Source organism: Tachyglossus aculeatus, chromosome 20, assembly GCF_015852505.1.
Source record: "Tachyglossus aculeatus isolate mTacAcu1 chromosome 20, mTacAcu1.pri, whole genome shotgun sequence".
NCBI lineage: Eukaryota > Metazoa > Chordata > Mammalia > Monotremata > Tachyglossidae > Tachyglossus > Tachyglossus aculeatus.
In genome coordinates, this window is record NC_052085.1 from 530,360 (window position 1) to 747,442 (window position 217,083).

The following is a 217,083-nucleotide window of genomic DNA, read 5'->3' on the forward strand; positions in this document are numbered from 1 at the left end:
CTTTGGAGTCAAGGTCATGGCTTCAAATCCCGAATCTGCCACATGTCTGCTGTGTGACATGGGGCAAGTCACTTAACTTCTCTGAGCCTAGTTACCCCATCTGTAAAGTGGGGATTAAGACTGTAAGCTCCAAATGGGACAACCTGGTCACCTTGTATTCCCACAGCGCTTAGAACGGTAATAATAATAATAATAATGATGGCATTTATTAAGTGCTTACTATGTGCAAAGCACTGTTCTAAGCGCTGGGGAGGTTACAAGATGATCAGGTTGCCCCACGGGGGGGGCTCACAGTCTTAATCCCCATTTTACAGATGATGGAACTGAGGCCCGAGAAGTGAAGTGACTTGCCCAAAGTCACACAGTTGACAATGGGCGGAGTCGGGATTTGAACCCATGGCCTCTGACTCCAAAGCCCGTGCTCTTTCCAATGAGCCATGCTGCTGCAGTACTTTGCACACAGTAAGCACTTAAACAAATGCCATCATCATTATTATTATTATTAATAAATACGATTGAATGAATGAATGTTCTAAGCGCTGGGGCGGTTACAAGGTGATCAGGTTGTCCCACGTGGGGCTCACAGTCTTCACCTTGTACCCCCCCAACCCTGCGCCTGGAACAGTGCTTTGCACATAGTAATCGCTCAACAAATGCCATCATCATTATTATTATTAATAAATACGATTAAATGAATGAATGTTCTAAGCACTGGGGCGGTTACAAGGTGATCAGGTTGTCCCACGTGGGGGCTCAAAGTCTTCACCTTGTATCCCCCCACCCTGCGCTTGGAACAGTGTTTTGCACATAGTAAGCGCCGGCCCACGTCCTCCCCCGGGCCTGGAATGCCCCCAATCCCTCTGCCCATCCACCAAGCTCGCTCTCTTCCTCCCTTCAAGGCCCTGCTGAGAGCTCACCTCCTCCAGGAGGCCTTCCCACACTGAGCCCCTTCCTTCCTCTCCCCCTCGTCCCCCTCTCCATCCCCCCCGCCTTACCTCCTTCCCTTCCCCACAGCACCTGTATGTATGTATATATGTCTGTACAGATTTATTGCTCTATTTATTTATTTTACTTGTACATATCTATTCTATTTATTTTATTTTGTTAGTATGTTTGGTTTTGTTCTCCGTCTCCCCCTTTTAGACCGTGAGCCCACTGTTGGGTAGGGACCGTCTCTAGATGTTGCCAACTTGTACTTCCCAAGCGCTTAGTACAGTGCTCTGCACACAGTAAATGCTCAATAAATACGATTGATGATGATGATGATGTATGTATGTTTGTACATATTTATTACTCTGTTTGTTTTACTTGTACATATCTATTCTATTTATTTTATTTTGTTAGCATGTTTGGTTTTTTTCTGTCTCCCCCTTCTAGACGGTGAGCCCACTGTTGGGTAGGGACTGTCTCTATATGCTGCCAACTTGTACTTCCCAAGCGCTTAGCACAGTGCTCTGCACACAGTAAGCGCTCAAGAAATACGATCGACTGACTAACAAATGCCATTATAATAATAATTATTATTATTTTCATCAGAGCTCAGTTCCAAACGGCTGCGGGTCCGAGCTAGGGGCCGCGGGACCGGCCAGGGTGGGGGTCCACCTTTCTGATAAGTTTCCCAACTTGTCCTTCCCAAGCGCTCAGTCCAGTGCTCAGCACACAGTAAGCGCTCAATAAATACTACTGGGTCCAACCGACCCCACACTTACCGCTGTCGCCGCCTCAGGAGGGGCCGAGGCCGAGCTCCGCGACCGACGCCTTCCCTCAGCGGCTACGCGCTCCGCGACCTTCCCTCAGCGGCCGCGCGCTCCGCCACCGAGGCCTTCCCTCGGCGGTCACGCGCTCCGCGACCTTCCCTCAGCGGCCACGCGCTCCGCGATCGACGCCTTCCCTCGGCGGCCACGCGCTCCGTCACCGAGGCCTTCCCTCAGCGGCCACGCGCTCCGCCACCGCCGCCTTCCCTCAGCGGCCACGCGCTCCGCGACCGACGCCTTCCCTGAGCGGCCACGCGCTCCGCCACCGCCACCTTCCCTCAGCGGTCACGCGCTCCGCGACCTTCCCTCAGCGGCCGCGCGCTCCGCCACCGACGCCTTCCCTCAGCGGCCACGCGCTCCGCGACCTTCCCTCAGCGGCCACGCGCTCCGCGACCGACGCCTTCCCTCAGCGGCCACGCGCCCCACACCAAATCCCGGGGGGGGGAAACGCGCCGCTCGCCGTGCGCGCGCCCGGACCCCGCCGTGAGCGTGCCCGAGTCTGTTCCCCTCCCCCCCACCCTTCACGCCTGCGCAGTCAAATAATCAAGTCGCGAGGAACGGGAGCGCGGGCAGCTGGAGCCCAGTGCGGTCATGAAGAGTCCTTCTCCACCCCACGGCCGTCCTGCACCCCCCCCCCTTTTTTTTTAAAAAAAATAGCATTTATTAATAGCTTTCTATGTTCAAAGCACTGTTCTAAGCGCTTGGGAGGTTACGAGGTGATAAGGTTGTCCCACGGGGCGCTCACAGTCTTCATCCCCATTTGACAGATGAGGGAACTGAGGCCCAGAGAAGTGACATGACTTCCCCAAAGTCACCCAGCTGACAATTGGCAGAGCAGGGATTTGAACCCACTACCTCTGACTCCAAAGCCCGGGCTCTTTCCACGGAGCCACGCTGCTTCTCTGCCCTTATTCTGATCTTCGCCCGAGGGACCTCCCTTCCCTACCTGCTCCTCCTGCGCAGTTATTTTTAATCAATAATAATAGCCATATTAACTAATTTCGAAGTTTTTGAGCACTTACTCTGGGCCAAGCACTGTACTAAGGACTGAGAGGAATACAGGAAAATCAGATCAATCAATCGTATTTATTGAGCACTTACTGTGTGCAGAGCACTGTACTAAGCGCTTTGGAAGTACAAGCTGGCAACATATAGAGACAGTCCCTACCCAACAGTGGGCTCACAGTCTATAAGATGGGAACCAATTCCTCTCCCACATGGGGCCCTCCCTCTAAGTAGGGGGAAGACAGGTATTGAATCCCCATTGTACAGATGAGGACACAGGTACTCGAAAGTTAAGGTGATTGGCCCTGGTCACATAATAATAATAATAATGGCATTTGTTAAGCACTTACTATGTGCAGAGCACTGTTCTAAGCTCTGGGGAGGTTACAAGGTGATCAGGTTGTCCCACATGGGGCGCACAGTCTTAATCCCCATTTTACAGATGAGGGAACTGAGGCACAGACAAGTTAGGTGACTTGCCCATAGTCACACAGCTGACAATTGGCAGAGCTGAGATTTGAACCCATGACCTCTGACTCCAAAGCCTGTGCTCTTTCCCCTGAGCCACGCTGCTTCACATAAAGTGGTGGGAGCCGGGCTTAGGATCTAAATCCTCTGACTTCCGGGCCCACGCTTCTTCTACGAGGCCACGCTGCTTCTCTATCAGGTCTCTCTGAGAACACAGGCATCACCCCTGAAGTGCAAAATTTGGGGACAGGAACCACAGTGGAACGATGTAGGACACTACAGAGGAGGTGCCTGGTGGGACCTTACCAGTACCCGACAAGACAGGCTAGCTGAAAACTCGAGTGTCGTGGTGGCATCTGCCCAGATGGATGGCTACCTCCATCTGGGACCCGAGCTCACCTGCTGGAAACAGTCCCCCAACCCCAGGGCAAGAGCTGCTCATGCCCCTGGGAAGAAGTGGGGCTTAGTGGAAAAAGCTCAGGATTGACAGTCTCGGGCCCTGGGCTGAGCTATAGCTATATGAGCGACAGCACTCATCCCAGTGAGGGGGTTGCCAAGGGGGACAGCGGTCTCCTCCGACTGGTCACGGACTGGTTGCCAACTCTACAGGCCAGTGATTGAGAGATACTATCTGCGCTAAAACTAAAAACCTGGATATTCATTTACCTGCTTAGCAGAGTCCGGGTGTTGCACATTTCAACTACTGCCGTTTTCATTTAAGATGGTTTTTCAACTGTACAGCTTGGACAAATCCACCAAAAGGCCATTTTGTCACTGTGGAAAAATAGCCCATTTGGGCTGCTGGTTGAGGGGCACAACACATTGGAGACAGTCATTATCTTCAAACAACAGCTGAGGAAAGATCTTAATATATTCAAGGCCTCACCGGAAATTCTCCATCCTTGCGTTCGTTCATATACAGGGAAAAATGAGGAGGGCAGATCTGTAAAATGGACCTCTGCAAGAGCAAGCTGAATGAGGCCTTGCCCCGGGTTTGAGTTACTGTCAGTGGTGACACAGCATGAACCGGGGCCCAAGTCGGGTCACCCGTGTGGCAGCGTCCCCTGCACAACTGCACAATAATGGCTTAATAAATACCATTATTAATTATTATTAACTGGCCCAAGGCCATGGTTGATGCTGGGAGCATCTCCCTCTCTCCAGGAGGGGACTGAACTGGGAGCACCAGACACCGGTGGTGATGGACAAGCCCAACACGGGGCAGGAAAGCGGCTTGCTGGATAGGATGGACGGACACTTTGCCGGGCTTACCGTCAACAGGCCAGATAGAAAAGGAACTGTACACGCACTTTTTATCAAATGATTTTTATAATGGGTTTTAAGAGGCATAGACTAATGTTTCTCATGGAAAAGTCCAGACCATTTCTCTACTTTATGGTTTCAGATATTCTGTTTTTCTGAGGGGGCGGGTACCGGGAGAAGCAGGGAGGGACAATGCTCTCCACACACTGAACTGCTTGTTCAAGCCTCACACAATTAACACGCTGGTAAAAAAAAAGTCCCAGAAAGTAATCCAGAGCAAGACCCAGGAACACCAACAAATCACACAAGGCCAAAACAAAAATGTAATAAAATATTTAGTGAAAAGACACATTTAAACCCCCCTTTATGGATTTAAAAAAATACAAACAGAATTTTGAAATTTTATCAGTTGAAATTTTTTCACTTGATATTCAGCTTGTAACAGGCTCAACTGCACAGCCCTGACTTGCTTCCTTTAAACTCTCACTGCAATATCCTTTGAAACATTACATGCAACTTCATACCTTCAGCAGTTTCATTCATTTGAGGTAAAAACAAGAGAATATTCCTGGGGCCTGGGGCCTTAAAAAACCGAAATCACCTCATATGTGTGGGTTTAAAAATGTTCAATTTTTTTTTTTTGAGTTTACGCATCCTGAATGGTGGCGTCGCCACCTCTTCACTGCTCGGGGCACCGACCGGAAAGGCATGATTCCTAGAATTCCCACGTGATTCGAAGCGACAGCCCAGCAGGGAGGCACCCGGCCCCGAGTGGCCTCATGAAACGTCCATCCGGTGCACCGTGGACATGCCTTGTTTATCTTCAGGTGAGGAAGGTTAGCCATGAGTACACAATTAGCAGCTCCAAAAGCACGTAGCCCGGCGGAAACAGAGACAACACAAGTGCCACTCCTCTGAGGGTGGGAGGGCAGAAAGGGGGATGGAGGGAGATGAGGAAGGGAAGGGGAGACACCAAGGGAGGGGATGCTCAGCAAGCCAGGCCATCTCTTGTAGCAAAGCAAGCGTCACTGTACAAAAGCTGAATGGAGACGTGGCGACAGACCTGAGAGGCTAACAGACCGGTTCTTTGAAGCTTCCATCCCCCAAGCCAAATCGCCAGGTGGTGCCCATCTACGGAGAGGCCAGGCACAAGGCGATCCAGGGTGCTCCCAGGGCTCTGAGCAGTATTGGATCACTCCCTGGCAGGGGCTGATCAGGTCCACACCCCCTGGGCACATGCACCCTTACAATGGCTAAAGAAGCCATGGGCACCCATTCCAACGAGGCACGTTTCACAATCCCTAAATTTGAACCAAAATGTATTTTCAGCAGAGTGTCTCCATTTCTAATTTCCAACAGTCGCGTTTAACCCCTGGGCTTTGAGAGAACCAATTTACAAAGCAGCCACTTAAATCTTCGCAATACACATTATTCTGTCCTGGGTCAATTCGGTGGTTCCCCAGACTCTGCTAGGAACCAGCCCACATGAGGGACAATCCAGGGACAATGAAGGAAGAGACCTTCCATATACAATCAAACCGCAGCTATTGCCCTGGCTAATTCATTTAGGGCCGGCTTCCGCACAAAGGCCAGAACCCATGGAGCAAAGGGGGCGGCCCTTTGGTTAATTCTTCCAACTTTATAAGTGAGGCCCTCAGAGGGGATATTTAGCTTGAATTCATCAGTTGAGCTGAGCTGCCTTTGCGGAGAAACGGAGAAACTGGAAATCAGTGGGAGGGCTCTGTGACTAGATTGCAGAAGCGGGATGTTGGTGGGCAGGCAGGCAATTAAGCGGGCAAACAGACTTTTCACATTTGCCATATTCTCCGCTCCTCTGTGATGCTCGGACTTTGTGGATGGTTCGGTGCTTTGGAGGGCCCAGGGAACCAGAAAGTGGGGCAATAACTCAGGGGAGTTGGAGATTCCCCCCAGACACCCTGGATTGGTGGGATGTGACGTCTAAAGCGACAGCGGGAGAAATCCCATTTACACGCCACTCTGCTGAAAATATAAACGTGGAAAACCTCTATTTTGGCAATAAAAATCCCCTCTGGATAAAGAACTCTGGTGCATGGCTCACGGTTAGGCAGCCCCGCAACCCCTAGAGTGGAAGTGAGGGATTTAACTGCTACCTCCCCGGCCGGAGGAAACCCAGGCCAGACGCGTGGGCGAGCCGCTCTCCCACCAGCCCAGGTGGTGAGATGCCCACAGGGCCACACGGGAGGTCCTCTGCTAAGAGCACGCTGTGCTGGCAGGGGAGGGAACACGCTTACCAAACCGGCCCTCGGGCCAGACTGGGACCCATCCCTACAGCTGCGGTCACATACGCAAGGAAGGAAACGACAGGCACTCACTCAGGAGGCTGGGCTTTCGGAAGCTGCTTCAGGGGAGGGGAATGGGTCAGCAGCCAACAGGGACAACAGATAAAAGAAATGGATCTCCAGGTTTTAAATGATGACATAAAAGCAGAAATTAACACCCCGCCCTCCCCACCGCCCGCCCCCACCCCCCCCAACTTTGAATCCTGAAGTCCTTGACAGTAAGAGTCCCTAACATACATCACATATATGTGACTATTAAAAATGCCGTTTAATCTTTGCTGACAATCGATAGCCAGTGATTGTGGGAAATCAACATAAGGGAACAAGATTATGCTCTTGGCGCTCTGGGCCAGAATCCTTTAAAAACACTAACCCACACGGAAACACAAATGAAACCACAACGACCGTGGGCCACGTTCTCCGAACCCCGATTCCTCTCGGGGTGCGCACTGGCGTTCTCATTTTCATCCTGAATTTGCTTCCACGATTTTCCACCCGAGACCCCGCTTCGGTGACGGTCTTGGCGTAGGGGAACCGAAGGCATCTTTGGGTTGAGGCCGGCCATGACTGGGCGCAGATCGGACGGCTCCCTGGGCAGGCCGCCCCTCGAGCAGTGAAAACAAAGCCCTTCGGCACCGATGCTGCCGCTCAACTCCCCGACAGGCTTACCCTGCTCTGACTTTTTGGGTCCTGGGTGGGTGGAAGTCACCCATGCCAGCAGAGCCCGGGAAGGCCCTGAGGCCCGGGTGCTTGGCCGGTCCAGGAGAGGAAAAAGGCATCCAAGAACACGACAGCACACGTGGGCCCGACCTGCACGAGCACAAAAGTGAAGTGGAGGGAGAAAGACTGCAGTTGCAGCTTAAAACCCCACAGGGAGCCAACGGGAGTTGGGGAAGAAACCTAACAGCATTTCACCGGAAATAGTTGCAGTACTGAAAGATCCTGACAGGGCCATGCTTTACTTCCAAGGGAGCTTTGGGTGATGAAGGGTCCGATCAGTAGCCTGAAAAACGGCTGCCGCAAACCCGCTGTGTCTCAGTGGTGGGTAAACTGAGAGGACAGTGCCCTGAAAAGCCTCAGAAAGGCTGGCCCCTCAGCCCCGCGTGGGCAAACAGTTGAGGCACCACAGACCGGCCGTCTGCCGTAGATTGGGGATGGACGCGTAGCTGCAGTGGGAGGCTCTGTACACCCAAGGGGGACGAACCAGTGCACGCGCACACACACACACACACACACACACACACACACACACACACACACAGAAACACACACTCTGCACACGCTTTGTACAAACATAAAGACCAACCAGAAACCGGGCACCTGCACAGCCCAAGGGCGTCAAAGTCGGGACAAAGTCGCGGCCCCTGCCCCGCACTGGACGTGCTGGGGTGGCACCGCAGGGTCTGCGCTCACACTTGACTACGATTAGGCGGGATTCTGGCAATTAGCCGGCAAACAGACGCTCTCTCCCACCATGGGACGGACGGCACCCAGGCAGGGCTCCTGGGCGGAGAAAACCAGAATGGAAGGATTTAAGATCCAAAACCCGTGAGATTTGCTACAGATTCTAAAAACGCCTTTCGCCACTCACCCCTGAATTCAGCGGCGAGTGGCTGATGTTCAAACCAAACCTGACACCGAATAACAAACGACTAGGATCTTCATTTTTCTCCTTAACCTCCCAGCCCAGCATGGCTTACCTGCCCGCTCTGGATTGTTATTGCTCAAGCAACAGTTCAGTATGGACCTTGCTACAGTAATCTACGGCGTGGGCGGACCAAGCCCCAGACCCGCCGGTCCCGAGAGGGACCCAGTAAGGTTCCCGGCAGCTGACCGGAGACAACCAAAACTGAGTCTGGAGCCACGAAGCGAGACTTGGTTTCTTACCAAACGTATCTGACCCTTTTCCATTTTGCTTCCCTCGTAAGTTAAGGCAATGAAATGGCTACAGTTCCTAAAATTCCTTTGAGGGGACCAAAACTTATACTTTTTTTGCTCCTGAACTTCAGGCATCAATAGTGTATGCATGACATAAAACAACCAATAAACCTGGTTGATGTAAAAAAATAAAACAAAACACACACAGAAGTTAAAAAATGTCATTTGGTGTTGTGGGGGGCTTCTTTCCACTGGATCACACACTCAACCTTCAGAGAGGAAAGATAAAGCTTAAAACAGCAAAACTGGGGACAGCTCTGTATACCTACAGCAGACTTCCCCTCTAATAAAGTTTTCAATAACAAAAATTCTAAAATTCTCCTGGCCACTTGTTTAACTGAACAGGGGAAAAGGCACTGAAAAGACTTTTTGCGGTGCCCACATCTGTTTGCACATATATGGAATTCTGTGAAAATTTCAAATTGCCATTCATTCTCTACACACACACACACACGCACACAGATGACCGATTGTGGCTAACACATAGTAGCAGAAGCTGATTCCAAGTTGACCTCTCCCGTTTCACTGTATCACCTTCCAGGTCCTTCTGAGTCCAGTAATGGTTACCAAGAATCCAGGAACAGGAACAAGACGTAGTCAGCTTTCAGCATTTCAGTGCATTTTGCAGAAAGGGTCTAAACTGGGCAGAGTTCTGTTGCTTATTTTACACACAGGAGACCTCCAACATTGGCCATAAACTCCTCTAAACTTTTCAGGAAGGCCATTTTCTGCTTCCGGTCCAACGTGGGAGGAGTGCTGCTGGCAGTCAGCTTGTTGAAAGCATCTGCTAGCCTCTGGTAAATGACTGGGTCTTGCTGACTTGACAATAGCGTTTCCACCAGCTCAGAGTACTCCGCCTATCAAAGAAATGGTACAGCAGAGATGGACGAAGAGACGGGTGTAAGAGTTTCCAAAATACGCTCTGTATTCGCCACCTGCCAATGCCCTCCCAAACCCCAGGTGGGGCGGGCCCCCGGTGCAGTTCTCATTAATCAAGGACATCATCTCGCCTGCAGTACAAGGACCAATGGGGAAACTGAGGCCTAGGAGACTGATGTGTCTAGGGAGACAGAGTCAGAGAAATGAACAACTCCCGGATCCAGCCAAGCCCTGCAGCCTCTAGCCTGGAGAACTAAGGAGAGCACCACCAAACAGGTAAAATCATGCCGGGAGACAGCAGCCAGGATCAGGAGTTGCTTCCCTTCTCGTGAGTCAGCCCGCAAATTGGCACTGTTTTGTTGCTAGGGTCAACAGTGGAGCAAAATGAGTGAAACTAACTTCCTTTTAAAGAAATGTGCCTGGCTGAACTCATCTAGAAGCGAAGCAGCAGGGACAGGGAAATTTCCACCAGGGACCCAAGGGAGGGAATAGGGGTGTGGGATCAGAACGATCGACAGGGAAACTCCGGGATATTAGAGGTGCCTTTGGCCCCAAGAGGTGTGGAGCCGGATTTCCGACTGTGGGAAGTTTATTCACTGGCAGAGGAGGAGGAGAAAGAGGAAGAGGAATGGAGCTGATTCCCCTCATCTGGGATACTGCCAGGAACGTCAAGGCAGCAAAGGTAGGCGGTGACGGCCCACTCGGTACCTAGAGGGAACACGCAGTAATCGACAGACCCCGCACTGAGCCAAGTGGCATCTGAAGGTTAAGATCGCAGTACCTGGTGCAGGCACACTAGAGTGTAAAAGGCCTCGCCTGCTGCTGTCGTCATCTCTGTATTGTGCTTCTGCAACACCAGCATGTCAAAAACCAGCTGAAACGCAAAACAGCTGTGAGTTTTTAGGGTGTGATTGCCAAGGGGACCCTCTCACTGTCACAGCAGAGGGAGGGCCGACTTCTGGCCTCATTTAAACTGTCATTTGGGTGGCTGGTACCATATGGGATTAAAGGGGAGTCAACGACTGACCTCCATAACCCCCACCCCAAGCTCACACTTGGCAAAGTTCCAGAATAATTCCTTCCAAACTGGCACCCCACAGGAGGGAGCAGACGTCCTGTGCTGGCCATCCTGGGGGTGGAGAACGCAGGGGGACTCGTTCCTGGAGACCACTGAAGACAAGCAAACCTACATAGGCCTAAACCCCTCTCCTTGCACAGCCCCCATGCTCGCCTTCACTCCTTTGGGGAGGGGGTGTACGGTGTTTGAAGAAAATCCAAAGGCTTGTCCAATTCCCAGCGGATCAATCCCACGGATGATACCAGCCAAGGCCCAGCAAAAAAGAAGTCTGAAGGAGGGGCCCTGAGGCTCCAAGGAACAAGCTATTTAACGGAAGCTTTGTTTTCTCCTTCATGAAAAGGCTTTCCCCACGTGGACACCTTTAACAGACTGATCAGCAAGAGGAAGCCACACGAGAGCCTCGAACACTGCACAGCAGCCAGCAAACTGGACCCTTTACCTTCAGAAAGTGCCTTGTTGCCAAAAAGAGAGGCGAATCTGTCTCCTGTGCCTTGGCACACTGTTCAGCCAGCGGCGTCAGGGCCTCCAGGCAGAGCTGGCAAACCTCTGAGCTCATTCTGATCACGAGCGTCAAGGAACAGACTCCAGGGATGGGGCCACGGCTGGCAGCACAAGACCCGGACCACGCGTCTGACACTGAGGGCCACCCACCCATTTGCCTGCCCATTCCCATCCACGATGCTTCCACCCCAGCATGTCGGCAGAACTAGGGGCACAGACTCTTCTAAATGGGGGGAGAACTGTATTTGTCATGGGATAGTTTGGAGTCCAGTAAGAGAACGCCAGCCACACTGAGTTAATCATCATCATCAATCGTATTTATTGAGCGCTTACTGTGTGCAGAGCACTGTACTAAGCGTTTGGGAAGTACAAGTTTGCAACATATAGAGACAGTCCCTACCCAACAGTGGGCTCACAGAGTTAACCTCTGTGGTTCTCTTGGGTGGTGGCAGCAGGGGGGAGACGGACGACACGGACAGCTCCATAGTAAACTCGAGGGCAGGGAGATCAGATAAATGGTAAGCACCTCGAGGGCAGGGATTGTGACTTAATAATTATAGCATTTGTGAAGCATTTACTATGTGCCCAGCACTGTTCTAAGCACTAGGTAGATGCAAGGTAAACAGGTTGTCACATGTGGGGCTCACAGTCACTCCCCATTTTATAGGTGAGGTAACAGGCACAGAGAAGTTAAGTGGCTTGCCCAAGGTCACACAGCAGACAAGTGGCAGAGCCGGGATTAGAACCTGCATCCTCTGACTCCCAAGCCCAGGCTCTTTCCACTAAGCCAAGCTGCTTCTCTGACTTCTAACTCTATTGTTCTCTTCTAGTGTCCTGCACACAGTAGGTGCTCAGTAAAAACCACTCACTTATTGAAATTCCCAGCTCGCGCCTCCACTTGAACCCCACTCTATAACGGAGGAGAGAGCCGTTGTACAAAAAATGGGACATCCCCGGTCCCAGCTCCATGGCAAGAACATGGTGTTTTAAGCCTGGAACCCCAGGAATAGCTTAACTAACTCACAGCAAAGCAAAGAAAGGCCAAGAGACTAGCTTCAGTGGGAAAGCCACTGCAGTAGAGCCCTTGCCGGGGACAACTACTGAAAATAGAGAATGAAAATAGAAATTCTGCCAGAAAAGGGCCTTACAGAAACAGAGCATTGTGGAGGACTTCATTTTAAAGGATACGACGTCATTCCCAACTCTAGGGAGTACATCAGGCTTTTAAACAAGTCTTCAGGAAGCTGGGGAATTTTCTCAGGAAAGATCTCACAGATAAATGTGATTAACTTGTAGTACTGATTACACAGGGTTGGAAACTGTCAAAGGAAATCATACATATTAATCAACAAAGAATCAATTAATACCGTCAATTCTCAATAAATACCACTGATTGAAACCACTGAAATGTACACTACCAAGCACTTTGTACAGTGCTCTGCACACGGCAGCCCTCAATAAATACCACTGATTGATTGTGTGGCTTTTTGTAGGTATAATTTTTGCTCAACTGAAATGAAAACAGGAGACAAGCATTAGGGTTTTATGAACATAAAGAAATGGTAAGGATAACATTATTTACTAATATGGTAACTATAGAGAACCCTGACAGAACACAAGAAAGGCTGCAAGTGGCCACTAAAACCTTCAGTTCAGCAGTGTCACTGGATGTAGAGCATATCACACTGGTAGGAGGGCCATTCTAGAGAAGCAGCATGGTTCAGTGGAAAGAGCGCAGGCTTGGGAGTCAGAGGTCGTGGGTTCTAATCCCGACTGCCACTTATCAGCTGTGTGACCTTGGGCAAGTCCCTTAACTTCTCTGTGCCTGTTACCTCATCTGGAAAATGGGGATTAAAGACTGTGAGCCCCACGTGGGACAACCTGATTACCTTCTATCTCCCCCAGCGCTTGCTTGGCACATAGTAAGCGCTTAACAAATACCAAAATTATTATTATTATTATTCTAGTACTTTGGTGAGCAGGTGCGGGCAGGAGTGAGGACGGGGCAGGGGGAGGTAAAGGTTAATGGAAATGGGACGGGAGGGAAGGGAAGAAAAGAAAGGCCAGGTGACTGGGCAGTGCGGGTGTCAAACCAGAGCCCAGGATGAGGAGTTAAGTTGAGCGAAAGGGTGGCAGAACAGTACAAAAGGAGGTTCCACAGCCATTCAAAAGGCTCAAGAAGGGGGCAACCCACCAGGCCAGTTCACCAGTGCCTTGCCCACTTGGCACATTTTTCAGGAAACACTGTAGCAACCTGAGCTTGTTCTTATATAACTGCTGCTCGCTAAGCAGCCACTTGCTTCTTTATAGAAGGGATTAATTCTGCCAACAAACCACTTACTTTTTCACTCTCTATGCACAAAATATTAGTGATTGTGTTATTTGCTAAGTACTTACTTTAACGTGCCAAGCACTCAACTGAGAATTAGAGTAGATACAAGATAATCAGGTGGGACACAATCCCTGTCCCCCATGGAGCTTAAAGTTTAGGTAAGAGGAAGAACAGCTACTGAGATGAGGCACGGTCAGACCACAGGCAAGAAGCAAGCGGAGCTGAAATTAGAACCCAGGTATTCTGATTCTCGAGCCCATGCTCTTTCCACTATGCCACGGTGCTCTGGTTTGGGATTTGCCCTTTCCAGAGCAATGCTGGCTAGCTGAAAAGCTCCAGAGCAAATATCTAGGGCCCAGAGCCCTGTCTTACGAGGAAACATTAAAAGGAAATTTGCTTGGCCTTGTATGGCACATCTGATGGGATGGATACAGTTTTAACAACCTGGAAATGGAGTCTGGAGAATGGCTGGAATGAAACCAGCAGAATGCGTTTCCGTTTTGGGGAAGAAATGGAAAGCCAGAGTTTGCACTCAGGGCAGTAGGGGTGAGGACTTAAGAAGGACATTAGCTAAATGATTTCCCCCCCCAGCTCATGCAGATTTTTCTGTTTTACTTTCATTAACATTTTTCACTTCTGTGTTGAATGCTTAAGCAAGCCTTTGAGTTTGAAAAATTAGGGATGAATTATTTTCTTGCTTACATATTTCCACCCTGAAGGAAGGAGGAGCCAAGAGAGCTCTGTTTGGGCCAGCAGACACATATGCCCTGTCAGGAGCGGACCAATCCCTACCCGGGAACAGCCCCCTGCTCCTGAATGGTTGGCACTATGGCAGTGGCTTTTATGCAAATTCAATTTGCTTTCTGGGGATTCCCCAGGCAGGCCAGACCCTAGAGACTTTAAATCACTCCCGCCACCAAAAAAAAAAAAAAAGGTTGATTTTACGGGTGAATTTGAGAAAAATGCATGCAGGGAAAATCGACTATCCACCTAGTATTTAATGACTTCCAAGTTTACACACCCATTGAGACATTCATCTTTTAACCCTTTTACTTCGCTGGGGAAAAGGCCACCCTAGAGGGTCCCGGGAGTCCCTCTACTTACCTTCAGAAGATCTTGGGACATCAAGGGAAGGACCAGATTCACGCCATACAAAACCACATCAGCCGCCGACACCGACCTGTCGGCCGCTTGCCCCGGCTCGTGTCCTCGAAAAACTTCATCTGGAAAAATAGCAAAGACAGCCGATTTGGGCCCTTGTCTCTCCAGGATAGGAGAATAAGAGAGGGGAGTTGTGCCTCTCCCAGCTGACCCAGTCCAATGCTTTTCAGTTGTCCTGGGTCCTGGATGGGGGGACACCACGGGAGGGCAACTTGAGCTGTTTCGCAGTCTGGGGAAACTGAGAGCAGGGCCGACCTGGTGAGGGGAACTAGGGGAAGGCCAGAAGAGGGAGGGGATGGCAGGGGAAAATCATCATCATCATCATCAATCGTATTTATTGAGCGCTTACTATGTGCAGAGCACTGTACTAAGTGCTTGGGAAGTACAAATTGGCAACATATTGGAAAATGGAAGCTCACTGCCAATTCAAGGCTTAGCCTTGAAAACTATGTGCAAGGCTGAATGAAAGAGCGAGAGGACACAAAATTGGTTTCTGTAGTTCATTTCTCTATCCACTCTCTATCCCAACAAAAGTTCAATACACAATTTGCCTTTTTTATCCAGAAAACTCGATGGGGGTTCTAATCCCGGCTCCGCCACTTGTCTGCTGTGTGACTGTGGGCAAGCCACTTAACTTCTCTGTGCCTCAGTTACCTCACCTGTAAAATGGGGATTAAGACTGTGAGCCCCATGTCGGACAACCTGATTACACTGTATCTACCCCAGCGCTTAGAACACTGCTTGGCAAACAAATACCACAATTATTATTACTATTATCAACCTGGCTACAAGAACATCATTCCCCAAGAGTCCTACGGAGGACACCCCCAATATTGGAATCAACATCAATTTGCCTCATCTTTTAGAAGAGCCTGCCAAGCGTCCATCTGTAGAGTTTAGAAACGGCTCACGGATGACGGAATGGGCCGTCACCTTCACAACCAGAGGGTCCGGCTGGTGCAGACACACGGCCCTACCCCTGCCCGGGGCCACCCAGACCAACCAGGGCTCCGGTTGGGCGGCACCTGCACCTGTATCACTGAAGTCTATGAACTCTTTGGAGAGGAGGTTGGTGAGAAGCTCCATGATGAGCAGCAGGTCCTGGTACTGCTCCTCCTCGGCGGTGACTTCGAGCCGCTGCCGCCCGACACTATTCTTGGAGTAGACTTGGAGCAGCGTCAGGCAGGCCTCATAAAGGTTCATCGCTTTGGTCTGGGAGGGAGTAAAAAGCCAGACAAGAAGTGACGGTTCATCCCGAGTCCTGCTCAGGAAGAGCTGCTCATGCAGGGTGGGACCCTGAAGGCTCAGGGATTAGCTAAGGGATGTGACGGACCCCCCGGATCAGGCTGAGAGCCTAGGTGGAACCTGCATGGAGTGGGATAGGCCCTAAAGACACTCTTTGGAAGGAGGGGATGTGTGAGGGGAAGGATGCCGGCATCTCAGCTCAGGGTCAGAGAAGACCTGCGGCCAAACCGCCCAAGAAGAGTTCTGCAATGTGCCGGACTCTAAGCGGTGTAAGCCAGAGATCACGACAGTTGGCTGGAATGCAAGAAACGTTTGGGCTGTCAAGTTCTCGTCTCAACCAAGTCTTCCTAGAAAGGGATATGGAGGCTTTTTAAAAATCCGGCCAATGGCATGCACCATGGAGGAGGAAAAAGCCGCGGCCTCAGAGAAACCCGTGATCACTAGCATTCGCCCAAAGACCCTAAAGCATTTTCCCCATGCCAGCAGGTCAGAGGATCGGCCAATACGCACACAAGGGCCAACTGAAATGATGAAGATTTCCACTACTGAATCCAGTGAGGGATGGAATTAAGTGCTTTCTATGCACTAAAACACCGTGCTATGCACTGGGGCAGATATAAGAAAATCAGATCAAAAGTAGTCCTATTCCCTCACTGGGCTCACAGCCTAAGAGATGAGGAAAGCAGGTATTTTATGCCCATTTTACAGATGAGGAAATGGAGACTCAGAGAGGTTGAGTGATTTGCCCAAAGTCCCATAGCAGGGCAGAGATTAGAACCGTGGATAACACAGCCACAAAATGGCAGAAACTGTAAACCAGGTACACAGAAGACCCGGTAACTAGTCAGGGAAAGGAAGGATCCGCCCTAACTCTACCAATCCTGCCTGTTTAGTCACCACCCCCGTTCAGAAAGCAGTTACTTTTGGACAGATTCTTCAGCCTTAACCAAGCAAAATAATATTAGAAGTCTGTAACCTAACAAAATGCAGTGATTTATAGCTGCAGATTTGTTCTACATTTTATAAAGAGAGTGCAAAACACTTTCTTATCTAGGTTCGCAGATTGTATCTGACAACACATTAACTAAGAGTTTTCCCAAGAAAAATGTAGAAAAGGTTCCTACTTGAGCCTTCACACTTCAGGTTCTGCTGTACTGGGATTCTGCCAAGTAATTTTATTTTGTGGCCATTCTGAGTGGATAAACAGATGGTAGGGGCCCTAAAATAGTTTTCTATCTTGGGGGTAGCAACCTAAGACTTTATCAGCCACTTTTGCGGGCCGGTGGGGGGTGGGGGGGTGGTGTAGGGAATCGGGGAGAGGGAATCACACTAATTTTCTAAAACACATTTTTCATTCAAACAGGGGACCAAACAATGTGAGGCTTGTTGTCTTCTGCTACTGTCCTCTCCCAAGCATTTAGTACACTAGGCACTTGGTAAATGCTTCTGATGGTGGTTTACCTCTCCAAGATAGCATATCTGTTTATGTGCAACTTCCACAAACACCTCTATGATGAGATTCACAGTCTCTGGGGTGTTTTTGTAAACCTCCATGAGACCGATGCAGTTGTTCAGAAAATCCATCAGAAAGTTGAAGAGGATGGCCACATTGTCGATCTGTGTGGCCTCAGCAATGCCACAGAGGGCTTCCAGCGTGGCCGTGATTTCCTGCTTCACCTCCTCCTGCTGGCAGATTTGCTGGAAGTTTTCTTGGTTTATTACATTCAAGAACCGTTGCTGAAGCGGCTGAAGAACCTACGGAAAAGGCATGAGATCCTGGAAAATTCCACCCAGCCCACACCCACCTTCACGCGCCTCTCCTGGCCCAACCCAATTGGCTGTCCATTCTGAACACATATGTTTTTAGAAATGGGAAAAACAGGCTGGGAACTAATGGCTCTCACCCGAACCCTACTGTGAGTTAGTACGACAGGCCCATGGCAACTCCTGAAGCAGGCCCGTCAGCTCAGGATGGAAAAATGGTTAATGGACTGAGCTCGATTCTCCGCCTGGCCGAGGCTGGGCTTAGTAAGCCCCCCAGGAATCTGAGGGCAATGGGGGCACTTCAGGCTCCCTCCCACCTTAAGTCTCACTAACGTGGGCACATGGTGCGGGGAGGGGAGCGAGGAAAGAGCATGGTCCAGGGAGTCAGAGGACCTGGGTCCTAGTCACGGTTCCCCCATTTGCCTGCTGTATGACCCTGGGCAAGTCACTTCGCTTCTCCGTGCCTCAGTTTCCTCAACTGTAAAATGGGGACCCAATACCCACTGTTCCTCCTAAGACTGAGCACCTTCTACAGGGCAGAGATTGCGTCTGACTTGGATTATCTTGTCTCTACCCTGGTGCTTAGTACAGTGCCTGACACACTGTAAGTGTTTAACAAATGCCACAATTGTTGTTCCAGGAGAGCGGCGCCACAACCCAAAGCGTCCTGCACCATGAACAGAAGAGACTCAGTTTGCGGCACATTTGTCAGCAAGTGTAATCACACTTCTCCTCTAGGGACAGAGGCCCTTTTCTGGTTTCTGGCTCCTCCTCTTTCCCCTAGGTAACCAGGGCAGCTGAAGGAGGCTTTGCTGTGCCCAATGTAGTTGGTTGATGGGCCCACCTGGGAATGGGGAAGCTGGGCACATCACCAGGACCCTGGATGATCAGTCACTTTTAAAGCGGGTCTAAGCTGAAGTCTCATTTCTGGGACGGATGGGGTAGTAGTGAAGGAAGTGTTACCTCTGTCCAATACTGCTGCTTAGTATCGGTGTCCATGTGTGCAAACCCTCCCAAGACCAGCGCCTTCATCAGCGTTCTCTGCACAGAGCTCGACAGGAAATGGAGCGGGGGGCTTCGACGTGCAAACTGCTTAGCCAGGTTCCACCAGTTCTCACACTGGATCACTAAGTTCGCCCTAAAGAATGACATGGCACGTTTCGACGCGCACGTCCTGCACAACAAACATCCCAGTGCGTGCCACCAAATGGCCACTTGCAACCCCAGAAATTACTGTTACACTCGCCCTAGCACTTAGCTCAGTGCTTTGCACTTGGCTGCTGATTGGTAGATACCACTGGGGTTGGTAGCATGCTGATCTTGCATTGGGTGCTCCGGTCTCACGCTCCTCTATAGTAAATTACAACCATCTCCTCTCAGGAGCAGAAAGGCGGAGTCAAAGAAAACTGACAGGAAAATTTGAAGAGCTGCCTTCACCACTTCACAAACACCCTGAATCTTCATGGCCTGGAGAGAGCCAGGACTGGGTGGGCCAAGAAGAAATAAGAGCCTCGTGTGAGGAGGATGGCGGGGCCCAAGTCGGTGTCACACCCGGACCTGTGGCGTGGAGCCGGTATCTCCCCGTCCCCGTCCCATCACCCAGAAGAGGAAAGGAGCGGGGATGAGCCCATCCAGCCATCCACTCAGACAGCTTGGGAAATGTTTTGGAGCTATGGGGCTGCTGGGAGAACCCCATGATGTTTCCAGTCTGGAGTCACTGCCCACTAAGGCCCCCTCAGGTGGCAACAGGTTCAGTTCAGCATCTTTCCAGGGTCGCTACTGGTGCCAGAGAACCCCCTCGGGTGGCAACAGGTTCAGTTCAGCATCTTTCCGGGGTCGCTACTGGTGCCAGAGAAGAGGAAGTGATGGCAAGGCAGCAGAAAAATATTTGCTTCCGCCCTCCTCTCCTCCACCCCTTGCCAACCCGTCCCCGGAACTGCCCACCACCCGTCCCTTTTACTTCCTCGTCTCCCCTTCTCACTTGCCCTCAGTTTACAACTGTACCCGAAAAAGATGCTGGCAGCTATGAACTGGATAGATGCCTTTGGGGCCAAGTATGTGCTATCCAGAAGTCCCCCTGACATTTAGAGAAACATGGTGTTTGGGGGACAGAAGTCCCTAGTGAGGACCTTCTGTGTCTTCTTTATGGTGGCACTCACCTTTCTCTCCTTTCCACCAACGTCACCAGCAACTGCACAGTGTCATTGGCAAGATCCTGCTCACTGCTCCACACTGCCAGGTTGCTGATCACCTTCTCCAAGAGGTATCCAACAACCCACTGAGAGCCCTCCGTGTCAGTGCCAAAGGCCGTGTTGAACGGCAGACTTATCTTGAGGAAAGCCAAATAGAGATCATCAGTACGTACAGTTGAAGAGTGTCACCAGAACATCAGCTCTAACAGAGGAAATGAGCATCTCATAACACTTTGTTTTACACTGTCTTGGCATATCTACCAATCTCTCCAGAACAGTGGGGACGGGTGAGATCAGGATAACAGAAATCCAGACACCTGAAAGTCCCAGCTAACGGAATGGAGGAGCAACTGTTGATTCCACCATGTGAGGAGGACTGAGGATTTTCAGCAATCTCGCAAAGCCCGTCAGCTCCGAATGTGTGTGAAGTGTTTGGAAGCCTGCTGGCATGACGACAGCCCAGTTGTGCTCTTGACCAGATAAACTGAAGCTTCGGGCACAAGGAGCAGGATTCAAGAGGCTGCAATATGGTTTTAGCAGCTGCCAACAGGAGGTGGCTCTATTTTCATTTGGGTTTTTTTGGGGCGGGGGGGTGTCACACGGAGGTTACCCCTTGTATCACTGCTTTGGACAACATTCGCACATCTTCATCAACAGCATTTCCTAATAATAACAATAATAATAACTGTGGCATTTGTTAAAAGCTTACTATATGCCAAGCATGGTACTAAGCGCTGGGGCACACACAAGATAATCGGGTCAGAAACAGTCCCTGTCCCCAAGGTGTGAGGAAACTGATGCAGAGAAAAGTTGGATGACTTGTCCGAGGTCACAGGGCAGGCAAGGGGCATGCCTACTGCCTGCAGCAGCTAGGCCATGGTTCCAGGGGAAAGTGCGCAGGTCTGGCATCGGAGGCTGGTGTCCAGATGTGGCAGCGCTTGCGGAGCAATAGCTGCTGGGGTTGTGCAATTAATGGTCAAGCTTTCTGACCCAAGAGCCTCCCAGGGTTCACCACTCTACCTTAGCGAAAGCTTCTGGGGGGTGAGCAACAGGTCTTGGTGTGTCTGTTGTACTTCTCAAGAGCCTTGGTGCACTGCACCCAGTGAGCGCTCAATAGATCCTACCGCTACTGCTGCTGTTGCTATTACTAAGGGGCTCCAGGAGATGGGTGGGTGGGTGGGCGGGCACCAGGCTGCGTTTACTTGGCCCATCAATGGGTCCAGCAGGTCAGGCACCACGGCACCCTTTGCATCATGCCGTGCGCCTGGTTTCCCACTTGCCCGCTGTACTCTGTGCCTCGTGGGCACTTGCCTGGCAAGAACAGGAGCGTGGGTGACCCTCCTGAATTGATTATGTGCTGATTCACAGGCCTGAAGTCTCAGGGACCAAGTTGGCCCATTGGCCCAAAAAGAGACTTCCTCACTGCTGGGGGTGGGGCGCAGTGCCAGGTGCTTTGCTGGATTTATGTACCTGAGTACAGAGGTGGCTGATGATATCGCATGTGGGCAGGGAACGCGTCTACCAACTCTCTACTCTCCCAAGCCCTTAGTACAGTGCTCTGCACACAGTAAGCACTCAGTAAATCCCAGTGACTGACTGAAGGTCAAGGACTGGCCAGGAAAGGTCTCATCATCATCATCAATCATATTTATTGAGCGCTTACTATGTGCAGAGCACTGTACTAAGCGCTTGGGAAGTACAAATTAGCAACATATAGAGACAGTCCCTACCCAACAGTGGGCTCACAGTCTAAAAGTCTCATGAGATTTTCTTAGGAGGGAAGAGGTACAGCTTGGCAGGGCAGAGGGAGAATGTTGTCCTTGTAGCAGAATGGATTATCTTCTATCTACCCCAGGGTTTCGGGCAGAGCACAAAGTAAGTGCTTAACAAATACTACAATTATAGTCATTATGTGAAAGCACTATGGAAAAAAATAAAAAAACATTAAGCAAATTCAACCTATTTTTCTATGCACAAATACACACCTTACAAGAGTCTTCATCAACCCTCATCCCCACTGACACTCACCATGGTCACCTCCCACTATACCAACTTTGAGCACACATTCTCAAAGGAAACTATGGAAAAGCAGAGCTACTACATTTCTTTCAGGGTCGCTCCTTTATTACTGTTCGAATGAAACTGCAGAAGAAAAGACTGACCTCTCACTAAGCCAAACCTTTCACTAGGGAAACAGCCTTAGCAGAGAAGCAAAAAGCAGAGCAGGGTGAAGAGAGCTGATGTGAAAATAACTCCTCAAGGCCCCAGAAGGAGAAGAGCTCAAGGGGCAAATAAAGCCGGATCCCACCGCCAATAACCGCCCACGGCCACACATTTTCTTAACAGTTTACACCATTAGGTAATCTGACCTGATCGTACAGCTTCTCGTCCACCAGAAGATAAGTCTTTGCCCATCGTTTCAGGAACCAGACGATATCTTTGCCCATTTGTGGACTCAGTAGATGAGTTAGGTCTGCTCTTATTGCTCGAGATTCAACTTCTGAAACTCTTAGAATGGCAGATAATAACCTGGAGGTGCAAGGAGAAGTTTAATCACTCTTTTAGACCGACTCTTCCTGACCCACTGTTTTCAGAACTGTTCTTGTGTTTTTTTCCACTTTCTCAAGATAAAGCTGGTGAATGAAGAAAAATTCCTCTCAGCAGGATGTATGTGTATATGCCGCCAGGCATTTCTGACAAAGAATCAGGAAGAGGTAAAGAAAATAATGGGGAAAGAGAAGAGAGGGAGGGAGGGAGAGGGAAAGAGAAGGGGAAGGGAAGGTAGAGGGAGGGAGAGGGGAAGAGGAAGGGAAAGAGGGAGAAGGAGGGAAAGGGAAAAAGAGTAAGAAGGGAAAGGAGAAGAGGAAGGTAGAGCCCTTACAAAGTAACACAGCATTTGTGTGCCCTTACAAAAATGGGCTTTCTGAAGAATAGTGCCACTTGCCTCAATAAATGACTTTAGGCCCCACTCAGCCTGACAGTAATAATCTGAACGAGTCAGAAACGCAGTATGATTACCTAATTACAGAGTCCGTTCTGTTGCACCCCGGGATGGAAGAGGCCTTCTCCCCTGGAGAGCCCAGTATCTGCAGGGTTGTGTTGATATCCACCTCAGTTGAATGCTTAATGGAATATTCCATGATTTCCGGAGGTATTAGCGGGGTCTCTCCCTGAGTATCGTCAGCTAAGAGGTAGCCTTCAAAAGCAGAAGGGAAAGAAAGTGAAACACGGTTTTCTACTCATATCTACCTTTTACAACCGACACCATCACTGACATTACAGAGGGAAGGCAGCGGACATTCTGAATCAATTCTACGTTTACAAAAATCACAGTAAACCTCACTCCAACAAGAAGCATTATATATGATCCAAGGCCATTTCAATTCAAATGTGGCTGACGTGAGTAAAGTCTTGTCAGAAAAAATGCACTCAAGGGTATATGCCCACTTCCTTTTGAACACCCTGGCTGCAAATATTTTTGTGTCTGTCTTCCCCCATTAGAATGCAAATCCCACGTGCACAGAGAATGTGTCCCTCTCTTACTCTGAACTTCCCAATCAGTGCTCTGATCCAAGCAGGCGCTCAAATAAATGCTGCCGCCACTACTAAATGTTTCTTTCATATCTTCAAGAGAAGCAATGTGGCCTAATGGAAAGTGCACAGGCCTGGGAGTTAGAGGACCTGGGTTCTCACCCTGGCTTTGCCATTTGTGTGCTGTGTGACCATGGGCAAGTCACTTCACTTCTCTGTGCCTGTTTCCTTTGTAATATGGGGATTGAATCCTACTCTCTCCTACTTAAGCCTGTGAGTTGACGTGGACAAGGACTGGGTCCAGCCTGATTATCTTGTATCTACTACATACCCAGCAGTTAGTACAGTGCTTGGCACTTAGTAAGAACTTCAGTGCCATAATAATGATCTCAAGTAAAATGAAAATTAAATACTCTAGTACTGATTTCCTCGGCAAACGTGCATCTGCAAAACTGCATCGAAAAATGAAGCAAGTTCCATTACTTGATAAGGTAAAATGCACAAAGATTTTGGCATACCCGGCTCGCCAAAGATAGAAAGTCTAAAACTCCACTGCTCGGTAGGGGGTTTAATAAGCCGAGCGAACAGAAAATAAATAGGATCACGAGTGACTCTGGTGGTGAATGTCCATTTGTAAACCGCTGAGGGGCTGCAATGGACAGCTCGATGGGAGAGGCGCCCACAACCCACCTGTGACTAAAATCAGCCAGTGAATATCTTCGTACAGGTCATCGAGCACTTTGTTGTCTATGGAGGCAGAGCCAGGGGAGGCGAGCAATTGCTGTTGGTGTCTCTGCAACTGGCCGTGAAGCCTCGTCACTCGGTCCTCCAACAAACTGAGAGAGAGAGAGAGAGAGAGAGAGAGAGAGACAGAGAGAGAGAGAGAGAGAGAGAGAGAGAGAGAGATTCCGCCGTCGGGATGGAAACATTCAGATTTCAGCAGTTGGGTGTGTAATGGATCAGAATGACAGTGGGGATTCCAAATGGGGTTAAAGCAATGTCTCTTTTAATATAAAGCTAGACACACACCCACACAATTTATAATCACCAAGTCTTTACGCGGGGAGCAATTGACGATGGGCTTTGGAGAGGAGATTTCGGAGGGGTAAATTTATTACATGGGTCAATCCCATTCTCGTACCATGGTTTCCAAAACACCTCTGCCATCTATCCTGCTGTGCCTGGGCTCCAAGTGTGTGTGCCAGGGAGTGCACATGTGAGCATGTTTCTCTCCACTTGTCCCAGGGTGCTGGAAAACGGGGCGGGGGTGGTTAGGCCCCGAGACACGGAAGTACTCTTCGGGGACCTGGGAGCAGAGAGAGTTTGCTCCCTGGAGTTGTTCTGGACTGTGTGTACCTTGTAAGAAGAGGTATACAGTGTTCTGCAGCGATTCTTCCTAGCATGCCCACACTGGCTAGTTGGTCAGAAAACTGGTCTCGGTCATCTTCCTGAAGCTCACTTATTTCTTCTTCCTCGCGGGATGCCACACCATTGGCAGTCTATCGGCAGGTGGAACAAACGGAGAATTATGAGTTATGGTCGAGGCCGCCCATCCGGGGTGCTGGGGGGAATGGAGGGACCCATTTAAATAGACAACCGCTTAGCCACTCTGGGCTGTCTGGGGAACCACTCTGTGGAGGGGGCTTGTCCCGGACCACAGAAGACTGGGGCGGGGGGGGCACATGGTTAGGGTCGACATGGCTCTGGAACCCAGTGGTCCAAGGTGGGGGAGCAGTCCTGGAAGTCTGCTCCAGATCGAGATGTCCCAGCTCCCAGCCCTCCTCGCCAAACCCAGATCGAGAGGCCGTCGGATGCCAGATGGAGACTGGCACCCGACACCCTAAGGAAGTCAGGAGGCCTCAGCGCTGCTGGTGATGCCAGTGGGCTCAAAGTTGGGGATCGCTTGGCTGCCGCTGCCAACTGCAAACTCCAAGAGGGAGTGGGCCCCGCAGGCAGTACTGCATATAAACCAGAACAGTGAAAGCTCAAGTAAACTGCATGCTTTGGAAATTTACATGCAATACTTCTCGGAATGTCCCTACCCTCATCGTCCCTACTTCTCGCCCAAGCGGCTTCTGTTCTCTGCCATTCCTCCACCTCCGGTCTCCATGCCTTGCTCTGGTATGGTGACGGCAAGACTCCCAGGTGAGAGTAGCTAACATTTTAGCAGCAACTTTGACACGAGAGCCTCTGCGGCACTCCCCACATCCACTACATAGCACCACATTCTGCCCCAGAAGCCTCCCATCTTAAAGAACTTACCAGGTTCCGGGTGCCATCTGGGGCTGCAAGGTGGCACTGAATATATGAATTGAAAACCTGCACCGCATGCTGGGTAAAGAAGCCTTTATGGAAATGCTTGTCATCTTGAACCAAAGTCAGCCAGGATTCCAGCAATTTGTCATATGCTTCCATGTACACCATGTCATCCTTGTCGAGCTGAGGGAGATGGAGAGAGATGGGGGGGTGGGGGGTGGGGGGCGAGACGGGACATGCACATTAGAAATGCCCCCAGAAGTGAGGCTCTCTGTATAGGCAGCATTTATTAAGGCTGTTATAGAGTAGTCCATCAATGTCAGCAAGGCAAAATTTCACACCAAATACAGATGCTATTTTAAAGTTCAAACTTTTCATTTTGATCCCAGGCTGTGATCTTCAACTGGCTAATTTTAAGAGCAAAAATGGACACTAATCCAAGGGTGGCGGCAGCAGAAAGCACCTGGGGCAGACTGCGGTGGGGAGGAGAGCAGGAAAGAAAGGATGCAGATGTGACCAGAGGACAGTGGCAGCTGAGGGCAGGACAGATCTTGGGCCCCTGCCCCTGGGAGATCCTGGGGAACAGAAACACGATGAACCAAACACCAAGGGACCAGAGGGAGAGTTTCACCATGAGGCCAATATGAGTGGTGGGGCAGCAGCAGCAGCAAGACAGTTACACTCATCCGACTGGGCAACACTCCTAACAACTGAAGCAGCATTTCTGATTTCAGGAAACTAAGACCAATAATAACAATAATAATAATGATGGTATTTGTTAAGCGCTTACTACAGGCAATGCACTGTTCTAAACACTGGAGGGATACAAGGTGATCAGGTCGTCCCACGTGGGGCTCACAGTCTTAATCCCCACTTTACAGATGAGGAAAGTGAGGCACAGAGCAGTTAAGTGGCTTGCCCAAAGTCACATTGCTGACAATTGGCGGAGCTGGGATTTGAACCCGTGACCTCCGACTCCAAAACCTGTGTTCTTTCCACTGAACCACACTGCTTCTCTACACCAATGTGGACTAGCTGCAAGGTAAGCCTTGGGAATCCATTGCCAGTGGTCAGGGGTGCAGTGAAGCGAGGGTCTCAAAAGAATTTCAAGACAAACAGAAGAGAGATTCCACTGTGGAGGGAGGAAAAGACACTAAGGATATTCCTTCTGCAGTCAGGGTAGTCTAATAAAAATATCCGACCTTTGAATGAATGACCCTATGGAATCAGAGAAGCCCAGCATCATGGAGGAGAAAGATATCTATACTGGTAGTATAGAAATTTCTCATTTCTAACATCTAGTGAACCTAGTAAGTCTTGGAAATAACATCAGGCCCACCCTACCCTCCGCCCAAATTCATCACACTGTCTCCGGTGTTCTGATATGCCAGACAAAAGTGGGTGCTTTGCCTCCTGGTTCCCCTTGGCATCTGGCCGGCCACTTGTTCACTACTTAAGTCCAACTTTCAACATGGTCCCACCTCCAAAAATCCAATTCGGGAGCGAGGCTTCCCGGTGACTAATTCCCAGGATCCCCCCAGCAGCTCTCCTTGTGGTTGGGAGCTACGCTGGCAGTCTGCCCGCCCGCTGCTGGAGAGGCCTTCTGAAGCGAGACTATACACCCCCTTGCCAAGAATTCCACAACTTGCCCGCCGACCTCCTTGAGAATTCCCAGGCGGGTGCCATCTGGTCGTAGTAATTTGTTTACATCTAGTTTAGCGGTTTGGTCTGAGCACCCTGGTGCTCATCACAATCTCGCCCAGTTCCTCCATTATGCAAACCACCTAGGTGTGGGAGGAACTTACACACACGGCCCCAAGCTCCTCCACTCCCGCTTAACACTTTTCCAGGGCACCTGAGGGTTTCTTTGGGTCAGAAACTGAGCTGGAGGCAGCTGGACCCTTCCTGATGCTGTCCTGGCTTTGAGCCAAACCTCCAAGATGGGCCCAAGGCCATCTTCCATTTAAGCATAAGCTTCCTGGGGGCAGGAAACGCAGGCTTTGCCTTTGCTGAACATTCCCTAGAGTTCCTGAGTGGCCTCAAAGCGACCCTAGGAATCGCTAACCGCAGGTTCTGGCCCTGAGTTGATCCTAATATTGCTCATCTTGCGAAGTCCTCCCTCCCTCTCAAATGCCCCCACTGACCTGGATCCTTCTTGAAGAGTAGAGCCACTGAAGAAAGAGGCCCTGACCTAGAGGAAAAGACCATTTTCGTCTATTATAGAGATTTGACTGACCCTCAGTCGGGATTAATTTTCCACGGATGAACAGGTAAAGCATTAGCCAGCTAGCCCAAGGAACTGGGGACAGCAAAGACGCTGCAAAAGGGATGGGGCCACCTGCAAGCGAGGGTAAACTATGAGGGTTAGGCCACTTCAGTCTGCGAGGCTGCACAGGCTGAGAAGGGATAGGTTTGAAGCTCACAAGACTGTGAAGGGCATCTGATGAGCCCAACATTAAACTACTACTCACCAAATCCCAGAGCACCAGGACAATGGTTAGTCCCAAAGAGTCAGAGGGCCGGAGGAGAAGCACGGGTGAACTAGAACCACAGATTCTCTTGGCAGAAGACTTCAACCACTTGAAAAGAGTTTGGGATAGATCTGTGGCTGCACAAGGCATGGTGGGTCACTACAGGGCCACCACAGGGATGGTAGGAGATCCAAGGTGACTGAACTGAATGGCACTTTCTTCAAGGGAAAGGTTAAGGATTTTAGGTGGGCGTGAGGAGGAGGAGGAGGAGGCCCAGAATCCCAGTGTGCTGGCAACTACCCTTGCATACCCATGCCGGGTAGCAGTAAGGTGGACGACCCCCGCCAACCGTGCACTGCCTGACATAATGGGGCGGGATGGATAGATGCCCCGCTGCTCTAACCTTTCCGGGACGGCCTGCCCTCTTTCACCCTCTTTATAGTGTACTGATTTCTGGTGATACACCTGGAACTCAGCAATCATCGAACCTGGATCAAAAAACCTCGCTCTCTCCTGCTACTGACAATACACGGGCATGTGCCACTGTCAAAACAATTACTGTGACCATTCAGCAAGGCCCACTGTAAGGGTAATGGCACTTTAAACCCAAACTACACGTGTTTACAGTCGTTACTTCTTCACGCTGCCCTTAATCCCGTAATTTAGGGAAATGTTTTTAAGTTCAGACAGTATTCCACAGTGTGCTCTTCAGCCCTAAACACTGACAGATGGAGCTTGCAGCCCAGTCTTCAGAGGATACGTTAAATGGTACCTCTGCATGCTGGAGACGGAGGAGCTGCAGGTGGAGCTCTTGGATCTCTGTATATATGTATATATGTTTGTACATTTTTATTACTCTATTTAGTTATTTAGTTATTTTACTGTACATATCTATTCTATTTATTTTATTTTGTTAGTATGTTTGGTTTTGTTCTCTGTCTCCCCCTTTTAGACTGTGAGCCCACTGTTGGGTAGGGACTGTCTCTATATGTTGCCAATTTGTACTTCCCAAGCGCTTAGTACAGTGCTCTGCACATAGTAAGCGCTCAATAAATACGATTGATGATGATGATGATGATCTCTGTCCTACCTCCAGAAGTTTCTTTGAGTCAGAAAGAGAAGCCCAGAGGCTGCCAGGAGAGCCAATCAGCACCTTGGGCAAAGAAAGATGACGATTCGATCTCCAAAAGAGTGAAAATGAAGCACGAGCGACAGGGACACGTAATCAGAAAGCAAGGGATTCCAGCAGACACTGCCAACAATGTACACAATGCTTATGGCTGAAAAGCAGCTTACCTCAAATCCATTATAATCTCTCAGTCAAGAGCGAGGGTTTTAGGAAGATTAAATACCATAGATGTGTGCCAGAAGAATTCTTTCTTAAGTGGGGGGCAAGTTTGCTTTAAAGTGCTGTCCAGACAACAGGTGATTATCACAGCTGACCCAGAGCTAAATTAACAAATATGGCCTGAAACTATTCCTTCAGGTTAAGGCAAATCTTGAAACTTGATGGAAGTTCTTTCGGGATCTTTGACTCGGCGCGGATGTGCACCACTGGGTAAGCTTTCAGTTTGTGTGTTTTGTCCCAGAGCCCTATATGACATTCAAGTGCCCACACAATACTGCTTTACTGAATACGATTTTCATATGAGCGTTGATGATCCTTTTTATAATGGGACTTTTTTTGAGCAACCTACCACTGAAAGAGCGTACAAGAATCTGGGCAAAACCACATCATTCATTCCACCAATCCTTTCCATCAAGATAAAAAAAAACAACCCTTTACTTGGATAAATGCAGCCATCTGTTGATGGGCAGGGTTTTGAAATCCTTTCTGGAAAATAGCTGTTAATTCGGATGTCTACTTTAAATCTCCTTCATTCCACTTTGTATTGCCTGAATGTGACCCTTACCCGCTTGGTGTTCTACTCACGGGCTCGGCTTGACCTGTTGGGGCCCTGGAGTGGCAATCCAAAAATTTTCTGCCTCAGGCCTGCCCAAAAGCTCCAAAATTCCAACCAGCAACTTTTAGCCCTCTGGTCCCCCAGCTCTAATGATGCAGTTAAACAGAACAAATTAGACTTCTTGTTTTAGGGCAAACATCAGCACACACTTTTCTCTCTCCCTTTTATACTTCCTTATAGTAAGCACCCGGTCAGTAAAACTGTAAATAGGAAACGGAGCATGGCTTAGTGGATAGAGCACAGGCCTGGGAGTTAGAAGGACCTGGGTTCTAATCCTGGCTCCACCACTTGCCTGCTGTGTGACCCTGGGCAAGTCACTTAATTTCTCTATGCTTCAGTTACCTCATCTGTAAAATGGGGATTAAGATTTTGAGCCCCAGGTGTGACAGGCACCGAATCCACCTTGGAGCTTAGTACAGAGTCTGGCACAGGGTAAGCACTTAAATACCATCATCATTGTTATTACTATTATTGTTAATAATAAACACCATTTGAAAAAAAACAAACAAAACAGTAGGCACCAAAGAATCTTTCTAAAATCATTTTCTCCCTCACATGGTCTTGGGAATACCTACAGTATTTAAGATGCCATTCAAATACAGCTGCATTTTCCCGCTGCTTAGCGAACATCCCAAATGTGGAGAAACGATGCCGGTGGGAATACCCTCCCCATGAAAATCTTCAGAAACAATGGAAAGGTCTTGAGCCTTGAGCTGACTTGAACAGGTTCCATTACATTTTGGAGATTTGGGTATATTAGGTCACAGAACAAACCGCCAGATTGATCAACACAGCCCCTGGCATTCTCCTCACACAAGGACTTTAGTTGCTTCTAGTGAACTTATTCATGGAATAAACGGACAGAGCTCTGAATGGATGCTGCAACTGGAATAATCTGCTATTTCAGTCAATCATTTCCCCGCCTCCTCTCAGAAAGCTCCCGTGGCACTAAGGCGCTTGCCCACCAGCAAAGATCGGTGGCCCCCAACCAAGCAACTGGATCGTCCCCTAACAGCTCTTGGATGCCACAAGGGCCCGGTTAGCACAGAGGCCTTCCTGGGCAAGCTCCAAGGAGCAGCAGCAGGTTACTCACCACTTCTTCCAACGCCGCGCTTCGCCCGAAAGAACACGTGAGGTGGGTGAGGCAGTTGACAAACGAAGAGAAGAGTTCATTTGGGATGGCAGTTAAAGCGGTGCGAGGGAACACAGTTATCAGGTTGCTGATGATGCTGGAGATGCCCACCGCTTCAGAATCTTCTATTTCAATTCTACGGACAAAATGACGATTATGTTACTTAAATGAGAGAGAAGAAAAAAGGCTACCTAGAGTTTTTTCCCCTCCCCGCAAGCTTTTCTGTTCCAACGATAAGCGTGCAAGTAATGTGAGTCTGCTGTGGAAAAAAAAAGGGAGAAAACAGAGAGTCTGTCCTTTCTTTTTCTGCTTTCAAGCCTACAGCAAAGATCAAATGTCGCTTTTCGAAAGAGCAGCATGGCGTACGTACCCATTGACGGTACTCAGCAGCCCCTCAATGAAATGTGCCAGGTAATCAACTTGGGAGCCTTCGTCGGGGAAGATGGGTCCATGGAGAGAGGCCAGCTGGGCTAGACATTGCAGCGAGTCTTGGGCCATGTCTGAATCTTCTCTGATTTTTCGATGGACCTGTTGGGAACAATAACTAATCCATAAAATAAAGCATTCTCCCTCCTCAAAATCACAAGTCTTCCCTCCGCAGGAACACGGCCGACAGTTCACTCTGCTTACGGCTGAAAGACTTCAGAAGCAGATGCGTTTGCGTAAATTTCAGGACTGTCTCTCAATTTGCTGGCTTCCCAACCCATGACTTCAAACACACACCAAAGTGAACTTTTCCTGGGTGCTACTTACATTTTGAAAGTGGAACTGTCTGTGGCGTGTTATGTCTTACAGAGAGGAACAGATGCCAGCCAGTCAGACATGCTGCTCCTTCTAAAAACAGCAACAATGACAGCCATCTGGACGATGCGAACTATGCCTAGGCTACAGCGTCTTGCTAAAGTTAGTCGACAAGTTCAATCAATAGTACATGGATGCGACTTCACTGGAAGTAAACAGTGAAGGGCCGGGAAACAGACACACTTCAATCCCTAGAGACATTCTGCTATCGGCATTAGTATTGAGTTGATGGATCTTTTCTATTCTCATCTGTTTTACCCCACGACTAGTTTTTTGAATATAAAGCAAAAAGAAAATATTTTTTTTAAAAAGTTTTACACGCCATTAAAAGGGCTACCGCGGAGGCTGTATTTTGGATGAACAATGCTGGCTACGAGAGGCCCAGGGCTGCTGCCACAACTTCTGGGGAGGACAGCACACAGGCATCTTACTGCTGTTGACCTGGGCAGTACAGCATGGTAAGGGAAATTAATTTTAGCTTGGATGGTTCACCTGGAAACGATGACCAAAAGGGTCATCTCTTTTGCTGCTATGGAAAGCGCGAGATGGGCTGTGGCTTTTTACCCTCCATTAACCCCTAGCAGTCCTGGGCTGGACCGAGTCTTGAATCCCAATTTGTAATATATCTGTCAAATGTGCAAACATCGGCATCCTGTATTTTGAGCAGTACTGGGTTTTCCTCCAGTTTGCATAAAGTGAATTGGACCCTAGAGATGAACTGGAAAAAATAGGATGCTAGACGGCTAATAGTGAAATGTTTTGAAATCATTTCTTCACTTACTCCAGCTTTAATTCCTGAAGTGTGGAAGTGAGGAAAAACTCAAAAGCATAAGATTCAGGTGACTGGGGAGTGATTCAACCTCCAGTTTATTTCCTTCACTTGCCCCCAAAATAAAATAGAAAACAAAGCACTTCAATTAGGAAATCAAATATTACCTAGAAATACGTACATGAATAGTTCAGATTTATTCAGCCTCTCAAACCTCTAACGTTCTCTATGTTTGGAAAAGCACTTCTCCACTGTAGCAGTTATATCATTTCAGTTCCAGTTACACAACCATGCAAAATGACCACTTGCTTTCCGACTTCTGTGTGGGTGCAGAATAACTATTATTCAAAAGCTATCAATAGTATCTCCATGATAAAATTCACCCTAGCTTAGAAAGATTAATTTTTTTTAGGCCCAGGGGAAGAACTTTGAATTTTTAGGTAACAACCATTTCAGATCCCTTAGGCAATAGTCATTCGCTCGATCATTAGCAATCCAAATATTCAGCCACTTTCTGAAGGGGAAATCCTAGCTAGAGGCAAACTTCTCAGATCTGTTACTGTGGCTAAACAGGAGAGGGTTAAGCTTCAAACTCCAGAGCTATTTGCATGAGGCACTTCACAGCTGACAGTAGCAGCTGCCAGCTTGTCTAGACAGCTGTTCAGATTTGGGGTGGCTGTTCCCAGTTCTGCCACCAAATTTTTCACCTTTTCAAAAACTGCCAGAGCCAGGGATTCTTTCAATCAAAGGAGTAAATTTCCTTCAGAACAAACTGAACCCGCAAACACATCAAAATAATTTCATCCACCAAGGCAAAGAACAGCACCTAAGGAGGATATATATTTAGCTACTGAATCTGCAGTCTTTTCCACGTGTTACTGTTCTACTTTGCAAAAGAGAACTCATATTAAATTACTGCGCTGGTGATTCCTTCAAGGACGGATGCATCTCTGTCTGCACCTGGATGTCAGCCTCCAGGTAGCTGCTTGGCCAGGAAGCTTTCCTGCTCTAATGCCAAAGGCAGCACTTGCTAGCATTCTCTGTAAAAATCAGGGGAAGATAAGAAGCTCAGTCTTGGACATGTTGAGTTTTAGATGGCGGACAACCAGATGGAGATGTCCTGAAGGCAGGAGGAGATACGAGCCTGGAGGGAGGGAGAGAGAACAGGCGTGGAGATGTAGATTTGGGTGTCATCAGCGTAGAGAGATGATAGTTGAAGCCGTGGGAGCAAATAAGTTCACCAAGGGAGTGAGTATAGATGAAGAACAGAAGGGGACCAAGAAATGACCCTTGAGGAACCCCTACATTAAGGGGATGGGAGGGGAGGAGGAGCCCATGAAGGAGACTGAGAATAAACGGCCAGAGAGATAAGAGGAGAACCAGGAGAGGACGGGGTCTGTGAAGCCAAGGTTGGATAGCGTGTTGAGGAGAAGGGGGTGGTCCACAGTGTCGAAGGCAGCTGAGCAGTCGAGGAGGATTAGGATAGAGTAGGAGCCATCGGATTTGGCAAGAAGAAGGATCCCCTGTTAAACAAAATCCATAAATTACGAAGAACAACGTCTCTATTTTTGAAAAAGGAAAAAAAAAATTCCATTCGTTCCTGAACGTGTTGACTGCAATTAGGCTTGAACATCTTACAAAAATTCAGTCCACTTGTCCCAGGGTTCCTTAAAGAGAATACAAGAGCAAGTAGCTTTGAGCCGACGGGGGGCCCTGCCTGGTGGCAAAGAATGAAACTTACTGTGAAGAAAAGCTCCATCACTCTGCTGTCCAAGAGGGTCTCTCTCCAGGACTCTGTCGGCTTCAGCGTCACATTCTGGGAGGCTTCAAACATTGCTATGTAATGTCTGCCCAGTGAGCTGCTGTCAAGGTCAACAACCGTATTCCTACTTTGTTCCCAAAACCCAAGGCCCGTGAAATAAGAGGACCCGCCCATCAGGAAGGGGATGGAGAGCTTCAAAGTGCCTCTCCGCACACATGCCCCCCAGAGCCGGCCCCAGGCGCCCCAGTGAAAGGTGTGGGGTCCGGACGGCGAGTGGACTCTGGACACGGCTGAGGACAGGGATGGGGAGAGAGGAAGGCGTAAGAGGTGCATTCATTCTCTACTGCACGTTGGGGACCCAAACGTGGCAAGAGCAGAAGGGGAAAGAACCTCCAGCATCAGCACCACTACCAGGTAATGCAGGTAAGAAAGGAAGTCGGCTTTGAAAGTTTCTCCATGCAGTTTTTGAAAAAGAGAGGGGGGTTTTAACACCTCTTTAGAGAAGCAGCATGGCCTGGAAGTCAGAAGGACCTGGGTTCCAATCCCGGTTCCACTACTTGCCAGCTGTGTGACTTTGGGCAAGTCACTTTACTCATCTGTGCCTTAGCTCTTTCATCTGTCAAATGGGGATTAATACTGTGAGTCCCATGTGGGGCCTGGACTGTGTCCAACCTGATTATCTTGTACCTACCCCAGCGCTTAGTAAAGAGCCTCTGACACATAGTAAGCACTTAACAAATCCTATTAACAAATACCATTAACAACCTACTTTCTAATATTAAAAGTGTTTTTCCCCAAAAAAGATGTGCTATTTGTGCATTTTAAAGGCATTACCAACTTTTCTAAAAGGGACAAAAAAGATACAGGTAGGGGCAGATGCTCCCATATTTTGAAAGGGGTGTATATCTGGGCACACAGAACTTCAGGGGGTGGGAGGGACAGCAGGTGTACAAGTTTCATAAGCAATAGCATCTCGGTTAGTGGAATGTGTTCCCAGCTTCTTAGCTCCATTCAATTCCCCAGAGGTGCACTCACAGGCCCTCAAAATACAAGAAAATGGAGCTCAGATGAATATGAGAAATGCAGACCAGTTCCACTCTGGTGGGGGGAAGGGTATGCCGATCACCCTCACTGCTGCTTAATTCTTTTCCACTATTTCCATCAATAGATGAAATTCAAAATATTCTAACATTTTAAAATATGTTCTCTTGAACTATGGATTAACTTTTTAATTCTTGGTACTTAACAGCAAATACTCTGCCACAATATTTGCATATAGCCCACCCTTGCTTCCTATTTTATACTTCAGAATATATTTTAACCATTACAGATTAGACATGGAACATTATCCATCAATGGTATTTACTGAGCAACTGAGTGCTAAACACTCAGAAAAGTAAGCAAGACACACATTCCCTGCCCTTAAGGAGCTCACAGTCTAATGGGAGACAGACCAAAATGATTTAAAAATAGTGGGAACAGGAAGAACAAAGAAACCTTCTTAGGATAACAGAGTTAAATAAATAAAGCCAATGTATAAATGAAATATAAAACTACAACGCATATCCCAGTGACAGCAACAAAATACAAATGTGCTAAGGGGAGAGAGGGTGGCACTGGGCTGGCGCAACAGGGATGCTAGGAATTAACTGGGAGTCTTCCGAGACGGATGCTGAAGACTGAGTTTCAGGGGTCGGGGGGTGTGGAACAGGGCGAGGGGTCCAGAGGTGAGGAGTCGAGGTAGAGGGTGTGTTGGGGAGAAGCCAAGAGAGCTGGGAAGTAGCAAGAGAATAGAGACGATGGATAAGGTGGAGAAAGCTGAGAGAGAACCTCGAAACCCATGGTAAATGTTACCTTTCCCCTCCTCAGGCTTATGCTCTGGGGCAGAGAGGTGAGCCTCCTCATAGTCTTTAACTCAGAGCCCCATGAATAGAGCCTTTGCTGTCTAACGTCATCCCCAGGCTGCTTCTAACACGGAGTCCCGCCCAAAGGTGGTTTTTCCTCATTTTTCCTTCCCCTCCCTGGCTTCAAACCATGGTTGGGTTGACTTCTGCTGAGGTGTGGAGAGGGCGATTCAAGCTGCCTTGTTGGGCCCGTGGTCCAAGGTGGCAAAGCAGTGCAGAGAGGCCCCCCCACTCCCCCTCCAGCCACTTGGCTCTAAAATGGTGGATTGGGCCACAGGGATGAGATTGACGGAACACCGGAGGAGGGACAAAGAGTGATGAATGGAGACCACTGGAGTACAAGGGATGCCAACTTTCTGCTCAACCGCCAGTCAGAGGCCGCGGAAGCTGACGGACAGCATGGGGACTAATAAGGGTTCGCTACTGTGGGAGCATCTTCGGGAGGGCCAAGAGGGCTGCCTGTGTTAGCCAGGGGCGAGCTTATGCCAAGGAAAGGATGTGTTAAAGGATGTGTTAAAACCCCACCCGTGTAAGCGACCGGCGCACAGTATGTAGACTGCTCAGTCCGAGGACCACTCTGTTCCTGGTCATGTGTTGAGCCCTCTCGGGAGGGAGTAGGATTAAAGATGCCTGACTTGGAGCAAGCTGTGGCCTCTGTGTTTTCTATGCTACATCCCACCAGGAGTGGTAGCAGGAAATAATAATGATAATAATGATGGCATTTATTAAGCGCTTACTATGTGCAAAGCACTGGGGAGATTACAAGGTGATCAGGTTGTCCCACACGGGGCTCACAGTCTTAATCCCTATTTTCCAGATGAGGTAGCTGAGGCACAGAGAAGTTAAGTGACTTGCCCAAAGTCACACAGCTGACAATTGGCAGAGTCAGGATTTGAACCCATGACCTCTGACTCCAAAGCCCGGGCTCTTTCCACTGAGCCTCTACTTAATGCCCAAGGAGGTGGGCAGCCAGTGGAGGTTTTTGAGGAAGGGAGAGATGTGTAGTGAATGAGGCTTCAGGATGACCTGTGCAGCAGCAGAGTTTGGTTTGAAGTGGGGAAGAAGACGGCAGAGAGACTAGTGAGGGGGCTAATACAGACAGTAGTCTAACCTGATCTAACAAGAGCTTGGGCCAGAGCATTAGCTGTTTAGGTAGAGAGGAAGGGATATCCCTGGGAAATGTGATGGAGGAATAATAAGCAACTTTAGATAAGCTTTCCTGAGCAAAGCTCATCCAATAACCCTTCATAATGATTAGGATACTTCCCAAAGGGCATGTGCATTTGGGAAAATCTGGATAAAATGACCAGAGACTAGCTGCTCCTGATTTAAATGCACAACCACAGAGTACCCAAAGTTGGGCAGCTCACTTACTGAAGATGCAAATGTGAACATTAATTCTATATATCCTTCCTCATTCCACCTAGAATATAGCACAGTTCTGGTCTCACATCCAAGGAAGGGCAGAATAAAGCTCATAGAGATACAGAAAAAGACAACTATAATGTGCAACTACAATGTGGTGACAGAGCAGATTCCTTATGATGACAAAAGGAGAAATTAGGTCTATTCGGTTTGAAAAGTCAAAGACAATAGCATGGCCTAGTGTAAAGAGCAGGGCTTGGGAGTGAGAGGACCTGGGTTCTCATTCCGGCTGCACCACCTGTCTGCTGTGTGACCTTGGGCAAGTCACTTCACTTCTCTGTGCCTCAGTTTCCTCATCTGTAAAATGGGAATTAAATCCTACTCCTCCTACGTAGACTGTGAGCCCCATGTGGGACAGGGACTGTGTCCAACCTGGGGTAGATACAAGCTACCTTCTCTCTAAATCAGCGCTTAGTACAGTGCTTGGCATGTATTAAGTGCTTAACAAGTACTATAATTATTATTATTGCTATTATTATTAAGGCTAAGCAGGAACAAGACTGAAATCTCTGAAGTCACAAAGGACTTCTCAGGAGTTGCTCTTAAAAGGGCTGAAGCAATGATTCAGCGCCGGCCAGTGTGCCAAGCACTGTGCTCAAAGCTGGGGCAGATACAGGGGAAGGGGAAGCAGCGTGGCTCAGTGGAAAGAGCCCGGGCTTTGGAGTCAGAGGTCATGGGTTCAAATCCCGGCTCCGCCAATTGTCAGCTGTGTGACTTTGGGCAAGTCACTTCACTTCTCTGGGCCTCAGTTACCTCATCTGTCAAATGGGGATGTAGACTGTGAGCCCCCTGTGGGACAACCTGATCACCTTGTAACCTCCCCAGCGCTTAGAACAGTGCATTGCACATAGTAAGCGCTTAATAAATGCCATTATTATTATTATTATTAGATACAAGAAAAACTACAACTACTGTCAAAATATCAACCTGTCGATCAATTGAGGGTATTTACAGAGCGCTGAGTGAAGAGCACACCATATTAAGTGACCCCTGCCCAGCCCGGAGGCATCTCCGAGCTACTCCATCGCTCCCCTGTTTCAGATCCCTTCTGTCTACTTCCACGTCACTGGCTGAGGCTTGTACGAAGTAGGTTAGGGGACGATGCAGAAGTGGGTCAGAGGCTCGACCAAGGGAATGGAAATAGAAGTGAGGACTCTGGGACGGGACAAAAGTCCCTTGGAGAATTCACGCCAGACCAAAGTCCTCCAGGGCAGGCAGAGGCCCCTGGGGAGTCCGGTGTGCTCTGGCTCCCACCTTCTCATCTCCATTCTTCAGCCAGGTCTGTCACTATCCAGGGCTGCAGACTGGCACATTGTCTTCCCAGAGTGGGCAAGAGGGGCAGCTATCTACTGACGCCATGCTAGAGTGGGGCCTCTGCCTGCTTCCCAGCTCTTTTCCAATTTGCGAGAAATCCTCTCGCCACACTCTGCTCCACACCGGCTAACTGCTACCACTTCAGCCTTTCCTCCTTAGTGAATCCACAAGGCCTTTTCCAGGTTCTGGTAAGAGCGGGTTCAGGGTGACCGGTGCCCAACTGCCCCGCTGGTCACTGCGAAGTCTGTAAAGGAGACGGATGGCCGGGGCACCCAGGGCAGCTGGACCTCATTCACCTTCCTCTCCAGCTGGGCCATCGACTAGGCTGGACTTATTGGCCAAGAGCCTCTCTAATCTGTCAAAGCCCTCCCTGTCCCCTGGCCGGTTTTTTGATCGCATCGGTTTACCCCCGGAGATTAACTCTGAAAAAATTATTCAAACCCAAATCCGACCCGCCGAAACGTAATGCTGATAAAATGCACTGCAATAGAACTGAAAAAAGAAACGCTTCAGGCACCCACATGCCGCGCAAGTTTGGCAAACTGTCTTAGAACAAAAAAGGAACTGAGTGTATTGTTCTTTATCTGATTAGGACCGCTCAAATCCCCAGGCCTCCGCCGACATCTGGTGAAGGAAAGCTGGGGGGTGTTGCAGCCCCATCGGCCAACAGACCATAGGAGGAAGAGGGCACGGTCCCTGAACCAATTCCTGCAGTCACCAGTGCTGCGTCGCACTGAAGTCTTACCCAAGGCTGAGGCCGCCGCAGCCACCTTCAGGGTAGCAAAACCAGCCCAGAGAATCTCCCAACCACCCTACCACTTAGTACATTAAGCTCAGCACATAGTAAGCACTTAACAAGAACTATGATTCTTCTTCTTCTTATTATTATTATTGTTATTCATCCTGCCTGCACTTTATCTTAGTGTTGGTCGCCCCTACTAGACTATAACCTTGTGACGGTAGAGATTGTGTCTACTAATTCTACTGTACTCTCCCAAACACTTACTACTGCACTCTGTTAGACAGTCAGTCAATTGCACTTATTGAGCACTGTGTGCAGAGCGCTGTAGTAAGCACTTGGGAGAGTACAAAGTAACAATATAATAGACACATTCCCTACCCACACCAACACCACTGGCTAGTTGAGTGGTGGACGGCTGGCCCTGCCTCCTGCCCAGAGGGTCTTCTGGGGACCCACAATCGAGGGCAGACAAGGGAGTAGAAAAAAGAAACAAGGAGGTCAGTGTGCCCTCCGGGAGACAGAAAGGCAGGGGTGTAAACTGCCAGCAAGGTATCTTGGTTCAGGCCAATCCAAATACACTGAACCATCCCTATGGCTGTGAGAACTGGATCTGCCCCCCACACCAAACCCCAATCCCAGAAACGTCCCCCCAGTGCTACCTATATGCAGTACAACAGCAAATGGCCAAACGAGTTCATGGGAAGAGGGCAGACTGACCTCTTTCTGCTCTGTTTTTCTAAATTTGACCAAAAAGACCTCAGAGCCAATCCAGGAACAGCTATTGGAGAGATCAACTGCTCCTGCTCAGCCTGCCCACACCCACCTTTCTTTTCTTTTCAAGCGTGTTTGTTAAATGCTTACTATGTGATAAGTACTGCTTTGCGCACTGTAACTACGGTTAATCAGGTTGCACACTGTAACAGGTTAATCAGGTTGGGCACAGTCCCTCTCCCACATGAGGGGACGCCACTCTGTTAGAGGAAACTTCAAATCATAAGACAAGGATAAAGGCAAAACGGTGCTGGGTCCTGCAAATGGCTAAGACAACAGTACTAGGCTGGGTGGTCCATATGGGCAGTGGGGCCAGGGCTGTAAAACCAAGTCATACATGCATCCAAAGGCTAATTTTAGTGCCGGGGTGGTAGGATGCAATGAAATACCAGTTTACAAGTGCTGACTCTGCTAATAGTGAGTTTCCTGACACTGGGGAGAAAAGATGACATTGCTGCGTGACCGGTTGGAGAGGAGACTGGTTTGTGACCCCAAAAATGCCCTTCATTTTGATTCATTTTCTCAGAAAGAGGAGCCCCTAAGAAAAAAAGAAATATATCAAGTCGGCTTCCCCAGAGATAACCCCCACACAGTCCCTCTTCCCCACTTACACAGTGTTGGAGATGAAGAGCCCGGGCTCTGCAGCAGAGCAGGACCCTTAGGAAAAGATGCGCCTGTTCCACTCCTGTGCCCCTCCGCTCTGCCCCCACCCTACCGAAGGGCTTCGGGCCTGTGAGACTGCAGCAGAACCAGGCTGGACCTGGCCCCACAGGCTCACCTCCGGAGGTTTCCCTCTGACCTTCCCCCAGCCGCAGCTCCTTTCCTTCCTTCCTGCTCCGCTGTGAGCCGTCGGATGCTGTAGGGAGCACGGCGGTAATGCCACCTAGGGAAACCCCCCGCAGCCCCACCCCATCCCCACCGCCCCTCTGTCCATGGAAATGCTGTCTGAAAATCAGGCTATTTAAAAGAGGGGCTTCTCTTTCTCTCCTGAATAAAAACCTGAGCCACTTAAAGGATATGGTTTGGAGGAAGGAAGTTCCAACTTAAGACCTGGTTGGCTAGTGCAAGATAACGCTGAAACACCGACGACATCTGAGCATTAAGGTTTTCTCGCCTGCTGAACTCCTGCAGGACTTCGACCGTCAGGACGAAGATCTGCCGAAGATCCTCCTCCTACCATTGAGAGAAATCCCAGAATGTTATAAAGTAGACTTTCGGCTCCCAAAGACCACCACATTACTAGGACCGATGATCTACGTGACTAAACAGACCAGATTTGCCTTGGATCTTTAACCTGCCTCAAAGGGAACACCGCAAGGAAATAACACAATCCACCACCGGAGAACTTTGGCATCGATGTTGAAGAAATAAATCAGACAGTTGCTCTACTCCAAGGCTCGAGTGTGTAAAGCGATGCCTTCACACAACATTTCTCCGCGGCCGAACAATACATTTAAGACGAGCAGCCCGCGCCATCCGCAAGCGTATATTTAAAGTCATGGCCCTCCTTGGCTTTGGGCCAACTCTATTTTTAAGATTGGCAGAGTTGCAAAAATTGCATTAATTCCACTTGAAAATGGAATACAATAAATGAAATTAGGATTGAGAATACCCCCCTCCCCACCCACTCCCCCCCCAAACTCCCACAAGACGGGCATTAAAGGGGGTCGGAAAACATCCCTCAGCTTTTAACGGAAGAAAGACTTCTGGAACGCTCAGTCGGCGTACACAACTGACAGCTTTATTAACTAGGACTGTGCTATTCAAGATTCCCAGGTGTGCACACAACTGCACTTGTACACAAAACATCCCCTTATCCCTTCTGGGAGCAAAAAGAAGGTGATGCCCACGACGTGGCAAACAGCCCAAGTACCTGAAAGCCGCGCTTGCAGTTGCCGTGGAACTCCATGCTCAGACCGATGTTGCTGGTTTTACTGGAGCTCGAGAACTCGCTGAGCAGGGCGGTGAGAATGGAACAGGCCAGAGTTTGCTGCAAGAATTCAAGGAGACAAAAAGCACAAATGAGAAATGCTTTGTAAGGTTCTAGTGTTTCAGCCAATGTTTTGAATGACTCGTTAGAACATTCCTCTCCTTCGAGTCAAATGTGGGAGCCTAGCCGGGAAAGCAGGGGGCTCCCTTTGCGACAGTCTGCCTCAGGCTGGCCCTGGGGCATTTTTGGCCCCGTGGGCCAACCCAAGCCAAAATGTTAACAACAGTCACCTGCCCAAACAGTATCTCTGGCTAAAGGCCCCGTTTTCTGATTTCAAGCCCAATGAGCATTCTTCTACTCCTACCGGAGGAATGCGCCCAGGGAGATGGGGTGGGGAGATGGAGGGAGGGGAAGAAGAGACTACTCTGCACCCCAGATGGACGACACCGTCAGCGGTCACTCTCCGAGCCCCGAGATGCTACAGTTAGAAAATGGGCTCTTCTCCGGCCCTGCAACCCCCGCCTGCACCTAGCAGAGTCACAACGTCATCCTAGGCTCAGCGGCTATTGGAGCAGACTATCTGGAGCCAAGGTGCCACGATGGGACAGAGAGGCAGGGATTGTTCCAGGGCTAGGCATGCCGGCAACTGTCCAGGGGTTAAGCGGAAATATGCACACTACCTCTGAACACCCGAAAGATTAAAGTTAAGATGATACTATTTATGCTAGTGCGTATGACAGCTGAAAACCGTTCCCTCCACCCACCAACTGCAACATCTTTGTTCAGAAATGTCTCTGATGTCAATACCTTGACCCTACAGGCGCTAGTTATCGTAGCACACACTCATCCAGTTAGATTCCTCATTGCTCCATAAATCCCAAACCGTCACAGCCAATGTGGGAGAGTACGTATATTTCGGAACGCTTTGATTTTTCAAATCGATTTGTCATGATTTTTAAGATTGTTTGATTTCTATTTCAACTGCCTGTACCGACAATTCTCTCGCACAGATCCCCCATCAGTACTCTAGATGCTGAGCCCTGGGTCCGATTCTTCAGCTGCTTGTGCCCACAATTCTCTCAGACAAATCTCCCACCACGGCTCTAAATGCTGACCCCTGGGTCCTCTTCTCGCCCGAACTCAGGATCTGTCCAAATCCCTGTCACTGCTGGAAGAGACTGCAGCCAAATGAAGGATACAACTATCCACACTTTTTTTCAATGTCAAAGTTCACTTAAAAACAGAACCTTCAGAAGAGCAGCTCCCATTTTAGTTCCACCCAGTGGAAGGCCTCACCCCTATTCACCCAACCCCAAAATGCTCCAGGTAATGCTGAGGTGACAACTGTGACAGTCACCAACTAGATGCTTTCATTCACTGGAAATGTGGTGAAACTTGCCTGGGTACCAGGAACCACAGAAGGTACCAGCTCCTCGGGAAGAACTGAAAATGAATATGCTCAGCTCTAAGACACGCACAAAGGGGGACCAAAATAGTTCCTTTATTAGAGAGTGTAGAGCAGAGAACCATTTAACCCCCTTAAAAGGGAACAAAAATACACATTACCACTAGCTTTTTGAGGGCCTGTGAATAGGTTATGACCAGTTTGCATCGTCAAAATCCACTCCTTTCCCCCACCCACACGGTGAAAACTGCCTTGCTTGGGCTTCATCTCCTCCTCCCTCCCCTGCCTGGGGTACGTTTGGAAGAAGGGACGGAGAGGGTCAGAACCGAACATTAAACGCCCCTTCCCTCCCAAACAAGCCCAACTCTGCAACCCCAAGAATAATAATAATGGCATTTCATGAAGCGCTTACTATGTGCAAAAAGCACTGTTCTAAGCGCTGGGGAGGTTACAAGGTGATCAGATTGTCCCACGGAGGGCTCACAGTCTTAATTCTCATTTTACAGATGAGGTAACTGAGGCACAGAGAAGTTAAGTGACGTGCCCAAAGTCACACAGCTGACAAGTGGTGGAGCCGGAATTTGAACCCATGACCTCTGACTCCAAAGCCCGTGCTCTTTCCACTGAGCCACGCTGCTTCAGACTGAGTAGACTGTCTGTGGTCATCTCAGGGCCAGGGAGCGGCCATCAGGGAGAGAGGCTAAATCGCCAGTACCCTGGGCGCACCTCTACCCATGCTTCAGGTTTTAGAGGGGCCTTCGGGCCAAAAAGCAAAACTCAAGCCTTGCTCCAAGGCCTGGCCCTGGTAGTGGTAATGCTATTGACTGAGCAGGCAAAGGATACAATGCCCTGGATTATGCACTTGGAAAGAACAGCAGAAGCACAAGACATGTTCCCTGTCCAAAAGGAGATTCCACACTAGTAAACGCAATTGGTGACATGGAGGACTCAGAGGGAAATGCTCTGCAACCACTTTTCAGTACGCAGCAATTTACAGTCTGTCTAGACTTATCGCCATCTAAGGTTTAGATGTTCCCTTTGTGATGTCACTACTAGCTGCGAGACAGAGGTGCACTGCAAAGTTTCGGAAGAATTTTGCTTATAATTTTTTTTCCAATTCTTGAGGATACTAAGGGATGTGGCCCCTTCCAAACTCCTGTACAGGAACATCAGATTATGATGCTGCATCTGAAGGTGGAGACCATGCTTTTGAAATCACTTTATAAAGCAGGCAGGCACAGCCAGTGAAAACACAGGTGATAAAAGATGTCATGGAGTGAAGAAATCAAGGAAGAGGGGGTGGTGCTTAGGAGAGGGAGGGGTGGAAAGAGAAGGTAAGAGCCTGGGATATTATATGGGAGAAGAAGTGAAGCAGGCTCCAGGGAGAGGAAAGAGGAAAGCAATCCCTCACCCCCAAATGGGGCCCCGTTCTCAGAAACCACCCCCAACTCTTGGAGGGTTGTCGGCCTGATAAGCAAGCACTCACCAACATCGCCATCTTCAAAAACACTGGACGGCGAAAGTCGGCAGTTTCTGAAATCTGCCCTATTCTGAACGGACACTTTGCAAACCCACCTCCTCCAGCTTAGAAGTACCCACCGAGGCACTGCAGACTTCTCCAATGGAGCAAAACTTGCATAATAAAATAGGGCATCATTTCTGCTTTAAACTTAAAGGGGAAGGGAAACCATTTCAGACTGGTTTTCCAATGTAAAATGAATACAAGAGTAGAAAACCCATCTCCACACAAATCTTACTTTGCTAAAGAGAAAAACAATGCATTCAAAATATAAAACTTACAATAAAGGCATTATCTGAAGAAAAAAAAGGTAAAGAGCCTCTGTTTTCTTTTTGAAGTAACACAAAATTCCTAATTTAATGTTTTAGAATCACACTGGCTAGCAAACGAGCAATTCTGGCAATCATACTAAAAACTGAATACCACTGATCTATTTCCTAGTAAAGTCATTAACTTAATACCTAGTGGACACTGCTTGCCTCACTCTTCAACAATTTCATTAGTCCTGTCACAAGAACAACACACTCAAGCACCAGCTCCAGCTGACAAAATAAAATACTCCTCTTGTTCTGAGAGGGTATTGCCTCTTAGAATAGCCTGGCTCAAGCCCCGGGGCTTTATTACCAAGAATAAACTTTATGAAAGGTTGCCATACATAAGGCAGGCTTTCAGCTGCTCCTCTAACCAAACATCAAGGAGGCTTGTGATAAGAGAGATTAGCTTGGACTATCACACCCAAGGATAGCACTGCTGGAGACAATTGGGTTTCCCTCTGCCTCCTCCCCCTCTCAAAAAAGAAAAACTTCAATGGGAATTCAAAGGGGCTGACTAAAAAAAGAGATCTTAAACAGATGCTTACCTTACTCAGAGGAAAGAAGCCCTGAAACCTGAAACCTAGTTTAAACAGGACCTCAAAATTAATGGTGTCATTTTTTTTTTTGAGGGCAGGACGGTGTGGTTTGCTTGCTTTTAAAAAGAAAACTTAAAAAAAAAATCATCCCTAGGATTTTCCCTCTCCCCAGGCCCCACCTGAAGGCCGGGTTTCACCAGTCAGATGGAATGAAATAAATCACCACAATGGCTAAAGCATCACCCCAATAATCAGACGTTATTGCCGGTGTGTGCTCCTATGCCTGACTTTTGTTCCCGAAGCTGGCATGGACGGTGGCATTGTACCCCGGCATACCTGGGTGTCTCTGAAGGTGGAGGGGAGACTGGTATTCCCTCCCATCCTGGGCGCACGTGAAAGGAGGTGCTTACTACACAACGGTTTGCCACGTTTGGGGCCCAACCCTGCTTCTGAGACTGCCCCTCGATCGCAGCCATAGCCGGGCTCCAACAGGTGGAGCAGAAAGAGGGCACCTTGACAGCCTGCACCCCCCACCCCATCTCTGCCATCACTCAGACCCTCGGGGGGGCCGAGGCCAGCAGGTTTGCCCCGTCCAGACTCTCACACTCCTCGACAGCAGGGAGGCCAGAGCACAATTCGGTCAAGACAGGGAACTTACCACCGTGGGGTTGCCGCTGCTTATCAACTGGCTGACTTCATGGAAAATGCTCTTACAGTCGATGGATTTATCGAGCGATCCTCTTTTTACTATCACCGCCACTGCTAACAGAATCTGCTCCCGAACATACTTCTGAAGGCTGCAAAACAACGCGGCGTTGTCAGAAAAGACAATTTTGTGGCCGACAGGTTTATGGTAAACTTGGATCCCCAGGAAACCCTCTTCATTCCAAACACAAAGGAAAATTTACAGGACTGTGGCACAGTTTAATCCTGACAGGTTTAACAATCAATTAATCCTTTGTAGTTACTAAATGCCTAGCGTGTGCAGAAGACTGTATTAACCTCTTTGGAGAGTACCGTGGAGTTAAAAGATATGATCCCTGCCCTCAAGGAGCTTAAAGGGTAGTTAATGGTGGAGAAAGGCAATTAAAAAAAATTGTATAAAATATGGGCTTGGGAGTCAGGTCATTGGTTTTAATCCCGGCTCTGCCACATAATAATAATTACTATGGTTTGTTAGGTGCTTACTATATGTGCCGGGGGAGCACTGGGGTAGATACAAGCAAATCGGGTTGGACACAGTCTCTGTCCCATGTGGGGCTCACACTATAAATCCTCATTTTACAGGTGAGGTAACTGAAGCCCACAAGTGAAGTGACTTGCCCAAGGTCACGGAGCAGAGACGTGGAGGAGCCGGGACTAGAATTCAGGACCTTCTGATTCCCAGGCCTGTGCTCTATTCACTGAGCTATGCTGCTTCTCAGCCATTTGTCTGCTGTGTGACCTTGGGCAAGTCACTCCACTTCTCTGGGCCTCAATTACCTCATCTGTAAAATGAGGATTAAGAGTATGTGCCCTATGCGTCCAACCTAACTTGAATTTACCCCACCGCTTCGAACAGTGGTTGACACACAGTAAGCACTTAACAAGTACCATAATTATTATTATTAAGGGAAGAAACAATGGACCTATGGATGAACGAGTATTTAAATAGTAGGGTAAAAGTACCTATACTGTTCTAATAACACCCCTGGTATTAATTCAGAGACAGCAGTTGGCAAGATCAACACAAAGTGAACTCAGTAACCACCTAAAACAACTAGGAAAGTGGCAGAACTGGTTTCAAATGCAGCTCGTTTGATAGTTTTTCCAAAGACTCTCCCGTCTGGGGGATTTTTCTCATCACAACTACATTTCTAAATAGCAGTGTGAACCTCAAGAGGTACAAGGGGAGAAAGATGCTACAAATTCAGAAATACAATTCAAGATTAAAAAAATCTTATAAGGAAAAATATAAATGGATCATTTTCTACATTTTATAGTTTTTTTAATGGCATTTATTAAGCACTTAATATTTGCCAGGCATTGTTCTAAACGCTGGGGTAGATATAAAGTAATAGGGTTAGTAACAGTGCATGCCCTGCATGGGGCTCAGTCTTAAACCCCATTTTACAGATGAGGTAACAGGCACAGATAAGTAAAGTGGCTTTTGCCCAAGGTCACACGGCAGACAAGTGGCAGAGCTGGGATTGGAATCTTAGTCTTTCTGATTCCCAGAACAGAGCTCCATCCATTACGGAAGATGGCTTCTCTCTAGTTGGCAATATTGCTTCTCAGATTGGAATCACAGAGGAGAGAGAAGCATTGTGGCTTAGTGGAAAGAGCACAGACTTGGAAGTCGGAGGGCATGGGTTCTAATCCTGGCTCAGCCACTTGTCGGCTGTGTGACCATGGGCAAACCACTTTCTTTCTCTGTGCCTCAGTTACCTCATCTGTAAAATGGGGAGTAAGACTGTGAGCCCCATGTGGGACAAACTGATTACCTTATATCTACCCCAAGGCTTAGAACAGTGATTGACACATAGTAAGCTTTTAATACCACTATTATTATTATTAGATACTACAATGGTGATCATAACATTTTGATTATACTCATTCATTCATTCAGTCGTACTTATTCAGAGCTGGAAGTAGACCTCGAGGTACAAAGCGCGAGGGTGGGGGAAAAAAGGCCGGGAATGTGAATAAAGGTGGAAGGTTTTCTGGTCCCAAGGACTGGAAAACCTTCCACCTTTATGCACATTTCTGGTTGCTGCTTTCCTAACCACTATCCCACCCATGGATTGATCAGTCCTCCCCTCCTCCCCATCCCCATCCCCCCCGGCCTTACCTCCTTCCCCTCCCCAACGCACCTGTATATAGGTATACAAGTCTGTACATATTTTTTACTCTATTTTACTTGTACATATTTATTGTATTTATTTTATTTTGCTAATATGTTTTGTTTTGTTGTCTGTCTCCCCCTTCTAGACTGTGAGCCCGCTGTTGGGTAGGGACCGTCTCTATATGTTGCCAACTTGTACTTCCCAAGCGCTTAGTACAGTGCTCTGCACACCGTGAGTGCTCAATAAATACGATTGATGGATGGATGATGGATGCCAACTTGTACTTCTCAAGCGCTTAGTACAGTGCTCTGCACACAGTAAGCGCTCAATAAATACGATTGAATGAATGCATTTATTGAGCGCTTACTGTGTGCAGAGCACGGTACTAAGCAATTGGGAAGTACAAGTCGGCAACATACAGGGACGGTTCCTACCCAACAACGGGCACACAGTCTAGAAGGAGGAGACAGACAACAAAACAAAACAAGTAGACAGGTGTCAAAACCGTCAGAATAAATAGAATTATAGCCATATACTCAAAGTTTATTTAAAATAATTTATTAGTGAGACATTTAACTTTTCCCCAAAATTTCCAAATATATTCAACCCATTTTTTAGTTCAATTCTAAATGAGTGACGTGTTTTGGCAGCTCCCGTATTTCAAATGAATTTCAGTGCTAGGCATTTAGCTTTTCCTTCTATTCATAACACATTGTGGTACTGCGGAAATGAGCCGCCACCGCTGCAGTCAGCCCATCAGGGTTCCCACCGGTTCAAATCGCACCAGAACCCTGACCTGCAGTGAAAAACCACCCGACCCTGAACAACTCAGGGAGACCCAGGTTGGGGGCCCTGGCAGAGAGACGGAAAGCCAGCGACCCCAGAAGACACCGTCCCGTGACCCCACGACTCAGGGGGCTCAGGGTCTAGAGTGGATGTCCCCCCGGGCCCCACCCTGGCTACTTCCCCCGGGCCTGTCCCAACTGCTGAAGGTTGAGCCCGGGGGCATCATCCATTGGCCTCCCGACTAGCAATCTGAAACCCAAGTTTACTACTGAGAGCGTGAGCTCAAGCTTCAATCGTCTGCAAGGGTCTTCCTGGAAGATGCCTTGGACTCCCGTGCCCAACTGGAACCTGGCACTCAGGGTCTGGCCGCCCACCCAAAGGAAGGCAAAAGTGGCAGCTGCAAATTTGGGGCTGGAGAATTTGTTCTGCAAATTTGGAGGAGGGTTTCAAATACCCCAATTCCCGGGAGGGCACGACAGCGGGCAGCTTCACGGCCGTGCGGACGGTCAGAGCCGAAGGCTTTTGGGTCGTATAAAGTCCAGGTGAACCATGTGGAGGCTGAGCTGGATACGGGGCTGAGAGCTCGGATCTAAGTGGGAGCTACTCTGTCTCCTCGTCGCCCTTCCGAGGGGCGCCGCTCACCAACCGCCTCGGTGCTCTGGCTCTTTTGAGCCGGATGACTCATCTGGCTGGACCCGGCTTCTTCAACGAGCCTTTTCAGGCTCAGTTTGGGATGCTTCCAGCGTGATGAGGAATTCCCATCAGCGATTCACCCAACTTCTCTTCAACACTGTTTTCCCCAAGCAAACACCAGGAATTATTTAAAAGGTATTCAATTTGGAAAAAACAATGCATTTTCTTTTCAGTAAAATGATACTTCATCTGGTTTTGGGGGGAGTCTCCTGGTAATTCTTCGATAAGCCATCTAGTCAGCCGAGTGAGTTACCTCTGTGAGCGTGCCGGGGCACGCATGCGCACGGACATACACACATACACGTTTGCTGGGCCAAGACGCCTGCGTTCCTACCTTCACTCCTCCCCTCAGGGCTGAAGCCGGGGTGAGGCCTTTTCTCATATGGAATGAGGGGATCCACTTGTACACCCACAGTGCAGGGTTGCCGATGGAGGCCAGAGCTCTTAACCGAGCTCCCGCACTCCAATCCCAAATACTCTTAATTGCTACGCAGTGAGTTCCCTCGTTTTCATTTGGAAGAGTTCTAATATATGTACACTTCCACAACAGCTTCAACCACATGAGCACAAAGCACCAGAAAGGCTTTGCCCTATTCTTGATGAACCGTTCCAGTGTTTCAAATGAGGAACAGAAATCCTACACACAGAATAAGGTCTAATCTCCACAGACTCAAGTCAGTTCCCCTCGGTCTGAACAGATTCGGGGTACGATTGGTGGGGAAATGGATACAGGTGTTGGCTATTCTCTCAGTGTACTTACTTGGGCCTCTGTAAGACATATGTTAAGAGGAATGTTCGGAGCGACTCAATGCTACTTTTTTCCAGGAGAATCCACTCTCGCACGACCGCTTCCATTATCGCTGTGGCAGCTTGAAAAAGGACATAGTCCACCTTGCTGGTTTCTGTCAGGAGAATGAAAGACTTTCTTCAGGCAAGAGTTCTCACGGCTTTCAACACTCCGCATTTGTGAATTTGAAAAGGAACTTTGCAGACAAGGAAGATCATAGTTACCTGTTTATTTTTCCTGCGACCTTGCTCTAGCAGCACAAAGAGGCTAGTTCCTCTCAGAAGGTACCTCAGGCAGGTGGCAGTTAATGACCGATCACAATTTTCACAAACTTTCCTCACCTCTCTTCAACTGTTACTTCCAAAGCATGAAGAACTAAAAAATAACACAGCTTTTAAAAAAATAAAATAAAAAAATAAAGCAATCGGTAGTTTCTTCAAGATATTCTCACCAAGTATAAATAGCCCATTGCATTTGGAAAGACATGAAATAAACAGCCGTGCTGGTAAGAGTCCACAAGTGATGAACTTTTCAGCAAGATGGCGGCCTCCACTGGGAAGCTCAGAAGTACAAACATGGATTTTTAAAGGTTATTTTTCCTCTCAAGCACAATTTGCTCTTTACGCATGGTGAGAAGTACCTGTGAACTTTCTGATTGCTATACTGATCAAACTACTTCAAACTCCAACCCTGCCCTTGGCGAAACCTAACTTTTACTACCAGGTCACAGTATTTCACCAAGGAGAACTGAATCACAGAAAAATGAAAGAGAAACAGGCATCGGTTATTCCTCTCTGTGATCCAGGCGCCAATAACCCGGGCAGTTTCCAAATGGCAGGTCCAAATTTCTAAAGAGGGGAGGAAAGGGTGAAGTGAAATCTCAAGAAAGGGATGGAAATTCTCTCAGTCCCTGAATAGGAAGTATCTTGGAAAGGTCGTGGCCGGACACTACGTGGTCCCCAAGATCTTTGGAAGTGAGAGTTTGGAGGGAAATCTCTAAATAGGACAACACCCTGCTCCCCCCAGGCACAAGACTGGCCACATCAGGAACTGGTCAGAGCTCCTTGGACTCTGGTCAGAGTGCTTTGGAAGGGGTGATGGGGGGAGGCGGGGTGTGTGCATGAACACACCCACGCATGCACGTACACGCGCGCGCACGCGCACACACACACACACAATTTTTTGAGCTCAAAACTGGACATCTCAACCAACCCTCGGACCCCTCCAAAACTGTCCCACCAAAGACAAGCTTTGAACCTGACAAGAGACAGATGAGGGGCTTTTCCCCTACGGCCTGCCACCATAGGGTCAGATGACCACCTGGCCACAGAGCCTGTCTGTGACATGCTAGAGCCCCTTCTGACTTGCTTCCAAGGGATCCTGGGCCTGTGATTTTGGGGGAGGTTCTAACCACAGGCCACAAACTCCCCAAACAACTCTCAAAGAAAACACGAGTCGATTCTCCGAAGCGGAAGAAGCCTGGGAAAATCAAGCACAAGCAATGTGACTCCTAGAAGAGGCTTGAGAGGTGAGAAGTCAGGAAATCCTGCTCTTGCTCTAAAGGGAAGTGTCAGGCTACTCTGAAAAAAGATGGCTGCGAGACCACAAACTCCACCTTACCCCTGAAGAACACTTGCATCAGAGGAGAGAGGATGGGAGCTGGAGGTGACAGTGGAAGGAGGAGGAGAAAGGAGGGGCACGGCCTTTCTCAAGGCCCTCCCCACAACAATACAGACCCTAAACCAGATGGTGGATGAAGACAGGCTCTGACAATCACAGTGATAAAACTACCCTCCTTTCCTGATTATTTTTTGGACAGTGATAGGCAGGTGAAAAAAGATTTTTAAACTCGGACATCAAGTGGACTAACTGTAATCCTATTTCCCCCTCTGAATGCTCTCAGAGCACCTGGTTCCAGAGGAATTCATGTCTTGGGGCAGAAGAGCAATGAAAAAAACCCAGCATGTGTAAGAGAGCCTCCCAAGCACTCCTTGGCCAGCTCTTCATTCTAGTCATGTTTTTCCTCAAACAGGTGTGTGTGTGTGTGTGTGTGTGTGTGTGTGTGCACACGCGCGCACACGTGCGTGCGGGTAGGTGTGGGTGTGTGCATGTGTTGGGGGTGGGGGGCAGCAAGAAATTGTGTCCGCCACTAGAACACCCCGGGGAGAAGAGGAGACATACTATGGTGACTCCCGGGCTGCCATGTTCTCTGAAGCCCATGGCAAGAACAGCCCCAATACTCAGGCCCTTTCACAGATGTGCCAATTAACTCAGGAATTCCAGTTGGCTTAGGGACTGCAGGATGACCATCCCCCTCTCGGGAGACAAGGTGCTCATGTTTCCTAACCAAGTGTCAATAGCTCAGATCTGCAGAGGGTATCTACTTCAGAGAGCTACTAGACCTTGAACGCAAGAGGGGACATCGAGAACCCAACAATGGGTTCTTCACGCTTCGTGAGTAAGGAGGGAAGAGTCAGATCAGCTCTAAAGAGGCTAACATTCACATTACAGGCTGCTGAGTAGGGAAATCAAGACCTCTAGACCTCTCTGGTCCTTAAAGATTTTCCTCCATCGCAAAAGGATTGCCCCTTTCACCGCCTGGGTTTGAGATGCCTGTCTGTCCAACCTAAGATTTTTTCCATAAAGTGCAGAGGAAAGCTTCTCCCCTGGAGGACTCTCACCTTTGAGGAACCTTCCTCCAGGGAGTCCTTTTCTTTGATTTCTTACAGCGCTCCTAGAGAAATAGGTTTCCAAAGAAGAAGGAGCTATTTTCTAAGTTGGAAGAAAGAGAAAAGAGAGAAACGATTCAGACCAGAGATCTGGGAGGGCTCCAAAGTCAGCATCTGGAGAAATCAATGCAATTCTTTGGCATGACATTTGCCCGACAGGCCAAGCTGAACCCACCTAGCCCAACTCTGCTCAAGACCGCTGAAGCACCCTGGGGATGTGGAGGTCAAGAGAAAAATTTTTTTAAATCTCCTTCATGTCTTCTGCCAAAACACCAACACAAAACTAGGAGCGGGGAGGGACTGAAAGAAAAGGAAAACAAATTCAAAAGCCAAAGAACAGGAAGTGAAAGAAATGAGGAGAAAAGTAAAAAGAAGCAGACAATATTTAACCTAAGAACAGACAGAAGAAATTTAGGAGGAGAGGAGGGTAAAGACATAGAGAAAGTCTTTCCCTTAAGTTTCTGAACATTTTCGGTACCTGATGCATATACAGTGAAATCAAACTGTTGAACAAGAGTGTGAAAATACTGATTTGTGATTGACTGCCACCTGTATGAGAAGTCTTCTGAGAGGAATTACCTCTTCTGTGCTGGTGGCAACTGAATAAGGAATTAAAAGATTGTCTGTGCAGTTCAGATGTAAACATTAATGTAACATAAGGCTTTTCAGTCCATCAATGATTAAGGCCGTAACACATTTAGTCAAAAAATTTTTTTTCTGTATTTCATTTCCCAATAAAGTGACTGGCAGAATTACTGGTGGATTTAGCAGCATTCCCCCCCTCACCCCACCACCCTCGCCCACCACTTCCCGCCCAAAAAGAGTTGACAAAAATGCACTCCCTGCATTAGCCCAAACTAAGAAAAGTCAGCAACATGAAATTAAGTGAATATTCCAGGGGGAAGATGGGAGGACCAGCAATCTCCACTGACAGGAGCAAGCACAACCCTCCTGCAGGGTTCCCGGCTGGCAATGGAACCAGCCGACGCAGCCTTGGGAAACACTGAGCACCACGGTTCACCTTAACCTACACCTAGCTGACAAGCCATAAAGAGCACTGAGGACCAGTTTTTTTTTTTTTGGAGGGGGGAGGGAGGGTTGGGGGAGCAGGGGGAGATGACTAACGGATGACAACACTGTTTAGTTCCCTTGGTTTATCGGAGGGGATTAGGAAAGGTCAGGGAGGGAGAAAGAATCGGTGTAAGTAGCTGGGGCAGGCACTTTGTTTCGTTGTTATCACTGGAAAAATCTCTTTATTGGGGTTTCAACATGCACACACCACCAGACTCTAACCACTGGGCAAAAAAAAATCCACATCCATTTTCTGGAACACCCCTCTTTTTTGGATTCTAAATTACTTTAAAGCTGCAGCCCCGGCATGAAAACATGCCTGGGGTTGGGGGGGGAGGATTAAGGATAATGAGGGAGGACCAAAGCATAGCTTACATCTGCAGTGGCTTTCAACCGCAGAGGTGGACGACTGGACAAAGAGATGCAGTCTTTAGATATACTAAATACACTGTCTTCTGGACACTGCAATCAGAACGGTTTTGTGGTAGTTGGGACTGAACTGCAGCCCAAGAGGGGGAGCTGGCAATTTTGCTGTCAAATATTTGTTACATACTAACTTTGCTGGATGACTCAAATAAAACATTGCCTCTTTCTAGACTGCCCAGCGAACTGGTGGGGATAAGCAAAGTCAGGGATGAAGGCAGTGAAAGGGAACCTAGCATTAAACCAGCCACAGCAGCAGCAGCAGCAGCGGTAGCTGCCTTAAAAGATCGGTACCCTCAGGGGACAGAGAGCCGGCTGAGGCAGGGCAGTAACCCTGGGCACACGTCCGGATAGGCCAGTAACCCCAGGTGGTGGCCACACCTGTTTCTCAAGGGTGGACAGGAGGACGATGGAAGAAAACCACCAGCAACTAACAGAAACAATAGGGAAAAATCACTGACACGACAAGAAAGGTTACACCTGAAAGACTACTCCAGGGTCTCTAATATATTTCTTTGAAGCAAGAAGGAAAGCGAGCTCCATGTTACACTCAAAAAAATGCCTGCAGAGATTTTGAGCTTGTTCTTTTAAAAACACAGACCCAGAGACATGACAATTAATTTTGAGCCCATGAAGAAAATTCATCCATTCATTTGAAGACAACACTGAGAATCATTAGATCAGGCTGGGCTCAAAGTGCCCAAGGCTTTTCTTGCACCCGCTGCCTAGAAATGATAAAGGAAGTGTCGGCTAGGTGACCCTTCGATGTTTGCAGGGCTACATAGTGGAATCTTCATCTTCCGTCTCACTGAGCAACTAAACTGGAAACTTGGTTTTAAGGCCCCAGCTAAAGATATTTCTAAACAGCGCTAAGCAGACCACGACCCTGAATGGGCAAACAGTTTAGGTGCCTGTTACCTTTGAGGCAAATATTTAATCCGCTTAGTACAGTGCTCTGCACATAGAAAGTTCTCTATAAATACAACTGAATGAATGAATCCACTTCAGATTATGTATTTTTAATTAAAAGCTAAACATATTTTCAACAGGTGACCTCTTTCAAATAGCGACCCACCAAGTAGGCACTGCTGTTTTCTGGGCAAAATGTCTTCTAATTCAACACCACGACCACAAAAAACCCCAAAAACAACAAAACGAGAAATGGATGCTTACCCAAAATGTGTTTGCAAACTGCAAATGGCGATTTTGATTTCCTAAATGATAAGAATATGTGCTCTGCATGCTGGCGTTGTTCATTATTGACCATGGAAGGTGGTGCCTTAAGGTAAAAAAAAAAAAAAAGTATTTAATGAGCAGTTGATAAGATAGTCGACCCATCACTCATACAAAGGCATCTGATTTTCTGTTTTGCTCAGGCCAGGTACACCCTCTAAATTTCTAAGCCCCAGAAGAACTATGTTAACGTCACGATTCAAAGGAAAACTTCAGAAAAGAGCAGTCCCAAGTACCCTTGCTCCCAAAGCCTGAAGTTATCCACACCTGTCAGCAGGCCAGATGCCCCCCAACTATTCTCCCCTTCCCAGCTGACCGCCCAGAGAGCAAACCTCAACTTGCCCACCGCTAGCCTACTGGGAAGGTTGTACTGCACAGTGCAGGGTGCAGCAAGAAGCCCAGGGACTGGCCCCTAACAAAGATCTTCCTGTTCTTCTTTGGGCCTGCTGGCTTCCTTAAGCTGCTCTTACCGTTGATGATCATTTTCTCTCATTGTTTAAAGGCTCTGTCCTCCCCCTCAGGGACTGGGTCCCACCTGATTATCATGGTTCTAACCACTTTTCAAACTGGGTTTTGCAGAGTAAATACTCAATAAATACCCTAATGGCAAATTATCACTTGGGGTTTATTGCTCTGACCAAAGAAGCAGCAAAAAGTCGACCTTTTAAATAAGCTTTTCCCTCTGAAATCTCCCACCACTCAAATACTAAGTTTCAAGCTCTTTCAACTCCAATGTTTCCTTATTTCACTCTGACAAAACACTAAATGCTAAAACTTGTTGGGGAGAGCTCCTAGCCCAAAATCCTTTACCTTCAAATCAAAGAAACGCACCCAACATTCTAATTCCTTTTGAGGGGGGCTGATAGATCCAGTACCAGTTGGCCCATTTTGAATTATCCACAAAACAACGGACTTTACATTTTCCTCAGCAAGAACAGCCATCCCCCCCACCCCCCAACACACAAATCTATCCATGTTACTAAGCTCATTTCTTATGGCTCGCTCGGACCAAGGGCGGAAAATCCTTTTTTGTTCTACAGTATTTATTGATTAAAAGATTGCTTTATTTTGACCATCAGCAGGAGAAAACCCCTTCACGTCTGAAGCGTCATATTTCCTCTGAAAATTTCCCACAGAACACTCACCCCCAGGGTGGGCTTTTCCCTGGGAAGCACCTGGGGGCTTCCCCCACCCTCCCAACAGCAACTAACTCAGTCTCCAGGAAATCGGTACCTGCCCTTAACAACTGACATCATCTCCCCCTTTTAGACTATGAGCCCACTGTTGGGTAGGGATTGCCTCTATATGTTGCCAACTTGTACTTCCCAAGCGCTTAGTACAGTGCTCTGCACACAGTAAGCGCTCAATAAATACGATTGATGATGATGATCCCAGTGAAACCTGGGAAGGGTAGACATTTACATTTGCCCATAAAGCAGCCTGGAGGTAAAAAAAAAAAATACCAAAGCTCTTGAGGGAGGAGCTGGGAGAACATAGTAATTCCTAGAAATGTTGAAACTTTGTGTTGGGGAAATTCTTAGACTTTACAGTACCTTCAGTCATTCAATTCTCAACATTTTCTTCCCAAAAAAGAGCATGCACTCTTCTGTCAATCTCGAGGTCCTCGTCAAACCAAATCGGAAATTTTGATTCTTTGGAATGACTCCAGGTATCTCTTCTGAATACTACTAAACCACAGCGACAGGGACCACTACCGGCAGGGTCATAGCGCCCTCTGCAGTCCAGTGCTGCAAGTTCCCAGTTGGCCTCCAGTAGTTTGGCCAACAACAACAACAACAACAACAACAACAACAACAAAAATCACATTCCCCCATGTCTGAAAATGCTCCCCCCCTACAGATTTCACTTGCAAACTCTTCCCGGGCTTCTCCACTGAGGGATTCTCTTCTCTCTAGCATTCAACCTTACTGCTCACAAGTCGGTTCCCCTGCCACAAGTGTTTCCCCAAGCGTGGTTGGGTGGAAAGAGCACAGACTTGGGAGTCAGAGGATAGGGGTTCTAATTCTGGCTCTGCCACTTCCCGACTGTGTGACCCTGGGCAAGCCGCTTGACTTCTCTGTGCCCGTTACCTCATCTGTAAAATGGGGATTAGGGCTGTGAGCCACACGAGGGGCAACCTAATTACCGTGTATCCACCCCAGCGCGTCGAAGAGTGCCTGGCACATAGTAAGCGCTTAAATACCAGAATTATTATTATTAATAATAATAATAATCATCATCATCAATCGGATTTATTGAGCGCTTACTGTGTGCAGAGCACTGTACTAAGCGCTTGGGAAGTACAAATTGGCAACATATAGAGACAGTCCCTACCCAACAGTGGGCTCACAGTCTAAAAGGGGGGGACAGAGAACAAAACCAAACATATTAACAAAATAGAATAGAATAGATACGTACAAGTAAAATAAATAAATAAATAAATAAATAGAGTAATAAATATGTACAAACATATATACATATATACAGGTGCTGTGGGGAAGGGAAGGAGGTAAGATGGTATTTGTTAGGCACTTACTAAGTGCTGAGCACTGTTCTAAGCGCCAATTTTTAAGCACTTGGTCTAGAAGGCCGCGGGAAAAGGGAGGAATGCTCTTGCCACGGCATTCAATTGTCCAGGGGATGAAGCAGTGGCGGAAGAAACAGTTGTGGGTCCCGGAGGGAAATGCTATTTCTCCTTCACACCGGGTCTGTCAGGCCGCGATGCCCCGAGGTCTGGGATAGTTGACTAAAAACCAACATTGCCACTTTGGTGCAAAACCGGGCAGGTGTATGTCTGAAATAATGATTAAAGTGAGATTTTTTGTTTTCAACCATTGCATCCCAGTTCCTCACTCGTGCGGAAAACCTTGAATGGACCTAATAAGTTTTAAATTAACACTGGGACTGGATACTCTAGGGAAGGTACTCTCCAATGTACTAGGTACAGTGCTTTACACACAGTAAGCACTCAATAAATCATCAATCGTATTTATTGAGCGCGTACTGTGTGCAGAGCACTGTACTAAGCGCTTAATAATAAATAAATAATAATAATAATAATAATAAATACAACTGAAAGAATGAATGAAAGGTATTCCTGAAAAACAAATCCTTTCCAACTTCATCTTCCTCTCTCTGTGAAATCATCTAGAGACTTTACAGTCAAGAGAACAGTTAATCCGATCTTCTGCCTCAGGCAGCAACATACCCAGAACACCCCAGAAAGATGCCTGCCCATTCATTGTTCCAGGAAGAACATCACCAGCCCTTCTCAGAAAAATACCGGCCATTCATGAATGTCCTGGGGAAGGCAAACGAGCTCTTCCCAGAAAGCTGCTGCCCATTCAATGATGTCACAAGGTCGGCATTCTAGAGCTCTTCCTAAAAAGACACCAGTCCGTTCAATACTTTCTCCATCCCTTTCCGAAAAGAGGTCTAATGTCACAAGTTCTAGATCCTTGCCTAGAAATATGCCTGTCATGCAATTATGTCTCAAGGAAAGCATTCTTGATCCCTTCCCTGGAAGAGATTTGTCCAATAATGTCATAGGGAGAGACTTCTTGAATTCCTCCCAGAATAATGCCTGTGTACTCAAAGGCATCAAGGGCAAGTTCAGGATTCCCTTCCTCAGCACATTTTAGAACATCCTACCAGTTCAATAACAAAGTCCTCCTCTTGTTACAGTCTTGTTATTCACTGCTGTCACTAATGTGGTGCAGACCCCACTGCCAATCTGGGACAGTGGGAATCATCACTGAAGAATCATAATTCTTCCTACACTTGACACTTACAAAAAATAGTTTATCTTTCTCCAGAAAGGAATTCCAGTTAGTACAGCATGCTCATAGGAGTTTAGGATACTACTACCTAAACAAAAGGAAGTACTTCTGTGTTTCAAGTTACACCAAAATACCTGGCTCCACCACCTCTCGGCTCTTCTTGCCTTTGGTGCTCTTATAAATTTTTTTAATTTTGCCACTTGTATTTCCTTTTATGCTGCAGTCCTGCAGTCTCACCTCCTCCAGGAGGTGTTCCCTGATTAATCTCCTCCAGCTGCATCAATCTTACAACTAGTCTTTCAGCTCTTCCACTTATACACCTACCTGTAGCACTTGTGTGCCCTCCATTTTACATTAATTTGCACTTTTTGATCTATTTTGCAATTCCTTTGGGAGACTGTCAAACAGAGTGTGGCAGCAGCATGTTGTCAAGTTCCAGATTAAGCTAAAGGTGGATGGACCTATAGCGCTGTCTGATCTTCCCTACTGCTCTAAGGCCTGGACCCCACACAGGAACCACAACTGGCTTCTCGAGCGGATGCATCAACATCATTTTACGAGCTACCTCCACTATCATTCATTCAATCAGTCGTATTTATTGAGCGCTTACTGGGTGCAGAGCACTGTACTAAGCGCTTGGGAAGTCGGCAACATATAGAGACGGTCCCTATCCAACAACGGGGTCGCAGTCTACAAGGGGGAGAAAAACAAGACAAAACATGTAGACAGGTGGCAACGCAAGATCACAAGCAAACCCATGAAGTTCTTCAACCTACAGAAAGCCTCCTGGTACTAATGCTATGCTCACCTAAACACAGCTGCACTGGATGGGACAGGTAAAGAAGAATGAGTGACAGCAGAAACTGATATGAAGCTTCACACAAGGCTGCACCTCGGCTGAAAACTGGGAGTCGGTCGCTGAGGAGAGACAAGCACGGCACAATGCTGTCAAGAAAGGAGTTGCTCCTGAGCAAAAGCTCCGTGTGAGCCCGCTGTTGGGTAGAGACCGTCTCTATATGTCGCCAACTTGTACTTCCCAAGCGCTTAGTACAGTGCTCTGCACACAGTAAGCGCTCAATAAATACGATTGATGATGATGATGATGCTCGATAAATTCCACTGATTGGGGGAAAAAAAATACCAAACCAGCACCAGATTCTGAAACATCAGGCAACACAAACATGTGTCCCCTGTATTCACAGAAAACTCACTGACTGTGAAGTTCATCTCTGAAGGCGTGTGGGGCTGAAAAGACTAATTCCAGATCCGGTCCCAGCAACACTGGGCCCACAAAATGGTTTTTCCTTGTTGTCGTCCCCGTACCGTCTTCCCCGTACTCTATTTGTAGCACCTGGTGCTCTTTTCTCTTTTGCCGCCTTGTCTCTCTCCATACGAAGCTTTTGCTCAGACAGCCAATCCCTTCTTGATGGCAGTGTGCCCTGTGGGTCTGTCCTCGGCAGCTGGGAAGCAGTGTGGCCTAGTGGAAAGAGCCTGGACGTCGGAGTCAGAGGACTTGGGTTCTAATCCTGGCTCCGCCACTTACCTGCTAGGTGGCCCAGAGCAAGTCACCTCACTTCTTTGTGCCTCAGTTTCCTCAAATGTAAAATGAGGATTCAATACCTATTCTCCCTCCTTCAGCTGTGAATCCCACATGGGGCCTGATCATCTTGCATCTTCTCCAGCACTCAGTACAGAGCTTACCAAGTACCAGAATTATTATTATTGCCAGTTTTCAGCTGGATTGCAGCATTGTCTGAGGCTTTGTTTGACAGTGCCCTTCTTTTGCCTTCCTTGCTTTTGTTTCATATCCAGCAGCTGTATACCCTGGGTATCCTCTTATGCTTATTGCACTCACATGTCTCACCAAACAGAGCTCTGTTAACCTGTGGTCAGTACTATTTAGACACAAGAACACATAATCTCAAATAATCTCAAATTCTGAGAATTCGGGATATAAATCTGACGTATGGGAATAGAAATTTTTTCTAACACACTATCCAGAACTAGAAAGAGTTAAGTTTGGAAACTATCACTTAAATATGTGAACAGCGCACTACTTGCCAATTTTATCCCATTCCCCAAAAAGATGGTGGAATTCTTGGTAATTCCATTCAAGTGTTAGCTGAATACCTGTGTGCAGAGCACTGAAAGAAGCACTTGGAAGAAAGTCAAACTATCTACCAGACACACTTAAAATGCTCTGAGATGCTCCTTCGGAATAGCTTCTGGAACATTAACTACAAGTGAAAGGCAACTCTTATTATACTCGTGCTGTTTGATGTTCCTTTTTTTACCCTTCTTCCTGTACAGTTGCCAAAAAACTTTCAAAACACCAAATGTTGACCTTCCCACTGGAGAAAATGCACACTCACCTAATGGAATACAAAATAGGCACTTACGTGATTTCAACAGAATTTCTGCTAGTCATTAATACATTTTAAAGGAGGCTTACTTCACACATTTTCATAATAGAAAATAAGTGAGTTTTTCTGAAATTACACCAGACAATGGAAATGCTAGGTTATAATCAAAGGAATCTCTCCCCCGCTATTTAATTTACTGGAGAAATGTTAACGAGCTCCTCACTGAATCTGTTTACCCCACCCCTGGTCTAAATTATGGTTCAATTTCTATGCCTGAGAAATCAGGAAGTGGCCACCTCACTTTTCCATGAGTGAGTTTATCTAAATTTAGGATACTCTCTCCATCAATCAAAGGTATTTATTGAGCACTTACTGTGTGGACCACTGTACTAAGCTTGGGAGACTACAACAGAAATGGCAGGCGTGATCCCTGCCCACAAGGAGTTTACAATCTACTGGAGATAACAGATATTAAAATCTATTAGGGATAGGGGAAATAGTAGAGTAGGATAGATTGGGAATTGGAAATCCTAAAATGAATTGACTATTTTATTGGCAGTTATTCGAGTGATCTTCCAACTAACTCTGCCGTGAAGGTGAAGGAAATTCAGCAAACCTACAACCAGGAATGAAATTAAGAATACCTACACCAAACTTCTGCCACAGCTCCTTAGTGGAAAAACTCAGGCAAGTAACAGTGTAGTCAAAGTAGATGGAAAAGAACACTACTGCCTTTCTACACTTTACAGCCTATGCACCCCACAGGAGAGCAGAGGGCTGGTTAAATATCTTGAACTTATTAACAAGACTGCTTAGGACATTCTCTTGGTACTCCCAAAAGGGTAAAATGGAGATAACTCTTGTTCACCAAGTGTTCTGTTATCATTCCCATTTACGCTGCAAATTCCTATAGGCAGGGATTGAACCAAATGTTTTTAGTATGTCTAGTACACCCCAAAGTAAAGGCTGTTGAAGCTAAGGATTCCCAAAATGCTGCTCTGAGTTTTTATTTCACAACACATCACTTCTCCTCACCCCCTGATCTTACAGATACGGGCATGTGTATCTATGTCTATAGCTGTCCTTTGTTTTCACCAAGGACGGTGAAGTACAGCTATTGAATGTGGCCGAAATGGCCAATGCGGTATCCAGAGTCTCGGCCTCACTGGGTACACAGAATGTCATTTGTTGCGGTGTCGCACTTTAACGTTTGTGCCCTCGGCACGTTACCATGACATAGTATGTCATTAGTTCACGGGACACTCTACTGGAGCAGCAGAACCAAATTCCCCAAACAGTATCTTCTCACGGAGGCTCAGATCCCAATTTCTCACTGAAACAGAAAGCTCTAATGCAGTTTCAAATAGTTTTAGGAAGTCTGAGCTGATGCTTGTGTACCTTGCTACATCAACAGGTATTTATCGAACGCCTGTGAGCACAGGCCTATATAAGGCCCTCAGAGAGGTTAGGAAAACACAAAAGTCGCCATTCTGGCCCTGAAGGAGTTTACCATTTAATGGGAATCTGGGATATCTACTGATCCTTCCTTCTTTCATGATTTGGGCAGAGCTGTCTTCTATACTATTTATTTTATTTTGTTAGTATGTTTGGTTTTGTTCTCTGTCTCCCCCTTTTAGACTGTGAGCCCACTGTTGGGTAGGGACTGTCTCTATATGTTGCCAACTTGTACTTCCCAAGCGCTTAGTACAGTGCTCTGCACACAGTAAGCGCTCAATAAATACGATTGATGATGATGATGATGATGTAAGCTCGCTGTAGGCAGGGGACATGACTACCAACTGTTATACTGTACTCTCCCAAGCGCCTGGTACAGTGTTCTCCTCACAGTAAGCACTCAATAAATACTACTGATTACTTTTTATCCATTTATCCAGAGAAGCAGCGTGGCTCATTGGAAAGAGCATGGCCTTTGGAGTCAGAGGTCACGGGTTCAAATTCCGGCTCCGCCACTTGTCAGCTGCGTGACTTTGGGCAAGTCACAACTTCAGTGGGCCTCAGTTACCTCATCTGTAAAATGGGGATGAAGACTGTGAGCCCCCCGTGGGACAATCTGATCACCTTGTAATCTCCCCAGCGCTTAGAACATGGTTTGCACATAGTAATCGCTTAATAAATGCTATCATTATTATTATTATTATTGTCCTCTCCTGAATCCATTCAAGATCAATGCCCAAATAAACGAAATGGAGAAAAAAAAAGACATAAGGCAACAAGACAGTTGCAGCATCAGTTCTTCGTGCTACAAGATGCTTTTGCCCCATCTGAACTTTCACAAATTCTACAGACAAAAGTCTAATTCCAAAACCAGCAGCTCCAATCCCGCTTTTACTAAACAGCAGCACTTTTCCTGGCTAGCTTTCTGGATGGATTTCGGCTTCCAAAGGACCCTTCACTTCCCTCCCTAGGTTGGCGATCCTCAACACCGGACCCGCGCAGGGGTTGGGTGAAGGAGCGGGTGCGAGGGACCCTTGGGACTGGGACAGGGCTCTTGACGTAAAGACTAAGTCCCCCTTTTCCTCAACTCCCCCTCCCCGTCACCCCGACTCTCTCCCTTTGCTCTTCCCCTCCTCCCTGCCCCACAGCACTTGTGTATATATGTACATATCTATCATTCTATTTATTTATATTAATGCTTGTGTACCTCGTTTGATGGGTATATATCTATAATTCTATAATTCTATTTATTTATATTAATGCTTGTGTACCTCTTTTGATGGGTATATATCTATAATTCTATAATTCATTGCACTCAATAAATACGATTGATGATGATGATGATGATAAATGGGGATTAAATACCTATTCCACCGTGAGCTTTCTTTGGGACAAGAACTGTGTCCAATTAACTTATATCTACCTCTGCGTTTAGTACAGTGCTTGGTACACAATAATTATTCTAGACTGTGAGCCCGTTGTTGGGTAGGGACCGTCTCTATATGTTGCCAACTTGTACTTCCCAAGCGCTTAGTACAGTGCTCTGCACACAGTAAGCGCTCAATAAATATGATTGAATGAATGAATGAATTCTACTTATTTATGTAGATGCCTGTTTACTTGCTTTGATGTCTGTCTCCCCTCTTCTAGACTGTAAGCCCGGTGTGGGCAGAGATTCATTTATTCAATCGTATTTATTGAGTGCTTATCGTGTGCAGAGTACTGTACTAAGCGTCTGTCTCTAAGGGACTGTCTCTCTTTATTGATGAACTGCACTTTCCAAGCGCTTTGTTGGGGAAACAGCGTGCCTTAGTCAAAAGAGCACGGGCTTGGGAGTCGGAGGACGTGAGTTCCAATCCCAGCTCTGCCAGTTCTCTGCTGTGTGCCCTTGGGCAGGCCACTTAACTTCTCTGTGCCTCAGCTGCCTCATCCGTATAATGGAGATTAAGACTGTGAGCCCCAAGTGGGACAAACTGATTACCTTGTAACCACCCCAGCACTTAGAACAGTGCTTGGCGCATAGTAAGCTTTTAACAAAGTGTTTAAGGGCATAAGACAGTTGCAGCATCAGTTCTTCGTGCTACAAGACACTTTTGCCCCAACTGAACTTCCACAAATTCTACAGTCAGAAGTCTAATTCCAAAACCAGCAGCTCCAAGCCCGCTTTTACTAAACAGCAGCACTTTTCCTGGCTAGCTTTCTGGATGGATTTCGGCTTCCAAAGGACCCTTCACCTCCCTCCCTAGGTTGGCAATCCTCAACACCGAATAATAATAATAATAATAATAATACTGGTATTTATTAAGCGCTTACTGTGTGCAAAGCATTGTTCTAAGCGTAGGGGAGGTTACAAGGTAATCAGGTTGTCCCACGGGGGGCTAATAATAATACCATACTAATAATGAATGAATAAAGGGGCATCGGGGTCCTCTCGGATGCTCAAGAGAGAAGCAGCGTGACTCAGTGTAAAGAGTACGGGCTTTGGAGTCAGAGGTCATGGGTTCAAATCCCGATTCCGCCACTTGTCAGCCGTGTGACTGTGGGCAAATCACTTCACTTCTCTGTGCCTCAAGTGACCTCATCTGTAAAATGGGGATGAAAACTCTGAGCCCGCCGTGGGACAACCTGATCACCTCGTAGCCTCCCCAGTGCTTAGAAACAGTGCTTTGCACATAGTCAGCGCTTAATAAAATGCCATTATTACTATTACGCTCGGAGTAGGACAAAGGGCCTGCTCAGATGACCTTGCTCCAAAAAGGTCCCCTCTCTGGCCCATGTGGTGCAGGCGGCGGCCACCCCAGAAGTGGCTGCATTTCAGGGGGGAAGGGAGCAGCGGGGCCCGTAAGGTGGAGGGGAGAAGGCCTTCCCAGCCTGAGCCCCCTCCTTCCTCTCCCCCTCCTCCCCTGCCTTACCTCCTTCCCCTCCCCACAGCACCTGTATATATGTACATATGTTTGTACATATTTATTACTCTATTTTATTTGTACATATTTATTCTACTTATTTTATTTTGTTAATATGTTTTGTTTTGTTCTCTGTCTCCCCCTTCTAGACTGTGAGCCCACTGTTGAGTAGGGACTGTCTCTATATGTTGCCAACTTGTACTTCCCGAGCACTTAGTACAGTGCTCTGCACACAGTAAGCGCTCAGTAAATATGATTGAATGAATGAATGAGCCCACTGTTGGGTAGGGACCGTCTCTACATGTTGCCACCTTGTACTTCCCAAGCGCTTAGTACGGTGCTCTGCACACAGTAGGCACTCAATAAATACGACTGAATGAATGAATGAGCCCACCGTTGGGTAGGGGCCGTCTCTACATGTTGCCCGCTTGTACTTCCCGAGCGCTTAGTACGGTGCTCTGCACACAGGAAGCGCTCAATAAATATGGTTGAATCAATCAATTGTATGTAGTGAGCGCTTCCTGTGTGCAGAGCACCGTACTAAGCGCTTGGGAAGTACAAACTGGCAACATATAGAGACAGTCCCCACCCAACAGTGGGCTCACAGTCTAAAAGGGGGAGACAGAGAACAAAACCAAACATACCAACAAAATAAAATAAATGGAATAGATATGTACAAGTGAAATAGAGTAATAAATATGTACAAGTATATATATACATATATATATACACACAGTAAGCGCTCAATAAATACGATTGATGATGATGATGATATAAGCGCTCAATAAATACAATTGAATGAATGAATGAATGAGCCCACTGTTGGGTAGGGGCCGTCTCTGTATGTTGCCACCTTGTACTTCCCAAGCGCTTAGTACGGTGCTCTGCACACAGTAGGCGCTCACTACATACGATTGAATGAATGAACGAGAAGGAAGAGGCGATGATAATAATAATAATAATGTTAAGCGCTTACTATGTGCAAAGCACTGTTCTAAGCGCTGGGAGGGGGGGATACAATGTGATCTGTTCTCTGTTCTGTTCTCTGTCTCCCCCTTTTAGACTGTGAGCCCACTGTTGGGTAGGGACTGTCTCTATGTGATGCCAATTTGTACTTCCCAAGCGCTTAGTACAGTGCTCTGCACATAGTAAGCGCTCAATAAATACGACTGATTGATTGATTGATTGATCAAGTTGCCTCACGTGGGGCTCACAGTCTTCACCCCCCATTTTTACAGATGAGGGCACCGAGGCTCAGAGAAGTGAAGCGACCTGCCCAAGGTCACACAGCAGACTTGGGGTGGGGCCGGGATTCGAACCCACGTGGCCCCCGGGACCCCCGGCCCGGACCCGTGAGCCCACTGTTGGGTAAGGACTGTCTCTCTATGGTGCCAACTTGGACTTCCCAAGCGCTTAGTACAGTGTTCTGCACACAGTAAGCGCTCAATAAATACGATTGATTGATTGATTGATTGATTGACCCCGGGGCGCCACGAGGCGACGACAGGCTCCCCCCCACCCCCACCCCAGGCTGAGGAGGGGCAACGGAGAAGCAGCGTGGCTCAGTGGAAAGAGCCCGGCCTTTGGAGTCCGAGGTCATGGGTTCAAATCGCGCCTCCGCCAACTGGGTGCCTTTGGGCCGGTCACTTCACTTCTCCGGGCCTCAGTTCCCTCATCTGGAAAATGGGGGTGACGCCTGGGAGGCTCCCGCGGGACAACCTGGTTACCTTGCATCTCCCCCGGCGCTCAGAACAGCGGTTCGCACGTAGTAAGCGCTTGATAAATGCCGTTATTATTATTATTATTATAATAAACGGGGCCGTTCCCAGGGGCCGGGGCCGGGCGGGGGGGGGGAGAGGCCGTCGGGGGGGCGGAGGGCCCCGGGGCCCCGGGGGGGGGTCCTCACCATGAGGACTTTGGCCGCGTTCTCCAGCTGAGCGATGACTTCGGGAGCCCCCAGCACCGCCGCCGCCGCCGCCGCCGCCGCCATCATGGTCTCTGTTCAATGACGCGCCATGCGGGGCATTGTGGGAGCCGGCGCCCAGGGCCCCCCCCCCCCCCCCCCCCCCCCGGCCCGCCCCGCCCCCGGGCCCGGCCGCCCTCGGCCCTCCGCCCGCCCGCCCCCCAGGCTGGGCCCGGCCCCGGGAGGGTCGGTCCGCCCGGCCGGCCGCCGGGCAGGCAGGAGGCAGCGCGCGGTCCGGCCCCTGCCCGGCCCGGGCAAACCCAGAGCGCGGCCCCGGCCCCGCGGACGTCACCCCGGCCCCGGCCCCGCCCGACGCGCCTCTCGGCCCCTCCGAGTCCCCTCAGCCCTCACGTGGCCCCTCGGACTCGTCCCCGGCTGCCCGACGCCCCTCAAACGCTCTCCTTGAGCTGGCTCCCCTCAGTCCCTCACATGTCACCTCGGGCTCTCTCCCGAGTCCCCTCAGCCCCTCACATGTCCCCTCGGGCTCATCCCTGGGTCCCCTCGGCCTGTCACATGGCCCCTCAGGCTCACTCCCCGAGTCCCCTCGGCCCCTCACATGGCCCCCTCGGGCTCATCCCCTCAGTCCCTCACATGTCCCCTCAGGCTCGTCCCCAAGTCCCCTCGACCCTTCACATGGCCCCTCGGGCTCATCCCCGGGTCCCCTCAGCCCCTCCCATGGCCCCTCGGGCTCACTCCCCGAGTCCCCTCGGCCCCTCACATGGCCCCCTCGGGCTCATCCCCTCAGTCCCTCACATGGCCCCTCAGGCTCGTCCCCGAGTCCCCTCGGCCCCTCACATGGCCCCTCGGGCTCATCCCTGGGTCCCCTCAGCCCCTCCCATGGCCCCTCGGGCTCACTCCCCGAGTCCCCTCAGCCCCTCACATGGCCCCCTCGGGCTCGTCCACTCAGTCCCTCACATGTCCCCTCAGGCTTGTCCCCGAGTCCCCTCGGCCCGTCACATGTCCCCTCGGGCTCATCCCTGGGTCCCCTCAGTCCCTCACATGGCCCCTCGGGCTCAGTCCCCGAGTCCCCTCAGCCCCTCACATGGCCCCCTCGGGCTCATCCCCTCAGCCCCTCACATGGCCCCTCAGGCTCATCCCCGAGTCCCCCCGGCCCGTCACAAGTCCCCTCGGCCTCATCCCTGGGTCCCCTCAGCCCCTCACATGGCCCCTCGGGCTCACTCCCCGAGTCCCCTCAGCCCCTCACATGGCCCCCTCGGGCTCATCCCCTCAGCCCCTCACATGGCCCCCTCGGGCTCATCCCCTCAGTCCCTCACATGTCCCCTCAGGCTCGTCCCCGAGTCCCCTCGGCCCCTCACATGGCCCCTCGGGCTCATCCCCGGGTCCCCTCGGCCCGTCACATGGCCCCTCGGGCTCATCCCTGGGTCCCCTCGGCCCGTCACATGGCCCCTCGGGCTCATCCCTGGGTCCCCTCGGCCCGTCACATGGCCCCTCGGGCTCATCCCTGGGTCCCCTCGGCCTGTCACATGGCCCCTCGGGCTCACTCCCCGAGTCCCCTCAGCCCCTCACATGGCCCCCTCAGGCTCATCCCCTCAGTCCCTCACATGGCCCCTCAGGCTCGTCCCCGAGTCCCCTCAGCCCCTCACATGGCCCCTCAGGCTCGTCCCCGAGTCCCCTCAGCCCCTCACATGGCCCCTCAGGCTCGTCCCCGAGTCCCCTCGGCCCTTCACATGGCCCCTCGGGCTCATCCCTGGGTCCCCTCAGCCCCTCACATGGCCCCTCAGGCTCACTCCCCGAGTCCCCTCAGCCCCTCACATGGCCCCTCAGGCTCACTCCCCGAGTCCCCTCAGCCCCTCACGTGGCCCCCTCAGGCTCATCCCTTCAGTCCCTCACATGGCCCCTCGGGCTCGTCCCCGAGTCCCCTCGGCCCGTCACATGGCCCCTCGGGCTCATCCCCGGGTCCCCTCGGCCCATCACATGGCCCCTCGGGCTCATCCCTGGGTCCCCTCAGCCCCTCACATGGTCCCTCAGGCTCACTCCCCGAGTCCCCTCAGCCCCTCACATGGCCCCCTCGGGCTCATCCCCTCAGTCCCTCACATGGCCCCTCGGGCTCGTCTTCCCGAGTCCCCTCGTCCCCCCACATGTCCCCTCGGGCTCGCTCCCGAGTCCCCTCAGCCCCTCGCATGGCCCCTTGGGCTCATCCCCTCAGCCCCTCAGATGGCCCCTCGGGCTAGTTCCCCGAGTCCCCTCAGCCCCTCACAGTCATTCATTCAATCGTATTCATTGAGCACTTACTGTATGCAGATCACTGTAGTAAGCGCTTGAAAAGCACAATCATTGTCCCTTCGGGCTCGGCCCCGGGTCCCCTCGGGTTCTCACATGGCCCCTCGGGCTCCGCCCCGAGTCCCCTCAGCCATCACATGGCCCCCCGGACTCGTCCCCGGGTGCCCGCCGCCCCTCAAACGCTCTCCTTGGGCTCGCTCCCGGCTCCCCTCAGCCCCTCACATGGCCTCTCACATGGCCCCTCGGGCTCACTCCCAAGTCCCCTCGGCCCCTCACATGTCCCCTCGGGCTCGCTCCCGAGTCCCCTCGGCCCCTCACATGGCCCCTCGGGCCGTCACATGGCCCCTCACATGTCCCCTCAGGCTCGGCCCCAAGTCCCCTCAGCCCTCACATGGCCCCTCAGACTCATCCCCGGGTGCCCGCCACCCCTCAAATGCTCTCCTTGGGCTCGCTCCCGGGTCCCCTCAGCCCCTCACGTGGCCCCTCAGGCTCGGCCCCGAGTCCCCTCGGCCCCTCCCATGGCCCCTCGGGCTCGGCCCCGGGTCCCCTCAGCCCCTCACGTGGCCCCTCGGGCTCATCCCCGGGTCCCCTCAGCCCCTCACACTCATTCATTCAATCATATTTATTGAGCACTTACTGTGTGCAGAGCACTACTAGCACTTGAAAAGTACAATCATTGTCCCTCAGGCTCGGCCCCAGGTCCCCTCAGCCCCTCACATGTCAATCAATCAATTGTATTTATTGAGCACTTACTGTGTGCAGAGCACCGTACTAAGCACTTGGGAAGTACAAGTTGGCAACGTATAGAGACGGTCCCTACCCAACAGCGGGCTCTCAGTCTAGAGACTCGACTGTCCCCTCACATGTCCCCTCGGGCTCGTCCCCAAGTCCCCTCGGCCCCTCACATGGCCCCTCGGGCTCATCCCCGGGTCCCCTCAGCCCCTCACATTCATTCATTCAATCGTATTCATTGAGCGCTTACTGTGTGCAGATCACTGTACTAAGCGCTTGAAAAGTACAATCATTGTCCCCTCGGCCCCTCACATGTCCCCTGGGGCTCGCTCCCGAGTCCCCTCAGCCCCTCACATGTCCCCTCAGGCTCATCCCCGGGTCGCCTCAGCCCCTCACATGGCCCCTCGGGCTCGTCCCCGGGTCCCCTCAGCCCCCTCTTAATTCTTAATGGTATTGGTGAAGCGCTTACTATGCGCCAAGGGTTGTATTTAGCGCTGGGTAGATACAAAGTAATCGGGTTGGACATAGTCCCTGTCCCACATGGGGCTCATCATCTTAATTTCCCTTTTACAGGTGGGGTAACTGAGGCACGGAGAAGTGAAGCGACTTGTCCAAGACTGTGAGCCCCTTTTTGGGTCGGGACCGTCTCTATACGTTGCCGACTTGTACTTCCCGAGCGCTTAGTACAGTGCTCTGCACACAGTAAGCGCTCAATACGATTGAATGAATGAATGAAAAGTGGCAGAGTCAGAACTAGAACTCAGGTCCTTCTATTTATTTATTTATTTTACTTGTACATATCTATTCTATTTATTTTATTTTGTTAGTATGTTTGGTTTTGTTCTCTGTCTCCTCTTTTTAGACTGTGAGCCCACTGTTGGGTAGGGACTGTCTCTATATGTTGCCAACTTGTACTTCCCAAGCGCTTAGGATAGTGCTCTGCACACAGTAAGCGCTCAATAAATACAATTGATTGATTGATTGACTCTCAGGCCCGGGCTCTATCCACTTCCCCATTCATTTGCCTCTCTCCTCCTCCTGCTGAAAAAAGTAGATGTTTTGTTGCTGTTATTCTTGTGGGGGTTTTTTTTCCCCTTGTTTTTTGCAAGAAAGTAGAATCCCGGATCTGCCCTGTGACCTTGGGCAAGTCACTTCCCTTCTCTGTGCTTCTGTTCCCTCATCTGTAAAATCAATCAATCAATCGTATTTATTGAGCGCTTACTGTGTGCAGAGCACTGTACTAAGCGCTTGGGAAGTACAAGTTGGCAACGTATAGAGACAGTCCCTACCCAACAGTGGGCTCACAGTCTAAAAGGGATTGAGTAAAATGAGGATTGAGACTGTGAGCCCCCCCGTGGGACAACCTGATCCCCTTGTTAACCTCCCCAGCGCTTAGAACAGTGCTTTGCACATAGTAAGCGCTTGATAAATGCTACCATTAAATTAAATTAAATTAAAAGATCACCACACCACACCCCACGCCAGTACGACCCTTACTGAGCCACTCTGTGCATCATGCTCAACAATGGTTTACCAGTTGGGCCTGGGCAGAGTAATGTCTGGTGTGGTGGGGTGGGCCTGTGTGGCGAGGGTGAGGGGCTGTCGTATCATGGGGTTTGGGGAGCTGAGGTCTTACGGCTTTGATCTTTGTGGAGAGGGTGACAGAGGCATCAGCGGCAAGTTGTAGGAGCTGTTGGGGGCTTAGGCCTGTTGCTGGGACCCCTCCAATAGCGATGGAGGTAGTGACCCCACCACCTAACCCTCTATCTAGCCAAAAGTCTCCCGCTGCCTCTCTCCCTACAAAGACATGTATCCCAGACCAACTCACTCCGCTGTTCCCAAAGGGCCAGGGGAAGCAGTATGGCCTAGTGGATAAATCACGGCCCTGGAAGTCAGAAGGGCCTGGATTCTAATCCTAGCTCCGCCACTTGACTGCTGTGTGACCTTGTGAAGTCACTTAACTTCTCTGCACCTCAGTTACCTCATCTATAAAATAGGGATTAAGACTGCAAGCCCCATGTGGGACAGGGACTGTGTCTGACCTCATTACCTTGTATTATTACTCTATTCATTTATTTATTTTATTACTCTATTTATTTATTTTATTTGTACATATCTATTCTATTTTATTTTGTTAGTATGTTTGGTTTTGTTCTCTGTCTCCCCCTTTTAGACTGTGAGCCCACTGTTGGGTAGGGACTGTCTCTATATGTTGCCAATTTGTACTTCCCAAGCGCTTAGTACAGTGCTCTGCACATAGTAAGCACTCAATAAATACAATTGATGATGATGATGATGATGTATCCACCCCCTGGGCTTGGAAAAGTGCCTGGCACATAGTAAGTGCTTAAGAAATACCATTTTTTTAAAAAAAAGAGAGGGAAAGAGAGAGTCGGGGCTCAGGAACAAAGGCTCCGGTCCAGTCCCTCAGCTCCAGTCCAGGCCAGTAATCCCTGAAATTTGCAACTTCTGGTATTTTCTCAAGTACTTAGTACACTGCTCTGCACATGATAAGTGCTCAATAAATATACTTCAGTGATTGATTGAATCTAGCAGCATTCGAGCAGACCCCGAGAACGGCATTGGCCTCGTTAAGGGAAAGATGTAGTGAAATGTGCACTCTGAACCCTTGAGTATCCACGGAAGACCAATTTACCCCTCTGAACGGCAGCGGACCCCTCTCCTGCCCACCCTTCTGCCCCCACGGCACCCAGCCCCGACGGCCTGCCTAGGCTGCGGCCCGGAGGTGGCCACAGGGGACGACAGGATTTACACATACGGGCGAGAAAATACAGCCTCTGATTTGGGGTCCAAAGTTTTAATAATAAATTGTGCCAGTAGAAGCTTTCAGGGGCAATGATACATCAATAAATAACAGTTAAATCGAGTTCCTGAGAAAGAACCTACCACATGAAAGAATGTCGGCTAGATGTAAATTACAGAAACGGCATCGGGCTACAAAAGCAGTAATACTGAACCTTCCGCTGTCTGCCACGGCCCACCCGCAGCGGGTCGGGGACCCTCAGGCCCTCGCTCCCGCCGTCGCCACACAAATGTAAACAGGCCCGCAGGAACCGTCTGCTGGGCTGGGGCGGGGGGAGCCTGTCGGTGTGGCCGGGCACGAACGCTCCACACAATGGATACGATAGGCTACAAACGTTAAGGAATAATACGTGGAATAACGTAATGAAAAATACGACTGAAGCGCCAGGTTTTTTTTTAAAAAGCAAAAAAAAAAAAACCCCAAACAAAAAAACGAAGGACATTTTACTCAAATATTATAACTCATTTTAAACAGGACAGTTACACTAATCTGAATGAAGAAATATTTCGTGTGTTTATGCTGTTAAATATATATACACCTATATTTATATGCAAATATGTATGGCTTAATCATTTCTAGGGCTCGGATTGGATAGTCCTCACTTTTACAGTGGGAAGAAAGACGTATTTTAAACCCAGTTCGGAGTTGATGTTGGAGTACAGTTCTCTCGGACCCGGGGTGGAGGTGGTCGCAGTCCGGGACACCAGACTCGGTCGTGTGCGCGGCTCCCAGAAGGAAGGGGTGCCATCCCCCCCAATCCTCAGGCTTGGGGTGTGGGGATGGGGAGGTGGGGCAGGTGGGGGGTTGAGGGGGAGAGGCAGGTGTGGGGCAATAAGGCAAGGCCGGACTCACTGCTCTCCCGCTCTGGCCACATAGAATAGCAAGGGAGCCAATATTTCCTTGATTCACCCTAATGATATCTCACGCAGAAGCATCCCGATTTCAGAGTACGGCAGGTGGTAAAACAGTCGCCCCGAAAAATGATCCAATCACATCAAGAAGACATCAAATCACTCCTCAGTTATACACACGCAATTACTGGGTTGGACAGCTCAACGAGGGATACAATCATCCAAGGGAAGTCGCCGGCACGAGCCCGCCGGGCGACGCTGGAGAGCGCCGCAGCTACAGAAGCTCAGCCACAACAGACTCACAGGACCGGCCTGTGTCGGGCAAGATATGGTCATTTCAAATTGAAACACCCTGCTCACACAACATTCCTCCCACACCAGAGATGCCAAATCACTCCCGCGTCATCCCCTCCTCACCCACCCTCCTCCGCTCCGACCGGCAAACAGAAAACCAAAGCAGCTTTACGGTCATATCAGGAGTTCGAAAAGTGGAAAAGACAAACGTCTCAAACACGCACCCGGGTGTGAACACACGGGCGTCGGCAACACGGGGAGCAGAGGGTGATCTCTCTTCCTTTTTTACATTATTGCACAGAGACTCCTCCCATCACACGCTCTCCCGTTTTCATGCCTTCTCCTACACGGGAAGTAAGTGCTTGGGATAAAATACAAATGGAGAAAAGAGAACAGCAGCATGATTTGTCAGAGTTAATCCCTATCATTTAGTAGGAAACAAACTGGTAGAAACAAAATATAAGTGCTCTTTCAAGACGGTACTCTATTAAAAAACCTGTCTAATGATAGGCCGCGAGGCCCTCGGTCGCGTGTTCGGGGGACGGGGTCTGCTCGTACACAGACCGGAGTGAAGAGTGAAGTCTGCGGGGCTGGAAGACCGTTTTTCGATGAAGGCCAGAATTTCAAGCGTCTCCGTCGACGGACTCACGTTCTCCGAGACGGACCGGGGCCCCGCAGGAGCTAAGGGAGGGCTCGGCTCGGGGCCTTCAGGGGTCTAAAAGGGCCACAGAGTGGGGTGGGCCGGGAGTCCCATGTTCGTGTCCCCACAGACAGGCTGACGGCACCCACGCCCCGGGGGTGTCCCAACCCCGCTCTCCGGTCACACGCGGACAGGCTGACTGTGCCCTGGCCCCAGGAGGCGGGTGGGGGTCGGGGGTTCCACCACCGCTGTCCCGTCACACGTAGACGGGCTGACATCCCCCAGCCGGTTCCCCCACCGCTCTGGCGTTCTCTCTGGGGTTCGGATCCAAGTCCTCAGGTGGGGTAGCTTCGCCCCCCAAAGGCTTCGGGCACCGGAACGGGTACCCGTTGTCATCAAAGAACCTCCGGAAAGTGAACTCGTAGAAGGCGTGCTCGGGGTGCTTGCTGTTGGCGGCGGCCAGCGTGTCCCAGGCCCGGGTACTGTCACCGCTGGCGTCGTCCCAAGGGCCTTCCTCATCCACGGGGTCGAAATTGGAGGTGTCCATCGGGTGGCTGACCTTGGGGACGTAGGGCGCGGGCTGCCTGCGGAGGTCCCCGGAGAAGTCCATGGCGCCGAAGAACGGGTGAGCCTTGATGTCGTCAGCGCCGTTGCCGCCCAGCCGCGCCTCCGCCGCGCAGCACAGTTTGGTGATGAGATCGCTGGCCTCCGGGCTCAGCTGGACCTGAGCCGGGATGTGGAGGGTGTTCTCCCAGTTGATCACCTGGACACGAGACACGCAGGGGCACCCTGACTGCCGGCCTAGGCCTCTGTCTCCGGCCGAGGGCCGGTGAGCCGGGCTTGGACTCGGAGGGGCTGCGGCCCTGGAGGGTGGGGGCTCCCCGGGACTAAAGCCTGCTCCTTTCGAGTTTCTCCGAGGCTCCTGCTTCCCGGGAGGCTGCAGCTCACCAGGAAGGGAGGTTTCCGGGAGTGGCAATTGTTTTGTTGCCCAGATATGCACATGTCCTTCCCCGCCTCCTCGTTGGTCCCTCTGTCTTGAGCCTCTCCCCTGACCATTTCGTACTTCATTCTGCTGGCCAGATCATTTCTCTAAACTGTCATTCTTTGCAACTTTCCCCACTCCTCAAAAACCTCCATCGGTTACTCACTCCTCACCGCATCGAGCAGAAACTCCTGGCCAACGCCTTTAAGGAACCCAATCAGCTCTCTTCCCCCTCGTTATCCTCATTCCTGTCCTACTACACCCCAGCTCACGCTTTCCATTCCCACCAAGCTCACCTTCCTGCTGTGCCTGGTTCTCGACCCTTGCGCCAATCCATCAGGCGATGATCCACTGGTATCTACTGAGCACTTACTACGTGCCAAGCCGGACACGACACACTGTTGGTGATTCGCAAGGGCAAACGCCAGCACTGCCGCTTCCATCCTCGTAATTTGTGCTTCTGGGAGTGACCCAGAGGTGGGTCAGGGGAACTCCCCACCCTCACGGGCATGGCCAGACCTACGGTGCCTTCCCTTTGGGGCAGGACACACCCGGACTCCTCCACTAACAGAAGCTCCATGATGTGAGCAAGAATCCAGGGAAGGGTCGGTCTCACAGAAGCCACCAGGCCCCCGGGCCCTGCTATCCCCATCTGACTTGTGAAAACAATGAGACCCAGCCCTGTTTTTTACCCTCTGCCTTTTCCCTTTCAGAAAAACACGTCGAAAGGACCACTAACTAGCCCAGGGGCAGAACCACGGCTCTGTTCTGTCAAGCTGCCTCCCTAGACCACGCTTGGCTGGAGGGGGACTCTAGACCCAATTATCCAGCTTCTTTCCGGGGAGAGGGGCGCTTAAGGAGTAGAAATACTGTGAGAGAGTGTCTGATCTCAATAACTCCTCCCCTCTCCCCTCTGCCACTGCCCCCACACCCACCCCACCCCAGCCCACTGTTCCCCATGAAATGCTGGTGAGCAGTCACTCACCTTCAGCTGGGTTTCTGTGGGGGTGGGGGCCAGGAAGGGTGGCTGCCCCACCAACATCTCGAAAAGAATCACACCAACACTCCACCAGTCACAGAGCTGAGTGTACCCTACAAGGCAAGCCAGTTTGAGATGGTGCAAGACCAAAACACAATACCGGAACACACTCGCTTGTGGACGGGACCTCATCTGGCATTGGGAAGGGCTCTGTGTGCCCCAGCTGCCCTCCTAGAGAGCTCTGACCTCCACCTGACATGGGCGCCCCCCAACCACCTCCATTCCCCGAACGCCCCTTCTCCCCCAAAACACTGTCCTGTCCAGTGGTGGCCAAGGAGCCAGAGAAATGCCAGGGGCCCAGAGGGGCAAAGAGGCTGCCCACCTCTCCCCATGGAAGTCCTCTCAGGTAGACCAGGGTTCGGGGGGTGGGGGCCCTAGGAGGGAGTGGGTCTGCTGCGGGATTCTGCTCAGAACGTGTTAATAACTGTGAATAATAACCTCCCTCCCTGACCTCTTCCCACCCCACCACCGCTGGACACGGGCCCATTCCATCTGGAATGCTGCCGCCCCGGGGCAAGCGGGGCCGGATTGGCACACCGTACCTTTCCGCAGAAGGACCTCGGGGGCGATGTAGTTGGGCGTCCCCACGAGGGAATGGGCCAGGCACCGCTGGTGCTGCTTCTCGGCTCGCTGCTCCAGGGTCTTCAGCCTGTCTCCACACCTGCAATTGGACGCATCGTCCCACAGCCCGCTGGGCTCCATGCTGTCCTGCCGGGCGTGTCTCCCTGCCAGAGGGAAACACACGCACACGGAGACCGCTGTCAGGCCCCAGGCCGGCCCGGCCCGGTCACCGGCCTCGGCCATCAGCCTCCTTCACTGGTTTGGCTTCACGCCCCGGGCCGACCCGGCCCCTGGCTTCAGGTTTTTCAGTTTTGTCAGTTCCCTGACAAGGAAGGGGAGAAGGGCAACTGTGGGAAAGTGGCTGATCAAGAACAGAATTAGTCTTGGAGAGGAAATGAGTTGGAAATACAGGAAGTGAGATTTAGGCTGAGCAAGAGACCTTTCGGAGTTTTTATTATTAGTAGTACAAGTATTATCATTGTTATTAATAATAATAGTTATAATGCTAATAACACTAAAAATAATAATGATAGTGGTATTTATGAGTCATGCCGCCGGTTGAGAACCGGAAGAGTGGGGAATACCTATCCTCGGGAGAGGTTATTTTTGGTTTTGGATTGCATGCAACATTGTCCAGAGGCAGGGGACTGGCCTAGATGGCTCCGAGGTCTCCAAATCTCTGATTCTTTAAATACGTCAAGACCCGTGCCCTTTCCCATCCCTCAGTGAAAAGACAGTGCCAGAGAACACTTTTCGGAAGATGGAGAAAAAGCTCCACCGATCCAGTGGTTTCGTCTCTAGGACCGGAGGTGGGAAGGCAAAGCCTCCACACCCTGTGGCCCGGTGAGTTTCGCGGTTTCCAAACTCCCCACGGCCTCTCCCCCGGCCATCATGGGCTCCTGGGCCGGGCCTGTTGGCTGGGCCACAGTGGTGGGGTGGCAATCAGTTACCAGCCAGCAAAGGGCTCCAGTACAGCCCCACGGAAAGGAGGAGGATGGTACCTTTCTGGTAGTATTTGGAGTTGTGTGTCCAGCGGAAGCCCGTGCAGAGCCCAAAGTCGGTGAGCTTGATGTGCCCGTCCAGATCAATCAGGATGTTGTCCGGCTTGATGTCTCGGTGGATGAAGCCCATCTTGTGGACGCTCTCGATGGCCAGGGTCAGCTCGGCGATGTAGAAGCGGGCCAGGTGCTCGGGGAACACCTCCAGGCGGATCAAGAGGCTCATCATATCCCCGCCGGGGATGTAATCCATCACAAAGTACAGGCTCTCTTTGTCCTGGAAGGAGTAGTAGAGCTTGACGACCCACTCGTTGTCGGCCTCCGCCAGGATGTCCCTCTCCGCCTTGACGTGGGCCACCTGGTTGCGGTTCAGGACGTCCTTCTTGCGCAGGGTCTTCATGGCGTACAGGGCGTGCGTGTCCACCTTGCAGGCCAGGCATACCTCCCCGAAGGCCCCAATGCCCAGGGTCTTGATCTTCACAAACATGGACTTGTCCATCTTAGCCCTCTTCAGCCGGTTATAGTTGGACTCCTTCTGGTAGAGGATCTTCCGCATCTGCTCCTGTTCCGCTTCACAGAGCCCGGCCTTGGTGGGAGACAGACAGGGGAGCGGTTACGGTAGGAGGCCGCTGCTGCGGTCAGCTGGCCCCCACTGGGGCCAAGTGGCCATGCCCGGGCACCCTGGAGGGCACAGAGGAAGGCGAGGCCTACCCTTTCTTTCGGCCGGGAAGCCCCAGCCTGAAGACCACGAGCATTAGAAAGTAGGTAAACCCACTGAAGGAAAACCCTCTTGGGGTCGAGGGCTGGGCCTGCGGTTTCCAGAGAAAGGGGTGTGAACCGCTTGAGGCTGCAAATATACGGTAAAACCAGCAACAGCTGAGAAAAGGGAAACATAAGAAGGAAAGGGTACTGACTCTCCGACACTAGTCTAGTAAACGTATTTTAAATTTCCTACTTTTAAACCCCTGGACTAACTACCCCATAACCTCTGAATAAACTCCTTTTCTCCTAAACTTTTTCATTATCCTTGCTATTGGTACCAGCTGGCAAGTATTATATTTACGTCATCATTTTCAGATCGATACTCAGTAAGGATGCCCAACACCACAGGGCTCAATGTAGCAGATTTCCTATTTTATATGCACATATGGCTATAGATGTGCCTAAACTATAAGCCAAGAATTCTCTTTTCAGTACAAGACACAAGACCCTATTTTTGACACCTTTAAAGTGTGCACATCCAGTGTCGTTTGGCCCTGCCCGAGAATGTGTCACTCTGACCGCTTCCCACAAGCTGGGGTGAGCCTGGGGTCCACAGAGTATCAAGCAGGGCAAGAAGCTCTGGGTCCGCGCTCCTGGAGTCAATGACTCCACTTCTCAAGGCTGGCGCTTGCAGGTTTGCGTGCTTTCTCTCTCATCACATCCCCCACGTGTGTCCACCCTATTGCCCGAGTCTCTCCCTCTGCCCTGCCCCACACACCGCCTGTGAGCCGTCCGTTCCTGGACGAGGCCAGCCCAGGAGCCCAGCTCACTTTACCTGAAGCGAAACAGCGGGTCACAGGACCAAGCGGTGAGTGACTGAGTGACGGCCTCAACAAGGCTACTGTCCGGCAGAAGCCCCGTAACCGAGCTACGGGCTATCCTGTATCAGGGAAGCTGCCCTCACCACCGGTTTTAGAGCCAAAGCACCCTGGTCACTAAGGGGACGTGATGATAAGAAATCAATGAAAGCTGTTTCCGGACAAGCTGAGCTGAGTGGGCTGGCCAACACTCCACGCCATAGGGTTTGGACGGGTCTGAGTTGGGCAGTGAGAGCCAGAGTTTTTGGAGTTGCCTCCTAGCTCTTGGTCCCTGGGCCCTGGCTACAGACTTTGGACATCAGCTCAGCCTCTGGTGGCTTTTGCTACGTGCCAGCTCCCTCCCTCACCTTGTGGCTCCTTGGTGGCGGGTCTCTCAGGGTGGCCCTGAGAGGTTCAGGCAGGGTGAACAGCAGCCCTCTGTCTCCCCTCTTTGGTTCAGGGCAACGGGGAGGCAGGGAGAGAAACCAGTCAGACACCCGTCCTAGAACTGCAGTCAGGGGGAGGGGGGTGGGCCCGGAAGGGGTGTTATTAAAAGTGACCGTTTCCCTCGAGTCTCTGAAGCGATACTAACGGGGCACCAGGGGAGACGGGTGTGCACAAATAGGTCACATTAGGGCAGCTCTGCAGGGGACCCAACGTCCCCAGGAGCTGCCCGACCCCCGTAAGGACAAGTAGGGGGTTGGGGGGGAGCTGGGGAGCACCCTCGGAAAACCCACAACCAGCAGCTAGAGGCACGGTGAATTACTTTGGCCATTTCTTGTTCCAGCTGCAGTCTCCGGTGGACTTTCTGCTGGTAGGTTTTCAGGACGTTCTCCACGTGCTGTTCCATGTAGAACTTGAAAGCGAAAGGCGAGTACGTCTTGATCCGCGATTCCCTCTTCTCTTCGTCCCGTCCGCTCTTCCGCACGGGCACGGGCGATGTCTGGATCTGCTTCTTGTCCTTGCCCGCCTTGTCCCCCTTGGCGCTCTTGCTGCCCCTGTCGCCGCTGTCCTCAGCCGGGCCGGGCACCCCCCTGAGGCTCTGCTCCACGCCCGCGCAGAGGCCGTCCACGTCCAGAGGCTCGGCGTTGTTGGGAAGCCGCAGGTGCTTGGGATAGGGAGGGGGTGGCCAGCGCAGCTCCTGAGCACCGAAGTCGGCATCCAGAGGGTAGGTGCCCGGGCCACTCAGGGGTGGGGCGTGCGGCTCCATCGCTTCCAAACCCTCGGCCCCGGGGGCCTGGGCCGGCAGCCAGGCGGGGTGGGAGGGCCCGACGGCCGTCTGTGGCTCGGGCCTCAGCACCCTCACGCTCTTGACCGGGTGGAGGATGTGGGCCGCCGTCACGGCCGTGATGGTGTTGGGGGAGGAGAGGGCGGGGTCGTTCTTGCCCGGGGCCCCGGCCCGCAGGGACACAGATGCCGGCTGGTGGCCGTTGAAAGAGTTGGTCCTGCTGGGCCCGGGGCCGTCGGGCCGCAAGCCGACGTGCTGGCGCGGGGAGGCCTCCAGCCCCGGGCTCTGCAGGGAGTCGCGCCGGGACAGAGTGGACGGAGGCCACGCTGGCCCGCCCGCGCCCCCCAGCTCATACCCATCCAGGTTCAGGCTGTTGCGCGACGGGGAAAGCAGGCTTGCAGGGGGGCTCTCCGCGAAGTCGCTGGGGAACGCTGGGCCCCGGCCGCCCATCACGTGCACCGGGTGCGCCGACGGGCTGGTCTGTTTGTGGTGAGGGTGAGAGCCGTACAGGCCGCCTGCCCCCATCCCCGGGACTGTGCCCGCTGCCTGCTGGAAGGCATGGCCGGGGCCACCCGGAACCCCGGGCCCTTTGCTTGGGAGGTTGCCGTAGCCGCCCTCCTGCAGCGGTGGTGGCGGCATCTTGCTTTGGAAGGACGGGCTGCGCTGGACGCCATACCCCAGGGTTTCTCCCGGCACCACCAGGAGCGGCCTGCCATAGTGAACGCTGCCAGAGCCGTGCGGGGCCGGGAGCGGGAGGGGCTGGCCTCCGTGGCCGCCCACCGGGTAGTTGATCAGAGGGGGCTCCAGGCTGGCGGGGTAGGCCTTGGGCTGGTGCGGGTGGCCGCCGGCTGCACCGTGGGGGCCGACGCCGGGCAGCCGCTGCGGAGGCGCCAGCAGGTAGTCCACGTACTGCCGGGGCCCGTCGCCCAGCAGGCTCGCGCTGTCCACGCCAAAGCCACCCCGATCGTAGACTGCGCTGCCGTGTTGGTGGTAGGGAGGGAAAGATTCGTTAGCCGCTTCGAAGCTCGGCCTGCGGGCTACGGGATTTGGCACGGCTCCTTTCCCTGTGGAGAGAAGGACAGACAGAATGGACGAGGGACTAGGTCTCCCGCCCTCGCAGAGCCCTGCAGCCTCAGCCCTTTCCAACCTGACTCCGGGGAACCCGAGATCCGCCCACCCTCATCACTCATTCCATCAGTCTGGGACAGCCGAACTTCTGTTTATTCATTCAATCGTATTTATTGAGTGCTTACGGTATGCAGATCATTATACTAAGCGCTTGGGAAGTAAAAATCGGCAACATATAGGGACGGTCCCTACCCAACAAGGGGCTCACAGTCTAGAAGGGGGAGACAGACAACAAAACAAAATAAGTACAGTGGTGTCAAAACCATCAGAATAGATAGAATTATAGCTATATACACATCATTAATAAAATGGAATAGTAAATATGTACAAATAAAATACTGTGATAAATATGTGCAAATATGTACAAGAGTTGTGGGGAGGGGAAGGGGGTTGGGCGGGGGAGGAGGAGGAAGAGAGGTAAAAAGGGGGGGCTCAGTCTGGGAAGGCCTCCTGGAGGAGGTGAGCTCTCAGTAGGACTTTGAAGGGAGGAAGAGAGCTAGTTTGGTGGATGTGTGGAGGGAGGGCATTCCAGGCCAGAGATAGGACGTGGTCCAGGGGTCGACAGTCGGACAGGTGAGAACGAGGCACGGTGAGGAGGTGAGTGGCAGAGGAGCGCAGTGTGCGGGCTGGACTGGAGAAGGAGAAAAGGGAGGTGAGGTAGGAGGGGGCGAGGTTATGGAGAGCCTTGAAGCTGAGAGTGAGGAGTTTTTGCTTGATTCAAAGGTTGATAGGCAACCACTGGAGATTTCTGAGGAGGGGAGTGACATGCCCAGAGTTTCTGTACAAAGATAATCCGGGCAGCAGAGTGAAGTATAGACTGAAGCAGGGAGAGACAGGAGGGCCTTCCCAGACTAAGCCCCTCCTTTTCCTCAGCTCCCCCTCCTCTCCGCATCGCCCCAACTCGCTCCCTTTGCTCTACCCTCCCCACAGCACTTGTGTATAAATGTACATATCTATAATTCTATTTATATAAATGCATGCTTACTTGTTTTGATGAGTATATACCTATAATTCTATTTATTTATATTTATGCCTGTTTACTTGTTTTGATGTCTGTCTCCCCGCTTCTAGACTATAAGTCCGGTGTGGGCAGGGATTGTCTCTATTGCTGAATTGTACTTTCCAAGTGCTTAGTGCAGTGCTCTGCACACAGTAAGCGCTCAATAAATATGACTGACTGAATGAATGAATAAATACCACTGATTGACTGATTGTGATGGCCTCTCCCTGATCTGGACCTTACAGTTCAGGGTTCCTGCTCCTGGAGTCCACTGCTCTGCCTCACTCAGCCCCACTTCTGACACCTCACACCGATGCCTCCTTCTCAAGGCTCCCTAGCTTCCTCCTTCTGGTCCAAATCCTCCCCTGTGATTGGCTAAGTTCCTGCCAAATAATAATAATAATAATAATAATGGCATTTGTTATGCGCTTACTGTGTGCAAAGCACTGTTCTAAGCGCTGGGGGGGATACAATGTGATCAAGTTGTCCCACGCGGGGCTCACAGTCTTAATCCCCATTTTTACAGATGAGGGAACTGAGGCTCAGAGAAGTTAAGTGACTTGCCCAAGGTCACACAGCAGACTTGTGGTGGAGCCAGGATTCGAACCCACGACCTCTGACTCCAAAGCCCGTGCTCTTTCCACCGAGCCACGCTGCTTCTCTGGCCAAAGCCATCAGGGAGCTGACTGACAACATCCCTTGCAAAAGAGCGTGCCCTCAGAAGGGTGCAGAGAGAAAGCAGATTCCCAGTCCGAGAAACCTCTGGGCCTTTCCCCCGCTTTGGTTCATCACAGTCATTTACTGATACTTACTGGGTGCAGGCCACTGTACAACACACTTGGGAGAGTGCCAGAGAGAGAAAAGCCATGATTCCTGCCCTCAAGGACCTTACCGTCTAACTGGGAGACAGCGAGACACAGAATGATTTCCCAGATCAGGGCCCCTGGCTCCAACGGAACATTCCGACCTTCCAGGCCCAGATTCTGGATATCGAAGCTTCAACTTCCTTACCTGCATGGCACCCCGTGAACTGGCCTCATTGGGTCCTCCTCTCCCCCAGCCTGTGCCTGCATTCCTCGCCCTCACCCACGATAGCGAGGGGATGGGCAAAATAAGACCCCAGCCCGGGGACTTGGGCACACTGTCCACTCGCTCCCGGGCCCCTGCAAAACAAAGCCTTGCTCACCTGGGGAGGTCTGTTTAATGACTCTGACGATCTGTTCATTCCTTGGGTCCAAATAACCCATTTTGCTGATGAACTCCAGGGCCGCCTCGATGCCCCTGCTGCCCGTCTGCTTCAACGCCCTCATCGCCATTTCCTGGAAGGGAAGGGAAGCAGAAGACAGAGACCGAGATCATGTACATTCACTCACTCATTCCATCGTATTTACTGAGCGCTTACTGTGTGCAGAGCAGACCGTTTCACTGCATTTATCCTGGGGGGGAAAAGCAAACAAGAATTCAATCACGAATGAACAGGTTCTCGATGTCATATGTGGCGTGACTATAAATCAAGCCCACGAGGAAAAGCTGGCAAGGTCACCTAGCCTGGGGGTGCACGCAGCTTCTCTGAAGGAGGAGGAGCAGAGCTGAAATCTATCAAGAGGGAACATGGCCACCCCAGACCCGAGGCTTCCCAGTGTCCTGATCCTACACACACACTCTCTCTCTCTCTCTCTCTCTCTCTCTCTTCCCCTTGCCTACCCCCCATGCTGGGGACGGGCCACAACAAGGACTCTGGCGTCCCACAGCATGGAAGCAGGGAGTGGATGGGAGGGCGCCGAGTGTGGGAAAGACAGGGCCGAGAGGAGGACTGGTAGGGCATGGGCACCTCTGGGAAAAACTGACACTGCCCTCTGCTATCGGTGTCAATGGGGCCCGCTCACCCCACCCACCCTCCTCCTCCTCCTCATGCTGGGTACCTACTAAGCACTTAGCATTGTGTACTGCGCATGCAGGGGGGCAGAAGGCAGGAGGAGCACACATGGGTCTAAGGCATTGCCCGACTCAACAAGGTAGGTGCCAATTCGCTTTCCAAGCCCTGAAAAGTTGTAGAGTGAGGGACTCATTCTCATCTCCAGGTCCAGCCCCCCAACTCCCAATTACCTGAGTTTTGGGTTTTCTTTTTTGGTGGGGGGGGGGGGGTGCGGAATTATCCAAACTAGCTCCAATTTGAATACTCAATTGCTTCCAATAAGGCATGTTCTAGTCACTGTCTTTTTAGTGCAACTCCCTGTTAAAGACCACTGTGGCTAGGGGATGCCGCATAGGCAGTCTGGTTTCAGCTGGTCTGTCCTTTGTCTGGGAAGGACATGGCCTGGGACGTATTCCTATTATCTTTGTATCCACTATTTTTATTTTCAGCACTCATCCTCCCTCCGCTTCAGCTCCCACCGCCAGGATCCACGGCCCCAAAGTGGCACCAGTGTACATGGGGGCCCTGGGAAGGGACGTTTCAGCTCTGGAGCAAGTGCAGGGGAGGGAAGGAGGGCCAGGGGTTTCCCCTCCCACCCCCAGGGGACCCACTCTAGGTTTGGGCAAACTAGCATTCTCCAGCCAAATGGCTAATGTGATGTTATGACACGGTGTTGTATGCCTGGCATAACATGCGAGACATCATGTGTGTCTCAATGCCTGTATTCCCAAATGTCACCAGAGGTTGCCCAGACCGTGGCCCTTTACCGGGGGGAAGGCAATATCAACAAGCATCCTCTCTTCCTGCCCAGAGATGTGTGGTGTGCCTTTCTTTCAGCCAAGTCCATACACCAGTCAAACAGCCCGTGCGACCACCACAGGGTGTGTGTGTGTCTGTGTGTGCGCGCATGTGAGCGTGTGTGCGTGCTGGGGGAGGGGGACGTCGTCCAAAGTGCCAGAAAAGAGGGAGAAAAAGCCAGGAACTGCTACACCCAAGCAGCATTGTGATGCAACTTCCTGTCAAGTCAGTGACATTCCCAAACGCCCCATCATGAAGCTTTATTGTCTCTCTCTCCAGTAATTCACCACACTACTAGTGAGAATGCAATGGTACAGTGAAGCTCTTTCCTTTTATTGAGGAAAGAGGCAACTCATGTAGCCCCCGCATTAATTTGATCTTATTCATTCCGGCAAAATATCCTTAACAGACTGATTTACAGAAGGGATCTCATTAGCACCAAAGGAGTCCTCAGCCTTAACCTTTATGCTTGGACTGCTTCTCCCCTTCCCCATATTTGGGGAGCTCTGCTGGCACGTGGGGACTTGTGCTCTGCAAGAACCTCGTGTTGCGGGGAGACGACACTCTGGTAACCTCTATGTCAATGGAAGCGGTTGGTTCCAGTGGTAGACGGTTCAAAGACTGAACATTTTTCAATACATGTCTCTTTATTACTGTTATGTGTCCACTAGTAGCAGAATGCTTTACACCCTTGCCAGACGTTGCTACTTTACTGTATTAAATCATGTCAAGTGCAAAACCACACAGAGGCAAAAATCCCCGGACGGCTCAGGGTGAGGCAGGGCAGCCTCGACCGAAGCAGGCTACACACGCTAGCAATCACCGGTTCTTCCCACCCATATATACTGAGCCAACATCTGGGCTGTCACACCAGAATAGATTCATGTTACGGGAAGAACGCTTCCCATCTCTTCCACTGTGTCTAACCCATTCAGGTAACGATAACCTGTGCTCTAGCAGAACTGGGCATATTTCCTTGATGTCCCAATAGTTCTCGGTACTATCAATAGTTAGGCTAAGTGTGGGCTTGGAAGTAGATCCTTTGAGGATTTCTGACATTTCCAGAGATTCCTGTTGGGTCAAGTTGGACTGCCTGCATTCTGTCCTCTCTTCAAACTCTTTTAATTGACACCTCCATCTTTACAAAGCCGGCGAAAGGGTACTCCCCTCTGAGAACATATCTGCATTGTTGGGGCATCTTTCAAGCCAACAGTGAATCTGAAGGCCTGTCCTCATTCTGAGAACCTTCTGATGGATGAGCTGATTAAGCGCTTAGTACAGTGCTCTGCACACAGTAAGAGCTCAATAAATACGACTGATGATGATGAGCTGATTGAAAATGGAATTCTGTGCTGAGCTGTTCAATCACGAAGAATCAGTGGGAGCTACAGCCCTCTGAGGATCTTGAGAAAATTTGGACAAGTGGGAGTGAGTTTTCCAAACTCCTGGGGGAAGAGGATACTGGGGTATTATAAGGGGATCTAGCTAGCCCCTCCAAACCGTGAGCTTCCATGCTGGAGGAGGCCCTATTTTGCTTCTTTCAAGCTCTCCAATTTGAGGGTCGAGTACCTGCAATCAGATTCCCTCCTGGGAGCTGGGACGCAGGAACTACATGGATTATGAAGCCACTCCAATTAGACCGGGATCTCGGCGACCAGGCCTAGGCCTGGGCCCAGAGAGAGTTCTGACAAGAGGCAGTGAGAGCCAGGTCAGAGGCAGCAGGGAGGCTGAGCAAAATTAGAATGGAAAAGAAGCACTGGGTTTGGCTGGAAGCAGATCTCCAGAGACTGTCATGAGGGCAGTCTCAGTGGAGTGAAGGCGTGGAAACTTAAAGTGGTGGGAGCAGTGGAGGAGGGAACTGGCAGAGGAAATGGAGGAAGAGGGTGTGGACAGTCCCTTGGAGGCGGTTGAACATGAGATAGGGAAAAGGGAGGTGGAGGGTGACTTACGCACTAGGACGACTGGGCTCGATATACCAGACTGTTCCCCCACCCCTCTTTCCCACTACCAGTCAATCAATTCCAGACAATCTCTGCTAAATGAGGGATTTAGGAAGACACTGTCATTCCTCGAGGCCACCACAGTCCACTGTCACTGCAGGGAATGAGATTAATTAATTCATTCAATCAATCGTATTTACTGAGCGCGTACTGTGTGCGGAGCACTGTACTAAGCGCTTGGGAAGTACAAGTCAGCAACATATGGAGATGGTCCCTACCCAACGACGGGCTCACAGTCTAGAAGAGGGAGACAGACAACAAAACAAAACATGTAGACAGGTGTCAAAACAATCAGAATAAATAGAATAGAGATGCAAAGGTAGCATCTGGAGCCAGTATTTAGGGCCAAGGAAGGTACATTGAGCTTAAGTCCTTCATTTTCCAAGATCCCTACATTTACCACTTAGTGAAAACGTAAACTCATCTGTCTTTCTTCAACCAACAAATCCCTTTAAATTTCTGTCACTGCAACATGCACTTCACTCTGGAAGCAGACCGACAAAGCCTTTCTACTTGTGCTGAATTGGCAGCAATCAAATCCACATGAATAACGGAGGTTCAGAGCGATACGATCAACTTCTCAATCTCAAATTAAAGATTCCCAAAAGTTTTTGCCAAAGAGGGTGTGGGGAAAAGGGGGGCGGGGAGAGAGAGAAAGAGAGAGAAGCAAGACATATGATCTTGGCAGAAATCTCTAGACAGTCCTAGAATGCCATCAAACAAATATCGGAAGATGTTGAAAATGGAATTCTAAAAAGCTCACAACGTGTCTTTTACAAAAGTATCAATTTAATGCTCCCTCAATTTCCTGTTACCTGAGAGCTTTCAGTATTTCCAGTTTCTTGGAAGACATGGTCCCAATAACACCTGAAGGACACTTCCTCTCTTTTAGTGAGAGGCCGGCACTAACTGGCCACCAAGAAACGAGGCAAACTGCACAATTTAAAACTCCCAGGGCTGTGACGGTGCAGTTTGCCCAGTCCTTCATTGCACAAACAGATTTCACCCAAGCCAACAAAGCAGATAAATTCTCCAAAGTGAACGGCACTTAGTCAGAACAACATGCCACAGCGAAGACTGGTACAGTTGCCTATTGGCTCCAGTAAAACAGTCCGCAAAAACAAGACATTGCCCGCCAGACCTAGGGAACCAAGTGAAACCGCACAGCCCTCCTCCAATCTGACTCATAACAATGTCAGGATTTAAGGCAGATGACAACTGCACTAAGGAAGGCAAATGATGATGATAATACTAATAATAATAATTGTGGCATTCGTTAAGTCCTTAGTATGTGCCAAACACTGCATTAAGCATTGAAGTAGATACGAGATAATCAAGTCCCACATGGGGCTCACATTCTGAGTAGGAGGGAGAACAAGTACTGAATCCCCATTTTGCAGAAGAGGGAACTGAGGCACGGAGAAGTTAAGTGACTTGCCCAAGTTTACACAGCAGGTCCATGGTGAAGCCAGGATTAGAACCAAGGTCCTCTGACTCCCCTAGACAGGCAAAGAGAGGGAGGGAGGAGGGCGTACAGAGACAGACGGAGAGAGGCAGCGATGTTACCTAGCTTCTCTTCCTCTGAGCTTCTCCGGCGGGTCTTCCACCCCAGTTACTGACTGAGAGACAGGAGTCACAGTGTTTTTCCGAAAGGTTGAGCCTGGGCTCCCCCTCCCCCATTAGTCTGCTCCCCTCTCCCGGGCTCTGGCCAATATTGGGGCTGCAACTCCAGGGAGAACATCGCCTGGGTCCAACAGAGGAGTGACCTGATTCGTGGAGGGGAGGTGGAGATGACACGGCTCTAATCTTCGCCATCCTAACGTGCTTTTTTTGCAGCTAAGGCCTCCGAGCCCAGGCTCCAGGCTCCAAGCCCATTCAGAACCATGAGCGTCCCCGTCCCCCACCACCCTGCACCCTCCTGGGCCACCGCTCACCTGATCGCAACCGGCATTCACCAGCTCCTGCAGCATCTGTCGGTTCACATCCGGAGCAGCCGAAGAGCCCGACTCATTGGCGAAAGGCAGCAGGGAGTACCGGATCTCCCTCAGGGCTTTCTGGTAAGGCCCAAACTTGGCGGTGGGTCTCAGCTGCTGCTGTTGCTGTTGCTGCTGCCTCGCAGTGTCCTTCCCTCCCAGGCTTTTGGAGGCCAGGGACGGGTCACTGAGGGAGCCGGCGGGGACCCCCGGCCCGGCCGGCTTGGGAGGCTGCTTCAACCCTTCGCGGATGTGCTGCAATCTTTGCCTGCTGTTTCCAGAGTAAGTTGTAGCAGGAAAAGTCTTTGGCCTCATTGTTAGGCCAATTTCCTTTCAGCATAAATACAATCTTCTGTAAGTCTTTTATTCTAAGGAAGCTATTGTTAACAGGACCGGCTTGGGGTAAACACGCTCTCTCAGAACAATCTCCTTTTCAACTGTTCTTTACTTCACATACGGCACAGCTCCGCTGGGGAACCAAAACATTCCCATGTCTTCGGATTGCGGCTCATCGGGCTAGATTTGAGACAGAAAAAAGAAAGGGGCGGGGGGGAGAGAGAAGGTTTATCTGGGGGATTTCCCAGTGCTCTTGCCTTGTTGTCTTGGACACCAACTGTACACGCGGGGGGACCGATATACCTGGGAAGGAAGGAAGGAAGGGCAAAGGCTCGTTGTTCTGAGCCACCACAGAGCCAGAGAAAAAGGGTCACGGCACAGGAGGCTCAGCTTCCCTGCTCATCGCCCCCTCCTTCCTGCCCTTGGGATCGCTTGCCTCACTGACCGGCTGGCAAACCGGGAACAGGCTGGAGGTGGGACCTGAGGTTGCCACATCCCTGGCTGTCCCGTGCACACATGAACTCAGCCAGTGGGTCAGACGGGCAGTGTTTGGACGGTGGATAGTCTCCTCTTGGCATTATCCACACTCCTGTCCCCACCACATGAGAAACCAGGAGCCTCGTGTCCTTCCCCGGTGGCGGGAGATGTCCAACTGTCCCAAAGAGGATGTCCAGTTCCCCAGTGGAAGTCACAAACCACAGTTCCCCAACCATCGCCTCTAGAAACCCGGAAGGAAAGACGGAAGAGGGAGTGTGCTCCAGATAGCAGGGAGCGACCGCTGGGGCTGGGAGCTCATCAGAGGCCACCCCCAACCTGATCTATGGCCAAAGAGCTCAGTCCACCACTGGCCCACCCAGGCCACCAGAAGGCCCCTGGGTGATAACCTCCCCGATGATGACCAGAAACCGAGGCCCGAGGAGCTGCTTCCCTGCCCCAGGGGCGGCAGGGTAGTTTTTAACATCGACGTGGGCAGGCCGGCCTGAGTTTGTGAGCACACTGAGAAATGCTGAGTGCGTGTGTCCCAAACACCATTCGGCACTGGCCCTGTGGAGAAAGCTCTCTCTCTGGAGAGGGGGGCAGGGACATTGAACTGGCCTGACTTCTCCCTTCCACCATAACCTTGGAGGGCAATGCTCCTAAAAATATCCCTGGTATTTCTCTTAATTTCAAACTTAAAAGATATTTTTCAAAAACCCTTCCAGGTGAAAAATAGGTGTCTTAAAATGGTAAAGTGCACTCACATTTGAACTATTTTAAAAGGGACAAAAAAGCTTTGGTTTCATCAAGAGTAAAGGGCACGTTCTCGGGCAGAGACTGGACATGCCAAAACTTAGCCTGGAGATAGCTGTTCTCTGGCCAAATTGCAAACCCTGGCAATATGAAAACAACTGTCGAGAAGCAGTGTGGCTTGGGAGCCAGAGGATCTGGGTTCTAATCCCTGAGTTCTAATCCTCCACCACTTGCCTGTTGTGTGACTTTGGGAAAGTCAACTGCTCTGTGCCTCAGTTTCCTCAACTGCAAAATGGGGATTCAATACCTGCTCTCTTTCCTACTTAAACTGGGCACCCCATGTGGGACAGGCCTATATCTGGCTTGATTAGCTTGTATCGACCTCAGCGCTTAGAACAGTGTTTGAAATACAGTAAGTGCTTAACAAATACCAAAGCCCCCCGAAAAACCTCAAACCAACCTTGTAGTCATTTTGCTTAAATGACTGATCTTTCTTAATTTTCTAAGGCTCAAACATTTATCTGACAGAAGGGATCCCTGAAACTGGCACCAGATCTCCGTAACTAAGGATGGGTTCTCTTAATCAATGACATTTACTGAGCACCTGCTGTGTGCAGAACACTGTACTAGGCACTTGGAGAGTACAATACACTATCCAAGTGCTTAGTACAGTGTTCTGCACACAGCTGGCGCTCAATAAATAAATAAATAAATACACATTCCCTGCCCACAACAAGCGTTAAGTCTAGAGGGGGAGACACACATTAATATAAATTATGGATCTGTACATAACTGCTGTAGGGCTGAGGGAGAGGTGAATAATAATAACTGCACACCCAAAGGCAAGAGTGACGCAGAAGGGAGTGGAAGAGAAAATGAAGGCTTAATCAGGGAAGGCCTCTTGGAGAAGATGTGCTTTTAATACGGCTTTTAAGGTGGGGAGAGCGGATACAAAAAGGGAGGTCATTCCAGGCGGAAGGCAGGACGTGGGTGAGGGGTTGGTGGCGAGATAGATGAGGTCACGGTACTGTGAGTAGGTTGCATTAGAGGAACGAAATGTGTGGGTTGGGTTATAGTGGGAAATCAGGGAGGGAAGGTAGGAGGGGGCAAGGAGATTGAGTGCTTTAAAGCCTATGGCATGGTGTGGTGCAGAGATGGATGGGCAACTACTGGAAGATCTTGAGGACTGGGAAAACATGGACTGGAGTAGGGAGAGATAGAAGGCAGAGATCAGCGAGGAGGCTAATGCAGTAAGCAAGGCAGGATAGGATAAGTGCTTGGATTAATGCGGTAGCAGTTTAGATGGAGAGGAAAGGGCAGGTATAGGGACAAGCCGGAAGCCAAGAACTTCACTGAACGGCTCAGCCCAGAAACGGAATCATTCTTGAGGTTGGTATTTCTCTGGCTGCCCCACCACAAAGTTTTGAGTATGCTGAAAAAGCAACCGAAAGAAACGCTGGCTTGGACACTATAACATTCATTCAGAGCTCATACCTCTGGGCTCCACTGGCAACGCCTATCTCCTTGCTGACTTGTCAGGGACTGTGTCCAACCTGACTTTGTATCCACCTCAGCGCTTAGTACCGTGTCTGGCACATGGTAAGCGCTTAACCAATACCACAATTGTTATTATTTTAAAATGATGTTTCTGTCTTTGGTGGCTGAGAATTTAATGGCGCTGAAATTCTTCCACTATCCTCTTCAACTTGAGTTTCTCCAAACCCTTTCCCCATCTCCCTATCAGACCTTCAACAACTTCCCCTCGATTTCACACCACCCAGCCTTCCCAATCCATCCACAAAGGTCAAAAGTACCCTTGTAAGTCTTCCAAAGAAACCCAAAAGTCCCCTGTTTCCATGGGAACTTGAAAACGGGGCCTGGGAGAGCTCTCAACTCCGTCCTAATATAAGCTGGTCAGTTCTTCAATAGCAGGGATCCTCTCTGCTTTTACAATATGCTAACCTCTGTTGTACTGTACTCTCTCAAGTGCTTAGTACAGTCCAGGCTCCCGTGCCTGTGCTTCCGCCTTTTTCTCAGCACACCGGGGCCATCAACCGCATAGCCCAGCTCACAAAAGGGAACGTTGGCCCTTCCGTCAGGATTCCTCGTGCAGCGGGCGCTTCAGGAGGTCAACCAGGATTGCTGGGAGACGGCCTGCTCACGGCTCTCCCTGCTGACCCACTGTACCTCGATCACGTCGCTCTAGACGTCAACCCCTTGCTCGGGTCCTCCCTCTTGGCCCGGAACTCCCTTGCCCTTCGTATCCAGCACACCACCACTCTCCACATCTTCCTCGCCTGACTAAAATCAGATCTCCTCCAAGAGGCTTTCCCTGACCAAGCCCTCATTTTCCTCTATTTGTCTTCCCTTCTGGGTCGCCTTTGCATTTGGACCTATACATCTTAAATACTTTGTTACTTACCCCATCCCCACGCCACAACACTGATAAACAGATCCTTATAACTCTGCCGCTTACCCCATCTGTAATTTAAATAGCTTTCTCTCTCTCTAAGACAGTAAACTCCTTGAGGACGGAGATCGTGTCTACCAATTTTATTGAACTGTACTCTCCCAAGCACTTGGTACAGTGCTCTGCATGCAGTAAATGCTCAGTAAAATTGACTGATTGATCAACTGGCTTACCGTTATACCCCACAACGGGATGCTGGAGACTCTGGCTCCCTCCCCACCACAGACAAGGAAAAACAAATATTTTCTTGATGCATCACTCCGATTCCATCAAGTGACATCTCAGTCTTTCCTTTCACCAGATTCAGGGTGACATTTAAAGACTTACCCGTGGGATAAGAGGACTGGCTTGAGCCTCATCCTGATGGTTAAGTAAAATTAATTGCCTCTAACTCATTCAGACTCAGGCAGATATACATCCACGTAAATACACTGGCTAGTTCAATGCCCGTTAGACCATAAGCTTCTTGAGGGTAGGAATCTACTGTACTCTCCCAAGTGCCCAGCTCACCGTAGGTACTCAGTAAATAACAATGATGGATGAATTTTCCCTCCAGTTGAGAAATACATCAGAATGTTCTGCACTGTTCCTTCCACCAGACCACCCTTGGAGTAGCAGCAATTGCTGAAGAGGTGCAAAGTTTCGAGAGAACTTGGTTTTCCGTGATAATGTTCATCAGACAGGATGTGCCAAATACCAAGACAAGAGGCAGGGACTCTCAATGAAACTTAACAATGAATTTTAAAAAAATCACACATCAACTTGATGGGCTCCTAATGGTCCCCATTAGAGCATTATTAAACAACAATGTTAAAATGTTCTCGAATGTATATTCTTTTCTCATATTTAAATACTGCCACTTTGCTTGCTTCCTGCCTTTATTCATTCGATCGTATTTATTGAGTGCTTACTGTGTGCACAGAGCACTCTACTAAGTGTTTCGCCTTTATCAATCTATCAGTGGTATTCGAGTGCTTACTTTGTGCAGAGCACTGTACTAGGTGCTTGGGAGAGTATAATACATCAGAACTGGTAGACATATTCCCCTTTCACAACAAGCTTACAAAGCTTACAGTCTTGAAGACTGCGGTGTTAATTTCATTTGAACCAGTTTTTTTTTTATTGGTACCTGTTTAGCACTTACTATGTTTACTATTTGCCAAGCACTGTTCTAAGAGCTAGGGAAGATAGATGTTAATCAGGTTGGCCGTAGTCCATGTCCCACATGGGGCTCGTATTCTAAAAAGGAGGCAGAACAGGTATCGTTTACAAAGAACTCTGAAATATTTGGCAAAAACACCGTCCAAGTCAATCATTATTAGACCACCCATCTTTTTAGCCAGTCCAGAGGGCTCCCTGAAGAGTATTGTAAGGCTTAAAAAAAATGCTGAAGTCCTCGTAACTCTTCTCTGCCCTGTGGTTTGGCATACTTTAGCCACTTAAATTTCTCCTCAATATTTTCCCAAAAGAGTTAATGGGAGAATACTATTTAATCTGCCAATGCGTCAATATCTTAAAATAATCTTGAACACTCACTTGAGGTAGACATGGCACCTGTCTGGCCCACTGAAGAGTTCTAAAATAGCCCTACACCTTTAAGGGTTACCAGCGGATCCTTTCTTTCTCCACCGCACCAGCCAAGAGCTGCAAGTTGATAAACTACAACATGCTCGGGAGAATTTGGTGCCATCAAAAGAAGATGGCATTTCGGTCTACAAGTTCTTCTCTTCACCTAAACAATACTGTTTTCAATAGACACTCGGTAGGCAGAGGAAGAAAGTGAATACTTCATAATACTCTAACACTTGTCATGTCCAAACTATTTCAATGATACCACTACTACTAATAATAATGGTATTCGTTAAGCGCTTACCATGTGTCAGGCACTGTTCTAAGCACTGGGGTGTATACGAGCAAATCGATTTGGACACAGTCCCTGTCCCATGTGGAGCTCATATTCTCAATCCCCATTTTACAGATGAGGTAACTGAGGCACAGAGAAGTGAACTGACTTCCACAAGGTCACACAGCAAACAAGTGGCAGAGCCGGGTTTCGAACCCATGACAGAACACATTCACCTTTACAGCTGTGCCTCCACCTTCTCTTGCATATAATTTCAAATTTATTTCAGGTCTCACACCACCTGATTGAATTCTCCTAAATGTCATTTCAAAGGCATTCTGTCGTATCCACTGAGCAGACCTATTTGGAGAGCTGCGGCTAATGAGGCCAAACTTAACGATTCTCCAAATGAAACTCTGCATCGTGTTAATTACTGGAAATTAAAAACACACTTTCTGAACGCTTCGTTGACGCTTAGCGGGGTAAAGGATTGTCTCGAACAATGTTCCAATCGCAGCCGTTTAATGGGACTCACGGCCGGCCGGGAGGGTTCAAAGAAGCTCATTTGTTTCAGTTGGCAAGAAAAGCTCCGGGGCATCGATCCACCGAGGGACCGGGCTCGCGGTGACAGAGAGTGATGATCGGAATCCTCTTGACACAAGGCTCTTCGGGGCAGTGGCTCATCTTCTTTGTTCCAACCCGGATTCCCATTATCTGCCAATTTGCTAACTCCCAGAGGTGCTGCCCGATCCGGGAATCCTTTTCTCCGCTGGAATCCCGGAGCCCGTCCGTCCCGGGGAAACCAACCTGTTCTTAGCTTTGTCCCCTGGCTAAACGCAAAATAAGCCCTTCGTGATTAGACAGCGAATACGGTCCCAGGAGGAAACTGGATGGCTTTTGATCTGCATTCAAGCTGCCTTGGGCACCGCTGGTGCGCTGACTTGGGGTCGGGGGGAGAAAGAGTTGTTTTTTCTTAATCATTTGGTAACAAATGCCCGTGTTGACTTCCTCGCCTGAAGAGAGAATGTTCTAGCTTGCCCTAACAAACATTCGGGCTGTTGTCACGTCTAATTTAAATCCTTTTTGGCCCGATCGACTTATCTGTACGCATTCTTTCGCGGCCCGGTCCTCACGTCTTTCCGACCTACTTTTGTTCCAAAGGCGCTCCTCATCGGGGATTTCAAGGCGCGCCCCCACCCCAAAACGAAGTGACCCCCAAAACGTTGTGCCCAGGGCCCGGTGCAGGTGGAGTCGTCGCTTTGGCATCGGAGAGGGCTCCGGGAGGTCCGGGTCTCACGCCCCGTGGCAAGGCGGGGCGTCTCCTGGGCCCGGCCACCGCTACGCCGACTTCTTTCGGCCTCGGGGACGAATCCGGGACGTGGGTTGTCTCCCCACCCCCGGAGGAGCCAGGCTACAAGGATTTGCAGGAGCTGCCCGACCAACTTGTTGTGCCCCGCCGGGGCGGGTGTCGTAGGCCCGCGGCCTCTGCTCCTTGCCCAGCGCGGTGCGGGGGGCACCGGGGGGCTGTCGGGGAGGGGCCCCCCCACTCATCCCGGCTGGCCGGGATCGGGCAGGGCCGGGAGGAGGCCTGTTACGCAACTGCCAGCGCTCTGGGGCTGGGAAAGTGAGCGCTTCCCGGACTTGTCCCGAGTCGTGCGGGAACCGGAGACGGTCCCGCCCGGTCCCGGGGCCTGACGGGCCGCGCGGCCGGACCGGCCCGGCCCGGCCCAGGGAGGGGCGGGGGGCAGGGCCGGGGTCCCCAGAGCCCCTCCGCGACAACAAAGAGACCCCCGGGCCCACCCTCGGGGCTGGGGCCGCCGTCCCGTCCCGTCCCGCGGAAGAGGCTCGGGGTCGGCGGCCGGAGCGGGCCTCTCCCTCCCTCCCGCTCCCCCCCGGCCCCCGGCCCCCGGCCCCCTTGGCCCTCGGCGGCGCCCACTCACCTCCCCGGGCGTGTTCTGGGGTCGGGGCTGCCCCCCGCGGGTCCGGGGGAGCCCCGGGGGCGGTGGCCCCATCTCCTCGGCCGCGCAGGCCGCCGTCCGGACGCGCAGCCCCGAGTGGGACATTGGCTACATTGTTGGCATTCCATGGCCGTCACGTGAGCCCGCCTCCCGCGTCATTCCCCGTCCGCATTCCAGGACGGGAGGGAGGAAGGGAGGGCCGCCTCACCCCATCCCACCCCACCCCCTCCCCGCCGCTCCGGCCCCTGGCCACTGCTGCCCCTCCCGGGCCCCTCCCTGCCGGCCCCTGGCTGTCCGGGCCTCTGGGCACTACTGCCTCTCCCGGGCCCCTCCATTCTGGACTCTGGCACTACTGCCCCTCCCGGGCTCCTCCATTCTGGACCCTGGCACTACTGCCCCTCCTGGGCCCTCCCGGGCTCCTCCAATCTGGGCCCTGGCACTACTGCCCCTCCTGGGCCCTCCCGGGCTCCTCCAATCTGGACCCTGGCACTACTGCCCCTCCTGGGCCCTCCCGGGCTCCTCCCTGCAGACCCCTGGCCGTCCAGGCCCCCTGGCACTACTGCCCCTCCTGGGCCCTACCGGGCTCCTCCATTCTGGACCCTGGCACTACTGCCCCTCCTGGGCCCTCCCGGGCTCCTCCCTGCAGACCCCTGGCCGTCCAGGCCCCCTGGCACTACTGCCCCTCCTGGGCCCTCCCGGGCTCCTCCAATCTGGCCCCTGGCACCACTGCCCCTCCTGGGCCCTCCCGGGCTCCTCCCTGCAGTCCCCTGGCCGTCCAGGCCCCCTGGCACTACTGCCCCTCCTGGGCCCTCCCGGGCTCCTCCATTCTGGACCCTGGCACTATTGCCCCTCCTGGGCCCTCCCGGGCTCCTCCATTCTGGACCCTGGCACCACTGCCCCTCCTGGGCCCTCCCGGGCTCCTCCATTCTGGACCCTCGCGCTACTGCCCCTCCTGGGCCCTCCTGGGCCCCTCCAATCTGGACCCTGGCACTACTGCCCCTCCTGGGCCCTCCCAGGCTCCTCCCTGCAGACCCCTGGCTGTCCAGGCCCCCGGGCACTACTGCCCCTCCTGGGCCCTCCTGGGCTCCTCCAATCTGGCCCCTGGCACTACTGCCCCTCCTGGGCCCTCCCGGGCTCCTCCATTCTGGACCCTGGCACTACTGCCCCTCCTGGGCCCTCCCGGGCTCCTCCAATCTGGACCCTGGCACTACTGCCCCTCCTGGGCTCCTCCCTGCAGACCCCTGGCTGTCGGGTTCCCTGGGCACTACTGCCCCTCCCCGCCGGCCCTTGACGGTCCGAGCCTCTGGACACTACCGCCTCTCCCGGGCTCCTCCACTCCGGCCCTGGGCTGTAATAATAATAATAATGATGGCATTTGTTAAGCGCTTACTACGTGCAAAGCACTGTCCTAAGCGCAGAGGAGGTTTCAAGGTGATCAGGTTGCCCCATTGGGGGCTCACAGTCTTGATCCCCATTTTACAGATGAGATAACTGAGGCACAGAGAAGTTAAGTGACTTGCCCAGGGTCACACAGCTGACAAGTGGTGGAGCCGGGATTTGAACCCATGACCTCTGACTCCAAAGGCCGGGCTCCTTCCACTGAGCCATGCTGCCTCTCAATAGTAATTATGGTGTTTGTTAAGTGCTTACTATATGCCAAGCACTGGGGTAGATACAAGGTAATCAGGTTGTCCCATGTGGAGCTCACAGTCTTAATTCCCATTTTACAGATGAGGTAACAGGCACAGAGAAGTTAAGTGGCTTGCCCAAGATCACACAGTGACAAGTGGCAGGGGTGGGATTAGAACCCACGACCTCTGACTCCCAAGCCTGTGCTCTTTCCATTAAGCCACACTGCTTCTCTGGCCCCTGGGCACTAATGCCCCCCCCGGACCCTCCCGGGCTCCTCCACTCCAGACCCTGGCTGTCTGGGCCCCTGGGCACTACTGCCCCTCTCGGGTTCCTCCTCAGAGTCCGCTTTCCGACCCTTCCGACCTTTCCCCCGGGGCAGGCCCGCCAGGGGAGGGGCAGGGCACTAGGGACTGGGCTTTTGGGAGTGGGGGCGGGGGGCATGGGGGCAAGGGTTGGGTGGCATTGAAGGGCGGAGGCCAAGGGGGTTGGGGATTCAGGTGAGGTGTGGGGCAGGGCGGACTGTGCCCTTGGCCTGTTCCCGAGTCGGGACGGGGGAGGGCACTTGGTGCCACTCTACCTCCCGATCTCGCGTGCCACTCAACCTCCTGACCTCGCCTGGCCGCTGGAAATGCCGGCTCTCCCGGCTGACTTGCCAGAAAGTGGGTCTCTGGTGTAAGTTGCAGTCAGAACAGCTCGTGGGAACCAGGAGTGAGGAAGTGGGAATCGGACACTGCGTATGGGCCACTGTACCATCTTCCTTTGCACAGCCTTCTCAGGGGCTCCAGTCCGTCCGCGGGACCGGTTGGACAGAGTTGGGGCCACGGAGGTAGAGACCTGCAGGCAGGTGTTTCCCTCTGGGGAGACCCGTCGCAGCAATCCCCCGGCCCCATGCTTTTCCCTAAGTCCCGCACCCCCTTCCCACGCTATGGACCTAAAGTGAGCCTCTGAGGGCCCAGGGTCTAAGAGCTGGCCGGAAGGGTGATCTGGACTCGGGCCCCAAGGGGCTCCTACATGGGGGGCTGCAGGGGCTTGGGTGGCAAGCCTTGGGGCTGGGACTATCCAGGAGAGAAAGGGAGGTGAGACTGTACCCATAGGTGTGAGTAGCACACTGAGAATCTCTCGCACTCTTGCCCACTGTACCCATGAAGATACATTCCTGCATCTCTCTGACCCTGGACTACAGATTGGTCAATCAATCAGTCATTTATTGAGAGCTTTCTGTGTGAAGAACACTTTACTTAGCGCTTGGGAGAGTACAGTACACCAGCTGGTTAGACACGTTCACTGCCCACCATGAGCTTACAGTCTAGAGGGGGAGACAGGACATTATTATAAATAAATTATAGATATGTACATAAGTGTTGAGGGGCTGAGGGTGGGATTCAATAAATACCATTGACTGATAGGAAGGGGCCCCTCTTCCAACCACATTTCAGTTCCAACCGTGGGGTGGGCTCGCTTCATGCCACTCACCTGCTTGCCCGTCTGTCCTGCCCAAAATGGCTAGGAGGAGGGGAGCACAAAGCTAATGGCCCAGGAGGCCAATTCCATGGTGGGGTGGCCCCCTCAGCCCTATGGAGTGGGAGCTCTGCACAGAAAAACCTGGTCCCACTGAGTGCCCCACTGAGCGCTCACTGTCTGCCTCTCCCCCGCCCCCGTCCACTCTGTATCACTTTTGTATATTTCTTCAATACCCTGTTACTTCCTCCTATCTATAACTTATTTTAGTGTTGGCTTGCACCACCGGATTGTAAAATCGTTGAGGGCAGAGATCACATATACTAATTCTGTAGCATTCTCACGTGTGCTTAGTATAGGGTACAGCCTGGGACAGGCATGCAATCAATACTATTGATTGATATTAGCACCAATAAGACCTTCAGAAAAAAGAATGACAATCACCAAAAGGTAAAATGAGATATACCTGATTCGATGAATCCAATCACTTGAATGTGATTGGACAATGGGATTTCTCAGAAAAAGTCTCCTGGTGAATAGAAAATAAACACTGAATTAGTCCCTCCAAATCCTACTTCGTCATACTACATATGACAGTCTTCAGCCAGTTAAAAGTCCCCACTCCCAGAGTCCAGCCCATGGGATGTGTGGCTGATGGAGGGTGTAAGGGTGGGGGTGGAGGTGGGGAGGCATGTTGGAGGGAGAATAGCCAGACAGAATGCCTGCAACAAGTCCTTTTTGCGGTCATTTCTGGGGATTGGCTAAAAGGCAATAATTTAGGTCTGTGCAGATAGAGAAATGGATTCAGATTGTCCATGTTAATCCTGGAAAAGGCATGTGCATTGGCAGAAGTTATTCCATTTGCCTACCTTTACAGGTGAGCACTTTGGTAGCAATGCAATGAGAATCTAAACCAAAACATAACAATATTACAAATGCACACCCACTGACTGCTTAATATTTTATACTATTGTAAAGATGTAGGTTTACGGCTAGTCTTGGTTAAAAAGGTCAGTTGTGACCAGCACCTCATAGGTAATTATTTTTATCCAGACATGTAACTTTTTTATGCAGATAGTGCATTCTAGTTACACCTTCCTGCTTTGAGCAATCACCTATGGGAACCCTGGGACTTTGTGTGGAGTTTTCTCTCAGTTGGCCGCTGTGCCCAGGAGCCTGCATAATGGATCCCTGATTTGGAAGCTGTACTCTGAGACTGGCCATAATAACAACTGGGGTATTTATCTGTCAAGTACTTATTATATGCCAGGCCTGGTGCTAAGTGTGAGGGTGGATACAAAGCAATCAGATCAGATACAGTCCCTGATGCACATGGGATTTCCAGGCTAAAGGAGAGGGAGAACCGGTAATGAATACCCATTTTACAGATGAGGAAACTGAAGTCCAGAGAAGTTAAATGACTTCCCCAAGGTCACACAGCAGGCAAGTGATAGAGCTGGAGTTAGAACCTAGGTCCCGGCTGGGGAAGCTGTGCCCACGGGTCTGCTTTATGCAAATCTCACCCAGAAATGACCAAGCTCAGCAGAAGCTGGGTGAGGGGCCCTGAGCCACACTGAGGGGGAGGGAGTTTGGTCCCCAGACAGTCCTGGGTTACATGGACCCACAGGGAGCTGGATGTGCAGAAGCTGATGGTCAGTGGTGGAATTTGACCGGGATGAGCAGGGCGGCCTCCCACTGTCAACGCTGCCCAATCGGGGCTTGTTGGGCTTCCCCCATTACAGGGAGAATCCATCAGCAGCCCTCTAGGCAGCACCCCCTCCGCCCACCTGGAAGGATTGGGTGAGCCGTCTTCCCAAGGGGCAGCGTCTTTGGCCTGCAGTCGCTCAGCTGATAAAGGCCACCCCCTGCTCGGTCAGTCCACGCCTCCAAAGGGACTTGTCGCTGAGAGGTCCTGAGATTGGCCAGACACCGGGACTCTGGGAAAGAAGCCATGGTCGGGTGTTTCCTCCCCGCCCGGGAAAGGCTCAGAAAAATTTGTTCTTTCATTTCCAGGAAACAGCTCTCCTGTCTAACAGGCATCATCACAAATAGCGAATGGATGGACGGAGAATCAGAGCCAACAAGAGGCTCCGCCCTGAAAATCCCCTGGCAATTGTTTAAAGTTCATCTCAGTGGAGTCGTTGTGCGACGGTCTGCAGCGGGGTTTAAGGTACTGAGGCAAGGCAGTTTTATCTATTTCAACACAAGCTCACCTTCTGCAGAGCTAGTAACACAGACTCCCTTTAAAGCCGCAGATTTTCAATGCGAAATGTCAATTTCCTCTCATCAAACCCTGTTCTACAGGACTATTGGCAAAGGGGACCAGAGGCAGCTGGCCTTGCTTGAACGAAGAGAAGGAAGTATCTGCTGTTCTCTCTGCCATCCATCATGCCAAACAAGGAAATCTCAAAACTGTCACCTGAAGCCAGCAAAAATCAATCAACCAATCAATAGTATTTACTAAGTATGTACTCCATTCAGAGCACTATACTGGGTACTTGGGAGAACACAATAGGGATAATAGGCAGGATCCCTGCCTCAAGTAGTTTCCCATCTAGCAGGGGGCACAAGCACAAGTCAGGGGAATCACAAGTAGGGGAAAGCAAAAGGGAACTGAAGAAACACCCCTTGGTCTAGGGATTGGTGAGGTTCTAGCGCCTGATTTACACTTGCAGAAATGACCCCAAAACACAGAGCCCTAATCTGCCCTCCTCACCCAGCCCCACCTGCCACCACTCTCTGGTGCAACCAAAGTTTTCCCCAAGAGCCCCAGAGAACCATCCTCTGACCGTAACTCCACGCCTCACACACCACAACCCCAGAGCAGCCAAGGCAGCGGGACAAGCCAAGCACCCCAAGGTGGGTGTGTCTCCTATTCCAGGGTAGTCACGCACTGGGGAGTGGATGGTGGATGTTGGGATGAGAGCGTCCTTACCGGCTCCTCCCTGCACCAGTTCTTTTCTTAGGGCTGCAGCTCTGGCATTGACCATGGATGTGGAGATCACAGGCCCAAAGCAGAGCTGGAGGTTTGAAGGAAAAATGATCCGCCCCTGGTTTCCTTCCCGGCTGAGGGAGGGAGGGAGAGCAGGGTACTTGAACTCAGTGAGCTTACAAGGTGAAGCGTCTGCCTCCTTCATGTTTGTACCAAACAAGGTGGGCAGCCTTATCCTTTTCCTTACTGTCTGATCGTCATCGCCCACCCTCCATTCCTTTCTCATCCTCCACCCAAAACCGGACAGGGGGTAGCAGATGTGGGGGGGAGGGGAGGTGGTGGCATCCAGACACAAGAGCCATGGCCCAGTCCTGAGAGCCACGAGGATGGCCTGGTGCAGGGAAAGAGGTCAGGGTGCAGCAAAGAGGGAAGATATATGACTTGATAAGGCAAGTATGCCAAGTGCTGTTGGAATGCTTGGAGTGAAATAAAATTTCCTATAGCCAAATAGCCAAATCCCCTGGGAATAACGTCCCCTGGTGCCGGGATGGGGCTGGAGTCTCTATGCTGTCTTTAAAGATCTGCAGGGAGACCGGTTCCCCAGCCCCTCTGGCAACCCCAGCCAGCCTTCAACAGCTCACTCTGTCCTCTCCCACTAGGAAACCATATTCCATACACAGGTCTGTTGGCCAACAGGATTTGGCTTCCACACTCTGGTCAGAAAAAGAAAAACAAGGAGGGACAAAATCCAGTTTTGTAGCCCCACTCAACTGCAAACCAAGAGGAAGGGTGCAGGAAGTTGTTAGGGGAGATTAATATGTGGGAGAAAGAAAATAAAGAGATAAAACAATCCCAATGCCACCTTCAGACCTGAATAGCCCACAGCAAGGAGCAATGAAGTGACTTCCTCTCCTCATTTCAATGAGAAAGATGTCATTTCCCGGGGATGGCTCATGTAGGAGGCCCTCAGCGCAGCTTGGGCCATTGGGAATGTTCCAAATCGAGCCAGCAAGGGCAGAATTCAAAAATCACTGAAGGCCAGTGAAGGCAATCTGTCTCCCTCAGCGAACTCAGGGGTGGGGAGGGTGGCAGGAAAAAGGTTCCAGAGCTTGGAAAACCATTCCAGCCAGCATCCATTTGTCCCCAGACACAATCTGACCCCGGAGACCCCCCAAACATCTTTGACTGAGGATTCAGAAGGGGTCAAGGGAGATAATGGGCTTTTGTTGGTGGTGCTTTTTGCTTAAATACTTTGCTTCTCTTCAGATTAGGCTGTTCTTTGTTTAGATTTGGCTGCACTTGTAAGCAAGGAGTAAAGCAAATCAGAGGACAGCTTGGGCAGGGTTAAATGAGCCAAGGATCTCTTCGGTAAGAAACAGGCAAGACATTTCCCCTAAATCCATTTTTTTTTAGGGCCACCAATGAATACTGGGGGGCTTTTGTCTAAAATGAGGAATTTACAATAATCGGTGAAGCACACTCCAAAAATCCATCCTCCTCAAATCAGAGGCCCAAGTTCTGCATTACAGAATACCAGTCCCAGATGGGATCCACTTTGGCATGCCGAAAAACGCGACGACAAGAGAGTACTGTGACAGACGCCTGTTCTTGGGTCAATGCCACTCAACCCATGGGGGCTTATTGTCCCTTTGGCCACCACTCAGGGGCTGGACAAGTCCGGCGGAACCCTTCCCTTTCTTGGTGACTCTAGCTGCGAAACCAAGGGATTCTGTTTAAACCAGCTCTTTTGGGAAGATGTTTGTCTTGGGGAGCCTTAATCCTACTCACAGAGTCAGCTAGGTGATGAGAAATATTGCCATCAGGCATAACAATAAACAGGGTCACATTAATGCAGTGGCTTTAGGGCTCAGGACCTCAAACTAAGAGTGAGGGACCCTCAGAAAGAAACCTATAATCCTATGCATGTGTAGAGAGACACACACGTGTCCCCCCCACCCCCCTCCCCCTCCCGCCAAAATGATCGATGGTTTCGGGGAGAAGTTCTGTGATAAAAGCAAAGCATAGGTCCTCTGCATCAAACAAAAGCCCCTCACCATTGGCTTTAAAGCTCTCAATCACCTTGCCCCTTCCTACTGCACCTTGCTTCTCTCCTTCTACAACCCAGCCTGCACAATTTGCTCTTCTAGTGACCTCGATCTCACCGCCGACTCCTAGCCTACATCCTGCCTCTGGCCTGGAATGCCCTCCCTCCTCAAATCTGACAATTACTCTCTCCCCCTTCAAAGCCTTATTGACGACATCTCCTCCAAGAGGCCCTCCCAGATTAAGCCCCACTTTTCCTCATCTTCCAGTTCTTTCTATGTCGCCCTTACTTATTCCCTTTGCTATTCCCAACTCCCAGCCCCACAGCACTTAAGTACGTATCTGTAATTTAATATATTTGTATAGATGTCTATCTATAAATGTAGATGTAAATCTATAAATACGATTGATTGATTGATTGATTATCTCGCAGCCCCCCCCACCCCCATCTAGACTGTTACCTCATTGTGGGCAGGGAATGTGTCTGTTTAATGTTGTTTTGTTCTCTCTTAGAACAGTGCTCTGCACACAGTAAGCACTCAATAAATACTATTGATTGAATGAATGAATGTCAATAACCTCATTGATGAGATTGGGATCATTTTATTCTAAATTAGGAAGAAGATTTGCCTCCAGGGTTTCCACAAATCCTAATAGCCCCTTCTAGGTGCACAGAAGAGTTCATCCATTCCTGGTAAATAAAAGGTAAAAAAAAAATTCATTGGGAACTCTCCTAACGGATGAAAATTTTGTTTGCTCCCAGATGGAATTAATTTCCCAGAGAAATCAACAGCATTAAATCAACACCTCGTATTTTTGAGTGTCTTCGCCTCTCTCCAACAAGAGAGATGGCCTGGCCCAGTGTCTGCGGTCACTTTGGCTAGATTTCCTGCCCTTTACAATGGACTGCACCCCTGCGGCCTACTCGCTCTGAGTACCATGTGTCCCAAAAGGGACGAGAGAGTGCAAGTGGGGCTCTGCGCAAGCCACGAGTACTGGAGGAAATTCTCCACGGACATTCTCAGGACCAAGGCTCACCCGCCATTCTGAGGGGAGACCCTGCAGCATCATTATCAGGCCTACTCATAAGACAGGGTTTGGAGATAGAATAGTAATAATGGCATTTGTTAAAGAGCTTACTATGTGCCAAGCACTAGATATGGGAATTAAGTACACAAAAAACTACCAAGTTAATGGAAACTGTTTTGGGCAAAATTTAGGCATATGCTTCAGGATTCGGGTAAGTCATTAGCACAATCCTCACTTATCTTTTACCAAGGGGGTGAAAAAAAATCCTTACTTCCCATGCCCTGTTGGAATGACTGGAATGACTTCTAGATTGTGCGCCCATTGTTGTGGTCCCAAGCACTTAGTACAATACTCTGCACACAATAAGCGCTCAATAAATAACGACTGACAGAATGAATGACATAAAATAAGCCAATGTCCAAAAAGGGAGATGCTCCCCACCACAAGCAGCCTCCAGATTTTGGCTTTGTTTTCATCTGGGCTGGAGCCCTGGGTCCCCACCCTCATCATCCAGGCTCCTGCCACAGCCCTGGGGGCAGCTTCTCCTGAATCTTTTCAGTGGTACCCACTGGCTGATTTTGCCTGATTCCTCACTCCGTTCTAATTTTGCTTCCAAATTTAGCTTTTCTTCCTTTCCATATTTTCTTGGTGTTCCCGCCACCTAATGCGCTGAATTCTCTTGGAGTTTTCCATACACGATTAGGGACAGTGGGTGATATTTATTCCTCTCAGCCGTTGTTAGAGGCAGCAGGCGACGGAGAGAGGCAGTGGTGAGAGAACAGCACAGGAAGTCTGGGGAGAAAGTACAACAGGAACTCCTCCTAGTCATCGGCCTAAACAAGCGACAGCCCCTGCCAGCCTCCAAGTGCCACAAATAAACCCCGAACGATGTGTGGAATGAATCAGATATCTGAACAAACAGGCAGGCCTGGGCTAGACACCACAGAGGCTTTAAATGCAAGCGACAACCTAGCTGCCGGTGATGTGCTGATTTGGCTAAGCAGAGGCAGAAAAAATATTCCTTAGGTTAGAGACGGTGGGCCTGGAGGGAGGGTGGGTTTCTCTGACTGCATATCATTTTCTCTCACCTCTGGGCAAAAGCCGGGTAGAGCAAGTGGCACTTGTGCCCATCCTCTTGGAGGCAAGCTTTATGGCTGCGATGAGTTATGAGTTCCTGGGGTTTCAATCCGGGGGATGCACTCTGATGGAGAGACCAGTGCCTGATGAACAGTCAAGAAGCATCAGTAGGAGGGATGGGCAACACTCGTGATCCGTTCTGCCCCACAAGGACCAGGAGACGATACAATCAATAAGCCAACCCAGCAATGCCTCCTCCTGGCAAGCGGAAGATGGGGACAAAGGTGGCCTAGGGAATCTAATTGGCCCGGTCCCCCATCACCTATCCTCAATCTCTGCCTGATGTCATTGGCCCCTGAGGTTATTTACAAAAGAGCTCTGGACTCCAAACAAGGGACAAGGCACAGAGGGTTTCACACTCTTTCGGTCCTGCATCCCCCTGGAAATACGGGGGTGCAGGATCCCCCTGAAAAATGGGGGACTATGTCCCCATCCCCTGGCAGTTTCATTCATTCAATCGCATTTCTTGGGCGCTTACTGTGTGCAGACACTGTACTAAGCACTTAAAACAAGAAGAGGAAATAATAATGATGATGGTATTTGTTAAGCGCTTACTATGTGCCAAGCACTGTTCTAAGCCCTGAGGGAGATACAAGATTATCAGGTTGTCCCACGTGGGGCTCACAGCCTTAATCCCCATTTTACAGATAACTGAGGCACAGAGAAGTGAAGTGACTTGCCCAAAGTCACACAGCTGACAAGTGGTGAAGCCGGGATTAGAACCCATAACCTCTAACTCCCAAGCCCGTGCTCTTTCCACTGAGCCACGCTGCTTCTCTATGTGCTTCTATGAGTCTTCTTGAAGATCACACACATGACTTTCTGAGGCCTGCGAAGCAGGAGAGAGAAGGCCCATTTTTAAAGGTTTCCTGAAAAAGATGGAGAAAAGGGTCGAATCTATCGAAGAAAGGAAGCCTGGAGGACAGAAACCCCAGAAGCTCCACCCTTTCCTAAACCGCACTCAAGCCTCCTAGCTTCAGGAAGGAGGCATGAGAATGCAGTCTGATATTATCCATTCATCAAAGAGCCTGGAAACTGCTTCAGAGGGTTCCCTCGGCTTCCCTTCCCAGGGTGACCTCGGCCCTGACCTGCCAGGACCGCCTTCCTGAAGAATAGAAGTTATTTATTCTACATCCTGTTTTAGACTCCTAGCCCTCAGCAGGAGCCCTCCTGGAGCTGAAGATCAGCCTACTCTTGTGGCAGGAGAATTTGTGCTTTCCATTATGAACACCATAGACCACTGTGGGCTGTACTGGATCAAACCCAAGAACTGGCTTTCAGAACAACGCACTCAGCCTCGATCCCCCGGCAGGTTGCTTCAGGCCGGGCCCCCGGGGGGAAGCTTGGGGTGCTCTGGGCCCCCTATGCCATTTGTAATGTACTATAAAAAGGTGTATCAGAATGGCACAGTGGGGTGGTTCCAGCCTACCATGGGCGTGCCACAAAATACAGCTGCATGTAGCCAGGGGCAGGATGCTCTGTTTGGGTAACCTGGGCAGGGGCAGAAGAGGTTCTCCTTCTGCTGCTCAGCACTGTGGGGTCACCAGCTGCCGAATTCACTTTCTGGGCCCTGGCCCATAAGGGTGGGAGAACAGAATACAGGGTAGGGGAATGAATGTGGGGGAAGGAGGATGATCAGGCTGCCTCTTTTCAGCACTGTGAGGCCTGCCCAAGAAATCAAAGGGTACTGAGCGTTCCGGTTGGTGGTCAGATCCCTTCTGATGAAACTGAATTTTAAAGGTCAATTACGGCAACGGGGGCTCTGACATCAATCGTATTTATTGAGCGCTTACTATGTGCAGAGCACTGTACTAAGCGCTTGGGAAGTACAGATTGGCAACACATAGAGACAGTCCCTACCCAACAGTGGGCTCACAGTCTAAAAGGGGGAGACAGAGAACAGAACCAAACATACCAACAAAATAAAATAAATAGGATAGAAATGTACAAGTAAAATAAATAAATAAATAAATAAATAGAGTAATAAATATGTACAACCATATATACATATATACAGGTGCTGTGGGGAAGGGAAGGAGGTAAGATGGTGGGATGGAGAGGGGGACGAGGGGGAGAGGAAGGAAGGGGCTCAGTCTGGGAAGGCCTCCTGGAGGAGGTGAGCTCTCAGCAGGGCCTTGAAGGGAGGAAGAGAGCGAGCTTGGCGGAGGGGCAGAGGGATTGGGGGCATTCTGGGCCCGGGGGAGGACGTGGGCCGGGGGTCGATGGTGGGACAGGCGAGAACGAGGTACAGTGAGGAGATTAGCCTGGGGCATCTCCACTTTGTCACGACTCTTGGAGCAATAGGTATGGGCAAGTCTCTCCCCACGTGCCAGAGGTCTGGTCTGCCTGGTGGCGGCCAGCCTTTGGATCTGACTCAGCCACTCCTAGGCAATTCGCCTCTTTCCTCCCTGGTTAACCCCTCCAGCTGTTTTCTACCGATAAAGCTAGCTAGAACATGCCCACTAGCAGGGGAAGCCCCACCTGCCCCACCTGGGTCTGGGGCACCAGACCTGCAGCTCCAGAGGCCGTGCTGTTGCTGCTACCTGCTGCTCTTGTTTCAGGCCCCGCTGGGCCTCTGCCTTCCATATCCCTCAGGGTGGGCAAGGAAGGAGGAGGGGAAGGTAGCCAGAAGAGCCAGATTATCGCCCGAGAGGCCTGGCCTGCAGCCCGGGCCCTGATGTAATGGTAGGGTCCCCGCCGCTGCTGCCCAGATGACCCCCCTCTCCTCCCTTCCCCTCCCCACTTTTTCCTCAGAGCTGGAAAGAGCAGGTAAATCCCCTGAAGGGCTGGGCCGGGGGGGATGGCACGAGGCTCCAGGCTGGGAAGCCAGCTCCAGGCAGAGTGGGCAAGAGGCCTGGTGGAGATGACGTGGGAAGAGTGGAGCCTGAAGTCACAAAGCTTCAGCTACCAACATGTGGGGATCTCACCGGTGTCCGGGACAAAACGTCCTTGGAGAGATACCGAGGTGTTGGCACTTAGGGCCATTATTTATAAAAAGACCTTTCTTTCCTTGGGGCCTCAACAGCATCATGACTTACAAAAAGGGAAGCAGAGTTCCTTTCATGGATATAGTTGCTTTTCTTTTCACTTCAAACCTTTTTTATTTCACTATAAAGAAAAACATTTTTTTTTCTCCCTGTGATAGCGCCTCACAAAACAGCTCGAATTTCTGCCAATTGTGGTTGCTTTCACCTGGCATGTAACCACCTTGTTTTTCTCTTTCCAGTAGTCTCTTAATTTAGCGGGCCTGTTTGCTCTGTAACTGAAAGTCAGAGAATTGCCTTAGGCAAAAACAATTTGCACACTGGAGTTATTGTTTTCTTTCTTGGCTATCCATTTTGCAATTTCTTCTGCACACAGCAAATGCCTGTCCAAGTTTGGGTGTTTGTTCGTATGTGTGTTTTCTCTCTCTCTCTCCCCCAACTTTTTTAGCTTGTGTTTTGAGGGAAATTGATGATCGAAATAAATATTCTTGTGAATAGGACCTGACTGCCAAGAATGTCAATGCTTCGCCACCAACCCTTTCTTTATAACAGAGAAAACATGGCTATTTTTTCTGGACTGGCAAACATTTCTACCACAAACAACTGTTCTGTCAATTTCATAACTTCTAAAACTCCTCAAACCAATCAGTCAGTACATACTGAGCTCCTACTTTGGTCGAAGAATTCTATTAAACCATTGGGTGAGTATAATACACAGTATAATACAATAGACACAATCCCTGCCCTCAAGGAGTCTTTAGTCTAGTGGGCATTAAAATAAATTACAGCAAGGAAAGCAACCAAATATAACAAACGTTATGCACATAAGTGTTGTGGGGGTGAGGTGAGAAACTAAGTGCTTAGCGGGTGGGATTGAGTGCACGGGGAGACAATAGGGAGGAGAGATGAGAGCTTAGTCAGGGTTTGTCAAGGAAGGCTTTTGGGAGGGATAAGATGGCTATTTTTAATATTATTGGCATTTTTTGAGTGGTTAGAAAACCAAAAAAAAAGTACAGTTTGGTCGGTACTCCCATCACGACACACCCACCGCTGACATTCTACATGGACTCTCGGCCCCTGCTCACCGGGAGGACTGAGAAGAGATGGAGATGGGGCACAGAGGGCAAGTGAGGTGACCAGGAAAGGGAGTGGTGTGTGGCACAATGGATCGCAAAGAGTGCATCTACCCCAGGGCTTAGAATAGTGCTTGACATATAGTAAGCCCTTAACAAATACCATAATAATAAGAGGAAATGCTCTTTGTGCAAAAACGCTCTGGGCATGTTACTCCCCTCCTCAAAAATCTCCAGTGGCTACAAGTCAACTTACGCATCAGGCAAAAACTTCTCACTCTTGGCTTCAAGGCTGTCCATCACCTCGCCCCCTCCTACCTCACCTCCCTTCTTTCCTTCTACAGCCCAGCCTGCACCCTCCACTCCTCTGCCGCTAACCTCCTCACTGTGTCTCATTCTCGCCTGTCCCGCCATCGACCCCCGGCCCACGTCCTCCCCTTGGCCTGGAATGCCCTCCCTCCGCACATTCGCCAAGCTAGCTCTCTTCCTCCCTTCAAAGCCCTGAGAGTTCACCTCCTCCAGGAGGCCTTCCCAGACTGAGCCCCCTCCTTCCTCTCCCCCGCCCCATCCCCCCGGCTCTGCCTCCTTCCCCTCCCCACAGCACCTGTATATATGTTTGTACAGATTTATTACTCTGTTTATTTTACTTGTACATATTTACTATTCTATTTATTTTGTTAATATATTTTGTTTTGTTGTCTGTCTGCCCCTTCTAGACTGTGAGCCCGTTGTTGGGTAGGGACCGTCTCAATATGTTGCCAACTTGTAGTTCCCAAGCGCTTAGTACGGTGCTCTGCACACAGTAAGCGCTCAATAAATACGATTGAATGAATGAAAGGGAGGAGGATGAAGAAGAAGACTGAACGCTGTCTGGAAGGCAGAAAAACTGGTTGAAGTTTACTAGATCGCGAAGGCTGTGGAGAAAGTGCCCAAGGGGAGCAGGCACTGAAGCTTTCTGGTGGTGGGCTCAGGACAACAAAAGGAGGTGTGTCCTCCCACCTATGGGGCAAATGTGGAATTAATTTGTTGCCACAGACAGCTGTGCAGGCATAAAATATCAGAAATGAATCCCTAGACGAGTGGTTCATCAAAGGGTATGTGAGAAAAATGTAAGGGATCCAGAAGGCTTGAGGAAGATTGAGCAGACTCGTGGAAGACAGGCTTGCGACGGGACACTGGAAGGAAAAGTGGGGGTCGGGAACCAGGACCGATGTCGGGAGGTCAGTGCTCACACACCATCTGTTCTCATCACAGTCAAAAGCAGAGCGCCGGCTGGGAGGACCGCTAAGCTGACACTGCAAGGCACTCGTTATGATCTTCAGTTCTCACACCCAGGATGGATATTAGCCAAGTGCTATGAGTCTCAAAAATATAAACCACATCAGCAACAAGACCCAAATTCAGCGATCATCTTCCCTTGCCACTGAAGAGTGTCTAGCCGATGAAGAGCGGCCAGTAGTCTCCTCCTTATACTTCTAATAGAGAGTCAGTGCCACCTGATATGTCACAGCAGGTGGGCTCACCTCATCTTTCTGGCCCCCAACCAGGTTTGCTCGGGGTCGAAGAATCAAACTGGTTCCCTTACTCCTAAGGCTCTAGGCCGTACATCCAATTAGAACTGAGTTTCCTGTTCAGAGTTCATGGGGTGAATCAATCAATCATATTAACAGCACACCTCTTGTGTGAAGAGCACTGTGCTAAGTGTTGAAGATCCTCCTGCGGGGCGGAAGGCAATGAATACAACTCCCTGGAGATACCTTGCCAATCTGTACTTCCCAAGTGCTTAGTACAGTGCTCTGCACATAGTAAGCGCTCAATAAACACGATTGATGATGATGATGATACCTGCCCTCCCTCCTCACATCCGCCAAACTAGCTCTCTTCCCCCCTTCAAAGCCCTACTGAGAGCTCACCTCCTCCAGGAGGCCATCCCAGACTGAGCCCCCTTTTCCTCTGCTCCTCCTCCCCTCCATCACCCCTACTCCCTCCCTCAGCTCTACCCCCTATTCTCCTCTATTCTATTCATTTTATTAATGATGTATATATATCTATAATTCTATTTATCTATTTTGATGCTACTGATGCCTACTTGTTTGGTTTTGTTGTCTATCTCCCCCTTCTAGACTGTGAGCCTGTTGGGTAGGGATTGTCTCTATCTGTTGCCGAATTGTACTTTCCAAGTTCTTAGTACAGTGTTCTGCACACAGTAAGTGCTCAGTAAATATGACTGACTGAATGAATAAATAAATGAATACCCGGGGCAAGGAGGGGTGACCCAAGTTGATTCTAACGACCCAGCAGCAATACGTTTTGGGTAGGAGACCCTTAGTGATAACGGTCACCTTAGCCTAACTCCAGTGTGAGTTTGGTGGCTGCTAGAGTCCTACACCAGGGGGACAATTACCATGTTGCCAGAGAACTGAGAGATCTCTCAACTGCTAAAGATATTCTATGAGAGGACAGCCTTCCTCCAAGCCTTTGCTCTGGCAACTGAGCAGAAGTGGGCAAAACAGGTTCCATCTGTCAATATTTTCATGTTCTCTGAGGGAAAAATAATGGCCATTTCTTGGGAGATCGTGACTCTCTCCTTAGCATCACAGATTTGTCCCCCTAACTGAGGGACTTTTGATTTTCCTTTGGTAAACAAAATCATGATCATATGGTCAAGGTAATTCAATACCAAGAATGAAAAAAACAATACAGTTCTACGGACAAAGGATTACCCACGTTATACAGTAGCATTATTAGTCTGTGGAGTTCCTAAAATGTCTGCAGCACTCACACTGATGCATTTTTTAAAGAAATGATAGCCCACCCTAATGGACTCCAGGTTCATTCTGGCAGAATTTCATCCTTAATTTTACATTTCTGGAATTTCCAGTCAACTGGCCTACTGGGGAAAAATCTAGTGAATGTATAGTAGGCCTGGCCATGTGCTCTGAATGCATAGTTGGAATGGCGGCAGTTTTCAAAGGCTCAGTTCTCCCCCAAACCCAAGCCAGTTCCTGGCACCAAGGCAGGTGTGCGGGAGAGCTGAGCATCTCACCATATGTCAGGGGCTCTCCGACTGGCAGTCAGGCGGCGCAACAAGCTCAGACTGGAAGAGTGAGCTCTCCTGTCTCCCTCTGGTCCTCGCTCAGTCAATCAGTGTTATTTATGGAGCACACTTGGGGTGCAGAACACTGGATTAAGCACTTGGGAGGGTATAATACGACAGAGTTGGGAGAGCTGATCTCCGCCCACCAGTAGTTTACAGTCTAGCGGGGGAGGCAGACATTAACGTGAATAAATAAATTACGGCTATGGACATAAGGTGCTGCGGGGCTGAGGGTGGCGTGAATACCGGGAGCCTAAAGATCCCTTAAGATCCAACTGCGCTCATCACTCCTCACCAAGAGAGGTCCAGGACCCGGAGAGAAAGGAAATGACTTGGGCCTCAGGCAAGGATAGGAGCGATGTTAAGTGACAGGGTGACTGGTTTACATTTCAACATCTTTGCTCAGGAATACGGGTACCTCTCATCGCAACCTTCCCACCCTGATGGTTCTCACTTTATACTGGGTCAGTTTTGAAAGCTTTACAGCTTTTGAATGGGGGTCATTAGGGCAGTTTTCTGTCAGGCTAGCAATATCTCTTTATTTGGTAATATACTCAGTTCTGCCTGACTGCAGGTTTACACTATGAGTTTGGGATCAAGCACTGTCAGGCTGCTGGAAAGGAAGAGCAGCATGGTCTAGTGGATAAAGCACAGGCCTGGGAGTCAGAAAGCAAAGTTAAAAAAAAAAATTCTGGTCAGATTGATTTTTCTCTTGAAAATTCCATTTTTTTAATTAACTTTTTGCCACAACAAAATCTCCATTTTCAGCTTTACCTTGAGAGCTTCCAATTAAGTGCTAAGAATTTCTGATGAAAGGAATTCAAGGTCTATTAATTTTTTACTATGATTTCAGCCATCCAAAGGATTACTGCCGAATTTCAGCTTTTATCCTGGTCTTCGGCAAACTACTCACCATTTTTTCTGCCTCAAAACTCACGTGGTTAAGTCTTAGTCTCGTCCATCGATGGATTCTTCTAAAAATGAAATGTCAAAAGATCAGCAAACTGGGTTTCACTGACTAATTGCAATGCCTTGATAATCTGCAAAACCCCTCAAAACAAGTGCTTTCACACACTGTTGAATTTAATGAACTGAGAAAACGCCCTTCATTTCAGTATAGATTGCATTTAGGAGCGTTAAGAGGCATGAGTCAGACTTTAAAGAGGTTGGAAGATGGACAGTGTGTTCACAGCTAAATGACAAATCAGTGCACAGTGGGTTCACAAGTGAGTGAGGAACCAAAGGTTAGCAGGATTGACAATCCTGTCCCGGAAATGAGTGTGAATCTCAGCATTTTTGTTTTGGTGTTCTTGATCAGTGACTGAAAACAAATTAGAGACACTGCTTGACTAATTCACTTTAAGTAGCTCTACCTCACTCACTTATCCGCTTTCCTCGGCACACTTACTGCCCCACTCCTAAGCCTACCTTACTTTTGATTCTTCTGCCTCCACCCCTTCACTCACACTGTTCCCCAGGCTTTGAACTCCTTACCACCCCACGTCGAACAGCCAACCACTTTGCCCTCAGTCAAATCCCTATTAAAATCCCACCTCCTCAAACAAGCTTTCCCTGATCCATTTCCCAGGACCCTGAGGCATATCATCTTTTCCATCAACTCCAGCATTTATGACTGTATTTACATTCTCCTTAGCCCTTACGTATGCACTACCTGTCCAATTTATATATTTTTACTACTCTAGTTTGTAAATATTTTTACTTCTGTGTGCAAATTCCTAGTAGGCAGGAATGTGACACTTGATGATTCTTTATCTCCTGGGGTCTAATAATAATAATGATGATTGCATTTGTTAAGCGCTTCCTATGTGCCAAGCACTGTTCTAAGCACTGGGGGGGATACATGGTAATCAGGTTGTCCCACGTGGGGCTCAGTCTTAATCCCCATTTTACAGATGAAGAGGCACAGATAAATTAAGTGACTTGCTCCAAATCGCACAGGTGACCAGTGGAGGAGCCGGAATTAGAACCCATGACCTCTGACTCCCAAGCCCATGGTTCTTTCCACTGAGCCACACTGCTTCTCTAGTAGACAGTACTGCACCAAGAAGCAGCGTGGTCTTGTGGATAGAGCACGGGCCTGGGAATCGGAAGGACCTGGGTTCTAACCCCGGATCCATCGTTTGCCTGCTGGGTGACCCTGGGCAAGTCACTTGACTTCTCGGTGCCTGTTACTTCACCTGAAAACTGGGGATTGATACTGTGTGTTCCGGGTGGGATAATGACTCTGTCCAACCTGATTAGATTATATCTACCCTGGCGCCTAGTACAGTGCCTGGCACAGAGTAGGAGCTTAACAAATATAATTTTTAAAAACTGAGCAATTACCCACTCATCCTTTAGTTAATGGCTCTGGACCACTTCCTGTATTTCCCACGTATGTCATGATACCTATACTGCATTTAACTGAGTGTAAAACCCCTGTAAGAAGTACAACACAGCACAAGTAATATTTAGGTTGCCAGCACTTATATACCTTACAGACCGTGAGGCCCACGTGGAGCAAGCAATGCACCTGACCTGATTATCTTGCGTTCAGTATAGCACTTAGCACAAGGTAAGTGCCTAACAAGTACCACAATTATCAATCGTATTTATTGAGCGCTTACTGTGTGCAGAGCACTGTACTAAGCGCTTGGGAAGTACAAGTTGGCAACGTACAGAGACGGTCCCTACCCAACAGTGGGCTCACAGTCTAGAAAGTCAAATGGGGAACGGGGGAGGCAAAAACTCCTCGATTTAAGGAATAAAGGGCTGCTTTAACAGTCTATTCGTTCATTCAATCGTATTTATTGAGCGCTTACTGTGTGCAGAGCACTGTACTAACTACTTGGGAAGTACAAGTCGGCAACATTTAGAGACGGTCCCTACCCAACAACGGGCCCATTAACTTGGGAGAAAACTAGGGAAAGACTCCTAGTAAAACAGAGAAGCAGCGTGGCTCAATGTTAAGAGCACGCGCTTGTGAGTCAGAGGTCATGGGTTCAAATCCCAGCTCTGCCAATTGTCCGCTGTGTGACTTTGGGCAAGTCACTTAACTTCTCTGTGCCTGTTACCTCATCTGTAAAATGGGGATTAAGACTGCGAGCCCCACGGGGGACAACCTGATCACCTTGTAACCTCCCTAGCGCTTAGAGGAGTACTTTGCACATAGTAAGCACTTAACAAATGCCATCATTATTGTTATTAAAGGCAGATTCCACTGAAAAGGACTGTCATCTGGAGGTTCTTTAGCTGTTCCCTGAATGCAGTCGACAGAGGGAAGGTGCCTCGAGGGACGGGAGGGGAAAAAGTAGGACTTAAAGACTAATACCTTTGATAAAGCCTTTCCAACATGGGCCCCGGGGTTGAGACATCGACGGCAGCTGGACGGTTATTTTCCCAAGTCCATGACCATCCTCTCCCGGGCCGCCTCATTTTGGAGGCCTTGGCTGTGTTGCCTCTGTACCAAGCGGCTGAAGGAGCTCCAAGTGTGGCCTTTCAGCGGCCGGCCAGACAACCGGCTTTGTTCAAATTCTCTTCTAAAAGGGTCCCCATTTCCCCGCCTTCCCCCGACTCCCGGGCCCAGGGATTGAGGAGGGCGCTGGCGGCGGCTGCGGCCCCCTCGCTGCAGGGGCAGCGCCCCAGGAAGGGGTGGAAGCCTCTCGCTCGACGTGAGGCGCCTCAGGAAGGGGCGGAAGCCTCTCCCTCGACGTGAGGCACCCCAGGAAAGGGCAGAAGCCTCTCGCTCGACGTGAGGCGCCTCAGGAAGGGGCGGAAGTCTCTTGCTCGACGTGAGGCACCTTAGGAAGGGGTGGAAGCCTCTCGCTCGACGTGAGGCGCCTCAAGAAGGGTGGAAGCCTCTCGCTCGACGTGAGGCGCCTTAGGAAGGGGTGGAAGCCTCTTGCTCGACGTGAGGCACCCCAGGAAAGGGTGGAAGCCTCTTGCTCGACGTGAGGCGCCCCAGGAAAGGGCAGAAGCCTCTCGCTCAATGAGAGGCGCCTCAGGAAGGGGTGGAAGCCTCTCTCTGGACGTGAGGCACCTCAGGGAAGGGTGGAAGCCTCTTGCTCGAAGTGAGGCGCCCCAGGAAAGGGGTGGAAGCCTCTCACTCGAAGTGAGGCGGCCCAGGAAAGGGGTGGAAGCCTCTCGCTCGACGTGAGGTGCCTTAGGAAGGGGTGGAAGCCTCTCGCTCGACGTGAGGTGCCTCAGGAAAGGGTGGAAGCCTCTCGCTCGAAGTGAGGCGCCTCAGGAAAGGGTGGAAGCCTCTTGCTCGAAGTGAGGCGCACCAGGAGAAGGCGGAAGCCTCTCGCTCGACGTGAGGCGCCTCAGGAAGGGACGGAAGCCTCTCCCTCGACGCGAGGCACCCCAGGAAAGGGCGGAAGCCTCTCGCTATACTTGAGGCACCCCAGGAAAGGGCGGAAGCCTTTCGCTATACTTGAGGCACCCCAGGAAAGGGCAGAAGCCTCTCGCTCTACTTGAGGTGCCCCAGGAAAGGGCGGAAGCCTCTCGCTCGAAGTGAGGCGCTCCAGGAAAGGGCGGAAGCATCTCGCTCGACGTGAGGTGCCTTAGGAAGGGGCGGAAGCCTCTCGCTCGACGTGAGGCGCCTTATCAAGGGGTGGAAGACTCTTACTTGACGTGAGGCGCCCCAGAAAAGGGTGGAAGCCTCTCGCTCGACGTGAGGCGCCCCAGGAAAGGGCAGAAGCCTCTCGCTCGACGAGAGGTGCCTCAGGAAGGGGTGGAAGCCTCTCTCTGGATGTGAGGCACCTCAGGGAAGGGTGGAAGCCTCTCGCTCGACGTGAGGCGCCTTAGGAAGGGGTGGAAGCCTCTCTCTGGACGTGAGGCACCTCAGGGAAGGGTGGAAGCCTCTCACTCGAAGTGAGGCGCCCCAGGAAAGGGCAGAAGCCTCTCGCTCGACGTGAGGTGCCTCAGGAAAGGATGGAAGCCTCTCGCTCGACATGAGGTGCCTCAGGAAAGGGTGTTAGCCTCTCACTCGACATGAGGCTCACCAGGAAAAGGCGGAAGCCTCTCGCTCGACGTGAGGCGCCTCAGGAAGGGGCAGAGGCCTCTCTCTGGACGTGGGGCGCCCCAGGAAAGGGGTGGAAGCCTCTCTCTCGACGTGAGGCGCCTCAGGAAAGGGTGTTAGCCTGTCGCTCGACGTGAGGCGCCTCAGGAAAGGGGTGGAAGCCTCTCGCTCGACGTGAGGCGCCTCAGGAAAGGATGTTAGCCTCTTGCTCGACGTGAGGCGCACCAGGAAAAGGCGGAAGCCTCTCGCTCGAAGTGAGGCGCCTCAGGAAGGGGCAGAAGCCTCCCGCTCAACGTGAGGCGCCCCAGGGAAGGGTGGAAGCCTCTCGCTCGACGTGAGGCGCCTCAAGAACGGTGGAAGCCTCTCGCTCGACGTGAGGCACCTTAGGAAGGGGTGGAAGCCTCTCTCTCGACATGAGGTGCCTCAGGGAAGGGTGGAAGCCTCTCGCTCGACGTGAGGCGCCCCAGGAAAGGGGTGGAAGCCTCTCACTCGACGTGAGGCGCCTCAGGAAGGGGCGGAAGCCTCTTGCTCGATGTGAGGCGCCTTAGGAAGGGGTGACGGCTCTCGCTCGACGCGAGGCACCCCAGGAAAGGGTGGAAGCCTCTCGCTCGACGTGAGGCGCCCCAGGAAAGGGTGGAAGCCTCTCGCTCGACGTGAGGCGCCTCAGGAAGGGGTGGAAGCCTTTCTCTGGACGTGAGGCACCTCAGGGAAGGGTGTTAGCCTCTCGCTCGACGTGAGGCGCCTCAGGAAAGGGGTGGAAGCCTCTCGCTCGACGTGAGGCGCCTCAGGAAAGGGTGTTAGCCTCTCGCTCGACGTGAGGCGCCTCAGGGTTTCACAAGGAGGGCGGTGGATGACAACTTTCCTCAGGGGAGGAGGGGGCGAAGGGGAGGGGCGGTCCTGACGAGGAACGCAGGAGTGTGGAGAGAAGGGCGGCCCCGGGGGGTGGCTGGAGCTCTTAGTCCCCGGGGAAAGAGCAGGGGGGCAGCGGACTGTCAAGGGGCTGTGAGCCCACTGGTTGGGTAGGGACTGTCTCTCTATGCTGCCCATTTGTACTTCCCAGGCGCTCAGTACAGTGCTCTGCGCATAGTAAGCGCTCAATCAATACGACTGATGATGAGGGGATCCGCCCCGCTTCCCCTCAGCGAGGGCCGCGAGAGGGAGCGCGCGAGGGCGGCGCGCATGCGCACGCCTGCCCCCCCGCCCCCCGCGCGCGCTCTAGAATCCTCCCGTCGTCTCAGTGCGCAGGCGCCCCCGCCCCGCGCGGCTCTCGGCGCTCGCGCCCGGCCTCGCGAGAAGCGCGCCGCTCATGCTCGCCGCCGCCGCCGCGGCCGCCTTGGCCGCCACAGCCGCCACAGCCGCGGGCGCCGTTGCCGGGGTCGGAGGTCACGGCGAGCGGCTCGGAGGCCGGAGGGGGGAAGATGGCCGTGGAGTCGCGCGTCACCCAGGAGGAGATCAAGAAGGAGCCCGAGAAGCCCATCGATCGGGAGAAGGTAAGGCCCGGCCCGGCCCGGCCCGGACCCTACTCCGACCTCACCTCCTCCGGGGGGCCTTCCCACTTCTCCCCCTCGTCCCCCTCGCCAATCAATCAATCGTATTTATTGAGCGCTTCCTGTGTGCGGAGCACCGTACTAGGCGCTTGGGGAGTCCAAGTTGGCAACGTTTATGTATAGATGTTTGTACGTATTTTTTACTCTTTATTTTATTGGTACGTATCTGTTCTATTTATTTTATTTTGTTCGTATGGTTTTGTTCCCTGTCTCAATCAATCAATCGTCGTATTTATTGAGCGCTTCCTGCGTGCGGAGCACCGTACTAGGCGCTTGGGAAGTCCAAGTTGGCAACGTTTATGTATAGATGTTTGTACGTATTTTTTACTCTTTATTTTATTTGTACGTATCTATTCTGTTTATTTTGTTCGTATGTTTGGTTTTGTTCCCTGTCTCAATCAATCGTATTTATTGAGCGCTTCCTGTGTGCGGAGCACCGTACTAGGCGCTTGGGAAGTCCAAGTTGGCAACGTTTATGTATATATGTTTGTACGTATTTTTTACTCTTTATTTTATTGGTACGTATCTGTTCTATTTATTTTATTTTGTTCGTATGTTTGGTTTTGTTCCCTGTCTCAATCAATCAATCGTCGTATTTATTGAGCGCTTCCTGTGTGCGGAGCACCGTACTAGGCGCTTGGGAAGTCCAAGTTGGCAACATTTATGTATATATGTTTGTACGTATTTTTTACTCTTTATTTTATTTGTACGTATCTATTCTGTTTATTTTGTTCGTATGTTTGGTTTTGTTCCCTGTCTCAATCAATCAATCGTATTTATTGAGCGCTTCCTGTGTGCGGAGCACCGTACTAGGCGCTTGGGAAGTCCAAGTTGGCAACGTTTATGTATAGATGTTTGTACGTATTTTTTACTCTTTATTTTATTGGTACGTATCTATTCTGTTTATTTTGTTCGTATGTTTGGTTTTGTTCCCTGTCTCAATCAATCAATCGTATTTATTGAGCGCTTACTGCGTGCGGAGCACCGTACTAGGCGCTTGGGAAGTCCAAGTTGGCAACGTTTATGTATATATGTTTGTACGGATTTTTTACTCTTTATTTTATTTGTACGTATCTGTTCTATTTATTTTATTTTGTTAGTATGTTTGGTTTTGTTCCCTGTCTCAATCAATCAATCATCAATCGTATTTATTGAGCGCTTACTATGTGCAGAGCACTGTACCAAGCGCTTGGGAAGTACAGACTGGCAACACATAGAGACGGTCCCCACCCAACAGTGGGCTCACAGTCTAAAAGGGGGAGACGGAGAACAAAACCAAACACACTAACAAAATAAAATAGATAGGTACAAGTAAAATAAATAGAGTAATAAATATGTACAAACATATGTACATATATCCAGCCTCTCTCCCATTTCGTCTATCAATCAATCATATTTACTGAGCGCTTACTGTGTGCAGAGCACTGTACTAAGCACTTGGGGAGTACAAGCTGGCAGCATATAGAGACGGTCCCTACCCAGCAGTGGGCTCACGGTCTAGAAGGGGGAGATGGAGAACAAAACCAAATCAATCGATCGTATTTATTGAGCGCTTACTGTGGGCAGAGCACTGTACTAAGCGCTTGGGGAGTACAAACTGGCAACATATAGAGACAGTCCCTACCCAGCAGTGGGCTCACGGTCTAAAAGGGGGAGACAGAGAACAGAACCAAACATACCAACAAAATAAAACAAATAGGATAGAAATGTACAAGCAAAATAAATAAATAAATAAATAGAGTAATAAATATGTACAACCATATATACATATATACAGGTGCTGTGGGGAAGGGAAGGAGGTAAGACGGGGGGATGGAGAGGGGGACGAGGGGGAGAGGAAAGAAGGGGCTCAGTCTGGGAAGGCCTCCTGGAGGAGGTGAGCTCTCAGCAGGGCCTTGAAGGCCTTGCTCCCCCTTTTGGACTGTGAGCCCACTGTTGGGTAGGGACTGTCTCTAGATGTTGCCAGTTTGTACTTCCCAAGCGCTTAGTACAGTGCTCTGCACATAGTAAGCGCTCAATAAATACGATTGATGATGATGATGATATAGAGACAGTCCCTACCCAACAGTGGGCTCACAGTCTATCCCCCCCATCTTACCTCCTTCCCTTCCCCACAGCCCCTGTATATACGTTTGTACAGATTTATTACTCTATTTATTTTACTTGTACCTATCTATTCTATTTATTTTATTTTGTTAGTGTGTTTGGTTTTGTTCTCTGCCCCCCCCCCCCCCTTCTAGACTGTGAGCCCGCTGTTGGGTAGGGACCGGCTCCATATGTTGCCAGCTTGTACTTCCCAAGCGCCTAGTACGGTGCTGTGCATCATCATCATCAATCGTATTTATTGAGCGCTTACTATGTGCAGAGCACTGGACTAAGCGCTTGGGAAGTACAAATTGGCAACATATAGAGACAGTCCCTACCCAACATCATCATCATCATCATCAATCATATTTATTGAGCGCTTACTATGTGCAGAGCACTGGACTAAGCGCTTGGGAAGTACAAGTTGGCAACTCATAGAGACAGTCCCTACCCAACAGTGGGCTCACAGTCTAAAAGGGGGAGACAGAGGACAAAACCAAACACACTAACAAGATACTGTGCACACAGGAAGCGCTCAGTAAATACAATTGATTGATTGATTGATTCCGCAGACGTGCCCGCTGCTGCTGCGGGTTTTCACCACCAACAACGGGCGGCACCACCGGATGGACGAGTTCTCGCGCGGGAACGTGCCGTCCAGCGAGCTGCAGATCTACACCTGGTGAGCGACCCCGACCCCCCCCACCACCCAGCCGGAGACTTTGGCCCCCGTTTCTGGAGGCCGAACCCCTCTTCCAAGAAGCCTTCCCTGACTAAGCCCCCTTCTCATTCGTTCGGTCATACTTAACGAGCGCTTATTGTGTGCAGAGCACTGTACTAAGCGCTTGGGAAGTACAAGTCAGCAACTCTCCTTCCCCCACTCTCTTCTGCGCCGCTCTCCCTTGCCCCTTCATTCATCCTTTCTGACCTCCCATCCTCCTGTCTCTCCCCGCTTCAGTCTGCTGCCCGGATTATCTTTCTACAGAAGCGCCCCGGGCGTGGTAGAGGAGCAGTGTGGCTCAGTGGATAGAGCCCGGGCTTTGGAGTCAGAGGTCATGGGTTCAAATCCCGGCCCTGCCAATTGTCCGCTGTGTGACTTTGGGCAAGTCACTTCATTTCCTCATCTGTAAAATGGGGATGAAGACTGTGAGCCCCCTGTGGGACAACCTGATCACCTTGTAACCTCCTCAGCGCTTAGAACAGTGCTTTGCACATAGTAAGCGCTTAATAGATGCCATCATTATTATTATTATGTTACTCCCCTCCTCAAAAATCTCCAGTGGTTGCCTGTTAACCTTCGAATCAAGCAAAAACTCCTCACTTTCGGCTTCAAGGCTTTCCATCCCCTCGACCCCACCTACCTCCCCTCCCTTCTGTTCTTCTCCGGTCCAGCCCGCACCCTCCGCTCCTCTGCCGCCGCTCACCTTCTTACTGTACCTCGTTCTCGCCTGTCCCACCGTCGTCCTCTCCTTGGCCTGGAATGCCTTCCCTCCACACATCTGCCAAACTAGCTCGCTTCCTCCCTTCAAAGCCCTGCTGAGAGCTCACCTCCTCCAGGAGGCCTTCCCAGACTAAACCTCCCTTTTTCCTCTCCTTCCCCCCTCCCCACAGAACTAGTGTATGTTTGTGTATACTTATTACTCTGTTAATGTGTATATTGTTATAACTATTCTGATAGTATCAACACCTGTCTACTTGTTTTGTTGTCTATCTCCCCCGTCTAGACTGTGAGCCCATTGTTGGGTAGGGACCATCTCTATATGTTGCCGATTTGCACTTCCCAAGCGCTTAGTACAGAGCTGTGCACACAGTAAGCGCTTAATACAATTGAATGAATGAAACCTCCCTCCCATCCCCACAGCACATTTGTAGATATCTATCTGTAATTTATCTATATTAATGTCTGTCCTCCCCGCCAGACTGTGAGCTCGTTGTGGGCAGGAATGGGTCTCTTATCCTGCACTCTCCAAAGAGCTTAGTAGAGTTCGGGAAGCAGCATGGCCTCGTGGCAGGAGCACGGGCATGAGAATCAGAGGCTGTGGGCTCTGATCCCGACTCCACCGCTTGTCTGCTGTTTGATTTTGGGCAAGTCACTTAACTTCACTGTGCCTCAGTTACCTCATCTGGAAAATGGGGATTAAGAGTGTGAACCTCTTGTGGGACAGGGACTCTGTCCAACCTGATTACCTTGCATCCACCCCAGCACTTAGATCAGTGCCTGGCACATAGTAAGCACTTAACAAATACCACAATTATTATTATCATAAATACGATTGAACGAACAGGCAGTGGTGCATGCTGATCTCCTACAGTGGGTAGAGTAGCATTGTGTGCTAGAGGGAGTGTACCAGGAGCAAGGCACATTGCTTTAGTATTGTACTCCATTTGGAATGGACGTTCCTTCCCTCTTTTTCCCCACCAGGATGGATGCAACCCTTAAAGAACTGACCAGTTTGGTGAAAGAGGTCTATCCAGAAGCTCGCAAGAAAGGCACACACTTCAACTTTGCAATCGTCTTTACAGATCTCAAAAGACCTGGCTACCGGTGAGTTATCTGTGAAGACACCCTGCAGGGGCACCACAGAGCTGTGGTGTCTTTGCAGATATGGTTCTGCAAGAGGAAATGAGACAAAATATGTACTGTAACTTAAATTGGATGGGGACTATGTATGGGGTCCAAAAAATGACCCCAGTATGGATGGCTGAGTGGATGCTCGAGGAGGAGGAGGAGGAGGCAGCTGAATTTGGGTGGGGGTGGGGGGGTGAACCTGAGGGGACCTGCAGAAGGAGGTGGGTTAGAGCTGGAGTTGTGAAGTTCAGAGGTGAGGGAGAGAGGATTGCTTCCTCCTACGCATGGCAACTTCCCGTATCTTCACAGTTGATAACACCACTGGCCTCCTTATCTCTCAAGCCTGAAACGGTGGCATTATCCTTGACTCCTTTCTCTTTGGATCCTCAAATTCAGTCTGTCACTAAATCCTATTAATTTTTCCTTTCCATCCTCTTCTTCCAAACTGCAACTGTCCCGAGTCAGGCACTTGTGATATTTTGTCTAAGTTACTACTTCAGCTTCTTCCAGAACTTCCTGCCCCCAATCTTTCCCCTCTCCACTTCTTATTTTACTCCACGGCAAAGATTTTCCTACAACATTGTATCACGCACATTTCTCCACTCTTTGCACACAACCAATGATTATCTTATCCTCTCCACCTAGAGCTGTACTTCACTCTACTGCCTCGATCATTTTTCTGAAAAACTTAAGTTCGTATCATTTCACACTCCTCAAGAACCTCCAATGGTTGCTCAAACTCCTTACCCTTGGTTTTAAAGCACTGTCAGCTTACCGCATCCTATCTTACCTTACTGACTTCCTACTGCAGCCCACACACTTCACTCCGTCAACGCCAACCTATTACTGTTCCTCGATCCCATTTATCTCACCCCTTGCCCCGTCTTCAAACTCCCTCCCATATGACAGACTATCACTCTCCCCACCTTCAAAGTTTTAATCATATCTCCTCCAAGTAGGCCCTCAGTTTTTCTCCTCTCGCTCCCTTCTGTATCACCTAGGTACCTGGAGCTGTACCCTTTTTAAGCACTTGATATTTGCTCCACATCACTTTTTCCTTCTAGACTGAAAGCTCTGTTGTACTGTACTCTCCCAAGTGCTTATTAAAGTGCTGTGCATGCATTAAGCACTCAAATACGATTGACTGATTTGATTGGAGGATTTTCTGAAATCATGTCTCCAGGAGACCTTCCCTGAATTCTTGCCTAACATTGTCTCATCTCATTCAATCGTTTATTAAGCGCTTACTGTGTGCAAGGCACTTAATATCTCCAGAGGGTTAGAGATAAGGTCTCAACAAATTCTGTTGATTGGACTGGGACCCTTGAACCTGTCTGCTATTTTATAAATCAACCCGAGGATCTCTTTGCCTTTCTCATCCCTGCAGAGTGAAAGAGATTGGCAGCACCATGTCAGGCAGGAAGGGGACGGATGATTCCATGACACTGCAGTCACAGAAGTTCCAGATCGGCGACTACTTGGACATAGCAATCACGCCTCCCAATCGCGCCCCGCCCCCCTCGGGGCGCATGAGACCTTATTAAACTGTTTATATTTTTCCTTCCCTTGTTTTCCATCCGAGTCCCCCCAACTACCCCCCCCCACCACCCCAAAATAGCCTGTGTGAAATCAGCTCTGCTTCTTATCATTAAGCGTGGAAGCTCCTTTAAAAATTAAATTGTATTGCCTCCATTTTGAAACTTGGGTAACTCTAGATATGGCTGGGTTGCCTAGGTAAGAGAACTAAGATGATGAAGGGGATCCATGCTTCTCCATGTCCTTTTTGTAAGTCCTGAACATAAAAGTGCTCTTAATCATTCTATCTGAAATGGTTTTGTTAAAATCCGTGTATAAGTTCATGTTTGTCAAGTCCAAGTTTTCAAACTCTTCAGCCCAGAGTTGGCAATTGACTCCACACTTGTCTTGAAGGTGGCCTTGCATAACCACCTCTCACCATCCATCATAAAGCCAAGGGATGAGGTCTGCTTCTTGAACTAAGGAGGAAAGCAGGGGGTCTAAAGAGCCCTTTGTGCTGCTGTGGGACACTTAGAGAATGAACAGCAGAGTGGGCAGTGTGCCTTCCCTTGGGAGAAATGGGAAAGGTTTACATCTACCCTCTCACCTTCCTCCAGTGACTTAACAGCTCCCTTTAGCCATAAAGTATAAAAGCCAACATTTTATTCTTCCTTCCCTGCTGCCTTTCATAACTCTTCAAGGGTCTGGGAGAGTGGTTTCCAGAACAAGGATGATGGCTCTGGAGCTCCCACTGTGTCACTAGACAGTTCGTTACCTTACGTCCCACTTTATCTAGCCCCCTACAACTGGTGGGGCAGGCCCAACGGGGCCTGCTACTCCTTTGCTCAGCAGGTCCAGTGTGCTGACAACACAGAAGGAAGTTCAGTACACTTGGCAAATTCTGTCTACACCCAGCATGCCTGGACTTTCAGATGTACCAAGTTCCAACCAACAGACTGTGCCTAATCTGATTTTTGGGCAAAGAATTCACCAGCATATGATCTGCACTTCCACTTGGCCCACAACCATCTTGATAGGGGTTGGAGGGTGAAATAACCACAATGCTTGTGCGTTGTATGCAGCTAGGAGAGCACATCAGGAAGCGACATGAAATAGGGAGACACTTGAACCAACTGAATCTGGCTGACGTGGAAGTAGAACTCTACAAAAAATGGAATTTCCAGCTAAATTTAATCCTTCGACCAACATTATATCCTGTTGACACTCTCTTCCAAAGAAGGAGAAACACTAACAAGGTGGTTTCTGATTCAGATGAAAGGGTGTTAAAAAGAGTCCCGGCACCACGATGAGCACACCCCATCACCCTCCCTGCAATGATGACATCAACTCGCTAATTCTGGGGAAGGACTTCTGAATGGGAAATCCGGCCCTGCTCCTCCTGGAAGGAATGGATCAGTAGTAACTCCTGCAATCAAACCAGAGCAGAACTGAAGACATGAAGGGTTTCCTTAGTGCCCCAGAGTGCCAGCAGGAGCTTAACTAACCCTTTTAAGACTACGAAAGAAGGCAGGCGATTGATTCTCCACCGCTTGAATCACCCAGCAGATTGTTCAACACTATTCATTTAGAGATGGAATGTATAATTGAGCTGTTATGAAGCAGTCAAGAGTTTGGTAAATAGAGTTTTTAAATGCCAACATCGCTGAAGCTGGTCCCATTTCCGGCCCATTCCCTAATAGCCCATAGCCCGGGACTGTCGAATACCTGGGTTCCACTTACTCTTACCGGTTTTCTTTGTTGTAACCAGGCTGCATGATCTCTCTCTTAAGAGTGGAAAGAGCATCCGTCCTGGGCGTGGCTTTTATTGCCACGGGAGTGGCTAAGTTTGGATTGTACCTGGACAGAATCTATAAAGTTAAAAAAAAAAACAAGTTAGAGGTGGGGCTAGCAGTTCAAGTTAGGAGGTGGCTCAGAAGGCTTCTCTGGGCTGGCTGGAACAATTAACTAAGCCCCGGGGCCCTGTCCCCCAAAAGGTAAACTGGGAACAGTTGAAACGCTGATGTTTGATGAAACAGCTGAAGTGGCACCCACTGAACAAGATGAGGCTGAAGCCCAACCTGGAGGATGTCGTCTGGGATCGTGGTCATCTCAGGAGGCGTGGGTGTGCTCAGCAGCAGGTTCTCACTGGCAGTGATCGGTGGCGGAGAGGACTTTCTGTCCTGCTCGAGACACCTGTCGGATCGCAAAGCCAACGAAGCGGGATTTCCCAAATACACACTGTTAGGCCAGATGTCTGTTTTAGACGGGGTCCGGGTCACCTTCCCCTGCAGAGCAAGGAGGACACCCACGTTAGAAACCCCAGAACCAGCTTGACTTTCCAGCTTAACCCTCAGCCCAGGAGAACTGGGTGACCACAAGCCGGAAACACGGCCCTGGTTTCAGACACGCCAGTCGGCGAGACACTCGCAACCGGGCCGAGGGCTTCTCAAAAACAAGAGATGTCTGCTGTCAGCAACCTTCCAGGTAGGACCAGCCTGAGAAGGACCCTGCCCCGGCGCTGAGCAGGGATAGGATTGTCTGGCCATTTGCCATGCTCGAGTCCTACGTGACTGACGAATACTCCAGGGTCCAGGCCCACTGCTGGGTGGTGGAGACCCTCCCTCTGCCCCACCAAAACACCAGCAGGTTGGTTATGGGCATTCACGGTGGCCCCTTTCTGACATCCGAGTAACCCACTTCTTGCCTTGCGGCAAGAAGGATCCAACCGTTAGGAGAGTCAAGCAACAGCCCAAGAAACCTCCTGACTGTGGCCTTTCTGCCCAAATCCACCTCACCGTACTTTCCATCCATGAAAAAAAAAATCCCACACCCCTCAGACTCCAACCTCCAAACGCTCACTCAGGTGGTGAAATCAAACTTCTCAGGAGCTTTGGAACCCACTGACTGTATTCTGACATGGACATGCCTCAGCATATACTAGGTTCTTTTGGGAACAGTTCAATCAATGGTATTTATTGAGCAAGATAAAGTCAGTACTTCAGCAATTATTCCCCAAAGGAGCCCTCCTATCTAGACTAATCTGTGCAGTCACAGACCCGTGCAGTGATCCTCAAAGGGAATTCGTTGTTTTGAAAGCAACCGGAATATAAAGCTAACAGTTTTCCCACTCTCAGTATTCTCGTTTCCTATCCCGTAAAGCACCTTGCTTGCTAGGACTCCATTCCCAGAATTACGAGGGTTCTCAACCCTCAACTTTCCTGCATAAACAAACGCCAAGCCAGTAGGAACACGCCTGCAATTTCACGATCCCGATGGAACACCGCTAGTGGTTGTTTCAAAACTTCCAGGATGTTTGTAAACAAGAGCCCACTCTCCTACTCGTTATTGCAACTATCAGCAAGCAAGGCCCATGTTTTAATGGATTACCGTCACTAACGGCATTTGATGAATGCTTCCCGTGTATGGAGTGCTGTTATAGGAGCTTGGAGACCCATGACGGAGGTAGAAGGTATGGTCCCTGCCCCCGCGTAGGATTCCACAGCATAGCGAGACGGACATCCACTGTTGCCTTGAGATACGTAGCTGGTGAAAAGCGCTGGTTCGGACTGACACTTACTTCAGATTCCTCTTTCAAGCAAGTTGTTTCAAAGTCAGGAGGTGGTGGTGTTCCTGCACAATTTGGGAAGCCCGATTCTTTCGCTTTGGGGAAATCTGATGCAATTACATCAATGCTCACAGAAGGAATTTTGATACCAGGCGTGCAGAATACAGGCGCCAGAGGAGAATGTGCTCCATCAGCATCTAGAATAGACACAGGTCCAATAAGCCACAGCATCAACTACACTCCCTTCTAGGTTCTTAGGACAACAAGTTTTAAACAAAATAGGCCAGAATTCTTGGTTCTTATCCTTTTCTTTAAAAAAAAAAAAGAAAAAAAAAGATCATGATCGTGACTTACTGTTTTCTTCCAACACCTGGATGGCGGGGCCAGGGACGGTCGGGACATCGCTGCTGCTGGCTATCACCTCAGCCCCCGAAGCAGCAGCCGCCGTTTTGTTCTCCGGTCCACCAGGGCCTCCTTTAGAAAAGCTACAAAGAATAGGGAAGGCTTTCAATGGCTCCGGGGAAATTCAGCAGGCTCCTACAGAAAAGTACGCTCCTTTCTATCCCAGGACCCGAAGAAAAAACAAAACAAACAAATAAAACACCGAGTTCATAATGCTCCCAGAAGGTTCTCCCCAAGCCAGAGCTAGGGTGGGGGGCGGTTGGGGTAAGGTTTTCTCTCCAACAGTGTGGACAGCTAGATTAGTTGAGAGCCCTGGGCTACTGATTCTCCTGTTGGCACTGTCTTCAACACCCACTCCTCCAAGATTGAACTGGCCCTCTAGAAGCCATAGAAGGAACTCATCCTCTTCCCGAGGGAGAAATGAAGGAACAAGTTAATGCTATGGCACCAAACTAACTTCTTGAAAGAAGTTGTTTCCTTTGAGAAGAGACATGAAGCTCACACTCTACAACCGGATTTGGGATTCATTCACAGGTCAGACTTTCCCTCTAGACAGTCTCAGTTTGTGTCCTCGGGGCAGAGTCTGTTCTTGGAGAGTGTGCCGGTCTGACCGTGCGAGCCAGGGGGCAACTGTACGGCCCAAAACCAGCCTGGCACACTGGGAAGACCTACAGGCTCAAAGTACCTCAAATTACCCTGTGGTTATCAGATTTTGTGGGGCCCCTGGGGACAAATCCTTTTCCCAATTCTGGCATCGAGGCTAACACAAAACTAAATATACCTTTCATATAGAATATCTACTCCGAGGTATATGTAAATATATTCTATATATTATACAGAATCATAGATTTATGTTTGCAAGGCTTCCCCTTAACCTGAGGTCCTGGGCTGCAGGCCCTCAAGCTCCTACATTAATCAGGGCCCAGAGGCCCAACCCGGGCCCCACCCAGATGGGTTGACAGTTGGGTGGTCCTCAGGGGTTCTGTAGGAAATGCCATAGGACAGAATTGAATCCGACTTTTGACCCTCTAGAGCGGATAAGGGGAGAGAGACACTACTCTGGCTCAGACTAGAGTTCCCCAAAGACTGCCAAAAGGACAATTTCACTTTAAAAGTTAGGTGTTCTAAAAAGAAAACACAAAAAGGATAAACAAGCAAAAAAAAAAAAAATCCCCAAACTAAAGAAACCCCCAAGTTCAACAACAGTCACATGCCTGCACATCAGCTCTGTACCCTGGTTCGAGCAAGGGTGGAATGCAAGTCTGCAACTAGTAACAGCCTGTTAACAACTGGGGCACACAAGAGGAGGCGGGAAGGAGGAGGGAGCGGAGAGCTGAGCCGTGCTCTTGATGAATGCTCTATTCTTCCCCCAGAAAAAGTTGGGTTTAGGGAGCGGCAGAACCCCACAAGAGGCAAGTTAGGAAGCTACAAAACAGCTGATTTCCCCAAATCCATACATTTGTTTCCTAAATTTAGATGTTTCAGCAGCAGCTGTCTATGTGAAATGTACATGATATAGGAACATTACAAAGAAACGCAGCCCAAAGGAAAGAGAGGGAATCTAGTGAAAGCCGAGTCTCTTACCTTTTGGTTTTCTCGGCCTTTTTAAGCACCATCGTGTAATCGTTATTCAAACACATGGTGTGCTCTGAAATCCCAAAGTGTTCCAGCTTAGGAGTCATACACTCACAATCGTCCATCTTCAGGGCACATTTTGGTGTTTTCAGGACTCTACCTGGAGATGCTTGGAAGGGCGGGGAGGCCATTCTGGTCTTTCTGTCGTACAGATTTTGGGCTTGTGGATGTCGGTCCCATGCGTTGGGAAGCACATAGCGCCCAAGTCCAAAGTCAGAAAGTTGTGGGCAGCGGGCAGGATCCCCGGGAGCAGTGGGACCTAGTGGCTGTGTGGTGGTAGCAGTGGCAGAGCCCGGGGGGTCTTCCACTCCCTCTGATTCGGGTCCAGTCCCCGGTGGTCCAGGGGCATCAGCGGCAACCTCTTTTCCTGGGCAAGGACAAATACAACCAATCTCTAAGTGGAATTTTATGGAAGAATGAAAGCAAGTTTTGGGGGAGAGAAAGACAGCCAGATTTATACCAGGTAGTTCCTGCCCCCTGATGTCAGGTGGCTCAGGTGTCTCCTCTCATTGCAGGGTGTCCAATCCCTTCCACTCACTCCTGCAACCCACTGCCTTAGGAAAAGGGGAAGATACACTACTAATAATACAATGGTAAATTGTACTTGTGCCAACCACTGTACTAAGTGCTGGGGTAGATACATGATCGGCTGAATGCACTTTCAGTCCCACATGGGACTCACAGTCTAAGTAGGAGGGAGAACAGGTATCGTAGTGCCATTTTACAGTTGAGGAAACTGAGGCCCAGAGAAGTCATGTGACTTGCCCAAGGTCACACAGAAGGCAAATGGCAGAGCTGGGATTAGAACCCAGTCCGGACTCCCAGGTTTGGCCTTTTCTGAAAGTAAGAAGCTGAAGCTGCCAGCAGAGAGTAAAGACACGTAAGGCTTTCAGAGGGCTCTTTTAAAAATGGAAACATCGCACTTAAGGTAAATTTATAGCCTTTTATTTACAGACTTATTTTATTCCCACACTAAAAGATGAACAAGATGAGGCAAAAAGTTCTGATTTCCCAAACTGTCTTTTCTCTCTGCTTATGGACACAAAGTTACCTGAGTTTTCAGAAGCAGGTGGCTTATATCCATAGTTCTGGAATAACTCCCTTAATTTCACAATATCCATTGTATTCCTCTGCCTTAGGAGTTTTGTGGTCTTTATGAAATCATAACTTCCTTGTCTTTCGGAATGACTTTTTTCCAGGAGAGTTTGAACATCACCCTAAGTGGGGGAAAGTGCACAGTTTAGTGACAGAACTATAAAGGCGGCACCCAGATAGCCCACTGTGCTTGTGAAACTGACCGGCACACACTAGCTGAGCATGATCTACGGGAAAGAGCAGAGGCTTTGGGTTCTTGCCCCAACTTCATCTATATGGCCATCGACCTCTAACCCATGTCCATCCTCAGTCCTGGAACACCCTCCCTCTTCATATTCGACAGATGATAACTCGCCCCACCTTCAAAGCCTTATTGAAGGCACACTTCCTCCAAGAGGCCTTCCCTGTCCTCATTTCGTTTTCTCTCGGTCCCTTCTGCGTCACCCTGATTTGCTCCCTTTATTCACCCCCTCTTCAACCCCACAGCACTTATGCACATATCCATAATTTATTTACATTAATGTCTGTCTCCCCCTCTAGACTAAGTTCATTCTGGGCAGGGAATGGGTCCGTTATATTGAACATGTCTGCTAATTCTGTTGTGTTGTACTCTCCCAAGCGCTTAGTACAGTGCTCTGCACATAGTAAGTGTTCAAACAATATGATTGATTAACTTTGCCAACGACTTTCCGTGTGATCACTTTTCCCATCTGAGGAGTAGTGAATGGATGAAATTAAACACCTGAAGTGAGAGCACTTTGGAAAAATAAAAACACAAAGGCTAGATGTTATCATTACTATTTTATGATGGCTTATTTCTGCTCAACTGTTAATTCTGATTTTATAGTGAACCAAGAGGAACCTCAAACTGCTCGCTTCATATAGAACATCAGTTAGTCAATAAGGGTTTATTGAATACTTGTATAATATACCTGCTTCTGGGAATAAATTAAAAAAAAAAAATCAGGCTTGGCAAAATGTTTCAAAAGCTGAGGACAACTCTACGTTTGGATAAAGTCCATGCCATAGGTGAGAAAACACACTGTTACCTTTAAGGCTCTGACTTCTGAATGCATGTCGTGCAAAAGTCTCATTGGAGATTCCTCCTCGAAGTCTTCATTGCAGATGTTGGGGATGGAAAACAGTTCAGGAAAGTCAGGGAGGAGGCAGAAGGAAAAAAGTCACAACAAAATATATCTATTTTATATTTTTAATATATAGAGTCTTGGGAACACTTTTTTTAAAAAAAAGGAAAAAAATTAGTCATATTTATTGAGTGCTTACTGTACTATACTTAACACTGTACTTAAGTGCTTGGGAGCATTAATATAACACAGTTGGTAGATACATTCTACCAAAAGAGCCCCTTCCCCGAAAAGAAAACCCTCCTGTCAAAAATACATCAGAGCATACAAAAGGGGTGAAGACTTTTGTCTGTCATTTTTCCTCAAGAATCCATCGTATTGAGCACTCACTAAGCACAGCACACTGTATTAAGTGCTTGGGAGGGAACACAGGATTGGCAGACATTCCCTGACCACAACAAGGTTACAGTCTAGAGAACTGTATGGGTTGGGAAGTCAATTATTCCTTTAATTATAATTGAGAAGTCAATTATTATTCAATTACGCCATTATTATTATTATTTGGAGTCAGAGGTCATGGGTTCGAATCCCGCTTCCACCTCATGGTCACTTCACTTCTCTGTACCTCAGTGTCCTCCTCTGGAAAATGGGGACTGGGAGCCCCCCGTGGGACAACCTGATCACCTTGTAACCTCCCCAGAGCTTAAAACAGCGCTTTGCACATGGTAAGTGCTTAAAAAATTTCATCATTTTACCATCGGACCTGCATATATGTTTGTACGTATTTATTACTCTATTTTGCTTGTACATATCTACTGCATTTATTTTATTTTGTTAATATGTTTGGTTTTGTTCTCTGTCTCCCCCTTCTAGACTGTGAGCCTGCGGTTGGGTAGGGACCGTCTCTCTCTGTTGCCAACTTGGACTTCCCAAGCGCTTAGTCCAGTGCTCTGCACACAGTAAGCGCTCAATAAATACGATTGATTGATGGATTGTATTTATTTTACTTTGTTAATATGTTTGGTTTTGTTGTCTGCCTCCCCCTTCTAGACTGTGAGCCCACTGTTGGGTAGGGACTGTCTCTCTATGTTGCCAACTTGGACTTTCCAAGCGCTTAGTCCAGTGCTCTGCACACAGTAAGCGCTCAATAAATACTTTTGATTGATGGATTGTATTTATTTTACTTTGTTAATATGTTTGGTTTTGTTGTCTGCCTCCCCCTTCTAGACTGTGCGCCCACTGTTGGGTAGGGACCGGCTCTATATGTTGCCAACTTGGACTTCCCAAGCGCTTAGTCCAGTGCTCTGCACACAGGAAGCGCTCTCCCCCTCATCCCCATCTTACCTCCTTCCCTTCCCCACAGCACCTGTATATATGTAGATATGTTTGTACATATTTATTACTCTATTTATTGACTGATTTTACCTGTACATATCTATTCTATTTATTTTATTTTGTTAGTATGTTTGGTTTTGTTGTCTGTCTCCCCCTTCTAGACTGTGAGCCCACTGTTGGGTAGGGACCGTCTCTCTATGTTGCCAACTTGGACTTCCCAAGCGCTTAGTCCAGTGCTCTGCGCACAGTAAGTGCTCGATAAAGACGATTGATTGATTGATAGATGAGAGCCCTCCCCCCGGGGCTGAGGCCCCACCCCTTCCCCTTCCCCTTCCCCTTCCCCTTCTTCCCTTCGCCCGCCCCCTCACCCGCGTCGTGGCCGCCGAGCGCCCGCTCCAGCCGGGCCGTCTCCCTCTCCAGGGTGAGGCCGAGGGCGCGCAGTTTCCCGTAAAAGCTTCCGATCACGTCCATTTCCCAGGACGGGGCCGGTGAGTAGGTGGGCTGGGCCGGGCCGGCCAGGAGCAGGGAGCCCCGCGAGGGACGACCCTGGCGGCCTCCACCGCGACCGGTTTGAATGGCCGGCCGCGGGGCCTTTTATTGGTTCCAGAGGAACGAAGCCTCGCGAGATTTTGGCCTGCTCGCGCGAGGCCCGCCGCTCCGACCGTTGGGGCGCGCGCTGGTTTGCGGGGGGGGGGGGAGCCGCGACGACTGAGTGCGCGCGACGGGCTCTTCATTCATTCATTCATTCATTCATTCATTCATTCATTCATTCATTCATTCATTCATTCATTCATTCATTCATTCATTCATTCATTCATTCATTCATTCTCTCTCTCTTTTTCTTTCCTTCCTTTCTTTTCTTTCTTTCTTTTCTTTCCTTCCTTCCTTTCCTTCTTTCTTTCTTTCTTTCTTTCTTTCTTTCTTTCTTTCTTTTCTTTCTTTCTCTTTCCTTTCTTTTTCTTCCTTCCTTTCTTTCCCTTTCTTCTTTCTTTCTTTCTTTCTTTCTTCCCTTCTCTCTTTTTCTTTCTTTTTCTTTCCTTCCTTTCCTTCTTTTCTTTCCTTCCATTTTCTTTCTTCCTTTCTTTTTCTTTCCTTCCTTCCTCTCCTTCCTTTCTTTCCTTCCTTTTCTTTCTTTCCTTCTTTCTTTCTTTTTCTTTCTTTCTTTCTTTCCTTCTCTCTTTTTCTTTCTTTTTCTTTCCTTCCTTCCTTTCCTTCCTTTCTTTCCTTCCTTTTTCTTTCTTTCTTTCTTCCTTCCTTCCTTTCTTCCTTCCTTTCTTTTTCTTTCCTTCCTTCCTTTCCTTCCTTTCTTTCCTTCCTTTCCTTCCTTTTCTTCTTTCTTTCTTTCTTTCTTTCTTTCTTTTCTTTCTTTCTCTTTCCTTTCTTTCTTTTTCTTCCTTCCTTCCTTTCTTTCCCTTTCTTCTTTCTTTCTTTCTTTCTTTCTTTCTTTCTTCCCTTCTCTCTTTTTCTTTCTTTTTCTTTCCTTCCTTTCCTTCTTTTCTTTCCTTCCATTTTCTTTCTTCCTTTCTTTTTCTTTCCTTCCTTCCTCTCCTTCCTTTCTTTCCTTCCTTTTCTTTCTTTCCTTCTTTCTTTCTTTTTCTTTCTTTCTTTCTTTCCTTCTCTCTTTTTCTTTCTTTTTCTTTCCTTCCTTCCTTTCCTTCCTTTCTTTCCTTCCTTTTTCTTTCTTTCTTCCTTCCTTCCTTCCTTTCTTCCTTCCTTTCTTTTTCTTTCCTTCCTTTCTTTCCTTCCTTTCCTTCCTTTTCTTCTTTCTTTCTTTTCTTTCTTTCTTTCTTTTTCTTCATTCCTTCCTTTCTTTTCCTTTCTTTCTTCCTTTCTTCCTTCCTTCCTTCCTTTCCTTTTTTCTTTCTTTTCCTTTTTTCTTTCTTTCCTTCCTTTCTTTTTTCTTTCTTTCTTTCTTTCTTTCTTTCTTTCTTTCTTTCTTTCTTTCTTTCTTTCTTTCTTTCTTTCTTTCCTTCTTTCTTTCTTTCTCATTTATTAAGCACCTACTATGTGCCAAGCACTGTTGTAAGCGCCAGGGAGGTTACAAGGTGATGAAGTTGTCCCCCGGGGGGCTCACAGTCTTCATCCCCAGTTTACAGATGAGGGAACTGAGGCCCAGAGAATAATAATAATAATAATAATGGCATTTATTAAGCGCTTACTATGTGCAAAGCACTGTTCTAATCAGTCGTATTTATTGAGCGCTTACTGTGTGACTGCCAAGTGGCAGAGCCGGGATTCGAACCCATAATAATAATAATAATGGCATTTGTTAAGTGCTTACTATGTGCCAAGCACTGTTGTGACCGCTGGGGAGGTTACAAGGTGATGAAGTTGTCCCCCGCGGGGCTCACAGTCTTCATCCCCAGTTTACAGATGAGGGAACTGAGGCCCAGAGAATAATAATAATAATAATGGCATTTATTAAGCGCTTACTATGTGCAAAGCACTGTTCTAATCAATCAATCAATCGTATTTATTGAGCACTTACTGTGTGCAGAGCACTGTACTAAGCGCTTGGGAAGTACAAGTTGGCAACATAAGCGCTTAGGGAGGTTACAAGGTGATCAGGTTGTCCCACGGTGGGCTCACAGTCTTAATCCCCATTTTACAGATGAGGTAACTGAGGCACAGAGAAGGGAAGTGAGTTGCCCAAAGTCACACAGCTGACAGTTGGCGGAGCCGGGATTTGAACCCATGACCTCTGACTTCAAAGCCCGGGCTCTTTCCACTGAGCCACGCTGAGTGCTTACTGTGTGCACAGCACTGTACTAAGCACTTGGAAAGTACAAGTTGGCAACATATAGAGTCCCTACCCAACAGTGGGCTCACAGTCTAGAAGGGGGAGACAGACAACAAAACAAAACATATTAACAAAATAAAATAATTAGAGTAAAGATGTACAAATAAAATAAAGAGTAATAAATACATACAAAGATATATACAGGTGCTGTGAGGAGAGGAAGGAGGGGGCTCAGTCTGGGAAGGCCTCCTGGAGGAGTTGAGCTCTCAGTAGGGCCCTGAAGGGAATTCATTGAATCGTATTTATTATAATAATAATAATAATAATGGTATTTGTTAAGCACTTACTGTATGCAAAGCACTGGGGAGGTAACAAGGTTATCAGGTTGTCCCACGGGGGGCTCACAGTTTTAATCCCCATTTTACAGATGAAGTAACTGAGGCCCAGAGAAGTTAAGTGACTTGCCCAAAGTCACACAGCTGACAATTGGCGGAGCTGGGATTTGAACCCATGACCTCTGACTCTACTGAGAGCTCACCTCCTCCGGGAGGCCTTCCCAGACTGAGCCCCCTCCTTCCTCTCCCCCTCCTCCCCCTCCACCCCCCAGCCTTACCTCCTTCCCTTCCCCACGGCACCTGTACATATGTATATATTTGTACGTATTTATTACTCTAACTTGTACATATCTATTCTATTTATTTTATTTTGTTAATATGTTTGGTTTTGTTCTCTGTCTCCCCCTTCTAGCCTGTGAGCCCACTGTTGGGTAGGGACCGTCTCTATATGTTGCCAACTTGGACTTCCCAAGTGCTTAGTACAGTGCTTTGCCCATAGTAAGCGCTTAATAAATGCCATCATTATTATTATTATTATTATTGCCAAACGTGGCGATTGGATAAATTAAAGCGCTTAGTACAGTGCTCTGCACATAGTAAGCGCTCAATAAATACGACTGATGATTAAGTCACTCTCGGTGGGTCTGAGAGGGTCTCTGTGCGGGTCTGAGGGTGTCTCTCCCCCTTCTAGCCTGTGAGCCCACTGTTGGGTAGGGACCGTCTCTCTGTGTTGCCAACTTGGACTTCCCAAGCGCTTAGTACGGTGCTCTGCACACAGTAAACGCTCAATAAATACGATTGATTATCATTCATCATCATCATCATCAATCACATTTATTCGTTCATTCAATCGCATTTATTGAGTGCTTACTGTGTGCAGAGCACTGTTTGGTTTTGTTCTCTGTCTCCCCCTTCTCAACTGTGAGCCCACTGTTGGGTAGGGACCGTCTCTCTGTGTTGCCAACTTGGACTTCCCAAGCGCTTAGCACGGTGCTCTGCACACAGTAAGCGCTCAATAAATACAATTGATTGATTGATTGATTGATTCGTCTTTATTGATCGGGCCCGGGCGCCCGCAGCCATGTTCCTGTCCGCCATCCTGCGCCACAACCGGATCCCCGGGAAGCAGTGGATCGGCAAGCACCGGCGGCCGCGGTTCGTGAGCGCCGGCATGAAGCAGCGGCTGGTGCGGCGGCTGGAGATGGAGGCGGAGAACGAGTACTGGCTGGGCCGGCCCTACATGAGCCGCGAGCAGGAGCACGGCCACGCCGCCGCCCGCAAGCGGGAGGCCTTCGAGGCCCTCAAGGCCGCCAAGGCCGCCAAGTTCCCCCCGCACCGCTTCGTCGCCGACCAGCTCGACCACCTCAACGTCACCAAGAAGTGGACCGGCTCCTGAGCCGACACGCTGCGCTCCACGTTGGCGCCCGCGGGGCCGGACCCTCGGGAACCCCGGGGACTGCTCGGACGGAAACGTTCAATAAAGCCGTAAACCGCCCTTCGGGGCATCCTCTTCGCTCCGACCCAAGGGGAAGGCTATTTATTGAGCGCTCGGCGTCCAACGGGAATAGTAATAATGCTGGTATATTTGGTACTCTGGACGGTGAAGCCCGCTGTTGGGTAGGGACCGTCTCTCTATGTTGCCAGCTGGGACTTCCCAAGCGCTTAGTACGGTGCTCTGCACACAGTAAGCGCTCAATAAATGTGACTGAATGAATGAATGATAATCAATCGTATTTATTGAGCGCTTACTGCGTGCAGAGCACTGTACTAAGCGCTTGGGAAGTCCAAGTGGGCAACATCTAGAGACAGTCCCTACCCAACAGTGGGCTCACATCATCATCATCATCATCAATCGTATTTATTGAGCGCTTACTATGTGCAGAGCACTGTACTGAGCATTTGGGAAGTCCCAGTTGGCAACATATAGAGACGGTCCCTACCCAACAGTGGGCTCACAGTCTAGAAGGGGGAGACAGAGAACAAAGCCAAACATATTAACAAAATAAAATAAATAGAATAGATAGGTACAAGTAAAGTAAATAAATAAATTTAATAATAATGATGGTATTTTTTAAGCGCTTAATAAGTGCAAAGCACTGTTCTAAGCGCTGGGGACGTTACAAGGTGATCAGGTTGTCCCACGGGGGGTTCACAGTCTTGATCCCCGTTTTACAGATGAGGGAACTGAGGCACAGAGAGGCGAAGTGACTTGCCCAGTCACACAACTGACTGTGGACAGAGCCGGGATTTGAACCCCTGACCTCTGGCTCCAAAGCTCGGGCTCTTTCCACTGAGCCACGCGCTTACTATGTGCCAAGCACTGTTCTAAGCCACATGGGACTCACAGGCTTAATCCCCATTTTCCAGGTGAGGTAACTGAGGCACAGAGAAGATAAGTATAATAATAATGATGGCTTTTGTTAAGCGCTTACTATGTGCCAAGCACTGTTCTAAGCACTGGGGTAGATACAAGGTGATCAGGTTGTGCCACATGGGGCTCACAGGCTTAATCCCCATTTTCCAGATGAGGTAACTGAGGCACAGAGAAGCTAAGTAATAATAATAATAATAATGATGGCTTTTGTTAAGCGCTTACTATGGGCCCAGCACTGTTCTAAGCACTGGGATAGATGCAAGGTGATCAGGTTGTCCCACATGGGGCTCACAGGCTTAATCCCCATTTTCCAGATGAGGTAACTGAGGCACAGAGAAGCTAAGTAATAATAATAATAATGATGGCTTTTGTTAAGCGCTTACTATGTGCCCAGCACTGTTCTAAGCACTGGGATAGATACAAGGTGATCAGGTTGTCCCACATGGGGCTCACAGGCTTAATCCCCACTTTCCAGATCAATCAATCAATCAATCATATTTATTGAGCGCTTACTGTGTGCAGAGCACTGTACTAAGTGCTTGGGAAGTAGTACAAGCTGGCAACATATAGAGACAGTCCCTACCCAACAGTGGGGTCACAGTTGAGAAGGGGGAGACAGAGAACAAAACCAAACATACTAACAAAATAAAATAGATACGTACAAGTAAAATAGAGTTATAAATATGTACAAACATATATACATAAATCATCATCAATCGTATTTATTGAGCGCTTACTATGTGCAGAGCACTGTACTAAGTGCTTGGGAAGTACAAATTGGCAACATATAGAGACAGTCCCTACCCAACAGTGGGCTCACAGTCTAAAAGGGGGAGACAGAGAACAAAATCAAAAACAGTAACAAAATAAAATAGAATAGATATGTACAAGTAAAATAAATAGAGTAATATATATGTACAAACACATATACATATATACAGGTGCTGTGGGGAAGGGAAGGAGGTAAGATGGGGTGGATGGAGAGGGGGACGAGGGGGAGAGGAAGGAAGGGGCTCAGTCTGGGAAGGCCTCCTGGAGGAGGTGAGGTAACTGAGGCACAGAGAAGCTAATAATAATGATGGATTTTGTTAAGCACTTACTATGTGCCAAGCACTGTTCTAAGCACTGGGGTAGATACAAGGTGAATCAGGTTGTCCCACATGGAGCTCATAGGCTTAATCCCCATTTTCCAGATGAGGTAACTGAGGCACAGAGAAGTTAAGTGACCTGCCCAAAGTCACACAACAGATAAGTGGCAGTGCTGGGATTAGAACCCATGACCTCTGACTCCCAAGCCCGGGCTCTTTCCACTGAGCCATGCTGCTTCTCAACAGAACAGTATTTATTGAGCGCTTGGTGTGTGCGAAGCGCAGTACAAAGAGTTTGGGAGAGCACAGTGAGAAGCAGCGTGACATAGTGGAAAGAGCCCGGGCTTGAGAGTCAGAGGTCGTGGGTTCTAATCCTGACTCCGCCATTTACCAACTGTGTGATTTGGGGCGAGTCACTTCTCTGTGCTTGTTACCTCATCTGTAAAATGGGGATTAAGACAGCCTCACATCGGCCAACCTGATTAACTCGTATCTACCCAGCTGTGCGACTTCGGGCAAGTCACTTGACTTCTCTGTGCCTCAGTTACCTCATCTGTAAAATGGGGATGGAGACTGTGAGCCCCTCATGGGGCAACCTGATCATCTTGTAACCTCCCCAGCGCTTAGAACAGTGCTTTGCACATAGTAAGCACTTAATAAATGCCATTATTATTATTACCCCAGCATTTAGAATGGTTTAGCACATAGCAACCACTCAACAAATACCATTATTATTATAACAGTATAATGGAGCTGGTAGATACGGTCCCTCCCCACAGCGAGTTAACAGTCTTTCATTCATTCATTGTCGTATTGTGTGCAGAGCACTGTACTAAGCGCTTGGGAAGTACAAGTCGGCAACATATAGAGACGGTCCCTTCCCAGTAACGGGCTCACAGACTAGAAGGGGGAGAAAGACAACAAAACGGAGTGGAGTCTAATAATAATAATGGCATTTGTTAAGCGCTTACTATGTGCAGAGTCTAATGAGACCTGAGGTCTGCTGGAAAGAGGGAGGGGGACCTGGGTTTTAATCCTGGCTCTGCCACTTGTTGTTTGACCTAGGGCCAATGCCTTCACTAATGTTTCCTCATCTGAAAAATGGGGATTCAATACCTCTTCCATCAATCTAACACCCCCTTTGGACAGCTTCTTGGACTGTGTCTGACCTGACTGATTGTATTCCTTCTACCCTATCAACTGGTACAGTACATTGGCACAGAGAAAGTGCCTTAATACCACATTTATTCATTTATATTCTATATCAAGCAATCACTGCTACTTACTGGGTGCCTGGTGCTACCCTAAGGCTTTGGGAATACGTCAAGGAAGAACTACAACCCCTGCCTTGGGGTTTTACAATCCAGTGGGAGCGGGGAGGTAGGCAAATACATATTTTTCCCCCAGCTCTCCGAGTAGAGGTCTAAGACCTTCAGCCATGCATTGAAAATCGCCCAAAACGTTTCCAGAAGATACAGGACAGGGCAGGGCCTGGGGACAGAAGCTTCTGACAGAAACTGACATAAATTTTCAGTGAACAAAGCAGAGGAACTGCCAATCCCAGTAAGTAACAGGGAAATACAAATACCTGGCAGAAAACGAAGGGGATAAAGGTAGGGAGGCATGGAGACCGTTGAAGTTTTGCCCCCTTTAGACCTCGGTTGCATCCGCTGGACTCCCATTAGTTTACCTCTCAGATCTCCTTCAGTGGTCTTGCCCCTTTATTTGGAGAGCTTTGAATTATAGTAGTTCATTAAAAAAAAAATTCCCTTTAAAAATTTACAGCAACAAATATTTTAGACTGTGAGCCCACTGTTGGGTAGGGACTGTCTCTATATGTTGCCATTTTGTACTTCCCAAGGGCTTAGTACAGTGCTCTGCACTCAGTAAGCGCTCAATAAATACGATTGATTGATTGATATGTAGTCTTTTACTAAAAGTTTTATGCAGTGAAGCTTTAGGATGAAGGCCTTGTTCTTTTCCTAATACTGGTCACTCTTCAAAAGGCCCTCTAAAATAATTATTGCCTTAGCTAGAATGATCAAGCCAGAAATTACAAACGGAGAATTTTTTGGCCAGGTTTAATCTTATTTAGCAAAGACTGCTACTTTTGACAAATACAATGTTGAAGTATTTAGGATTTCATTATTTAATCAACAGTCAACAATTAGCGCTTGAGGAAAAAAACCCGAAATTAAAATGCAAAATGAACATAAAACAGATCTGTGTAAAAAAGTCTGAATGCAAACATGCATCATTAGATACTGAATGAATGGTCCATGGTTACATTTGTGGAAAAATATACATATGGCTTTAAGTTACATGATACAAATAAAAATACAAAGACACACCAAGCAAAGTCATGGGCTTCAAATATGTTTATATAAAAGCACATTAAAAAATCACTTCCGAAATGACTGTAAATGACCAGGTTTCCTTTGCAATAGGAATATTTCTATCTGCAAACAGGTACAAACACAGGAAGCTTGACAATTACATCACGTAGATCTTAATGGTTCTGTCAAATATAATTCTTTGTCTGGTTGTGCACCCCAAGAGAGGGACCTTAAAATGATGGATGTAAGAAATAAAAATAAAAATGGGACTTTCTGTACCTACATAACCTATTTGGAAATCTACATTCTGGATACTGGGGTGCTAGATCAGGGCTGTTTATTTTCATATGGAACAAGTCATTATTCCACACAGTTATCATTTTGATGAAAACAAATATTATTTCAGGGTCACATTTCTTTATGCTAAGGATGAAGTCACAGGGCCTACCCTCTCCACTGAAAGAGGTGGTAGGCTGAGCCTTGTGTCGTAACCTAAACAAAAGTGTAAACGGTAAGAATCTGCAGGATACTCGATTTTCAAGTCCCTGCCATTTGGCCATCCTGACACTCCTCCCTCCTCACTTATGTGCTTCAGAGATGAATGTTAGGAAATCCCCCAAATCCGGTGACCAAATCCAAACCTGTAAACATGGTCAGAATCAGCTTCCCAGGAGAATCCCAATTCAAGTAATGTCTGTGTATGAGCTGGAACTAAACTGATCACTCTCACTTGGGGGTGACTAGCTCTTTGACCACTGCTCGGATAAAAACATGGACAAGGCTGATCCCAAAAGATGAAACGGCACTTTGTAAACATGTTTAGTTGAACAACCCATTCATATGCTGCAGCTGCTCTTTGGTTTCATGTAGTGACAGTGATCCTGCTATGAAGAACCCCCGGGTGAAGACGACTGCAGGCCCTGGTGAATAAATACGATTGAATGAATGAATGAATCTTGACCCTCCCTAACCATTTGGTTTGGAGATTGGCGATAATAGTGACCCCATTACTTTTGAGCCTAATTTTTTTCTGAGGTTTCATTTTCTGAATTTTGTAGGGATTCTTGGGACAATATCGCAGGAAGCGGCATAGCCTAGCACAGGTCTGGAAGTCCTGGGTTCTAATCCCAGCTCAGCCACTAGTCTGCTGTGTGACCTTGGGCAAGTCAATTCACTCCTCTGTGCCTCAGCTACCTCACCCATAAAATGGGAATTAAGACTGAGTCCCATGTGGGTCACAGATTGTGTCCAACCTGATTAGCTTGTATCTACCCCAGAGCTTAGCACAGGGCCTGGCACATAATAAGCATTTCACAAATACCATTTTATAAATATGTATATGTTTTTCTCTGACTTGTAATTGGTCTTCATTTTTAAATATTCTTCCCAAAACAGAGTTAAAGCATCAGCTGCTGCTGGAGTAGCTGGAAAAGTCTTCCCCGGCTGACTGTGCAGTGCACATCGATGCCGAGGACTGTCCTGGGCAGAAGGCATGGATTTTGCCAATTTTAATCCACTTGATGCTGTGTGCTGAGAAAAGCATTGCCATATATTTGGAATCAGGTTCTATAAAAGCATGGCCAGACCAAACAGGTCAGATCGGAAGGGAAATAACTTTACTGGGGAGCTACTTGGAGGCAACTCAAATATAAAGGAGTTAACGGCAAAGTTATTAAGACAAAGAACAAGTGACGTAGAGGTAGTACCGATGCACTTAAATGACAGCAGGAGGACTAAGGTTACCCCACTGTGTGCAGTTTATTAGAAATACTTATTCCTAAACAAAAGCTGACATTGTAAAATAAAATGCAACAAGGGCACTTCCTGCAGCCTTAACACTGGTGGGGACATCACTGGTGGGGAAAGTGAAGAGCCCTTCACTGTTTCTCACTGAAAGATTTAGAATGAGCATGGCGTAACATGCCCAGCAGAGACCAATGGTGAGGGGGTCATGTTTCAGTTTCCAGAGTTGGCTTCGAAAACTTACTGATTCTTTCATTTTCCGAAGAAGGAGCTATGTATTTTAAGAGAATGAAGAAATTCCAAAGGGGACCGTTTTAGTTAGCATAGAAGCGCCTACTGGGCAGCAAATGCATCTTGTGCTTCTGTTGGGTCTCCCAAGCACTTAGCAGATTCCATTCCTACTGTGAGGCATGAAGGAGGTAAAATTAAAGTGTTAAACATTAAACTTATTCTAAAATGCCAAATAAAACTGCTTTGCTAAGGTCTTCTCAAATAATTTACCGATCACTGAAGGAACTGCTTATATCACTCTTAAAACAGAAACAAAAAGAGCTTTAACACTTTACTCATCACTGTGGGGAAAAAATGTGCTCTGAAATCTTTGTGAGCTTCTAAAGCAAGACACTAATATTTCCTCCTCAATGAGAAAAGGAGCATTCTGTATTAATCTGGTACATACTCTATCCTGTCTTCCTGGACTACTGTAAAGGAAAAAAAAAAGGAATAAGGTGGGGAGGAGGAGGGAGGTGGGTGGGCCTTACAGACTGGGCTTCAGCATCTGCATTCAGAATCCTCACCTTGGTACGTGCAAGGAGGGACTGTGAGCCCAACTGGAATGGTGATGTGACTTCCATCTTAAAAGCCTGCTTCAGATTTCTAATATCCAGCTAACGTTCAAAAAATATCTTTAAAAATGGAAATAAGTGTCAACGGAATGCGGCTCTGCCAATACAAAAACTAAAAAAACCCAAAACTTGGGGTTAAGGATACTTTTACTGCCTGCAGATCCCGCCCCAACCCTGATGCCTCGTCTTCCCAGCTCCCTCCTCCATCACCTGTCGCTGCTCTTCTAGACAAACACGCTAGATCTTAGTGGAGGCAAATGCCCCCGGAAGGCTCCTTTAAACAGAGGTGCCAAGATGGATCCCATCGGGAGCAGCAGAAAACAGAGGCAAAGCTTGATTTCTTCCCAGGTCCGTCTACTCCCCTTGAAGCACTGGCCAAGCGGGAAATTAAAAGTGCTCTACTCACGCATGGGACTAGACCTGTCAATTCGAAAATCAAGTGCGCTCAATGTTGACCGTGATTGCAGCCAGACATCTGAATACTTTCTGAGTGGTTCTCAACTGGCAATAAAAAAGTCTTCATTAAAAATCATACAAGTATAAAAACAGCATTTATAAACTGGCAAGTGGCCAGTATAGAAAAAAGCAGTCACCTCCCCAAACTGTACAAACCTGCAGAAGGAATTCTGCAGTTCATTCACATCTTACGCAGCCCAACATCACTGCCCTGAACATTCTGTACTTGCTCATTAGAAATCTATACAGCTGGAAGTTTTTTTTGGAGTGGTAGTTTTTATCTAGGTTGAGACAAAAAATTGCACCCATGTAATTTGAGATGATTAAAGGTATTAGAGCATCTGATGAAAAGTTAGAAGTTTTCAAAGTCACTTTTGTAGCAGATTTAAGTCAGTATTGCATAAATGCACATTGACGATTCTTAAGGCAACTTTCTTCCTTTCTGCCCTGCAACAGTGCGTACAATCATCCGTGGTTCTGGACTGGAGATTTCATCGTCTGTACATCATCTGAGCCTTCGCACTGATCCATTCTGCAGATCGATTTCTCCCACACAAGTTTAAAAAATATATTCAAGCACAAATGTGTAGTATAAACCTACGTAAAAGGAGAAACCGTCAATAACATTTATAACAGTTTTGGCACAGGCCAGACACTTTGCTGCTAGATCATTTGATTCTCTAGGTGTCTGAGCTGTCTCTGAGTGGTACCACAGAGAACCACGCCACAGACCACGTAACCCACTCCCCCATCTGATTCCATTCCATAGGAAAAAAGATGAAGCAGGTCAGTATTTTTTTAAAATCAGGGTTCCTCTAAGCTCTCTACAAAAGCATCACTACTTGACATGTCATTAAGATGAACTGCAGATGGTTGCGGTGACAACAGGCTGAAGGAGAGGAAGGGAGTAAATGAGCACTCCAAGCCTGAATGGCAGGCCAGCCACTGGACACTGCCCCGGCACTCACGCTCCAGTATTTTGCTAGTGTAAGCCTTGAGCACAGACTGGCATCCATCAGCATCCTTTTCGATCAGAGGAGGGAGGATCTGCGAGCTGTTGCTGCCACATGGCTTGTTTTGCTGCAAATGACCCCGAGACCCAAGGCTCCTGCCATCCAGCCAGAGTCAGCTGTTCTTAAGGGCTTCGGGAGGCTGGACCAAGATAGACGTTGGACCCGGAGGCAGACGAGTTTGTGGCTCTACTTAGGCCGTCGCAAATGCTCCGGCTCGAAACCAGCCCAGCACAATCCCCTTCAGCTTTCTTATGAGCAAACTGCCCTCAGTGAGTGCTACTTTCTAGAAATTCAGGTTTATGCTAAAGAAATTAGGTCCACATTACCTTTCTCTCATTCAAATAGCTGGTCGTTAATAGACTGAGATCAACTTTCTATTGAAACTGTAACATGGTTCTTTATCCCTGAAAACAAACCATTAAATATAAAATGAAAAAAGCCTTTAAAACAAGTTTAACTTCTGTTTGGAAAATAAAATACTATTTACCCTAAGATTTTCGGAAAACAAAAATTCCAACCATCGTGGAAACAATAATAATAATAGTAATTGTGGTTTTGTTAAGCGCTTATTATGTGCCAGGCACCGTACGAAGCGCTGGGGTGGATACAAGTAAATCAGGTAACAGTCTAGGAGGCCAACTGAACAAGCCACCGAAGTAGAAGTCCTGTCAAAATGGTGCCGTTCACTTTCAGAGCTGGCATTGGTGGGACAATGTTAGCTCTTCAATCAAATCACTGGAACATCCGCTGTGTGCAGAGCACAAAATAAATACCTGCCCTCAAGGAGCTTCCAGTCTAGCACCTGTCAAGTATTAACAGGGTGGGTGGGAGTGGAGGAGTGGAGCAGAACTACCTGCCACACACTTCCCAGGTCTGAATAATGGGGAGGGTGGCTCAATCGATCAAAGGTATTCCGATTCAATCAACAGTAAATCAATGATACTTACTGAGCACTTACTGTGTATACAGAGGATTGTACAAAGCACTTGAGAGTGTAAAATACAACAAAGTTGGTAGACATGTCCCTTGCCCACAAGAAGCAAGAGGGTATGGAACTCATGAAGTCTGGCCCTTTAACTGCCCCCACCCCGCCTCCACCTTCTCCGGGACATTCTCTCTCCTGGCCACCCCTCTCCGCTTCCCTCTTCTGCTTCCAACCAGCTCTCCTCCCCGTGGCATGCCCAATGCACGTATGTCTGGGGCTGCCAAAATGTGAATACCAGTTCTGATCAGAAAGATGCTTCTGGTACCACACAAAGCTATTCCAACAGTCTCAACTTGTTTTTTGGATCAACTAGAAAATGAAAATTACATTAATTGGTCACATGTATTATCATTCGGAAATGACTTCACATTGGCCAGGCCTAAAAAATTCAATTCTACCTCTTTTTAAAGGCCCTCATGTTTCATACTTAGCCAGAAAATGTATTTCTGGATGATAAATATTACCTGACTTGACACCTTCTTCTTCTGATCCACCATCCAGCCACTGAGATTCACTGGACAATAATCGATTTTTGGATTCACTAAGTGGCCTTATAGGCAAGGGCTGATTGGTCCCAGGGCTGAAAAAAGGAGCAACCAATTTGTCACAGGTTTGGGTATCAATGGGGACTTTGCATCAACCCATGAAAGTAGTACATCAAAGCTGGTTTCATCTAGATTCCTCAGAGAGCCAACAAATATCGCACTGGTCCTCACTCCTGTTTCTAGGGGTACTCTGTGGATGAAACCCAGAATAAAGCCAATGCTGAACCAAACCAGTGGTCTACCTCACTCAGCATTTGGGCACTGGCAGAGGCCCCAGGATGCTTAGCAGAAGTGTGTAATAATTGCCCCGCACCCTTCTTCACATTTACCCTAAAGGCTACTGGATGTGGTACCATCCTGAGCTTCCCCACTAGTAAGCAACCCATCCTGGATCTCCCGTCAGTGAGTCTGTCCAAATCTCCTTGAACCCGCAGATATTTTCAGCTGGCTCAAATATCACATGCTCATCAACCTACTGTGTGAAGAAGGTTTCCTTTCATTTGCCTTTAAGGTGGCCTTGCCATAGCCCAGCCCTCTTCGAACTCTGCCAATGTTCCCTCAGATCACAAATCTCCTATATTGCAGAGCCCTTCCATAGCACTACTGCAGCATTTTCGGGTGATTGTGGGCACGGCAGAAGCGTTACCCCACCTGGCATCCTTGATCCAGTGTTGCCTGCCCCGTTCTGCACCTCACACCAGGGTAAAGGTCACTCAGGAGCTGAGGAAGGGAACAGGGGGAGGCTGCAGCTCCCGTTACAGCCCCATCCCGCCTCCTGCATCCTCCAAGCCTGATTTGAATCCTCCTGAGCAGTGAGCCATGCGCCTTCTATTGCCTAGCTCTGCCTCTACCTCCAGGTCGAAAAGGTTAGGGAAGTCTGGTTAGGGCTAAAATCCTTCGCTTCAGGACAGGGCCTGACCTTGACCACACGATTTTCTGAATTCGGGGCCTAGTCTGGAGCCTCTGGCCAGTCTCCCTGCCCCCAGTTCCGCTTCCCTTATCCCTGACGTTCTTCTCCCAGTGGGATCTGAGCTGGGGTTTCAGAGGGCAAACCTCTAAGGCCAACCCACAACCCCCAAACAGTCTCTGAGGCCTCGGGAACCCGGTCTCCTAGGGTGTTCTCTCCGGGCAGATGCGACAGCAGCTGTGGGAGTGCAGGGGGTTCAACAGTTGGTTGACTTTCTTGGGGCCCAGCTCCTCCAATTCAGCTGGGTTCCACTGTCCCTGTCAGCTGAACCCCAGGATTTCTCTTTCAAACATGCCACCACAAACCCTGGAATGCTGTGAAAGTTAGACTTATGATCAATTAGCCAGACTAACCTTTTGGCAGGCTCACTTTGGCTCGTGACAATGACTTGTTCTGGATCCATCATCACTAGACGAGTTGGAAAGTTACAGCCGTCACCTAAGCTGCTCAGGGAAAAACGTGGGCAATTATTTTAAATGTCAAACATCCAGTCTATTTGGACACTTACATCTGAGATGAACCACCTCTACAATGAAACCACGCCAGTTCAGACCAGTCATGGGGCAGGTTTTCAGGCAACAAAGCAAGAAATTACTGATTCCTGGAACGACATGCTGACAAATTCTTTCACTCAGTCTAGGGCCAGGGTTTCCATTCCTTCTACAGATCTGAAAACTCACTTTGGAGAATAAATGGCCAAATAATAATAACAATAATAATAATGATGATGGTATTTGTTAAGCGCTTACTATGTGCCAAGCACTGTTCTAAGTGCTGGGGTAGATACAAGGTAATCAGGTTGTCCCATGTGGGGCTCTGCACATAGTAAGCGCTCAATAAATACGATTGATGGAGCTCACAGTCTTAATTCCCATTTTACAGATGAGGTAACTGAGGCAAAGGAGTTAAGTGACTTGCCCAAAGTCACACAGCTGATAAATGGCAGAGGTGGGATTAGAATCCATGTCCTCTGACTCCCAAGCCCGTGATCTTTTGCAATTAAAAAGACCGGAGTGAAAATTCAAGCTCCAATACATGTGTGGAAAACCAAATGTGGCCAAGTCTTTGTCGGTAACATATGTGAAGGCATTCTAACAGCGGGAGATAGAGTACAGCTGAAATGCCCTCCCACAATGTTTCACTAAACACACAAGTCATCGTCCACACACCTTGACAGGACCCCTTGTTGTCAGGACCCCTTTTAAGGACACTACTGAACTACAGCAAGGCGGAGCTGGATAGAGGGCTGAGGAACGAGGGCTGTGAACACTTTCATTCCAGTCAGCCGCCACGGAGACCCTGATGTCTTGGAGAGTCAGTGGAATCAGCAAGCACTTAGCCAACTTGGAATGGGGCCTTAAAGAAAGAAACTAACTTATAGGAAAATTATAAGTTTAAGCCTGAGGACAATGTGCTCAACTTCTCTCTATCATTCTCCCTTGCTTTCACCTTACTCTCAAATTTGGGGTTGAGCTGATAGTAAGACACATGAGCCTTAATGTGAAAACCACATATTTTTTTCTTTGTTTTGGGACACATTGATGGGTAAGTTGGCAGTGGCCCAGGTAAATACGATTTGGAATTGCAAACCCTCTATTTTCCATTCTAAAAGAACCAACAAGGCATGATAAGTTTGTAGAAGTGGAACTACATTTCAGGACAGGATTCTCCTTTCTCTATCCCCTCAGACTGAAACTGGGTCTAGATCCTGGCTCAGTATGCCCCAAATTTACTCACTCTCACCCTTGCCATTCCTGTCTCTATGTTGTTGCCAAATCACTGCTCTCAGTTGCACTTTCCAGGTCAGATGAGCCAAGGGTTAGAACCATGGCCCAGTTTCTATCATGGGATGGGAAGGCAGGGTTTGGGCCAGCTCTTATAATAATGATAATAATGATGGTATTTGTTAAGCACTTACTATGTGTGAAGCACTGTTCTAAGCGCTGGGGTAGATACAAGGTAATCGGGTTATCCCACATGGGGCTCACAGTCTTCATCCCCATTTTACAGATGAGGTAACTGAGGCACAGAGAAGTTAAGTGATTTGCGCAAAGTCATATAGTTGACAAGTGGCAGGGCCAGGATTAGAACCCACAACCTCTGAGTCCTAAACCCGTGTCCTTTCCACTAAGCCACACTGCTTCTCATAAAAGATGGTATTTGTTAAGCGCTATATGCCAAGCCCTGTTCTAAGCACTGGGGTAGATACAAGGTAATCAGATTGTCCCAAGTGGGGCTCACAGTCTTAATTCCCCCTCTACAGATGAGGCAACTGAGGCACAGAGAAGCCAAGTGACCTGCCCAAAGACACACAGCTGACAAATGATGGAGCCAGGATTAGAACCCACAACCTCCGACTCGCAAGCTCGTGCTCCCTCCACTAAGTCATGCTGCTTATGCCCCTACTTCGAGTCTCTTCAGGCTGGAATGTAGGGCACCGGGTGCAGGCAAGCGCAGGAGGGTGGCATCTCCAGTTCCGAGCCAGAGCATCATGTGTGCACAGAGATCTCTGTACTAGGGCTTGGCCTGCAGGACCCCGTGTGCATGCCGGACTGCATGTGCCCGGCCTGGCCCGTCAACAGAAGTGAAGCCAGGTGAAGAGGACCGGTCCTAATCGGGCTTCGGTCCAGGGGAAGGTCAATACTCCAAGATTCAGCTTAGGGTAAATCCTGAGATTTCAACCTGTGCAGATTTTGGCCATGGGGTTACTGTTGACTGGCATAAATCAGATGATAAATCAAGTCGCTGATATTTAATCCACAGAATAGCTATGTCATAGACTCCCAAATTTCCATGACAGGGGTCTCGTTTCAACAGCTCACCTTGTAAACACAGGAAGCAACCAATACTTCTTTTCGTCTCCAAAAACTTCTCTCAGATTTTTCCCACAGCCAAGGGAGAAGCCATTTTTATCAGGGCCGTTTCGAAACGTGGGAGCACGGAATGCCTCTGTCAAAAAGAAACCAGCAAACTGAGCAGTGTCATGAGAAGTGGGGTCAGGTGGTAAAGAACAGAATCATTTTCCTTCTCCACACCTCTAACTAGTTGGGTGGGGGTGGGGGAGACATTTTAGACAAAAGGAAACCTCTTTAACATATTCCTGGAAAAAATACATCTACCAGCGGCAGCTGAAAGTATGCCAGAGTTTAACAAATTTATCGATCGCTTCATGGAGTTTCCTTGCCAGACCAAGTGGCCGCCACAGAAAAATGGCTGCCAAGTTCTCCCACTCAGACGCTGCGTCTTATGGAGCAGTGAGCAGCAATCAATCAATCAATCGTATTTACTGAGCACTTATTGTGTGCAGAGCACTGTACTAAGTGCTTGGGAAGTACAAATTGGCAACATATAGAGACAGTCCCTACCCAACAGTGGGCTCACAGTCTAAAAGGGGGAGAATGGTCTGAAGCACATTCTGGTGCACAAGTCAAATCTTCAGATATATAATCTGCATTTAGATGTTGATTGTTATTGAATTTTTAGCATTTTGTTGTTTCCCTCTACCGGTAAATGTACGAGGCGGTTGACCGACACTGAATTCTTAAAAAATGAGCTCTCGTTTTGAAGCATTTACCTCACTATAAAGCCTATTCCAAATCCCGATCCTTCCTCGGTTATCCCAAATTGAACAAACTGAAGAACCAGTTTCCCACTAGGCAGGCCCAAGTGAGCTGGCTCCCTTTTGCTCTGTTTGCACAATTTAGCGGAACAACCAGATTCTGGAAGCCAGTCTCCTCCTTTCACATTATTAGCTTTAACATTCAATATGTATTAGGCCTTTGGCATGATACACCCAGCTGATTGCATTGAATGGTCTCCCTGGTAAATTTTTGAGGAAAATGTTTCAGGTTGCTTATCATTTGAAAACCGCATTCATTTCCGCCCCATCTTCTCCAGATTCCCCTAAATCACACATTCCAATCCTAGCACGCATTTTCTTGGACAATTGGTGACATTTCAGGTAACTGACCTATTGTTGATCTATTTTTTCCCACTAGCCAGCAGTGGTAGCTGAAAAGTGACAGGATGCTGATGAAGAACATGGCAGCCACAAAGAAAAGGAAAAGAACGTGGAATTTTGCATGTGTGTCTGGTAGTTCATTCTGAGGAAGAAAAAGAAGAGTTAATTCAGAGCACAGCCAGGAGCCGCCTTTCCGCATCGTCACTTAGCACTCTACTTAATTAGTACATTCCTGGAAGGAAGGCAAGAAAGAAGGACTGTCCATTCTGGGAAACTTGCTAGCTCCCACCACGGCACCACTTGGATACATACGGATGTCCAACAGGAGAAAGAATAAGAGAAAGGAGGCAACCTGGCCCAAATTGAGTCACTGGCTTCTTAAATAGACTTCAGATTCTAGGAAACTTAACACTCCCGTCAAGCACTTATTATAGTTAACAAGAATTTTCAATTTATTACAGGGCTGCGCTGACCGAGAAAGAAAAACGGTGGATGAAGTATGATCAAATAATGTCTTTGGCACACTAAGAGTAAATTAAGCTTCCTTCTGCCTGGCCTGCTATAAGTTTCTCGCACCTAAGCAGAGAACCTAGGACTTGAATTGTGTGTGCCTCCTTGACACCCATGGTACTGCATGGTCGACACCGATTTTACCATTACATTATTTAACACATACCTGCTAGTCATCTGTTTTGCTCACTTAAGCCTAACCTTCGACTGAATCACCACTGTGAAATAACTTGATATGGGAGGATTTTGAAAAAGTAAAAACTCTCTACATATTCAAAATGCTATTATCATCATTATGATTGCATCCGCACATCTTCTGAACCAACAAGGTCCTGAACAATTCTTTTCCAGGAACTATAACAGAGGAAACCAAGGAAGTACATTAGAAGCAGTTTTTACAATAGCCGCCCCAAAAGGGATTTTTACCTTTGGACAATTCTCTGCAGATTTCCTGCGGCAAAGCTTTGTGCAAATAAAGATAACGTATTAAGATACCAATAGCAGTACAGATGTCCGAAAACAGTATGTCTATTTCAAGCAACAGTGTGTTTTCAGAGGGAGCAAGAGTAGCCTCTCCGAGCTGCGGTGGCCAGTGGTGTCCAATCTCCCCACCCCAAAACGCCACAAAAGGATTAAAGATGCTTGCCAAAATAGAGCCAACTCCACAAGGAGCCACTGATTTTAAATAAAAACAAGGACTCCTTAAATCTGGAGAGTTTTTAGTTTTGGTAAGGGTAACACTCTCATTTTGATTTAAATGCAATGTGGCCAATTCCCCATAAGAACCCTTCTCTTGCTTTCCTAATTACAACTGCAGTCAGATGAACTCAGGCCTGTGAAGCAGGAGGAGTGGGGCTGATGATGATGGTGGCGGAGGAGAACTTGTAGCTGGTTTTCCAACCCAGAATTTCTTAAAACTTCTTGGGGAAGGAGGAGGAGCAAACCGCGCACACCAAGTCAAGCTTCTTTCCTCATGACCTTAGTACTATTTTTCAAGGTTTTCAGATACATGAAAACATATTTCACGCCAATTGCGAAAGAGAGCTAGGGTGATTCCTCCAAAAAGCATTCATTATTAAACATAAGAATAATCACACTAATGATAGTTAATATGTTCAAACAGGAGAAAAGGGCTGAAACATATGGCAAAAGTCAGCTAGAGAGGCATGCTGTGGTGGCACAACAAAAGCTAAGTTATATTTACTGCTCTTTGCAATTTTATGCCAGATGTATTCTGTTTTATGGTCCACTAACCAGAGTCCAACTTATTAAGGAGTCCTCCAGGGGGAAACTTGGGGAACCCTTGCTTTAGGCATTGTTATCTTCTTATATGTAGGTGAAGGACAACTGAAATTAAGGCTTCTGGAGAATTCACAGAAGAACTAGAGTGCTGTGTCCTCTGACCATTCATTGATTCAGTCGTATTTATTGAGTGCTTACTATGCAGAGCACAGTACTAAGCGCTTGGGAGAGTACAATTTAACAATAGACACATTCCCTGCCCACAACGAGCTTACAGTCTAGAGGGATTCTCGGTGTCAGGTGACTCACCAACCCCACTGGACAGAAGGCCCAATGAAGAGTGGTGAACACGACTGTGACTGAGAAGCAGCCCCCCGTCTTTGCTCCCAAGTTTCAAAGAAGCCAGGGTGCTGCCACTTCCACAGAGCAGGGCCCCCAGGTCAAAGGGTCAAAATCCAAATTCGCCTCAGAAGGGGTGGGCCTCTTAATGGGCAAGACCCATCCCCAACTGTCCAGATCCTCCCTAGCAGATCTTCACTCTCCTGATGAGTTATCTCGACCCCTGAGGCTCTGCAGAGTCTGAGGATGCGCTCGCTGCTTCCGGAGTCACCCGCCTGTAACTCTGACAGAGTCTACGGGTCGGCACGAAAGCACGATCAGAGCTTCTTACGGCACTCTGCAACAGTAATTAAATGCCACTGATTGTTTGACTGATCTTCAAGGGCACAACCAGGGGGCAAGCATTGGCAGGAGTTGCCAGCACTGAGAACAGGCTAAAAGGCACAAGCTGTAGGCAAGTGCTATTCTTGCCCATCTTCCCCCTCAACCTCACGCTCCCCCACAGCCATTTCACAGGGCAGTAGCATTACTTGTAGTGAAGGAGGAGAATAAGGGAAATTAAATTTGCCCTTGAGGAACTTGTTAGCAGCTAGGGCAAAAGTGGAGATATGAAAGAAGGTGAAACTCAAGGCTAAAATGAAGGTTACAGTTCCCTCCAGCTTTCATTTATTCCTCATGTGACCCTCATTGTCACAGATGATTCAGAATCCACTTCATTTTGGCAGAGATCATTTACAGAAGAGCTAAGCATTAGAAAATTGCACAAAACCCAAGGAATTGTCTCTCTTTCTCATTTTTCAATGAAAGCGCAAAATGCTTGAGAATAGGCAGCACACTTATGGCTCTTAATTAACATCTTGCTAACTGCCTTGCTGCTCTGATTGTGGAATCACCTCCACTGGATTATACCTAAGAACAGTTCGAGCACCAGCATGACTGACCCTAACAAACTCACCTCTGATGTCATTTTTAAGAAGAATACAAATTTACTTGAATGTCTACAGCTAGAATTGCTCGAAAACTTTAAAGTTATTATTATCAAGTAGTTATGAGTGGAGGAAAACATAATTCTTCTGCACTGCTCATGGACTCATTTGACCAAGGCAAGCAAAGGCATGGCAACAGCAGTAAACGTTTCCAGAGACACCGGAAAGTCGATCAGGAAAGGTCAAACTCGGGTACTGTCAACACCAACTCCAACTCTGCCAAACTCACTGTCACAGAGAAACCTGACTGTCTTGGCCTGTTTCTCATGAGGAGCCAAATTTCCTGAATAGTTACCAGAACCCAAGCCTGTTGATGGTGCCAGATGCTTAAGAGATCTCAAAGGCAGGAGAGAGGTCTTGTGCTCTTCCTCCCTTCAAGGCCCTACTGAGAGCTCACCTCCTCCAGGAGGCCTTCCCAGACTGAGCCCCTTCCTTCCTCTCCCCTTCGTCCCCCTCTCCATCCCCCCATCTTACCTCCTTCCCTTCCCCACAGCACCTGTATATATGTATATATGTTTGTACATATTTATTACTCTATTTATTTATTTTACTTGTACATATCTATTCTATTTATTTTATTTTGTTGGTATGTTTGGTTTTGTTCTCTGTCTCCCCCTTTTAGACTGTGAGCCCACTGTTGGGTAGGGACTGTCTCTATATGTTGCCAATTTGTACTTCCCAAGTGCTTAGTACAGTGCTCTGCACATAGTAAGCTCTCAATAAATACGATTGATTGATGATGTGCCCTTCCTGGACTTCTCCTAAATCTACTGGGCTGCAGAGAACGTATTGCTGGGCTGGATTTGGCCTAAAGTCTCACTGTGATTCAGAGACTTCCTGGGTCACTTTAACCCTCAGCGGTCTGCTGAGAAGGATTCTAACCACAGCACTTAGTACAGTGCTTTGCATACAGGAGAGCCTTGAAAAATACAATTACTACTACATAGGACATCAGGTTTCATATCAAAAGCCTACTCAGCGCTTAGTACAGTGTCTGGCACATGGTAAGCACTTAAATACAATAATAATAATAATGGCATTTATTAAGCACTTACTATGTGCAAAGCGCTCACTCAACTGAGAAGCAGTGTGGCTTAGTGGAGAGAGCACAAGCTTGGGAGCCAGCAGGACCTGGGTTCTGATCCCGGCTCTGCTGTGTGACCTTGGGCAAGTCACTTAACTTCTCTAGGCCTCAGTTTCCTCATCTGTAAAATGGGGCTGAAGAGTGTGAGTCCTATGTGGGACAGGGACTGTAACTAACCTGATTAACTTGTCTCTCCCCCAGCACTTAGAACAGTGCTTGGCACATAGTAAGCGCTTAACCAGTAATATTATTATTAATAATAAACAGCTGTGGGGCCCAGTCCCCCTCTAGGGCTCTGTGAGCAGAGCCCACCACAGGAGGTACGCCTGTCTTCTTGAGCAATTTACCTTAATGGCAAGGCAAAACCACCAGCAATTAGGTTCTGGCACTGTCAGCTCACCAGCACAGAGACAACACTGCATTGCAACCCAGCTTGATTTTGAAGGACCAACAAGAAGAATGGAAGACAGGAGGACCCCCAAATAACTGCTGAATGGTACAATGTAAAGGGGTCTGTGCAAGCAGGGAGAGCAGAACAAATGTTTTAATGTCTTAGAAAAGCACAGTCTTACATGGTGGGCTACAGCAATGGATTGCTGGGGGACGACAAGAGCTGACAGAACAACCTGCATGCAGCAATCCGGAGAAGATTGGCTCTCCTGGAGCAGAGGCTTTGGGATGATTCGACACCAAGAGGCTCTCCTTCAACAGCCACAGGCTCCACAAGCTGCATATGCATCAAGGCAAGGAGGAACCACCTTTACATGCACACAATGTGGACTCTTCCGTTTGCACCACTCTAATCAGCTACACTTGTCAGCTACAGTTCACTCACAGAAACATAATCTCAACATTAGTAGTGTCCTTTTCAAAACAAACAACGGGAATGTATGTGCACTTGTGTGCATTCACATGCAAGCACATGCGTGCACACTTCTTCCAGAGTGCATTGCACATTTTAGTTCTGATGCTGACAGGGGATTATGGAACATCCTTTCACAATGTACTTCTGCCTGGTTACAACACGATGTGATGTTCGCGAAATGGTTTTGCGACGTGGTTGGTGCTGGTAAGGCACATATACTGTAACAGGATTTTCCCTTAATGTGGAGTTCGCCAGAAGTGAAACCCCATCTTTTAGGAGAACTAGATGTATTTAAAAGTTAGGTACTTGGGAGGATGAGTTCTCTCAGCCCTCAAGGTGCACTGCAGAGTCTTGCTGCCAAACCGGGACATTAGCTGTTGCAAAACCTACATAGTCCCTGAATGGTTTGAAATAGTTACTGCTTCTCCCAAAGGACCTAACTTGCAATCAGGGAGGAACTTTTAGGGAATGGGAGAATTGGGCCCGTTTTCAGAAATACGACAGATACTCAATTCTCAAAAATATTTAGCGATAGAGTGTATTAGTAAGGATAATATTAATAAAGTAAAAATACTTTAACAAACTTACCGTCCAAAACTTTATAAAGTACTGTAAGACTGTTGTGGCCACAAAGAGACAGTACAATAGGGAGTACATTAAAAACAGGAGGAAAAATTTGTAGTTGGAAAATCCGACACAATTATTCACCCTAGAAAAGAGAAAGAGATTATATTTTTTAAAATTAGCTGGACAAACCATTTTTAAGATTCATAATTCTTTTACTTGCAAAGATTTCATTTTAGGATTTGTCTCGAGTGGTTAGTGACCCAATAATGCCAAAAAATGAAACCTGAATGAAGCACAGCCAGGGCAGCTTTAATGAGAACGACCCACATACATCTCTAATGTCATCTCTTAAAAAATGGAAATTCTTGTTAAAACATGACATGTATACATACCAAGGGCAGTGATGATCCATTTTCAGAACACATCTAAAAAGAAAAAGACCCACTATTAATTTCAATAAAATCTCCGTGGAACGACAAAAAAAAATAAAATTCCACCCCCATTAGTTCCTGTGTAACTGGTTTCCATTTATCCTTTAACAGCCTGCCTTTGAGGTCCTTTAGTCTAGTCACCATATCCCCAGTGAGGGAAAATAAGAAACAAGCCAGGAAACGTGAACTAACAGCACAGGTCAAGAACACCAGCAACTGACGTGATGATTACTCATTTTTTTTTTTCTTTTTATGGTACTTGTTAAGTACTTAGCATGTGCCAGGCACCCTACAAGCTAATCAGGTTGGTCCCAGCCCGTTTCCCACATGGGGCTCACAGTCTTACTCATTTTTACAGATCAGACAACTGAGGCCCAGTGAAGTGACTTGCCCAAGGTCACAAAGCATACAGGTGGTGGAGCCAGGATTAGAACCCAAGCCCTGATTCCCAGGCCTGTGCTCTATCGACTTGGCCGGGCTGCTTCTCATTGTGGTCAGGGAACCTAGCTACCAACTCTGTTGTACTTTCTCAAGCACTTAGTATAGTGTTCTACACACAGTAAGCACTTAATAAATACCATTGATTGATGAAGAGCAGAGGAGGAGAGGAGTTTTCTTAGGAACGCAGAAATTAATGTGTAGATAAATTTAAAACTGGCCCTATTTAATGCAAGATTATTTTGAAAACAATACCCAGCAGAATAGCTTGACAACAAACTGCACTAAATGCTCTATGAAAAATCTTAAACTTCAAAGCCATCTGGCACAAGAAAAGGCAATACAAAAGGGTCTGTTATCCCATTGATAAAACTGTGAAATGCCCTCCTCATTGGCCTGAAAAAGCACATTCCACTCTGCCCCTGAATACACCTCCTTCATAGCAAACAATACTCAAATTCTGCCTGCCAGTGTATCTCCCCCTCCAATACGAATTTCCCATGCTCCAGTTAAATGACAATGAAAACAACACTTACATATCGCATGCTGAGCAGTGGTGACAGCGATCGGGTTTAATTAGCTGGCATCTTTCACAGTATCTGATGGCTGGAATTAAAAATTCTTAAGCTGGTTTAAAAATCATTTAATCGACAAATAAACTTTTGTTTGCTTTTCCATACTTCCATATGGAATGAATGGAGGATCACTAATTCACAACGGAAAAACAACATGGACGACAGTTTGCATAATGAAGAAATACGTAAAGGCAGGCACGCTATAATGAATGTTATTTGAACCTCAAGCGATGTGCTTGCCATGTATGGGAAACACAGTTACAAATAACCGGGAGCAAAAAAATCAAGTCTAGTGTTTATTCTGAATATTTTGAATTTGTTTATATTCTTCATTTGAACACAATAGAAGATTTGAAAGGAACACATTTAGGCATATGGCAGGCATTACAAGAAAAGTCCCGTCCTCCCTCTCCCCCACTGCCTCCTTTGAAGCCTGTTTTATAACTGAAAACCAAATTCTATGTCATTGGGGATTTTCCTTTTGATAAATTTTTTAAGTGCAGGCTTCATTATCCTGGTAGCCAACAGCTTAAAAAAAAAAAAGAAAATCAAAATGCTATAGTATTCTGAAATATCTGCTGAGGATCTTGGCCTCAGTACAGTACAGAGTATAGAAGCAGAGTGGCCTAGTGGTTAGAGCCTGGGCGTCAGAAGGACCTGGGTTCTAATCCCAGCTCTGCCACTTATCTGCTGTGTGACTTTTGGCAAGTCACTTTTCTCTGTATCTCAGTTTCCTCATCTGTAAAATGGGGATTAAAACTGTAATCCCCATGTGTGACAGGGATTGGGTCTCAGCCAATTAACTTGTATCTACCCCAGCACTTAATACAGTGCCTGTCACATAGTAAGCGCTTAAATTTTTTTGGATGGCATTTATTAAGCGCTGACTATGTGCAAAGCACTGTTCTAAGCGCTGATGCCATAATGAATGAATGAATGAGTTGAAAACAACAAAAAACCTAGCACTTCAATGTGAAAATGGAGGGATAACATGGTTCTTGCAGTTCTAACTTCACAGTGAACTCACAGATAAATTCCCGTGGACAGGGAATACACCTACCAACTCTGTTATACCGTATTCTCCCAACGTTTTATACAGTTTTCTAGACACAGTAAGTGCTCAATAAGCGGGACTGATTAATTGATAACATACATGACAACTTTATACATGAGCTCAATAAATACTATTGAGAGAATGAATGAACAGGAACACTTCAAAATCTCTCAAAAAGCTGAAGATATCTTCCTTACCCCTTGATGCTGTTGTGGTATATACAGGTAAATCTTTAGCAACTCTCTTCAAAATTTCATGCTGTGATTCCTGTCTTTCCTCTTTTTCATACTGTTCTTTATCAGATTTGGACAAACAGAACTACAAGAAGACAGAGAACTGTTAATTTTATTCTATGGCCAAGTCTGCTACAAACTTTTATAATACAATTACATAATTATGGATCATCAACAATGTGAAATACATAAAAATGGTAAATAGAAAGCAACCCTCTAGCACATTCTTAAATTATACAAAACTCCTCTGGGCCAAAAGCCTTTCCTTATTGAGAGCTGACCATACCCCCATTTCTTTCTCTTTGAGGAAAATTAGTGTTGACACCCACAAAATGACAAACTACTAATTAAGCTCCTTTGATATTCAAAAGACTGTTTAAAACCCAGAAAAAGCTCTGGGGTCTTTACTCAACTTATGGAGGCAAAACATCTCATTAAACACTGCATTACATTTTGGGTTCAAAGCAAATGAGGACTGATAGCAAGAAAAAAGCATTATCGATAGCTAAATAAATATAAAGTATTTCGGCACCTTAGCTCTTCTATGTAGCATTATTGCTCTGTCACATAATTTCAATTAAATCTTTTGGCAAAGGGACTTTGAAAAATGTACTCTCAGGTCGGATAATCAGAGCATGGGAAGGAAACTGATGCATGGAATGGGCTAATTTTGTATTTGGATGGGGCAGGTCCTGCAATTCTGAACAGCCATCCCCTGTCTTCCCCCTGCTAATTCCAAACCTTGGCCTAGTCACCCTACCTGCTAGCCCAAACTTCAGCATCCACTCCTCTTTTTCTTCAGAGCCCAGGGCAAATCTTAGCTTTGGGGAATAGCTAGATGGTCCCAACTCTGTTGTTCTATATTCCCCTAAGAGCTCAGTGCACTATTGTGCACACAGTAACCACTCAAATACAATCAACTGCTTGACAGTCACATCTGCTTTCATACGTTCCAAGAGGCCGCAGATATTCAGGGAATCCTCTCTAATGTAAATAAGAGTGAGGGGGTCCTCTTAGTGTCAAGATCTAAGTGAAATCTGGCCTTCCTCATTTCAAATGAAGTAATGACTACTTGTAAACTCCCTTAGTGCATATGAAAATGCAACCTAAGAAGGAAACGAAAACTGAGCACTGGCTGCAATATGAAATTTAGAACTGTTTTGATAAGAGATGAAAATTCATGAAATATTTTCAACGGAATAAAACAGAGCAAGGGCGTGGAGATGGGATTCCACAATTTTCCTACTGCAACAGAAACAATAGGGCTCGTGGGTGGAAATCCAGTGTGCACTAGAAGCCTGTTCTGTAGGTTCACACTCCGGGGGAACCAAGCTCCACACTTTGGGGAGGTCCAAATTACTCCCCTTGGGGTGCTTGTCCTCCCTCTTTGGGGTTCCAAGTCAAGGCCCAATGACCCCTGCAGCGGTGAAATTGATGTGGTCCCAGGGCTCAACTCCTTCTCCTCCTCTTCACCAGGCTAAGGAAAAAAAATCCCACCCATTTTCCACCTTTTACTCATTTTCTTAATTTTCTTTCCATCTACACAGTGATTTACCTGGCAGAGGTTTGACCCTCTAGAGTTTAAGCTGGGATAGATATCTATACCTTTTAATCAGCTTGCAGGATTTGTTTTATAAAACATTCTTATTTAAAGTGTAACCACGGAAAGAAAAGTCAGCTGTCATCTAATTTAGGCATTAAAAACAAGACCATAAGCGCCTCAAGAATGGAGATTGTGTCCAATAGCTCTGCTGCACTTTTTCAAGTGCTTCGTGTAGATCCCTGCTTGAATAAATCCTGACTGATTGAAATAGAAATTATTTATTTTAGGAATTCTGAATGGAAGGTCAAAACTCAATCATGGGAAGCAGCATGGACTAGTGGAAAGGACATGGGCACGGGAGCCAGAGGACCTGGGTTCTAATCCTGGCTCAGCGACTTGTCTACAGAGTGATCTTGGGCAAGTCATGTAAGTGTTCTGCACCTCGATTACCTCATCTGTAAAACGGAAATTAAATCCTCCTCCCTCCAACTTGGACTGTGAGCCTCATGTGGAACAGGGAGTGGGTCCACCCTATTTTGTATCTGCCCCAGGGCTGAGTACAGTGCCTGTTAGACTGTAAAAAGAGCTTTACAAGTACCACAGAGAAAATAATTTGAATATTCTGGAATGATTAAACTATCAGAGGCCAACGGTTGCCTAGTCCCCTGGGCATCACACAGAAATTCCTGACCATTGGCTTTAAGACTCAATTAGTTCTCTCCCCCGACAACCTCGCTTCTCTCCCCTACACTGGCAGGTTTTGCTCCTCTCAAGCCAACCTACTCACTGTGCCTCATTCTCATTTCTCTCATAGTTGACCTCTTGCTCACACCTTCCCTTCCACAGACCATTCTCCCAGTCTACAAGGCCTTTCTGAAAAAATCACATCTCCTTCTGGAGGCCTTCCCTGATTAACCCCTCATATCCCCACCCCATTCCCCAACTACTGTTACTTTAAGCACTTGCATGACTGGCACATAAAAACTTGGTGCTCAACCCTCCCACCCCAACCATTAGCACAAGGAACATATCTTTATTCATTCAATCGTATTTATTGAGTGCTTACTTTGTGCAGAGCACTGTACTAAGCGCTTTACGCTCTGTTGCTTCCCTCTTCTCATAATTCATTTTAGTGTCTGCCTTTCCCATTCGTTTGTAAGCTCTTTGAGGGTACAGGGTTCTGCCCAGTGTAAGCACTCAATAAATACTACTGTTTGGAAGGCAAACAAAGGAAAGGTGTTTCCACAACAGGAAAACGGCCAAGACCTGCCAAAGTATTTATATATTTCAGACATATTTACCTCTTTGGAGGGGGAAGCGGGAGATGTAAAAATTGTCATCCAATAGGACCAAACGAACATGACAAATGACAGATGAAAAACCACAAGGTAGACAATTGCTTTTCCTGGGAAATAAAAATAAATATAAATAAGGTTTCATTGAGGGCACTGAAACAGGAAAAAGTGTAACAAAAGAGCAAAAGTTTGGAGTTTGCTAAGAAATTAATTGAAACTCACTGTAATAATGGTGAATTTTAGCTCCTGCATGAACTGCACTCCATACTAAGTGGCCCATCAGATTGGCCTAGGCACAGTTAGCAACTTAATTTTAGCAGAAGAATTGATCAGGAGTATGTACAGTTTCATAAAATCAGAGGCTATCTTTTATTTTTACTTTTAAAAATTCCTAAATAAATAGATGCTAGAGATAGATCCCTAGCTCACAAGCCTATAAACTTGGCATTGTCCTCAACTCATCTTTCTTATTCCACTCACATATTCAGTCTCACCAAATCCTGTCAGTTCTACCTTCACAGCATTGCTAAAATCCACCCTTTCCTCTCCATCCAAATTGCTACCATGCTGATCCAAGCACTTGTCCTAGCTCACCTTGACTACCGCATCTGCCTCCTCGCTGACCTCCCAGTCTCCTGTCTCTCCCCACTCCAGTCAACCCTTCACTCTGCCGCATGGATCATTTGCCAGAGACTTTGGCCCCTGTTTCTGGAGGCCGAACCCCTCTTCCAAGAAGCCTTCCCAGACTAAGCCCTCTTCTCATTCGTTCGGTCGTATTTAATGAGCGCTTATTGTGTGCAGAGCACTGTACTAAGCGCTTGGGAAGTACAAGTCGGCAACTCTTCTTCCCCCACTCCCTTCTGCGCCGCTCTCCCTTGCCCCTTCATTCATCCTTTCTGACCTCCCATCCTCCTGTCTCTCCCCACCTCAGTCTGCTGCCCGGATTATCTTTCTACAGAAGTGCCCCGGGCGTGGTAGAGGAGCAGCGTGGCTCAGTGGATAGAGCCCGGGCTTTGGAGTCAGAGGTCATGGGTTCAAATCCGGCTCTGCCAATTGTCAGCCGTGGGACTTTGGGCAAGTCACTTCACTTCTCTGGGCCTCAGTTATCTCATCTGTAAAATGGGGAGGAAGACTGTGAGCCCCCTGTGGGACAACCTGATCACCTTGTAACCTCCTCAGCGCTTAGAACAGTGCTTTGCACATAGTAAGCGCTTAATAAATGCCATCATCATTATTATTATTATTATTATTATTATTATTATTATTATTATTATTATTTGTCAATAAAAACGTTCAGTCCATGTCTCTCCCTCCTCAAGAACCTCCAATAGCTACCCATCCACCTCTGCATCCTTACCAACAGCTTTAAAGTACCCAGTCGACTTGCCCCATCCTACCTCACCTCACTAATCTCCTACTCCAAACCAGCCCGCACACGCCGCTCCTCTAGAGCCAGCTTACTTACTGTGCCCCTAACTCGTTTGTCTCACCACCAACCCCTTTCCCACATTCTCCCTCCTAGTCTGGAACTCCCTTCCCCTTCAAATACACTAGACCACCACTCCCTCTACATTCAAAGCATTATTAAGGTCATATCTTCTCCAGTAAGAGCCCTATTTTTCCCGGCTCACTCTCCCTTCTGCATCATCTATGCCCTTGGATCTGTGACCTTTGAATAATTGATATTCGCTCCACCTCCAACCCTACAGTACTTGTGTTCATATTCTCATATTAGAGAAGCAGCGTGGCTCAGTGGAAAGAGAATAGGCTTGGGCTCCGCCACTTATCAGCTGTGTGGCTTTGGGCAAGTCACTTAACTTCTCTGGGCCTCAGTTACCTCATCTGTAAAATGGGGATTAAGACTATGAGCCCCGTGTGGGACAACCTGATTACCTTGTATCTCCCCCAGTGCTTAGAACAGTGCTTGGCACACAGTGAGTGCTTAACAAATACAAAAATTATTATCCTTAAGTTACATATTATAAACTACTTATTTGTTTATATTGCTATCTATCTCCCCCTCTAGACTGTAAGCTGGTTATGGGCAGGGAACATTTTTGTTAATTCTGTTAATTCATTCATTTTATCTTACCATACTCTCCCAAGCGCTTAATACACTGCTCTGCACATAGTAAGCATTCAATAAATACTATTGATTGATGCTTATTAACTCTTGCACATAGTAAGCATTCAATAAATACCATTGATTGATTGATGCTTATTAACTCTAGCCCCTCTCCTGCAATTGAATTTAAACTCTTGTTTATAAGGATAGGCCTTACAAACCAAAAGCTAAAAATACTTCAACCATAGCTTAGTTCTTCAACATATTCACTTCATAGAATAACAAAGTTTATAAATGAGCACGGAGAGCCATCTTTGCTAACTGTGGCGCAGTGAATGCAGTCCTCTGACTTCGGCTCCTGGGAAGTACAAATGTTCACGGTTCAGAAAGAAAACCTGATTCTCATCCAACATGAGCCAACCAAAAAAAAAAAAAAACCAAAGCAAAAAAAAAACCCTTCCTGTTGTACCACTTCTCTTCTGTGCATGGATCTCTGAACAGAGGAGAAATTTTGCAGGCAGAAGTGGAAAAGCAGTCACCCCAAAGGGAAGCCCCGAGGGCCACGCTTAAGGGGCAGAGGGACTGGTTTCTCAGGGCAAGAGGGAGGCGTTCCTCTCTATTCAGCTCCTTCCCGACCAGACTCAACCACACTCAGTAGGTCACTTTGAGCTTGCAGTACCAAGCACTCATTGCCTCCTGTTTTGAAAGGTATTATTACATCCAGTGGTTTTGAGGAGATTTCAATGTAACTTGAGGGTTAAAGGATGGGACCTAATGGTAGGTGGCCGGATGATTCAGAATACCAATAATGAATAAGGCAACAATGACCCACCTGAAATCACTAAAATACGACATATTGTTCTAATTAGCCAAGCAACCATCTTGAAACTTACTGCAAAGAAAAGGATTGGATTAAGTTTTGGGTTTTTTTTATTATTAAAACATAAATAGCTCAAGCACCACCGCCTGCAGGTGACACCTTTCCTTCCCTCAATCTCTTCTATTTAGCCGGGGTGAGGATCTCATTCAGCCTGTTGAATGGCACACTGTAATCAATCAATCAATGATATTTACTGAGAGCTTCCTGTGTGGAAGTTGGGCTGACCTCTCTCCCTTAACCTGGTGAAGTCAAGACCTTCTTTTCTACCCCTCGAGATTGGGAGCTCCCTGCGGAAAGGGAACATGTTTGTTGTTGCATCCTACTCTCCCAAGCGCTTGGCAGAGTGCTTTGCACACAGTAAGCCCTCAATAAATACGAATGAATGAGTGAATGAATAAACCCTACAGCTGCTGATGCCCCCATTCCAGCCACTTTCACAGCAGGGAGGGACCCAATGTATCCCTGGGACAGGGTTCACACCGAGGGCACTGAATCTTCAGAGTTTTATGACTAAGCAAATCAATGATATTTTCAAGCACCCATTAGAGCTCGAAGAACACTTCAGCGAACCTGGCCACAGCGACAGAGGACAGAGAGGACATTAGAAGGTAGGGATCATGTCTATTGACTAGTGTTCTCTTCCAAGCACTTAGTACGATGCTCGATAAATTCCATCGATTTATCTGGCAGGTAAATTTGAGGGAGAGAAGATGCCCAGAGTGAAAAGTTTGCAAAAGCAAACTCCACTTGGCCCCTGACCCTCACAATAGCCTGAGGGCAATTGTTTCTAGGCCAGATTTAACACCCAGTCTGTGTGTTTGATCCCTGTTACCAATGAAGAATCAATTAATTATGGAACCTCTAGCAAAGTCTTTCCCTGCTTCCCCCAGATGGCACCAAGACAAAGGGTTTAACTGTTCAATTCATAAAGGCATTCCTGGCCTGCCTGTCACAGGCAACAACTGTTTAAACAACCGGAGAAGCAGCATGGTGTAGTGTGGATAGAGCACAGGCCTGGAAGCCAGAAGGGCATGGGTTCTAATCCCAGCTCCGCCACTTTGCTGTGTGACACTGGGCAAGTCACTTCACTTCTTGGTGCCTCATTTTCTCATCTGTAAAATGGGGACTAAGACAGTCCCACGTGGAACAGGGACTGTGTCCAGTCTGATTTGTTTGTATCCACTGCTTAGAACAGTGCCTGGCACATAGTAAGTGCTTAATACCATAATTTTATTATTTAAAAGGTCAAGAAGCAAAGGCTTTCCCCAAAGACAGGATTACCTGAAAATAGTCATGTGGAGCTTGTGAATGTAAAGTTTCAAACGTTCTGGTATGATACCAGTGGCTCTAATTCTTTTAGTTTTAATTCCAGCTTGTGAAAAGTATTGTATAATTAGTCTTAGAGACAAGATGAAAAATTTGTGCCCTTCTCTATCACACCCAAGTTGTCTGCTCTTGTACTGTCCTTGCCATATTATAACTCTATGTACTCAAAATACATAACATTTATGAAAGACAAAACAGAATTCTAAATTTAAATAAGATGAGTAAAGTCCAAGATGCCTGATTTAAATCGTCCTGCAGTACCAAGAGAAGTTACCATTTTTAATCCTATTCACATATCAGAGTTTTATAAGGACAACTCACATCACATTGAGATGAGTATTTGGAATGCATTCATTTCCAAAAAATGCATAATTGGGTTCATAATATCTTTAGTATCATGAGACCCAACACAAATGAAAGATGGTTGTCATTGCCACTAATGCACCTCAGAGGGAAGGAACAGCAGTTATCAAAAGGACAAAGATGAGTTATGTGAGGAATACACTGCTCAAGACAGCAACCCAATTCCTTGGACATAGCCTGGATTTGGAGTATTGAAACCTTCAATGCTCCACAACAATGGGTTAAGAGTCTCATCTCTTTAAAGCACATGGATTGTTCCTTTGAGAGAGAGAGAGAGAAAAGTGTGTCCCGAGGTACCTCAGAATAAAGGGAAATATTTACGGAACATTTCCAAAAAACTTGTTGCAAAAGATACTTACCCTTTTCCCCCGTGAAGATAATAGTAACTAGAAAAACAAAAGAAAGACACAATCAGCAACTCTAACATTTCATTCCTCAAGAAAGTAACTGTTGTAGTTTGATTTGCTGAGTGAGATGTCCTTAATGTAGGGTTTTGTAAGAAGGGAGTTCTTGTGTTATAGGACACTCAGGTGGGTATACTCAAGAACCTATACTGGGAATTCAACACTGCCTTAAGAACGGTGTCAGCTCACTGCAATTTTACTACATTTCCACCTCAGTTATAATTCTCTAATAAAATCGCTTCAGAATTTAATAAAACAATGATTCTTTAATAAAACACTGATTCCCGACTTCATGGTTTTAGTCTATGTCTCTTAAATCCAACTGTCTCTGAAAAAACTATGCTGCAGTTAAAAGCAGGTTAAAGAACAATCATCATGGGATAAACTTCCACTTGGCTGTTTGGTCACAGTCTAGACGGGATGTCCATAAGGCTCTGCATGTAGTACTCTTTTGCAGTTGCACTACTGAATTTCAATGTTGGTACTATATTTCTTAGAGAGCTCATTCGCTTTTTGAAAACGCCCTGGTTTTGCCATAAGGGCAAAGTTCACCTTAGCCCAGGGGTGCCCAACACACAGTCTGCTGGTCAAATACAGTCCACCAAACCTGAAGCATGGGTCGAATGTTTCCCACTTGACAGTTTTAATTTTTTTTTAATTTAGCTAGCGAGCACGAACCACCAGGCCAGTAGGACCTAGTCCGAATTGAGACTTCGGAATGGAATACAGCCCACAGATCTTCAGACATTAGGAATATTAAATACCAGTATTCCCACTGACTTGTCCAAAATTAGTCAATGGCTAGCTGGCATTATGCTTTTAACTGATCACTTTTGTACTAGTAAAATTGATTAAATGTTTTCTTTACTGCTAAAAAAAAATTCAGTCATTCCTTTAATTGTATTTCTTGAGCACTTTCTGTGTGCAAAGCACTAAACTAAGTGCTTTGGAAAGTACAATGTAACAATAAGCAGACACATTCCCTGCCCACAACTAAAGTCCATATTTTTGAATAGTTGATGGAATGTACTTGACCAGTATCAATAAAAAATTTATGTATCCCCTTAATATATGGATTTCTGGTCAGGTGGCTCTATTAAAAACATTCAGGTTCTTCAGATTTAGCTTGAACACCTCTCTCTCCTTTCACATTCTGCCTCTTTCCCCATCTCCTCACCCTTTAAATAACTTTAGTGGTCTTGAATAAGAGATGAAGAGCCCATTTCAACAGCTATTTGTTTTGTTTGGCATTAGATTAATGAGAGGTGCAGAGTGTCTTAACTGAACAGGATATAAGAGGTAACAATTTGGAAGTTAAATATTGGCAAATGAACACATTAAAACATTAACTCCAAAATGTATTATTAGGTTTTTATTGTATTTACATCTTTTTGATCAAGTTTTTGGATCTTGGGGCCCCTGGTAATGAGTTTTTCGGTATTTCCTTCGGAAAACTACTTTTCTTAGTCCTTTTTCACTTAAACCCTCAATTTCCAAGGAACTAGTTAAGTGCTCTAGCCAGGGAAGTCCTTGTCTGTGTAAGCAGTTCCTTGTCAGGTCCTTAGTCACTCAGCTTTCAAAACACTGCTTAAATCTCTCTTCTTCCTTGAAACATTTCAACATTATCTTGCTTTCCTCATCAAGGAACAAAGTCAAGTCAGGCAGTCTCATGACTCAAACACTAACTGCTGCTGTTGAATTTGGGGCATTTTATTTGTTTTACATTTGGATGCCAAGTTATATTTTAAACACTTAGTTCAGAAACCAAGGAGTTTATATTTTTAAAAAATAATACATTCCCTACTATTTATAACTCAAATAACTATTGAGAAGCAGTGTGGTCAAATGGAAAGAACTTTAGACCTGGGAGTCCGGGGACCTGGGTTTTAATCCCCTTTCTACCTCTTACCTGTGTGACCTTGGGCAAGTCACTTAACTTCTCTGTGCCATGGTTCCCTCATCTACAAAATGGGGACTCAATACCTGCTCTCCCTCCTACTTAAACTGTGAAACCCAGGTGGGACTTGAAAATCCTGTATCTACGTTAAGCACTTAGTACAATGTTTGGCACATAATAAGTGCTAAAATACCAAAATTAATAGATCACCAACTAGTCAAAGAATGCTAAGAGCCTGGAATAGCAATTCATCCTCCATCTTCATGAGTAACTTAACCCAAAGGTAGACTGGATATTTGTCATCACGGCAAGTGGGTAAGCCAAAATGAAGGCTATTTTCCAGAACTTATTTTATTAATGCCTAAGTTCCAGTTCACAGAAAATCTTACATTTTTACCAGATCCTGGCAATCTTAGCCAGGATCTGGAACCTGCACTGCCAAAACATGACTGGTCCTATTTACAGTGCCAGACTCTCCAAGAAAAAACCCAGTTCCGTGCTAACCCTCTCCCAGATTAGGCTATCCTAAAGGTTTGCTCACAGCTCTCATGATGTCATGCATTTGAAATTTTTCTGAGCCTTATCAATGCCAAGAGTGTCCTTGATTTTCAAAGTAGTAAAAACTGAAAACTTCAAAACAGAAGCTCAAAAGCACACAGATCAAAAGAATTCAGTTTCAGTCCAATCCTGCAGTAACAAAACCTGAGAGTCGGAAGGTATGACCTGTATGACCTTGGACAGGTCGCTTAACTTCTCTGTGCCTCAGTTACTTCATCTGTAAAATGGGGATTAATAATAATAATAATAATAATAATGGCATTTATTAAGCGCTTACTATGTGCAAAGCACTGTTCTAAGCGCTGGGGAGATTACAAAGTGATCTAGAGTGTGGGCGTCATGTGGGACAGGGTCTATGTCCAACCTGATTGACTTGTATCTACCCCAGGGCTTAGAACATTGCTTGGCACATAGTAAGCGCTTAACAAAATTAAAAGGGTAATTGAACAGTCTTGTGGGGATCCATGTTACTACTGCCTTCGAGGTACTCCATCAGTTCTCTTCTCCTACTTCAACCCAGAGCTCTCCACTCTCCTCATTAGGCCTTGTTTTCAACTCTTCTGCCTCAAATCTCTGTGTTTATGTTGCTCCCCAGCCCAGAATCCCCTCCCATCCCAATTTGGCCAAAATTCAGCTCTCCTCATCTTCAACCTAATGGGACCCTGTAACCTACACTGTTCAATAGAGTTAGTAGATATGATCCCTGCCCTCCATCCCTTCTTATCCTTTAACCTGCATCAGAAGACGGTGAGGCACCTGGGGCAGAGCCGGGAATATGGGCATGGGACACTGGGCCCCTGGCAGGCAAGGGAGGAGCTGAGCGCTCAGTGCCCACAGCTGGGCTGAGCTCTTGGTTTCTGGACTGATTCCAAGTTGAAGGATGGGTCAAAACAATCAAGCCACCAAGGAAGCGTCTAACTTTCGGGTACAAGAAACCTCTCAACATAAATAATAAATACTGTACCTAAATCTTCTCAATTACCTAGATTTGAAAAGTGAGCATGGTGATTTAAAAATGTAAGATGAATAAAATAACTGTAATCATGGAACCCCTAAAAATCAGCATGAAAGGAGCATTTTTAAGTGCCTGGGGTCTTAGAGGATCAAGTCCACCAAAAAACCCAACAAAACCCCTCCAAGCCACCCCCTTAAAACTTGGTTTTTCCAAATAAATTTTACCAGCAAGGTTCTTAACTCACCCTTCCCATTACACATGTCTTGGATGAAGGAGATGCTCGATCTGGGTTTCCTGTTCTTTTTCTTAAATTAACCAAACCTTTTAAAAACAAATAGGTGGGTAGAAAAGTGCCTTCAACTTCCTGGTTGCTCACAGCTTCCGAGGTGAAAGTTTGGCAGTGGTCAGCGGCACTCTCTCTGGTAATTCAAATGAGGCCTCCTATCCCCTTCCTCCTCTACTGTATGGGTAACAGGAGCCAACATCCAGCACCTCACATTTTTGGAACACGGTCCAGAATGGCAAAGGAACATGAAGAGGCAGCTAAATTAAGAGGTAGAGCTTCTGGGCTTGTGTCTCTTTCAAAGGACGGTACTGTTAGCCATCACTTACCCCATCCCAATTAGAATTTTCAACCTCCCAAGACTTCAAAACAAATGACGTCATTTAAAATCAGATAGCCCTCTGTCTCCCCACTTTACCGGCCACTCACACCAAGCAGCAGAGCAGTCAAAATGTGCATCGTGAATGAAAGAATGTGCCTAAGACACGTGTAGAGATTCTGTGAGGTTTATATCCACTTCCATACTTCAGATTTTCGCCCTTACCTTACCAACAAACTTTTGAATTCTGAAAAAGGGAAATAAAACCGCACGCAACTACTCTAACTACCCAAACTTGCTATTGCTTTAATTCATTTTCCTTAAAATGTCTCTGAGTCATCTAAACATTTTATTGTCATCACTATTGGGTAGTGATGTCGATAAGATTTATAAAACTACTGGAGGGCAAATTATGGGAACTCCTGTTTGGCCTACTGTTCTCCGGAAATGAGAAACACCTTTCTGGCCAAAGAGCATGAGGGCAGTTCTAACATTTGTGGGCTGTGTGGAAATTCCCACTTGAAGGATCAGGTCCTACTGCTGAGCAGAAGTGATGGCACACTGATTCAAAGGCAACCAAGATCTCATTCTTTCATTCATCTAATCGTATTTATTGAGCACTCACTATATGCAAAACATTATACAAAGTGCTTGGGAGAGTACGATAAAACAACAAACAGACTCATTCCCGCCCACAACAAAGTCACAGCTTCATAGTGTTAAACCTCATCTTAGTTCTGCCACTCATATACAGAACTGTTTTGAGCAAATGCTTCTCCTCCAGATCCTTCCACTTAAAAAAAAAAAAAAAGCAAAGAAAAGAGGGATTGTTCTCCCAGTCCTTTGATGTGAGCCCCATGAGACACAGGGACTGAGTCTGATCTGATCAAATTGTTCTTTCCCCACCATCAGCACACCATGTGCCTTATAGTAAGGGCTTAATAAATTCCACAATTATTACCATCACTCTTTTGGTGAGGGGGTGATATTAATGCCTGTGAAATGTGGGGTGGGATTAACAAAGGGCTGGAATAACCCAGAAACACAGCAAGTGCTTTGGATAAAAGCTTTGGGCAAAGGAAGGAGTCCGGGGGGAGCAGATGTGCCAGCTGCAGAACAGCAGCTGCCCCTCCTGAAGAACGAACACTTAGAAAGCCCTGGGTGCTAGCTGGAAGGCAGCTCTCCATGCCCGCAAGCTCTCCCTGACAGCAGCAGACCTCTTTCTTTGAGAACAAGTTAATAGCCTAGGAGGCCAGATCCCCAGGAACAGGGACATAAGAGAACCAACAACCCCTGGATACCGAACTGGAGTCACATGCCTACGTGCTCTAGAACATCCTGTTCAACTATTTTTTTCCACCTTCTCTTCATTTAGATTGGTTCTCTTCACACCCTGCCTACCCTGCTAGAGAATCAGCTGGATTTACTGGAAAAGAAGCTGCCAGAGAAGCGGTGTAGCTTAGTGGAAAGAGCACGAGCTTGGGAATCGGAGGCTGTGGGTTCTAATCCCGGCTCCGCCACCTATAAACTGTGTGATTTTGGGCAAGTCACTTAACTTCTCTGGGACTCAGTTACTTCACCTGTAAAGTGGGGATTAAGACTGTGAGCCCCACGTGGGACAACCTGATTACCTTGTATCTACCCCAGCGCTTATAACAGTGCTTGGCATACAGTAGGCTCTAACAAATACCAACATTATTATTATTATTACCCCACACTACCCTCTAGTCCTTAATGCCACGAGGCTGTTTCCTTCCTTCTTCCATCTCTTTGCTTTGCTGAAAATATGAAAAAAAGGTCACGAAACCCTCTTTATTCTCTGCTCATAATGTTTTGGTCCATGCTTTTCTTCTTTGCTTATCTTGGGTCCAGCCCCCAGTTCACTAGCATCTTAAAACCCAAGGGCAACGCCATTACTGCTTTGCCTTTTTTCATTCTCCCTTTTCTCCTTGTTCCTCTTGCTCTGTTCATGACATGTACTGGCCTTCTCTCTAGCCCCTTCACCTGATTTCCCCATGCTGTCTTCTGAGCCACTCAATTACTGGTATTTATTAAACTGCCACTGGATACTCTTGTAAGCACTCAGGACAGTGCCTGGCAAAGTGCTGACACTCTCCTGGATATCCGTCCCTCCTACAGCCTGGGCCTAAAGTCCCGATTCGGGCCACCTCGACCTGTCCCAGGGTCTATTTTCTGAACAGCGAACCAAACTGGCCGGGGGGAAGAACCAACTTCCTGGACAATTTTTTTTTATTTTATTTGTACATATCTATTCTATTTATTTTATTTTGTTAGTATGTTTGGTTTTGTTCTCTGTCTCCCCCTTTTAGACTGTGAGCCCACTGTTGGGTAGGGACTGTCTCTAGATGTTGCCAATTTGTACTTCCCAAGCACTTAGTACAGTGCTCTGCACATAGTAAGCACTCAATAAATACGATTGATGATGATGATGGACAATTAGCTCCAGGTAGACCTGGAGCGGTTGCTTTGGCCATTCTCAGAGCCAGCCATGCAGAAGGGGATGCACAGCAGGGTCAGCACCAACTGACATGTACAAAGGGATGCAGGTATGCATGGCAGGGCTAAGTGAATTTCATTTTTTTAAACATTTCTAGTCAAATTTTTTTCTCTGCTAAATACTAATTAATAATGCTTGTCTTTCTATAAATGGATTTTCAAGCTCCCAAAACTGACGTACGGCATATTCTCACCGGACTATTTCCACCATGTAATCTCCGCCCTGATTTCTGAGGAGGAAAGCAACCTGCTAGTGGTCTGCTCTGGGGTAGAAAGAGGAGACTTCTGTCGGGGAGATAGTTTCTTCACTGAGATATGCAACCTCCCAGTAGGGAGAGGAGAAGTGGGGCGGGAGGCTGATTCACTGAATAGAAGAGAAGGGTAAGAGGGAACTTGAAAGTGCATCTCATATCTACTGCACTGTCCCTTCTACCCTCTTTTGTTCGTCTACTTTTCTCCTGCTCCTCTTATTCCTAGATTTGGTTCTTGTATGACCCCACTTAATGGCTCCTCTCCTGTTTGGGGGTTGCAAAAAAACATGCAAGAAATGGGGCAGCTATGTAAGAAAAGAAGACGATTTAAAAAGCCAAAGTCCTGGAGACAGAGACAGTGTTTTACAGAGAGCTGAGAGTAGCTCCCGGTGACCATGATGACTTTCCCGCATAAAAATGATCAGAGGATTACCCAAATACTCTCCTCTGAAGAGTGAAGCATCAAGGTTGACTAGAGATGGAGCCTGCCCCTTTAATCCTCTGGACAATTAGCAAACAAGGCAGATGGAGGCAGAAAGGAACTGAGAGGAGACCAAAACAAAGCCTTCTAAAACAAAGAGCCCAGCCAAAGTCAGGCAGAAAGCATTTGAGTGGTCATTTTGTTTCACTGGTGAACTGAATCAATATTTGTTAAACCCCCGAATACCCTCAACATATTGAAACTTATACATTTATGCCTGAATATGTTGCCCACTTGTACTTCCCAAGCGCTTAGTACAGTGCTCTGCACACAGTAAGCGCTCAATAAATACAACTGATTGATTGATTGAATCTCTGTCAAATACGTTGCAATTTGGATGTAAGCAGATTCTGTTCTGGACCCACAACCCACAACTGATTGATTGATTGAATCTCTGTCAAATACGTTGCAATTTGGATGTAAGCAGATTCTGTTCTGGACCCACGCACCTGGACCAAAATTCATTCAATCGTATTTATTGAGTGCTTACTGAGCGCGGAGCACTGTACTAAGCGCTTGGGAAGTACAAATTGGCAACATATAGAGATGGTCCCTACCCAACAGCGGGCTCTCAGTCTAGAAATGAAAACAAGAACCTGACGTGAAAAATCAATAGTGGTATTTGAGCACCACACTAAGCACTAGGAGAGCACAATTAAAGCAGGCCATACATCCCTACTCTCAAGGAGATGACAGCTAAAGGATTCAGGCAAAAACTCTTCATGAGCAGTGCCCACAGGAGGATAGAACAACCGGTAGTTCAGATATATCACGATGAAGAATTACTGTCCGACCAATGAAAGACCCACATAAAAATATACCCAGACAAAAAATATTGAGGATGAAAATAAGAGAAACCATGAAAGGTGGAGGTGGAGGCAGGCGGTGCTGACTGACTGAAGGCCTAAGGGAGGGGCCAGCAGGAAGTTGCTTTCCCTGTGAGCAATCTCCCCCTCCCTCCTGTCACTTCCTGGAAGCATTTGGAGAGAAAGAGAGCTGCAGGGACAGGACAGGCAGGGAGACACCATTTATAATAATAATAATAAATAATAATAATAATAATAATGGCATTTGTTAAGCACTTACTATGTGCAAATGAATTTGCTCGTAGTCCAAAAGTGTCCAGTTATGCCACAGCCTTGGAAATAGAGCCAATTTACCCAACAGAGGCTGTCTTTTATCCATCAATCTACCAGTGGTAGTGACTGAATGCTGACTGCTCTGCAGGTGACCAGACTAAGTACTTGGGAGAGTACACCAGATGCAAGGCAGACAACACTGGCCCCACAAGGAGCTCACAATCTGATTTATCCAATCTTCAAGTTCACTTGATAGAACATTCTCGGAGCCTCAATTTCCTCATCTGTAGAATGGGGGTGAAAATACCTGCTCTCCCTCCTACTTAGGCGGTGAGCCCAGTGAGCTGAGGACTGTGACCTGATTAGCTTGTATCTACCTCAGTGCTTAGTACAGTGCTCAGCACCTAGTACGTGGTGAAATACCACCACTATTATTAACGTCTAGTAGTAGTGATATCGGTATCATCTGAGCACCCACTGGGAGCAGTCCACTGAGAAGCAGCGTGGCTCCGTGGAAAGAGCATGGGCTTTGGAGTCAGAGGTCATGGGTTCAAATCCCGGCTCCGCCAATTGTCAGCTGTGTGACTTTGGGCAAGTCACTTAACTTCTCTGTGCCCCAGTTACCTCATCTGTAAAACGGGGATGAAGACTGTGAGCCCCCCGTGGGACAACCTGATCACCTTGTAACCTCCCCAGTGCTTAGAATAGTGCTTTGCACATAGTAAGCACTTAATAAATGCAATTATTATTATTATTATTATGCCCTTGGGAAAGAACCCCACAGAGAAGTGACAAGTTCCCTGTCCACAAGAAATATATACTCTGATGGAAACAGACAAAAAGGTATTTACAACTAGGGTAATCAAAGCAAATAATTTAATATATAATCAAACCAACATATACCCAAGTGCTGAAGATGGGGGTCAATAGGTTGGGTGAGAAGCAGTATGGCCTAGTGAAAAGAGCACGGGCCTGGGAGTTCAGAGGATATGGGTTCTAATCTCAGCTCCGCCACTTGTCTGCTATGTGACCTTGGGCAAATCACTCCACTTCTTTGTGCCTCAGTAACCTCATCTTTAAAATGGGGACTAAAATGTGTCAGACCCGTTTACCTTGTATCTACCCCAGAGATTAGTACAGTGCCTGGCACATAGTAAGTGCTTCAAAAAGATCTTAAAAAAAAATAGTGTCAGAAATGGCTGGCGGGTTTTTGCTGTTGGGGATTTAAGAGGAGGAGGCTTGCTGGAGGGTGGATTTTAGGAGGGCTTTGAATGTGGGGAGAGCTGTGATCAGATGGATTTGGAGAGGGAGGGGGGGGTCCAGGTCGGGGGAAGTGTGAGAGGAGGGATGGAGGTAGGAGAATGGGGAAGTTACTATGGAGGATCCATGTAAGTGAGCTGGGGAGAAGTAAGTGAAGGGATCAGATATGTAAGGTGGGGGAGAATTTTGAGGAATTCCAGCTTTGATGCAGAGGGCAATGGGAAGCCAGGGGAGGGTTTTAAAGAGTGGGGAGATGTGTAGCCAGGATCGCTTCAAGATGACCGGGATACAGGATGAAGTATAGATTGGGGGGCAGTTGAGGCTGAAGACAGAGAACCCAGGGAAGAAACTGATATAACCATCTATCTGAGTTATGGCGAAATCTGGGATTAGGGTGATAGCTGTTTGGGTGGAGAGGAAGGAGACAGCTGTTTGGGTGGAGAGGAAGGAGCACTTCCAGGAGGTGTTGTGGGGAAAAACTGGCAGGACTTGGCAGTAGGTTGAATGCGGGGGTTGAAAGACAGCAAGGAGTCGAGGACTCCTACAGCACTTTTATGCATATCTTACATACTCTCTTACTTAAGCACTAAATCACATACATATATCCCCTTTTTCTTCTAACTGTAATTCTAGTGTCCGTGTTCCCCCTTAAACTGCAAGCTCCTTGAGGGTAAGGATCATACATACAAATTCTACTGTACCGTCCTAAGGGTTTAGTTCAGGGTTCTGCATATAGTAGATCTCAAATAAACAGCATTGACTGACCACACCAAAGTTACGTTCTTCTGGGCTAAGAGATCGGAAAATCGGGGGAGGTAACAGACTCTGGAAGGATCACTAATTCTTTCACGTCCCCAGGGGACCACTTAATAAGTCTGGCGAGAAGCAGGGTGGCTAGAGGAAAGGGCATGGTCCTGGGAGTCGGAGGACTTGGGTATGTTCTGATCCCAGCCCTGCCAGCTGCCTGCTGTGTGACCTTGGGCAAGTCACTTAACTTCTCTGTGCCTCAGTTTCCTCATCTGTAAAACAAGGACTTAACGTCTGTTCTCCCTCCTAATTAAGGCTCGTGTGGTACTGGGACTCTGTCCAACCTGATTATCTTGTCTCTGCCCCAGGGCTTAGCACATAGTAAGCATTTAATAGAAACCACAGTTTTTCATACACTGTATCAGCATGGCACAAATCGATCCCCTTGGGGGTCTTAAAGTGCTAATGCTTCTTCTTGTGTGCCCAACCGAGGGAGTAAACAGAGGCACTGAGAAATTGGGGCTCAACATATTCTCATTATTTCAAATCACAACAGGATATGTGGGCCTAGCTGGAATTTTTAGTACATTCATTCATTCAATCGTATTTATCGAGCGCTTACTGTGTGCACAGCACTGTACTAAGCTCTTGGGAAGTACAAGTTGACAACATCTAGAGATAGTCCCTACCCAACAATGGGCTCGCAGTCTAGAAGGGGGAGACAGACAACAAAACAAAACATGTGGACAGGTGTCAAGTGGTCAGAACAAATAGAATTAAAGCTAAATGCACATCAATAACATTCATTCATTCATTCAATCATATTTATTGAGCACTTACTGTGTGCAGAGCACTGTACTAAGTGCTTGGGAAGTACAAGTTGGCAACATATAAAGATGGTCCCTACCCAACGGGCTCACAGTCTAGAAGGGGGAGACAGACAACAAAACAAAACATGTTGACAGGTGTCAAGTCATCAGAATAAATAGAAATAAAGCTAGATGCACATCATTAACAAAATAAATAGAACAGTAAATATGTACAAGTAAAATAAATAGAGTAATAAATCTGTACAAACATACATACAGGTGCTGTGGGGAGGGGAAGGAGGTAGGGCGGGGGGATGGGGAGGAGGAGAGAAAAGGGGGCTCAGTCTGGGAAGGCCTCCTGGAGGAGGTGAGCTCTCAGTAGGGCTTTGAAGGGAGGAAGAGAGCTAGCTTGGCGGATGTGCGGACGGAGGGAATTCCAGGCCAGGGGGAGGACGTGGGCCGGGTTTTGACGGTGGGACAGGCGAGAACGAGGTACAGTGAGGAGATTAGCGGCAGAGGAGCGGAGGATGCGGGCTGGGCTGTGGAAGGAGAAAAGGGAGGTGAGGTAGGAGAGGGTAAGGTGGTGGACAGCCTTGAAGCCGAGAGTGAGGAGTTTTTGCTTGATGCGTAGGTTGACAGGCAGCCACTGGAGATTTTTGAGGAGGGGAGTAACATGCCCAGAGCGTTTCTGCACAAAGGTGATCCGGGCAACAGTACAATTAGTATATTGATAGAAGTCAGGTCTTGTTCATGAATGGATGGTTCAGATTCCAACCGGATAAAGTCACAAACAATTGTATCTAAATGGGCCATTTGGAGGAAGCACCTGGAGTCCAGAGAAAGAAGAGATGCTTCCTCAGCTGAGAATCCTCATGGACCTTTCATTACTAAGGCTCAGAGAGTGATCAGGGACTCTGCTTCTCTGAGTCACTTTCGGGGCCCCCGAAGAAGTTCACTGCAATTACGGAATTTCACTCCAGTTGCAGCTAAGAGCTCTTCTTACAAACCATTCAAGGACAGACACTATAAACTGCTATGATCTTTTAATGTGTATCATATAAGTGCTTCCAAGCCCAATATCGAGCATTGAACGGCTACTCTGGGTGTACGTTGCTTCTGTCCCCTTGTACACACTGGGGGGCCCCTAGACTGTAAGCTCTTTGTAGGCAGGCATCTTGTCTATTAACTCTTTTGTATTCTATCTCCCAAGGGCTTAGTACAGTGCTCTGCACACAGTCTGCACTCAAATACCACTGACTGAATAATTAATAATGATGTCATTTGTTAAGCGCTTACTATGTGCCAGGCACTTGTTATGCCCAGGTCACCCTGTGGCTTCAGGATTCAAGAAAAGGCAGTTAAACTGAGTGGGGAATTCCAATGCCCTCTTCTTTCCTCTTCTCAGTGAGAAGGAGAAGGTAGCCAAAAACAAAACCAAGGTGTTTCCAAACACAAACCCCCTGGCATTTGTAGACTGCACTTGCCAGAAGAGCGGGAGGGTCGGGGTCAAGATTGGTCCCTCCAGTTTGGAGTAGAGATGGCCATCACTGGCCAAGGGAGTAGGCTCAGCTCTCCGAAGGAGGGCCGATCTGAGCTAGCAGCCCAGCACTGCTTCACAAGCTGGCCAGCAGTTCTCCCGATTCACTTCCCCTTCCCTAAAATGGAAGGCAATCAAGCCTGAAAGAAAAAGAACCACATTAAGATAAAAACTGAAAATTTTTTGATTAAAGGGAGGTTTACAAACAAGTCAACAGCTGCTAGAGGCTGCTTGTTGTCTGGAGCCAACAGAGAATGGAACAAGAGAAGTGCAGCTCACTCGGAATCTAAAGAGAAAATATTGAGCCTTGCAGAGGGGAAAAAAAAACCCAAAAAGAAAGGAAGAGAAGCAAGCTGCAATAACCGCAGAATACCAAACGGAATCCTTTAAAAGAGGAGATGCAGAGCAATCTTCCACACCCAGAAATCTGGAAACAAGTGAGGAACCATAAAAGCCACAACAGAATGCTAATTATTATTATTTTTTTAATCCCTTTTATGGGGGAAAAAAAGAGTTTTAACTATGGCATTTTCATTTTGTCAGCTGGGATTGAATTACCAGAATTGGGTAGAAACGGATGCACCATTCAAAGAGTTTTAAATCTAAACATGACCACAGGGATTTTTCACAGTCTGCACTCCCTAATAATCACACTGTTTAATGCTGGAACATCCAACATCCACACTGTCTTCTGCTTCTTAGAAAAGTCACTGTGACCTTGTCTTTGTGTTTCTCCGCATACCTTCCCACATAGTCAAGCCTTGCTGCAAATTTCCTTTTCTTAGTTTCTCCTTCCATCTCGGGACTCTGTCCTGCCTGTTTCTAAGGTGCTGTTTCATCCTCCTTCAGTGAGATCACAGTGAGCATTTGCCCTGAACGAGAAAGCTGCAGGCAACTTATACACTCTGTTTCTGCACTTAAGAGTCGTTTTGGGGGCTCCCCCCGGGACACCGCCGTGGGAACGTGCCAGACCAACTCTTCTGACACTGCAGCATGCTGGATGTGGACAGACTCATGCCATATGAGGACTGACTCACGTTGTGGGAAGAATACTTCCTCATTCCCCATTGGGTTCTCCTCAAAAAGGGTCACAAACACCTACTCCGAGGCCCCAGGTCTTTAACCTCGGGTAGGCACATCTGTTAACCGGGGTCAGAAGCATTAAGACCTGCTGAAAGGCTGTAATGAGTTGGGTAGGGACTGTCTCTATATGTTGCCAATTTGTACTTCCCAAGCGCTTAGTACATTGCTCTGCACATAGTAAGCACTCAATAAATACGATTGATGATGACTGACCCACAAATGCAGGCAGTTAGGAAGGTGGAAAGGACAAAGGACAGGGGGAGATAAGGCAGAGGTAGGTTTCCTAGTGAGATTAAAGCAAAGTTTTGTTTGCAGTTGGTGCACTGCAGCATTCAGTTTTTTAACTAACTGGGCTATGCATGCTGTCATACTTATTCGACTAGGAGACTTTAACTGGTAAGGGGAAAAATTGGTCTCAAGTTTCCTTGAGTCTTGGCTTTTCTCCTAAGAGAAAGCCCAGTCCTCTAAGAACAGGACTGTGGAACAAGGAGGGAAACCACTGCAGGACTTTTCCAACCTTCATGCCTGATGCCTCCCCCATTTGATTTTGAGTTCCTTGAGGGGAGGGAATGTGTGCCTTGCTTGTATTGTACTCACCCAAGGGTTCAGTACAGGGCTCTGTGCACACAAAAACGTGCATATGAATTCCATAATGATATTAAGTGGCTGGCCCACATCTCAGCACCCCAGCGAAAAGCAGTTCACTGTAGCTTGAGCATTTCATTGGCAGCAATTTTCTTCACTACCAGGTCTCAGCAGCTTGGCCTAGTAGGAACCAAAAAGGCACTCAGAAAGTTTATCTGGCTGAGGGGGTGACTGCGTGCGTGGGATGATGGTTTTTTTTCCCCCTACCTTAACCATGCCACTGCTCCTCTCCAATGGAGCTGAGATTTAAGAGTCACATTTCACTACAATGTCCAAAAACAAGCTTTAGCAAGTGGAAGTATCTTTAGCCACACCAAACAAAACCTAGCATAGGTTGCACTAGTACATTTGATACAACTGACACTGCTTTCTCTGAAATTCTTAGAAAAGAGGCAACGTTCACAAGAAAGAGCGAAGAACTTTGTCATTTACTCAATGCAGGACTTGAAGCACATTACTTAACCTCCCGGTTTTCAGTCCCATCAGTCAGTGAAGGGTTTTTGGAAGTATGCTCGGTTCTTTCATAACATGTTGTTTTCTGGCCATGTATTCACCAGAACACCTCTGAGGAATTAGGAAGGGTTCCTCTGAAAATACACGTTGGCCTGGATAAGCTGCAATGTCGGAAGAAATAGTCACGCGTACACGTGTGGCTTTGGTCAGGTTGCAAATGCAATGATATGAATCTTTCTTCAAAAAGGACATAATCCGCTGAATTATGGGGTAACATCTCATCATTCTGGCATCGCAATTTTAGGGACTAGCTCCCTCTGCCCCTACAAGTAGCAGAGCCGTACAAATAACCTAAAGGCCCAAGAAGTGACTTGTTGCACTGCTTGGAACAGACTAATGAAAGATATACTTGGATCTTGTGCACAAAACAATCTCAAATGCAATTTTCAATCAGTCAATGATATTTCCTGAGCACTGTACAGAGCACTGTACAAAGTGCTTGGGAGAGTACAATACCAGAATCTATGGATAGGTATGTAAATGCTGTGGAGCTGAGGTTGGGACAAACCAAATACCCAAAAATCACATATCCAAGTGCAAGTCTCTCATTTGCTCCTGAGGAACTACTACTGCCTCAGCAGACCCTAGACTCTGTAACGAATTGGGGAGGGGGAGGAGACGGGGGTGTCCTAGGAGCAAACTTCACCAAAAATCATTTAAGAGGTAAATGAAATTTCATCAACCTTCACATCACCAACTAGGCACCTTCTATGTTGCAAAGCACTGTATTAGGTGCTTGGGGACAAACAACGTAAATGAGACACGGTCCCCCTCTGGAAGAACTTTAAATGGAATTGGTGAGCTTAGTACTTTAAAAGGTTTCGCTTTCGGGGGTGGGTGGGAAGTATTCTGCATATAGGATGAGCAAGGCACACTTGCCCAACTTTTGGGTATTTTGAGAAACAATACAAGAACATAGGGTGCTTGCGGTGGGCAGGAATGTGTCTGTTCTTGTACTCTCTCAAGAGCATAGTACAGTGCTTTGCACAGAGGAAGTGCTCAATAAATACAACTGAGATGAAAATGGGACATTCCAACTTCATACTTAAAATCCACTGTGAATTTGAAATTTATTTTACTTGTACATATCTATTCTAATTATTTTATTTTGTTAGTATGTTTGGTTTTGTTCTCCATCTCCCCCTTTTAGACTGTGAGCCCACTGTTGGGTAGGGACTGTCTCTATATGTTGCCAACCTGTACTTCCCAAGCGCTTAGTACAGTGCTCTGCACACAGTAAACGCTCAATAAATACGACTGATTGATTGATTGATTGACTGACTGAATAATAATAAAGTAATTACAGTATTTTTTAAGCACTTACTGTGTGCCAGGTACTGTACTAAGCACTGGGGTGGGTACAAGCAAATTGGGTTGGACACAGTCCCTGTCCCACGTGGGGCTCACAGTCTCAATCCCCATTTTCCAGATGAGGTAACTGAGGCATAGAGAAGTTAAGTGACTTGCCCAAGGTCACACGGCAGACATGAGGAGGAGCTGGGACTAGAACTCATGTCCTCTGACTCCTAGGCCCGGGCTTTTTCCACTAGGCCATGGCAACCGCACCTCTTTGCCATCCCTGACCCCCACTTTTCTCGGAGCTGCTTCACAGGGAAGGCCGAGCTCCGTCGGGCATCAGGCCAGGGCCATTCCTCCCCCTGATGCTCCACACGTGGCTTAGTGGAAAGAGCACAGGTTTGGGAGTCAGAGGATGTGGGTTCTAATCCCGCCACTTGTCTGCTGTGTGCCCCCTGGGCAAGTCACTTCGCTTCTCTGTGCCTCAGTTATCTCATCTGTAAAATAGGGATTAAAAGTGGGGGCCCCACAACCTGATTACCCTGTACCTATCCCAGCGCTTGGAACAATGCTTGGCACAGAAGCAGCGTGGATTAGCGGAAACAGCCCGGGTTCGGGAGTCAGAGGTCGTGGGTTCTAATCCCAGTTCCGCCACTTGTCAGATGCGTAACTTTAGCTAAGTCACTTCCCTTCTCTATGCCTCATTTTCCCCATCTGCAGAGAAGCAGCGTGGCTAAGTGGAAAAAGCACAGGCTTGGGAGTCCGAGGTCGTGGGTTCTAATCCCAGCTCCGCCACTTATCAGCCGTGTGACTTTGGGCAAGTCACTTAACTTCTCTGTGCCTCAGTTACCTCATCTGTAAAATGGGGATGAAGACTGTGAGCCCCAAGTGGGACAACCTAATAACCTTGTATCTATCCCAGCACTTAGAACAGTGCTTGACACATAGTAAACACTTAACAAATACCAGCATTATTATTATTATCAAAATGGGGATGAAGACTGTGAGCCCGACGTGGGACAACCTGATGACCTTGTATCTTCCCTAGTGCTTAGACGGTGCTTGGCACATAATAAGTGCTTAACAAACACCACCATCATTATTATTATTATTATTATTATTATTATTAGCGCTTAACAAATACCATCATCATCATTATTATTATTATTAGCGCTTAACAAATACCGTTATTATTATTATCACCTCTCGGGGGAGAGGAATGGGGCCTCCCTGAAGGGTGGCAGACACAGGTATTGTCCTCACTCCATCTTCCCCAGTGCTTAGACAGTGTTTGGCACATAGTAAGCGCTTAACAAACACCACCATCATTATTATTTATTATAGTAAGTGCTTAACAAACACCATCATTATTATAGTGAGAGCTTAACAAATAACGTTATTATTATTATTATTATAATCGCTTTTCAGGGGAGACGAATAGGGTCTCCCTGAAGGGTGGCTGCCACGGGTATTGTCCTCTCTCCATCTTCCCCAGCGCTCAGACAGTGCTTGGCACGTAGTAAGCGCTTAACAGACACCATTATTATTATTATTATTATTGTTATCATAAGCGCTGCAGCGTGGCTCAGTGGAAAGAGCTCGGGCTTTGGAGTCAGAGGCCAGGGGTTCAAATCCCGGCTCCGCCAGCTGTGTGACTTTGGGCAAGTCACTTCATTCATTCATTCATTCAATCGTATTTATTGAGCGCTTACTGTGTGCAGAGCACTGTACTAAGCGGTTGGAAAGTCCAAGTTGGCAACATATAGAGACAGTCCCTACCCAACAGCAGGCTCACAGTCTAGAAGGGGGAGACAGACAACAAAACATATAAACCACATAAAATATACAGAATAAATACGTACAAGTAAAATAGAGTAATAAATATGCACAAACATATATACATATACACAGGTGCTGTGGGGAGGGGAAGGAGGTAAGGTGGGGGGGGATGGGGAGGAGGGGGAGAGCCTCGGTTACCTCATCCTTCTATCAATCAAACAATCAATCGTATTTATTGAGCACTTACTGTGTGTGGAGCACTGTACCAAGCGCTTGGGAAGTCCAAGTTGGCAACATACAGAGACGGTCCCTACCCAACAGTGGGCTCACAGTCTAGAAGGGGGAGACAGAGAACAAAACAAAACATACTAACAAAATAAAATAAATAGAAGAGATATGTACAAGTGAAATAAATAGAGTAATAAATACGTATAAACATATATACAGGTGCTGTGGGGAAGGGAAGGAGGTAAGGCAAGGAGGATGGAGAGGGGGCCCTCTCCAGACTGTGAGCCCAAGGTTGGGTAGGGACCGTCTCTCTATGTTTCCAACTTGTAATAATAATAATAATAATAATAATAATGATGGCATTTATTAAGTGCTATGTGCAAAGCACTGTTCTAAGCACTGGAGAGGCTACAAGGTGATCTGGTTGTCCCATGGGGGGCGCTCACAGTCTTCATCCCCATTTTCCAGATGAGGGAACTGAGGCCCAGAGAAGTGAAGTAGCCCACTGTTGGGTAGGGACTGTCTCTATATGATGCCAACTTGTACTTCCCAAGCGCTTAGTACAGTGCTCTGCACACAGTAGGCGCTGAATAAATACGATTGACGATGATGATGATGATGAAGTGACTTCCCCAAAATCACACAGCTGACAAGTGGCGGAACCAGGATTCGAACCCATGACCTCTGACTCCAAAGCCCGGGCTCTTTCCACCGAGCCACAGGGCTCTGCACACAGTAAGCGCTCAATAAATACGATTGGTTTTGTTGTCTGTCTCCCCCTTCTAGACTGTGAGCCCACTGTTGGGTAGGGACTGTCTCTAGATGTTGCCCACTTGGACTTCCCAAGCGCTTAGTACAGTGCTCCGCACACAGTAAGCGCTCAATAAATACGATTGATGATGATGATGTCTCCCCCTTTTAGACTGTGAGCCCACTGTTGGGTAGGGACCGTCTCTAGACGTTGCCAACTTGGACTTCCCAAGCGCTTAGTCCAGTGCTCTGCACACAGGAAGCGCTCAATAAATACGATTGATGATGATGTCTCCCCCTTTTAGACTGTGAGCCCACTGTTGGGTAAGGACCGTCTCTCTATGTTGCCAACTTGGACTTCCCAAGCGCTTAGTCCGGTGCTCCGCACACAGTAAGCGCTCAATAAATACGATTGATTGAATGATTGAATGAATCTAGGAAATGGGGATGAAGACTGTGAGCCCCCCGTGGGACAACCTGATCCATCAATCAATCAATCAATCGTATTTATTGAGCGCTTACTGTGCGCAGAGCACTGGACTAAGCGCTTGGGAAGTACAAATTGGCAACACACAGAGACGGTCCCTACCCAACAGTGGGCTCACAGTCTAAAAGGGGGAGACAGAGAACAAAACCAAACACACTAACAAAATAAAATAAATAGAATAGACAGGCACAAGTAAAATAGAGTAATAAATATGTACAAACATATATACAGGGGCTGTGGGGAAGGGAAGGAGGTAAGATGGGGGAGGATAGACTGTGAGCCCACTGCTGGGTAGGGACTGTCTCTATATCATCACCATCATCATCATCAATCGTATTTATTGAGCGCTTACTGTGTGCAGAGCACTGGACTAAGCGCTTGGGAAGTACAAATTGGCAACACACAGAGACGGTCCCTACCCAACAGTGGGCTCACAGTCTAAAAGGGGGAGACAGAGAACAAAACCAAAGACACTAACAAAATAAAATAAATAGAATAGACAGGTACAAGTAAAATAGAGTAATAAATATGTACAAACATATATACAGGGGCTGTGGGGAAGGGAAGGAGGTAAGATGGGGGAGGATAGACTGTGAGCCCACTGCTGGGTAGGGACTGTCTCTATATCATCACCATCATCATCATCAATCGTATTTATTTAGCGCTTACTGTGTGCAGAGCACTGGACTAAGCGCTTGGGAAGTACAAATCGGCAACAGACAGAGACGGGCCTCCGTCAGCTCATCTTTAAAATGGGGGTTAAGACTCTGAGCCCCGCGTCGGTCATGGACTGTGCCCAACCTGATTTCCTTCCGATGATGATGATGATCATCATCAATCGTATTTATTGAGCGCTTACTATGTGCAGAGCACTGGACTAAGCGCTTGGGAAGTCCAAGTTGGCAACACAGAGAGACGGTCCCTACCCAACAGTGGGCTCACAGTCTAAAAGGGGGAGACGGAGAACAAAACCGAACCTACCAACAAAATAAAATAAACAGGATAGAAATGTACAAGTAAAATAAATAGAGTAATGAATATGTACAACCATATATACATATATACAGGTGCTGTGGGGAAGGGAAGGGGGTAATCCTGATCACCTCGTAAGCTCCCCAGCGCTTGGAACAGTGCCGCGCACGTAGTAAGCGCTTAATAAATGCCGTCATTATTATTATTATTAATCAATCAATCAATCAATCGTATTTATTGAGTGCTTACTGGAAGTCCAAGTTGGCAACACAGAGAGACAGTCCCTACCCAACAGTGGGCTCACAGTCTAAAAGGGGGAGACGGAGAACAAAACCGAACCTACCAACAAAATAAGATAAATAGGATAGAAATGTACAAGTAAAATAAATAGAGTAATGAATATGTACAACCATATATACATATATCCAGGTGCTGTGGGGAAGGGAAGGGGGTAATCCTGATCACCTCGTAAGCTCCCCAGCGCTTAGAGCAGTGCTTCGCACATAGTAGGCGCTTAATAAATGCCGTCATTATTATTATTATTATTAATCAATCAATCAATCAGTCGTATTTATTGAGCGCTTACTGTGTGCAGAGCACTGGACTAAGCGCTTGGGAAGTCCAAATTGGCATCACAGAGAGACGGTCCCTACCCAACAGTGGGCTCACAGTCTAGAAATGAATGATTTATGATTAATGATTATCCGTGGAAAGGCGAGCCCGTTCCGGGCCCGGCTCGCTGCCCCCTTGGGGAGGGCGGACAGGGGACAAGGGACAAGACGGGGGGCGAAGGGAGCCTCGAAGGGTGCGAGGCTCGGGGGGGGCCCCGCCCGGACTCACAGAGGCACAGCTCCACCACATAGGCGTAGTAGGACCAGCCGACCACCAGCGCGATGAACAGCACCGGCACCCAGCCCAGGCTCCGCTGGCAGCACCGCACCGCCGGCCACGGCGCCATCTTCGGCCCGAGGAGGCCTGAGGAGGCCCGGAAGGCCGCTCGGGCCCCTTCCCTCCTTCCTCTCCTCAGGCCTCTCCTCAGGCCTCTCCTCAGGCTCCTCCTCCCCGCGGGCGCCGCCCGGTTCCCGCCCGCCGGGCCCGGGGGGCGGGGCCTGGGGCTGCGCCTCGCGCCAGGGGGAGGGGCCTGACGTCAGGCGGAGGGGGCCTGACGTCACGGGCGGGGGCCCGAGGCCTCTGGCCAGGGGGAGGAGCCTAACGTCAGGGGTGTGGCCTGACGCCAGGGTGTGGCCTGACGCCAGGGGCGGGGCCTAGTGTCAGGGGGCGGAGCCTAACATCAGGGGGAGGGGCTGACGTCACGGCTGGGGGCCTGACGTCAGGGCGGGGCCCAGGGGCAGGGGGCGGGGCCTCGCGACAGGGGGCGGAGTCTAGCGTCAGGGGGGCCTGGCTTCAGGGGCGGGGCCTAGTGTCAGGGGGCGGGGTCTGAGCCTGCACCTCGCGTCAGAGGGTGGGACCTCGAGCCAGGGGGCGGAGCCTAACGTCAGGGGGAGGGGCCTGACGACAGCGTGGGTCCTGACGTCACGGGCGGGGCCTAGTGCCGGGGGCGGGCACTGAGCCTGGACCTCGCGCCAGGGGCGGGCCCTCGCGCCAGGGGGCAGAGCCTAACGTCAGGGGAAGGACCTGACGTCACGACTGGGGTCTGACGTCAGGGGCGGGGGCCTGACGTCATGGGCAGGGCCTAGTGTCAGGGGGCGGGGCCTGAGCCTAGACCTCGCGCCAGCGGGCGGGGCCTCGAGGCAGGGGGCGGAGCCTAACGTCAGGGGGAGGGACCTGACGTCAGGGGTGGGGCCTGATGTCAGGGGCGGGGCCTAGTGTCCGGGGGAGGGGCCTCGCGCAAGGGGGCAAAGCCTAACATCAAGGGGAGGGGCCTGACGCCAGCGGTGGGGCCTAGTGTCAGGGGGCGGGGCCTGAGCCAGGACCAAGCGCCAGAGGGCGGGGTCTCGAACCAGGGGGCGGAGCCTAACGTCAGAGGGAGGGGTCTGACGTCAGGGGCGGGGCCTAGTGCCAAGGGGCGGAGCCTCGCGCCAGGGGGCGGAGCCTAGAATCAGGGGGAGGGGCCTGACGTCATGGGTGGTGCCTGACGTCAGGGGCGGGGCCTAGTGGTAGGGGGCGGGGCCCGATCTTGGACCTCGCGCCAGGGGCGGGGCCTCGCGTCAGGGGGCGGAGCCGAACGTCAGGGGGAGGGGCCTGACGCACGGCTGGGGCCTGACGTCAGGGGTGGGTCCTGACGTCAGGGGTGGGGCCTAGTGTCGGGGCGGGGCCTGAGCCTGGACCTCCCACCAGGGGTGGGGACTCACGCCAGGTGGCGGAGCCTAACGTCAGGGGTGGGGCCTGACGTCATGGGCGGGGCCTAGTGGTAGGGGGGCGGGGCCCGAGCCTGGACCTCGCACCAGGGGCAGGGGCCTGACGTCACCGCTGGGGCCTGACGTCAGGGGCGGGGCCTACTGTCAGGGACGGGGCCTAGTGTCAGGGGCGGGGCCTGAGCCTGGACCTCGCGCCAGAGGGCGGGGGCCTCGCGTCAGGGGCAGAGGCCTGACGTCAGGGGTAGGTCCTGACGTCAGGGGCGGGGCCTAGTGTCAGGGGGCGGGGCCTGAGTCTGGACCTCGCGCCAGGGGGCGGAGCCTAAGGTCAGGGGGAGGGACCTGACGTCAGGGGTGGGGCCTGACGTCAGCGGCGGGGCTTAGTATCAGGGGAGGGGGCCTTGCGCCAGGGGGCCTTGCCTAACATCAGGGGAGGGGCCTGATGTCAGGGGGCAGGGCCTGAGCCTTGGCTCCGCGTCAGGGGGAGGGGCCTTGCGTCATGGGTGGGGCCTGACGTCAGGGGCGGGGCCTAGTGTCAGGGGGCGGGGTCTGAGCCTGCACCTCGCGCCGGAGGGCGGGGCCTAGCGCCAGGGGGCGGAGCCTAACGTCAGGGGGAGGGGCCTGACGACAAGGATGGGACCTGACGTCACGGGCGGGGCCTAGTACCGGGGGCGGGGCCTGAGCCTGGACCTCGCGCCAGGGGCGGGTCCTCGCGCTAGGGGGCGGAGCCTAACGTCAGGGGAAGGACCTGGCGTCACAGCTGGAGTCTGACGTCAGGGGTGGGGCCTGACGTAATGGGCGGGGCCTAGTGCCAGGGGCGGGGCCTAAGCCTGGACTTCGTGCCAGGGGCGGGGCCTCGCGTCAGGGGGCGGAGCCTAACGTCAGGGGAGGGGCCTGATGTCAGGGGTGGGTCCTGACATCAAGGGCGGGGCCTAGTGTCAGGGGGCGGGCCTCGCGCCAGGGGGCGGAGCCTAACATCAGGGGAGGGGACTGACGTCAGGGGCGGGGGCCTGACGTCAGGGGGCGGGACCTGAGCCTGGACCTCACGCCAGGGGCGGGGCCTCGCGCCAGGGGGAAGGGCGTGATGTCACGGGTGGTGTCTGACGTCAGGGGAGGGGCCTAGTGGTAGGGGGCGGGGCTCGAGCCTAGACCTCGGGCCAGGGGTGGGGCTTCGCATCAGGGGCAGGGGCATGACGTCAGGGGCGGGGCCTCGCGCCAGGGGGCGGAGCCTAACGTCAAGGGGAGGGGCCTGACGTCAGAGGTGGGGCCTAGTATCAGGGGGCGGGGCCTGAGCCAGCGCCTCGCGCCAGATGGCTCGGTCTCGAGCCAAGGGGCGGAGCCTAACGTCAGGGGGAGGGCCCTGACATCAGGGGTGGGTCCTAGTGGTAGGGGTAGGGGCACGACCCTGGACCTCGAGCCAGGGGCGGGGCCTCATGTCAGGGGCAGGGGCCTGACGTCAGGGGAGGGGGCCTGACGTCAGGGTTGTGGCCTGACTTCAGGGGCGGGGCCTGAGCCTGGATCTCGCGCCAGGGGCGGGGCCTCGCGCCAGGGGGCGGAGTCTAACGTCAGGGGAAGGCCTGACGTCACGGCTGGGGGCCTGACGTCAGGGGGTGGGCCTGACGTCATGGGCGGGGGCCTAGTGTCAGGGGGCGGGGCCTGAGCCTGGACCTCGCGCCAGGAGCGGGGCCTCGCGCCAGGGGGCGGAGCCTGACGTCAGGGGTGGGGCCAGACGTCAGGGGTGGGGCCTGACGTCAGGGGGCGGGGACTGAGCCTGGGCCTCGCGCCAGCGGCGGGGCCTCGCGTCAGGGGGAGGGGCCTGACGTCAGGGGAGGGGCCTGACTTCAGGGGCGGGGCCTAGTGTCAGGGGGCGGGGCCTGAGCCTGGACCTCCAGCCTTTCAATCGTATTTATTGAACGCTTACTGTGTGCAGAGCACTGTACTGTCATCGACCAGTAGTAGGGTGCAAAATAGGTTAACTCGGTGTAAATCGGCCGCAGGGTTCTTGTACCCAGGGTGGTGACGCAGATAGGAAAAATGACTCGGAGACATGAGTTCAGATAGAGCAGTAAAGAAGGAAAGTGGCTACCTGCCCGTTTACCTCCCGGGAGAGGTACGAGTGGCAAGCAGCCCCGATCCCAGTATCACTGAGTCTTTTATTGAGTTACAGCAACATGGGAGTGGGGCATTTGGAAATTTCAGGAATTCAATTGGGACCGGCAGGATGTTACAAATTCTCTTTGTTCTCCGTTCCCACGGCCTTGTGTAGGATGTTGTTATTTGCCGTATGGCCTTGCATAGATAGGTATGTAAATTCTCGTTAATAGGGATGTAAATTATCTTCGGGTGGGTGTTACTTGTTGATGGCCTTGAAGGCATCTGTTGCTTGGCGGATGTTGGGAGAGAGGGAATTCCAGGCCAGGGGGATGGCGTGGGCCGGGGGTCGACGGCGGGACGGGCTAGACTGTGAGGCCTAATGGTGAGGAGATTAGCGGTGGCAGAGGAGCGGAGGGTGCGGGCTGGGAGAAGGACAGAAGGGAGGTGAGGTAGGAGGGGGCGAGGTGATGGACAGCCTTGAAGCCCAGGGTGAGGAGTTTCTGCCTGATGTGTAGGTTGATTGGTAGCCACTTGAGATTTTTGAAGAGGGAAGTAACATGCCCAGAGCGTTTCTGGACAAAGACAATCTGGGCAGCGGCGTTAAGTATTGATTGAAATGGGGAGAGACAGGAGGATGGGAGATCAGAGAGGAGGCTGACACAGTAATCCAGACGGAATAGGATGAGAACTTGAACGAGCAGGGGAGCGGTTTGGATGGAGAGGAAAGGGCGGATCTTGGCAACGTTGCGGAGGTGAGACCGGCAGGGGCGGGGACTCCCCCTTTTAGACTGTGAGCCCACTGTTGGGTAGGGACTGTCTCTATATGTTGCCAATTTCTACTTCCCAAGCGCTTAGTACTGTGCTCTGCACACAGTAAGCGCTCAACAAATACGATTGATGATGATGATGATGATGATGACTCGCGCCAGGGGCGGAGCCTAACGCCAGGGGGAGGGGCCTGACGTCAGGGGTGGGGGCCTGACGTCAAGGGTGGGGCCCTGACGTCAGGGGCGGGGCCTGAGCCTGGACTTCGCGCCAGGGGCGGGGCCGCGCGCCAGGGGGCGGGGCCTGACGTCGGGGGCGGGGCCTGAACCTCGCGTCAAGGGGTGGGGTCTGACGTCAGGGGCGGAGCCTAGCGTCAGGGAGCGGGGTCCGAGCCCGGACCTCGCGCCAGGAGGCGGGGCCTCGCGCCAGGGGGCGGAGCTAGCGTCAGGGGGCGGGATCTGAACCCGGCGTCAGGGGGCGGGGGTCTGACGTCAGGGTCAGGGGGCGGGGCCTGAGCCGGAACCTCGCGCCAGGAGGCGGGGTCTAGCGTCAGGGGGCGGGGCCTGAACCTCGCATCAAGGGGCGGAGCCTAGCGTCAGGGGGCGGGGTTCTGACGTCAGGGCCGGAGCCTGACGTCAGGGGTGGGGCCTGAGGAAGTAAGGGGGCGAGGGCGAGGTGAGGCCTTCCCACAGTGAGCCCCCTCTTTCCTCTCCCCTTCCTCCACCCGCTTTACCTCCTTGCCCTCCCCACAGCACCTGTATATATGTTTGTACATATTTATTACTCTATTTTACTTGTGCATATTTATTCTATTTATTTTATTTTGTTAATATGTTTTGTTGTCTGTCCCCCCCCCTTCTAGACTGTGAGCCCGTTGTTGGGTAGGGACCGTCTCTATATGTTGCCAACTTGGACTTCCCAAGCGTTTAGTACGGTGCTCTGCACGCAGTAAGTGCTCAATACATACGATTGAATGAATGAATGAATGAATTTATTTATTTTATTTGTACATATTTGTTCTATTCATTTTGTTTTGTTAATACGTTCTGTCTTGTTGTCTGTCTCCCCCTTCTAGACTGTGAGCCCACTGTTGGGTAGGGACCGTCTCTAGATGTTGCCAACTTGGACTTCCCAAGCGCTTAGTACAGCGCTCTGCACACTGTAAGCACTCAATAAATACGATTGAATGAATGTATTTTATTGGTACATATTTATTCTATTTATTTTATTTTGTTAATACATTCTGTCTTGTTGTCTCTCTCCCCCTTCTAGACTGTGAGCCCGCCGTTGGGTAGGGCCCGTCTCTATATGTTGCCAACTTGTACTTCCCAAGCGCTTAGTACAGCGCTCTGCACACAGTAAGCGCTCAATAAATACGACTAAATGAATGAATGAACTTATTTAATTTGTACATATTTATTCTATTCATTTTATTTTGTTAATATGTTCTGTCTTGTCTGTCTCCCCCTTCTAGACTGTGAGCCCACTGTTGGGTAGGGACCGTCTCTATATGTTGCCAACTTGTACTTCCCAAGCGCTTAGTACGGCGCTCTGCACACAGTAAGCGCTCAATAAATACGACTAAATGAATGAATGAACTTATTTAATTTGTACATATTTATTCTATTTATTTTATTTTGTTAATATGTTCTGTCTTGTCTGTCTCCCCCTTGTAGACTGTGAGCCCACTGTTGGGTAGGGACCGTCTCTATATGTTGCCAACTTATACTTCCCAAGCGCTTAGCAGTACGGTGCTCTGCACACAGTAAGCGCTCAATAAATACGACTAAATGAATGAATGAATTTATTTAATTTGTACATATTTATTCTATTCATTTTATTTTGTTAATATGTTCTGTCTTGTCTGTCTCCCCCCTTCTAGACTGTGCGCTCGCTGTTGGGTAGGGACCGTCTCTATACGTTGCCAACTTGGACTTCCCAAGCGCTTAGTACGGTGCTCTGCACACAGTAAGCGCTCAATAAATGCGATTGAATGAATGAATGAATGGACCTGATCACCTTGTAACCTCCCCAGCGCTTAGAACAGTGCTTTGCACATAGTAAGCGCTGAATAAATGCTATTATTATTATTATCTCCCCCCTTTTAGACTGTGAGCCCACTGTTGGGTAGGGACTGTCTCTCTATGTTGCCAACTTGGACTTCCCAAGCGCTTAGTACAGTGCTCTGCACACAGTAAGCGCTCAATAAATACGATTGATGATGATGATGATGATGATTAGAAGGCTGTGCGCTGCTCTGTTTCACCGCGTTTAGTGGCCCTCTTGTGGCCCAAACGAGTTAATGCATCCTAATGTTTAACTAATTTCGATTATTGCTTGCTTATTAACTTTACTTATTTTCCAGTTTACTTGCTATCCGAAAGTCGCAGCGGCTGGCATCCCCAGTGGGAATTTTCATTCTTCAGAAGAAATGGGGCCGGTCCAAAAAAAATAAAAAGGGACAGTCGTCTTTTAAAAATAAAAAGTCATCAGTAAAGTGACGCCCATCCTAATAAGCCTAAGCAAATCTCCCGGGCTCAGGTGCAACTGTACACTGGTTTGCAAAGGCTGTAAAATTCTTAACCTGACCTAAGAATTAATGTGGGACAACCTGATTATGTACAGTGCTCAGCGTTTAGAACAGTGCTCAGTGCTTAGAACATTGCTCAGTGCTTAGAACAGTGCTTTGCACATAGTAAGCGCTTAATAAATGCCATTATTATTATATCCTCCCTAGCGCTCTGCCACTTGTCAGCTGTGTGACTTTGGGCAAGTCACTTCTCTGTGCCTCAGTTCCCTCATCTGTAAAATGGGGATGAAGACTACGAGCCGACCGTAGGACAATCCGATCACCTTGTAACCTCCCCAGCGCTTAGAACAGTGCTTTGCACATAGTAAGCAGTTAATAAATGCTATTATTATTATTATGGTGCTCAGCGCTTAGAACAGTGCTTTGCACATAGTAAACGCTTAATAAATGCCATTATTATTATATCCCCCCTAGTGCTCTGCCACTTGTCAGCTGTGTGACTTTGGGCAAGTCCCTTCACTTCTCTGTGCCTCAGTTCCCCCATCCGTAAAATGGGGATGAAGGCTGTGAGCCCCCCCCCGTGGGACAATCTAATCACCTTGTAACCTCCCCAGCGCTTAGAACAGTGCTTTGCACATAGTAAGCGCTTAATAAATGCTATTATTATTATTATTATCGTCCCGATTTCCTTCTAGACGTTGGGTTCCAGCAGGGGACGACGTTGTTCTGCTCGAAGGAAAAAGATTCATGTATATATGTTTGAACATATTTATTACTCTATTTATTTTATTTGTACATATCTATTCTATTTTATTTTGTTAATATGTTTGGTTTTGTTCTCTGTCTCCCCCTTCTAGACTGTGAGCCCACTGTTGGGTAGGGACCGTCTCTATATGTTGCCAACTTGGACTTCCCAAACACTTAGTACAGTGCTCTGCACATAGTAAGTGCTTAATAAATGCTATTATTATCGTTGTCCCGATTTCCTTCCAAACGTTGGGTTCCAGCAGGGGACGACGTTATTCTGCTGGAAGGAAAAAGATTCATGTATATATGTTTGTACATATTTATTACTCTATTTTACTTGTACATATCTATTCTATCTATTTTATTTTGTTAATATGTTTGGTTTTGTTCTCTGTCTCCCCCTTCTAGACTGTGAGCCCACTGTTGGGTAGGGACCGTCTCTATATATTGCCAACTTGGACTTCCCAAGCGCTTAGTACAGTGCTCTGCACACAGTAAGCGCTTAATAAATGCTATTATTATTAGTATCGTTGTCCCGATTTCCTTCTAAACGTTGGGTTCCAGCAGGGTACGACGTTGTTCTGCTGGAAGGAAAAAGATTCATGTATATATGTTTGTACATGTTTATTACTCTATTTATTTTACTTGTACATATCTATTCTATTTACTTTCTTTTGTTAATATGTTTGGTTTTGTTCTCTGTCCGCTCTTGGGTAGGGACCGTCTCTAGATGTTTCCAACTTGGACTTCCCAAGCGCTTAGTACAGTGCTCTGCACACAGTAAGCGCTCAATAAATACGATTGAATGAATGAATGTCTCCCCCTTCTAGACTGTGAGCCCACTGCGGGGTAGGGACCACCTCTATATGTTGCCAACTTGGACTTCCCAAGCGCTTAGTACAGTGCTCTGCACACAGTAAGCGCTCAATAAATACGATTGATTGATTGATTGATTGATTGAAGGTTTGGCAGGACAAGGGCGCCACCTCGTGACGACCAGGGTAAAGGCCTGGAAAGGGAACAGGGCGGCGGAGTTGACTTCTATCATTTCAGCTTATTTTACGTTTTTTTCCTGTATTCCAACTTTAATAAAAATGGAGATTATGGGACTTTTCGGGATGATTATATAAAAATGAAGCAGGTTCAGTATCTCCGAGCTTTGTGTGGTCTCCGGATTCGGCATTAAAGGGAGCTTGACTTCAATGTGAGCCATCCTTCCTTCTTTTTTGTCTTCCTTCCTGTCTGTCTGCCTTCCTTACCTCCTTTTCTTCTCTTTCTGTCGTATTTATTGAGCGCTTACTGTGTGCGGAGCGCTTACTAGTACTACTAATAATAATAATGATGGCATTTATTAAGCACTTACTATGTGCAAAGCACTGTTCCAAGCACTGGAGAGGTTACAAGGTGATCAGGTTGTCCCACGTGGTGCTCACAGTCTTCACCCCCATTTTACAGATGAGGTAACTGAGGCACAGAGAAGTGAAGTGACTTGCCCAAAGTCACACAGCTGACAATCGGTGGAGCCGGGATTCGAACCCATGACCTCTGACTCCAAAGCCCGTGCTCTTTCCACTGAGCCACACTGCTTCTCTACTGTATACTGTACTTAATACTATACTGTACTAAGCACTTGGGAGAGTACAACGGACACATTCCCTGCCCAAAATGAACTCACAATCTAGAGGGAGAGACAGACATTAATATAAACAAATAAATAAATTAGATACATAATAATAACGGCATTTATTAAGCGCTTACTATGTGCAAAGCACTGTTCTGGAGGTTACAAGGTGATCAGGTTGTCCCACTGGGGGCTCACAGTCTTCACCCCCATTTTCCAGATGAGGTGACTGAGGCACAGAGAAGTGAAGTGACTTGCCCAAAGTCACACAGCTGACAATTGGCGGGGCCAGGATTTGAACCCATGACCTCTGACTCCAAAGCCCGGGCTCTTTCCACTGAACCACACTGCTTCTCCACTGTATACCGTACTTAATACTATACTGTACTAAGCACTTGGGAGAGTACAACAGACACATTCCCTGCCCAAAATGAACTCACAGTCTAGAGGGAGAGACAGACATTAATATAAACAAATAAATAAATTAGATACATAATAATAATGGCATAATGGCATTTATTAAGCGCTTACTATGTGCCAAGCACTGTTCTGGAGGTTACAAGGTGATCAGGTTGTCCCACTGGGGGCTCACAGTCTTCACCCCCATTTTCCAGATGAGGTAACTGAGGCAGAGAGAAGTTAAGTGACTTGCCCAAAGTCACACAGCTGACAATCAGTGGAGCCGGAATTTGAACCCATGACCTCTGACTCCAAAGCCTGTGCTCTTTCCACTGAGCCACACTGCTTCTCTACTGTATACTGTACTTAATGCTATACTGTATTAAGCACTTGGGAGAGTACAACAGACACATTCCCTGCCCAAAATGAACTCACAGTCTAGACGGAGAGACAGACATTAATATAAACAAATAAATAAATTAGATGCATAATAATAATGGCATTTATTAAGCGCTTACTATGTGCAAAGCACTGTTCTGGAGGTTACAAGGTGACCTGTATATATGTTTGTAGATATTTATTACTCTATTTATTTATTTTACTTGTACATATCTATTCTATTTATTTTATTTTGTTAGTATGTTTGGTTTTGTTCTCTGTCTCCTCCTTCTAGACTGTGAGCCCACTGTTGGGTAGGGACTGTCTCTATATGCTGCCAACTTGTACTTCCCAAGCGCTTAGTACAGCGCTCTGCACAAAGTAAGCGCTCAATAAATACGATTGATCGATTGATTGATCAGGTTGTCCCACTGGGGGCTCACAGTCTTCACCCCCATTTTCCAGATGAGGTAACTGAGGCCCAGAGAAGTGAAGTGACTTGCCCGAAGTCACACAGCTGACAATCGACGGGGCCGGGATTCGAACCCATGACCTCTGACTCCAAAGCCCGAGCTCTTTCCACTGAGCCACGCGGCTTCTCTTCTACATACGTGCTGTCGGGCTGGGAGGGAGGCTGAATCAAGGGAGGGAGTCCGGGCGATTCAGAAGGGAATGGGAGGAGAGGAGAGGAGGGCTTAGTCAGGGAAGGCTTCTTGGAGGAGACGGGCCTCAATAAGGCTTTGAAGTGAGGGAGAGTAATTATCCTTCTGATATGATATGAGCAGGGTGGGCATTTCGGGCCAGGGGCAGGATGTGGGTGAGAGGTTGGTGGTGAGCTAGATAGGCTTTCCTTGGGAAAGCCCCTCTGCTGCAGCAGCACTGATGGCAGGACTTGTTTTCCATTTTTTCCTCCTCCTCCTCCTCCTAAAACCCTGCTCTTTGGGGGACCTCTGACTGGGTCCCACCTAAATATCTTGTATCTACCCCAGCACTTCATCATCATCATCATCAATCGTATTTATTGAGCGCTTACTGTATGCAGAGCACTGTACTAAGCGCTTGGGAAGTCCAAGTTGGCAACATATCATCATCATCATCGTCAATCGTATTTATTGAGCGCTTACTGTGTGCAGAGCACTGGACTAAGCGCTTGGGAAGTCCAAGTTGGCAACCTATAGAGACAGTCCCTACCCAACAGCGGGCTCACAGCCTAAAGGGGAGATGGAGAACAAAACCAAACATACTAACAGAATAAAATAAATAGAATAGATATATACAAGTAAAATAAATAAATAAATAGAGTAACAAATATGTACAAACACATATACATATATACAGGTGCTGTGGGGAAGGGAAGGAGGTAAGATGAGGGGATGGAGAGGGGGACGAGGGGGAGAGGAAGGAAGGGGCTCAGTGTGGGAAGGCCTCCTGGAGGAGGTGAGCTCTCAGCAGGGCCTTGAAGGGAGGAAGAGAGCTAGCTTGGCGGAGGGGCAGAGGGATTGGGGGCATTCCGGGCCCGGGGGATGACGTGGGCCGGGGGTCGATGGCGGGACAGGCGAGAGCGAGGTACAGTGAGGAGCACTTAGTACGGGTGCCTGGCACATACCAAGAGCTCTCAATAAATACCAAAATAACAACAACTCTGGGAGCCCAACAAGAATAATAATAATAATAATAATGTTGGCATTTGTTAAGCGCTTACTATGTGCAAAGCACTGTTCCAAGCGCTGGGGGGCTACAAAGTGATCAGGTTGTCCCACGTGGGGCTCACAGTCTTAATCCCCATTTTACAGATGAGGTAGCTGAGGCTCAGAGAAGTGAAGTGACTTGCCCAAGGTCACACAGCAGACATGTGGCGGAGCCGGGATTCGAACCCACGACCTCTGACTCCAAAGCCCGTGCTCTTTCCACTGAGCCACGCCGCTTCTCTATGCTGCTTGCTCCACAAGAAGCGGAGCAACGGTTTCTGGAATGAGAGGGAAATGTTCTTCCCAAGTGCTTAGTACAGTGCTCTGCACACAGTAAGCGCTCAATAAATATGATTGAGTGAATGAATGAGAGGAAAGAAAGGTTACTTGCTGACATTGTTGGGTTTGCCAACATGTTAATGACACACATTCGAGCTCCTGAACCCACAGCCTGGGGTCTCTCCGGTGGCCCTGGAGGGCATGAGCTGTTCTGGACTAACAATAATAATAATAATAATGGTATTTGTTAAGCGCTTACTATGTGCACAGCACTGTTCTAAGCACTGGGGAGGTTACAAGGTGATCAGGTTGTCCCACGGGGGGGCTCACAGTCTTAATCCCCATTTTCCAGATGAGGGAACTGAGGCCCAGAGAAGTTAAGTGACTTGCCCAAAGTCACACAGCTGGCAATTGGCGGAGCCGGAATTTGAACCCATGACCTCTGACTCCAAAGCCCATGCTCTTTCCACTGAGCCACGCTGCTTCCCCTATTGCTCACTTTAACCTTACTTGGGGTTGGGGCAGGAAGAAGGGTATGTGTGTGTGTGGAGGGGAGTGGGTGTTTGTTTTCTGGTTTCCTCTGTCTATATTTTCCTAATTCTGCCCAAAGCAAAGGTAATAATAATAATAATAATAATAATAATAATAATAACAATAGTGGCATTTGTTAAGCACTTACTATGGGTCAAGTACTGTACTAAGCGCTGGGGTGGATACCAGAAAACCAGGTTGGATACAGTCCCTGTCCCACATGGGGCCCACAGTTGAAACCCCACTGTACAGATGATGTAACTGAGGCACAGAGAAGTGAAGTGACTTGCCCAAGGTCAAACAGCAGACGTGGCAGAACTGGGATTAGAACCCAGGTCCTTCTGAGTCCCAGGCCCATGCTCTATCGACTAGGGCATACTGTTTCTTTAATTCCACCAGTATTTAATAAAGCGGAAAAAGAAAGCCCAGGCGTGGAAAATGATCCTACTTAAGACAGCTCCAGTGATGTATGACGTATGACAGTTACGGATCAGATTTATATTTGTATTTATATTTATATTGATGATATTTGTCCAAACCCTTACCTGTTACACCCAGAAAGGGGAGATCATCATCATCATCACCATCAATCGTATTTATTGAGCGCTTACTGTGTGCAGAGCACTGTACTAAGCGCTTGGGAAGTACAAGTTGGCAACATATAGAGACGGTCCCTACCCAACAGTGGGCTCACAGTCTAAAAGGGGGAGATGCATTACAGCACTGAATTGGTCTACAATTAGAATTTCCAGAAATAATTTCCTCCTGCCCTTGCTGCTTAAAATATAATTTAATATATAATAGAACATTTCAAGGATGTATGACCGCAACTTCTTAACTGAGGTTGCTTTTAAAATACCATCGATCGTGTTATGATTTAAAAAAAAAATCCTTTAGGACTTTTAGAGTTTTCTTGCAAACATTTTAACCACAGTTATAAACATGCATTAGCTTAATAATAATAATAATAATGATGATGATGGCAAATAATACTACTACTAATAATAATGATGGCATTTGTTAAGCGCTTACTATGTGCAAAGCACTGTTCTAAGTGCTGGGGGGATACAAGGTCATCAGGTTGTCCCACATGGGGCTCACAGTATTAATCCCCATTTTACAGATGTGGCAACTGAGGCTCAGAGAAGTGAAGTGACTTACCCAAGGTCACACATTAATGACGACCAACTGGGCTGCCAGAATGGTGTGAGCCTGTCCTCTAGACTGTAAGCTCGTGTGGGCAGGGAATGGCACTGTTTATTGTTGTATTGTGCTTTCCTAAGCACTTAGTACAGTGCAGTGCACAGTAAGTACTCAACGACTGAATGAATGACCATCAGAGGAAACCTCTGCGTTTTTGGCTACGTACTGGCAACTCGAGTTTTTTTTGTTCTTACTGATATATGAAATTACTGGTACTAGAAGTAAAAACGGTGAAAAAGTATCCTAATTGCAGGGTGGGGAGGCTGGGAGAATAGCTTGAAAGTTTTACATATAAATGTACCAGAACACTGAAGTTTAAATAATGAAATTAGACAGTGAGCCCACTGTTGGGTAGGGACTGTCTCTATATGTCGCCAATTTGTACTTCCCAAGCGCTTAGTACAGTGCTCTGCACATAGTAAGCGCTCAATAAATACGATTGATGATGATGAAAGGCCCATGATCTGCAACCTCCGACAGGCTTTTTAGAAGGGAAACGGAGAGAAAATCATTTGAGATGCTTAGCACACCAGAACCTGTTCAGGTGTCTGAGCCCAGGGGCAGACCTTCTATTAGGGCAGCTGCTCCAAGGCCTTGCCCTTGCCCTGAACGGCTCTTAGTACTTAAGCGCTTAGTACAGTGCTCTGCACATAGTAAGCGCTCAATAAATATGATTGATGATGAACGGCTCAATCGAGGGAAGATGACCCGACTGGATGAAGCCCAAAGTGGCCAGAAGCAGCTGGAGTGGCCACTGCAAGAACAGAGTCTAGGGGCACAGGGTGAGTGATGAAGTGGGAGGACTAGTACCACGGAGGGGAAGAGTGGGATGCGACCCATCCCTGTGGCAGCCTGGAATACTGGAAAGAGCCTGGGATTCGTTCATTCATTCATTCAGTCATATTTATTGAGCGCTTACTGTGTGCAGAGCACTGTACTATGCGCTTGGGAAGTCCAAGTTGGCAACATCTAGAGACGGCCCCTACCCAACGGCGGGCTCATGGTCTAGAAGGGGGAGACAGAGAACAAAAAACGTATTAACAAAATAAAATAAATAGAATAAATATGTTCAAATCATCATCAATCGTATTTATTGAGCGCTTACTGTGCGCAGAGCACTGTACTAAGCGCTTGGGAAGTACAAATTGGCAACATATAGAGACAGTCCCTACCCAACAGTGGGCTCACAGTCTAAGAGACTGTGATAAAATAAAAATAAAATAAAATAGAGTAATAAATACGTACATACATATATACAGGATCGACAGTCAACACCTGGGTTATAGTCCCAGCTCTTCTTCTGGCCCGCTGGGTGACCTTGGGACAACCACCTAACCTCTTTGGTCCTCAGTTTCCTCATTTGTAAAATGGGGACAGATACCTGCTCCCCTTACCTCTTAATGAGCCCGGAAGCGGGTGAGGGGGCAGGATGGGCAGGGGACATGATACAGGGAACAGCCCCCTTCCCAAGGGATGGTTCACTCTGGGCCCAACTGTTCCCTCCTAGCTCTGGGGAACATCTAGATGAGATTCTGCAGGGGGGCAGGAGGGCACATTTGGTCATTCTTGGCACCCACTTGGAATGTGCAGACAAATGAAATTGGATTTCTGCGTGTCTGTGCTAGTCTGGAGGTCCCGGCAATGACAGAGCGGCAGTGGTGGTCAGGGCTGTGGCAAAGTAAGGGTAACGGGAGAGACAGTTGCAGACGGCAGAGAGAAGAGAACGGTCCGGCCCCTCGGGACTTGAGGAAAGAAACAAAAGCCTGGAGAATCAATCCATCAATCGTATTTATTGAGCGCTTACTGTGTGCAGAGCGCTGTACTAAGCGCTTGGGAAGTCCAAGTTGGCAACATATAGAGACGGTCCCTACCCAACAGTGGGCTCACGGTCTAGAAGGGGGAGACAGAGAACAAAACATATGAACAAAATAAAATAAATAGAATAAATATGTACAGTGAAATGAGACACGCTGCTTTTCAGAACACATATGGAACACGGAAGACAGTCCGTTTTACTTCAACAGCTGCTGCATGGGGAGCCAAAGTCGGGGGGGAGAGGGAGGGGCCCACAAGCAAGGCGATCAGAACGAAACGGTGAAAAGCCGACCTCCCCGAATGTGGTACGGATCATCATCATCATCATCAATTGTATTTATTGAGCGCTTACTGTGTGCAGAGCACTGTACTAAGCGCTTGGGAAGTACAAATTGGCAACATATAGAGACAGTCCCTACCCAACAGTGGGCTCACAGTCTAAAAGGGGGAGACAGAGAACAAAACCAAACATACTAACAAAATAAAATAAATAGAATAGATATGTACAAATAAAATAGAGTAATAAATATGTACAAACATATATACATATATACAGGTGCTGTGGGAAAGGGAAGGAGGTAAGATGGGGGGGATGGAAAGGGGGGCGAGGGGGAGAGGAAGGAAGGGGCTCAGTCTGGGAAGGCCTCCTGGAGGAGGTGAGTATGGATGTGAGAACTGGTGAGAGACATGGCCATTAGTGGGCTTGGCTCTGCTGGACTCCTCTCCGATGCTTCTTCCGAGCCACTTCTCTCAATCAATATTTTTTGATCACTTAACTAAGTGCTTGGGAGAGTACAATACAACAAACCACATTCTCTGCCCACTCGGAGCTTACAGTCTAAAGGGAATAATAATAATAATAATAATGATGGCACTTATTAAGCGCTTACTATGTGCAAAGCACTGTTCTAAGCACTGGGGAGAATACAAGGTGAGCAGGTTGTCCCACGGCGGGGCTCACAGTCTCAATCCCCATTTTCCAGATTAGGGAGCTGAGGCCCAGAGAAGTGAAGTGACTTGCCCCAAGTCACACAGCTGACAAGTGGCGGAGCTGGGATTTGAACCCATGACCTCTGACTCCAAAGCCCGGGTTCTTTCCACTGAGCCACGCTGCGCTCCTCAGGCCCCCAGTCCTTTTGCTGCTCCTTGTGAGAAGCAGCTAGATGGGCATCAATTGACCCAAAAGTCTTGCCACCCATGCGGGACTTCCTAATTGCCAACTTGATTGACGTGTGCACCACCAGGTGCAGACGGGTGAGGGATGTGGGCCGCCGTGTCCTCCAGCACCATGGGAAGGGGACACCTCTTTAAGTTCAGAGAAGCAGCGTGGCTCAGTGGGAAAGAGCCCGGGCTTTGGAGTCAGAGGTCATGGGTTCAAATCCCGGCTCCGCCAATTAGCTGCGTGACTTTGGACAAGTCACTTAACTTCTCTGGGCCTCAGTTACCTCGTCTGTAAAATGGGGATGAAGACTGTGAGCCCCCCCCGTGGGACAACCTGATCATCCTGTAACCTCTCCAGTGCTTAGAACAGTGCTTTGCACATAGTAAGCGCTTAATAAATGCCATTATTATTATTATTCTGAGAGAGGAACGCTGAAACAAACAAAAGGGAGCTCTTCTTGCCCCAGCAGGAGGTAAGCATATGGAATTTGCCACCGGAGGAAGTTTTGGAAGCAGAAGATAGCAGAAGAGAAGCAGCGTGGCTCAGTGGAAAGAGCCCGGGCTTTGGAGTCAGAGGTCATGGGTTCAAATCCCGGCTCCGCCACTTGTCAGCTGTGTGACTTTGGGCAATTCGCTTAACTTCTCTGTGCCTCAGTTCCCTCATCTGTAAAATGGGGATTAAAACTGTGAGCCCCCCGTGGGACAACCTGATCACCTTGTAACCTCCCCGGCGCTTAGAACAGTGCTTTGCACATAGTAAGCGCTTACTTAATAAATGCCATTATTATATTATTATTATTATAGCAAGAGGGATTGGGATCAATTCACAACCAAGCAATCCAGAATGGGTTACTGTATCAATCAATCATATTTATCGAGCGCTTACTGTGTGCAGAGCACTGTACTAAGCGCTTGGGAAGTACAAGCTGGCAACATAGAGAGACAGTCCCTACCCAACAGTGGGGTCGGAGAGTTCAGGATGTGAGGATGAGAAGGGAAGGAGGGTAAGATGGTCTGTCCCCAAACATGAGGCTGGGTGTCCAGGAATGGTGATCATCCCTCTGCTCCCCCAAGCAGACTATAGGCCCCAGGACAGCCCAAATTCTACTTTGACTGGACCACTGGGCTGACCCCTTGCTCCCTGGGCTATGTGGGCAAGCAGGAGGGGATGATTTCCCTGTGGGCCAGCCCCATCTGAAGGCACAACTCGAGCCCCCTTGCAGCTTTGCACCGGCTCCCCAACTCAACCACAACTTTCGAATGGGGCGGGGGGCGGTAACCAATAAGGAGAGTTGAGAGTGCGAGGGAGGAGACAGCCAGGTAGATACGTTTGGGGGGGTCAGGCCTGGACCTTTATACCTAGAGAAAAAAGGGAGGTAGCATGGCCTACCGGAAAGAGCCCGGGCCTGGAAGTTAGAGGACCTGGGTTTTAATCCCAGCTCTGCTGCTTACCTGCTGTGTGATAAAAATAAAATAAAATAGAGTAATAAATATGTACATACATATATACAGGATTGACAGTCAACACCTGGGTTATAGTCCCAGCTCTCCTTCTGGCCCGCTGGGTGACCCTGGGACAACCACCTAACCTCTTTGGTCCTCAGTTTCCTCATTTGTAAAATGGGGACAGACACCTGCTCCCCTTACCTCTTAATGAGGCCGGAAGGGGGTGAGGGGGCAGGATGGGCAGAGGACATGCCACAGGGAACAGCCCTGGGTTCAATATCTGCTCTCCCTCTGAGCCTCGCAGCCCCACAGTGCTTAATATAGTGCTTGGTACATAAGTGCTTAACAAATTCAAATCTGATTATTTATTATAAACAGGATTTGATGGTCATTTAAAACCATCACCTGCAGCTTTGTGCAGATGTAGCTGTATAATATAATCTCTCTTGGGGCCCAGGGTTCACGCAGTTCCGTGCATTTTAATTATTACTAGGAAAATGAATAATTTATGTAGCGATTTGACAAAAGTTTTCCGTTGTCCTCAATCTATTACCGTTGCCGGGTTTAGAGGCTTGCCAAATCTGCAGGATGACGATGCTGCAAGGTCAGCACTTGGCACACAAGTCCCTCACACGCATTTGGCCAGCTTTCCTTTTCGGTGCCCCCTCCAACCTTCACTCGTGCTAGACTGCTTGTACCTCAGAGGGAGGAGCACGAGGGCGGAGGGAAATTAACAATCGGGCTCCTTTTCCTTCAAGATCCGTTTCAGTCGAGAGCAGGCCCCGTCAGGACAGGGGCTTCCTCGGGAAGGCTGAACAAATTGAGGGGATGGATTGCAATGAGCAGCAGCAGCAGGGAGTAGTTACTAATGAGGATGTGGAGAGTTCTACAGAAGTACATTCTTTTCACTTAAAATTTCACTTTCCTAGCCAGTGCTAGGCTAATGGGAAATCCTCTTGGGGAGGTGTTTCTCTCGGCGGGCCTGCCTGCGTGCCTCCCTCCTAGAATCATGTAATCAACAAGGACGGTATAACCATGGAGCAAAGAGGGAAGAAAGGTGTCTTTGTCTGCTAGTTACTTCCCTAAGTGGTGTGGTCTCTCAGGTCCGCTCTGGTGGGCATGAACCTTTTCACCTCTGCTGGGCTTCAGCTCCCGTCTGTCCAAGAGGAATTATCTGGCTGGCTGGGTGCTAACAGTATATGTCTGTGTCGCTCAGTATCACTTCCTTGTTTCCTTTGTGACTGATTCCATTTGGGAGCTGTAGTCACAATGGTGGTGATCCCACTATCGTTTATAATAATAATAATAATAATAATGATGGCATTTATTAAGCGCTTACTATGTTTATCCACCCGGTCAATACTTTTCATATTTAATTAGGCCAGAGGAATTTCCTCTCCACAACCATCTTTTTATTGACCAATTTCTCATAAGCCCGATGAACAGAATCACCGGGCTGGGTAGGACAGAGGCCAGCCAAACCATCTTCCGACTTCAGGTCGGACTCTCCCCCAAGCACAGGCGTCTATGTACGATTATCAGATTTGAATCAGTCCTCATCCCAAATGGGGATCACAGTCTCGGTGGAAAAAATTTATTGTTGTACTCTCATCATCATCATCAATCGTATTTATTGAGCGCTTACTATGTGCAGAGCACTGTACTAAGCGCTTGGGAGGTACAAATTGGCAACATATAGAGACAGTCCCTACCCAACAGTGGGCTCACAGTCTAAAAGGGGGAGGATGACTAATCAATAAATACGATTGAATGAAAGAAAGAAATTGTATCTCCTCCTTACAGATGAGGAAACTAGGGCCTAGAGCGGTTAAATAACTTTCCCACAGTCATACAGCAGGCCAGTGGTGAGCTAGACTAGAACCAACCAGGTTTCGACTCCCCATCCCATGCCCTTTGTCCTAGGTCATGCTGCGTATCGCTCGACAGGACCCTGAATAATAACTGTGGCATCTGTTAAATTCTTACTGTCTGCCAAACAATGAACTTCCTAAGCGCTGGGGTAGATAAAAGATAATGAGGTTGGACACAGTCCCTGTCCCACAAAGGACTCACAGTCTAATTAGGAGGGTGACCAAGGTATTAAGTCCCCGTTTTGCACATGAGGAAACAGAGGCACAGAGAGGTGAAGTACCTTGTCTAGGGTCACACAGCAGGCAGAGGACAGAGCCACGATTAGAATTCAGGACCTCTGACTCACCTGTGTGTGCTCTTTCTTCTAGGCCATGCTGCTTCTCTCATGCCACGTCAACTAAATGAGTGTTCCTTGGAGACGCTTCTGGTTGAACTGCAAAGAAACCACGACGCCGAGTTCTGGTGAAACAACATAATGACTCCAGCAATCAGTCAATCAATCGTATTTATTGAGCGCTTACTGTGTGCAGAGCACTGTACTAAGCGCTTAGCACTGTACTAAGAACTGTACTCTGTTCAGCAGAGGTGCCAGAGCCGTCCTGTGGCACGGCTTTTAGTTTCACTGCCCCAGGCAGCCCTGTTCCAAGTTGTGGTCCCCTCTCTGGGCAACAGGGCTAGTGGGGAGGGTTACCCCGAAACCCCGAGGCCTCAGTTTCCCCGCAGATGGTGGGCTGGGGTGGGGCAGGAGGTGCTTCAGCTGCTGCCACAGCCCTGCAGTCTCCACCCATCCTCACCGACTCGGAGGTTCGGGGTCACTGTTTCTCCAGACTGCCTGAAGAACTGAGAGCCTCCGGTATCATTCAATCGTATTTACTAAGAGTTCACTGTGTCCGAGCACTGTATCACCATC

At 48.6% G+C, this 217,083-nt stretch overlaps 7 protein-coding genes across 17 annotated transcripts; 2 read left to right on the forward strand and 5 right to left on the reverse strand.

Annotated features, from left to right (window-relative positions):
* Positions 1-8,501: 8,501 nt before the first annotated feature.
* Positions 8,502-69,487, reverse strand: XPO4 (exportin 4). Of its 3 annotated transcripts, none has more exons than XM_038762003.1 (23): positions 69,401-69,487; positions 56,935-57,040; positions 51,512-51,653; positions 47,106-47,244; positions 42,617-42,733; positions 41,763-41,916; positions 34,567-34,679; positions 31,626-31,783; positions 31,217-31,391; positions 25,695-25,871; positions 24,789-24,931; positions 24,123-24,268; positions 22,920-23,097; positions 22,271-22,430; positions 19,869-20,038; positions 18,673-18,847; positions 17,407-17,700; positions 15,732-15,912; positions 14,644-14,762; positions 12,396-12,526; positions 11,146-11,263; positions 10,410-10,502; positions 8,502-9,606 (listed from the first exon to the last, which is right to left on the reverse strand). In XM_038762003.1, exons 1-23 carry the CDS (start codon positions 69,485-69,487, stop codon positions 9,409-9,411), a joined length of 3,474 nt encoding a protein of 1,157 aa, XP_038617931.1. In that variant the 3' UTR covers positions 8,502-9,408. The 3 variants fall into 3 exon arrangements, with proteins under 3 accessions (XP_038617931.1, XP_038617932.1, XP_038617933.1); XM_038762004.1 differs by lacking the exon at positions 69,401-69,487 and adding an exon at positions 60,203-60,288; XM_038762005.1 differs by lacking the exons at positions 56,935-57,040; positions 69,401-69,487 and adding an exon at positions 51,763-51,825.
* Positions 69,488-75,232: 5,745 nt separating this feature from the next.
* LATS2 (large tumor suppressor kinase 2) lies at positions 75,233-100,146 on the reverse strand. Its single transcript, XM_038761619.1, has 8 exons — positions 100,040-100,146; positions 92,182-92,736; positions 86,721-86,853; positions 82,945-84,470; positions 80,623-81,205; positions 79,603-79,785; positions 79,007-79,113; positions 75,233-77,802 (listed from the first exon to the last, which is right to left on the reverse strand). Exons 2-8 carry the CDS (start codon positions 92,533-92,535, stop codon positions 77,296-77,298), a joined length of 3,393 nt encoding a protein of 1,130 aa, XP_038617547.1. The 5' UTR covers positions 92,536-92,736; positions 100,040-100,146; the 3' UTR covers positions 75,233-77,295.
* An 18,131-nt stretch (positions 100,147-118,277) lies between these two features.
* Positions 118,278-139,809, reverse strand: SKA3 (spindle and kinetochore associated complex subunit 3). 2 transcript variants are annotated; one of them, XM_038761910.1, is made up of 9 exons: positions 139,664-139,809; positions 137,925-137,989; positions 136,832-136,997; positions 135,730-136,147; positions 134,098-134,228; positions 133,756-133,940; positions 132,257-132,463; positions 131,925-132,046; positions 118,278-118,416 (listed from the first exon to the last, which is right to left on the reverse strand). In XM_038761910.1, the coding sequence occupies exons 1-9, from the start codon at positions 139,764-139,766 to the stop codon at positions 118,308-118,310; spliced, it is 1,506 nt and encodes a 501-aa protein (XP_038617838.1). In that variant the 5' UTR covers positions 139,767-139,809; the 3' UTR covers positions 118,278-118,307. The 2 variants fall into 2 exon arrangements, with proteins under 2 accessions (XP_038617838.1, XP_038617839.1); XM_038761911.1 differs by lacking the exon at positions 118,278-118,416 and adding an exon at positions 131,351-131,604.
* Positions 123,814-130,485, forward strand: SAP18 (Sin3A associated protein 18). The gene is made up of 4 exons (XM_038761912.1): positions 123,814-123,952; positions 126,667-126,776; positions 128,517-128,639; positions 130,051-130,485. The coding sequence occupies exons 1-4, from the start codon at positions 123,881-123,883 to the stop codon at positions 130,205-130,207; spliced, it is 462 nt and encodes a 153-aa protein (XP_038617840.1). The 5' UTR covers positions 123,814-123,880; the 3' UTR covers positions 130,208-130,485.
* On the forward strand, positions 139,670-143,890 carry MRPL57 (mitochondrial ribosomal protein L57). Of its 2 annotated transcripts, none has more exons than XM_038761913.1 (2): positions 139,670-139,783; positions 143,450-143,890. In XM_038761913.1, the coding sequence occupies exon 2, from the start codon at positions 143,452-143,454 to the stop codon at positions 143,764-143,766; it is 315 nt and encodes a 104-aa protein (XP_038617841.1). In that variant the 5' UTR covers positions 139,670-139,783; positions 143,450-143,451; the 3' UTR covers positions 143,767-143,890. The 2 variants fall into 2 exon arrangements, with proteins under 2 accessions (XP_038617841.1, XP_038617842.1); XM_038761914.1 differs by having other exon boundaries at positions 139,701-139,782; positions 143,427-143,890.
* Positions 143,891-149,442: 5,552 nt separating this feature from the next.
* On the reverse strand, positions 149,443-196,322 carry ZDHHC20 (zinc finger DHHC-type palmitoyltransferase 20). 7 transcript variants are annotated; one of them, XM_038761591.1, is made up of 15 exons: positions 196,170-196,256; positions 189,257-189,424; positions 174,839-174,865; positions 169,852-169,955; positions 166,972-167,092; positions 165,682-165,751; positions 164,669-164,701; positions 164,298-164,418; positions 159,620-159,655; positions 158,693-158,825; positions 157,545-157,671; positions 155,076-155,165; positions 153,675-153,790; positions 152,552-152,629; positions 149,443-151,809 (listed from the first exon to the last, which is right to left on the reverse strand). In XM_038761591.1, exons 2-14 carry the CDS (start codon positions 189,297-189,299, stop codon positions 152,592-152,594), a joined length of 1,059 nt encoding a protein of 352 aa, XP_038617519.1. In that variant the 5' UTR covers positions 189,300-189,424; positions 196,170-196,256; the 3' UTR covers positions 149,443-151,809; positions 152,552-152,591. The 7 variants fall into 7 exon arrangements, with proteins under 7 accessions (XP_038617519.1, XP_038617517.1, XP_038617522.1 ...); XM_038761589.1 differs by lacking the exon at positions 189,257-189,424 and having other exon boundaries at positions 196,170-196,321; XM_038761594.1 differs by lacking the exon at positions 169,852-169,955.
* A 54-nt stretch (positions 196,323-196,376) lies between these two features.
* Positions 196,377-198,836, reverse strand: LOC119941612 (basic proline-rich protein-like). Its single transcript, XM_038762151.1, has 10 exons — positions 198,796-198,836; positions 198,640-198,705; positions 198,206-198,359; positions 197,901-197,966; positions 197,735-197,785; positions 197,422-197,549; positions 197,198-197,303; positions 196,824-196,945; positions 196,620-196,731; positions 196,377-196,520 (listed from the first exon to the last, which is right to left on the reverse strand). Exons 1-10 carry the CDS (start codon positions 198,834-198,836, stop codon positions 196,377-196,379), a joined length of 990 nt encoding a protein of 329 aa, XP_038618079.1.
* Positions 198,837-217,083: the final 18,247 nt, after the last annotated feature.

Excerpts from the sequence above, each read along its gene's own strand:
- XPO4 (XM_038762003.1), bottom strand. The coding sequence starts at position 69,487 with ATGATGGCGGCGGCGGCGGCGGCGGCGGCGGTGCTGGGGGCTCCCGAA. Across the intron at positions 31,784-34,566 it reads TGATGGAGCTTTTCTTCACA|GTCCATCGAAAAATCAGAGA; the intron begins GTAAGTTTCATT and ends TGTTCCCAACAG. Across the intron at positions 15,913-17,406 it reads AGATATGCTATCTTGGAGAG|ACCAAAGCGATGAACCTTTA; the intron begins GTAAACCACCAT and ends ACTCCCTCCCAG.
- LATS2 (XM_038761619.1), bottom strand. The coding sequence starts at position 92,535 with ATGAGGCCAAAGACTTTTCCTGCTACAACTTACTCTGGAAACAGCAGG. Across the intron at positions 79,786-80,622 it reads CTCCAAATACTACCAGAAAG|GGAGACACGCCCGGCAGGAC; the intron begins GTACCATCCTCC and ends TCCCTCTGGCAG. Across the intron at positions 79,114-79,602 it reads CGAGGTCCTTCTGCGGAAAG|GGTACACTCAGCTCTGTGAC; the intron begins GTACGGTGTGCC and ends CTTGCCTTGTAG.
- SAP18 (XM_038761912.1), top strand. The coding sequence starts at position 123,881 with ATGGCCGTGGAGTCGCGCGTCACCCAGGAGGAGATCAAGAAGGAGCCC. Across the intron at positions 126,777-128,516 it reads GAGCTGCAGATCTACACCTG|GATGGATGCAACCCTTAAAG; the intron begins GTGAGCGACCCC and ends TTTCCCCACCAG. Across the intron at positions 128,640-130,050 it reads CTCAAAAGACCTGGCTACCG|AGTGAAAGAGATTGGCAGCA; the intron begins GTGAGTTATCTG and ends TCATCCCTGCAG.
- SKA3 (XM_038761910.1), bottom strand. The coding sequence starts at position 139,766 with ATGGACGTGATCGGAAGCTTTTACGGGAAACTGCGCGCCCTCGGCCTC. Across the intron at positions 136,998-137,924 it reads CAGAAGTCAGAGCCTTAAAG|GGTGATGTTCAAACTCTCCT; the intron begins GTAACAGTGTGT and ends TCCCCCACTTAG. Across the intron at positions 132,047-132,256 it reads TCCCAGACGACATCCTCCAG|ATTCTGTCCAGGTACAATCC; the intron begins GTTGGGCTTCAG and ends TTAACTTTATAG.
- MRPL57 (XM_038761913.1), top strand. The coding sequence starts at position 143,452 with ATGTTCCTGTCCGCCATCCTGCGCCACAACCGGATCCCCGGGAAGCAG.
- ZDHHC20 (XM_038761589.1), bottom strand. The coding sequence starts at position 196,287 with ATGGCGCCGTGGCCGGCGGTGCGGTGCTGCCAGCGGAGCCTGGGCTGG. Across the intron at positions 153,791-155,075 it reads CAAAGTGAGCCTGCCAAAAG|CCCTGGGACCAATCAGCCCT; the intron begins GTTAGTCTGGCT and ends TCCTTTTTTCAG. Across the intron at positions 152,630-153,674 it reads AGAAGAAGGTGTCAAGTCAG|GGATAAAGAACCATGTTACA; the intron begins GTAATATTTATC and ends GTTTGTTTTCAG.
- LOC119941612 (XM_038762151.1), bottom strand. The coding sequence starts at position 198,836 with ATGCCCCTGCCCCTGATGCGAAGCCCCACCCCTGGCCCGAG. Across the intron at positions 197,550-197,734 it reads ACGTCAGGCCCCTGCCCCTG|GCCCCAGCCGTGCGTCAGGC; the intron begins GTGCGAGGTCCA and ends CCCTGACGTCAG. Across the intron at positions 197,304-197,421 it reads GGCCCCGCCCCTGACGTCAG|GCTCCGCCCCCTGGTTCGAG; the intron begins GCACCACCCATG and ends CTCTGACGTTAG.